This window comes from Pezoporus flaviventris, unplaced genomic scaffold (assembly GCF_033815535.1).
Source record: "Pezoporus flaviventris isolate CSIRO_AGI_PZ_B2104156 unplaced genomic scaffold, CSIRO_AGI_Pfla_v1 ptg000064l, whole genome shotgun sequence".
NCBI lineage: Eukaryota > Metazoa > Chordata > Aves > Psittaciformes > Psittacidae > Pezoporus > Pezoporus flaviventris.
The window spans coordinates 11,808-255,694 of record NW_026892612.1 but is presented as its reverse complement, the minus strand read 5'-3'; the positions used below and the strand labels follow the sequence as shown (position 1 = coordinate 255,694).

Here is a 243,887-nt window from a genome sequence, read left to right as displayed (position 1 = left end):
CATCTTCTTGCCCTTTCAGCTCTACTACTTCTGCTTGGAGGTGACTCCAATATTGGGTGATCCCACAGCAGTGCCAGGCTAGTTCCTGGATGCTCTGCTGCTCACTGGAAGTGACATCAGGCTGTAACTGTTCCAATCCACTCTTCTCCTGCTTCTGACCTCTCTGGGAGCGGCAAACACCTGGTTGGCTTGCCCTTAAAGTTCACACCAGCACCACAATTAGCTGTGGGTACTGGGGGAGGTGGAGATGGTGAGAAAATAAAAAAGCTGGGTAACCAGCTTAGGGAGGAGAATGGTCCTATGGACATAATTGGTTAAGTCTATAAAGAGGCTTTCACAATAAATGTCTGCCTCACTTTATTTCCTTAAACAAAGACCATAAGGAGAATGAAGCGTATCAAATACAAGTATTGAATGTTTCACATAGCTTATAGGCAAAAAGAGCTTTACCCCTGCTAAACTCATTTGCTATTGCTCACTCTTCCTTTCAGTTAGTTACTTGTTTGGCTGTTCAGTACAGGCCACAAATGTTGTTTTGCACATTTGCTGGCATCTGCAGAGGCTCACTGCTTCAGCCTGGGTTTTTTGATTTTTTTTAATTGTTATTATTCTTTCTGTCCCTGTGACATGTTATGCACACACCCACTTTTCTACCCAGTGCGTCTTCTTAGTTAAACGCCCATGATTCCATCCAGGGGAAAGAGGCTCAGTATGTCTAAAGTTCTCCCTCCTCCTCTTACTCAAAACATTCAATTTCCTGTCGTTCATTCAAAATGTCAGCATTTTAAAATACTTTCCAATAGCAGGCAGAACAACAAAGTGTAATTATTTGCTGCATGGGGCTAATGGATACTGTCAGCCACTCCATCAACTTATCAAAATCATATTTATTTGAAACCTCTGGATAAGCAAAGTGAAGTGCCAAGCACAATCTGCACCCCACTTTGGGTTTATTCTCTTTTTTTTTTATTTTCAGCAACATGAATAGCCTACTGTCTCGTAATCGCTCTTTCATCAGACATCTGTTTTTCTGTTGCTATGACTGCTCAGATCAAAACACAGAATTGAATGCTGAGAACCATAACCTTCCTAGTAGCCTTCCTGTGTGTGAGGTACAGTGCACAAATCTCCTTGACATTTAGGAGCTGAGTAACATGTTGAATAAAATCTGTGCCAAGCATAACCGAAGTCTTAGTCTTCTGCAGGCATAGAAGCTCAATTTGGCACATATCAAAGCCACCTTGTTGGAGGGAAACGGTTAGGTGAGAGCACTGAGGAGAGCTATTTTGCATAAGTTCTTCCCGAACTTTTCCTTTACTTCCCTTCATACTCAGTTTAACCACTTAGATACAGCATAATAGTATGCTGTAGCTAGCTAGTACAGAATCTCCATGTGAATACCTTCCTACACCACGTCTTCTAATTCCACGTATGTCCCATCTCTTCCTGTTTGCACCCTGTTCGGATAATAGAATTGGATTTGGCTTTGGAGCACTATACTGAAATTTTCAATATTAAGATGAATTATTCTCCCCATTTACATTAAACACACGATTCACAAATCATAGAATCGTAGAATGGTTTGGGTTGGAAAGGATGTTAAGATCATCCAGTTCCAACACACCTGCCACGGGCAGAGACTCCTTACCCTAAACCATGTTGCCCAAGGTTCTGTCCAACCTGGCCTTGAACATTGCCAGGGATGGAACATTCACCACTTCTCTGGGCACCCTGTGCCAATGCCCCAGCACCCTCACAATAAAGAGCTACTTCCTTACATCCAACCTGAAAATACACCCAGCTTACATCCCCTCCCTTTCCCCAACTGACACACTGATGCACTGCTACTTTCAAATGACCAGTTACAAGCAGTGACCTTGTAAATCCCTGAACATTTATACTTTCCTTTATTATAGCAGCTCTTAAAATTAAGAGTGTGGTACTGAATGCGATAATGAATTTGTCAAACTTATTGAATGTAAAAATAGAAGGAGGTTAATTATAAAAAGAGCTTAGAGAAAGACAGTAGGAAATAGCCCTCTGTTCCATGAAATAAACAAACAAAAAAAACCCGTCAGACAATCAAAACCAAAACTTACTTTTTTGCTCTTCTAGATAGAAAAAAGCCCCACACATTCACAATCCTATGAAAAGTAGAAGATCAATAACTTGCAACACAATTTAAAAATCAAAATGCCACAAAACTATCTTAAAGGTGAAAACCCCAAACAAATAAATACTGTGATGTCTTGTTTTGAATATAGTCAGGTATTTTTCAGAGCAAACTTTAAGAGACTCTTTTGTTCTGTGACACATTTATGTATTCAGTTTCTTTTACCTAAATTATACTGTATCTAGTTCTGAACCGAACAGCATTATTCCCCTTGGAAATTGCATCCTATTCTCTCCACAGCATTAGTTGATAGCTAGCAGGTGCCACTCCATTCACTAGCCTCAGACTGTATCATATTGCAACATATAAAAAAATCTCTTGGGTAGTGGATATATTGGATAGTGCAGATGACTAATTATGACATAACAATACTTAGAATTGTGGAAATAACTAGAATAGTTCAGGAACTATTAAAATGCAACTGTACAAGAACATTATAATCAGTGACACCAATATTTTGGCATAGATTTCAGACAAAAAGATATTGTAATTTCATTTTTCAGACTGTTTCAAATGATTGATTTTTATTTTATTTGGGATTAATATATGAGGACAGATTTTCTGTTGTAACTACAGAAATATTAAGATGAAATATGAACCAGTCCCTCTAAATGGCAAAGCTCTAGGTGTTCTGAAATGTACCTGCAATGGTGATGTTGGAACTAAGAAGTGCTGCAGTATGTCTTCTTTCTCAAAAGCGGGAAGTTAGATCCTCAAAAAAATCACATACTAAATTAACCAGGTTGCAGAAGGTTGCTCTCTTCACCTGTTTGACTGCTAACATGAACTGCTGCATATCCATTTTCTTGTCTTCAGACAGAAAATGTCTAGTTGCAGACAACTGAACAGACATGTTTTAGCATTACGTAGAAAGAAGCACTTACTTTAATATTTGACAGAAAACCTGTATGTAGTGCCTACCTTAAAAAATGGCCTTATGGACAAAAAGTACATATGATAACACATAGAGCACATATGATACTTTATTTGCACCTAGTTAAGCACATGTTTTTCCTACACAAGAATTTATACTGTTATTTCAACATAAATTTAATTCATGAGCGCTACTGGCATTTAAGGGCTTTATGACTGATTGGAATGACATTTAAAAATGAAAAGCAGAAAACAGCAAGTGTACTGCTGAGCTGCAGGCACACAGTGTGTTGCTACTGCTCCAACACCAGACTAGGCAAGGCTTTACTCAAATAACAGCAACTGATATGGGAGATGCCACCTTCTCTCATTTGCAAATATTGTTTGAAATGTCCATGTTTTCATAAAACATTTGACAGGGAAGTACTTACTTCAATGGATAGCAATCAACAGCATCGTATCAAAATGACCTCATCGACTTCAAAATAACTACAGCATCTTACAGAAGATTTGTAGAGTGAAGAAATGTGCTTCTTAAACCAAACTGATACAATATGGAAAAGCAGGCTCAGGCCACACAACCAGTCTTCAAATATTTCTAGATGCCAGAAAGTTAAAAATCTAAGTATTTTTGAGGGGTTTGTGTTTCTAGCCTAAGGTTAGGAAGTAGGCTGTGTTTGTGTCCCCATTAGCTTTTCTGCTTCTGACAATTCCTAGTCTAATAAAATTAAAAAAAAAAACACAGCTGTCCTACCAACTCCCTCTTTGCCTCTATCCTCACATCATCACAGCTATATCAAGGGCACAACTGTGGTAGTAGAAGGGTAAGGAGGTAACTCCCAACACATCAGAAACGGTACACTAAGTTTAATCACTTAAAGATCTCTCCTTCCTGACTTCACATGATTTCCTTTTTTTTAAGTTGCTGGTATGACTGTGTATTATGATCCATTCTACACCTGAGAAAAAAAAACCTAAACCACTTACCAGCCGATTTTATTTCTCCTTTTTGCTGGAACCGTTGCATGTATCTGGAGAATACAGCGAGTCAAAGCCACAGCTATTGGTAAGGATGGGTATGAGAAGTTGATGAATGAATCCAAAGCCTTTCCTTCCCCTGTGAGCAACATTGCCAGAACACCAACTATCAGGAAGATCAAATGATTGAGCACAGAGATTGAGACTGGAGATGAAAATGATACGCCATATATGGGACAGGATGTCAACAGTTCATTGTAAATTAAAAAAAAATGGACTTTTGGGGACAATAAGAAAAATGAGCTTGAAAAGGATGGAAGCAAATCATTTAGGGAACTCTTTACTAATTTACAGATTTTCCAGTCTCCTGTCCGTCTTACAAAATTACTGCCATATATTTAGTTACTTCCTAGCATGCTGAGCTCAAAATTTTTTAGCCAATACATGCTGGGAGAGGGGCATGATTTCCAAAACCGTATTTTTTTCTAAAGCTTTATGTAAATACTTTGGTAGGCTTTTAAGCAGCACTCTAGACATATACTGCTTACGAGAGTCCATTTCTGTCCAGTGTGTAGAGGGCAAATCCTTTCTCGATATGCATATGGGCACACTGTAACTAATACAAACATCTAATCAAACTGTGCACACACACACACACACACAGTTACTGAGAACTGTGCCAATCACTACCAAAACATGCAGAGACAAAAAAAAAAAAAAAAAAGGGGTATAATTATCTATTTATCTACATGGTGAACATCACTGGGATGAGCTGTCAGTAGCTTACTGCTACAGAACTATATTTGCAAAGCAGTTCATAAAGTAGGCAATTTACCCAGATTTTCTTTTCTGATCTTATCTGGTGCACCTGCGCACTCAGGGGTTGATACTCTTCCAATTACCTCTACTGTATTCATCATTTTTATGAAAAATATCTGAAATAATTTATATGTCATCAAACTCCAATTAATCTTAATTCTGTTTGCTGTTACGTAACGTAACACAGATTTTAGACTTACTGTAAAGTGAAATATAATCTGTAGGAACATTGGCAAAAGGATTTCTTTAGTCATTTTAACTATCTCCTCTGGCCACAGGGAAGTTAAGTGAGACAGAGCATTTACAACAGAATTTTTCCATTTATCTTTTAAAGGGTCCAGCACTTTCAAACTATGCCAAAGGGAACAAATATGACTCAGAGGATAATTTAACTTAAAGGACACAACATGATTTTTTTTTTAGCATTACATAAGAAAACTATGCTTTTTACAGCCCCTTGCTGTTAAAGAACAAATACTTTGCACAAAATAACAATGAAAGTGTTGTTATTTGTTGTCAGTATGGCCAGATAGATAAGAGTATTATTACTGGAAATCTACTATTCTAAACAGTAGAACTGTTAATCACTCATATTTAGCTTTACAAAGGAATTAAATGTGAGAAGGACTGATTTTTATGATGTTAACTGCTTATGAGATTTTTCATTATGTTAGTTACTCTTGAAGACCTCAGAAATCTCTTTGTAAATTTTAGGGAGTTCTGTGGACTTGGCTTTGGATTTTAATCATTGCACCTTCAGTAAGAAAAAGGTATTCAAAATCATGCAACAGACTGAAAAGGACAAAATAAGAACCTATATTTGGCAAAAGCAATATAATAACAAGGTACTTTGGAGGGGCACATCTGATCTGTCACTTCAACTCAAGCTGTTATCTGGAGAAGTTCTCCAGGAAACACAAAGGAAGAAACAAAAAGTGAAAAATAAACTCAGAAGGTGATGATGAAAAATACTATTTGTAATATCCTGTTCTCCTACACTTGTTTGGATTAATAATATGCTTTATTACTGTTAGTGGTTTATATAACCTGACTCCTAAACATTTCAAAAGCTTAATCCATGGAACACCTGAGTGGCCTTAAATACCTACAAGAAAGGGGTGTAGGAAGCATTTTGTCTATGGACTCTCAGACCATCATCATTGCTTTATGAAAACTTTTGTATATATAGTGTCCCTGAATCATTACAAAAAAAACAAAAAACAAAAAACAAAAACAAAACAAAAACCATACCAAAAGAAAACAAAAAAATAAAATTCATAAAAAACTTGAACAATAAAAAAAAACACCCTGATCCTTCTTCCCCTCCTCCCACCTCTCCCCCCCCCCCCCCAAAAAACAAACTAAAACCAAACATTTACTTTTATAAAAAAATGTTTCTTAAAATAATTTGGTATACATTAACACAAGTAAGACTGGAAAAAAAACAAAAAAACAACCAACCCCCCAAAAAAACAAACACATTTCTGAGTATGCATCCAAAAAATTAAGAGCTCCGAATTCTTCTCAAATGCCAATTCTTTTCAGAGGTTCTCTCCTTTAGTTTGAGTGTAACATTTCAACCATGTTTTGAATTTATCCGCTGCAGGAAAGAAGCAGTACTGGTATCTTCTTTCTTCCAAGAAAAGCCGTGCTTTTGGCAGGGCTCAAATGACAAGTGGATGACAAAAGAAGCCTCTGCCTAAGCAGCAGGAAGATTGTGTGATTTTATGCTTTACAGGAAGGGTAAAAATGTCTATGTTTTACAAGGTGGCAGAGAATTGCCTTGAAGGAGCTATCCTAAGAGTGTAACAGCTAAATGATGGGTAACACTAGAAAGACACGGTATGAGGAAGAGAATTGTGAAAAAGAATTCTGTGAAAAAGTAGCATTCTAAAAATAGTGGTCAAAACTAGAGACCTCCAAAGCCACATCAATTTTATAGTGTTTTCAATTAGAACTGCCTGCTGAGAGTGCACAGGGAGACCAAGAATCACAAACTTTGTAAAAGACCATTTGTTCAGAAGCCACTGACTCAGAGGGAATTGCTGATTAATCACTAGTACCTCTGGAGAAAGCTTGTAGAAAATGGTACATCTAAGAAAACCAATGATAAATACACACAGGAAACAGCACAAAAAGATCTGAAGTACTGCTTTCTATTCTATTTTATGGACTTACTGTGTCTATGTCTTTTACACTGTCCTGAAAAAAACCTAGAGAAACTCAAATCCACAGCTGTTCAAATCCACAAGTCCTGATCCCACAAGGGTAATGCTTCTTCAGTCTTCCAGCCACCATACTTAAAAAGATTTCCTGAAGAAAACAAACACATTTTAAAAATGTTTTCTTCTTTCCTCATGCTGTAACACTTTCTTTGCTATTCTCATTTACTCATTTATCCAGGGAGTTAACCGAGCCCTAGCCTCTTCCTTAGCTACTTATACTTTTTTTTTTCCCTCCTAGAAAATCATCTCTCATTATTCTCTCATTAATAATGCTCTTTCAAAATGGTCTTGTAAATTCACACCTCCTGCAGTGCTCGTTATCCTTTCTCTTTCCAATGGAATAGATGTACGCATATAGGAAAACTCTCCTCTCCATGAACCTATTCTGAATTTCTGCTAGAAAGGAAGTGAAAGTACACTGTGTTATAGTCTAAGCACCTTGGGGCCCAAAGTTCCTTCCCACATAGACTAGTCCCCAGATCAGACTACATTTTTGCTGTACACCATGTGATTGCCTCCAGGTCTTGTATGACCATTACATGACTTCTGGCCAAAGATGCAGACTGGAATTTCAAACCAAAGAGAATGATAAAAATATTAAAAACTCAACTATGCAAGTTACCTTGGAAGCATTTCAAATGGGGTTTGGGACATTTGGTTTTCTCATGACAAATGAAAGACATTGCAAGAGAAATATGTATTAGCATTATATATATGAGGAAGGCAGGGAGAGGTAGGTACATTTCTTTCAGCAGAGTAGAGCTGTGCTAACCATAGATTTTTTTATCTACCCTCAACCTAAACAAAAACCCACAAGTGTGATTTCAAGCTTGAATTCTAAGGAACAGCCAAGCATGCAACCTGATGAGGAGCAGATGTTCTGAGGGTTCAAAAGGACTTCTGAATAGAAAGACTAAGTTTTTCCCCACTCTTTTTGTTTCTACCTAGTAGGTAAATGGTAACGCCAAAGATAACAGAATCAGGAATTTGGGTTTAAAATGTCATTTCAAGTGTTGAATCAATTTAATACAAAATATCATAATAGCACCAGTACCTTTTCAAGAATATGGATACATAAGTTATCAATTCTGTAATCAAACCACAGATGACTGGACATAATGCATTTGCAATGAACTAGATAAATTTATGGCTACTAAGATCCAAAAAAAATAGTAGACATCATATGCACGTGTAACTTCTGCTCTCTTTACAAACGGGTCCCATATGTTCCTACTTCTATTGGTTGTTTTCTACTGCACAGAAATACTTAGGGGTGTTGCCTAACTCCCAAAATGTCTAAAAACTGAATTTCACAAATCTCCTTAAGCTTCATTAATTGTGAACACAACAGAAGACTTTTCCCCGGAAAGTATAAAACATTGTAAAGTAGTCAGCAATTACACCTTTTTTCCATTGTCCCTTCTCAGAATAGGTTTAAGCAGGCTGCAGACCTCCTTAACCTACAAAACAGATGTTTTTTCTTTGCATGACTTTGCAGATTTATATTCAATTGACTATTAAAAATGGAAATATATTTTTTTTTAATCCTACGTTCTCATCAATAGGGAACAAAAGTAATAGATACAAACCTTACTGCATTCATTGATTGCACTGAATTGTGTCTTCATCTTTCACATATGAATCTTAGCGCTGTGGAAGCAAGCCAACTGCAAACTTAAGTAAAAGAAACTAAGCATTTAGCAATTATGAGCCACAAACAAGAGGTCAGATTGGTTCTCAACCATTATAAATCAACATAGAAATAATTACCTTCAGTTATGCACTTAATTAGATAGTAACAGCCATTGTTAATGTTTTTAAAGCTCCAGCCTATTTAAGAACAAAACAGGCCACAAATCTACCCAAATGTTCCTCTAGAAGAGCAGATAACCTGAGGTTTCCAACCATCACAACAAGCCTTCTACTTATTAGGTTTGGGTTGAGGTTTTTGTTTTCTATACGTTTTTTTCTCCTTCAGAAAATACAAACATGTATCTAAAAAAGCCTACAGTTGTACATAAAGCATATTAATTTAAAAAAAGACATCTGAAGGCTGGTATTCTTTTTATTTCATGTTAATTCCAGAAGAAAACCTAGTAGAAAATCTAGATGCTTGGAAATGATAGTGCTGAGTGTTGAAGAAAAGCCCTGAACAGCATAGGTGCTTGAGGTTTTTTTTTTAATCTGTATCTCAAGTCTGGGTGCATTGTTGTTAAAAACCTACATTGAAGAGTCCATGAGATAAAAAAGAAAAAAAAAAACAACCAACATACACCACCATGATATTACATTCCTTCCTGATACAGCTTCAGAGAGGTTACATAAAAGGTCTACAAATGAACAGTCACCGAGTCAACGTATGAGAGGAAATTTTTTGCAAAAACAGACCAGAGCCAGAGTAAAGTGTTTTAAGATGTAGGTTTGACTCTCCTTCAGCAGCAGCAGATATATCTTTGCCCTGACCTAGATGAAGCAGAACACAGGGCAAGAATGCAACTTCTTCAATCTGAATCCCAAAAGAAGTAAGCAGTTTTTGAAAGAAAGCATACAGACAAATTGATTCACAGGTTCCAGACTGTGAATTCTAAAGGCTGTAGCTCCCAGAAAGTTCCAAGTAAAGCACAAAAGTACCCAGAGAGGGGCTGGTTTTCAGACATACGAGAATGGTTGGACAACATCTCATTATTCTGTGTCTAGCTTTTGCGGCAGTCATCCTCAAGAAGTCTTACACAAAGCTGAGACAACTAACTTTCCTAGGTGGGGAAAAGGAAAGGAAACCTACAACAAGAAAGACAGCTTTGTTAGTTAGAGCTCCTTTATTAATGCTACAGTGCAGCAGCAACATCAACTGAAATATACAGTTATTTGTACAGAATACAAAAAATATAACCCTTCATAAAATTTAAACTGTGATAGAAATTATGAATTCAGCTAAACAGTTAATATAGAACATTCTCTCAAATAATGTGGACAGGTACACTCAGCCAACCCAATATAGTATTTTCTCTAATCTGAAGACAAACATACAGAGCAGTTTAGTAGTTCAGTATATCCATATATCACACCTAAGCTCAGACTTGCGAGCAAACTAACAGTTTTTCAAGTTTTTTTCCTTTATCCCTGTTCTCTATTGATAGCACAGTGGTTCCATAACCAGACAGTGACTGAATTTTCAACAGTAGCATTCATTAGCAGATACAGAGAAGTACTATTCAGACAACCAGCTTAAGGTACCATGGTTTCCACAACAGACACATGATATTACTGGCAAAACCCCAACTTTATAGAAGGCTCTGAGTGTTTAGCTATAGTACCACTATGAACAACAATCTATTTCCTAAATATATTCTTCACAATATATTCAGTTGACTAGTGTATCTTTTCTTCATTCTTTTAAAAGAAGTAAAATATGAGATTTTGACATTACAATCTCAAAAATGCCTCAAATACTTGCAAAAAAAAAAAATTCTATCTTAATTCCTCCTTTTTTAAATGAAAAAAAAAAAAATTGCAGACTTTTAAGAAATAGTTTCCAACACACTATATAGTAAAAGTCCGCAAAGTTACACTGCTCTTCAAAAGAAAGTATATCCAGCTGCTGATAACTACGCCCCCCTCCACCTGCTTCTGCATTCTGTCTGTTATCAACAGCACTGGTGAACAATTAATATCATTTAAATGAAATAACATTTCACCTCATATCCTGCAGTGCAAACACAAGCCCTTGATTTGCTCAAGACCTCTTCACTAATAACATCCTATGATACTGGTGGAAAGTTAAAACTGTATGAAAAGAACTAACATCCTGACAGTACCTGCCACTAAGACCCCAACAGCTATGATGTTAAAACTCAAACTCTAGATTGAAAAGTAGGATTCGCATAGGACAGGACAAGGAGTAAATTTATAAAACTACACTACAAAATTGTGCATTCCAAATGGTACATGGTAGTTGAGACACATAACTACAGTAGACACATATCAACAGAGCTATTTCAAATTTTAGGAAGCGTTCCAGCCACGTTACAAGCTGATGTAAAATGATTGTGACAAAGTCACTGCAGTTTACCTAATCCCACTCATTAACAGATAGATTTTTTTCTAATTTATAGAAAAATAAATTAGAAAAATAAAATTTATAGAAAAATTTATATAAATTTTTCTAATTTATGAGAAAAAAAAAGATAATAGATCTGGAACCATGCGTTACATAATTCAAATTACTATCAATTCCGACAGTACCCTCTCCATTTATCTATCCCTAGATTTCAGAGTATGACCAGCTGCAATTACTTGTAATAAATAACCAATCCCCGCTATAGCGTTGGTATATTATTCCATGAATCCCCAAAGGCTTTCTAATTGGTCAGCCAAAACCTTAGCTCTTATCTGCATTTAGTGCAGACTTGATGAGATTTTTCTATGCCTTACAATAACAGCAATCTTGAAGTCAGCCATTTTATTGTCAGTGTAGTGAATAATATCAAGATTCTCCCCATTTTTTAATAACAAATACCAGCAGCACATAAAATGTAAAGTTGCCTTTCATTACCTCTTTGCCTTAAGGCCAAATGAGCAGAAATCTTGTTATACTGTTCCTGATTTTTTTAAATGCCTGAGCCTTTAAAGTTTATTCATTCATTTCCTGAATTCTGTCACTCATTTCCCGAATTTTAGTGAAATACTTCCTCAGAAGTAAACTACAGGTCACGTGTTGTCCTATGTAGAGTCAACTATGAAGAAGTCCATCTCAGATTCCAGTAACTCAATGAGCAACAGTGATTTCCTCCATTTCAAATAAACTTAAAATAAATACCTTCAATTAAATTAACAGTTTCAATCACGACAGCTGTGTAGCATATAAAAAAATAAGAGCTATAGAGAATTAATCCTACTATAGTTATCTAATTATTGGCTTCCTGAACCACAGGAAATTTCTGACTCAATGAATGGCAAAAATTTGCTAAGCTACTACTTGAAATTAAGATGCAGGAATGACATAGAACTGGTAAGAGGTTGGAATAACATTCTGTATGTTAAAACCAGACATTCTTCACTTAAGTGAACTATCCACACCTTGGGGTCAGAAGAGGTAATGATAAACTTTGGTCATGTTCTACACATGCTCAGGTCTCTGAACAACTGGTAACTTCAGGACACACAATTTATCTGCGAGGACCTAAACCAGCCTTCTTCTCCTTTTGCATCATTGGGTTAGTAATGAATTAACACAAGGAAACTGAAATAAACTTGTATGTTTGGTTCCAACCTCAGTTTACCTGAACAGATATATGACAACAAAGTACCTATAAAAGCAGTGCAAATGTAAAAGCTCAATGACAGGGGAGAAAAAAAAATTAAAATAAAACAGAAAAAACCCAAACCAAACTAAACCAAAACCAAACAAAAGAAAAATAAACAAAACAAAACAAACAAAAATCCCACAAAGGGAAAAATAATAAGAATAATAATAAAAAAGCAGTATGAGTTTGCTTAGTGGTTGTTCACTATTTTGCCTTCTGGCAGATGAAAGAAGTTATCTTCTTTGAGTTTAAGATGCTCTGGTAAATCTAGCTGTCTTTTTGCTTCTTCAATGTCTTCTTGAATTGCTGAAATGAGTGCCTCTGAAAAAGATAAGCACAGGCATACTTAAAAGTTGGTCTGAATTCTGTGCACACAATAGCAAGTGAAATAACATGTACCACAGAATAACAGATAACAGTCCCAGAAGTAGAATATAATTATTACCATGGCATTTGAAAGGCAAAATTCTTTGGGTTTGAAATGTTTTTTTTTCCTAACCATACCAGGGTGGGTTGCATTTTTCATCATTATAAGCACTTCTCTCTCCTTGTTCCAGCATACATTTCAGCATTTCTGTTTCAATTCTAACAGAGCTGCCTTTTTTAAAGAAATTAACAGGCTAGACTCATGCTTTTACAAAAAACCTGTGATTTAAAAATTCTTCCTCAGACAAGTGACAATACAGTTTAGTGTGAAACATTGGAGTTTTTTTTTAATTAAACCAACTTGTACGTTTAGTAAAAAATATGTTACTGAAATTTCAAAGGTTAACAGATCAATATCTCATTATGGAAAGACAGACTGAAGACACAGTACTTGCATGAATAAGACAAATCAAGAGACTAGTTTGAGGGAGACCTGCAATACTGACCTAAGGAATCAAAGTTTTTTTCCGGTCGAATATATCCTATTATGACTATACTAAGAATTTCTCCATAAAAGTCTTCTTTGAAGGTGTGGATAATGTGTGTTTCCTAAAGGAAGAGAAATAAGTCAACATTTATGATGAACTTTGAGTTTATTTACCCCCAATGTAAAGATGTAGCTAATACCCCTAATTCAAATTCTCCCCAACACATACCAATCAAGGGAACATTTAGTTAAGCACATATAATGCAAGAGGAAAAAGCTAGGACTTTTGGTTATGTTAGAAAGGAGAATTGTACTTTGCATGGAATTAAAAAAAAAAAATTATTCACTTAAGATTACTCTGATATCCCCCCCCCCAAAAAACAAACCAAAACAAACAAACAAAAAAAAAACAAACAAAACCCCCAGATATTATTCAGGGGAAATGCTTCACCACTTCTTGGAGGAAAAATTTCCAGGCAGCAAATCACGAACAGAGCTTAATATTTCATTCAAATAACTATTAAGATCTTTACTGAAGTGGCTTAAGGAAAGCATTTCTAGCTCACATAGGAACCAACATCTTATGCTCAAAACCACACAAATTTCTGTCTCCAATATAGGCACACACACGCTAGATCCAGCAGAGATATTGGATAGAAAGCTTTTCAGTACTTGCTCAGAAGAGTCTGCTACAAAACTGTTAAGTATACATTTGCACAAGGCAAGCACATTCTGGAGTCTGCTTAGAATCTTGGAAGCATAGATTCATGCCCAAATAAAAGCAGTTTAAACCATCAAAATAGAACTCTTTAGAGAGAATCAGGAAAAGCACCAGCACTTGACAGCATGAAAAAATATAGCTGCTGCAGTTCAGAATTTTAACTCAACTCCTCCATCCTATTATTATATACCTTTAAATATTTATTCTGTAAATCAAGCCACAGCACATGTCATGTATGGATTCCATCATTTTAAAAAAAGAACTAATAGAAAATCATTACAAATTAAGATGCCTCAACATCTGATATGAAAAGCAGGCAGACTGCAGAGCGCAATAGATTAATATGTTCCAGCTCATGGTAGGGCTCTTGTAATCAGTAAATTCAATGCATCGATCAAGTTTATGCTTACTTAGCTTCCAACACTGTAAGCAACCACCATTTCAGAAATACTGTTAAATTTTTATTTGGGAATTATTTAAATAATGCCAGAATAGAAAGAAGAAAATTACCTTTATTTACCTACAGCTGCATTCTCTCTGGCTACTGAATTTTCTTTTCAGAATACAAACATGCAATATAGGTATCAAATACATTTCTAAGAGAAAACAGGATTTCTAGATCTCATTTATGGATCAAATGCTGCTTATCTTATTCAAATTCAACATCTGGTTCATTTATTGCAATAAAAATCCCACACAAAGCAAAATTCTTACCACTGATTTCTTAAAATTCTTATAGAAAGGATTCCATCCTATGCTCAATACCATTTTATGCACATCTCCATTTCCAACACAGGCCCATCCATAGTATATACCAGTAGAGATATCAGATGGAAAGCTTTCAACTACTTGCTCAGAAAAGTTAGCTGCAAAAATTTTGGAAAGTATAAAAGTGTGAGTGACTTTGTGTAAGTCAAGGACATAACAGAATCTTCATTTATAAGCCAAACTGCCTACATACTATTTACCAGCTTAACACTGATGATGATGATGAAAATGATGCAACATGCCATTTGGCAAAATACAAAACAGCGCCATAAAATTCAGTCACTGTGATAATACCAGAGTTATCACATCTGTTGCGCATACAGTATTTTATAGTTACACACATTCTCTTACATGGCAATAACTAACAAACATGCAATACATCCAGTCAGAATGCATTTTTCTCTTAGGATAGCTATCAAAACTTCAATATAGTGAAAGATGAGGTTAAAAAAAAAGTTTATTCTGCACTATAAAATAGCATCACAGGAGTATTTACTTGTCAATTAAATAATTACTTATGAAATAAAATATGTAGAAATGATAGCATGATTTTGTCACCAATCAATTTTGTACATATTGCCTTTCAGAGGCATCTGTGGATTTCTGGAATTTTCTTTGAAAACTACATATCTAAAGTGAAATAAATTCCCTTCTAACTGAACCTAACATTCTTTCAAAAGCACTAATTCTACTTCCCATGTGAGTAGATCTATTCATGTAAGACAAGTTGATTTAGAAGAATATACTGTTACTGAGTTTTTGTCAAACCCCACAAGCAGTAACAACTTATGCCACCTGCTCCCTAGCACCAACGCACCATTTATACACAATGGAGAGAAAAATCCGAAATTATTGACCAATGTTGTCATAAATCCAGACCTCAAAATTGGTCTTAAAAAGTTTCCTTGCCTGCTAGGAGTGGCGCAACGTGACTGTTGACTTCAGTGTCTAAGACAGGCTAAAATTCACTTGAAATACCCATCTGTCTGCGTTTAGACAACTGAAACAAAGATGAGCAATAGGAAGATATTTATTTGTACGCCAAGTCCACCTGCCTGTTTTTTAAAATCTGCATCATTCCCCATGAAAGTTCTTCCCTACAGCTACTCCCAATGCCTATTCCCTTTCTTGTTCTTATCTGAGGTTCATGTAAACGGGTATTTTCCAAGCTGCCACACCACAGCACCGTGCACGTGATCATTTATCTACATCCTGTACATCATTATGACGACTACTAGGTAATTTAAACAAACAAAAAAGAATGAAATAGACTACTTTAAAAGGGGGAAGGGAAGAATAGCACAAAAGAGGCTACAACACTCTTAACTATGTAGAAGAAAAAGAGCCAGAAAAACGCTAACACGGAGCAAGCTACGCCTGTTCACAGAAGGAGCACGCCATGCCAAAGGGGCACCGGTGCAGGACAGCGGGGCGTCTCTCAAGCTCACCGACAAGCCGCCGAGCTCCACCCGGCAGAACAATCCGTCACGGCGCCTCTCGCTCGGGCTGCCTGGGAAACACAGAAACCCCCCCCGCGCCCGACGCCGGCCTCCCCGGCAGGCGCACTGCGGCCGCTCCGCGGGCCCACGGCAGGGACCCGGTGGGGGCCGCGGCAAGCACCTCGCCGGTGTCCCTCACAGGAGGCATTACAGTCGCCCCGCCGCCCGCCGCTCACCGGTGGGGATGCCCAGCTCCTTGGAGCCCCTGCCGAAGCCCTTCACCACCTCCCCTCGGCAGAAGTACGGCAGGTGCCTCATGACGGCCGGCCGCGGCCGTTGGTCGGGCACGCGACGCCAGCGGGAGCCGCCCGCGGCACTCCGAGCTATGCGCCGCAGAGCCGGTTCGGCCCCCGCCCGGCGCTTACCACCACCTCACTCCAGGCCCTACTAAGAAGAGGGGAGGCGCTATATGGAACATTCCAGTTTTCAATTGCTACAACTCCCTGACAGGCACCTACCTCCCCTCAAGGATGGACTTGCCCACACCACCGCGTCCACCCCATAAATGGGAGTGGGGGGAGTAGGAAGGAGGAAAGAGGGGGCTGGGCATGCTCAGGTTGCTGCAGGGCCGCGGTCGTGACTGGGAGGTGGCGGTCCGCTGTGGGAGGGGTGTGGGCTGCTCCCCAGCCTGCCCCGCAGCCGGTGTGGCGGCCCTGACGGCGGCCTTGCTTTCTGCCCTCCCATAGCTCCGTGTGCAGTGCCTGCTCCCGGCTGCGGCCCTCTAGCACCCCTCCCTGGGTGTGAAACGGGGTCTTTGACAAACCGTAGTGGCCCGTCCCCCCTTGTCATAAGCCGGCAGGATGCTCTCGGGCAGCACGGAGGGTCGCCGCCCTCCCTCGGGCTGTGGTAGGCGAAGGGGGCTGTCGTGTCTCTGGGACAGGCTGCTGCGGGGCCGGGGCCTGCCCCGGGAAGGGAAGCCTGTGTGATGTAGGGCGGGTCAGCCCTTTGGGTGCTCAGCCGAGGGGTGTATCCTGAGCGAAGCTAGGCCGCAGTGCTCGGGGCGAGGCGTAGCCGGCTGCTTGCTGGCGGGCTGTCATTCCCTCCTGCCCTTAGACTTCATGAGGCTCTGCTCTCGGGGAACAAGATGGTCTGGCCAGTCCAGCTTCCGTGCAACAAAAACCGAACAGCGACAGTTACTAAGGGTGCCACATCTTACTCGTCTTATCTGAAAAAGCTGTGTCTTGCACTCTGCGCCGATGCATAGAAATCATGATCGTTTCTTCCTTGGTAACTCTGCATTTGGCTTTTCTTTCAAAAAAAAAGTAGAATGCTTCAGAGCACAGCAGACATTTGGAAAACTGAGACTAGATTCTTTTGTAACATAATAGGAGCAAACTGTAGTTGCTTGCTTCACAACATTTTTGCTCCTCTATGGTTTGCTGTCATGCTCACATTTCCTTTTCTGTCATTACTTCTGCTAGTGCAGGGATTTCCTTTTTTTTTAAACAAACAAACAAACAAAACACACACACACACGCACACACAAAAAAAAAAAAAAAAAACCAAACAAAAAAAAAAACAAAAAACAAACCCACCAAGCATCAAAACCAAAATGCTCATCCTATGTTCACTCTACATGCCAAAAGGAAAGTGAAGGGTAACTCAGCATTTTCCTTCCTTCACTTACTGTTTCCAGCTGCTCTTCCTGTTGTAGTTGTGTTGATAAATCTCTTTAATGTCTTCAGATGATTAACACTTTCTAAGGCCCTGATCCAGCTCAAGTAAATTGAGTTTGCATGAGTTCGAAATAGTATTATTAAGTGTGAAAAACATCTGTAATCTGTCTGAAGTATAGAGCAGAGAGCCTGCCAGCAAACAATCTGCTTGTACCAGTCATATATATATATATATACCATATATATGAGTTCTGGGATCTCATTCAGCAATGCTGTGCTGCACATTAACGTATTTGCATATGAACACACATCTATGTCTAGAAATACCACCAAAGTCCTTGAGGTGAATTTCGAATTATTCCCCCTCTTTCTAGCAGAGCAGAGCTGCTAATTTTACTGTTTTGATATAAGCTTAAAATAATTCAGAACTTCCAAGTGTGTTAGTTGTTTTGGTTTTGTTTTTTTTTTTTTGGAGGAAGAGCTGTGTAAACACCAATAACTTGTGTTTATATTTAATTGCATTTCAAGTAAATAACTTCTAAAAATTTGAACTGTCCTGAGGAACTGACTTAGATGTCATACTATAAAATACTGAATGCTACCAGTTCATGGAAGCTGTGGACACAAACTATTTTATACAGGAAGGCCAAAATTATTTTTAAAAGGGATTCTGCCTCAAACTTACCCTCTCCTTTTTTCTTTTTATCTCTTATCCCAGTACCCCACCACCCTTTTCATGCTAACCTCTAAATTCATTGCTTCAGCAGCTTTGACTGACTTACAGAATCGTAAGTGTAGCTGAAGCTGAGCAGCAGAGTGTTGGTAGTATATATGTAAGAAGGAAAAGCTAAAGAGAAAGATGTTCTGAGAAAAAGATGCTCTGAATGCGCTAATACCGGGTATATTCCACTTTGCTGCCTCTGAGCATGAGCAACAGAGTATAATGTTACAATGTGTTTTTCAGTGGTGCTTCCTAATGGACATGTTTTGGGTATGAAGGCCAAATCCCAAAGTTGTTACACAGTTACTTAACTGACAGAGCACTGCCAGTTGACAATGTAACCCACATAGCCCTTAGAATTGTTAGTTTATTTCCCCTGAAGAGGAAGAAACAAACCAAATCATATTTTCCAGAATATGTTTCTTCCTGATAGTAATGAATTATGCATTAGGTTATAAATCGCATTTAAGGAGATATTTTTGTTCTCCCCCTCCCCCTTTTTTTTTTCTTAAAGACTGCATCTTTTCAGAATCAATGTTGATGTTCTTGTGATATCCACAAGATGGCATATAGTGTCTTGTTTGTCAGTATCTGTACGTTTGGGTTTAAGGTTTACAATATTAGTAACAGAAGACCTTGAGAAGTAGTAAGTCAAGGAAGTTTTTTTTTGTTTGTTTTTTTTTTTAAGAAGTACATGGTTAGGTAATTTCACGAAGGTCTAACGGATGACTTCTATTTCATTCTGTCAAATAGTTGTAAAGTTTGTAATTTTTATCAGTCATCATGATGGGTTGGTGTGATCCCAGCTAAAACTTGGACTGTCCTTGATACCAGGTATGGTACTCTTCTGTTTCTTCTAAAAGTGTCATCAGATTTTAGTGATAAAACATGTCCGCTAGCATTGCCAGCCAAGAGAAGAGCAGTTTCATAGTAGGTACCTGCACTGAGGAAACTCAGGCACTATTTCAGCTAGGGGAAAACTTCTGTTCCCTGTTTACGCTACTTTATCTACAGCTATGATGAAAGTGAAAAGTGTTGCAATATTTTTCTGGTATATATATGTATACAGTCAAAGAAACCAGAATAAAGAAAACAGAGCATGTGTTATGTCATGTTTATAGGGCCTGTGCCAGGTTACCTGACTGAATATAACCTTTGTGGACTCATCATACTAATCAGTCTTCAATGCAGTGCAGAACATAATCTGTTCATCTTGTTTCTTAGTGAAACATATGACTTCTTGTTCCAGAGTTCAAGGATTCTGGGTAAGAGAAACGAGACACAAATAGAGAATTCACTACTAGTTTATTAATATAGGAAAATATAGGGATACTAACAGATTCATTAAAGGATACTTCTGATGTTTGGTTATCTTACCAACCTCAAAGACCATGTAATGGTGATCAGGAAATCAGCTCCAAGAAACATCATCACAGTGAGAGATGGCAGGCTCAACCTTGGTGGGTGTCCCTGTGGAGGAAATGTTGACCTGGGTGGTATGAGGTTCTACCTCTCTGCATTGCATGAGGCTCAGGCTTTCATACTAACAAAAATGCACACTCATTCTGACTCAGGGGGCCAGCCTATGTTGGAAGAAGGGGCCAACAATATCTAGAAAGGTTTCCAAGGGTCAGGACTTTTTTGGAGAGTTCTAAAGCTGAACTTTACGGGGAGGAAACAAAGCTGGACTTTCCGGAGAGCAGCCAAAGCAGGACTCTTCGGGGAGGAGCCAAAGTAGATAAACAGTACTTTTCTATCTTTGTGTGTTTCACCACGGACCATTATCTGTTGTCCCTGACACACTTGTATAACCCTATGCCAGAGGCCCTGTCTCCTGCCATCATACTGCAAAAGGGTGCATTCCTAGAAAAGGCTTAAAATAAGAGCAGAAGTACCCTGTTTCTTCCACGTAAAAAATAATCTGCTGGATACTGAGAAATTCTAGGGCTGACCTACACAAGGTGGAAATTGTGTTAATACCCAGCTTGGTGAAAAATTCAGGAGTGACTCAGAGAAAAGAGCGCCATGTAGTAAAACTAGTAGCATGTTAACCAGCAGCTTGGAAGTTTCCACTCCCAGTGTGACAAAACTCTCATTGATTCAAGAGTTCAATCCAAGGACACTCTGGCACACCTTACTTTTGGTGGGCTGAAGCCAGGTGATGAAATCAGAGTACAAAGATACATACAAAACACTCTTGCAAGAATGTCTAATAAACACACCTGCCTTGAAAGTTTCAGGTTTTTTTTTTCATATTTTAATCTGGAATAGCAAACCACAGAAGGTGTTTTTGAGCAGTCTGAAGTTTTGCTCCATTTGAAAGGACCACTTTCTTCTAAAAAGACATAACTGCATATTAATGTGATGACTACCGAAACTGTGTTAGATTACAGTGAAGCAACAAGTACTGTCTATGTGTGCATAGTAAGGCATAGCTGATATTATCTACTGAACAGGTTCTGGTTATTATATAAAATTCTATCAAGTACCATTGATATGTTACTAAATTATGTGTGAAACAAAGCTTGTCTGATTACTTCAAATGTTGCTGAAATATGACATGAGGGCATAGGGCTTGATGGTTTTGAAAGCTTCTATCAGCATATTCAGAAATTCCCTGAAATTATTAATCATGATTTCTTTTTCTAGTGCCTTTTCTCCATGCTGAAGCTGAACTGGCTTATTGAAAAATGCACAGCACTGCTTTCAAGCAGCTTACTGGCTTTTACTTGTCTCTGCACAGGACTGTATTGTGCAATGTGCGCAAACATAATGGTTGGTGCTTAAAGTTCTCTAAATTTTAAAAATACTGAAGAACCCAGCCTTTTTTCTTATTTCATAGAGCCTTTAAATGCATTTTTACAGCCCTCCTTATTTGTTCATTTTCAGAAAACAGTTTAATAGGTGTCTCAGGTTAAATAACTTTGATCTAACTAGTCCTGATTAGGCTGAATTATAACAATGGCCATCTGAACATCAGGTGTGTATCTCACATACTTTTTCCAGCCACAGCTGACCAGATCAAAATATTACTGACTAGTCTGTCACATATGAAAGCAATTAAAGCCTTTGATTTAGATTTCTAATTTGCTACAAAATGATACAACACAGCCTGATTAAGGGTTTGGTGCAATTTTCAGGAGAATCCTGCTGATAAAGGCTTTGGTAGCAGAAGTAAAAGTAGTACAGTGCAAGATATCTCAGGCAGCTTCCACCTTTGGAGATGACTAAACAAGATTCTTATATGTTTGAGAGTCGGTGTTCCAAAATACTTTGTATTTCTCAACAGTCAACTCAGATTGCCACCAGGAATCCCACAGTGAAACGTAGAAGAACAAGTCTGGGGATCTCAATGAAGTAGGTTAGGAAATGTTTACTGTATTGTCATGGGTTGTGCAATGCCTTACAGATGAACAGACGTTAGGCAACTTGAAGGTTAGTGTCAAACTATTTCTGATCAGTATTCCTGCAGAAATTGAATGTAAGCAGTAATAATATGTTACAGGAGGTAGTGAGCTGAGATCTGTTAAGAGATCTACAAACAGTAGGATGTGCAAGGGATTTTTCAGCTCATTAAATGTAACAAAACCAGAAATAACTTCATTTCAGATTTTGGTGGATCTGGTCATTTCTCTTTCTGATGAGTTGGAAAGCAAAACAAAAAAATTACATATCATAACATTTTCTGACCTAGAACTTAAAATTCTTACTTTTCATGGGGAAGAATAGAAGGCGAAGGTGCTAAAAGGTGCTTACAGAAAAGAGTAATCTCACAGAGAGTATAGCCTGTTAGCATAAGCTTAGGTGGCAATGAAAATGGAGATAAAAAGAACAGATATTTGATGCTAACAATACTTTGCAAGTTTGGAAACACTTTATAAAAGAAAGCAAGCCAGTTTGTAAAAACTGTTTGTCTTAACTGCAAGAACTGATTTCATGATGACATAGAGAATAAAAAACTGGACCAGTGACTGCTGGGCCTTTTCATTGTAGTTAGGGTATTTAAAAGTACTGGGAAGAACAGTACCCTCTCAAACCCACACAAGATACTTTGCCCCGTGGTAGATTTGCTTTCTTATGTCAAGGAATATCCTGCATAGGCTGTCACCTCTATTCTCTTTATGGAAAGCTGAAGAGGCTTTGTTAATTTTCAAGCTACAAGGGAGAAAGATTTTTCACCTATGCTGTAGTATCAGAGTAGAAGATGAAAATTATTGCCCAGCTGACTGACATTGCAGGGAGGAGGTGATGAAAGAAATGGCTGCAATGTTTGTGTTTGAATGGTAGTTATAATATTTTACAGTAATATCCTTCTTTCTTTCCCCAGGCTTGCTGTTACAGCCTTGGTCACACAGTAAGCAATGGCTAAGCAAAAAAAAGAAGGATTCTGGTGAAAACTTCTCATTGCTAAGACGAACCTGGAGTTTATAATACTCCTACCATCACAATATTTGATGTGGGTCCCAAGCACATGCAGGACATGCCTACATTTATGACAGCACTGCCATCTGTATAAGGCGATCACTTTCTCATTTAGCAACCGTTTTTTCTGCTGCCCACTGAAGAAATTTCCTTAATCATTGCTCATGCTTGCCACTGTGTGCTGGTTTTGTCTGGGTTAGTGTTAATTTACTTTGTAGTAGCTGATATGGGCTATGATTTTTATTTGTGGTGTAAACAGTGCTGATAATACAGGGATGTTTTAGTTACTGCTGAGCATTGCTTACACAGCCTCAAGAGTCTCACTGGCTTCACAGCCGGGACAGCCAACCCCAACTAACCAGAGGGATATCCCGGACCATGTGGCATCCTGCTCAGTATATAAAGCTGGGAGGAGAAGAAGAAAGGGGGAAATGTGGAGTGATAGTGTTTGTCTTCCCACATAAGTGTTATGCATGATGGAGCTCTGCTTTCCTGGGGTTGGGAAATGCGCACACCTGCCTAGTGATGGAAAATAGTGAATGAATTCCTTGTTTTGCTTTGCTTGTGTGCATGGCTTTTTTAGTAACCAGCTGGGGTTAAACCATGACACACTGCAAAGAGACCCCTGTCCATGCTAACCCATGCTTTCTTACCATGGCAAAACTTGCACAAGTGCAAGAGAGCAAAGGAAAGAGTTAGCTATAATTTCCACACTTGGGTTTTGAGCTACCTTCCAATTGCTGTGCATAAAACCGCAATACTCCCACAAGCAGCCTGTGTCTGACCCATGCATGCTGTAGGACAGAAGGGTTACTCTGCATCAGTCTCCTGAAAGTTGCCTCACTATGCAGTTACTTACTCTTGCCAGCAAACCTGGGCTACTCCTGCCCTACCCATTGACAAGAGTCAAACCAAAGCTATAAATACAAAAAACACATACAAAGAAGAATCCTAGAAGTAATGTAAGACCAGTTTCTGGTCTTATTTATTTGGCACAACAGGAGGGGAATAGAATCATAGAATGGTTTGGGTTGGAAGGGACCTTACAGACCATCTATTTCCAACCCCCTGCCATAGGCAGGAACACCTTCCACTAGACCAGGTTGATCAGAACCCCATCCAACAAATCCCAGGAAAAAAACTGTGACCCTACCCCAAGCAATTCCTTCAGAATTACTTTCTTCCAGTGATTACACAGCACAGACAACAGCAATATGGATTCCATAAACAAAAACACTCCAACAAACCACCGAAGCATAAAACTGCTTTCTATTAAGCATGTATGTATTGAAAAAATTAAGGTTAAAATCAAGCTGCATTTCCTCCGAAGCTAGCTGCTCTTCCATAGACAGGCAAATTTGTATTAGAAGCAATATTTAGAAAAAATAAGCAAAAGGATTTTATTTTTCCTGTTTACTTCTTCCAAAACAATATCCTACCCTAATATCAAATCAAGCGCAATTCTAATATCCACTATCTAATTGCAAAAAGACACCAAATAAGAAAGAATAAAAGACTTGTTCTTTGGGTCACAGCTGCTGCAAAAAACTGTTATTCTACCCATGTGTTTCCTGCTGTTTTTTTTTGCAACCCATGGTGCATTTAGGATGCGCATTGTTTAATAATCACCCACATTAGTAAGATTTTAAAGAAACAAGTAGCCCTACTGCAGTACTTAGAGTTGAACTGTTAAATCAAATTCACTTCCTCATGTAACTCCTCTCAATTTCTTTCAAGTGCAGAATACTTCATCATATTTTCTTTCTCGTTTCTCTCTAGTTTTTTTTTTTTACTTTTTACTCAGCAGCATGCAACCTACTGTGTTAATACCATTGCAAAAGTGGCAGTGCTGCATATGCCAAAGAGCTGTATCTGATAATGTGGAAGACGCCAAAACCAGGCCTGCAAATGAAGAAAATGTGTTCTTTGACTCAAGCATGGCATCTAGTTGGTTCTATCCTTACTTGGGAGTTTGTATTAAATAGCTTTTTGTAACTGGGATATCCACTTTTGCATCACCGATTTGTCTCACAGGATGACACTTGCATGACACTTGCTCTGCCTTTTTCCCCAAATAAGACCTGCTGGTTTTCAGTGAGTTCCTTGGTGGATGATGGAAACTAACTGCTGGTACTAAATATGGGAAGCTAACTCACATGCTGTATGTGAGGTCTGGCAGAGCTGCTCTTCAAGAGCTGCTGTGGGTCAGTTAGTCTTGTCCTAAGAGCAGCAAGGTTTGTGTGGTCTGAATAATGTAGCTGGTATGTTTGTTGCTAAATTAATTACATTGTGGAAGCACTGCATGGTTCTTTCTCAGTTCTCAGTTAAGCTGCAGCCATCAGAAATTAAAACAATGACTGTTTTGCTGATTGGGATTTATAATTAAAAATCATGTTTTCCTCCACACTTCCCACCCAAAAACAAGCAAACAAACAAAAACAAACCAAAAACCAACCCATAACGAACTAAAAATACAACCAAACAAAACCCACCAAAAAAACCCTCAGGATTATTTTAGAATGTTTCTTCTTCCACTTACTACTTATTTTCTAAAGCATATCCTGAGCTGCAGAGGTTCAAAACGGCCCATCTAACTCAGTGCTATATTAATATGGAGATGTTCTAACCAGTTTTTCTACATTATTAATATCACTACCTCCTGCACTTGGATTGCTCCTTTTGCCTCACACTATTTACCTTGGCAAAGAAATAACAGTGGAAACCTGTAATTTATGCTGCAAAACGGGTTGAGCAGAGGACTTTATAGAGTCTACTTTACCTTACAGAACTCATTAACCCCACAAACCGTTTTTTGTTTGTTTTTTTTTTTTCCCCGACAGCCATCATCAGTGCAGTATCAGGTTTAATTAAAAAATTCAGGTAGTCCTTTGTTGCCTAAAAAAAGAATCAGAGATTAGTACACGCCATCACGAATTTTGGCAACTTTGTTCTTGGACTTGGCAACCAGAACATGCTAACACAGAACAGATATTTTGAGATATTGCAAAAGATTTACTTGTGTGTGGAAAAGGGCATCATATCTGGGGGTGGTTTGAAGAATCTTCCACTTCCTTCTTTGGCAGAAGGGAAGAAATAGTCTGTTTACTTTTCAGATTGATATTTTCTCACACAAGTGACTTGAACAGTCATTAACTGTCTGTAGAGGTAAGAAAGAAGCTGGCACAAAAGCATCCAAACTCTTTTGTCTGATGTTAGAGAATGTAAAAATAAACATGAGCAAACTTCTTGGTTTAAGCAGAAATCAATCCCTGGAAAAAAAAATCTCTAAAACATCTATTTTGAGCTACATATTTGCTTTCAGGCTAAACAGCTAGTAAATTTTTACTGCCTAGAGTAGGCCTGTTAATTGTAGTTCTGTAGTAAACCTGTACACTGTAAGTTTCTGAACCTGTTGCCTTTTGGAGGAAACTAATACCAGCTACCTCAGAAATTCAATATATCCTGAAAAATCTTTCAGAAGAAGCTGTGCAAAAAACATCCACCACCAAATGCAGTTACTAACCTTTTTTAACCTTTTGGTTTACTGCACTGCTCTATTCCTGGCACCTCATTCTCCGCATAGCCCTTCAATAGGTGACCCATAATCCTCTAAAAGTTCACATTTAGAATCAAAGAAGCAAACAAGCAAACAATCTGACAATGCTCATAGATAATGCACAAATCTGATTTCATGGGCTGGTTGGTATCATTGTACCTGGTTTCATTTCAGTAATACATAAGCCATGGCCTTATTCATTACCACATCCAGGTGAGACTGCATACATAAGGTTCATACTTGCAGTTTGTGGCCTCACCCAGTTCAGTGTGAGCACTCCCTCGTGCAAATTTTTCTCAGTGAGAACAACATTTGGTATCTTCCATTCAGTCTCACTGCAGCCAGGTGGAAAATGCACACAGCTGAACGTGGCAGTTCAAGGAAGATCAGTACCTCTGTTGTTCTGACCTTTGTGTGTAGGAATTTCATCAACTTCTCCATCTCCATTTATTGTAGCTTTCTTATAGACTTCTTCCAAGGGCACAGATTCGTGAATTAATAGAGAAAATGCTAAAAAAAGACAACCGTTTACCTGAAAAAAAAAGACGTGGCCAATGAGTATCCTTAACACCTTGATCTAATAGTTGCTGAAGCATCAAGCCAAATTCTGATTTCAGATACCTCAGTTTAAATACTCAGTAGATTTCTTTAAGGTAAATTGAATTATAATGCTTTAAATAAAAATAAATTGCTTGAGAACCTCAGTCTATACTTTACTTCTTCACAGTGTAATGAAACTCCATCAGTTTACCTCTGTTTGCTAGTTGTCCATGTATATGTTTGCCAGTAATATGGATTATAGTAAATTCTAAATTAGTAAAAAAGTCAGTTATTCAGAAATTTAAAAGTTAAGATGATTATATCCTGTTCTTTAGTTGGCATTATATACATATAATGGTTTTAATTCAATCAACTTTTAGTCCTGAACCAGTTTCGGAAGAATCATGTCTAATACATTAAAGGTTCTCTAATGTGTTCTTTCTTCATTAGCAGAGCCTCAGTATATTCAACATTAACTGAATATGGGTAACATCTACCACTTCATCTTGCACCTCTTCACAAGCAGAATGTGCAATGCAAAGATTTGCTGTGGTACGAATGAAGATTATTTTTTTTTCTTCTTGACTTTGCTTTCAATATAGCTATTATCATGCATGTATAGCACAGAGAAGAAGCAGGAGGAAAATTGTGTTCTTTATTTAATTCCGAAACTATAGAAAATCTATACAGGTACTCTATCTTCTTGATTTTTGCACAACTTCAAGCTGCATTATTAGAAAGGCTTCTTTGTATTTGCTTAAGTGCAGTTTTTCACAGTGAGATAACCTCTCTTTATTTCTCATTTCTTTTCTGGCTTGGTCCTAGAAAATAACAGCCTACAGGTTTTCTCACACAATAGCTTTTTCACTTCAGATTATTTAAAGAACAGTGATTTTCTTGAGTGATTTTCTCTGCTGTACCAATTTGTATTGCTACAGCTTGTTGCTGTCTGTTAGAATAAAGATTTTTAGCATCAAACTTGCTTATGATCTTCATGTTCCTTACTCTGGACAACTTGTGGAAGAAAGTGCTGTCTCAGATTACTGGATGATTTCTCAGTAAATTAAAACTATGTCCATTGATTTCCAGTGCTGGTTTAAACCCTTTTTGGTGAACATTATCCTAAGGTACAAAGAGCAGCCAACTGACAGATCAAATAACATTAAGAGTAGATAGAAGGTTAAATAGATGGATTAAATGAAGATATCTGAGCCAAGAAGCCTTTGTGCAGGACAATGAGTCTTTCTGATGTTGCAGTTTCAATCTTCATGTATGGATCTTGAAGGAAATTTGTTTTTATTCCAGGGTGGTAACAATCCTTCTTCCTAGCAGAGCTACAGAAATGACTTTAAGGCATGTGCCAGCAAGCCAAGGCACAAAAAACATGTCAGAATATTTATTTATAATAGTTTTCTCTACCAAAGCTTTTTACATTATAGTGCAAATATCAAAACTTGTGTTCAAGATTGGTCAGGCTTGTTTGTATCTTTATGTACTTATGTATTTATTTTTACAGATATCTTCCTTATATAGAGTTGTTTCACTATTTCAAGGGGTTACCAGTGGTGTAAGATAACTCTGGAATTCTCTCAAGGAAAAAGGGGAAAAAGGTGTGGTGTTTCATTCTTCTGAGGACTGAAAACCTTTTAAGAGAACAGAGCTGCTCTTGACCACTTACTACTGAGAGCAAGAAATTAAACCCTTTCTTTCTTGACAGCAAGAATGAATCAAGACATAAATGATTCTTGCGTTTTGGTTGGTTGGTTGTTTTTATATTTACCTCTGCCACAAAACACCTAACACAGGTGGTGTGAACACCACATGATAAGACTGGGCTTAGGAAAAGAAAGACCAATAGAAAAAATTGCAAAGAGATCCTAAAGGAATTTTGTCCCTCAGGAAGGCTCCACAGAGCTGCTGAAAACACGCAAGTAGAAAGGGGTTTTGTTCTGGGTATTAGAGATTCCTTTAATAATTGATACAGAAGTGAAACTGCATGTTTATCAGACTATATCAACACTTGGAAATATACAGATTACAATTCCCTAAGGGAATGGCGCACCTAGTCCAGTAATGGAAAATATCAGAAAGTTACTAAGAAAGGTACTTAGAAAGGTGATAAGTATTCTTGACCTAGAAAGTATGAAGGTTAAAAAGGATCAGGTATGAAAAGGAAACTTAAAAAGTTCTTACAAGAGACCTCAGTTTTATAAGCAGTCCTAAAGTGTTAGGGAACCCCTGATCAGCATCTGTTCACAACAGACATGAGACACTCAAACCTAAGAAAATGTTTACAGATAACCCATACTTAAACTTAGAATAAAAGAAAAAAAAAATATATGGCAAATTGCAGAATGTAAATTGACTAGGCTGTAATTAGGACCCCACATTTAACCTCCAGGGCAGAGCAATAATGGACTACATGACCAAACCACTACCTCTTGGGAACACAAAGAAACAAGACAGATTTGGAAACTTAAGTCTGGGAAAAAAAAAAAAAAGCCAATAGGATGGGTTTGGAAAGGGTACTGTAAAAGACTGTATAAAGTGTACAAAAAAATGCATGTTGTAGTGGTATCCGTCATTTTGACAAAACTGCTACATTTCCAAGAGCTTAAGCTATCTGCAAAAGCCTCTAGACAAAGATGAAATTCCTAATAAAAATGAAAGTATGCTCTTATTCTATGGTACACTAGTACTGGTTCTAGTAACTGTTCAATAGTCAGTTGTACCTACTAATATGAATAAACCTGTTGTGGTTTATGGTAATGTGCATATGATTATGTGAGGTCTAGTTTACAGTAAAGTCACAAACAGGCAATAATTAGATCATACACCAAGGGACAATTCTTATAATAGATTCATGTGTATTAAATATAGAAGTTAAGGGTAATTTTATGTTACAGGAATTACACAGCCACCACCTAGTCCATGTTAGTAATTATGTGAATGCCAGCTCAGCAGGGCTTGGCCTTAGCTTCCTCCTCAAAGAAGACAAGTTGGCAATCTGCTAGGTAAATAAGTGGTTTATTTATCTAACATGCAGAGCAGCTCAAGCTGGGTGCCTCAAAGGAGGAACACTATTGCAGACCATGCACCCTAATTACACCCTTACAGATAGATTCCTGGCATGCATCACCCATTATTTAATGCCCACGTTCAATCACTTAATTCTGGTCAGTAGTGTCTTGATTTCTTATTATTTTTCTTGGTTCCTGGGCTGGCCTTCTTCTGAAGTTAGCACATTTTCTCAGAATTGTTTCCCTGGTCTTTTATCTTCTTAATTCTGCTTGTTTCTGCGGGTTTCAAGGTTTCAGCTATTCTTGTGGTTGCAATATTAGCTTTATCCAAAATTTTATCCTTGGACAGTTTTTCTAACATAAGGTTTCAAGTACTGCAGTTTCAAGTGCTAAGCAAGGCTATTAATCCTAACAATTCCTAACACATGGAAATACACAGATTGCAATTCCCTTAGGGAATGGAGCATCTAGTCTAGCAATGGAAAATATCAGTCTGTAAATTTTATTCGTAGCTGACATAAAAAAAAAAGAACTCCCATGGGAGCACTGGAAAATGCATGTGTTCAGATCTCATACTTTTGCGGTTTCTCAGCAATCACATATAGGGTACTTCTATGGAGGTGTTGTACAGGGAGACTGGCTGCCCAGAGAAATAGAGCAGGACATTCTGTTTCCAGCAGAGCAAATTTTCATTAAAAATAGCTTACTGCTTGAAAAAATTTCAGCTGATCCCAGGTAACAGAGCAACCCTGCTATAAAAAAGGAACCCACAATAACAGATAATGTACAGTGAAAATTTAACTGGAAAAAAAAATCAGAAATAACAAAAGTACTTCCTATTTCACAGAAATCAGACAAAATGTCATAAAGAATGTAATGGGGGGGAAATTGTGAGTAGATGTTGAAATCTTGATGTGATAAAGAAGGAACAAAGTAAAGACAAGAGATGAATGCTGTACATACAAGTAACATCTAAAGCAACTTCAGGTTCATGGTTCTAAGGTGGCATTAATTTGTTTGGATATGCTGCAAAAAAAAGTGTTGATACTGAATTCTTTTTAACCTTTACCTACACATAGCAATACCAGACAATTTAGCATGAAATCATACTAGCTGTATATGTTATACCGATAAAATGCAAATAGGCTAAGCACCAGACTACCAGTTTATGAAGCAGCTAATGGCAGTTAATGGCAAAATATTGTAATTGTAAAAACAACTAAATCAGAGATGCTGCTCTTGTAACATAAGATCACATGAGTTTAAACCATTTCTAATGGAAATAGATGTTTATCCAGCAAAACATGAATACTACAGACTATAAAGCAGATCCTTGTAGAATTATTCCTCACAGCTTGTACTGGGTTTGCATGGCAAGATTTTGGCAGTTGGGGCTACAGGGGTGGCTTCTTGCGAGGAAATGCCAGAAGCTTCCTCCATGTGCAATAGTGCCAAGACGGCTCCAAGATGGACACACTGCTGGCCAAGGCTGAGCCCATGAGTGCCAGCAATGATGGTAGTGGTTCTGAGATAGCATATTTAACAAGTGGAAAAAGTTGCTGCACAGCAGCAACTCTCCCAGTTGCAGTGGGAGAAAGAGGAGTAAGTGTGACAGAAACAGCTCTGCAGAACCAAGGTCAGTGAAAAAGGAAGGGAAGGAGGTGCTCCATGCACAGGAGCAGAGATTCCCCTGCAACCCATGGTTAAACCAGTGGTGAAGCCCATGGTGAGGCAGACTGTGCCCCTGCAACCCTTGGAGGTCCATGGGGCAGATACTCACCTGCAGCCCATGGAGGGCCTCACACTGGAGCAGGAAGATTCCTTAAGGATGCTGTGACCCCATGGACTGCTGGAGCAGGCTCCTGCCAGGATCTGTGGACCCACAGAGAGAGGAGCCCACACTGGAGTAGGTTTGCTAGCAGGACTTGTGACCTGATGAGGGACCCAGTCTGGAGCAGCGGAAGAGTGTGAGGAGTCCCCCCTGAGGAGGAAGGAACAGCAGAAACTTGATGAACTGACTGCAACCCACTTGATGAACGGACTGCAACCCCCATTCCCTGTCCCCTTTCCCTGCTGGGGAGAGAAGGCAGAGAAAATTGGGAGTAAAGTAGAGCCTGGGAAGAAGGGATGGATTGGGGGATGGTTTTATTTCTCATTAGCCTACTCTGATTTGACTGGTAATAAATTAATTTCCCTGAGTCAGTCTGTTCTGCCTGTGATGGCAATTGGTGAATGATCTCTCCCTGACCTTAGCTTTTTGTTATGTATTTCTCTCCTGTGTCCAGCTGAGGAGGGCAGCTTTGGTGGGCACTTGGCGTCCAGGTGGGGTCAACCTACCGCAAAGCTGTAACAACAGACTATGTTCAACAAAGGGAGGAAGGAGAAATGAAACAAACTTAAATGGAAGTTTGGTCTATGAAATAGTCAATAGATGATGGAAAGTCAAAGGAAGGGCTTGAGCAGAGCATTGCAGATACAGAGCCTGCAATCCTGCCAGAAGCCTGCACTTAAAGCAACTGTGAGATCAGGCTCTGAAATTCATGAAATGTTTCAGAAGTGTAGAGGAGAAGTGAAACCAACCCAAACATTAGTCCAGAATTCCTTGTGTATACATACTCATCTATGTTTGCAGGTATATATGTGTTTATATTTATATACGTAACAATGGTATTCCTTTATTTTTACTTTGGAAGAGGGGGCTGTCTAAGACAATTGATACTTTTCGTAGATAAAATTTGGAAAAGTTTTAAAGGTTGAAGTTTGTCTAATTTGTTAGTGTCTTAGGAGGAACTTGACTGATTCTTCTTATGGTTGAGGGCAGGGGAGAAGGGGGGGAGGTGACACACACAGCTGCTTCTGCAAGAAGAGAACAGGGGATGCCTCATGCTGGATGCAGCTGCTTCCAGATGACTCCAAGATGAACCCAATGCTGGCAAAAGCTGAGCTCATCAGTGACACTAGTGGCACCTCTTAGATAACATATTTAAGAAACAATAAAATATGATGCATGGCACCTGTGAGAGAGAGGAGTAAGAAAAACATAGGAGAAGCAGCCCTGCAGAAACACCAAGGTCAGTGAAGAAAGAGGGGGAGAAAGTGCTCCAGATGTGAACAGGATGGAACGGCAGGGAGGCACTGTTATGGACTGAACACAACCCTCAGTCCTCCTCCACCTGCACCACTCATGGGCAAAGAGGTAAAAGAGTCAGAAATTAAGGAATGAAATTGTCCCTGGAAGAAGTCAGAAGGTTTAGGGGGAAAGAAGTTTTCATTTTATCCTTGTTTCTCACCATTCCACTCTATTTTTAATCAGCAGTTGAGTCTGTTCTGACCATGATGGCAACTGGTAAGCAATCTCTCTGTCTTTGTTCAGACCCGTGAGCTTTTCCATCTTGTCTTCTCCCTGTACCCTGTTGAGGAGGCAGAGTAAGAAAGCTCTGGGTAGGCATCTGGCAGCAAGCCAAAGTCAAACCCATCACAGTGGCACGAGAGGTTCTTAATTTCCCAGTGTACATTTTACAGCTAATTTTGGCAACTCACACCTGCAATCTGCTCCACTCTTGTTTTTGATTCTGCAATTAGAACTAACTGCCAGCATCTTGAAGGAAGTTTGCCACAGGTGGTATAGATCATGCAGTACTGACACGGTTTATTCATATTAAACTTATTTTAAACTTATCTGAAGAATTTGCCTCTCAAAAACTACAACAGTTCTGTGTAAACACAAAACTGGTACAATGAAAGAGTACTTCTAGTATTCATTACACATATCCTGAGGAAGAAAATATGACCCTCCTTTAACTTCTGGCATAAGACATGCTCATCTCCACAAATGAATACTCACCCATATCAGAAAATATTTTGTTCCAAAGAGAAATATGCTATAGTTTGTTTCAGATATATTTTCTTAGAGTGAGGTGTCTTCTTTCTGTCAGACAACATTTTGCGCTAAAGTGGTTTTTGAAGCTGTGGTCATCTTCTTCAGGCCTGTTTTTCTTTCCACACACAGTGTTTGCATTTCTGACTCTCCCCCTCTGATTTATGCCAAGGCATAGCTTTCAAGAGTTCATCTGCAAATTGAAGGTTAGAATTATTTTTTTCCCCACTCAGGCAGAAAGCAAGCGATAGGGAATCTGGGCAAGAACACTGAGTTTCATAAATTTTACAGCAAAGGGAAATGTTACTAGAGATGTTTAGAGAAAAGATAATACAAATTTCTGTATTGTAGCAACTCTTTCCTTGGAGAAGGATAATGTAGAAAAGGCACAGTCTCCATATAAAGAAAACTTCAAGCGCTAGCAGAATTCAAAGTCTGATTAGGATCCTTTGTTTACCTCAGGTTAGGTGTTAGCATGTAGCATCTTCCCAATGTTAGATCTGAACTATCTCAAGAAACAAATATTGGGGTTACATTTATTAGATACAAAAACCCAGACAAGTGATCTTTTGAAAAGTTTAGCAGAGAAGCTATTAACATTACAATAGGCTAAAACACTATCTGGCTTTTCATAAAAAGGAAACTTTTACTGCCTTAAACCAGTAAAACTGAGAAGATATAGAAGAATGATCAGGAACCGTTAGGTTTAAAAACTTCTTTGAAGCTTAAACTTTTGACAGAGCATAAAGGTATGAAGGTCTTTTATAATGTTTGTATTCTTTATGTTTCCCAGAAATAGCCTAAAAGCCTGGAGGAAGCTGTCAAATGACAAAAGAGATACTAATATCAATTTAGAGCAAGCATACCTATGAGACAGATGTCCTCCTAGTGAAAATGTATTTAAGCTGTAAATATAGTTTAGTTCTCCTGCACCATAACTATGTATGTTTAGCTATGCACAGAAAACTGTTCTTGAAACTTCTCAATTATGTTTTCTCTATACCTTGTTCTCACTGGATTGTTGGTCTTACCACAACTATCAAATATTCATGTACCAATTTCATGCAAACCAGACAAGATTTACAAAAAAAATTGATTATGCAATTTCAATATCTCATATCTGTGACTTGCTTTCTCTTCACTTTTGTCTGTATTTTGTCTCCAAGTTCCACTTCTTCCATTTATTTAATTCCTGTATTAGTACTCCCAAAATTCTTGACACCTCCTTTTTCTTTTTTACTTTACTTTGTTTCAGAGTTGCCATACAGTCATATCTCTCAGTGGTCTATCACATAGCAGGAAGGGCAGCCTGTGAACCCTGGTGTCTTCGTATTCCAGCCTCAAGGTTAGAAGAGCAAAACCCAGGTGCAAACCCATTTAAACCATTTTCTTTCAGGATCAGTTGACAAAAATCCATGAAAGGAACCATAACTCAAACAGAGTCCTTGAAATGTCACAAAGCTGCAAAAACAAACAATGTATCTTCGCCAGCATGGTCAGCCAAAGATCAGGACCTCTCTCATCAACGTACAAAGAACTTAGCTTTTTATCTGTTCAAAAGATAGAGAATAACAGACTTCTGAACTTCAGCTATCTACCCAAAATAACTACTTTCAGTAATGACTTTAACTCCCCCCCCCCCCTTTTTTTTTTCTTCTCTTATTTTCCTTTCCATGGGAAGTGGTTTTTAGAGCATACTTTCTGTTACTGCTGCAATAGACATCAAAACTCTGGTACTTTGCTTGTTTTGATCCAGCACACTTCTTTGCATCTGTAGCGGTGTAAGTAATTAAGGCAGGGAGGAACGAAAAACTGAAAGAAAACATCTGTCCCCACAGCTTACCCAACTCTCTTTTAAGAGCACTTGCTGTTCAGCTTTACTTTTGCAATTTCTCATGCTGCAGTGTCAATACTGTGATGCCTTGCAGATGGTTTAGCAAGGCAACAAACACTCAAGTCCATGCTACCTGTGACTTGCTGTTCTAATTTACATGCAAGACCAACACAAACAGTCATTGGCTGCAGCTGGGAAAAACAAATGGGAAATCTTGCTCCCCGTTCCCAAATTTCTCACTCCTGTTGGAAACTCATCAACCTCTACAGGGTTTAGAGGAAAGGCCTTTTTAGTACAGTGCTCCATGCTATGGTTCAGCCCTATAAAAAACACACTAGAAAGACCCCTCTTTTCTCCCCATCTGTTAGCATGTAGTAACAAGCTACTTCTCTACCTACTGATAAGGTCCATCTGCAATGAAAACCTTCTTGATAACATGACAATGCGGATTTGAGGTCTCACAGTCCATTCCCAAACTAACCCGCTCGATCCAAGTGCTGACATGCAGAGGCAATTCTCCCTTCTCTTGGCAGTGTCACCTAGTGGCAGTCTTGAAACCAGATCGTCTCATTTTCTTAGCTTTCAGCTCCTTGGTCCAGCTTTACCGTGCAGATGCATAAAACTCCAGTGGGAGCTCGCAACTGGAATGAGGGAAGGACAGCTTTACGTCCTCTCAGTTTTTCCACCCACTGACCCATTTCAAACCCATTTATCTGCAGAAGCCGGGTTTCTGGCGGCCCGGCAGTGCCGGGGGGAGGTGGCAAACCACCGTCTGCGGGAGCTCCTGGCCCGCCGGGTGCCCGCTCGCAAACGCGCGGATGCCGCAACCAAACCGAGCCCGTTCTCCTCCCGACCCCCGGGGAGGCACACCGCACGGTGGGCTCATCGGTAGTTTGGACCATGCCCTTGAGGGTGCTGCTGCCTCCTCTTGACTAGCCGGGACGACCTGGGGAGCAGTGAGAAAGCTTTTTGTTGCCATGAGCCGCACGGGAGCGGCTCCCGATCTTTCCTGCGAGGTTTTCACCCGCGCCGGCACCACCGCGGAAGCTTTAAGAAAGTGACAGTAGTTTTTTTTTTTAAGTTTAGAGGAGAGCAGCTGCCAAAGTGGGGGGTGGCAGTCCGGCACCTCCGCGGGGAGAGAGGGGCCGGCGGCGGGAGTGAGGAGAGGCAGGGGCTGGGCTGGGCCGGGCAGGGCAGGGCAGGGCAGGGCAGGGCAGGGCAGGGCAGGTGGGCGGTGCGAGAGGAGGTGGGAACCAGGCCGGGAGCTCAGCGCCAGTCTGCTTAAGCGGGGGGATCTGCAGCTCCGCGCTGCCGGGGTGCCCTGCCTGCCCCCGACACACGGCTCAGCACGGCACAACAGGACACCTCGAGCCGCCACAAAGCGGGCGCGGCCCCGCAGGTGAGTGCTGCGGAAGGGCCGGGAGGGGGAGATGGCTCGGGCCAGGCTGTGGGCATGGCTGTTCCCGGAGAAGAGCTCCGTGCCCTGCGGAGCGCTCCTTCGAGAGCGGCGGCGTGGCCGGGCAGGTGCTGCACGGGAGGGCCGCTGAGCCTCTACGCTTCTTTCTGCTCCTCGTTACTTTCTTCCTCTCTTTCTCTCCGTTCCTTCTTTCTTCCTTTCCCCTCTTACGTTTCCCTTCCTCTTTCTCTGTTTATTCCCCTTCTTCCCTCTACCTCATTCCCTGTCTCCCCTTTTTCCTCCCTCCTCTTCCGGCAGGCTGTTGGCCTTGAGGGTGCTTGGTTGGTGTGAAGTGTGTTAGCGAGCGCAGGGTTCAAGGGACAATTGGACGCTCTTGAGGTGCTGCAACTTGGGATGTGCCTTTTTTTTTTTTTTTTTCTTTTTCCCACTCTGCTAACGATGATAAAACTGAAAAACAAAAACCTTGAAGAAAACTGCTTTTGTTTTCTTTATTTTTTTTCTTTTTCTTCAGGAGAGCAAAGCTGTTTATAAGGTTATGAATAGATTTCTGTGACCGAAGTTGGGTGGGAGGACTCAGAAGCCTGACAGGAGGCTCAGTAATGCTCTGGCACATTGCCTCCTTCAGTATTGCTCAGAAAAGTAGATTTCTTTGTGGGAAAGAGGAGGAGTGGCAGCAGGAGGGAATTGCCATTTTGCAGTCTGCAGTTTAAAACTTCTTTTTTAATGGAATATGAGGTGGGCAACCACAGAGCTGGCAAGAGTGTCAGAAATGGTAGTGACAGAAGAAGGAACAAATCTAGCATTTCAGTCTACTGGATTCAACTTGAAAATTCTTGTGAAAAATAAAGCAGTATTTGTAGCTCAAGTTGGAGCTCAGTTACAGTGATACATTGCTTTTGAAAGTAGGTGTAATATGAAAGAAAATACTGTGTTCATTTTCTTTTGTCAGTGTTTTTATTTTTTTTCCTCTATCTATAGTAAACATATGTGTTGGCATCATCTCTTTCCTATGAATCTGAATTGTCTTGGGTAGTACTTTCCTGAGGCCAGAAGAACCAAAAGTTGCCTTAAAACAAATGAAAAATACCTTTGTTAAATCTGTTTTCTCTTTCTCTAACTTGAACAAAATGCAGTAGGGAACATACAAGCTGAAGATTTATTGTCTGCTGTGCTGAGAATATGGTGATTTAGTGAGTAAAATCCTGCTCTCCAAATTTGTTGCCACAGTGGAAAACCCACTGCTGGTCTTATGAAAAGATTTAATTCTGTTTTTTCTAATAATTTCCTCCTGGATTTCATTTGGATTCCAACATAATCCAGTTGACAGTTATTCATTGCTAATCATATACAGCACTATAAACTATAGTATGGGGGATGGTTGGGTGTGTCTGTCTTTCTGTGCATTTTGCAGTGGAACCTACTTTCCAGGTAGTATCTGCTCCTTAAACAAAAGAACTTTCATTTTTGAGCTGTATTTTGTGTGCAGTTGTCATGCAAGTCAGCTGAAACTCCTCTCACCTGGAGTGAACAGTGAATTAACAGTGAAAAAAAAAACAAGAAAAAATAGTATAGTACCTCTTCAGCTTAAAAGAAGGAAGTATTATATTATTGACTTGCACAACAGAGTTAAACCTGTGCGCCTAAGAATGATGCTGATCCTTGTTAGTGTTACAATAACTGCAGGAGTCATCTGTTCTTTTCAGAGATTGTTGCTGCTGGTACTACTTGTGCTTAAGCTCACTGACAAGCAGTAACTGTAGGCATGGCTTTAAAATACTGACTTCTACCCATGACTAAAGGAAGTCTCTGCAGAATAATATTTTAAATACTGCACTTGAAGAGGGATCCAAGTACTCAAAAATTTGACAACCTCTTCCTTCCCCCATGGGATATAGTTGTGGTTTAATAGATAATACCTTTCCTGTCACAGTCTGCCAGTGTGTCCCATTCTGAAATGCAATGCTCTCACTAGGCAGCAATTAGAAAAATTCTATAGGCGGGTGCAAGGAGTGCAGCAACTGCTCTGTTCTTGGCAAAATTATAGTTCCTACTTTAAAGTAATGGTTTTTTATATATACAATGTATATATATATACACACGTAGATATGCATTTTACTTTGAAGTAGCCAATGGGCACAAATTATCTTGATGAACACCAGGCAGGTGTACTGGATGTAAAATTGGACAGCATTAATGATTTTGTGGGTTTTTGTTTGTTTGGGTTTTTTTTGTGGGTTCTTGGTTTTTGTTTTTTTGTTTTTTTTTCATTTATTTTGGGATTTGTAAGTATAATTTCAGTGTTAAGTTACCTTGAGGTAAAACGTATCTTATTGTCAGTATTAAGAGTCACAGATTTCTCAAGGTAAGTACTGGTCACAGAATGATATTGCCACCATGTTTTTTCTTTCCTTAGGTGAAATTTCTTACTCCTGTATCTCTGCCTGTGGGACCTGTAAGGATGGACATGAACACAAATGAGAATTAGGCTTTGAACTTTGTTGTGAGGAAGATTTACTTTATACAGTAGTACAAGAGAATGCTGGAAAGGCTGCCAAAATTGAAATATATTCAGTGCTGTTTTACACACTGAGTGTATATTCATGGGGGGTTTACTATTTTTTTAAGAGGAAAGGTTTAGAATGTCAGAGTCCTGACATTTGAACAGAAGATCTCTAAATAACCCAGGGTTTTGAATTTATTTTTCCACTTTCCTCCAATCCCCCCTGAAAAACAGCTATCATCTACTTCTACCTTCTGTCACTATTTAAACTCTATGTAGTGGTAGGTGTAGCAGTATGAGTGGTCTGTGGAGCTTTCTCTAAAGCCTGCCTTCTAAGCAAACAAAGGACTAGAAATGTGTCATTTCTTTCTATAAAAAGGAAGTGTGTTTTGTTTTTGTTTCTGGTTTTTTTTTGTGGATTTTTTATGTTCATTTTTTTTTGAGTGGTTGTTTTTTGTTGTGTTTGGTTTTTTTTCTGTTTTTCTTTTAAGCAGCTCTGAAGAAAAAGTCCTGCTCTTACAGAGAGCTGTCAGTGAGCAGACAAATGCATGCATATGGAACCCTGCTGCTGGCTCTACATGAATTTCAGAATTAGAATAGGTTACTATTAGACTGTCCCATACAGTCTAATAGTAACCTAAATAGTCAGTTTATGGACCATTTCTTATTTTCAGTAGGACTGAAGGCTATTTAACAGAACAAACATGACTACTTTAATTCAGTTACAGGCTACCTGATTTCAAGATTGTAACTGCTTGATATCATGGAAATGCTGAGTATATGTGACTCCATTCTGTGTCTGGCAGATCTCTGTGTCTGACAGTCCGTCTTTGTGCTTATGTATGTTTGTGTTTATGCAAGCTGTTTACAGCTTTAAAAATCACTTCCTCATCAGAACGAACGTTCTGCATGACTGAACCTGAGTGGAAGCACGTTAATTGCAACAACTGCCTGCAGGAGATGTAATCTGTGAAGCATGGATGGTATGCCTGGTAAATTCAAGGACTTTATGGCAAATCCACCTTCTGAAGTGTTGAGGAAAAGTTTTGGATCTCGGATGGAATTTGTGAATGGGGAAAGAACAGCAAGGATCTGGTAAACACCTGTTCATTTACTATTCTCAGGGGTAGCTGAACTTTTCTTTTATCTTACCTCCTTTCAAGGCAAGAAAAGGGAAAAATCAATCTGTTCTGACTCTAGATCCCCACCCATGAGAACGATTACTTGTCTCTTGGCCCATCCCAGCTACCGCTTCAGAGGTGGGGGTACTCAGCGTTATGTTTTCTGTTTGGCTTTTCTTCAATACATTTCTGTAAAAATAGAAGTATCAGGTTGACGTGAATGGATGTAGAGTGTTAGTAGAAATGCCAGGAAGTTTTCCTGTCATAAAGCTTTGATTAAAAGCTAATGTGTCTGTGGACATGCAATAGAGGCCCGCCTAATGTTCATGCTGCTGGGTCCTCTCCACAACAGCTGTATGCCAAAAGTCACCAAAGCAACTACAAGAGAGCAAACCTCACCATCTACTTCATCTGGTGTTTGTTAGAAGAAGCAGAATAATAGGAAAAATTAAAGGAAGGAGCTGGGGGCATGTTAATTCAGCAGCCCACAACACTGAGACTTGTGATACCAGAACTTGCTAAGCCTGCAAGACTTATCAAGATCTTCCCTGCTCTTATAACTCGTTTTGACATCCTGACATCTCCTATGATAACTAAGCTCTTTCCTGCCTTTCACAAGATTTACAGGCTTCTGAAGTACCTCAGAGTACTTACTCTCTACCTATCCCCTTCTGAACTTCAGGTACTGATACTTCCCCGTGGTGTATTTAGGAGGCTACATTGCTTCTTTTTTGGATGCTGAATTGGTGTTCAGCATCTTAACAGTTTTTGCACTGATGTGTGAAAAGACTGAAGTGTCAAAATTAAGATACATGTAGTTTTGTTTATATTTATTTTTTCTTCTCATGCCATCAGCCCCTAATGATTTTTGTCCTGTCATTAGATGTGTCTGTGTATCATTCTGCAGCAAGCCCTAACTGCTTTTTGCAGGGAAAATATATATGTAGTCTAAAAATGTATGGTAATTGCTTAAATACAAAAAAACGTCTATTTCGTTTAGGGTTTCATTCTGGTCTCTAAACTGCTTCAGACAAGATGGAAGGCGGTGATGTGTTTAACACAAATTGACACAAGGGAGGTTGTACGATGCCTGAGAGCCCTGTTTTCCCAATGCTGGCAGTGTAACTTGGGCAAAATGAATATCCCCAAAGAGTGGTGCCACCCTAGTGTGATACTGATCAGAGGCTGCCATTGCTTTGAACCTCGTTTAGGAAAAGACACATCTCTCACTCTCAGCTATATCAGTCCAATCAAGAGCATAAAACTCAGACCACAGGTTTGCTGGAATCTGTTGTTGTTAGAAGAGTTTTTCAGGGTGCTGTAGGGCCGGGGCTCCCCATGGCAGCTCCCCATGACCCTGTCTCTCAGTGTGGGGCAGCACCTTTCTGGGGGTGTGGACAGGCCAAGCTGGTCTGGGATCTGGGCCCAGCTTGTCAGGGCCAATGGCCAGGCTTTGATGCCACTGGTGCAGGGGCTGACAGCACCAGGAGGCTGAAGTGGGGCCATCAGGTAGCTTGGAGGGGCTGGTTAGATTTATAGAACAGTTAGGGTTGGAAAGGACCTTAAAACCATCCAGTTCCAACCCCCCTGCCATGGGCAGGGACACCTCACACTAAACCATGCCACCCAAGGCTCTGTCCAACCTGGCCTTGAACACTGCCAGGGATGGAGCATTCACAGCTTCTTTGGGCAACCTGTGCCAGTGCTCGCCACTCCCACAGTAAAGAACTTCCTTATATCTATCCTGAACTTTAAGTTTGAACCCATTACCCCTTGTCCTGTCACTACAGTCCCTAATGAAGAGTCCCTCCCCAGCATCCTTATAGGCCCCCTTCAGGTACTGGAAGGCTGCTATGAGGTCTCCATGCAGCTTCTCTTTGGGCTGAACAACGCCAGCTTTTTCAGCCTCTCATTGTACAAGAGATGCTTGAGACCCCTTGAGCACTCCTTGGTTGGACCTGTCAAGGCCTAGTAGTGCCCTTAGGGCCCCGCCAGCAGCCATGAGAGTAGACTGCAGAGAACTCCCCAGAAGCTGTTTGTTTGGATATGCTCCCGAATCCTTCCTGCCCCAGCACTGGACCAGTCACACCATGAAACTGCAGCCAAAGAGGTCTGCGGTGCCAGCAGCCAGAAGCTGGTTTCTGGGCTGAGGCACTTGCCCTTCGTCAGGGCTGGTGTAGCAGGGCTCTGCACCCTCGCAAACATCCTCTTCCTTAGGACCAGCCCCGACATGTGGATGTAGGGGTCGATATAGCACTGCCATTGCGTGGTGCAGCACCAGTCCAGCCTGTCTGTGTAAAACCTCTGTATGGACTTTGGTCTCTGAGCTGTGTGTGGTATAATCTTCTAAATTGTTCGATTTGGTTTTTCCTCTGAAGACTTGGTTTTCTTGTAGGATTTTTTGTTTGTTTTCAAGGTTGGGTGAAGCCAAACTTATCTAAAATCAGTCACATGTTGAGCTGGGCTCTGAGAGTGCTCCCTCTTGTCCATGGCCACAGCCTTTCTTTGATGAAGGTTACTCCCCTTCATCAAAGGTGTAAGTACCCATTGCTGACTTGTTCAGTTAGTACCATGGGTCAGATTAATAACTCAGCATGTAGAGATAACACAAGTTTATACAATAAAAAGGTAAAGACATTGTTAATGAAATCAATTGTCTTACAGTACCATCTTTACAATAACATAAAAGTTAAATCAGAATGTGACTGTTATGTAGACATATGTTACCTGGCAGTCTGGGAGTACCTATTTCACAGACACAGATGACCTGAGTGATTTGCCCTCTGACATGGAAGAGATGCCAGAAATGGAGATTTAAAATAGAAATACAAGCTCTGACTTGAATAGAACGAAGTAAAGGAAGGAAGTGAGGCAAGCACATAACTTCTGAAAGTGAACTTCAGTTGTGAGCAAGACTGAGGCTGCAGCATAGTCTTTTATTTGTGGTTGAGCAAACCTCCCTCCTGCTCTCCCACAGTGCAAAGTACTGTTTCTGATAGTGAGTTCTCTAGTGTGCACAGTAAAGCTAAGTAGAGCTTGAGAAAAAGGCGTTAAAAGCTTTACTGAATGGAGTCTGAAGCTTTGTTAATGAGTATTCTAGGCTCATAAAACTTTATAAAACAAAACCCAGGTCTATTATTAGATAAAATATACCAAAGCTTTCCTTATCCTGTAAAGGTTAACTTTTGCAAAGAATGGGATATGATTAAGTTTTAGGACTTTTTTAGAAAAGAAATAGCATAAACAAATCAATACTTATCGTTAAGACTGTTCAAAGGAAGCAGCGTATTGGTGATACAAATTTGACGGTGGGGAAATACCTCCACCTAAAGTGAAGAGCCATGTTTAACATATAAATGTTTGCAGATCTCTTTTTGGTACAATGGCAACTTAGGGTTTGATTATTCTGAGCTCAAAACAATATAGGAATTGCACCCAGCTGGGTGTACAAGGTTTTCTGAAAGAGATTTTTTTTCCTACCTTCAACTAAGTTTTGCTCCAAAACAGAAGCAGGAAGGCTCTTTAGCAAGCTTTATTCTTCAGAAGTTGTAGAAGGTGAAGACTGCAATGGTAGCTTTCATTTAAGGCTCTTTCTCCCTGCATTATAAAACACAGGAAGGGGGTGGCAATCCTTCTCAAGTGAGCATTACTCCACAACGCTAGTGGAGCAAGTGATCCTATAGAAACTGAATATAGGATAAAATAGTAGTGCTAACTCTCATCCTCAAGAAAAGGTAAAGCTTCACAAATAAAAGTGCATTTGAAATACGTTTTAAGTCCTAGAAAAATCTTAATTTCTATGTTGGTACACAGAGAACTAATTTAAGGGTAACCAGTATCAGGCTTCATCCTATGGAAATATATACCTGATAGACATTAGGGAGACTATGACAAGGCTAGCATCCTTCCTTTGTTAATTTCACGTGTGATGGATTTTATTTTTATTGGATCTGATCTACTAGTCAAAACTAACAGGACATCAAGTAAGCAAGTGTGTGATAAGTTATAAAGCATATTAAAATTTGCTTTAAATTATATCTTTGTGTTTGATGCTACATTGCAAACAAAAAGTGGTAATCGTGGAATTTCCCCTTTTTAATGTTTGGTTGGTTTTTTTGTTGTGGGTTTGTTGTTTTTCGTTTTTTGTTTTTAATTCAAATTCCTTGTGTGAGACCTGATACTTCAAAGGTTCCTCTCTATGCTTTCAGCTGTAAGTGCACACTTACCTTAAGGGTCAAAATTTTAGTTCTTCCAGTTTGACACCTAAAACAGACTTGGAACAAAGGTCCACCTCCCTAAGATAAATTAGAAATGCAGGATACAATAATTACAGGTGTCATTCTGAAAACAAATTACACTTTATAGTAAGTAAGATATTTATATAATGCTGTTAGTCATAAATGCTGTTAACCATAAATAGTTTGTGGTTGCTGCCTGCTAGTGGCTTGAATTACAAAATGTTTGCTTACTATACTTCCTTAAAATACTGCTGATCATCACTGCTGTGCTAGACTTCTGTGCAGTGATCTTCATCTTCCTCCCATCTACTAAACATGGATCAATTCCCCCATCAGTTTGCAGTGCTATGGGCGGAGTGGGGGACCCAACACGTAGTGCATCCCGGTGGCAGCATTGCTACCAAAAAACTTGGTAGTATTTAATGCCAGGCCTTAATTTCTTATGTGCACATGTTCTGAGGTTTGCAAGTAGCAGGTTAAAAGCCACAGTCCAAGAATTAAAAGCTAAAATGATACTGGAGTAGCTTCAAGAAAAGGGGAGGGGAGGGTTGAGTAGGAGGAAGAAAAATGCTGACACAGTGTACACTTGAGAAAAATTTCTTACCAGTTTTTTGGGGAGTAGCAGTTATGCTTAGAGCTGTTCAGAAAGTGATTCAGAGGCACTATTTTTTTTTTCTTGAATGTAGTAAAAAATGAGGGGAGCTGTAGATCTCCCAAGTACTTCAATATTTCATAAACCTTTTAAATTTCAGATTAAAATTTTGAAGACATTCTCTATAAACTGTATGGGCTTTTGCAATTGGAGGTTGGTTTGAAATGCAGATGTGCGCTGAATTATTAGGCAATGTAAGTACAAATGGCATTTGAGTGGCAATGTAAGTTGTTTAAGCGTACCCTGTTCTTGATCAGTTTACCTGCCTGGGGTAGTACTTACAGAAAAAGACACCTAGTTCTGTAATCCAGTTCTTGACTGCAGTTTTCTCAACTGCTACAGCTGTAGCTGCTTGCTTTATAGTGCGGTATTCCTCTCACAGAGTACTGAAGCAGAAAAAAGGTGCTTAAGGAGAAAGAGGGTTAACAAACAAAAATTATGTAGCTCCTGTGAAATAAAGGTGAAAATAAGACTGGCAGGTTATAAATCTTGTTGTAACTCAGCCTGACATATTTTCACACAAAAGCAATTGCTGAATCATAAAAACCATGTGTGTTTAAACAATAGTAAGACAACACTGTTGTGCTCTTAGATACTTGCATTTGCAGTGACAGCACAAATCAGCTTTAGAGATAAGCCCTAAGTTTTGCGTTTGACCTTAAAAAGGTACTTCAGCAATTCAGTCACAGGTATTCTCACTGCTCTGAAAGTTGAGGAGCTATGCTATACTAATTTCTTTCTCCTCTTCTCATCAGCTCTGTCCTGATGGTATTTCTAAGCTCATCTGAAGGATGTTGAAGACACTATCTCACACAAAAATCTTGAAAGGCTTCAGGGTCTGCTTTCCCAGCGAGAAGATAACACATGACTAGCATCCAGGAAGTGAGTGGTAAGTTATGATGAAATACAAGTCAATGCTGAAGTGAGTATAAAACATTCTTGCCAAACTCTGAAGCATGAATTAGCACCAAATTATTGCTTCTCATTAATATATCTGATTTACTGGCTTTAATTTTGCCAGATGCAGCTGAATCACCTCTGTTTTCTTACTGAACTTCTGTTTGTTGTCTTAGTACTATACTTAGTAGTGTCTCATGAAAACTATCTGCCTCTTCCAAACTTTTTCTACAAAAATAAACTAATTTTGTTCATTAATTTCTAATTTTCAATAGAACATTTTTGGCTAATGTATTCACCTTCTTACTGTCTCTAAATAACAATGTAATATTAATCAGTAACTTTCTAAAGAAACCTTTTAGTCTTTGAATGACAGTCATATTTAATTTTATTTTAGGATTTTTTCTTCAACAACTCACCAAATTCCTGAGAAAGAGAAATTATTTTTCCTGAAGTTGTTAAAGCTGACATGAGCAGAGAGGAAGGTGATTTTTTTTAGCCCTACAAATCTACCTAGTATTTGAAATGCTGAAGAGGAAATTACGGTTTTGCCACAACTTACGCTTCAGGCTTTTCTTGGGTTTAACTCTAATTGTAGTAATCATTTCAGTTTTGAAAGTCAACCAGAAACAAGACTTCTTAAATCAGAGACATCTTGAGCTGACGCAAGAAGATCCTGTTGGCAATGTTAACTGCACCAAGATTATAGAGGGGGATATAGAAGAAATTCAAAAGGTAAAGCTTGAGATGTTGTCAGTGTCATTTAAGAAACGTTCCAGAGTAACAACGAATGATTATATTAACATGACAGCAGACTGTGCCTCCTTCACCAAGACTAGGAAATACATTATGGAACCTCTCAGCAATGAAGAAGCAGAATTTCCAATAGCTTACTCAATAGTGGTTTATCACAAAATTGAGATGCTTGACAGACTTCTAAGGTCAATCTATGCCCCTCAGAATTTTTATTGCATTCATGTTGACAAAAAGTCTCCAGAATCTTTTTTTGCTGCTGTGAGGGGAATAGTCTCATGTTTTGATAATGTCTTTATTTCTAGTCAGTTAGAGAGTGTTGTATATGCTTCATGGAGTAGAGTGCAGGCAGACATTAACTGCATGAAAGACCTCTACAGAAGAAGTTCAAACTGGAAATACCTAATAAACCTCTGTGGCATGGACTTTCCAATAAAGACCAACCAGGAAATAGTAGAGAAATTAAAAGCCCTTAAAGGTGAAAACAGCTTGGAAACAGAAAAAATGCCTGTTTATAAAGAAGTAAGGTGGAAAAAACACCATGAGATTATTGATGGTAAAATAAAGAACACAGGCATAGACAAACAACTACCACCTCTCAATACTCCAGTTTTTTCTGGTAGTGCCTATTTTGTAGTTAGCAGAAAATTTGTTGAATACGTATTAGAAAGCAGCAAAATACTTAAGTTCATTGAATGGGCAAAAGATACTTACAGCCCAGATGAGTACTTGTGGGCCACAATTCAGAGAATCCCTGAAGTCCCAGGTGCAGTTTCTTCTAGTGACAAATATGATGTTTCTGACATGAATGCATTGGCCCGATTTGTCAAGTGGCAGTACTTTGAAGGGGATGTGTCCAAAGGTGCACCCTACCCACCATGCAGTGGAGTTCATGTTCGTTCTGTCTGTGTTTTTGGGGTAGGAGACCTAAACTGGATGTTACGAAACCACCACTTCTTTGCTAATAAGTTTGACACTGATGTTGACCCTTTTGCAGTGAAATGTTTGGAAGAGTATTTGCGACACAAAGCTTTATATCTGCAGAAGAACTGAAATACTGCATGCTCCTGTGACAAAACACAGGTACAAATAGTATACAGCTATGTACTTTTAACATGTAATGCCAACGGTAGTGATGCTGATCATGGGTATAATGGTTCTCACCATGTCAATATGGTGGTGATGACACCCTCCCTGACTTGTTCATAGACAAGGGGGACAAAAGACATCAAGATGGGGATGACTTGTGTTGCACACTGATGTTTAAAACTTCAGGTATAAAATAGAAGATAGCAATTTTTGAAAGGTCAACTACTTGGAATATTTATTACCTAAAAGATGTAGTTAATGGGCTTCCTTTGGCTAAACTATTTGTTTCAAGGCTTGGAAAATGCATGTTGCTCATGATTATTTGTCAGGGGTTTTTTTTGCATGAATATAATGCTAGTTGAAAGGGAAATATGAAGAGGCAGGAATTAAGGGGGGAAAAAGCAGCTGGACTGCACAGGCTTTGTAGTGAGTGCTGAAAGATCTCAGGAAAATAACACTATAATTAATCTGAAAACTATATAAAAGGGAATATACCAAAGCCAGCTGTTTTCATTTAATTTAAATCTGATTGCTGTAATTCTGTAATATGTAATTCTTAATCCTCCTGAATATTTCAACTTCAGCATGGAGTATTAAGGACTTGTGTTCAAATTTTTGTAGTCAAATCTTGCTTTTGTACTCTTAAACCCCACAATAATGTGATATAAAGTTTATACGCTAGTTTGTAATTACATCTTCTCAGGGAAACTTAAGTTTTGTGCCTGATGAGAGTTAGACTTGGAATTTTACACTTTTCACTGTATCAGGAATCTTGCCTTTGAATCCAAAATGACTCGAGTTTCTCAAAAACTTTAAAGAACTTCAGCAATGTCTTAAGTGTCACTGGTGGAACTGCTGGTTTCTTCTTCTGTCAAGCTCAACTTGTATTCCAGGTTATTTTACCAGTGAGTATGCAAAAATAAAGTTATTTTTCTTAACAATATTGCATCTTCCTATAAGTAAAGTTCTTCTAGAGGCACCACCATAATCCTAATGATTAGGACCTGAAATGTTTTGCCATACACAACTTGAAGCTGCAACTGAGACAAGTCTTATCTTTCTTTCATATGTTCATTCATTCATCTGTCTGTGCTTGTTTAGGTTTAGCTGATGCAGCTGACTTTTATTTGCTTCTTTTGGTGGAATGGAAAGGAGGAAATCTGGATGAGTTGTATTACAGGTTAGGTCCCTGCTTAGTTTAGCTGCTGCAATTTACCACAGAAACATGGTGCTGGGAGAACAGGAACACTGTAAGGGACGATATTATTTCTTATGGCAATTCAGGTTTGTCATGTACAGTTACTGCCAGCTCTCTCTTACTTCTGAGGTGAATGGAATTCATTACAGGTACTAGCAAATGCAAAAACAGACCAAATTTTTTGTTTCTTACTGTGATGGCAGCATGTGTTTATTACAAAGGTAGTTTGTAATGAAATTTCTCCTAAGGTGTGCTCCGGCAAAACCATAATGAACTGCTTACTGTTGATCATGCAAATAAGCTAGGAAGGCAAGCAATTTAATCTTAAATGGGGCCTTTTCTTCATAACTCCCGCTTTCAAAACCACTCCCACTTTCTTGATAACTCCCACTTTCAAAGTTGTTTAGGGAGTCTTCAGAGACTCTCACATGATGTATAAACAGGCAATTAAAGCTTGTGTGTTGGGGCTGGGGGCGGGGGGGGATACTCTTACTCACCCTTTGGCTTTTCTACAAAAATGCTCTTACAGACAGTTATGCACTACCACCTTTGGATAAGATGCAGCAAGATGTAACTTCACTGCACATAGTACTTGGAAATTACTATTTCAAATTGTTATCATACCTTACCATTAGGGATGTCCCTGCTTAGAAGCAATTTACAGAAGCAGATGCAAGCTGTCTACAGGTTCGAATTCTAATATACTGCTTATCATGCCTCACCAGAAGGGCAGGTTCCCACCCTCAAAGGGCTCCCTTGCTAAGCAAGCAGAAGAGCAGTTCCCCACCCACAGAGGGGCCCCCGGTTGAGCTAGCAGTCACGTTTAGGTGCTAAGTCATAGTCATGCTAAAAAGCAAAGTTATTTCAACTAAGGCCTAATGGCTTGGTCTCAACTACATCAACCCTTCAACCATTAATTCTGAATATAGCGGTGCTCTAATACCAGAAAACTGCAGGTTTACTCTGATCACCTTCAGGTTTCCTCTCAGGGCAGAAGACAGCACACAGACCTTCACGAGGATTGAACTTGGAAGCTGGACAAAGAATAGAGCAATTAAAATTAGAGTCAGGATGGTGGGTTCAGCTGCAGTGCTGCTCAGGGCACTCAGAGGACCAGCTCTTTCCACTTCCTGTTTCATGAACCCAGCTTACACCAGCCCTTGCACTGTGACCTTATCAGCCTTTGGGTAGGCAGGAAGGAAACTGGTTGGCATTCTGCCTGCTGAATAACCTTTTACTTTTTCTCCTTTATTTCAAAACTGGTTCAGTTTCTCAGTTCAGTTCACCATTGCTGGGAAGAGAAGATTAGCCTGTGAAACCACTGCTAAAGTAACGTGTATGCTGGTCAAAATCCCCCAGCTTGTCTTTTTAATTTTCCATAGCAGAATTTTTCAAAAGAGCTCAATGCATTGGATACACTTCTATAGTTCAGTCCCTACTTTCACATCAGCCTTTTGAGTGCCCCTAATACAGTAACAATTTGTTTGTTTTACTGATAATAATTGTGGTAACCAAGTATCCTGTATCACTGAGAGCCACTGAAAGGCTGAAAGCCTTTAGGTTCAAAAGCTGATTTGATCCCAGAAACAACACTTTGCTTTCACCTCCTTCCTGCTTTAGGTTTGATTTGACAGGAAGCATGTGTTTGGCTAAACAGTTTATTTTCTCACTGCTTCCTATCTAGCACAACAGAAAATGACAAGAAACCTTGAAGGTGAACACTGGAGATATAATTAAGGTTTCCAATCAGATCATCATTACTTGGTACATTTCCAAGTGGCTTGACAATAAAAAATTGGCCTGAGTTATAATACGAATGCCTTAGAAGATAAAAATTAAAGAAGAGGCCATCTGCTCCAACATACTTGTACTGTGCTGATAATTCTTTCTTCCAGATTCACTATTACTGCTAGCTCTGAATGGCTGTGGCAGTCATTAAAAAAAATACCTGTGATTTCATTCAAGTTCTGTTGCAATATTTCACTGGTTTAATTTATAGCTTCTTTTACTGTTGAAAATCTTTGTTGGCCTTTTCCTTTTTATTTTTTTATTTTTGTCACTTAAAGAATATACCAAAGAGAAAATATTACAGTGGACACTTCTTAAGTCAATTAAAACATAGGAAATTGCATTATGTAAAATGGCTTCCCAATTCCAGTTAACAATACCATGTGTCCTCAGCTTAAAATTTCAATAATCTAGTAGACCAGTTTCCATAGTTTTTGAATTCTCTTCTTTCCAATAGATCAATTTCCTTAATTGTGCTTTTAATGCCCTAGACTACAGTGTGGTAAATTAAAACTAACCTGCTTTAAACAGGCAAGGAGCCTTCTGGGTGCCTTAGACAGCAGAATTTAAAAGCCGATACCCTTTAGGTACAGTTTTCAAGAATCTACATGAATCCAACTTATCAAGTTGTTTTCCTCATACATATCCTAAACTTTTCTATTTTATAATTGAAATCAGTCAGTTTTTTAATTTTTGCATACAATTTAGGGGTTTGTTTCTTCTTTTCTTTTTTTTTTTTTTCCTCTTGTGCATCAGTCACTAACCTTACACAGATAGTTTGCATTTGCATTATGTTTACCCTTATTTGCTTTGCCATATGTTATAGCATCTTCAGACAGAACTATTTTGCTCAGTGGCCTCATGAGAGTTGGGCTTGCTCAGCCTGGAGAAGGGAAGGCTCAAGGGAGACCTTATAAAAGTCTTCCAGTACCTAAAAAGGGCTACAAGAAATCTGGAGAAGGACTACTTACAATGGCCTGTAGTGATAGGACAACTGGGAATGGCTTTAAACTGAAAGAGGGGAGATTTAGATTAGATATTAGGAAAAAAATCTTCACTATGAGTGTAGTGAGCCACTGGAATAGGTTGCTTTTGTGTTTTAAACCCAGCTGGTAACTCAATACAATGCTGCCGTTTGCTCACTCTCTTCATTCCCCCCTCCTTGGGTGGGATGGGGAAAAGAACTGAAATAAGGTAAATCCCACGGGTTGAGATAAGAACAGTTTAATAACTGAAGTACGATATACTCCTACTACTAATCATAGTAATAATGATAAGGGAAATAACAAGGGGAGAGAACATAAAACTAAAAAGGCAAAGGAAAAATAATCAATAAACACAAGTGATGCACAACGCAGTTGCTCACCGCTCGCCAACTGATACCCAGCGTGACCTAAAGAGCGATCTCGGCCTTCTGCGTGACTGCCCTCAGTTTATACACTGGGCATGACATGCTGTGGTATGGAATACCCCTTTGGGTAGTTTGGCTCAGGTGATCTGTCTCTGCTTCCTCCTGGCCTCTTGTGCCCCTCCTCACTAGAAGAGCTTGAGAGCAAAAAGTCCTTGCCCCGGGTAAGCACTACAGAGCAACAACTAAAACATCAGTGTGTAATCAGCATTGTTCTCAGACTAAAGCCAAAACACAGCACTGCACCAGCTACTAGGAAAAGAAAGAAACAAAAAACCAAAACAAAACAAGTAAAACCAAAACAAAAAAAAAAAAAACAAAACCAAAATACCTTTTACAGTTGAAACCAGGGCAGTTGCCCAGAGAGAAGCTGTGTTCAGTGGCAGTGTTCAAGGCCAGGTTGGACTGGGCTTGGAACAACCTGGTCTAGTAGAAGGTATTCCTGCCCATGGCAGGGAGTTGGAAATGGATGATGTTCAAGGTCCCTTTCAACCTAAACCATTCTATGATTTAATTTCTGTGACTCTAAAACTGAGGTTTGCTCTTGGAGCCTTACACATGGTTGGGTTCTTCTAAGATCTGACAGTATTCTTTTAATTTCATCGTCTTCTGTAGCTATAGTAGAGCTTGACAAGAAAAAGTTAAGAATGCAAACATCACATCCTCAAATGAAGCCATAAACTAATCCATGTGTGTGATACAATAGTGGGATGGTAGGAGATGGGTCCTACTCTTTCTTGGAGTGCAGTCAGAAGGAAAATTAGTCTGCCCTTGTACATGTCCCTCTTTGGACACAAAAAGGAGTCGGCACAATCAGATCAATCTCCTACATGCTGCTCTAAGAAGATATTTAGCTTTTTGGCCAGCTAAAGACTGTTGTAAAGATAGCGATGATGATGAACTGTAGAAAAGCAAATCTGTTTCATGTTATTATTTTCAGATGAGCTCTCTCTTGCCTAGGAATGTCTGTATGTCTGGACTTGTAAGGTACCTTGAAAAATTATTGTAAAAAAGATGCATGAGTGTTTGTATAGCTTGTCTTCTGTTTGGACAGGAGAAGGTACTTAGAGTAGTTCAGACTGAGAAATGACATTATGCAGGCCTTTGATGGGAAATTGATACCTGATATGTAGTCAAACAATCCCATGCAAAAGCTTGGCTTAGAACTGGTATATCAGAATATATCAGTGGAAGTATTGTTTTTTATATACAGGCATTGGGATTGTAGTATAAATTTTTTTTTGGCAGAAGGCAGTATTTGGCTAACGTTTGTTAAGAGCTATTCTCTTTAATTCCTGGGGAAAAAAGTAGAAAAAATAATTCCACTAAAATGATTTCACTTTCTGCCGAGTCCTCTGTGTCATTCGTTGGCAAAGGTAATGGAAGAAAAAGTATCAGCAACAAAAAGTGACCATGAATTTTTTTTTTTTACATTAACAGCACTGACTCCAATTTTCTTTCCCATATTTGGTATTGCCTAAACTGTAGTAAACAACTGATACAATTTGTATTTCAAGCTGCTAGCCTTGGCCAATTTTCAAAAAGAACTGAAAGTACCTAATGTGGGAACTTCAATAATAATGTCCAAAATTACATTCCTGCCCTACTGCACCTGAAGCTAGAGGCATCTTCTTTCCATCATATTCTTTGATCTTTCATGCTTTACCTAAACACGTGAATCTACATGCCTCCTTCCACCCGAATTGGCCCATGCTGCAGCACAGTCTTTAAGTCTGCATGAAAACATACCACTTTAGGTACGCTTAGAAACCTTCCCTTCCCTTCCCTTCCCTTCCCTTCCCTTCCCTTCCCTTCCCTTCCCTTCCCTTCCCTTCCCTTCCCTTCCCTTCCCTTCCCTTCCCTTCCCTTCCCTTCCCTTCCCTTCCCTTCCCTTCCCTTCCCCTCCCCTCCCCTCCTCTCTCTTCCTTTCCCTTCCCATTCTGGCCCTGGCCAACCCCATGCAGCTGGTAATTCCCTGCGCTGCTTGTTCATGCTCTCTATAGACCCTTGCACTTAAGCCCAGAATCAGGCACTACACTTCCAGCATCCCTCTGGAAAAACATTTTAAATGTTGTCTGTAAATGCAGCCCAATGTGTACAGCTTCACCAATATGCAGATACTACATACTATTCACACTTTGTAACTCCAAAGGAGGAAGTATTGCTCGGTTTGTCTGATGTCAGGTTTCTTGTGTCTTTCTCTAAGGTTATGTTACAAACCAATCAACATGAGATGCACAGTACCAGATGGGGAGGGTGGCTGAAACTGATGGTAAGTCTCAAGAACTGACATCTAAAAAATGCCAGGCAGGTGAAGTCAGGAAAATACAGCAAAGCAATACAAGTTACACTAGCCTGGACTCTGCATAGTTTCAGAAAAAAAGTTTATCAGCCTCAAAATGCTTAGGTTAATGAACCTCAGGTGAACAAAAGAACCCTTTACTACTCTGCCTTTTAAATGTCTCATCTATTACTAGATGAATGATTCTCTGCCTTCATTAAAAAAAAGGTGGTTAGGATAAAATGATGAGGCTCTGCTTAGCACAAGCACTTCTTTTTTTCACATAGTAGGGAAATAATAAGAAGGGACAGAGCATTCAGTGTTAGATGTGAAGAAGTGAAGTGGCTAGAGAAGCCCATGTAAACCTTGGAAATGTATAGAAAAGAAAATGGCATGGATCCATCAACTTTTCCTGGAGTCCTGGCAGTGGACACATACTGGGAGGAAAAAAGAAGGAAAAAAAAAAAAAAAGGAAAAAAATATTAGCCACAGCATGGCTATTACTAGAGTTAAATATTAACTTGTCCAGAGGAAATGAAAGGCAGCAAAATATTGCAGGGTTACTGATTTTATTGTAACTTTATCCAAAACCATACTGTGGCAAGTATTCCGTAAACAAATAGGAAGACAGACCATCTTCTCCAAAGAATCTATATCACAGGCCAATATACTAAATAGCAAGTGAGTCAAGAACATATTCTGTTGTACTGACAAAAATAGAAAGGAAAACTAATGTGGGATAAAATAGATTGGAATAAGAAAAAGGGGGAAACCCAGCAAAACAGAAAGGTGGGTGAAAGGAGAGCAGAAAAGGAGAAGCAGAAAAAGTGGCAAAGGGTAATGATAGTAAAGTGGCAGGAGATGGTGGAAGAAACTGTTGTAATGAAGTTTGGACATTTTAAACAGTTGTCCATTCTCTCTGTTCATCTCTATTCATCCCATCCACCACTACTGCACTGTAGTATTATAAATGACTTCAAGTTTTGCTTGTCCAAGTTTTGCTTGTCCAAGTTTCTGGCAGCAGAGGCTGTAGAGATAATGACCAGGAGACCACCGTACATTTAAGAGCCAGTGACCCACACTGCAGCTTCCCCAGGCAGGTGCTGCATGCCCAGTGTGGTCTTCAGGCTGTGCAATGCCATGTCACACCGAACACCTTCCGCCACCACAGCCTGCGGCAGCTCGCATTCACCACTGCTGACAAAGCCTTGTCTTTAACAGGGCAACAAGAAGTTCTCTGGAGAAAGTCTTTCCCTTTTTTTTTGACAGTAGAAATGATGAATAGAGTTGCTTTCTTGCTAGGAAATCCTGTAACAGCTTGAAAGACTGGCAGGGGTAACTTGCTCTCTCGCTGCCATGAATGGGGTCTGCAAGGCATCTTGCTCATGGATTGGAGTCATGTTCAATGCCTGTGGCTCCCAGCACCCTAAAGGATGTAATTATCTGTGCTTTTATCTTTTTATTGTGTTAGGTCTAGCTAATAGCACTGTGATACCTTACAGGGTCTGAGCACTTCTCATACTGGGATGGACATAAACCAGCGCCTTCCAAGGCAAAACCAGAAGACTAAATTAGTATCACTCTAAAGAGCTAAACCCAGCACCTAGTAATAAAACTAAAGCATAATAAAGCTAAACCTTTACTCTCCAAGAACAATTGATGTACTCTTCTCCACCTGCAAGGTAGTACGTATGCATTCAGTACAAATGACATCAGGCAGTGCCAAAAGATTCAACAGTAAATGGAAATAAAACCCTTTCACTGAAAATAAAACCCTTTCACTGAAACTGCTAGGTCTTTTCCTCCCAGGAAAGCTAATTTTCTACCTTATCAGAAATAGAACAACTATTTGGGAAAATCTCTTCTTGTGGAAAATTAATTCAACATAATAATGCCTTTATCCTTTTTTTTATTACTTAATTACTGGTTTAAATAGGAATAATGAATATATTATTCTGAAGCAAAGCCATCCACACGGACTCTTACTAAACAAAAAACTCTGAGATAATTCCACAAACACAATAGTGTAGATCAGGAAGTTCATTTACGTTTGAAAGTTGAAAGAAAACAAGCATCACACAGCAATCATCTCAAACAATGAGACACATCTCTTGCCCCTATATGCAGTCATGTCCTAGTGTTTTCTCACAATACATCCACAACCTTGACTAAATCATAGCAAGAAGCCATGTAGCACCCACTACTTAACACATTATCATCTAGTCTGTGTAGGCTGTTCTTTAGGCCTGAAAGTAAAATAAATTGAGTTTTTAGGTTTATTACTACCAGACAGCTAAGACTGCTTTTCTTGCTTTGGGAGCACACACCCTGCTTGCTGTAGTGATTTATGAGATACTGTAATCCAGACATTTTTGTCATGAGTAGTACAGTCACTACAATGAGTATTAGAATACTTTCCAGACAGTTCATATGTACTAAATGGGGATCAAACTACATTATGCGCTTATAATGCAAGAAAACCATTTTATGCTGTGTATCTTCAGAATCCAGGGGATTTCAAGATGTCAGTCCAAGGTTAATGTACTGCAAGAGCACAAACCCAGTGTCAGTAAAGACCTGAATCAGGAAGAGGTCTGTGTCTCAAAAATCCTTTGTGTTGGGGCGTAGATAATGAACCATACCATAGTAAAGCAGGAGTGGGGAAGAGTGGTGGCGATGGGCAGCACTGTTTTAGCCTTCCTCCTACTGCCAGCCCTACAGATGTAGCCTCAGGTGGCTTTGAATGAGGGAGTAGCTCCCCAGCACGATGGTCTTCTGGTTTTTCACATGATATCGGCAGTGGCCTCTCAGAGCCAGTGAGCACTGGAGAAACGTATAGCTGCCTTGGCCAGGTGGGCAGCCGGAGGGGCAAGTGAAGAGGGGACATCGTGTGTCCTGCAGCTCACCTGAGGTAGGAGGGCACTGGCTGTGGTGAATAAGGTGCCTCACTTTTCTTCTGCCTTGATGCTGAGCTCCCCTGGGTGTGACAGTTAAAATGAACTTCCCCCATCTCCACTCTAAAAACAGCATGCACCTTGTAATATTTATCACAGAATCCTAGATGTCTTGATAATTAGTGTAAGTAATAAAATAATTATTCCTCACTGAAAATGGAAAACGCTGACAGTAGGGATTGGTTATAGCCAGCTACATCTGGCAAGCTGAACCACCAAAGGTGTGTTTTATTATACGTATCAAAATGTTACCTTTCTCCCGCTAGGCTGCTCATCTTTAAGAGTAACATTGCCACAAAGAAATCCATTCTTAGCCCTGTCACCACAATTAAGAAAATGTTAAAACTTGAAGAAAGTTTCCTTAGAGAAGGCGTTAACTGACTGACTTCAACAGAGCCAAGTAAGGTCTGCGTTTAACAGTATCAGGCAAGTTTTAAGTAGAAGCCCTTTAGCTAACAGTAACTAGCTGCCCCATCTCACTACTCTTTCACCACTAAATTTTTCTTAAATTCCTCCATTTTGTCTTTGTCCAATCCTCCCAGGATTACGCAGCGTCACATATGGAAATGTATAATTTTTTGCAGTGTCAGTCACTTATAAAAATTAAAAGTTAAGCATTTAGAAATAGTACATTATTCTCACTAGGTACTTAAAAACAATTAATGTAGTTTTATGCCTTCATTCAATGTAGCCTTTTATGCAGTTAATTTGAAACAAAACCACGCACTTTTAGATGAAAACTTTTTATTTGGATTATAATTTCAAATTAAACCATTACATAGCACTATTGTCTTCATGACAGAGAAATGCAAGAGTACAGCAATGTATGTTTGTGTTTAGTTAGATGCATACCTGTGTCAATACAAAAGTTTCAAAAACAAAGACATGATGGCTTGGCATGAAGAGAGGTTCCCTTACACTGTATAAGACACAAGTTTTTAAATGCCAGAGATGATCGCACTATTTGATAAGAAAGCATGGAAAGAATAACAGAAAGAAGAGAAAACATTCCCCTGATGCTCCCTGCATTGCTTTTTATTTCACATGCAATATCACAGTTTCACATTCAAGACTTGATGGAATAGCAGCCCTTTGCATAAGCTTCTATCAATGGGAGGACACTTAACAGCAAAGAGGACATACGAAGTTGGAATGCTAAAAGCCTAAGAAGGACATCTGTAGGTGAATATCTTGTTCACAGAGCAAACATTGAAGCTTGATATTAAGAAGATTCAGCTGCATCAGTGCAAAAGAAAATACCATTCAGCTCCATCCCTTGGGATTTACTTGTCTCCCTGTATCTGGTTTCCTGCTAGACTCAAGCAAGAGGTTGGCATTGACCATGTTGGGCTCAGGCAGTTTTAGGTAGTAACTGAGTACTCAGTTTTATTTTTGAGACCAGATTGTGGAAAGAAACTGATTCCGATCTGGGGCTCATTCAACAACAAAGTGCCTGAATCCTGCTTTACAAGGGCATGACATTTAGTGGATGTAATTCAAAGTTAAAACAACAGTCCTCTGAAGAAATACAATCCCAAACACACCAGCATGTCAAGTCCTTTTTCCCTAGTTTACTCGGAATTAAGAAGTGCCATCTACTTAGGTCGAATGTGTTTTCCTTTCACATTTCTCCAGTCCTGTTTATTAGCCTTGTTCTGAACACAAGAACATGCTGTCTGGAACAAATTGGTCTCCAATGCCATCTCACTTGTCACCTCATCAGGACTGTTGAGGCCACCTGAGATGCCTTTTCAGCTCCAAAAGTCAGTGTTTATTTATAGTGTGGTGCACATGAGGACTTTATGCCAGACTTGTAGCATCTCTGTGTATGCTACTCGGACTAATTTTAACTCCACTTGCTCCCACAGGTCTTTGGTGTTGAATTTTCCTGCTTTTCTTTGCAAGGACAGGCTGGTAGCCCCAGAGAACACTACACAGCTTAATTTAGTTTTTTAACAGAGTTGTACATTTGCTTATTTCCAGCGTCCTTCCTCTCTCCATCTGGTAATAAATGGTGGGAAGTTATGTCAGCAGTTGTAGTACCTTTGGGAAGTTTGGTGCCTGTAACTCTTGTCATGTGTATTACCCACTTGTAATTTGTTATGATGACTGATGACATGTTATGATGACTGATGACATGACTGAAGACCTTCCAGGCTCAACACTGAATCTTGCACTCACAGGAGTAGACTGAACAAAGTAAGGATTCACCTCATCTCCTGTGTAGGTATATTAGGTAATCCCAATCTTGTTTATAAACCTTGGGTAAAGAACAACACCTGCAGATATATCTGCAGGGAAGGAGATCAATACCTTGACTAGCTCCAGCTGGGTAGCAGCACTTTGTATTCTCCACAGCTTCCTCTCTCCATAGACAGAAAGAATTACTCATGCAGAAAGAAAAAGAGAAAAAATATTAAAAGCGAAAAACAAAAACCAAAAGGAGAGGAGAGGGGAAAGGGAAAGGCAGAAGGAGAGGGAGAGGGGGAGGAGAGGGGGAAGTGAAGGGGAGGAGGAGAGAAAGGGGGAGGGGAAGGAAGAAGGAGAAAGAAGAGAGGAGAGGGGAGGAGAGGGGAGAAGAGGGGAGGAGAGGGGAAGAGAGGGGAAGGGAGGGGAGGGGAGGGGAAGGGAAGGTGGGGGGAAGAGAAAGGAGAAGAAGGGGAGGGGAGGGGAGGGGAAGGGAAAGGAAAGAACTGAACATGATGGCAGAAAATAATAAAAAAATCGAGGGCAGTCATAATGTGGAAATTTATTAACTAAACCAAATCAGAGATCAATTTGTCTGACTTTGTTCTTAATTTTTCCATGACTTTGCATCTGGAATTTCATCATCAGTAGATAGGAAAATTTCTTCTGTTTTGATAAAAGCAGTGGTCAAAAACAGCTTTATATCATAAAAGGTGGCTTTTTCCCCATCTATATCAATTTTTCTTGAGGTATCTGACTTTCATCTAGCACTTTACAAGATTAATACCGATACCAATTGATCAAATGATTCCATGATCAATTCTGTTTAGTTTTCCTTCTGTTGGTGATTTCATTTTAAATGGAAACTTCCTCTGCAGCAACTGCCCTGATGTATAACTGATACAGAGGGTTGACCATTGTACAGGGGGCTAGTACAGGGGGGTTGTACAAGGGGGTTAGAGGAATTTGTTTAAACAAAAGGACTATCTGTTGTAAATGCCTGCTAAGCAGAACAGAGACCTCCGGTCCTGTTAATAAGCAGACGCCTGAATCTACTGATAAAGGGGAGAAGTAGAGGATTTACGGCTGGGACACTGATCAAACTCTACTGATAAAGGGGAGAAGTAGAGGATTTACGGCTGGGACACTGACCAAACTCTAAGGCCACACATAAAGACTAAAAAGGTGAAAAGTGCAAGAAGAGGAAGACTCATTTACTTCATCTTGAAGACCCCTACCCAGAGGAGGAAGACTCATTTACTTCATCTTGAGACCCCTGCCCATGACCAGAGGGGGCACTGCGCAGGCGCAGAGGACCTTCTGGCTCATTATAATACGAAGCGGGGATAGGACATGAATATGTATAGGCATATTGTACAACCTTATGAATATATATAACTTTAGAGAATAAATGTACAGGGAAACAACACTGAGGCACGCATGACTTTGAGGAATTATCCCCGTGCGTTTCAGCGCTGAATAAAAGCATACCTACTTTACAACTTTTAACGAGTTGTGGAGTCAATCCGCGCATCAAAACTACACTGATTTACCCATATGCAGAAAAGGACCTGTTCAAACAAATTCCTGCGTTTAGCCTCATTAAAGCAACATATAATTGTTTTTCTTGGCTGGACATTTGGTGACCAGTTTAGTTCACAATGCACAAAGCATGGCTGTTGAAGGCTCACAGGAGAGTAGAGGTCAGAAAAGAAAGCCAAGAACTTATTTACATTTAAAAATACTTTTAAAGGTTTAGAGCAATTATGATGCCAGATAAGGCTTTGAAAAAGAAACAAAACCTGTTTGGCAAGTTTCAGTTTGATACAAGCCAAGAGTCACCAGGAAATTCCATTCAACAGATGTTCCAACAGTACAAGAAGGGTCACTCATTGCATTTACTTAACTTTCCTGTCTTCAAAAAGGATGTAGTAGCTTTTTACATTTACCAATCAACATTTATATTTAACTTTCTTAAGAGCAATGGGGAAATGTTAAGGAAATGTGTATACATTCTTAAGCATTTTATTGATCTAAATCCTGATGGAACACTGTCTTTCTCGATTATTTTTTTGTCAGTCCAAAATCACTCCTATGTAATTTTTTTTACAGTGGATTTGCTTTACTGATAAACTCAATCTTCCTGCTGGCTAGTTGTAACAGGTCATTTCTCCCCTTTGTCACTTCAGTCAGTGCTTTTGAATGCAGCTAAACACGCTGATGCAGAATAATAACAGGATATGTGGGTTTGGCCAGGTGTTAAATTTCAAACTATTATCACTTACTTCATTGTCCTGATTACAAGCTGACTCTTTTTCTGTGCACTAGAAGGAAAAAAAACAACTCCCACCTGAATGGTCACCCAACAGTAACAGTGTAAATTGTTGCTTCAGCAGACAGCCGCAAACCCATCAAATGACCCCTGGTTATCAAATCTTCAGTTGTCTGGAAGGCTGCAGGGCCGTGGCCCAAACCTGCCTACTCTGAGGCTTATCCTGACACTCCTGGCTGCTGGTACTGCTGCCATTGCCATGTGTCCTGGGTTCAACAGTAGCAGTCATTTTTCTCCTTCTTGGTAGCTGGTGCAGTGCTGTGTTTTGACTTTCAGCGTGGGAGCAGAGCTGATAATGATGTTTTGGTTTGGCCAAGGACTTTGTGAGCCTCATGCTCTGCCAGGGAGGAGGGAAAGCCAGGAGGAAGCAGAGACAGGACACCTGACCCAAACTGACCAAAGAGGTATTCCATACCACAGCATGTCATGCCTGGGGTGGGGGGTAACTGGGAGTTACCCAGAAGGACACGGGCTTCTGGGTGGGATTCGTTTCTTGGCCGGTGGTATTGTATTCTCTTCCCTTGTTATTTTCCCTTATCATTGTTGTCGTTGGTGGTATCGGTGGTGATTTGTGTTGTACATTGGTTGCTGGACTGTTCTTGTCTCAACCCGTGGGAGTTGCACTCTTTCGATCCTCCCCCCCATCCCTCTGGGAGCGGGGAAGGGGAGAGCCCTGGGGGGGGGGGGGGGGGGGCTCGTTTTCTTCCAGCCTGGCACCACTCACTGGGAATGAATGAACAAGCTGTCTGGCTAGGGTTTAAACCCCGACACCATGTCTCTTCCTGGTCTATCTATGGAAGAAATAGCAACGCCAGGAGGAGTAGTGAAAGCAGCATCTTTGGTGACACCAGCCACAGCAGGAAAATCATGAACACCAACACTGCTAAGGATGAGAACAGCAGTAGGCGTGCCCAGAAAGGAATAAACCTGAACCTGCGTGTGAAACCAAATGGTGTTCTGACTAAGCCTATAACCAGAATAATGCAGATGCCATCCAGCAAGCTGCAAATGGGCTTTAAAATTAATTTTGCACACAACAGAACATATTACATTACCGGTTGCAAATACACTTGCTTATAGCAAAAAGCAACTACTTCTGCCACAACGATAGTAAGCAAGAGGCAAGCATTGTGCTTTTCAAGGATGGGGATGTATCATGAACCGTCCCAGTTCTCTGAGTTACTAGCTGACACCATGGAGTCACTGGACATTTTTGTACCTAGATTTGAAACATTCTTTCCTAGATTTCTTAAAAATTGAAACTATGTCTTTGCAGAGGCTTCCTTGGGTACCTTAATTTATTTGTATGTCTGAACCCTAGGCTGACCATTATTTTATCAGGTCCAGTATCAATGAACTGTAACTCCCCAGAGGAAAACTATGGTTTTATTATGGAATATTTTTCCTATAGTGAATTAGTGAAAGAAATTTCCCAGTGATTAGTGAAAGAAAGGATGGGTAGCAGCTGTATCCTTTTTAATCATTTTGTAAATCCCTCAGAGTCATCCGGCTGTATTTATTTCCAGCACAGTGTCATGCTAAGCCATTCTGGGCACAGCATCATCAACACTTGCCACATACTAAGATTGAGAACCATTCACGAAAACAGATGAGCCATGCAGGGACTTATCCTGGGTTCAGCAGTAGCAGTCATTTTTTCTCCTTCTTAGTAGCTGGTGCAGTGCTGTTTTTGACTTTTAGCCTCAGAACAGTGCTGATAACACCAATGTTTTTTAGTTACTACTCAAATGTTTAGTCTGACCAAGGACTCTGTGAGTCTCACACTCTGCCAGGGAGGAGGGGAAGCCGGGAGGAAGCAGAGACAGGACACCTGACCCAAGCTAGCCAAAGAGGTATTCCATACCACAGCACATCATGCCCAGGATGTAACTGAGAATTACCCATCAGGGCTGGTTCACTGCTTGGTCAGGCTGGGTATCGACGGGCGGTATTGTATGCTCTTCCTTTGTTATTTCCCTTATCATTATTATTATTGGTGGTAGCAGTAGTGATTTATGCTATACCTTAGTTACTGGGCTGTTCTTATCTCAACCTGTGGGAGTTACATTCTTTTGATTCTTCTCCCCATCCCTCCAGGAGCAGGGGGGAGGGAAGAAAGAGAGGAGAGTGAGCGTGCTAGACTGTGTGGCTGACAGAGTTTAAACCACGACAGGACTACTGTTTGGATAGAGGAAATACTATTTATTCAACTTTCTCTTTCTGTCTTTGATAGAACACAAGTTGTCCATGCCCCATTCCCTCAGGGTGCAAAAATCTTTATATTGGAAACGCCATACACTTCACAGCAACCCAACATAGGGGGATGTTGAGTGCACCCTCAGCAAGTTTGCCAAAAACACCAAGCTGTGTGGTATGGTCAACACACTGGAGAGAAGGGATATCATCCAACAGGACCTTGACAGGCACAAGAGGTTGGCCCATGTGAACCTCATGAATCATAGAATGGTTGGGGTTGGAAAGGACCTTAAGATCATCAAGTTCCAACCTCCCTGCCATGGGCAGGGACTCCTCACACTATACCATGTCTCCCAAGGCTCTGTCCAACCAGGCCTTGAACACCGCTAGGGATGGAGCATTCACAACTTCCTTGGGAAACCCATTCCAGTGCCTCACCAACCTCACAGTAAAGAACTTCTTCCTTATATCAATCTAAACTTCCCCTGTTTAAGTTTAAATCCATCACCCCTTGTCCTGTCACTACAGTCCCTGATGAAGAGTCCCTCTCCCGTATCCTTGTGGGCTCACCTCAGCTATTGGAAGGCTCCACACAGAACAAAGGCAGGTGCAAGGTCCTGCACCTGGGTTGGGGCAATCGCAGGCACAGCTACAGGTTGAGTGGAAAATGGATTAAGAGCAGCCCTGCAGAGAAGGACTTTCAGATGTTGATTGATGAGAAGCTCAACATGATTTAGCAAGGTGGCCCAAAAGTCAACCATATGCTGGGCTGCATCGTAAGAAATGTGGCCAGCAGGCTGAGCAGGGTGATTCTCCCATTTACTATGCTCTGGTGAGACCCCACCTGCAGTACTGTGTGCAGTTCTGGCCTCCAACACAAGAGCGACATGGACCTCTTGAAGGAAGTCCAGAGCAGGGTCATGAAGATGATCAGATGGCTGGAGCACCTCTCCTATGGACACACACTGAGAGATTTGGGCTTTTTCAGCCTGTAGAAGAGAAGGCTGTGGGGAGACCTTAGAGCAGTTTCCAGTACCTAAAGGGGGCCTACAAGAAATCTGGAGAGGGACTTTTTAAAAGGGCTTTTAGTGACAGGACAAGAGGAATGACTTTAAACTGACAGAGAGGAGATTTAAATAGGATATTAGGATGTTCTTCCCTGTGAGAGTGGTGAGGCACTGGCACAGCTTGCCCAGAGAAGCTGTGGATGCCCCATCCCTGGCAGTGTTCAAGGCCAGGTTGGATGTGGCTTTGAGCAACCTGGTCTAGTGGAAGGTGTCTGTGCTTATAGCAGGGGATTGGAGCTAGATGACCTGGAAGGTCCCTTCCAGCCCAAATCATTCTGTGATTCTGAGATATGTGATTGAGCAGATAACTCTTGGGAAATGCTTATCACATTCAGTAAACAATTCTTATTACTGTTTGGCTTCTACATCTCTCCTTTTAAATGTGTTCAACATTTGTAAATACACTGGCTCTTCTATGCTTGAGACTCCAGCCAGCTCAATTCTGTATCCATACAAAGGGAATTTACTAAATGTAAACAGTGTCCCAACTGACTATCATTTGGTCCTAAAGTCACTTCTGTTCACTTCAATCTCGGTATGAGAATTCAAAGCAAAATAGTTATATAGATAGGCCTGACTACAATGACACAGATTTTCCTCCTCTCTAAATTAATGTTAACAAAAGTAGAACAGGAGAATAATAATAGTTCTGTTGAAAAGTCCTGAGCACACACTCATGGAAACTTTTAAGAGGCTAATAAATAGGACTATTTGAGTGAATGAAGCTTTTCTTCTCAGCTTGAGACTTCAATGGCTGAAACTGGTATGCAGCCAAATTAATATTAGATGCTCTCAGCAGAGTTGAACTCTCTTATTAAGCAGAAGTTTTAGCTAGTCTGTGATTAATGTTGTGTATTGTTTTGATGTAAGGACAACAAGAGGATTTTTTCAAAAGTAATTATATTGGCCAGTCTGAAGAAATGCTTTCCAGATTTGATGAACAGAACAGCAAACAGAAGACTGCATCTCTTGAAGAGAACACTGGCTCACATATGTATGCTTGTGTGCATACCAAGGGTATCTGGAGGAAAGTACTGAGATAGCTAAGCCTGCTGAGATTGCCTTGATGATAATAAGCAGCATTCAGTGGGCCCACCCTCCTGCCACAGCCTCCAAGCCAGTTCAAAAATATTGCTGATTTTTAAAACCAAATTTATGGTATATCATCTTGTCAGAATATGAATGCCAACATACGACACCTTCTGTCAGAAAATCTGTGTAACCCTTTTTATGCTGGTTAGTACTTACAATAGAAAAAACCCCTCCAAACTGGATTGTGTAATTCTGTTTTGACATGACTGGTGTTACCCATTGTTTACACCAAAGAAGAAAAGCACAGACATAACTTTCTGAAACTTACACACTGAAATCCATATGGGTACATTTAAATTTTCACTTGTATTCACTGGTATTTAGGAAGCAAAGTTTCATCTTAGCATTCTTACAGACAGCTTCTGCTCACGAATGTAAGTGTTCACATTTTATGAAATGGGAAAAGTTAGCTAGTTTTTTTAGCAGCACAAATTTGCATTGACTCATTCAGGAAAGTTTTTGTCAAAATGAGTATCCACATACACATTTTTATTAGTTATCAGGGTACTCCCCACCTACTAGTAGAAATAATAGCAAAACACTTTGGGGCATGCTAATGTTGCTAATAACAATAATAATAGATAGCTCATCCCCATCTTTAAAACGGAGGGTCAATGATAAAAATAATGAGTAAACTGTAAGGGGATTGCAGTGGGACTAGAAAGAAAACATAAAAATAATAATATTATCCACCTTTTAGCTAAAAGCACCTGAATACATGGTTCCAGTTGAGCACTTCCTTCTTTAAAAGACACCAAAATAAATATTCAAATTAGGAAGCAACTTGAAACACAGTACGCTTGTTCACCCATGCTATATTTAATCTGGTGGTAAGCAGAGAGTTGTGTTACTTTATTCATTTTTGCTCCTAGTGTAAGCAACGAGTGTGAGTTTGCTCGCAGGGTTGGAACTGTGCAGTGCTGGGGAGCGCCAGAGGAAGGCACAGCCAGTACTGCTGCTTCTAAACTTAGTAAAGCACAGGAATGAGCATATCGCTAAGAAAAACTGTGAATTTTATTTTTTTTTTTTTGAATACACCTTTCTAATGCTTAGCTTTATTTTCTACCTGGCCTTTCTCTCCCACATTGTTAAGAGTGTTACCTTAAGGAAAAGAGTCCATACTTCTAAAGGTCTGAGACCCAGGAAAGGGGACAGGCTTTCTAGTTTGTACAGTCTTACAAGATCTTTGTACAGAGGTTTTTGTAAGGCCTTGGCTTTTGCATTTGCTCTAGTACTACATTAAATACACCTTTCATCTAGAATAGCTACAGATCCACTCATCACACAGAAGACCTTTTAAGAATAACACACCTAATGTTTATCAAACATTGAGGTCTTTACAGGCCGAGTACTGCCAATGGGTTTGGGGCCTATTTCCCCAAACCTTCCTCTCCCCAGAACACAAGCAATAACTCATGAAATGTCATTTTGTAGAAAGGGTAAGAAAGCAAAAGTGAAGGTAATGCATAGATAATCTGAAAACAACGTAGCCAGTATTGAGATGTGAGAAGTCTGAAACTATGAATGCCTCACTGGGGAAAGGCAGAAAAATTTACGAGACTTTTCCTGGGGGATTTATATAGCTGTAGAAATTCAGCCAAATAAATAGTCTGAATTCAGCAGTGTTGCCAGTAGCTACCACAGATTTGTTACTCACTGTATATTCCCTACCTCATAATGACCTGCTTGCTCCAGACAGAAATATAGTTCAGTAAAACTGCAATCTGTGAGGAGTTTGGTTGGTTTTATTAAAACTATTTCCAGAGCTAAATACAAGAGTTGATGGATACTGGGTAATGTTTCAAATGAAGGTATGTAAGAAAGCATCATAACTAAGTATTGCAACAGCACTTTGATCAGGTACCAAACTAATCCTGTATCATCCAGACCAGTCCAGAAGTAGTTTCCATCTGGTAGCAGTTTTCTCCTTAAGGAGCATCACAGTAATAGCTTAAAACAGTCTTTCCTAGATTTCACTATAGTTACAGCAGACTACTGCATTGTTAATAGAACAGCCAGAGAATGTAGGTGCGTAAGTAAGTGTACTGGCCATATACTGCTTTTTTACCTATGCCAATAATTACAGCCTATTACATACACTCTCAGAAATGCAAGAACACTGGGGAAGAGAAGGGCAATCCAGAAGGCTGGAGGAGATCTCAGGGAGGACTGTGTGGTGGGACAGCAGCAGCCAGACTGTACAGCCAGAGACAGGAGCAGATCTGGCAGCTGCTAAAGAAGGTACTCAGATAAAATGTTTACTCTGAGCAACAGCCTCTCCACAGGCTAGTGTAGAAAGCAGAAATAGCCCAAGCCTGACTTACGTCAAGCAGTGGTTAGGGGCAGGCATTGTTTGCTGCCTAAAAGTTGTGAGCAAAGTAAAGGAGGCTTCTGGCTCTCTGAGCCACTGTAGCACCTGAGGGCCAGTTGAACCTGTCTGCTGATGACCACAGCTACGTTACATTCAAACACTTGTGTTTCCCAGGCACTGAAGAGGCACCATGTTCATGTAACTTCTCCATGTTCAAAGGAATGTGTAGTCAAATTCTATTCAAATTCTTAGGCAGAACTTAATGAAAAATAAAAGATTTCAACTAACCAAACACTAGAGACTCTCACAGAAGTTCAAATTTATTCATACTGAATATTGAATTCAGGAAGGATGTTTAAATAATCTGGAGTTTTCTTTTCTAAAAGCATTAAAAGGTTTTCTGTTTTCCCCCTTCTTTATCAAGAAATTAGACGTTTTCTTTTCTTCCCTTGCTATCAAGTGTTGTCAGGGCTACTTGTGTTTACTTCCTTATTTGCAGTTCCTCAATGGAGACAAAACGTACAGGCACTCAACAGACTCAGCAACTTACAAAAACAAACACCTAGGTAAAATCAGCACAACATTATTCAAGATTTCTCTCTCACACACCTTCACATCTCTATTTTTCTTCAGCTGGCAGTTACAACCTACTGTACAAAGAATGATCCTGTTTGGTCATAAATCTTACCAACCAGAAACCTAGGGGAAGAGATGCCTACCAGATCAGTGGGCCAGCTCCAAAACTGAGACAGTGTTCTTCCCATCATTTAGGACTCAACTATTCTAGACAAAGAGGAATAATCTCAAAACTTGGTTTATTTATTGAGGTCCCAATAAAGAAAAAAAAAAACCCCAAGCTTGTGGGTTTTCTTGTCACTATGATTAGAATATAATGAAAGCGAAAAAACCATATGTAGTAGCAGAACTGTTAGTTATTATACTTTATTATTCCTGTTTAAATATTCTTAATCCTTATGATCAAGAGAACATCCCTCACATACACCTTGGGTCCTCTACAATATTAAATATAACGTATCTGATTTTGGAAAGACAGGTTGAGAATGAGTTTAGCTAAAAAACATGGTTTAATAAAATTCTGCAGGGATGTGGATAATAATGACATCATGATATTCCTGCCCAGGGTGCCAGGCTGCAGCTCCTACTTTGGATTAGGAGGCCACTCTTTAGAATTCAAGAGGGTGTTGTTACGTGGAAAAGCAGAAGAGCCTGAGCAAAAATTGAAAGAATTTTCCCTCCTTTCCCCTCAGCAATAACTTTGAGGGGATGTCACACATCTGCTAAGTCTGTGTGTGCCACTGGGATTAGTGGCACAAGAAGTCAAGTTGGTTGAACCATTTGCCAATATATGAGGTAGGTTCCTTGTGGCCTTCATGATAAGAGTCCCCTGGAAATCATGGGGGGCAGCTGAGCACTTGAAGAAGTTTGGGTGGCCTCCATGCTTCCCCTCCCCATGACCAACTGGGCATCTCACAGACATCAGATCTGGATGTGTGGAAGTGTAAAGAAACCAAAACAGGCAGCCCCTCTGAAGATTACCCCTTCATTTACAAAATCTGCCCACAATTCACACTAAGAACGATGGAAAATTTTGAAAAAGAGAGACAGAAGTAGCAGTGAGATGTTGTGTTTCCATATGGTGAATTACCACTGAAACAAAGTAGGAACTAAACCCACAGAATTTGCATTTCTGCAGTGTACTCAAAGAAATAAATGGTTTTATCCTGCTGGGTATAAGGATGGTCCAAAGTATGCTCTTCTGGCAGACTTAAACAGAGGTAACTCAGCTCAAGCACGCACAGACACATGGCAGGTCTGTGTTTTCAGTGTAATTCACTGTCAGAGGTGTTTGGATTTCCTGTAATAAATCCCCAAATTATAAACTCTGCCATACACAGAGGCACATGTTGGATCCTTTGCCAAGGCATTTTGGAATATGTCCACCCTTTTGAATAGCAGGGAAAAGACCTGGGGGAAGACAATTGAGAATTCATTGGTACCACAGCAATTGTCCTATCTGCAGCTGCACCTTAGAGCCATCCTGTTAGCAGCTTGAAAATTGTGCTGACCTGATATTTAATCATCCCATTCTTGGGCCACTTGTAGAGTGGTATTACCACAACTAAGGAGAAGGTTGTGCATATGCATAGAAATAGGCCTGCAATAACATTAAAGTTTTAATGATTGAATTAGTTTTGTAATGAAGGCAAGTCCAAATAACTCACAGTAGGTGTCAGGAGTCAGAATTATATGCAGATCACATCTTCTTTTTTTTTTTTTTTTTTTCCCCAAGAAAATAAACACTGGAACACCCTCAGGAAAATCTGAATAATGATGTCAAAATCTTGATGTTACACAATTCTTCATTACATGATTTGACACTAACATCAAAGGACGAGCCTTTCAACTCACTAATGATATCTCCACACTAGAAAACGACTTGTTGTACATGAAAGCAGTTTAGACCCATTGATCCTTTAATTGTTGCATCCCTGGAGCAGCTAACTTAACATCCAGCACAGCATCAGGCAGCAGAGCAACAGCTGCAGATGTTTCCCTAAAGTCTGAATGCAACATAAAAGCTTGAATGCAATATAATACTTTTCAATTCTGGCTTTACATACGCATATGTATATATCTCTATCTATGGCTACAGCTACAATCTTCCTGATGCATCACATCACATCTGCCACCTAGGTGAGCTGTCACCACCCTCTGTTTCACAGTGAGCTAGTCCAGGATCTTCATGTCTGTAAAGGTCCAAAGGAACCTTCTTGTGCTGTCCTTTAAATTCCTGTTGCACCACATTCCTTGTTTGAGAGAAGGCAATTAACAAAGTAGTGCTGTTTGAATTAGAAACATAAAAAGACTAAGCCTTTCATCAGTAGTAATTATTTGTTTGAAGTTGGGGTAACATTAGGAAGCTTATCGATGAAAGAAGTGCTAGTGAATGGTAACACAGAGGTAACAATGCCTAACAGGGAGTAGTCAGAACAAACAGAAGAAGAATTTATCAGGCTAAACAGTTCACAGACTAAAATCAAAAGTAAGCAATTAAGGATGAGAAGCAGAATATCTCTTCTGGATTCTGTTATGCATTCACAAAAAAAGCCCTACTCTTGATCTCACCGTGCTCGCTTTCCTGTGCTCACAGTTTCCACTCACGAAAGAGGGGAATGGAGCACCAGCTTTGTAGAAAGCACAGCAGCTGAAATCAGAGGATAATTAGAAGGATGTCTAGACAGCCTCAAGAGAGCAATTCTGAGGGCACTTTACCCAGCTTTGTTATTGTCTGATTTGGCTTTGGGGGAAAAAAATTGAGTGCCTTTTTTTTTTTTTTTTCCCCCAGGCCTTGTTAGAAGAACCTTGGCAAATGAGTTCACTGAAGTACCGATGACATTGCCTGTGTGGGTTAATGTCACCAGTCTCACCTATTCCTGCAATTCAGAAAGCACTCTTCAACAGGTACTAAATCTGCCTGACAATCCTTTAATGAACTGGAGATGTCTACCAACACCTATAGCATCCAAATCTGTGTCTAGCTGATCACTGCTCCGCATAAGACAGAACACTTTAAAGGTGCCTGAAGTTAACTTTTGGTAATCCAAAATTATGTTTATTAACAGCAGCCTGGGTCTGATCTTCTGGTATACTATAATGGCTGGCATAAAGTTCATTTATTTCATAGTGGCTGATATGGGGCTATGTTTTGGATTTGTGGTGAAAACAGTGCTAATAACACAGGGATGTTTTAGTTACTGCTGAGCACTGTTTACACAGCCTCAAGAGTTCTACTCCTCACACCAGCCCACCAGTGAGCAGCCTGGGGGTGCACAAGGAATTGGGAGGGGGGACAGCCAGAACAGCCAACCCCAACCGACCAGAGGGATATCCCAGACCATGGCATCCTGCTTAGCATATAAAGCTGGGGAGAAGGAGGAGGAAGTGGAGGTGTTTATGGTGATGGTGCTTGTCTTCCAAAGTAACCTTTACCTGTGAAGGAGCCCTGCTTTCTTGGGGGTGGATGAACACCTGCCTGCCCATGGGAAGCAATGAATTCCTTGTTTTGTTTTGCTTACACATGCAGCTTTTGCTTTGTCTACTAAAGTGTCTTTATTTCAGCCCATTAGTTTTCTCACTTTTACCTTCCAAACTACCTCCCCATCCTGTTGTGGGAAGTGAGTAAGCAGGTGATGAGGTCTTAACTGCCTATTGGGTTAACCAACTGACATCTGTGAAATGAGTAAGACAAGCAGAAATTTCTACATCCAAGAGCAGCTGTGAATGGCAGACACTTCTCACAGATACTTCCAGACTGAGAGACATAGATTCCAAACTGACAGTGACTGAAAAACAAAGGAAGTATTATTCAGAAAGATTATTTTTCCAAATAAAATGGTTTTCAGAGAAAATAGCAGCAGTCAGGACCTATGAATTTGTCCTCCTAGGAGTACAGTGACTACTTGAATAGTGCTACTTTGCTGGTGATCCGGGCCTGGGAACGGTGTGTGTCCAGGAAGTATAGTCATATCAGTGATGGAATTTCATAAAAACCATCTAAACCTACCCTTCTTGTTAAAGAATATCAGATCAGCTTTAGTTCATCATCAAGGTCTCACTAATTTTTGTGCTTGCTTCCAAAATCTGCAGGGTTAAATCCACTTGCTGTCCTCACACTGATTTTCTTTCCTTTTCCAGCTGTGATGGGGTAGGAAATGGATGAATGGATAAGGAGGTATTTGGATAACTTATTTTACAACTGCATACACCTACACCACAGAGACACCAGGAGGCGGCAGCTTCTCCACTTAACACTGCTACTGACCCTTTAAGTAGCACAGGAATTTTCTTGTGATGCAAGTAACATTTATTTGGGTGTTCTTTTACATTGCATTTCTGGTCTCTGTTTACCAGCTTTGGCTTAGTTGATTTCCTACTTTGTCATTTGTCTCCTGCAGTTATTTTTCTCTGTGAAACACTTTTTTCCATACGCCTCCCTATTGCGTCTTGCTCTTTCTACATTTGTTTCCTTATTCACACCTATGTATCTTCCAACTATTAATCTGTGCAACTCACTGAGAAATAAGCCTGTTTTCCTTTTTTTATGAATTCATGCAGCATTTCCTGTTTTTCCATCTTTCTCTTCTGTGCTGTCTACACAAGGGCTGACAGGATTTTACTTTACAGTGAGTGAAAACCAGATTAAGGTACTTGTCTCCAAGTATCTTTAAATGAGGAATAAGAACATTTGGAACAGAGCTGACTTGCACTTTTGAGTCATGGCTCCAGGCCAGGCAAACAGGGCCTGCTGTATTTCAGCGGCTCTTCCAAAGGAGAATCAGAATTTGGAAGGAGGCTGGAGCCCCAGGCAGAAAGACATCTGTTAACACTACTTCCCCCTGGACATTTCCCTCAATTTCCCTGACCTGTCCTTCCCCTATTTCTCTTTTCCCAGGCTGATGATTTCAGCTGTGTTCCCTATTATAAAGCCCAACTCCCACATTAATATTCTCTGTGCTCTTTACATTGACTGTTTAATGAAACGTTACTCATACTTGATGAAATGTAACAAGGGAAAGTGTAGAGTCCGGCATCTGGGCAGGAACAACCCCAGGTTCCAGTACAGGTTGGGGAATGACCTGTTAGAGAGCAGTGTAGGGGAGAGGGACCTGGGGGTCCTAGTGGACCACAGGATGATCATGAGCCAACACCGGGGCCTTGTGGCCAAGAAGGCCAATGGCATCCTGGGGTGTACTAGAAGGGGGGTGGTTAGTAGGTCGAGAGAGGTCCTCCTTCCCCTCTACTCTGCCCTGGTGAGACCGCATCTGGAATATTGTGTGCAGTTCTGGGCCCCTCAGCCCAAGAAGGACAGGGAGCTGCTGGAGAGAGTCCAGCGCAGGGCAACTAAGATGATTAAGGGAGTGGAGCATCTCCCTTATGAGGAAAGACTGAGGGAGCTGGGTCTCTATAGTTTAGAGAAGAGGAGATTGAGGGGTGACCTTATTAGTGTATATAAATATATAAAGGGGGAGTGTCACGAGGATGGAGCCAGGCTCTACTCAGTGGCAAACAATGATAGGACAAGGGGTAACGGGTACAAACTGGAACACAAGAGGTTCCACTTAAACTTGACAAGAAACTTCTTCTCAGTGAGGGTGACGGAACACTGGAAGAGGCTGCCCAGGGAGGTTGTGGAGTATCCTTCCCTGAAGACATTCAAAACTCACCTGGACACATTCCTGTGTAACATCATCTAGGTGTTCCTGCTCCAGCAGCGGGATTGGACTAGGTGATCTTCTGAGGTCCCTTCCAATCTCTAGCATACTGTGATCCTGTGATACTTCAAAGGGATGAAGACAGACGTGAACTTCTGCAGTCTTGATGGCTTAACACAGGTTTGTCATATAAAGCCAGCACAGCATTTTATGAGTCACTCTCTCATAGAAGGAGCCTGCTTTACACACCTGGCTTCAGGGAGCAGTATGGGAAGATACTCTGTGAATTATTTTCCTGCTATTGCTGTAGGCTGCTTTGCTTGCTGCCTAGTGAAGTACATAATAGAGAAGCAAGAATATAAGGTTCTGACATTTCTGATTTGAACTTTCTTTTAACTGCTTCTATTTCGTAGCAAGTTGTGACTTGGATGAACAGATAATATTTGGAAGTGAGCTTATGCTTTTTATTTCTTCACCTGACTTTAATTCCTTTGAACAGTGTGTCTTGACAATCCTAGATTCACCAGACTTTCTGACAGACTAGATACTGTATGAGAGACACAGTGCACTTTTTTTTCTGCAGCAGCCCACTGCTGAGGTCACAGCTGGTCATCCCAAACAAAATAAAGCTCATTGTCTGGAGCTGTCATTTACTTCCAAGACTGTTCACAGACTAGTAGCTAATGTTAGGGCATTAGACCCATAGACTCCTGAATTGTATGAAGAACTCAAAATCATCACCCTACAAAACCGGTTTGCTATCTGCAGGAAAAAAGACAAGAACCACAACGAGGACTTGGTAGCCAGCAGCTCTTGTCCTTTATGCTGCCAGCAACTGTTCATGGTCAGGTCATCCTGGGAATACATGTCCTGGTGCTTTTGAACATACGCATGCGACTGCATGAGTGAATGAAGCCTATGAGAGGAAAGGTGTGAGCAGACGGGATCAACTTACATTGAGATGTTGTAAGTATGGTCTCCTTTCATAGTGTCTTGCATTCAGCTTGTAAAACTAGTTCTCCCACACAGAAAACAATCCAGGCCATTAATTTCTGCTTTAGCTCTAAAGACCGAGCTAAGAGGAATATAAATCTTGGAGAAGCAGGAAGGCATAAAATTAACACTGCTGGGAAATGAGTGATAATACTAACTTACTGCATAGCAATGGATTTCCGCTTTGTTGATAGACTTTATTTTACGCAACTGAACTGTACTGAAAATTTATTTAATGACAACCCTTCACTGAAAATCTATAAGATTTTTTTTTTATCTACTCCTGAAGAAACAGCAAATGAGCAGAACATCGAGTTTAAGTGCTTTTATACCTTTTTACACCTTTTTTTCTTGAGAAAAATGTTAAGATGTCCCAAGAAAATGGTCTACTTAGAGACTATCGCAGAACAGGAGGATGTCAACAGTCAATATACTAGAATTTTCTTTTTTGAAAATAAGGCTTCTATGTTATTCTTTATTTGCATTTTCAGCTTCTCCTTTTGTAAATAGCTGTGTCTACTGCACCACTGTTCCCAGCTACAAAAGCCATTTATCAACACTCTGAAAACATTAGTCACATTACTGGAAGACATAAATTGCCAGGTGGCGAGGTACACAGAAGGTAAGAAAGATATGTGATCTCCCATTACAACTGCTGGCATTAAGATGACCTACAGCTCTCCCAGCTACAGTACTGTATGGCTAGATATCAGCATAGCCATTCCAGTCCCTGAGATTTAGGGTACAAATGATCACATATTACTGCACACTGGAGATCAACTAACAAACATTTAAACTGTAATCAAATGATATTGGAAGGACCTGGAGAAGGATAATAAAAATCTAAAGGCAATTTAAGATTCCTGAAATCTAGCAGCACTTCTTTTGTATGACATGGCCATAATTAAGTCTGCTTCCAAGGCACAATTTAAGCCCTGAATTATCAACCCTTATGACCTGATGAATCTTCAAACCTATCAAAAGCCCAGGAGACTACCTTCAATAAGCATGAAAGGTTAGTTTAATCTAAGTTCTTTGTACTGAAAAGGTCTAGGAGCATTCATACTGTTGCTTGAGGTGGGTGGAATTAAGAAGCCATAGGTTATCCCCTTTCAGTTCACATTTATTGTTTCACCAGCCAATGCTCCAGGTTAGCTGTCCAGAAGCCAGCCACGTTTACTTAAAGTAGTGGAAACATAAATTGACCCATTTGACACAGATGTAGACTGGGACAGGAGTGGGCACACAATACCAGATAGGTGATAGGACTGAACATTGACCAGTTCTGATGCCTTCCTTCACTGCAGTCAGTAAGATGGTTTCAATCTGTTCCTGCCCCATGGCTTCTGTTTTCTACCATATCAGATGTAGCAAGACTTACTATGCATTAGATTTCTAGATAACAGCAGAGGCACAAATTAGAGAGCAATTAAAAAAGCTACCCCTGCATTCTTTTAGGAACAATACTGCTTGCTAGCACCAGCACAGCAGGGATTTGAATACAAGGAGGTAGACAGAAATATGAGACACAGAACTGACTCAGTTTCAATTTTTGGAAGGACAGGTAGGGAATGGGAATTCAAAAAATACTTGTAACTAAGCAAAGAACCGTGATTCGAAACGGTCAAGTGTTTCCATGCACCCAGGGAATAAAGAAAGAAAGTTGGAGCTGAAAGGAAATACTTCCAGTGGTGGGTTGCAGTTCTTTATTTCTGATTCATATGGATATACACGCATACAATGATATTAGATATCCTTGTATTGCTTAATGTATAAGTCAGCATAGGTCTTTTAACGAACAAACAAAAAGCGCAACTATTAATTTATATTTCATCTCAGCACTGATAGACAGTAGAAAAAACCCTTTTATATAAAAGCTTGTATCTGTGCAGTTATATGTACTATATTCCTCTTCCAACTAACTACTGATTTATTGACACACTATTGTTAGTATAATATAGAATTGCCATATCATAACATTAAAAAAATTTTCAAAATATATTAATAAGCAAAGATAACCACACCTTGTTCTTGCAATCATTTTTTGCACCAACACATTGATGCACCATTTTGTTTTAACGTGACATCTGGTTTAAACAAATTCCTTCTGTCTCAGGCTGCCACTATTAGTCCACTCATACTAATCACATTAATCCATGTATAGCTTTGCTGTTCAGTAATTTCACACAAAGCCTTTAGAATTAAACTCACTTCTGAGCTGACATCCAGCACTAAGAACACAAATCTCATATACCCCACTTAGGTCTCGAAGAGTGCATAAAGATTTGTGCTGAACTTCTGCTTTGTGGTGAACTTCTCTTTTAGCTAACACTTTCTCTCACCTACAGCATAACACAAGTCATCTGGCTCATTCTAGGTGGCTTAAACTACAGGTCTACAGAAGATGTGACTTCATGCTACTAAATGCTTGTAATTGTTTAGAGTTAGGTGAACCTTAATTAGCATCTGGAAGTTAATACAAATATTAATCTGTACATAAAACATTATCCCCAATAATACTAAATGACAGCACTTTTCTAAGGCAGACACAAGCCAAGTTTCAAATATCTGAGAAAAGGTGGGACCTGCCAGATCCTAGTTCAGGGCAAGGTTATAGAGCAGCAGCAACAGTCACAGGATTAGGCCTTTCCTCTGTGAAAAGTAACAGGAACTGACAGAAAGATGCAATACAGTAGGCTAGCTACTGTGACAGTGTATACCTGTCAGTATAGAGCAATGACTGCAGAAGTTCAGGTATTTCAGTTTTGATGCCAGCAGATAAGAAAGCATTTGGCAACTTCTTGCCTTTCTGACAATTTTGTTAGTATCTTCACTACAGTAGCTGAATAACTGTGCACACAATGATGATGCCTTCATTGCCTACAGACTAGCAAACACAAGATACAAACTGACAGAGATAGAAATGTGCAAATCACAGAACAAAAATATTAATCTTTTCAATAAAGGACCAAATACAATTTTCACTCTAATTTTAGATCCTACTGAAAAAAATACAAGGCTCACGCTGTCCTGCCTTTTGCTTAAACTTTAATCCCCAAGAAAACTTTTGCTTGTCTTCTCTTTCATTAATAATTCTGGACTGGAAGCAGGAGTGGAATAAGTGCACACATAAAAAGAAGGTGCAAATTATATTGAATTTATATGTCTAAGGTCTTATTTACCTTAGATGTATTTACAAAGTAAAAAAATCCACAGATATAATTCTAGGGTATATGAGAATCTTGTGAACATAGTATTTCAAAGACTGAATAACACTATTAATTCTATTAGGGCATCCCAAAAGGCAGATGAGTCGCAGGTTTGGGAAGTGCACGTGTGTGTGCTCACTAAGGGGAAGACAAAGCATTAGCCGTATTCTTGGCTCTTGTCATTTTAAAGCAGACAAGAGGAATTTATTCAACAATTAATTTGCTGTCTCTTGCAAAAGAATGGTCAAAACTGCAATTATTTTCCCGTGATTGTAAGGACTTACTGCAGTGTCTTTTGTGCCAGTACACAGGACCACAGCAAACAGGAAACAGCGTTTTTCTTAATTTCATGTTTTCACTGTTGTATTCTGTGACATGACAATAAACTGCATTGTAATACTTGGGGGTTTTATGTTAGATACATTCTGAATACTACTTGGACATCTGTTCCTAACAAATGAATGTGACTCCCAATTGTACATTTATACATTTAATCTTCAGTTGTTAGAAGAAAATACTAAGTAGTTGTTTCATATTCATAGCATTAATAGCCTTTACAATCGGAGTGAGGATGCCACTCAAAGACTTGTAACTTAAAAAAAAAATAATTTAGAAAAGCAGATTTAGAAAACAACTTCAAATTAATACTGCAGGGCTTTTAGAATATATGACAATCATTTACAGGATTAGCTGCTTCTATAAAAACTAAAATAAAGATATTTAACTAAATTATTAAAATAAAATTAATTTCAGTTACTCTGAAATACTATCACTAATTATTATTTTATTTAATATGTCTTTTCTGTGACGAAATAAAAAAAGTCATTAGAGTTAAATGAACACAGAAAGACTTTCCAGACAGCAAGAAACAAATTCAAGAAAGTCCTGCATCATTTCTAGAATTATTCTTGAATAACAAAGTTGCTGCTGCTCTGTGACACAACCAAGCTAGAATTTATTATAACAATAACTATTCTGTTCTGCTACGCATAAACATTAATATGCTGAAGGCAAAAATGAAAAAAAATCCGTATCCTCTACTGATTTGTTGATGAGGCACACTGTTGTTAAAATGGTATCCCTTTAAACAGAAATTGCACACACATTGAAACCAGCGCTAGACAATACAGCTTTCCTAATGAAAACTCCATTTCTGATGACAACACAGGCCCCAAATTCTGCTGTTTCCATGGCAACAGGATTGCTCCTTCTGGTGGTCTTGAATTGCTGAATGACACGGAAGAATGATAAAACAAACAAAATTAACCAAAACTCCCTGCTGTACACCATGGTCACAGGTGTCTGGGTGAGAAAATCCAAGCAAAACCTCTTCTTCAGATGTGTGGCAACGACGCTTTTTATTTCAGGGTCATGTCAATGCTATATATTAAAGACAAAACCAAAAAAACCACAAACAAACACAGAAGAACAACAACAACAAAAGAAATCAGTGCTGTGAAATATGCAGCTAGTCATTTCCCCAATCCTGAGCATCCTCATCTCTCACTTAAATGTATTGGTGTCAAATAATTTACACACATCCCATCTACTGTATATGCAAAATATACAACTTAATAAGATCTGTAACATTTTAATTGAAATTGAATAACTACATTCCCAGTAATTTCAATCTGAAATAGACACCAGATGTGGGAAGTTCCACTGGTGGAATGACACACAGTGTGGCAAGATATGGGTGCCCCTCAAAATGTTTGTAAAAGTATGGTTTTGCCATTTAGTACAAAACACATGTGATCAAATACATTAGAAGCATTCTTTAAAATAAGGAGTCATCACAGAATACTAGTTAACTATTTAAATCAAATATCTATGAACTGTTACAGAACACACAGGGTTCTTTTACTATGAATTACTTCATAATGATTTTTTTCTTTTTACCAAGTCATGAGGAAGTGCAAGAACTTGAACGACGACAATAGCATAACAATAGATAAAAGCCTTTGGAATAGATATGAAAAAAAACAACAGAAGCAAACTTAAGAGGAGTGCAGACTCCAGAGAGGTTTCCATAGAAAGCATACAGTAGAGAAATCTACATATAGCTGCTATTATCTTTATGGGGGCATTTACATGGGGAATCCTACTTCCTGAAGAAATGACACAATAAATGAGCTATATGACCACAGGAAAATTACTGCCACTTCCGAAGACAGATTCATATTTATGCATATTTAAGCCAAATATAAATTCTCTTCTCATATTTCTTCTTGCTGCCCAGCTTCTCTTTTGAGAAAAGAAAAAGAAAATTGTTCAAGCCAAAATTTAGCTTATGGTTCTAACCTATGTCTTGTACCTATGTGATAGCTTACTAGAGTAGAAATTTATTTAAAAAATGTGAAAAGAAAAGCTACATTTTGTTTATGCATCTCTTTGCCACATGTACTGCTCATTATTTGCCTGCTTATTAGTACTCATATTACTGATGTAATCTTTTACTGAGGAGTCTGTTTTGATATATTTTATTTCCTGAACAATATTCCAGTGTATTTCTACATACCAGTCAGATGGGTAGGGACAACAAAGTCCCCAGTCACTCCCGCATGGTGTACACTGGCCAGGAATAAACGCACTGCTGCAATGACTAGTCCTCCTGACATGCTGTTCTAGCAACTGTGACACACCACAGCTACACCCTCTCTGATGCACAGTAAGAACAGTGCAGAGTTTTCCATTTGTGTGCTTCAGTTATGGTATCAGATGGAAGAACAGCATGCTAGAGGACTGACACATTCCCGTTTCCATGGAAACCAGTCCAACTTTGAAAGGAAGAGACATAAAGATACTGGAGATTTAATCAGGGAAATAACAATGAAAAAGGCTGAGAACCACAAAAGCAAAGAGGAAAAAATGAAGAGCACAACCCAGGAATTAAAGTAAAATAAAAGACTTTTTAATCTCTGAATGAGAATGGCATGTTTACCACTTTACTTTTAATTGAGGATAATGCATGGATGCATATTGCACTTTTTCTACCTGTTTTGCACATAACTTAACCTGACTATCCTCAGGCTAAAAATTCTATCTGTCTCTGCTTGGAAATGGTCGAGGACACTTTAATCACATCTGCAATTAAAATGTAATAAAGCTTACTTCAGTGCTTTTTCTGTGTGCATATGTTGAATCAAGTTCCTGAAAATAACTACAAAAGCATTTAGGTCTCCAAAAAAAAGCTTTATGGATCCTACCCAGCCTCTGTTTATAGCAGCATGGTGGCAAAATAATGTTAAAATATAATGACAATTATATTGACAATTATACTGTTAAAATATAATGACAATATTAGGCATAAATTCTTACTCTTGCTCCACTGAAGTGATTTCTGGATCATTTGAAAGGCAGCTAGTTCTGGGTACAAGGAAAAAGAAGTAGCAGTAAACATTTCTTCTCTGCTTATTTTTTTCTCTTTTTAAATATGACATCAATTTTTTTTGATGTAATAACTAATGAGTAGCTTTGACAGCACAAACACACAAATGCTATTGATAGGAACGTAGTGATCTTACTGCCTGCAATACAAACTAGTTTGAGTAATAATTTTTTTAAGCTATTTCTTTAAGTTGGCAAAGGGAAATGCACTACAGCGACTTCATACATCCAATGATAACAATAATCAGTGATGCCTAATATGAGTATTTAGTTCCCCTTTCATTTGCTATGCTGCAGCCTGCACTCTTTTAAATGAATGGAGTAACAAGAAAGCTTTCTTCTGAGAGTTTTCACCGTCATTACTACAATATATTTGAAAATGTTTGAATAGAAAGGATTGAAGTTGCATTTCAAGGTTGGGTGAGACTCTTTTGTTTAATAAAATATTCAAATGGTATCAGATAAATACTTATCATAGAATCACAGAATAGTTAGGGCTGGAAAAGACCTTAAGATTGTCTAGTTCCAACCCCTCACCATAGGGTCAGGGACTTAATGTGAATTTATTGCTTCTGAGGCAGTCTAACTGCTACAATCAAAAAGCAGCGGTCAGTGTTTTTCGGTATTTGTGGTCATAGAATCATAGAATAATTAGGGTTGGAAAGGACCTTAAGATCATCTAGTTCCACCCCCCCTGCCGTGGGCAGGGACACCTTATGCTAAATCATATCACCCAAGGCCTCGTCCAACCTGGCCTTGAACACTGCCAGGGATGGAGCATTCACAACCTCCCTGGGCAACCTATTCCAGTGCCTCACCACCCGAACAGGAAAGAATTTCCTTCTTATATTCAATCTGAACTTCCCCTGTTTAAGTTTTAACCCGTTACCCCTTGTCCTGACACTACAGTCTCTAATGAAGAATCCCTCTCCAGCATTCCTATAGGCCCTTTTCAGATACTGGAAGGCTGCTATGAGGTTTCCACGCAGCCTTCTCTTCCCCAGGCTGAATAGCCCCAACTTTCTCAGCCTGTCTTCATGCAGGAGGTGCTCCAGTCCCCTGATCATCCTCGTGGCCCTGCTCTGGACTTGTTCCAACACTTCCATGACCTTTTTTATGTTGAGGACACCAGAACTGCACGCAATACTCCAAGTGAGGTCTCATGAGAGCAGAGGGGCAGGATCACCTCCTTTGACCTGCTGGTCATGCTCCTTTTGATGCAGCCCAGGATACGGTTGGCTTTCTGGGCTGCAAGGGCACAATGAAGCCAGCTCATGTTCATTTTCTCATCAACCAACACCCCCAAGTCCTCCTCTGCAGGGCTGCTCTGAATCTCTTCTCTGCCCAACCTGCAGCTGTGCCGGGGATTGCTGTGACCCAGGTGTAGGACCTTGCACTTGGCATGGTAAAGTTCATGAGGTTGGCATCAGCCCACCTCACAAGCGTGTCAAGGTCCCTCTGGATGGCATTCCTTCCCTCCAGCGTATCAACTGAACCACACAGCTTGGTGTCATCGGCAAACTTGCTGAGGGCGCACTCAATCCCACTGTCCATGTCAGCAACAAAGATGTCATTTTAAAAGCTAATCTCAGGAGAACTGGAGGAAAATGTGTATTGCAAAAGGAGAAACTTTAAAAAAAAACACAACAAAGGAGAAGTGGTAAAATGAAAATTCTGAAGTGCACAAGCTAAAGGAAGGAAACTGAAGAGAAACTCAAAAACTCAGAATCATTGGTTACAGTAACTGCAGGGAAAATGTCACACTAGAACCAACAGACACACCTTCTCCAGAATCTTGTGTACAAAACACATGTGAAAAATGCACTGGATACTTTCCAAGCTCTATTCAGTAAGTCAAGGATTGCATTCTTCCAGTTAAGGGTTTCTATGGTACTTCACAGTGTACTGCCTCAGTTTCTTTAAGTCAAAGCACAGAGTTACGAGTTTCTAGTATTTGATCATCAGCTGATACTGATTTATTAAGTGACCATAAAAAATACAGTATTATCAAGTGTTAATTCACTGGCCTATCCAACCAACACTGGAGAGACAGGTAAAGTTGTTTGCCTTAACTGAAAATGAGGTATAATAGCTATCCCTAGCTTAGTAAATTGTGGAAAATAATTTTTAAAAAGCACTACCTCCTAAAAACTTCATGAATCATCTGACATAATGGGTGGACGGTAGAAAATGTTTAATGAACTATTTTAATGGAATAAAAAATTTATTTTAGTTCTCCACATGACTACAGAAACAACAATAGAAATTAGCAAAACTGGTTTTTATAATGTAAGGGTATGATTTTTCCTTACTGAGACCCAACAATACAAATGCAGGCTGCTTGCAGTGAGAGGGGAAGTCAATACACAAGAGTGGCAACTTACAGAGTAACTGGAACTACAAGGTGACTGCTGTACCAAACACATAATGTAAGACTGTATTCAATCTATTCCTGTGAAACAAGTAAATATAATGCCAGCATCCAGCTGAAAGCTATCTTACTTAGCTGTTTCTGAAGCTTCCCTCAGCTCTTCATCCAGTCTGCATGAATTAAAGTTATTGATATAAAGAAACAAAGAAGCAAGCAGAGCGTGAGAGAAGCAGAGCAATAGCAGAGCAAAGAACATAGTACATGCTTCTAAAATAGGCACCCAATATTATGCACTGACCCTAAATCTCTTAAGTACGAAACCTTTTATCCCTGTGCTCAATTCCACCTTTAATTTGTAACTCCTTGTTTAGCTTATTTGGAGGCAGAAACATAAAGACAGCAGGGATAGGAAGAACACCCGGTGGACAGAGCTGAAAGCATTCAGTTGCTCTATCAGATAGCATTAAACTAGCTGCAGCCTGGGTCAAGTCAAGGACATTTACAGTTCAGTAAGTTTTATTTGCAAGGGAGGCTGATCTCAACAGCTTGAAGGGGAAAGTAAGACTCCACATCATTGCAAGTCCTCTCTCATTCAGCTGTTGAGGTTGCCTGCAGGTGAAAGGCTGTCACACAGATTCACTCCACTATGAGCAGCAGCATGGGCTAGAAAGCAAGTTTTACCTCATTCTTCTCTTAATACACCTCTCTTCATCATACCTTACAAGATAAGAGTGGGTGAAAGAAGAGAAAAGATGTACAAGTTTATATGATACAACATGCACATTGTATTACATTTTGGTAGAAACTATCAAATAACCACAAAACCCAAATCCTGATGCAACCCTATGTACTTTCTACAGGTGGGATTCCTCATGACCATAGGCAGTATTTTTGTTCTTGCCAAAGGAGCAATTATGAAGCTAAAGCTGAATATTATTTTGATATAGGGATCTTTCTCAGTTTGCAGCAGAAGTTATCAGCTGAACACTGCTATTCTCCCTGTGGCATGGGAATAAGCACTAGCAGTGCCCTGAATGCAAACACCCACTAAATTTTCATATCACAACATCTTGAAAATGTTTGCCACCAGTGACACACTTGTCACCTTTCAATTTTTTTTTTATTCAGCATAATCATGACCTCATCTGGCTGCTGAAGACATGAAGTAGGCAGTTCCCTAAAATTTCTTAAGCTCTAAATCCTAAAGTTTCTTTGGTACCGGTGCTGTGATCACTTCACCTTTGGTCTGAAAGGTGACTGGACTTACCAAACAGTTTTCAGTTTGCAGAGAAGAAAACAAGTGTGTAATACAGATGTGTGTACTGCTACAGAGAGTGTAACAGTAAAAATTAAGTAAGTAGAAACAACACTGACCTACATTACATACATTAAGGTCTGCATCAAAGAGGACTGTAAGAAATTAAAATGTTAACAGGAATCAAAAGAGGAAAAGAGGCAAGAACGAAGGGAGGGATGGAGAATGGTTAAAATATTCTAGAAGTCTCTTTATCAGGTGATTCCTATGGAAGAGTTAAACTTTTCTGCTACCTTCTTTCTGGATTAGCGAGGAATAGTTTGTTCCGATTTGGATTATGTAGACATAGAGTTGATGGGGGACTCTGAGCCTGAAAGCTTTTCTTCATTTTGCTGACAGTATCATTTGTTCCAGTACAAAATCTTCCTCTTCCCATAAGTGCTGGTTCCCCTAGGAGTATACACTGTGTTTTGTGCTTCCACTACAGTGTTTTCCTGCTTCTGAGTTTGACAGTGGAATTTTTGTGGAACAATACATAAATATTTACAGCAATACCAAGAAGGGGTTTTCTGTTTTTCTACAGACTGTGAAACACTATTATTAGTTTCTGGAAATAGTTTCTATTAGAACAAGTACATGCTTACTGTACATCACTTACTTGACAATACTGTCTGGTATGTGCACGTATTCCATTGGAATCATCTCACGAAGCTCTGCCAATGTGTTGACATACTGTATTTTACTGCTGAACTTAGAACTGAAACATAGAAAAAACATGTTAAGTGACTTTTCTTCAAGTATCTTTTATGATGTATTAAAAAATCCATATAATTAATGTGTTAAATATTTAGGCATTCTGTTATTCATATTTCAATTATAAAGTTCAGCTGATCATGAGCATACCTGAGTTCTAGTAAGGCTAAAATCAATTGTAAAACTTTTGCTGTTCCTTGCTTAGGCTAAATCACAGTATTTAGGACAAAATTATGAATTGCAATGCTTACATACTAGGCAATGTGACTAATTCTACAGTTCGAAGGAGATGTATTAAAATTTTGAGAAGAATGAAATCCCCTACAGCACACTTACATGTAAAAAGAGATGGGAAGCATTCACGTCATGTGGTCATAATGAATTAACATCAACTGATTGTGACAAATTAGCATTTATGTTTGACACTGATTCTCAATCAAATACAATGAAACTGAGAATGAAGACCTTGGGCACACTGTTGGAGACGATCTGGTTCAAGACCATCTTAAAAACCTCAACGTGCACAAGACCATGGGAAGAAATGCCATCCAGAGGGACCTTGACACGCTTGTGAGCTGGGCTGATGTCAGCCTTATGAAGTTCAACCATGCCAAGGGCAAGGTCCTACACCTGGGTGGGAGCAATCCCAGGCACAGCTACAGGCTGGGCAGAGAAGAGATTCAGAGCAGCCCTGCAGAGAGGGACTTGGGGGTGTTGGTCGATGAGAAACTGAACATGAGCTGGCTTCACTGTGCCCTTGCAGCCCAGAAAGCCAACCGTATCCTGGGCTGCATCAAAAGGAGCATGACCAGCAGGTCAAAGGAGGTGATCCTGCCCCTCTGCTCTCATGAGACCTCACTTGGAGTATTGCGTGCAGTTCTGGTGTCCTCAACATAAAAAAGGTCATGGAAGTGTTGGAACAAGTCCAGAGCAGGGCCACGAGGATGATCAGGGGGCTGGAGCACCTCCTGCGTGAAGACAGGCTGAGGAAGTTGGGGCTGTTCAGCCTGGGGAAGAGAAGGCTGCGTGGAGACCTCATAGCAGCCTTCCAGTATCTGAAGGGGGCCTATAAGAATGCTGGGGAGGGACTCTTCACTAGGGACTGTAGTGACAGGACAAGAGGTAATGGGTTAAAACTTAAACGGGTGAAGTTTAGATTGGATATAAGGAAGAAGTTCTTTACTGTGAGGGTGGTGAGGCACTGGAATGGGTTGCCCAGGGAAGCTGTGAATGCTCCATCCCTGGTGGTGTTCAAGGCCAGGCTGGACAGAGCCTTTGGTGACATGGTTTAGTGTGAGGTGTCCCTGCCCACGGCAGGGGGGTTGGAAGTGGATGATCTTAAGGTCCTTTCCAACCCTATTTTATGATTCTATGATTCTATGATATGTATGGTCTTATGAGAAATCCATCTTTTTCATTTGGATCATAAAGCAATTTTCCAAATTCAGCTCTGGTTGTATTTAGTCTTTTAATATCAGTAATAGTGACATGAATGCACATTGACTGTAAAAGTTCTTAAGTATAGGCCATGAAAACCAGAATGTGTTCTTCCTATATACTGCTGATTTGGGGATATGACCAGATCACATGAAGCCTCTGCAATAGCTCTGATCACAAGGTTTCTGCCCCTTGCCTTACCATACCTATTTCTCATACAAGGTAAAGTGAGACAGCTGAAACAGGAACACAGGAAAGTACTGTGTATAGTTACTTAAGCTTATCCATTTTGATTTGTCTCTGTAACAGATTACCTTCACTTCGCTAAGCACACGCACTGGAGCAAGCTTAATGGTCACCTTTTAAGATGCATGAACCACAACTGTCTCATCAAAGCCATGACAGCATACAGATAATTGTTAGCACTTTATAAAAAATGCTGATCATAGTTTGCATCATCCAAACTGCCAACTTGTCAAGCTGCAAACCAATCAGAAACTTCTAAATCAGAAAAAAATTAAAATATTTCAAGGGTAAATTCTTCCACTTGAGGATTCTCCTGTGTCCATTAATTCCAGCACCAGTGTGGTTTCTGAGTAATTGATTCAGGTGTGCTGCCAATGGTGGTAGGTTTTTGAGGTAGAATTGACTAGCACACCCTCAGTGACAAGACTGACCCTTGCCAATCTGTTGTCTTTCAGTTTCTTGGTCCCTACTGTTTTGTCCCACATCTCAGCTGAAATGGAATTAGAATTATGTTGCTCATGTTTAGCTACCTCACTGAAATCTCTGCTTGCCTTGGGACCAGTTAATTTCTTACTTTAAAATTCCCACTGTGCACATCAGTGGTTTGGTGAACTGCTTGGGGCTAGCAAACTAAGCTACAGCCATCAGCCTGCAATCTAATCAGGTTTCCATCTTCTTACATTGCTTGTTACTGAACTGGCTGTCTCTTTTCATGCCTTGTGGAGTTTTTTTACTCAGCTTTCTTAGTGCTCCTCTGTCCTTGGTGAGGGTTCAAATATCTTATGTCATCTTCCACAAGAGTCACATTGGCCGCGTGTCCTGCCCACCTTTTTTTCAACTCCCATTTGCACTTTGCTTTCTTCTTGTACAGACTTACTTGGCTGAAACACAGCGCTTTAACTGGTCTCTAATGCTTTTAGTTTTGTACTGCTGATTTGCTGCGCCAAACGGTTTAGAGTGAACTTTTCTCCTGTTTGGCAATGCAAAATCTCTAGTCACTGCTGCTCAGTATGGTCATTATGAATAAATGACTAATGAACTGAAACAGATGTGGCATATATGATTTTTTTAAATTTTGGCGTCTACCTTTCCTCTGGGAGCAAATAGGATGCCAACAGAAACACCTCAGACACCAAATGCAACTCAGTGAATCCCCATCATTACTGCTGACAATTCCAGGTACTGTTTTCTTGTTACTCTGGTATTTTTAATTGTCACTTTCTACTTGGTATTAAAGACACCATGTCTAAAAGTAGAAGGTTCTTTATGACACTATGCCTGTCGCACTTTGGCAGCAATGGGAGAACTCCTGTGCTTCCAGATCCCAGTGCTACCCTGTCAGGATAGAGCACCCTGCAATAGTCACCTCCAGTCTCCTCATCTGCAGCCTAGGGACAGACCACTCTGAGGTATCTTATTCACTCTATGGTTCCTATAGTTGATGCTGCTTCTCTTGCCCGAAGCAACTCTTTCTCACACCTGTGAGTCTGCTCCTGCCTATTTCAGGATTTCAACTGCATACTTGCTCATCATCTTCAACAACTTCTAAGATCTTCTGGGTCTGTAACATTTCTTTGCTTTTTTACTAATCAAAGCATTGTTCTTGGTGGCATTAAACCTTTCTTTTTCAAGCCAGAACTCCTTTGCATGCAAACAGCTCAGGGTGCTGGCAGTCCTCTTGTATAAGCAGCAACTACCTTTCCAAATGCAGAATTGCAGCTTAGTCTAGTCCAGTAGCCAGGATTTTTTTTTAATGACGTGACCATCATTACATGCAGATCGCTTTTCTACATGTCTTCTAGCTGGGCTTGGAACAAAGACAACTTTAAGGGACTGAATGCCAAGTTCTGCATAAATATAGAGGTTTAATATTTTATATAGTTTGTTTTTAATAGTTTTCAATAGGTTTAATAGTTGCAGACTATAATGCCTGCAACTAGATACTTGTATAAATAACTTTTGGGTTTGCTTTTTTTTTCATTTAAGAAAGTCAACTTCAACTGCCAAAATGCCAACATGAACTGGAAAATGAGTATTCTTCTATGAAGGATTAACAGGCATGTCTGATGATTTAGGGTGCTTCTATATTCTCAGGGACACAGAAAATCACTGGTATATATTACATACCTTATAAAAGGTCGTGTCACAGCCAGAATTGTCCTGATAAACCATGACGGATGAACAATTATAAATGATTTCAAATTCTTCCGTAACCTAAGTAAAAAATAATTTTTTTAAAAAATCCATACAAAATACAGGAAGATCATATACAGTGAACACAGTCCTAGAAATGAGTAACAGAAATTGACAGCATTTACAATAATGCCGATCAGAAAGGAAAATACTACTCACCGTCGATCAATCATCTGGTAACATCTTTTCATCCAGCCCAGTCCAGGCATCCTGCTTCTTGGTGTTGCTCCATTCAAGTAGACAATCATATAGTCTTCAGCCACCATAAGCTCTAAAGTACTGATTACGTAGCTGATGAAAGTACAGGAATAAGTGAGCATATATTATACATTACCCATTTAAGCCCCAACTAAATCAGTCTGCTATGACTAAGTTAAGGCAGACTAAAAGCAGTTTATGACAAGATAGCATTTACTTTTCTTTTAAACCAATGCAAACATTTAGCACTGGTCACCATGCTACCTGTAGACGTATAACTAGAAAACCACAACCTTATCTGCATCTTCAGAAATCTGGAGTTTCCTTACACAGGTGGAGTTTCATAGTAAGTTTTCAAATCTCACAGGTGACTTTGCTTTTTCTTAATAGGGCATTAAATCGTGAGAGATTTAAGGAAAGGGAGAGTGTGGCAGGACTATGCAAAGTTCCATGAACTTCTGAAATTAATTGCTGAGAAACTTCACTATTACCCATAGAACCATAGAACCCTGAAATGGTTTGGGTTGGAAGGGACCTTAAAGATCATCTACTTGCAATCCCCTGCCACAGGCAGGGACATCTTCCACTAGACCAGGTTGCTCCAAGCCTCATCCAACCCGGCCTTGAACACTTCCAGGGATGGGGCAGCCACAACTTCTCTGGGCAACCTGTGCCAGTGCCTCACCACCCCCACAGTAAAGAGCGTAACAACAACAATAATAAAAATATGTTTGTTCAGTGAAAAAATACGGGTGAGGAGAAGATACTTGTTTATGATTCCTGTGATCCACACGCTAGTGCTACTGAGACTCTGAGTGACAACTACAAATACTTTGAATCTCAAGGCTAATAAAACTTGTCCATCAACCTGCCTTCTGATGTGACAGAGCACTCACTCCATGACCACTTCATTTTGTGAGCAAAACACTCCAAACGCTCATTAAACTCCCCAGGCCAGCAACAATAATTCATATAGAACAGTGCTCTTGACTCTCCTAAAACAGCACAGTACTTAGTCAAATGAAAGGGTAGTTTTAAATTCTTGTCCGGGACTACATATGCAGATGCTCCACTCAGTAGTCCAAACCCCATTTAGGAGTTGTTATCACAGGTATGGTCAAATTGTTCTCTGTCCTATCCAATCCCAAGAAGGCAAGTCTATGCAAAAACTACAGTGAAAAATCAGGGGTCACACCTTAAAAACCTGAATGCTGGAGTGTGCTTAATAAAAAAGGTAGTTCTATTCCCTAAGCATAATGGCCCCTTTCACAGGTGTATGGGAATGACTCATAGTCTAATCTGACACTTAAATTCCTTAAATGCAGTTTCTTTAAAAGAAGGCTCAGGGGAGACCAGTACCTAAAGGGGGACTACAGGTAATCTGGAGAGGGGCTTTTTACAAGGGTATGGAGGGGCAAGACAAGGTGCAATGGCTTTAAATGGAAAAAGGGAAGATTTAGGTAAGATATTAGGATGGAGTTCTTCCCTGTGAGGGTGGTGAGGCATTGGAACAGACTGGCCAGAGAAGCTGAGGCTGCTCCATCCCTGGAAGTGTTCAAGGCCAGGCTGGACAAGGCTTAGAGAAACCTGGTGTAGTGGAAGATGTCTCTGCCCATGGCAGGGGGGCTGGAGATGATCTTAAGGTCCCTTCCAACCCAAACCATTCTATGGTTCTGCAATTCGGTGAATAGTAGGAAATCTGTTTCTCACCAACAAGAGTGATACTTTACCTGTACGTAAAGCAGGCAGACATTAACTGGCTAGTTCCATGCATTTGATAAACCCCTATCTAAATAACTACTCAATTCTTCTCACTGCTCTCTTTCTCACCCTGCAGTTGTGCATTCGCTGCCTTTGCATGCACTTGTAAAAGCTCATGTCTAATGGTGAAATATCAAAGTGGGGGATGTATGGCCGTCTTGATGGAAAAAGCCTGATTTAGCTGAACCTACTGATTATTTGACAGATTATGAAATTAGCCCTTCCACATAACATCTAGTGCTTTAAAGACATTTAGACATTGAAACATACAGAAAAGTGTGTATAAGTATTTCTCAAAACACTACAAGACTTTCAGTTATAGAAACAGTCTGAAAATATCTATGTTTGGCCTAGGTGCAAAGGGACCTTCAAATAGTATGAACAATCAATTGTAGTAAGAACAATCATGCCTACTGTTCATCAAGTATAAGAGGAGTATTACAAAACAAAATATCTCTGCTATTTTTTTAGTGAGATCTCACTTATCTCACACACTTTCATTCAGCAGCTCTTATTCACTGTGGGATGAATCATATCATCTTCCATTTTAGGCACGCTGAGCTCTCTTGCAAACCTTACCTAACTGGTAATTTTCTATTATTTGGCAATGAGGTGACTTCTTCATTATTTGAAAAGATGGACAGACTTTTTGTTATTTACTAGAACAATTAACTCACTCTGAAAGCAAAAAGTGCTGTGTTTGATTTTCAAAGTACAGTCTTTCAGGTTGCAATTCGTTTAAAAATATTTAAATCTCTAGACTGTATCAGGCAGCCACAAATGAAACAGCAGAATGTTCTGAGTAGTTCTGCATCATCTGCAAGTGCTGTAGAAGACGCTGTCTTAACAGTTTTGTCTCAAACCTAACTTTTCAAAGACAGTTTTATAGGATTAGGAAGGTAACAAACAGGAACAAGGTAACTGGAAATGCAGGGAAACCAGAAGGGAAAGTAAATGCAAAACTGAGGAACAATTGAAAACAGTTGTTAATCAGAAACTAGAGGTGTCATATATACTGCAAGTGCATGATTATCTCTTGGAAATATGCTGTATAAAAATTGGGAAGAGATTTAATGATTTGCAGGTTCCTCCAGACCCCTATATAATTCAATAGTAAAAAATTCTCAAATATTTAAGTATCTAAGTTGTTAGGTATGTTGTGAACTGTCGCACTCCCTCTATTTCAATGCAATTCACTGACCTACAACTGAAAGAAAGGGGTGATCTGGCTTTCCCTTTTCCTTGTCTTACAGAGAACTAACACTCTATAAACCTTAACATAAGCTGAAGGTTCACACCCAACCTGAACTCTCTCTTACACTGCTACACCAGAAAAAGACAGTAAGTTATGAAGTTGTCTTTGGCAATGTCCTCAAGTGATGTGGAAAAGTCTCTTAAGACTTGAAAAAGCTCTCTCTGCAAAGTCCATTTACCGTTTGCTTTACCTATCGACAAGGGTCTTGGGTGAAGTCAAAGAAAACCATTAAATGTTAGCCACAGTTACTCTCAGCTTCAGCTTTGTTCCTAGCTATAAAGTCAAAGCCACTGTAGCAACTCCTCCCCTCTGAATCACTGGGTACTGTGTAAATCAATTACTGTGGATGATGCTGGGCTCTTAAAGCCTTTACCAGACAAACACTGGCAGGTGGTCTGACTTGGAACTAAAGCACTCTCATTTTTCATACATAGACGCAATGTTGAAGGCATTGACTGTAACCATGCACCTTCAAGAAGTGGAGTTTTAAGGAGACTGGGCCTGTGCTCTTGGTGAGCTGCAAATGGTGAAAGCTAGGCCTCTGCTGGCTTTAGAAATGACTTACTGGATTTTAGCATAGAAAATGCTGGAAGGATTGATTTTTTAACAGCTGTAAGTACAAATAGCTGGAGGCACTTCAGGGGAGTACTGCCTACACAATTTCTGGCTGTCAAAACAAGTTGCTATTAGCAGTAATTTTGCTGTCATAAATTTGGGTTCATGTGGCCAAATCCGTGTACCACTCAACTGGCCTCTGACACTTTTAGCTGAAGCAGAAGCAGCTGGAGTCAGGAAAAATACTTAAGAGCTGTTTGTGTCAGCAACTGTAATTTATTCTGTATTTTTGAAACTACCGTCACAAAATGGTCCTGTGACTCCTAAAGACAGCTACAACATATATTAAAAATATTATATACAGTGATAATGTATATATATGATAATATATAATAAACAGTGAAAAACAGTTTGGTGGCCTAAGAACCTGCTGACTATTATAAAGGGCTGGAAATCACTAGTGAAACAGTGCAATGATTGTAGGCCTAAGAAGCTGAAGATACTGCACATTCCTTGACATCTAGGGAGATACTGCAGTCAGATTTGGTCCTGACACATATGCCTTTATTTGGGATGGTGAGTAAGAAAAGAATACTAAAATAATACTCTATTGAACAGTTAATCTAAAACTATTATTCTTGTCATTCAGATGACTCCCCTTCCAATGGTCAAAATTACCTCTTAATTAAAGACAGGTTATCTCTCACTACATAATTATGAGTACTACCTCAAAAGACTCTGTGCCATTGCCCACATATCACTCACAGGAAAAGATTTTCCATGACATAGTTGTAATCAGTTCGACTGCTGTCTGGCAAGAAGCATGCTGCAAACACAATGATAGCATTCAGACCATCACCATAGTATCCTGTGGAAAAAAAAAGGAAAAGGCATTTTTGTCTTTGTTAAAGGCTCTTAACAAGATAAATGTGAAAAGAAATCTCGAAGTTCTGGAATAGAGCTACTATGTCTACTACTGAAGAAGACAAAAAATGTATGAAATATCATCAAGTGATAAGCAAGCAGAATACTGTTATGTTGAATTCCTGAAAAACACACTTAGAACAAGTATCAGTAAACTTTTTACAGAGACCAGCAAAAAAGCCTTGTAAGTAATACAATCTTATCTGAACTCCTGGTTCATTGCATCTCTGGGGCAATCATGAGCTGAATGCTCACCTTAGAGTGAGGAACAAGGGGCTAAGGAAAATATCGTACATTTGTTACGCTGCATCTTCTGAATGACGTTTCTTAAAGTCTCACAATCCAATACCAGTTGGCTTGCCCAGCTGCAATGATCTCAGGATATTACAGTTATGACTGCACTCCACTATATCTTAAAAGCTCCTGGGGATCAGTTAAATAACTTGCTGCAAGTTCAGTGTAAAATACTTTTTCACCTTGGACACTCCAGTTGTCCAATACTGGCAATCACTGGACTGCACCACTGCTTAATGATGGCTGTAAACCCTCAAAGCTGCAGCACTTCTGTTCTGGGGTCCAGGGCAGTTGCTTGTTACCCCAAAATAATTTTTCTTTTTTTTTTTTTTTTTAATGATGGATTAATGCTGGCTGATCTTCTCCACAATCCTTTGCAGCTGTTACAGATCTCTGTATTATTAATAATAAATACAACTGCATAATAATAAATAGAATCACAGAACAGTTAGGGTTGGAAAGGACCTTAAGATCATCAAGTTCCAACCGCCCTGCCATGGGCAGGGACACCTCACACTAAACCATGTCACCCAAGGCTCTGTCCAACCTGGCCTTGAACATCTCCAGGGCTGAAGCATTCACAACTTCCCTGGGCAACCCATTCCTGGGCCTCACCACCCTTAAATAAATAAAACTGCATTTCAGTTTTGTTTAATATATACATACAATCAGGAGACAATTTATAAAGATGCTGTAGAAATGGTTGTAGGTAGATAGCACTAATGCCATACAGAGATAGAAGCTGGATGTACTTAGAGAATGTACTGAAAACCTTTCAAAAGAGGCTATGAGAAACTACGAGTGACAGATCACAATGTTTGTGAAGGAAACCCTGAGTCTCCCTCAAAGATGGAAACACATTCCTGACAAAATAAAGGATAACACTGGCACTTATGCAACATTTTCATGAGGAGATTTTAAGACTTACAGTGCTTTTTGGATACTAGACAGCAGTATCCAACCCTCAAATGCTCTTGCATTGTGGCCAGACAAGCAAAGCAAAATTCTGTGTGGAAAGAAGCAGATAACACACAATCTACAAGTGCCAATCAGGGAAGAGTGAGAGAGGTGTTTTTTTCTCAGCTAGCTGAAACAAGGAGATGATGTTTATGTCAAGGAAGTAATTTCTTACATGGCTTTGTAGAGATCTTCGAAGAATCTAGTATGTCTGACAAAATGAGTGCTTCAAGGCGCTTGCCCATGAGGCCTTCCATGCCAAGGAGAACCACAGCTGATTAATCTGAACCCTATCACCAGTCATAAGGACATGCATACAAGCGCATTCCATTTAGGGCTCTCAGCTGTTCCTTAAAGACAGAAAAACACTACTGCTTCCTGACTTACAAAGGGGAGCAAAAGAAGGGTAAGATTCTCAAAAGAAAAATGTACATGTCAGAAGCAAGCCTCCTGCCTCGAGCCATATTGTTTCAAATCAAGTCTTGGCAAAGCAACCTGCTTAAGTTGTTATGTTGGATTTATTTATTTCTGAGTTCAATTTGGTAGGTATATTGCATTGGATAAGATAATAATATATACTGTTGTTGGTAACACCAACATCGAGTCGAGAATGCTAGCTAGCCTACACCTCATCCACTGAAGAATCATTTGGACACTGCAGGAAGCCTTCTGTCCTTAGTCTTAAGTCCACTGTTCTATGAACTTGGCATTGCCTGTCTTCCTGGCATTGTGAAGTAGCTTTTTTAATGTCTTCAAGATGCCAAAGGCCAGCTAGTTTATAACTGGGCTTCCAGAGCCAGAGAAGCCACTAGCCACTATAATGGTAGCCCAGCATATGCCTGCTGTCTTCTCCAGTTCCACAATGCAGTGTTTCTCTCCATCCTGTTGGAGGACACAGGTGGGCAGGAGAGCTAAGCCAAAGGGCAGTGTGGATATCCCACTTTAATCCATGTGACACAGTGTGTATGTCATAGCTCCAGCTCATGTTAGGATCCATGAACATCATATCTACAGATACACATACAGTTGATTGACTTCGTTGTCCTAGTGAAGATGTCAAGATCAAATTCAAAGAGCAGCATTGCACTGTCTAGCAAGGATGTACACAGGTAGGCAGAAGAAAGTCCAGTCCTGCTGCCAGCATCCTCAACTTTTAAGACAGGAAAGAGTATAACAGTCTTTTCAAAAGAACTCCACTTCCCACACTCATCCTTAATACTACTAGCTGTTACGTTTCTGTTTTCTCAACAGACATACGTACTTTCAAAGAGACAGTACTCATTTCACCTATCTCATCCTAGACCAGCTCAGCTAAATTATGCAACAAAGCAGTATTTTTCACCCCTCAGCTTTACAAATAGGGAGGAGATCTCCTCCCTTGCATTAGTTTAAAAAACCTTGTAAGACTTTCAGGACAATTTATATCATGCCACATAAAGCAATCTGTCCAGCTGGCTCAAGATTTTGGCAGCAAGAGCACATCGTGGCAGGTGTGTTCACTAAATTACACAGCACAGTTTGCAGTTCATGTAAAGCAAAATGATTATGCGCAGATGCCACCTAACAACACACAGAAGAAAAACCCACAGATAAATCTAAGCCACTTTTTCTTATGTATGCTCAGAGACAAGGAATGTTCACCCAAGGGAGAAGTGCTTTTTAATTCATCACTAGATGCCAGAAAAAGCCATTTGCCCAAATCCGCAGTCAGCCTATGCAACGAGACAGATCCCTAAGAAATTTATCTGTTAACATATATGGAAGGCAATCTCACACTTAGACTGCCAATTCTCCTCTCTTTTTTCCTATTTTGTGGCTACAATCTAGATTCTGCATTTGGTGTTCTCTATCATTTGGCAGGGAGGAATGTTCAGTAGATCACTGAATCATCAAGACATGCTTGGCCTGATTTCCAATTGACTAATTTTAACCAGAATCTGTTCTTAATCTTGAGATTAAAGGAAATTTTCCTGGCTTCCTAAAGCACTCCAAAGACACTAAAGTATTGCCATCACATGGAATATCATATCATAGAATCATAGAATCATAGAATAGTTAGGGTTGGAAAAGACCCTAAGATCATCCACTTCCAACCCCCCTGCCATGGGCAGGGACACCTCACGCTAAGTCATATCACCCAAGGCCTCGTCCAACCTGGTCTTGAACACTGCCAGGGATGGAGCATTCACAACCTCCCTGGACAACCCATTCCAATGCCTCACCACTCTAACAGGAATTTCCTCCTTATACCCAGTCTAAACTTCACCTGTTTAAGTTTTAACCCATTACCCCTTGTCCTGACACTACAGTCTCTAATGAAGAGTCCCTCCCCAGCATCCCTGGAGGCCCCTTTCAGATACTGGAAGGCTGCTATGAGGTCTCCATGCAGCCTTCTCTTCCCCAGGCTGAACAGCCCCAACTTCCTCAGCCTGTCTTCATACAGGAGGTGCTCCAGCCCCCTGATCATCCTCATGGCCCTGCTCTGGACTTGTTCCAACACTTCCATGTCCTTTTTATGTTGAGGACACCAGAACTGCACGCAATACTCCAAGTGAGGTCTCATGAGAGCAGAGTGAAGGGGCAGGATCACCTCCTTTGACCTGCTGGTCACGCTCCTTTTGATGCAGCCCAGGATATGGTTGGCTTTCTGGGCTGCAAGCACACACTGAAGCTGGCTCACGTTCAGTTTCTCATTGACCAACACCCCCAAGTCCCTCTCTGCAGGGTTGCTCTGAATCTCTTCTCTGCCCAGCCTGTAGCTGTGCCTGGGATTGCTCCCACCCAGGTGTAGGACCTTGCGCTTGGCATGGTTGAACTTCATAAGGCTGACATCAGCCCAGCTCACAAGCGTGTCAAGGTCCCTCTGGATGGCATTCCTTCCCTCCAGCGTATCAACCAAACCACACAGCTTGGTGTCATCGGCAAACTTGCTGAGGGCGCACTCAATCCCACTGTCCACGTCAGCGACAAAGATGTTGAACAAGACCGGTCCCAACACCGATCCCTGAGGGACACCACTCATTACTGGTCTCCAGCTGGACATTGAGCCATTGACCACAACTCTGTGTGCGGCCATCCAGCCAGTTCTTTATTCACTGAGTGGTCCATCCATCAAATAGATGTCTCTCCAATTTAGAGACAAGGATCTCATGTGGGACGCTTTACACAAGTCCAGGTAGATGACATCAACTGCTCTACCCCTGTCCATCAGTTCTGTAGCCCCATCATAGAAGGCCACCAAATTGGTCAGGCAGGATTTCCTCTTAGTGAAGCCATGCTGGCTGTCACCAAGCACCTTGTTGATTTTCATGTGCCTTAGCATGCCCTCCAGGAGAATCTGCTCCCAGATTTTGCCAGGCACAGAGGTGAGACTGACTGGTCTGTAATTCCCTGGGTCATCCATTTTCCCCTTCTTGAAAATGGGGGTTATATTTCCCTTTTTCCATGATCCATGCATCAAGATTATTTTGTTTCCTCATCCTCAGTCTCTCACTTCATAAACACAGCATTTAATCCAGTCCTTAACCTGCCTTCATATGGCTAGACTTCAAGCAAAATTTTCAACTTAGTCAGTGGTGTAAATTATTATATTTCACACCATTTCTTTTACAATGGCTAAGTTACTGACCAGTAACTAAGTTGTTACTGATGCATTCAAAACGTAAGCAAATGTAATGTTCTTTATCTTAGAGTGATCAAACAATGTCAGCCATGTAAAATTTGAATCCTGATTATTTCACACTGATAGCTGAGCTCAATGACCTTGACTCCCATCCCTAGACTGTGCATTATTACGTACTTCATAGTTGCCGTCAGAGTTGTCTGCCACTGGAAGTAGTCCCTACTCAACAGTAAAGCTCAAGCAGTGCTCAATTAAGAGCTACTTCTCCATTCACTAAAATGGATTGGTATTTATTTTTCATAAAAGCTAGTAGAACTGTATACATCAGCATCTAGTAGAACTGTACATGACAGTTTTCACCACAAATATACCTACTAGATTACAGCATACAAAAACATATAAATAAACACCATTAGCAAGGCCTCAAAATATTTTATGTTTGTTTCCTAAATTATGCCATCTGTGTCTGTTTGCTAAACTGTGTCTGAGGTGTCATCACATTCATAAATCTTAGTTGGTGCTGTTACAATGGGAAAATGCTTGGAGGTTTAAATGTCTTTATTAATTCAGACTATACCTTCTGCACACTGGCCACTGTGAACATATGTAGGCTAGCATTTAGCTGCTTTTAATGTAAATGCGTGATTTTGAGGACCACATCCTCAGGTAATACGATTAACCACAATTTATTTATGTCACTTTTATCGGATAGAGATTCCACACTGAAAATGTACTGAAAACACTCATTTACCTTTAAATGATGTTATAGATCAGCAACACTGTAACAGAAGCATCCTCATATAAACTCATAAATCTTACCTCTTGAGATGCTAAATTACTTGCCTCAGTTTTTGCAGGAATAGAGCAATTCATGCTTACTTAATACCTTACTTAACAGGTGGCAAGCAGTGTCCCCCAAACATATAGAATCCAAATATAATCTAAACCTGAGACACCAAGGAAAAGGCGCTTAGCAGCAGTTAGAAAGACTTGTTTCATATTCTTCCTTCAACAGCTGTAGTAATATTTAACCATTTGAATTCATTTATACAGAAGTGTGCTAGTAACACTAGAACTTCAAATTCTCTGAGGAGGTTAGGAAGCAGATGAGCAAAGAAGGCTATATAGCAAGCACATGAGGTAATTCTCCTACTTTAAATGTTTGATATGCTGGTTGAAAACCATTAACAAATTACATAAAAAAAAACCCCACCCAGCAACCCCTAACCAACAGTTGCTGATGAAATGCTATCTGCTGACAACTATAAATGGCAGAAAAATAACATTAAGGAGCTTAGCCAGATAACAGACACCACAGGAAAAACTGCTTTTTTTTCTCTTTTGCCACTCTACTTGTTTAAATCTGTGCACCCACATACATCATTCAGCAAATCACAGGGAACTTCTTCATGCAAAAGTGTTTGCCAAAATCCACAGATTGAAGTTCTAATTTTTTTTTCTGTGCAAAATTTTTTTCCCTTGTTCTAAGACAGTTTTAGCCTACAATGACCAGAATATTAGTAATACATATATGTCAGGTTATTTCTTGCTCCTGAAATTGCTTTATATTTAAAATACTCATTAGTCTTTGCTAAACTGAATTGAAAGCTGGGTTGATTTCAGCCACAGCTGAAAAAAAAACACTTCTCTCTCCCTTTACCAGTATGATAGCTGAACTAAAATAGAACTAAATCACACTCAATAAAGCATTATTTTTTAACATCAATCTAAATAACGCATTCAGGATTTTCCTACCTCCATGTGAAATGACCTTTTTGTAAGGTTCAATCACTTTCATATCAATTCTTTGTTCTTGTTCTCCAATAACCACTGTTCTCCATAACCTGTTGTCCTCTCGCTCTTCTTCAGCAGTGTACTCTGGAATTGATTCAGACTCCTCCTGGGAAGCATTCTTAGTAGCAGCCTGCTCTTCTGAAAAATGAAAATTTATGTATTACATTTTACTGTAAAAGCTCTAAATATTTTGTTTGATACATTTGAAACACATGACTGAAATCAACTGGACTTTTACAGCAATGATACAAATAAAAGCAGAATTTGGTTATATTACAGTCAGTAAATGAAAATTTCCAATTTTTAAAAATTTTTCATTATTATGAACATAAAAAGAACAGCAGCAATTATCATCATGCAGAATATCTCCACAAGATACTTGCATCCAGTTAGTAAAAATGATCAGCTGCTCACTAGAGGTACTGTACTGTAGGTCTTTAAAAATCTTTGTGTGGCAGGCATGAGAACTATGCTAGAAAGCAAAATAGGGAAGTAAAAGTGAACATAGCAACGCTTCTTATCTACAGAATAAATTACGACAGAGGTACAGATTCTTAACTTTTTCCCAGTTTGCCTCCAATCTCTTCACATCTGGCACGAGCAAACATGGAGAATACACGTCTTTCTCTCCTTCAGTCATAAGATAATGTTGACTCCTCACAAAATAAGCACTGTATTTGCCTTCCCCAGGACCTTTCAGTTGAGGTTAAACCCCATTTCACTCCCAGATGTGAGGTACAGAGCAGCCAGGCAATCTGGCCTACTTATACCAACACACGTGAGAGAACAGGTATATGTAGTCCACAGACACAATGATTACAATAAAAAAGCTGCATGGCTGACAAGAGACTATGAAGTCTCTTAGCGGATTCTCTCTGCTGAATAATCTTTTTTTCAGAAAAGCTGTGAAGTAATTAACAAAATCTACATTTCCATCGTACATTGATAAGATGGCTCTTAGCAACAAATTGAATTGCATTCCAGTTTTTCAAACTTAATGGCTGGTTACAGAGAAAGTGACATGAAAAGTGGAGTTATTTGATTTCCTTCTTTAGTTATTGTTACAACATACTCTTTTTAATGTGGGGAAAAAAATTTGCTTTTTGCACTATTCTTGCTGAAGCAACTTTGCCTTGTGGCTGTGTCCATATTATTAATTTATCTTCATAGTAAAGATTTTGTACATTTTATACATTACACATATTTGAAGTAAATATATAAAATCAACAGTTCTTTTTAAAGTGTAATTCTGGCTCTGCAGTCATAAGTAAGGGCATAATTTGATCATGTAAATCAATAGTGAGGTAACAGTACATAAATATATAGTGAGATATATAATGAAATACATGTGTATACATAAAAAGCTGATCAGACATCTTATTTGAAAATACCAAAGATCTACGAGAGTTCAGAAGTAACTACGAGAAGTTATTTTATTTGATAAGAAGAACACAATGTTTCATGGAAGCCCTCAAATTTTTCTATGCACTGATTTATTTTCAGATGCCTCTTTGATTAATACTGCTTCTTAAACTACTCACACAAATTGAAGTACATGATTCTTAACACACACCGGTTTATCATAAGAATGAAATAATTTATGAAATCTGGAATAAGACAGTATACTGTGTATATACGTCTACACACACAGAACCTATGGGCACATACATATACGTGTAGTGACAGTTTTTATTGCTGGCTTATTTTGATAAAACATGATGTTTTTCCTCTTCTGCTCTCTGCACCTGGCTCATCTAAGTGGAGGACTTAGATGTCCTCGTTAATTTTACCTAGTAAGTATGTCTAAAATCAAGCTGCACAACTGTCAAAATGCCACCAAACCACAGGAACCTTGCACTCTTAGGACTTAGTTGTTAGAGGAAAATGGTTCAATCTTAGTAATTGAACAAACCATCACATTTAGAAAGCAGAAAAAAAGCTGACAAATAATGCTTGCCATACAACTGGCACTAAAATCACTGGAGTTGAATTTATTTACTTGAGGGCTTAAAAGGCACAATCTGTTCCACTGTAGACAGAGATTTTTGCTCTCACACAGTGGTCACAACAGTCTGAGAATTGCAAGCACACTGCTCCTCTGTGTGTGTACGTGTTAGTTTTAACCTTTGCCACAAAATATTCTAACCATCAAGCAACTCAGCCCTATGCTCTGCATCTATCGTAAGGAAATCGGCTTTCTAACGAGAAGTGACATTAGAAATGCTCATGCATGATTGAATACACAGTAATGCCTCTTTGGCAATATCACTCAAACTGACGCAACTGCTCCTGTATGCTCCAAAGAGCATACAATTTTTAAATTATAGTGACCTCAGTACCAATAGAGAATTTAAATGCAAGGGAAAATTTAGTTTAAATGGATCCATTTTTAAAGCTTCTTTCTGTTGTAGATTGCAGAATGATCACACTCATTTTCCCCTGAAATAGCTTATGATCTTTACATTATGCCATTAGTGAGTACAGTTCGTACAGTTCTTAAGGTACTAGCAGGGAATGAGTGTGAACACTATGTCATACATCATGAGTCTAAGTGAGTAAGACGGTGTAAAACACTTCTACACCCCATGAGAGAAAATCATTAGTATTAAAGGACGACTGAACTATCGATTCCACACTTCAGGGTGCATCTATACTGTACAACTAGCCCTGCTGAGAAAGCATATTTAAATTGGTGGAACAAAGAATTCTGTTGTTCCATCACCAGATCTAGTTTTCTCATGCTACGCACACACCTTCCATGTCTCAGCTTTCTAATCATACACAGGAATAGACAAAGACTTTTCTCACTAACAAAAAACCTCTCTCATCACACTGTGATTGCCTTCTACAATAGAGAGCAACTGCTTTCTCCTTCCTGAACAACTCTTTTCAGGTAAGTCCTATGGTACTGGTCAAAGACAAAGCTTTGAATTTGAGTCTCTCTAGGTAGCTTTACTTATTTGATCAGCAGTTCTATGTTTTTCTGCACTCCGCATAAGTAGCAATGTATTACTTTACACAGGGGAAGAGAGGTTAAAAAACAGCAGACAATAAAACTATCTGGACACCTAGCATTAACTTTCAGATGTTTTAACCATATTCATAGCCTGACAGACATGAGACTGATCATGTAAGCAGGAAAGAAACAGATGAAATCTGCATGTACAATCTAGAACATTACCTTGTCCAGTGTATTCAAAAGAGTCTGCTTCATCAGGAGTGTCAAGGTCATCTACATTGATGTCAATTTCATCTGGTGTATCCAAATTATCATCAGAAAGTACAGACCCTTCACTCTGGTCCAAAGAGAGATTGATATTTGGAGCACTGAGCTTTATCCTTCTGGGATGGGAACCGTTTAGATCAAGAGAATTGGGAGGTTCTGAAGAAAGAGGAGGAAAAAAAGAACTTTATCTCCTCCATGTACAATTAATTTCCCACATACTTAAGAATAACCTTCAAACATTCTGGGATAGATCAATTTTAGTAATACCAAGCCATTTAAGACCACCTAATATAACCCAGAAATATCAACATTAATGTTTAGAGAAATAAAAAAGCACCTACAGGAATGTAGCTGGCAGTTCTTAAATAACGCAAAATCCAGATTCCCTTTTTTGCAATCATCAGATGAAAATCAAGCCTTGGACATGTTGTGACTCACAATGTTTAAGAACTTAAAGAGCAATATGCAGATCATTAGAGTTACAAAGCAAGACACTGCTGACTGCTGGAAAAAAATGTACGTGAAAATCCTCTATAAATATTTGTTTTCTTATACACTTGGTGCTATTCAAACAGTGCTGATTTTCAAGTAGCCATGTCTTCGGTCTAAGCTATAAGATATCTAATTCAATACAGTAACAGAATTAAAAATACCTCTGAGTGTCTTAATCAGTCTTAAAAAGAGTCTTCAACAAGACAAAAGCTAAGTATGGCTGGCTTTGCCACTTGCCCCTGCATCATGTGGCACATTACAAGCTATTCTATCTGAAGTATTCTAATGTTGACTTAGTATACTTAGACTGCAGTCAAATCTAGAATAAATAACAGAGGCTACTTAAACATCACAACGACTAAACAAATCATGACAACAATGCACAAGAGAAAATGGCACACTACAATTAGAATTTCTCAAGTGAAGAAAAAACCTGACAAAATAAATTGAACCTAATACTTTTTCTTGTTAACACCAAAATGATTCTTTATCAGCACAGAAACATCTTTCTCGCTGTATAATTAAACGCTAAGGGAGCAAGATATAATTAAGAACACTAGTAAGAACCTCTCTCACCAGGCCTCATCTCTGTAGAACTCGGGCTTAGTACACCCTCAGCAAAAGGGATGTCCATTCCCACATCCTCTTGTATCAACCTGAGAGGTAAAATACAAAGCACAGTCTTAGAGAGATGCACAGGCTGACATTGTTATCAGTATAGCCCATGTGTATAGCTCATACAGAACCAAGATTTTCCTCAACAATGCCAGTTCAGAAGTCTGTCCACAAATTGAAGTGAGAAACAAACACAGCTGTTGTAATTTCTGCTGTGCTATTCTCTACCCCTTATTTATGCAAGTATCTGTAGAGCCTCTGAAAAATACTGAAACATGAGCCGGCTTCAGTGTGCACTTGCAGCCCAGAAAGCCAACTGTATCCTGGGCTGCATCAAAAGGAGAGTGACCAGCAGGTCAAAGGAGGTGATCCTGCCCCTTCACTCCGCTCTCATGAGACCTCACTTGCAGTATTGTGTGCAGTTCTGGTGTCCTCAACATAAAAAAGGACATGGAAGTGTTGGAACAAGTCCAGAGCAGGGCCTCGAGGATGATCAGGGGACTGGAGCACCTCCTGTATAAAGACAAGCTGAGGAAGTTGGGGCTCTTCAGCCTGGAGAAGAGAAGGCTGCATGGAGACCTCATAGCAGCCTTCCAGTAGCTGAAAGGGGCCTAGGAGGATGCTGGGGGAGGCACTCTTCACTAGGGACTGTAGTGACAGGACAAGAGGTAATGGGTTAAATCCTAAACAGGTGAAGTTTAGACTGGATATAAGGAAGAAGTTCTTTACTGTAAGGGTCGTGAGGCACTGGAATAGGTTGCCCAGGGAGGTTGTGAATGCTCCATCCCTGGCAGTGTTCAAGGCCAGGCTGGACAGAGCCTTGGGTGAGATGGCTTAGTGTGAGGCGTCCCTGCCCATAGCAGGGCAGTTGGAACTTAATGATCTTAAGGTTCTTTTCAACCCTAACTATTCTATGATTCTACAATTACAGGTCACACATAGCCACTTTCACACAAAGAAGACATAGCACCAAATAATAACAGGCTGGCAATGTTTCTCATTTTATACAAATGAAGCTGGTCTTTCATCATCAGGCAAAACAGATGCATCACCACAAGGAGCTTCAGCAACTTTTTGCAAACTGCATGCCAAATTTAAGAGCTCCACAGCAGTATCTTCACTGCTGTACATTCAGTTACTGTACAGCAAAATGAGATCTTGAGTGTGCTTTTTCAGTCTTTTTATATCATTTGTACTTTAGTGTGATTCCGACCCAAATCAGTCATTTTCTAATACTGATACAGCTGATGTCCTGCATTGAAAGAGTACACAGACAACAAAAGTGAGAACCAAAAATTACATCATAGATTTTTCAAGACTAAAATGTTGCAAAGTATCCTATCTGGACTCCATTTTAAGGAAGATGCTAGGGGACTACATTTAACATACCTACACAAGACAAGTAAAAGGCATTAAGTATGGAAATAGTATCAAGGGTGGTTTAAAAAAAAATGAACTGAACTATTTTCATTTCTATTTTCTATTCAAGTATTTTAAAAAATGCTCGCTGGGAGGATTGTGCCTCAAGTGAAGATAGGAAACATTTTACAATTTTCAGGACACTCTCGACAGCTTCCAATCTATTTGTGCTAAACATGTATGAATCAACTCTTCATTTATTTTATCAAAATAATTATAGCAATTTTTCTATATTCCTGTTCCAAAGTATTTTTAATATTCCCCCCCCCCTTTTTTTTTCCCCTGCAAAAGCTTAAGAACAGATAATTTTTACATTTTGATTAACAGATCTGTGATGAGATCAAAGAAGGTACTTTTCCCTGCCACAGCATCAGCTATCTCTGTTCTGAATGATTTAGCTGAATGGATCTGGATGGGCTTTGGTTGTTGCTCCTGCAGTTTCTTCCTACCTTTGCTTTCCCTATGAGAGCTACCCTCATTATTTTACTGTGTTTAGACAAGACTCTTCTGGCCAATCACTGCATCAGAGTATGAGTATAATTTCTGTGATTTCTTGTTCATTTCATATAGATTACATATAAATGTGTCCATGTAGGCCTGTCTGTAAGTGAGCCAAAGTCTTCACTATGCTTAATGTTACAAAAGATCTTTATCTTGAGCCCTATACCATAAAACTCCCAATACAGACAGGCAAACTAGTGAATTTCCACTTTTCCTGTAAGGCCACAGAGAATACAGACAACACAAAGGTAGGGTCAAACATATTTGTGTTACTCAACTCAAGGCCAGGCCTTGTCTCTCAGTAAAGCACACACATATTAATCTTGCTAATTTTACTAGCTTTATCCCCACATACTGTAGAGTACATCTTTCACAAATAAAAGATTAACTTTTATTTCACAAATAAAAGATTAACTGCTTAATGATTTCTACAAAACACACCAATTCTGGAATATGTTTAATTACTGTCAAGTAAGGCTTGAAATATTGTTTCTTTTTGGATACGCAATGGAACAGTAAGAAATTTGATCAAAGTACCCTGCTCCTGAATAAAATGGATGGCACAAATTGTCTGTAATGTACTTTCCTTTTCTTCTGCTCTGTAGCTTGATCTGTGTTCAGAAGCTTTACAGAAAATTGATACAGAGAATACCATCAGAATTTACTTAGAAAATGTAAATAAGTCATGAGAGTCTGGCTTTTGTTGGTGTCTGTTCAATTCACAGTAAAACATGCATAGTAAAACATGTTATGGAGTCTGATTTATTAATCTGAATGTAACAGAGACAGATGGGAATTCTAACGAAGCACTGCAAGTAACAGCCAGATATGGTAAGAAACCATGGTGGTGGAAACAATGTGGAGAAAAAACAAATACTTCAAACCCTTTTTAAATTCAGATTAAGATTATATTTGGGGCCTTATGAATCTTTCCAAATATAAAATAATGGAAAATTCTAGGATTAAAGCAGCTCAGTACTAGTCAGATGACGATTTATGAGTACCCCAGGGGTATACGGTTTGGCTGGACATAAGAGGATTTTGATACTACCATACAAACATATGCACACTTATAAAGCATCTTATGGCCTTATCACACAAAATTCCTTACTGAACAGGCTGCAGAAATAATCCAGGAAATTATCTGAAAGGAAATACTCTTTTTTCAAGTTGTGTGAAGAGTAAGCTACTGGAAAATAGGGAATTTTCAGGTTTTCTATTAAAAAAAGACAATCTTCTCTGTAGTGAGCCTTCTAAAAAATGTTTGAGCAGAATGACGGTCATCCTCTCTGTATTATAAGAGCATGACTGTATTTTCTTATGCTCTACCCTTATGGAAACAGTGATAATTACAATATGAAAAGAGCAATTTCCAACAAGTAACTAATTCAGATTTTTGAGTGTTGCCTAGAATTTTTGCAGTGCCTGGGACCAAGTTATCCTTAGCCATGACATTTCTAGGATTGCCTCGAGCCTGCTTTTCTCCCTTTGGCTTCTTTATATTTCTTTCTTTCTTTTCGTCTTTTTAATGCATATTAAGGCATTGCTGCTTTCTCTATAATCTATTGCATTTTCATGGCATAAATTTCAAATGTTTTTCTGCTTTCAGCGGGACTACTGCAGCTGAGTTAAATCAGTTTTATATTACAGTTATGTTTACAAGAATGGTACATTTCTATGGGATTGAAAGAGAAATGTGTTTCATAACCTTTTGTTTGAATTTCTGCTGAAATACAGCTACTGCTACAGACAGTAGCTTGCTTAAGAATTACAAGTAAACAGCAGCAGAATTTGTTTGAGAAACTTTATTTTGATGGCACAGGATTTTGAATGTCAATAATCCATATTGTTCATATTGGGATCTTTGATTTGGGAAACAGGAGTCTGCCGTCCTGAAAGATCTGAAACAGGGAAGTTCAAGCCCAATTACCAAAAGCGTTGATGACACAAGAATATTGTACTTTCAATCACTAAAAGATGGTGTCTCCTTTCAGAATTTTCTTAGCTGAGATTAGGTTTTAACTTTTTAAAATTATTATTATTATTTTTATTTTGATTGTGACAGGTTCTTATTTACTGTCAAATAGCAGTCAACAGGCTTTTCTGAGAGGAGAGAGTCTGACTCTGGACTTAGTTATATTTTTCTACATTGCCTGTGCTTCACTCAAACAGATTAAAGATTCCTTGCCAGACATACATACTCCATGTTCAGTGGGAAGTTTGTATTTTTCAAAAGCCATACTTGGTATTTTTTCAGTCATAAATTTATGACTGATACAGGCACCTTTCAAACCTGGTGGGTTTAGGAAGCTGGTCACAGAGCATGGCTTCTGTGACACTGTACTTCAACACATGGCTCCAGACCTCCCCATCACTGTAAGAATGAGAAAGCTACAGATGAAGTTTGTTTTCTACAGACACAGCTCCCAGTTTTCTGATGGATTTTGAGAGCATGCTATGCTGAACAGCTCAACACCTTGCAGACTGATTTTGGCCTGTGCACAAGCTCTCAGAACTCAGAAGGATTGGACTCCATAAACTTAAATTGCACAACTAACATCTCTTTTTTTTCCACAGACTACTTCACATACTACCAAACTTCTGGCTCACACAATTCCTTGCCTTCCACAGAGGTGCAGCTGATGCCACGGGTGATGTGGCTGAAAGTATTAGAAAACACTTTCAGGGATTTTTTTCCTCTAGTGAATGCTCCTTATTGATGAAGTAAATTAAGTTACTCTAGAAAGCTCTGTTCTAATCAGCTATGATTTATTGGATTGATAAAGAAAAAAGGATCTTTCACTTGGAACAGAGGTCAAGGTCAAATAAGCTTTTTGTGTCGTAAATGACTTCTTTTATGTGGTACACAGACCAGTCATTTACGGATCAGCTGCATGAGGAATCAAGTTAGTGCGTATTTGCTTTGGTAAGTCAGATCTACATACTTGCTCAGAAGCAGCTAAAAACCCTGTTTCCCAAAGGTGGATCAGAGATACCACATTCTAATGAAATGAGGAGAGGCTATCAGCTGAAATCCTTTCCTTGCTCTTTCATGGTTCAGACTTTATTACAGCACAAAAAATTAATATTTAAATAATTCTTAGTGCCCTCTCAAATCAATATTTCTCAGAACAAAAGTTATCCTTCCTGACTTTTCTAGGTACAGCAGCATTCTGCTATTTTGGAAAGAGCAGCTCTGAATATTCATTACAGTATGTCATAATCCCTATGGGCTATGCTGCCTCACCCTTGTGTCATACATGATATATCACTGGTTTCCCAAGCTGCTATGCAACTATTACATATCAAGAAGTTAATTTATTTAGTCTAAATCAATTTATTTATTTAATTTATTTATTCTAAAACAAGTAATCTCTCCAATGGGTTGCTCTGAATAAACATGTACAACTTGTAAATGACAGCAATATTACATCCAACCGTGACCATCACCTTTCTAAAGCAAGTCCCTCCACTCCAACCCACCACAACTTGCTCAGCAGTTGAGCTTTTTAAAGGGACTCTTCATTAGAGACTGTAGTGAAAGGACAAGGGGTAACGGGTTAAAACTTAAAACAGGGGAAGTTTAGACTGGATATAAGGAGGAAACTCTTTCCTGTTAGGGTGGTGAGGCACTGGAATGGGTTGCCCAGGGAGGTTTTGAATGCTCCATCCCTGGCAGTGTTCAAGACCAGGTTGGACAAGGCCTTGGGTGATATGACTTAGTGTGAGGTGTCCCTGCCCATGGCAGGGGGGTTGGTACTAGATGATCTTAAGGTCCTTTCCAACCCTAAGTATTCTATGATTCTATATGTATTTTCCAGGCTTCTTCACTCACAAATGCTAAAGTTAAATTTGAAGTGGAGCCCACAGCTGCCAAACACTTTTCCTAGAGAAGTAAATCAGGCTTCTTCCATGCTGCTCCCTTTATACACAGTAATACCTCTATGCTTAAATTTTCACAAGATGTTGAAAGTTTTTATAAAGATTCAAATTGTGATTAGTAAAAGGAATTATACATGAATTAAATCGCCTCAGCTCATATTAATACATGCTTGTTTTGGAAACTAAATTGGAGGAGGGGAGATGTGATTCAGACTAGACATCTGGCTGTTTTCATACTCTCAAATGCCACACATTGCGCAGGTACACCCTAGTTGTGGATGAAATAGAAATCCTGCTTATAGTTCACTGTCTAACTGGTTTGCAGTGAAAAACTGAGTCATTTTAAGGAACAATGCATGAACTGTGAAATTGTAGGCACAAAAACAAGGTAAGGGAATTCAAGTTTCTGTCTGAGTTGCTTTTGTAGAACATGGGCAGCACAAAGTACTTTTCCTTTGAGCCCCTCCCATTCCCACCCTGTAACACTGCCCTTGTGCAAGCAGAGACCAGGAAAGGAGAAATGAGAACTTCAGGGATTGAACATGACAGTACAGTATTTTTCTTGGAAGGTATGAAAAAGCCCGTGGTGTTTATCCAGCAACGCCCGTCCACTGACTCAAGTTCATCTCCATCTCTTAAAATTAAGCACAGCTAAGTGTTTTGCCAGTCCAAGGCTGGAGTACACAGTAGCTTGTTTAAGCCCATCTTTGGCATTTCCACTGCCAGAGGCAACCTACTGATGGCTCTCACAGCATTTTCATTGCTCCACCTGGAAGATGTCTAACCTCTTTTGGACAAAATGAGAATGCTGTTTGTCCATACTCAGAAGTAACAACACCACAGAAGTGGAGCCTAAAGCAAATCTTCAGGCACTACACAAATGGCAATTCACACAAAGCTATATCCTTCTTGAATTTACAATTCTGTGCTACAGAAAGTTACGTAAATTTAAAGCCAAAATATCTCACCAGATAGCTGACATACAAGGGGTGCTTTGCTATCATCCACCTCTCTTGCTACTCCAACATTCACCTCACCTCATACAAAAGAATAGTGAAACACATTCTGTGGTCACAGTTAAACACCTGACGCATTATTCCATTTTTAGAACAGAAACTGTTTTGCTGTTTTGCATTTATACCCCAAATGAAACATCTTTCCCTTTCTTTCATAGGCAACATATGTGTGCTTGTAATTGATACTCCATCTCTGTTCAGAGAAAAATCTAGAGATTAGAAGTTCACAGGCTCTTGCTACAATAGCTTGTTTTAAAATAACAGCAAGCATCCACTTTCAGAAATCATTACTCTTTCTTGGAATGCTCAGAAAAGACAGAATATAGTTATTCTGTGCTTTGTTTTAAATAGAGGATGGTTCTTCTAGCTACAGACTCCATGAGCTACGTCTTAACTGAGATGTTACCCCAGAGACCTTTAATTTTAATGGACTAATTATAAATCTTAATCTAATGTGCATGTGTTTGTTTGAATTTTGATGCTTATCATCCATGTAAGATGGGTAGAAGTGTTCTATAAGCAAAGTCAGAGAACTGCTCGACATACTTCAGTACCAATTGTGTCTATACTCAGAAGCAGATGCTACATGAAATACAGTGTTGGAATATAAAGCAGAAAAGTAAAACCTGACAAAATATGGGCTTTAGTCTGAAGAAGGTTTGATGAAAATATACAGAAAGAAACAAAAAAATAAGCCAGAAACACCTGACCCAGAAAACCCAACTGGATTGCACACTAAAAGAAGAAACAAATCAGTAAATGCACTCACTAAAAACAACCCCCAAAATTACTTCCTAAAACTAGTCCTTTGCCTCAAAACTTCTAGACAATAAACAAAAAAAATTCTACAGTTGTTTATTTAGAGATAAACAAAACTACAGTGTGAATTTTTTTAGGTTCAGCACAATTAATGATCACTAAACTGTAGTGGAGTATGCAACAAATCAAAGTGACATACACTGTGCAGGATTCAGTCACTATCAGTTAAAGACTATGCTTCAACTGCATCCACATACCAAAAAAATGAGCATTTTGGAAAGCATCCACTCCAGGATATCTTGAGACTAGAAAAATTCATTACTTTTACTCACAGCTGTATGAAATAATCATACAGGATACAGGTGACTTGCAAAAATGAATTAATTTTATAACTTCCCAAGAGCTGCATTTAGCAACCGTATGTTAGTATTCTAAATTAACTGTGTTTCTATTGCTATTTATTTGGTAGCTCCTTCATCACAAATTAGTTGACAAAAAATCTACAGACTGAGCACTGGAATTTATGCATAGCATGAGATTTTTATTCCCATTCCTGGATGCAAACCAAAAAGCCAGAAAAAAATTATCTGTGGTGCTGTGTTTGAGACAAAAGCTTCATTAATCAAACATCTGTGCAAATGTTAACTAATCATTCTCGTATTGCTGCATGGCAGATAAACACATGCTGATATTCCCATTTTACAGGAAAACATGTCATTTTCTCGACAGCCAGAGAATAAACCATTGCTAAAAATTAGTAAAAGTCATAACTTCCTTGGTTTTCACACCAGATTTAAAGCCTCTTTTACTGATTATACTGTTACTTGGTGTTTTCTATGTGCTGAGTTTTCACTTAATTTTTAGCACCAAAGTTGCTAAAGTTAGGCATTTTTGTAAGTGGTAATATTCCTTCTGCAGGAAAATCCATATTCTGGCCAGAAGAATAATTTTTTGCATTTGTTTGCATTTCAGTATGTTAATGCAAAAGAGGTTAAAATTCTCACTTTGGGACACTGAACGAATTTTTCAACCGCTCCTTATGGAAATGTTTTCTAGTCTCCAATCAAATTCAGTGTTTAGTATCTGCTTATCTACTCATCTTTTTCCTTGTTCCTCTTCTAAAATCCATACTCAATTACCCCCAGGTAGCCACTCACAGTAGTAGACTCTGCTCTTAGCAGTTTAAGACTGTTAAAAAACAACATCTGCTATTCCTAAGCACCTGTTGCTGCTTTCACAGCTGCTAGGCAGCCACAGGGTGGCTGTCCTGACTCCTTGCCAGCTCCCTTCCTGTGTCACACAGCACAAGAGAAGCAGACAAAACCAGAGAGGGATGCAGAGAGCCACTAAGGGACAAATCCAAGTAAATAGATGAGTGATACTGGACTTCACTAGGCTATTTCAGCAACCTTATGCGTATGCCCACGGATGAGAAAGGCTTATGTAAGGAACTTGGGGCTCCATGCTTCTATTTTCTGTTACTTTCAGACACATGAAGTAAAAAGACATCTCAATACAGAATGAGGGAACTGGATTTAAGTCCCAAACCTAGATGTCTTGTTGAAATGGGGTCTCAAGCATGCAAGCCAGGCTGATGCTGCCTGCAGCAGATCCCTGAATACCCAGACGTTTCTTCCTAGGGGTTATCACCAGCAGGTCATAGGATGCTACAGGAAAGATGGTGCAATCCAGTAAACAACTACTTAATACCTTATCTTGTCCTTTCTGCATCCCCAAGCATTAATAACTGTGCAGTATTCAAACATTGTTCTTGAGATACAACAGTTAGTCCTTTCTAGTACTTTTCAGAGATGCTTATCACTTCAGCAGTTCCAAACACTATCTAACATACCTTGGACAACAGCTTTATAAATTAAAGATAAGGAATTACTCACTCTTACAGAAGAGAAATAGAGAAATTAAGTTTTAGAGTATTCATGAGTTGTGAGTTCCTGATATGTGATGCTTAATAACCTTAGGATTTTTTTCTGAATATGTAACAATCTAGAACATCTTCTATGTCACTCCTGATCATCATGACTAGCTGCCACTGAAAAAGACTAGCATAGTCAGACCCCATAATGCTTCACTTTGGCATCCAGAAAAAGAAGAAATCAAACGTAGGTCAGAAGAGAAAGACATGTATGATTCAAACAGCTGTTGACTCCTGCTGACCTGCTCCATACCTCATAACAGCTTCATGGCATGGACACAGACAGCAGACAATTCTTTAGGGCAGTGTTACCCTCCTGTATCCATGAAATGGCACTGTCTCCAATCATGCCTCTTACAGTGAAGTGTAGAACCTGCTAGATATTTCCTAGTATCAGCATTTTAATAATATTCTCTTAACTCAACATTTTGCGTACAAAAGCAGGCAAAGAGTTAACAAATTCTAAGGTAGACATAGCATGCGACTTGACATGCATTGCTCTTTTGGCACCGCATTCACATATCACCACATGGTCTTGATCTCAGAGCAGAGGCTTTCCTCTGTTATGTGCCCAGCTCAACACTCCTTAATCTTTACTGAGCCAGTGGAAAAGTACCAGAATTAACAACATAAAGTTGGGAAGCCTGTGTGACAGGTGCTCCTCCATAAATGTTGGTCTGGCAGAGAACTATGCAGATTCAGAGCAGTATTATCATTTAGAAGGCCTGTTTAAACTTACCTGATCTCTCTGCTCTTAATAAATGTTAATATTCTACAAATAACATCTAGATTATCTGTTAATCTGTTCAATCACTGCTGAACAAATACTACAAGCACATTGTAATAAGGTAATGCCAGCAGAGAAAGTGAGAGTTAATCTCATGTAAAAAAGATCCTTAAATATAACCTGAAAATACTTTTTGTTTGAAAATAGCATTTTAAAATATTTATTAAAAAGCTAGGCTTAATCACAGACCTCGAACCTGATTCTCACCTTCTACTTTCATTGAACAATTAATTATTCCTTCAGAAAACTCAGTTTTGGTTTTCCTCAGTTTAAAACCAAGTGTCCTTCCAGCATGTGCAGCTCACAGTAACCATTTTCCTGCCATATTGTGTTGTCAAGACCATTCATCAAAATACCTGGGGCTCCAAAAGATGCAACTGGCACATGATCAGCACTTGAAAAAGCAGCATGCACTTGATACCAAATGCAGCCATCTGCACTTTCAGGAAGTACGCTAAGGCTTTGAGAGTTAACAGGTGGAAGTTGCAGGATTGGAAACAGAAAAGGAAGTTTCACATTTTACACCCTACTGAGATTCTCCAGTGGAGTTGTGAGAACTCCTCTCCAACTATTACTACAATCTACACTTTATCAAGCACATTTGCTTCTAAATGAAGACATGCTAAAATGCCTCAGACTGCTCTTAACCATTAGTAATAACCACTATTCTGCAACTATGCTAGCTTCTGAACCTCAGTGGCCATTTCCTTGGCTTTTCCGTAATACTGTCAAGTTTTTGCATTGATAATGCATTTGTTTCTCTGCATGTATGAATTCCAGCATGTACAACAATGATTACCATACTATTTTAGCCAGAATGGAGTATTTTAACAAAACATCTTACATCAGGTGAATTCTGTCTTGCTTGGATGGTAAAATGTATTTAGGGATGATTTTCAGAACTGCAAATCGTTACAACTCTTTTAATGTCAAGATGTTAAAAGCACTTTACACTTTATTGATCCGTTCATTAAATAATAATGTTCACGAACATTATTATTTTTCTAGCTCTACTTTGATTTCAAGTTCAGCCTTTGCACAATTTATAATATGCTCATAGACAAGAAAAGATAAATGGTGAATTTTTGTTTTATATTATACAACTTACATCTTTTCCTCCCCTTTTTCTCTGGTCTTATTTATGACTGCATTCCTTACCCTTCTCAAACAAATTTTATTTCTTCAGCACTTTAAATCTTGAGAATTCATTCATTTTCTCTTCTCACTTCTGTCAGTGTACTGCCAAATTTCCAGCTTTCCATGTTTTCCATATTAATATAACAATGATTTCACAATTTATGTGTTGATGTTCAATGTTACTATAATATAGACTGCAGCAAACCTACAAATAACTAACAACTACATTTTTCCTATCCTGGCTATGACACCTTATGGGTGCAAATTACTAACTGATAAATTCCCATCCATACTGGGTGATTTACAACTTGGGAAAAAAACAGGAAAAGCCCAGCTATGAGCCAGAGGACACACTTAATCAAGGCACATAAGCTCTACCAAAGCACTAAAACTGCTACCAAAGAAGACAGTCCTGCAACCTGCTTACACTGGCAAGAGGTGCCCAGAGCAGTAAAGGTTGTCAGACTCTGCAGGAAGCAGGTCTGAAAAGGCAAGTGCTAAGGGAAACACAGAAAGTCATCAGTTAGCTTCAGAGACAGAACTCTGTAACCGCCACAGAAGCAGCAGAAAAGTAAAACCCAATCAAAGTGTGGGAGAGAAGATAATGCCAGACATAGCAAAAATACTTTCTATGAAAGAGCCAGAGTGACAGAAAATGCCAGCCTCAAGAAGTAATGTTCAGGAACCATATGAAAAAATGGGGCTCCTTATTCCCTATGTCACTCTTCATACATTACACCTTGGGAAATATAATGGTCTACTGCTTTGGATAAGCAGGTAAAGGTGTATCCTGAAGCTGTTCATCACTCTTCAGAGTTTGATCATAGTGTTTTCTGATAAGGAGAGTGATGCTGTTCTTGTAGAACACAGCTTTCATCCACTAACCTGAAATAAAAATCTGATCTGCTGCTATTTTCATAGTTACAGTGGCTCTAGAGAAGACTGCAATCTATATGACATGTTCAGAACTAATTGGTAATACCTGAATAAATAAATTAATAAAATCCCACAACAGCTAAGCCATTTCTTTTACTGTCCAAAAAATAAACAAGTACATAAACTATCTGTCAAGCAGCTGGATTGTCACTCGCATCCTCCCCTCTGTATCGGTCTCATCTGTTGTTGCAGTATCACTGTGTTTTTCTGGATATTTGCAGAGGGTCTAATAGGAAGTACCTCCAGTGCTGAAGACACTGCAGTGGTAAAAACAGCTTTATCAGTATTCACAGTTGCTGACAAAATCATATCCTCCCCTATATATACCTTCTTGGTAAGTCTGAGAGCTGCTTTCATCTGAACAAAGTCTGCGGCTTGAAGTGATTTTTTTTTTTCCTCTACAGATATATTACAAGCTGTTAAATAACATTTGCTCTCTTGTTAATGCTGAATACTACGGAGATGCCACAAAACCACAACAGACTGCTCTTAGCAGGACCTAATTTTTTAAAGTAGTGAACTTATGCAAAAGCTATACTTGCATCTAGCTACCAGAATTTTTACAATAATGTCCAGATTTATGTAGGGCCAAATAACAGCCAGACTCATCAAAGACAGGAATAAAAAGGCTATTTTATACCTTAGTCCTCCCTTGCCCAAGACTGAAGCAGTGAAAGACATAGGTGACCGCAGTGGGACACAACACCCCTGGAAAAACTATTCTTTCAGGGTAAGGATTAGTATGTGTCTTTCCCTCCTCCTCCCCCAATTGTCTTAATGCCTCATGAGCTGTGCACATCCTCCCTTTCTCAACACAGCTCTGCTTCCCAAGACTATTAATAAACAGCAGTCCAGAAATTACATCTCTGCCTGCCCCCCACTTAGAATGATTCTGGCTAAATACACCTACGAAGCCTGCATATATTCTCTTTCAGTGTTGCTCTAAGTAGCTAGTTTTCAGACATCCTATGCATTTTCAGTACCTCCTGTACATCACTATTATTTGTTTGCTTATCACACTTAAAATTGCAGAATATTTTTACACCTTCTTCACAGACAGAAAAGAATAATGGAGCTGAATCAAGCTCCTATAATTAAACTGAAACAAAAATACTGCCTGCAGAAATCAACTTTTGCAGTAATTTGTCAGTCCTCTTAGCACTGAGATTATTGCTGCATCCTTGATCAGTTAATCTTCAAAGATTATATATTCTGTTTACTGCAACATTTTAAGAGGACATTGCAAAAAAAAAATATTAAAAAGCATATGCTTCAGTTGATAGCAAACCCCCTTGAAAACAGCACCACTGTCAGGTAGTCTACTATGAGATCTATTACAAACAATCTCTATGCCAGTAATCAAGCAGTTTTAAAAACAAGTTATTCACTGACAATGCCCAACGTTACTCTTTTTTTTTCCCCTGCCATATCCTCAGAACTAGGCAAAAAAAGCTGAAAATAACATAACATGCTACGTGACTGTGCAGTGAAGTTTTGTTTCCTAATTACAAATGCCATGCCTGCACTCAGACAAAAGACATTCTACTGAACTGATGTGTAAGCTCTCGTAAAGAGCTGCAACAGAATTAAAACACAGCTTCCCTGTTTTCAGTAATGATGTCCTGGGTGCTTTGCATCAGGCTGGCTAACATTTCCCCTTTTTTACCTAAAGTAACTGTGACAATAGAGTCCTTAATCTGAAAACCTGCATATCAGCCTATGAGAGTAAAGAAATGCTTACCTTCTAAAGACCTGAAGATGCCTTTCTACTGGGAAAATACTAAAGATGCTTTACTGCTGCACTTCAGCATTCCTGTTTCTGCCGCAGCTCACTAGGAATACAGATACTCCACCATTTTCTTGTCACGTGGCTAGTGGTACTGCTAAATCAGGGTGATCACCTGCCTCCAGATAGCTGCTGTGTGAACCAGCAGCTACCCGGCTCTGGTTAAAGGAGAGCTTAAATGGATGCAGAACTGTGCTCTGGCCATGAAAATTACATTGTTTTACATTCTCTGTGGAGCTTTGTCACAGCATCGCCAAACTTTGATACGGCAAGTCAGCTGCCAATACTGAAATGTTCCCTGCTGTTTCATTTCAGAGCCTGAGGAAAGCTTGTGATGAGAATGCATGACAAAAGTTCTTACGGATTCAACCCGTCTCAGCCCCTTTCATTTGTCAGTACAGCTCCATGCACGCCTAGAGCATAGCATAAATAAAAATTCAGTGGTTCCCACCCTATTCTTCACGTTATTAATACTCTCACAGGGAAAGTTATCATCATCTATTGCAGACTTCCTGAGAAATCAGTCCGCAGGTGCTATTTTATAAAAAACAGAGCAACACCAAGTCTTTAAAAAGACCTGAAAATCATCACCAACATGAAAATACATTTCTAAAGATGACGCTGCTGCAGACATTATCATTGATGCTTCTGTCACTATCATAAAATTTCTGACAGCTATCTACATAAAATTTCCAATGATAGGGATATTTTAAGCACCATTTTCACTGGACAATCTTTAATCCATTTGAAATCAAAAGTTCAGACACCCAGAAGCTGTATTGAGGAAAAAGAGATGTAAACGATTTATGTACAATAAAAGTCATTAGTACCATGATAATGATCAAGCTGTGAAATTAGTACCATGGCAGACATCACGGATCATGGCCTTGATCCTCCATGCTCAAAATGACACAAAACATCTTTGAGATTTTAGGGGAATCTGCTGGGACCCATTAAACTCACTGGGGCTGGCTGTTATCAGAGTCAGGTCCTGTGTCAATGGGGGTAAGATTCAAAACTCAATAATGCTTTATGCTGAAATCTCATGTCATTGATCACATTGACTGGAATAAATTATACAATGAATTAGCTCATAAAACTGTTTTGAAGTGTTTTGAAGAGTTTTTCATGTACTAAACGGTACTAACACAGACCAGGTCTTCTAGCTTTAAAAAGTAGATCTATGGGCCCAGTCTCACAATTTAAGTAAAATTTCAATAATAAGTAGGTTGGGTTTTTTTTCCTTTTAAAATTGCTTTTCAGTCACTTAAGTGTTATTCTCTTCCTGTTAAAAGGCTTTTATAAAGTACTTGGTATTTGGCATTTAAATATTAATGTTATTTTTACAAAAATGGGATCATCACCATATTGGCTGCTGCTATTGTTTAACAGCTGGCTCTGCAGTGGAAAACAGGTTATTTAGTTTTAATTAATATTCAACCTCCAGATGGTGATGGAAAATACTGTACCACCCCAAAACTGATAAAAAAGATGGTTGCCATGACTTCACAGCCAAATCAAGTAGAAGGCAAAAAATGGTGTTACTAAAGTTCATGCATGAAATGTGTATGTTGTTACTTCCATGAATAAAAATGGTTAGGAGTGAGATCCACTGACATTACATCATTACAAAATTTAAAAAAATAAAAAAGTTCTAATGAATTTACAGGTATACTGTTGAAAAACTCCCTGCTCTGAATCTGTCTGAGAGATTCCTCTGTTTTCACAAAAGCAATATTTTTGTAAAGGCTCATATATAACATAGAGCTTTTTAATACATTATGTATATTACTATAATGATAATAATATGATCTGTAATAATGTAAAATACATTAATCATATAGTTTCCCATCCTATACTTGGATGAACACAGAAATCTCAAGTTCTGAGCCAGCAATTTAAAGAGTTCTTGCTCATACCAAGCTAAACTTTTTGTTTCTATTTACTTTTTAGCTTTAATTTCAAAGCCTTAACTTTCACTTCATGGACTTTCCTACAAGCAATCTTCTCTGTTGTTGCTCTTTTCCTCACATGCTTGTTTTTAACTTTTAAAGCATGCTCCTTGTTTCATCACTTGTCATGCTTTGTGCTGCCAAGTGGAAGACCTGAGTTCAATTTTCATTTCAAGTCCATAATCTTCTATTTCAGCAGGAGCTAAAAGCACTACTGAAGCAGCATGCCTTCATGGAGCATGGTCTCCAGAGTGCCTGGAATTGCTTTCCAGCAAGTCTGGCCAATTAATAAACAATCTTAACAGGAGTGCAAGAGGACAGCCCCACACATTAGCAAGGAAAAAGGGAAACAGAAGCAGCCAAAGGGAAGTAAAGGTTACTTTGCAGAATGTGGCCTCTTAAACTTGTAACAGATTTTCAATCCTTTAGGCTTCCTATATATAGCAGTCTGCTTTGCCTGTTAAAGCAAAAAGCAAACCTGGGCTCCCTAATTCATTGCCTTATTCTAGCTTCAGGGTGATAGAACAGACATTTTGGAAAAATACTGGGTGAAACACTTGGTCCACTGGAGTCAATAATAATTTTTTCCCTGGTTCCAGTGTTTCAATTCAGTATTGGACACTGATACTTGACTTGAATCTTTAATGACTTTGCAATATATGATGTGTATTTGGCTAAATCCCAGGGATAGCAAAGTAGTCTCTTAATTCTTATTAATCTTGAAATAGTCACATATTTTTAGTTATCTTTATTCACTGTCAACCAGGCAATGTGATGAAAACAGGCTTCTCTATTAAAAATTTACTGGAGTTCTAAGAGTGCTGGGCAACTTTAATAGCCAGCAGTACAACAATAATCATAGAGAGAGACTCTGACAGAAGCAGTGGAAGAACTATCTTTTCCAAAAAGTCACTATACAAGTGAGCAGGAAAGACTGCTATCTCCTTCTTTGAGAACATGCTATCAGAAATGGAAGTGAAGCTTTCTTTGTGGAAGCCTTATTCTAGTAGGTTGAATAAATAAAGGCAGCTGTTCAAAGGAAATTGTCTTCCATTCAGTTTTGCCACTGATTTTCCAGGCTCTCCCCCAAACCTTCCAAACATCAGTGTCCTTATCTACACTCCTTTCACTATTTCTTATTGTCTGGTCAACATGTAACTTCATAGTATTTCCCTCATGTAACCTCATAGTATTTCCCTCATTTCCCTCATTCAGCTGTAAGAGTTAGTCTTCTTCCTAGTAGCTGGTGCAGTGCTGTGTTTTATCTTTAGTCTGAGAACAATGCTGATAACACACTGATGTTTTAGTTGTTGCCAAGTAGCACTTACCCTGATCAAGACTTCTCTTGTTGTTTCCTATTATCATCATTGTTATTGTTAGTGTTTTCTCTATTTTCAGTATATTGTACTTTATTTTAGTTATTAAACTGTTCTTATCTCAACCCGCAGGTTTTAGATTCTTTCAATTCTCTTCCCCGTCCCAGGATCAGGGAGGAGGGATGACCAAGTGGCTGCATGGTACTGAGTTATCAGCTGGGTTTAAACCACACCTCAGCTTTTTCTAACTCTGCCTACTAAAGAAATGATAATCCATCCCTACAGCAAAGGTTACAGCAAGAATGATCTGGTATAGGAACTATTAACACACCCTGGGGAGTGTGCTTGTAGGTAAAAGCTAGCATAGTCATCTGAAGTGTTCTTCCTCTGCCTCCTGATGACTGTGCACCACTGAGCTCCATAAAACTCTGTAAGACAGGACAGCTTCTATCAGGAAGAAAACAGCCTTCAGTCTTCATAAATTTTACTGCTGGACATCTCCAGTCACAGCAGCAGCAGCAAAGTATGTTATCCTGCCTACCCAACATTCATAAAGTGCTCCATGAATTTTTCCTTTTTAAATGTCATCACCTTCCACTCTTCACATATGGAAAGCTGTATAAAAACCTGTTTTCTTTCTGGAAAGACTGACAATAATGTGCTGTCAAATCTCTTTGTTCTTCTTTATGAGGCCAAAGAAACCTCTAGGGTTTATTACTTCTGTTGTTTGCATATTACTTAGACAGGTTTGTATCTTTTCTCCAGTGTTTTAATAGTAGCAAGCATGCTCATACTTCTTTTTCTGCTGCTGCTATTTGTTGCAGAAGGAATACAGAACAGTGGAGAACTTTACCAGTAACAGACTTTCTTAAAACCGACCTGAACAGCCTTGGAGAGCTGTTACGTCTGACATTGGGATGAAGAGGCCAGTGATCAGCAGATACAAAGATTTTAATTCACTTCTTCATTCTAATTTTTTTTATGCTTTGTATTTTGTAACTTTATTTCCCTCTTCTACAAACCAGTCTATTTCTTAGATAAAGTGACAGCCACTTACTGGATAAGGGCAGAAAAGAATGCAAACTGCATCCTTTACTGACCATTATGAAACTACCAAAGGAGCCTACTTCCATACAGCATGCAAGCATGAACTTAATTTTTTTTTTTTGAAACAAGGGACATGTGAATAAATTGTAGATTCAGAAGGCGGTTAGAAGGCAGTTACTGAGTAAATGACTCCATAAACTTTGGACTACCAATTCAACTGTCCATTGATGGGGTGTCCCCATCATCCGAATACAATTATGAATTTCTTTATTCTTCAGAGATGACAGAATAACAGAATCATAGAATGGTTTGAGTTGTAAGGGACCTCAGTGATCACCTAGTTCCAATCCTCTGCCATCTTGGTCTGGGACACCTAGGGACACCTTCTAATAGACCAGGTTGCTCAAAGCTTTGTCCAGCCTGTCCTTGAATACCTCCAGAGATGGGGCAGCCACAGCTTCTCTAGGCAACTTGTACCAGTTTCTCATTGCCCTCCCTGCAAAGAACTGATTCCTAATATCTAATCTAAATCTACCCTCTCAGTTTAAAGCCATTCCCCCTTGTCCTATCCCTACATATTCTTGTGAAAAGTCCCTCTTCAGATTTCTTGTAGGCCCCCTTTAGGTAACAGAAGGCTCCTAGAAGGTCTCCTGGAGCCTTCTCTTCTCCAGGCTGAACAAGCCCAACTCTCTCAGCCTGTCTTCACAGGAGAGGTGCTCCAGACCTCTGATCATCTTCATGGCCTTCCTCTGGACTTGTCGAGCAGGTCCGCATCCTTCTTACACTGGGGGCTCCAGAACTGGACACAGTACTGCAGATGGGGTTTCACCAGAGTGGAGTAGAGGGGCAGGATTACCTCCCTCAGCCTGCTGGTCATGCTCCTTTTCATGCAGCCCTGAGTCAAAATTATGGCCCTTCAGAAATACAGGAATTCTGGCAGAAGGACACTTCTGAGAGCTGAGTATCAGTTACTTAGACCACGGTTCAGATTTCCCAAAGACTACTTCAAAGATATAAACCTCTGGTGGACTCAGAGCCTGGTGACTAGCACCATTAAGCAATGCAGAAACTCTATGGCAACTAGAGAAAAGCCTTAATTTCTTCTCTTATATGATGACACCAATGTTTATGTGCTCACCTCCCACAGGTTGACAGTTCTGCTGTATTATGTTGTTTTAAACTTTGTTGGCCAAGAAAGTGAATTAATTTCAGATTTAAAAGCTGCACACTGAAGAATATCTTAAGAAGGAACTTGTGTTTTTAAAACTGTCAATGAAGTGCATTAGAAAGCATTTCTAATTACATACTTCTACATAACAGTTGCTGTTTCTTCAGCTGTTTATATAAGAGGTTTAATGAAATTGACATATAATCTAGAAATAATTATTCCTGTGTTTTATTCTTTCTACCATAATACCTTTTTTTTGTGCATTTGCTTTGACATCAAAGAGATCAAAGCTTTTGTGATCATGCTGTGGGCATGCAGAGGGACATCTGCATGTGTCTCTGGTATCCCCTGAAAAGTCTGAAGCCACTAACTGACCAAAGACATAAGCTTTAAAACAGTTCAATAAACCAAGAAGTTTATTGAATGTCAGACACCAAGCACAGGTGAAACTGAGGAGAAAACAGCACTTTAAGTGCAATCTCTATTAGACAGGAAATTCTCATGCAAGAGCAATATTTTTAGTAACATTAATGCTGAAAAAAACTTGGGTTATATTTCACACCTTATCAAGAAAAAAGTCTAACAATGAAACATGAACCCATTGCAAAGTAGATTTTACTGGTTCCATGCTTCCATAAATAACTGTTAATGCAGATGCTGAATAAATTCTTTGGTTTTCTTTACTTCCCTGGGCTTCAGCATTACTAGGGTTAAGGACAGAAATAGCCACTGCTATCCACTGAAAAGGCAAAGTAGACAACTTCTGAGTTGGATAATAAAAAAGCCTATAGTGGAAGCTACTGTCATCACCTATACCAAGAGCTACTGTATCCTTTCCTTGCAGGATGAACCACATTCCGTCATGCATTTAAGTTTTCTCTGAAAACACTCTTAGAATCATAGAATAGTTAGAGTTGGAAAGGACCTTAAGATCATCAAGTTCCAACCCCCCTACCATGGGAAGGGACACCTCACACTAAACCATCTCACCCAAGGCTTCGTCCAACGTGGTCTTGAACACTGCCAGGGATGGAGCATTCACAACCTCCCTGGGCAACCCATTCCAGTGCCTCACCACCCTAACAAAAAAGAATTTCTTCCTTGTATCCAATCTAAACTTCCCCTGTTTTAAGTTTTAACCCGTCCCCCTTGTCCTATCACTACAGTCTCTAATGAAGAGTCCCTCTCCAGCATCTCTACAGGCCCCCTTCAGATACTGGAAGGCTGCTATGAGGTCTCCACGCAGCCTTCTCTTCTCCAGGCTGAACAGCCCCAAATATGGTCCAGTTTTGGACCTTATTGTGGGAATCAGTCTGAGAGAACATATTAATCTCTAAGAATAACAAATGTACTACATTTGAAACACCAACAGGATCTACTACTGTGTACAAGATTCAAGTTTTTCCTTTGGACAATGTCCTGGGTAACACAGAAATTCCTGAAGAACAGCAGAGTTCTCATAGTTGATCTAACAATTTGTATTAATAAAATGCTAAAACCTCCTATAAATCCATGACCAAAGGAATGATTTTTCTAGTGCCTGTGTAAATTCAAAAATCAGCTTATTTTCTTGGGATATCTAACAAGGAATCTTGCTTCTTCAAAGCTATCCCAACTCCATTGTGCTGATTATAAAATTAAATAATTTTAAATCAGATACTTAGAGTAATTTTCTTTTCATGGGTAAGAAGATCATCATGGGCACGTAGGCATGGCAAGTCAAACCCTAGGATGCTGCCCGCATGTAATTAATCAGTGTGACTTAAGCAGGGTCAGCATCTGGCTGCTTTTAATTTAAATGCTTTATGGGAGACAGAGGAGTTGAAAGCTGATTTGTTTATGTCAGATTTGCAAGCCTGCAACTACCTAGCACCTCTAAACAGCCCTTCCACTTTCCCATTCCATTCACCATTTATTATGACAAGAGGTGATAGTTTTTTTGATTAAAGTTTTTTTCACTAGAAATGACTGGTTTGTGAAAAAGAAAAAAATATTTGAAATTAGTTGGGTTTGAACTCTCAGTGATATGCTGCAGAAAGAATGGTGGAAAATGACTTCCAGGTTGTCAGCTAGTGCTAACAAGCAAACCACCTCAAAGTCAAAGGATGCCTAGTGTTCCTAGATTTGCAGATCCCAAGCCATACTTCCACACAATGATGTGGACACAAAACAACTGCTTGGGTATTTTACTTATTTTGCTTTTTCTAGATTTCTCTTTTGTGGAGAATTTCAAAATTTCTACTTTTCCTTGTGGAATGGAAATCAGAAGCTTAGAGGACTGCTGCAACAGAAATGTGCCAACCAGCTCTATTTCTGGTAATTTGAAGGTCAAGCCCTCATCATTTTGTTTACTTCAGACTGCACAGAACTGGAGAATGCTTCTCTTCTGCTAAGCCTTCTGAAGATTTGCCTCTTTCTTGAGGGCAGTAAATGCTAACCTGCATCAATAAAAGTTGTCACTGCCCTACTGAAACAGAGCCCCTCTCATCTCTATTCTCAGCGCTGTCTGTCTAGTTAGACTGAAGCAGTTTCAGGCAAGAGAAGCGTGTGAGGCAAAGTATGCTCTGTATGCCACTTAAAATCTTGTCTGTCAAGAAAACCCACAGTCCTATACAGGTTCTTAAGTTTAAGCCTGCGTGTAACATCATATTTCAGAGTTTCTGAGACTGGGATTTCTTTTTAGGCTTAAGACAGTGCTTCCCATGTTAAAAATAGCTCAGCTATAACAGTGTCTGACTGTAACAACGTGCGTAACAACGCACTCCCTTGTAAAATGTGTGAAAATGTTTAGAGAGGAGGCATTTTAATATATTAGCTGTCATCACAGCTATTGAACTATTCACTCCTTAAGTCTTAATAAAATGTGAACTGTTCAGGGTGGGAAGAGGGTAGCCAAAAGCTGTTTTTTCTATCACAGATTAATTGTACATGCTGTGATCAGGGTTATACTGTCATACATAAGCATGCCACCTTTAAGGGAAAAAAGGCCTAATGCTAAAATTGGAAATTTTCAAATTAAAATTAAAAAAGTCTAAAATAAATTGCAAGCCTATTAATAGAAGTTGTGAATGTAATGTGTATTCTACACTGAACTGACAAGTGCTTGAGAGAAACTTGAAAAATCAAAATCAATTTTGTATTTCACAAAACCAGTATGTTTCCTCATGTTTCATACCATATACATTCTTTTTGGTAAGTGCAGTTCAAAAGGAGTAGCAAGTACAAAGCAGTTACACCTGCTAGTTTTAGTTGTGCTGGGAAGTTTCTTTTAAGGTTCATGAGAATTTCACTGTATAAACACAATTCCAGGTTCTTCTCTGTAAAACTGTAATGTGTCGGTTGCAGATGCCCAGGATACAAGAGGTCAGACTTCCACACTCTGCATCTCTGAAAGTGACTCCAGGAGTTTACTGTTGCAGTTAGACCCTCCGTGTTGTAAAAGGAAAGGAATCAACAACAGAAGCACCCTCTCCAGAACGCTACAGTAAAAGGAGTCAAGAGGGTCATCTCTATCTCCATCTTGTGACAGCAGAGAGATAGCAGGAGGTAGCAATGCTATAAGCACAAGAGACTGCACTTCCACCCAAAGGCAGGTACAAATATATTCAACTGCAATCACTGCCAGTCCAGTCCAAAAAGCCAGAAATGCTGCTCTGACCGGACTACAGCTTAGAAATAACCACAAAGACCATTATTTTCCATCAACCTCTTCTTCCCTCTACAAGCAGCACCTTTTTCTGACTCTGAGCCTTAACTTCCTTCTGTCTTTCTTCCCAGCAGTTCTGCATTAGGCAGAGATAGCACTTCAATTTGATCCCTCCAAAACCTCATCACTGGCATTGCATCTGGTCTGGCAATACCACCAAGTACCTGGCTTTGGCCTGCATTCCCTGGACACATCTGTTTCAGATTTAAAGGTAGGTTATAAAGCCTTCACTTCATAGAAGGAAGACAGTCTCACTCCTGCAAGGAAGCGGCCTTACAAGCTTACTGCATTGCAAAACAATCCTGATTCGGGTCATATTGAGCAACCAAGAACAAACACTGTTTTTGCAAGGGAGGAATATAGTCATACTTAGATCATGTAAAATAATTAGTACTTCAGACTTAAAAATCCTGGCATCTATTCATAATGTCATACAGAAGACTCTTGAAAGGAAACAGGTTGTTTTTTCCTTACCCTGATTTTTGACTCAGCTCTCTTTCAGTGTCGAGAAGCACCATTTCCTCCTTCGTTTCTTGTACTATTGCTATGTTATTTCCATGTCTCTGTTGAGAATTTGATTCCCATTCACCATCACCACCAACCACCTGCAACGCATGTGTTCTTGCAATGCCCAAGCTCTCATCCTCGGTAGTCAGGCTATTTGTAGGAGAACAGCTCTCATGTTCAGAAGACTTCTGAAGAGGAGTTTCTACCTGAAATTCTGCACAAGTGTCAAGTATCAATTCCTGTGCTACAACAGCTGCCAGCTCTTCACCAGAGTATTCAGACCCTGATTTTGGCATCTCTGATTTTGGCTCAGAAGAAATTTTTTCAGGCAGTATGTCACTGACTTCATTTTGTCCCAGTATAATCCAGCCCTCATCTTGCCCCCAGCTTTCCTGTGATCTCCTTTCATCATCCAGTTTTTGAGGCACAATAGAACACCTTTTCTCTTCTGAGAGAACAGAGTCCCATTCAGTCCCACAAACAAAGCGATCTTCCCTTTCATTTGTAATGGAGATTGGCTGGAAGGTATCCAAGTAAACTGGTGAAAAGCCATCATGAGTTTCTGTTTGTTCAGCTACATTAGCTTCTTGAAATGCAAAATTACTTTTCTTTCTTTCAAGGATATCCTTTGTTGAAGGTGTACTTTCTTCCTCAGTAACAAGGATGTAATCCATCTCCAGTGAAGCTGGATCCTGGTGCACCTTCACCTCTTCCTTATCCTCTGTACTTTTCAGGTCAGGGCTCCCAGAGAAATTCCTCAACATGTGCTCCCTACAAAGCAGGGAGTCAGTGCCAGCTTCTAAAAGAACAGGCAAACAGAAACTCTTTTTAGTTTTTGAATTACTATTTTAGACAGCATGATTTCTTTAAATCAGTACAGTGAGATAAAGCTCTTCTCAGTTTTATTTGCTCTGTTAATGTGTACTTGAATTTTATAACACCATCATCATTATTGTTAAAGATTATACATTAACACTGCAATAATTTCTAAGGGACAAATGATTCATGCTAGGCTCTGTACAAACAGAAATACTGTTCCTACTTCAGTGCTTAAAAGCTTTAGATGTGTCCAGAAAGGTGATGCTAGAGGTCTTCCCAAAGTACAGTTTTGTACACCAGGGAGACACACGAACTTAGAACTTCACTTAAAGCCTAATCATTCAGCAGTAATACTCCAGACATTTCGTTTTTCCTTTGTTCTATGAACTTGCTCTGGAAAGCATGTTTTCTTACCATCAGGTAATCTCTTATCTCCACCTAGCGGCGAGTCGAGATTTGCTGTTTCTGCTTCAGATTTTTCTATTGAACTCTCAGAAGCTCCTGGAGTTACTTCAGACTCGGAGAGCGAAGATGCGTGATTTTCCTGAAGGCACTGTGTGGGTTTTTCAGACACCTGATCTTTCATGTTGCTGTCTTTGGTCATTCGGATGCCTTCTGCACCTTCTGAAGGATTTGGCAGTGGTAAAGGTTTTTCAAAAGAAGCACTGTCATCCTCTGCACACTCTCTGGTGCCAGAGGGCTCAGCATCATAAGATACATAGGATGGTGGGGTACACACCACTGGTGACTGGCCACTGGGCACTTCCTTAAACACAGGAACATCATTTCCAATTACATCTTCAGATCCTTTTGCTATATCATCAAACAGTTGATTATTTGAATTGGATTCACAGCCTTTATTACCACCAGGCAGAAGGGATTTGGGAAAGAATACCTGTTTATCCTTTGGTTCCCCTTCTGCTGCTTCACTGCCTGCTGCTGCCAGTGTGTTCATTCCAGAACACGTGCTTACCATGACAACAGTCGCTGATGTGTTCCTGATGTTATGGTCCACACTTGTCTCAGATTCATCCACACATTCTTCTGACATGTCTAGCTCATCACCAGTTATTGCTGCGTGTTCAATATTAGAATGTTTTCCAACTTCACTCAAGGCACTAACTTCTTTTATGCTTTGTTCTGCCCTTTCAGGTAGAGTGAAATCCATGCGAACCAAATGCATTTGAGAGGTTGCTATTTGAGCTGTATCAGCTGGTGTTCCTCGATGGCTTGCAGGAGTAAAACTTTCATGGAACACGTCTTGCAGATCTAAGGACCTCACTTCTAAAAAGTCATTGGTAATTTCAGCCGGCTCAGTTGGGTCAGTAACAAGTTTACTTTCTAGACCATATTCTTTCAAAGCTGCAAGTTCAGAAGGCTCCTGAGTATTAGAAGAGATAGGCTGATAGGATTCATCCATCTTTCCCTGTTCATTGTCCTGGGGGCTATGTGTCTCTATTTTCTGCATTACTAACTGACACTTCGAATCATAATCTGCCTCTTTGCTAGTATCTGACCATGTGTGAATTGGCAGGCTATCTTTGTCTTCTGTCTCCACCCCAATCTGAGAAGATGGGATAGAGGCATGCTTAGCTTCATACTCCTGGCACACATCAGGACTGCTTGATGCCTCTGAACTATTGTCTTGGTCACAATGACTTAATATATCTGGATTTTCACCATCAGATTTCAAAGTGACAATCTGCTCAGCATTAGTCCACAGGTCAGGTTCCACTGAAAACAGCTGATTACTTTCTTGTGTGCTATCCTGTAAAATATCTGGGATAAGTGCTGTTTGGGAACCTAATATATTCCACCCTGGACTGGACTTCTCTGTCATTTCATATGATAAGTCTTTTACAGTGAAAGGACCTGACAGGGAAATGTGCACTTCTAATCTTTCACAGGTGTCCTCTTGTTGTTCTTGAGGAATGAAACTTGCATCTCCTTCACTGTCTTTTGGTAGATCCAGTACAGTGATTTCTTGCACTGATGTATCTGGCATACCTCTTCCCTCATCTGAAAAAGGATTCTGTGGAATCAGCTGATTTTCCTCAGCTGTAATAAACAACAGATCTTTCAAGCCCTTTTCTTCTTTATCCAGTATGAAAGGATCAAATTGTTTGAACTGTACAGTATCTTGATTTATCTGACTATCAGTAATATTCATAGGTTGTACCAGACTTTCATTTTCTTTTTCATCACAGTGTAGAGGGGGAGGCTGATTTCCATCATTACTTGCAATAGTGAAATATTCTGCTACTTCTTCATCTCGTAAAGGTGATCCCCAGGGGTCCTTACTATATACTACCTGGTTTGTTGCAGAGTGACTTGAAATGGAATACTGATCTTCCAATCGCTTTTCTTCACCAGGCTGTGAATTCCACCATTCCAAACTGTCATCTGGAAAATGAAATGTTCCTACTGTGGATTTCAGATCAGTTCTTAAATCAGTTTCCAATGACATATTCTGCATATCTACAGCTTTTGAATACTCTTCTTTACCACAAACAGCAAAAGTCAGTGTAGTATCTTCATTCATTTGATACAAATATGAGTCTTCTCCACTACCTGTTTTTTCATTGAAACTACTCACTTGATCTTCTTTCTGAAGTGTTTCCCAGTGACCTAAATATTCAGGAGTCAAGTCTTCCTGCAATACTTTCCCAGCTTTAATTGTTTCAGGATTTTCACTGAAGATGCCTACCTGAACTTCCTCTCCCACCTTAGTTTTTGCATCTGTATTGTCTTCGTTTGCTTCAGGATTTGTTCCATTGGGTGGAGCATAATCATCTCTAATTTCAGATGCTTTTTGCTGTTTGTTTTCAGATATGGAATCTTCATGACTCACTTCTGGACATGCCTCTGAAGTCTCTGAATCCTCATTTATGTCAGGACTTGATAAAGAAGATACCGTATCATCATCTACATGGGCATTCCAAAAATCTAAGCTTTTAGGAATTTTGTTCTGCTCAGTGCTTGTTTCAAATCCTTCTTCGCATTCATTGGCAAATTCATTCCTTTTAGAAGCATCTTCAAGATTTTTGTTATTTTTGATATCCCACATACCCCTACTTCCTTTGCCAACACTGGGAACTGGAAGGTCTCCCCACACATTCACAGATGCATCACTTAAATCAGGACTTGTTCCACTTGAGTGTGCATAATCATTTACTGAATCACTCCACACATTATCTTCTTCCAAATAGCTTTTGGTCTGTATATCCTTTGAAAGGCTGCTTGTGGTGTTTGCCATTTCAAGGGCTTCACTTGCCTCAGGACTTGTTCCAGGAGATTGCGAATCTTCACATGGCTGTGAATTCCAAGCAGTTTGGAGAGAACTGTCATCAAGCATTACACATGTCTCTCCACAGAGATTACTAGCAAATTCTAAATCTTCAGAGTTTTCATTTCTCCCAGAATCTATTTCATGTGAAAATGAACTTTCCACCGAAGACATATCTGTAATGTCAGGAACACTGACATATCCAGATGAAGGACACTTCTTAGAATCACCTATGAAAGACTTTTCATGAGTCCTATTCATTTCTGAGCTTTTTTTGAAAGACACTAACTCAGTATAGTTAGCAACCACTTCATGCAAGCCCTCTTTCACTTCTCCTGGTGCATCTTGTGGTCCATTCGTCAAAAGAAGTGAAGTGACCTGGCAACTGTCACTGTCTCCAGAATCATTCCAGATGCCTGAGCTTCCAGGCATTTTAGAAGAACTATTTTCAAGATTATCACTACCCTTATCAGAACTTTCAGAAATACTTTCCATCTCCGGACTTGTTATATCTTCTATCATTGTAGTTTCCTTTTTAGCTTTCTCAGCAAGCAGCTGTGATGTTTCACTATAATCGTAATTTTCTACTTTGGGATCATCAAAAGTTTCATACTCTCTGCCTTCCTCAGAAACACTTGAGGAAGATTCTACATTATTCTGCAACAAGTCTTTCCTTTCTTCCTGACTATCTGGATTGCTCTGATTGGAAAATAACTCATTCTCTGTGATTAACGCCTCCAAACTAATACTATTCCTCACTTTTTCTGAGGAGCTGGGAACTTCAGTTGTTGACCTGTTCTCTTCCAAGTCTACATTACAAGAAGATTCACTGTCCTCCTGCAGTGGTTCATGACAAATGTCACTAATCATTTGGTGTCCATTTGTCTCGTCTGTACTCTTATATTCCTCCTTTCCTTTCTGAGAGATGAAAATGGCATTGTCCCAGTCTTCATCACATCCCTGCTCTCTCTGTAAGCTCCATGAATCCAGCTGCTGCACTGAATCCTGACTATCCAGCTTTTCCTCAACATCAGCAGAATTTTGTTCTGCCTTCTTACTAAGTATCTCACTTCCTATGTCACATATTTTCAGATCCAACCCATTCCCAGTATCTGAAGTTGGTGTAGGTGTGTCTGTGTCTTCTACAGGAACACTGCTCACTGTTTCTACATTTTCAGATGCATTCTGTGCAGTATTTAATTCGTTCTGTGGTGGTGATAAGTCATTCACTGTCTGATTGTATACCGGTGTTATTCTTCTGTTTTCTGATACAGAAAAATTATTTTCATCGGTATGTATGTCAGCTGAAAAACACTGATTAGCTGTTTGTTCTGAATTAAGAAAAGATTTAGCAGAGGCAGAAAGAGCAGCAACTTCAGAATTTTGTTCTTGTAACTGTGTGACATTATTTAGGGGAGTGTCCAAGATGTCTGTGTTTTCAGCGTTTGAAAAAGACATGTTTCTGGGAGATAATGGTTCCTTATTTCCTTTCTCAAGTACTTCTGTCTCAGCCAAATTTGGGCTTACCAATTTATCAATAACTGTTTCTTCGTTAAAATCTTTGTCCTCATTTTGTCCTTCATCTTTCACATATGTAGGTGATACATATGAATCAGATGTTGAGTAATTGGTGTCTGGCGGAGAAACAACCAAATCTTCACCTATGTTTGATGAACTAAGATCTGAGTGTTTATACAAGAAGTTATCCTGCCATGGCACTACCACTTCTGTTACTTCCTTCCTGATGTTTTTATCATACATATTCCAGGTGTCTATATTTTCAAATTGTTTTGGTCTATGTTTAGGGTTACCAAATACAGCTTTTTCCTCTGTTTGCAGCTTGGAACTATTTTGCAGATTGTTGAAAACAGAATTTGTATTTTCAAGTTTTCCATATTCTTCTACTGAATAGTATCTTTCTTTATCCCAGTCTTCTGGAGATATCTGGATAGGTGGATTTTCGGTCTCATTGTCCACTGTGATTTCTGAAGAATCTGATAAACTAGTTTTTGATAGGGCCCATTCCTCAGGAATATTCACTGATTTTTTTTCTCTATCCATTTTGGGCATGTTCCATATGTTTTCTGAGGCTCTAGCAATACCTCCTGCATCAAACTTAGTCCAGACTTCGTAAGAGTCTCTAGCTAGCTTCCCTTCACCACTACACCATGCATCTGACATCACAGGTGTTGGCTGACTGACCTTCCATGGGCAGGTAAAGCTCTCTGGTTCTTGCTTTGTCTCTTCTAAAGATGCAGTTTGCAAACGTGAATGTTCACCATTTTTCTGTTGCACCTCATCGTTCCAATTATCTTGCTTAAAATGATTATCCCACAGTCCTGCTCTCATTTGCTTTGGATGTTTTTGGAGGAATACAGAATCTGAGGCTCTTCTCTCAATATGTTCTCGTAGTGAGGGACTTTCTTTACAATCTTTCCATAAGACAGGGCTCTGAAATACAGATTCCTGCTCACTTGAACTCCACGTATCAGCATTTCTGGAATCCAGGTCAAAGCCATCCCACCAGCTCCCATACCTAATATGAGACGGAGAATAATTCAGGCCATCTATTTCATTAATTTTTTTAATGACATCTTGTGGGAAAAATAAAGGCTGCCCATTATCTAATGGTGAAGTTTCTACAAGACTGTTCATAGGTGTTGGTGGAATTCTTGAATCGGCAGATTTCAAAATTTCTGGTGAACTGGAATCACCTTCAGCTAAATCAATCAAACCTGAAGTTTTCTCGCATATTTCTCCTGGATTCTCATCAAATTCAGCTAAGCTGTCTTCCTCATTTGTTGTCATAAGCAAGTCAGTTGAATAATTTGCTGTAACACTTTCCAGCAGGTTTGCCTCACCAAGTTCTTTCTGCATGGCAAGTTGTTGTCCTTCTGAGGAATCACTATTAAGGAAATAGTCATCTGCTGGGGAACAATCAACAGAACGAGAAGACTCAGATGGAGCTGTAACCGCAGGTGCTAGATCAAAACTGAAAAGATCAAAGTTATCACTGTTGCCTCTAGATTGAGAGCTTTGTTCTTCAGCTATTACTCCTTCAGGAATAGGGCTGTAGGAATCAAAGCCAGGCAGAAGACTGTGATGGGAAGCAGCACCTTCTGCAACAGGGCTATCATCACTAAGGAAAACAGAACTCTCCTTCGAAGACCGGCTGCTTCTAATGGTAGCCAGTCCACTGTCTGGACTCACAAGATCTACATTAACGTCAATGTGGGCTTGCATAGATCCATTTAGATCTTGAGGATTTTCTGTCAAATTGGCAGAACTGGGCTGTGGTTCTATATCAGAACCATATAACTCCATAATACCAGAAGATCCTTGTGAAAGTGGAGCACTTCCAGCAACAGCTTCAGTAGAAGAAGTTCTGCTGTTTGATACCATTTCTGGTTGTCTTCTATTTATGACTTCCTTAACTAGAAGAAAAATTTGATCACAAGTCACCAAAGAATTTTCTTGATGATAAATGATAATTTGGTCACATCCACATTCTAGAGGATCCAGCTCCAAACAAGGATTCTGACATTGTTCTAATTCACAGCAGATCTGTTGAAAAATAGGATATTTCAAAAGCCATTGCAATTATGGGCATAAGGGCACATATTGACTACTTCACTGTGTAACACAGCCATACCTATCTATTCCTATTAATCTATTCCTTGGTTATTTCACTGTAACAGCCTTATTATGATCAGTAAATAGATAAAGTATTAAAATATGAGATCAACACAAAATATGTACTATATATTTGGTCAGAATATTTACTTGATATTACACCATTTGACTTTCAAGTTCACTTTTCATTAGCAAAAGGAAATCCAAATAAATGATTAGTTGTTGCCTTAAGAAATCTGAGTAAAATATGTAAAGGTACATGAGAAAAGTATTTCCAGAATGTATTATAGTATTATAAAATAAATAAATTTCTATTCATCTTGAAAGCAATAGCCATTTAGCCACCTGCCCTTAAATCAGACGTTATTAAGACTGAGGAAAAGGTTCAAAAAGTTGCCACTGAGATAACTTCTTCCATCTGGGGACAAAACCAGTAATAAAATGGCCAGCCCCTGGCTTTGGATCAATGAACATCCTACTAATAACTTGGTTTCATTTCAGAGCTTAAATTCTTTGGCAATAACATACACATAGATAAGTTCTGCTTATTACCATTTACATTTTTTCACTTGTCCCTCTCTGCCAAAGACTCATTTGTGTAGATCACAACACAAAACTAAGCCAAAATTAGTGAAAAAAAAACCCAAAACCTTGTCTCTTTCTGTATTTCTTGTAACCATACACTTTTCTATTAGTCTGGTTTGAAACAATCATAAATATCACATTTTTCAGTTTGTATCATCTAAATAATGCAGCCATTTCAAGTAGCTGCTTATCTGCTACTTTTTGACTCCACTTAAATAGTCAAGACTTAGGTATATACTACTTTAAACAAACATTTTTTTCAGGAAACATGTTATTTGATTCTTTTTCCAGGTACTTACTTGATTGCTTAGCTCTAAATTTTCAGAGTATACTGCTATTTGTCGTTTTGTTTGCTTCTCATCTGACAAACAGTTGGCCAAAATGACAAGTATATCAAACCCGTATTTCTCTACAAATGCTTTCAGATCACCAACGAGACTCCTGTGTAACATGCAGTCCTGAAACATGGTAAGAAATTAAAAGCAATGTCAGTGTCTTTTCCTTCCTTTTTCCGTCCAAATCTGTGGTGAAAATAGCCAGAAATGTTACTAAGTATCATTGTCTGTAACTGACAACAGAATCCCATTCCATTTGTCAAAACAGCTATGGACTTTAAAAAAAAATAAAAATCAAGAACCTTTTATTTCTGAAGAACACTAAAATTCTAAATGTAGTTTTTTGTCTTCTTGAAAATGCTGCTGAAACAGATTTCTTATCTCTTCCTGGCACTTGCTTTTGCATGGTTGCTTGAAAGTACTGGGCTACTGCTTTTTCTTGAATAAAAGCCCTTTTTTGCTTAAAAAATTAAAAAGCTTTATGGAATTTGTCATGCCAATATTTCATTTACAATAACAGATGTAAAAATAATAGTATTGAGGTACAAAATCAGGCACTCAAAAAGAAATCACTTGTACTAACTTATGTATCCATTCTGATGTCACATCATTGTGATTTTACAATGGATTATTCCTTTAGATTCCTTTATTCCTGCTCTTTGAATTCTAAACAAGTCTTCAAAATAATAACCCTCTTCATAATGACAGATTAAGGCAAATTAGATTTAAAATCTGTGTCAAAACCCTGATTATTTTCACACTCCCCACACCAAATACACAGGAGGTAAACACTGCACTTGCCATCCCTATTCTCATTTATACTTGGATTATCCTGGTTTTGAATAATAGATTTTGCAACATAAATGATACATCCATCTTTCTCACATGGGGGTATCATGCCCAATGTATAAGGGTCTATCTTCAGTCTTCAGGTCTGGTAACTGCCAATGAACAAAGTTGTAGAAATTTTATCTTCTCCTTTATGTTTCTGCTGTTTCTATTTGAGGTAATTTTTTGTCATCTCTTAGCTAATAGTCCTTCTGATGCTGCTAAGATACACTGGCCCTGAACAAACAGCAGTTCATCATGAACACAACTGTATACGCAAATTGGCATGTTATTCCCCTGCATCTGTCTCCCACCTAATAAATTACTGGTTTGGTTATATATATTTATATATAGATACTATTTATTAATCCACTCAAATGTGCCCACAAAATTCATCTCCCTCCCTGTAAGTTAAACCAAACAAAAATCTTTTTGTCAAATGTTTTGGAAATAGATTCTTTTCCGAGATTAGAGAGAAAGTTCCACTTTAGTGTTCACACAACAACTAAAAATCAGTTTTACGTGAAATTCATGCAGATTAATGCACAAATGAAAGTCAGCTGCCAGTTTGAGACATTAAGATCTAAAATCTGAATAGGGGGTTATGGTGAAGAATTATATTGAATTAGGTTTGAACATCCAAACCCGTAACATATTTCTAAAGACTCAAGTACAAGGTATATTAAAAAAAAAGCACCAAAATGTGCTTAAGCATGCAAAAGTTACTTCAATTATCCTAACAAATTTCTAGTTGGAATAATTAAAATCTAAATTTCTAAACCTTAGTTTAATTTTACCCATCACCCCAAATATCCATAAAGTTTACTCCCTTCACAAGCATTCAAACATTCAAATAAATATAGTTGAAAACAAGAAACTCGTATCAATAACCAAAGAATATATGCTAAAAGATATGGTAGACATAAGGGACTCTTCCACAAATTTGCTAGCCTAAGTAAACAACCAGAATGTTGCATGTATTGTAAATGCTAACAAAAACCAGAAAATTTCCTTGAAAAATAATAAAAAAGCTAGTAATTTCAACAGTTAATTTGTTAAATTCCAAATTAATTACAAGTAGTATAAAATATGCTGCTGCTGAATTAGTGTAGTAAAAAATACACTGATATACAGTCATACCATGGCAAAGGTCAGGAGCTGTTCATTCCTATAATACTTATCCTTACTTTATTAGAATGTGCTGGCTTAACTACTAATCAATATTTCATAGTGTATGGAAGGGAAACAGCATATGTAAACTTTATTAGATTAGCTGTCATAATGCCCTCTAAGTAAGCTATAATGAAAAAAAAATGGACTGTAAATATACTTGAAATGTAATATACTTGAAATAAATAGAATCTAGTTGTAAATGTACTTTGCAAATGTACAGTTAACAGCAATATGGATACTGAAGAAATTTAGTGCCTTAGCATTTGTAATAAAACTGTGTATTTTGTCAAAAGCATATAAATAGTTTATGCAATACTACAACACAACAATATGGTGAACATTCTGAAATGACAAGTGTTTTTTTATCCTCTGGGTAAGCAGAATAAAAAGTTTAAGAAATCCACTTTTGAAGGATTTTTGAAGATGACCTGTTTAGTTATTATGTATTTCTGTTGAGAAATACTATTTTATATCGGTTGTATATTGTTGTGAAACTTCTTTCTCTAAAACTTGGGGTGTTTATAGGAATCCCTTTTTTAAGTGAATAGTTAACATGACTACATTCGTGGATGATTCTTTAACATAAAAACTACAAGAAATATCCAGAAAATGTGTAACTTCTCCATCTGTAGCAACACTTTCTGATTCATGAAGACAGCAGCCAATTACCCGTGATCACTGTAAATGTACACTGCACACACTTCTGATTCTTCTAAGCTAGCTGTGTCAATATTAACCTGACCAAATTAAGAACAAACTGTCTCTTTTGTTCTTCACACTTCTCACATGGAGAGCACAATATGGCTTTTGTCAGAGGTGCTCCATCATTTTGGCTCAAGGAAACTGTCAGTACAGTTTGGGATTTGTTATTCATGGGCAGATACCCCGATGGGTCTAATGAAGCCTTTCTGCTGACAACTCATTTGCTAAAAATACCCAACCGTCACAAAATATAAGTGAGGAATATCACTGTATCCCATTACAATTTTCACAACCAAAGCAATTATCACAATACAGAAGTCAACACATACTACTTCATAACGTATTCTCTTAATATTTCATGGTCACTACTGCATTCCAGTTTATTTCTGTGTGATCACTGATAAAACTTTATGACATACTTAAATTGCAATATAATAGGGTAAACACCAATGTTATAGCACACATGTAGAGCTAACAGTCTGTGTGCCATTTGTTGTAAATCCAGCTAATTACTAGAAGCCACCTACTTTAAAAAAAAAAGGGGGGGGGGGGGGGGGGCTGGCAACAGGACCTGAAAAAGACTCAATTTTTTACAAAAGTTTTCCAGTAAGGTCACTAAACCTGGGAAAAACTAAACAGTACAGTGTCTATAAGACTCCAGAAATGCAGACAAGTATATTCACAATTTTACTTCCTTTTTTTTATCAACACCATTGAAAATTCACCCTATTTTCTGTAAGGAAAGATTGCATTTTTCTGCTATACATGTCAATCTACCAAACAGCAGCTCTGCTGATATTTATCAGCCTCCTGAAAAGAACAAAAATGGCGGCTCATTCTGCTTTCTTTGTGTTGCTGTCTGAAGTTTCCAAAAAGAAAAAGGTATTGGGTCCTAAACTGAAGAACAGGAGAATGGGCATTTGAGAGCTTGTGGTTGTGATCCCAGTCACACCTTATATTTAACCTTAGGCATCCTATGAAGCTTTACTTAGAAAGAAATTTAAACAGAAAATTAAAAAATAAAATTATGAAACACTGCATATAGAATAAAGTGATGAATGCTGGTTTAACACTGATCTTACTCCTTTTACTGTAGCTGATGGCTGTGTTTTACAGTCTATTATTTTCATTAAATGCACAATAATTAAAAAAAACACACACACAAAAAAAAACCAAACCCACCAAAAAAAAAAAACATAACAAAAAGCCAAACAAACAAAAACCCAATAAAATAAAGAAGTAAGGATTAATCTCTAATAAAAGAAATTATCCTACTTTGTTCAAATAAAGTGTATTTAGCCAGTTTCACACTGGAAACAGCACCTTTTCTACAGCACAGGTACATTTGATGATAGTGTGTCTTGATTCACTCTTCATGAATTGAGATTACAGCTAAACAAGTTTTACTTGCACATGATACAGGTACAAATTCTGCATGTTCGAATTCAGGCTTGTCCATTTTAATCTGTGCTTAAGTAAAACTTGCAAAAATATTCACGGTTTATGTGTATTTAGCACAGCACACAATTTCCAGAAAACACTGAAAAGTCTCAACTCATTCATAACATCTGTAGAAGGGGAGGGAAATTTTCTCAGGTAGACAGCCAAACTTCAGTTCAATTACTGCATGTTTTCAGAGCTAGCTGAGTCAGCCTTGAATTCAGCAGCTGGAGTACATCGTCACCATGTATCTTAAGAGACATTATTATATCCATGTAACACAAGGATATTGTAACAGCCCATTTGGCTTAGAACACCCTTCCTCCGGCTGGAATATCTGCCTTCAGCAGTCATCACTGCCACCCACCTGAAGGAACACAAACTCTTATCCATAAGCAAGGCAGCCTCCCTTGACTACTGAGGTTACAACTCATTGCCTGAAATATAGCGGTCAAAAATGCTCCCTGGTGTCAGCATGGTCTGTGCAGATACACTCAAAAGAATGTAATAGATCAGAAGGGCTGAAGATGAAGTCCTGTTAAGGCACTGCCGCTACTGCATGAGATAAACATTAAGTGTGTAGCCTGAAGACATAAACAAACATAGGTAATGATGTGCATACTGTTGTGGTGTGCATTGGAATAACATAGTAACACTAGATGGCTGTGACCATAAAACGTAGAAGAGAAAAGGTTTTGCAGCAGAACAGGAATCAAAGATGGGATATGCATCATCTAGTGAGATAAAGGTGAATGCACTTATTTATTTCCATCTTCAAGGGAAGAAATTCAAAGCACTTGAATTTGTCTCATTGTTAACGGATGTTTTCTGTAATAAGAAAATCATGACTGACAAAGATAAAGCTGCCATTTCCCAGCATTTTGGGCATTTGAAGGATAAGTAGTTTGGAATTGTTAAAAACACAAATACAGCAAAACATACAGATGTGATTTTCAAGTTTAAAGGCTTAAATACCACCCCCTTTTTCAAGCATGTCTTTAAAACTCTGCCTCTGTAAAATAATTAAAGGGACAAACTAGAAAACGCACAATCTGAACAGTAGCACTTTTATGTAAATAGGGAACTACAGGGAAATGAACTGTTAATATGTACTCCGTCTGGGTCATTTTAAAGGCTGAATAAAGTATGTACATATTTTTCTGGAGCAAACTGCATGGAAAGGAAAGCCTCTTCTTTTGAAACCATGGGTATGAGTACCAAAAGCCTAAAAGTAAAGGAATCCAGGGATCTGCTTATACACACTTACAAGCAAATATCACCTGTAAAAATATGCACAAAATATGTACAAAATTAAAAGGAAAAATCTCTATACGACAGTAGAGTAGATACAATTCAATACATTATTTACCTCAGAAACTTAGAGAAAAAAAGAAACACTATTTTTGTGTCTTACTAATCAATAGGCCATGTGGACATAGTTTACAATATACTTTTTCATTCTCCTTTAAATTATTCTGCTTTCTGATCCTAGGTTAAGAACTTCCATCTGTTTTTTTCCATAGCTTGTAAATCAATTAAAAATACTGAGAAAGAGACAACCTACCACTTCAGTTACAAGGTTCATTTAATCACATACAATATTTGATTTCACTGTTGACTGATTAGCAAGCAGTAATAAGCAAAAGGCTGACTTGCCAGAGTGATGAATTAAAACACAAGAAACATCACAACCATATATATACTGACAAGGAATTACTTATCTTAGCCAGCTAAGTCTCAGGTGTAAGTTTATATGTAATAATTCATACCTTACAAAATAAGTCCCATGCAAACATGGTAACGCAAAAAACACATTTCTGGCTGTCAAGAAAATTTCGGGCAAAATTAATCAACCATTCAGCCATTCAGGCTCTTTGCATACCCTTTTGTCAAAGAGGGAATACTAAGAGGTTTCTTTACTCTTCCACGCACTCATTGCAATGGTTTGTAGAATCCATCAAGCCCAAGTTGATTTATTGAACTGTCTCTTAGCTCAGCAGTATAACTATAGCAAATGAACTGGTAACTTCTCAGAAAACAGCAGTGATTCAACAATATCTGGTTTATTTAATTCCTTCTAACTTCAGATTAGCAATTTCTTAAAGGCACTATCTGCAATTTTATGCTAGCATGTTTTATTTTTTTTATTTTTTTATTTTGTGGTATTTTGACATTCAACAAAGGCTTTTTGATATACAAGTGATGTTAGAATCTACCTAAATCTTCACGTCTTCACACAAGCTAGTATGCTTCTATTGGTAGTCAATAAAGCTTTCAAATTTAAATATAATACTGTCACGTCCTTTTATGTAAACCATCTTAGTCATTACACTATGAATACTGAAAAATAATTGCTCACTTAAAGTCCCCACCTATTTCTTTAATTACACAGACAACTCTGCATGCATATTCAACTATTTTTGTATTGATCTAATCCAAACACTAGTAATGAGAATTGTTATAAAAAGTAGTTAAGGCATAAAACGCAGAGATAGGCCAAGCCGTTTGAAACACTGTTTAAACACGGATTTTATTGTAAGCATCGTCCATTGAACCCCATGGAGCACATTTATCACTCACCAGCTTTGCATTTTTATTCATAAAGATATATGACCTTTGCCTATTAGATTTCATTAGCAGGGCACCATACAAGGCTCCTCTGCAGATGACAGGATAGAAAGCTAAACAACCTCGCCTGAAGGATTTGAGAGAACAAGCCCATCTTCAATCTTTGTCCCTGGGAGGCACTTCTAACACCTGCCAACCACAGCACTATCATCAGAAAAGCATTTAGAGATTTATCTTCAGGCTGGTGATTATAAGAGATAATTTGTTTGGAGTATGGATAAAGTTGGTCTAGCATAAACAAACTACAAGCTCAAATTATACGATGAACCTCATTAACTGTTGATTTAACCACTGCAAATCCATGAACAAATGTTGTTTCAAAATGTTAATTCTTTCTGAAGATACAATCAAGGAAAAAAAACAAACCAAAATGGCAAAGCAGAATGGTGAACTATTTTTATGTGCAATTTTAATGCTTGCAGCTTAAATTGGAAAAGAAGACTTGCTTCATCATTAAGAATGACAACAGTATACTAATGCCATTTTCCATAAACATGTACTTTTGTCTGACAGAAGTACTGTATCTCTTTAGTTGCTGTAACTATACAGGAATGAAACAATGCTTTCTCTCCTACTTTCAGGAGCACTTTTTTCCTTTGGAGACAGCAAGACTAGAGGTACCATTAAAACTACTATCAATAGCAAGAAGCTAGCAATATTGTAAATGGATATCATCACAAGCAGACAGTCTGAAAAATTATATATACATTAACACCTTCTATGTTATACATATCACATATGTCCTCTGTGCCTATAACAGGAAATAACTTTCTGCTAATGTTTAAGAATTACTTCCACTCAAGCTAATAAATCATCAGGTTTCAGCCAAGAGTATATTTAGAAATAACATAGCATAGTCCTGAAGGATTTTTTTTCTTTTTTAAATTTTAATACAATGGAAGCCAACCCTGTCCCTCTTTGGTGAAGTAGAGAAAAATGTTGTCGAACTCCATACTGCAGTCCAAAGAAAGCATCCAGCAAATGCCTCCACGTGATCTTGGGAAATGGCCTGGCAGAGTTCCATTGCACCATGTCATTGCAGGGGGATTGTACTGGGTGACCTCTGAAGGTCCCTTCCAACCCAAACTACTCTATGATTTTATGATTGATTATATCATTCTATGATTCTATTATTCTATGTCTCTGCCAGTACCACTATGCTGAAAGGGAAAACTCATTTATTTACAGGAAGTAGAAAGAAACCTGCAGTTCTTCCTCCGGTGTGGCATTCTGAACAAATGATTTGATGAGTCTTGTAGCTAATAATAAAATACCAATGTTTTTAATGGCAATATAGAGGGTAAAACTAGCAAAAATCTCTTGGATGGAACTCAAAAACTTACATCTAAAGCAGTCAAAAGAAGGAGAAGAAACTTTGAAAGCATTTTGTGGAACGATATTATGTCTCAGCATTAATTTCTTCTAAAAGGGAATGGTATTTAATGTAAAATAACTAATCAGTTAAAAAAGAAAAGAAAGAAAAAAACAAAACCACAAACAAACAAGAAAAACACGAAAAACCCCAAAACCACAAAAGAACAAACAAACAACAAAAGACAATCAAACAACAACAACAAAAAAAGAACATCAAAATCTGCTGTGGAATACTGTTTTTAATCCCAGTGTTCACCACACAGCAATGCAGCACTGTGGAGGAACTCACACTTCTCTGTTTTCTGGCTCACTTACCAAAATTTAAAATCACTTAAATCTCCTTCAGTTGGTTAAAGGTTAAATGGCAATTTTAAATCCCAAGTCGCTGACTTTTTTGTATTTTACCTATTCGTAATTACTTTGCTATTTTATGTAAGCATCTCACAATCTCACTACAGGAATAAACCACAGTTACTTAATTGTAAATGCTATTTCACTCTATTGATATATATAGGAAAATTATTTTGCAAGATAATTGATATAGAATAAAAAAATGGACCACTTTTATCAATACAGGCCCATTACGCATCCAGGTTTGTGCAGCATCCAAGCCTCTTTTCCCTGTTAAAAATCCTGCTTTGAAAATGATCAGCTGATAATAAATAAAAAAATCCATTTTTGCAGGATTCAGATCTATAACTTTTAATATATTCCCAGTTGCTAATGTGTCAGGTTTGGATTATTTTGTCAAATTTTTAGTAACTGGTGGAGCCTGCTGCTTTGTCTAACTGCTTCTTCTTCTGTCTTTCTAAAGGAGCTGTTTGTTTCCACTCATCTTTTTTTCTCAAAAACAGTACTTCTTCCATTCAGTCTTGTGACTCCAAAATACTATTTTCTCCTACAGGTTTTCTTCCTCCACTGCTGCAAATTCTTGCCTTAGATTTTTTTTTTTTTTTTACTTTTCCTATTATGTGTCATGAACTCTCTGTTTCCATTTCCAGTTTCTTATTCTCCTTCCTGTCATGACTGAATTCTCAGCAAGAACCGCTGATGTCACTTTAAGAATTTAGTTTCAGCTTTCTATAGTTTTCTTTTCTATTGCCCCAAATCTCTCTAATTAAAAATACAGTTTCCTGTTCAGACAAAATGCTCTTCAACTGTATCTCAATCTTCATTGTACTTTTATCCTTTGGTTCACAATAAATGTTTTCCTTTCTGCAGCACAGATCCATGGCTTTGAAATGCCCCACTCTAACCAGGGTCTCTGCACACCAAAAATACAAATAGTATTTGTTATCTTTAGGTGTTCATTCTGCAAGCCTTAATGAGCTAGAAGTCAGTGTAAAGGTTCTCAGTGACTTGAAAGGATTTGGCACACTGCACTACTTTATATTAAGTATTCTCCCCGTCAGTTCCCTACACAGACAATCTTAATGCTATTTTTCAGGCAATCACATTTAGGAAAATGCTCTTCCAGGCTTTGCTTGAACCATGACACTAAGTATGTAAAAATTTTAGAAACGCATTTTGAATTTTTTTTTTGCACTGTATGCTAAATCACTGCTGTCTTGCTTGGCTCCCCATGCTGCCTTGCAGATGTGGAGTAATCCTCATCTGGTATACAACTGGAGACAAAAGAGTAATTAATTTTCTATTCATTCAGTTCATCTCTCTGCTAAGGAAGCTGCACATCTTCCTGAAGACACACAAACAGGGATCATTGCGTTTTCAATGGAAGTGGCCTTAGTCTTGTCTGCACCATCTATTTCTGAACAGGAACTGGGAACTGAACGGAGATGATCAAACACTGTACACTGAACTTTGCCACCAAAAATATCCCAGTCTTTTTACAAGCAAGAGTAGCAATTCAGTTTCTTGTAACTCATTTAAGTTTTCCTAAGGATTCTACTAATAAGCACTTACAGTTATGCAAGCAAATTGCCTTTAGCAACTCATTTATTAAACAGTCAGTTCCTTCACAAGAGATGAAAGAAGTCATTACCAGCACAAGTAAAAGCAACATAAAGCAAAGTTCTTCACAGATGCCTGTCAGTGGACACACGCTTGGTTACACCAGGCAGAAGTGCAGCTGTAACACCCTTGCCTTTGTTCTACATTTGCAGTAGCCAAGACAGAAGCTTTTACCATAGTGATGGTTCAGGTTTCCAAGAACAAAATACAAGCTGTCTGTAAGGCATATTTTAGAGGACAATTGGCAGGATCAAATTCTCCAACACACACATTTTATTCAGGTTGTATGCTTCAGAAAGTTATGCCTTGCTTTCTCTAAACAACTAAATGTGAAAAATGAAAAAGAAAGTGAAAAGCGAGACAGTATCCTGAACCCACTCCGAGGCACAGGACCATTGCTTTTCTGACACTGGCATGTAAATCTAGTTTTACAGCCATTGGCCCTCCAGGCCCAAAGTAGCTGGAATACATTTAATATGGTTCTAATTTTACTTGATACTTGTATGGAACCCTCAAAGTTTAAAAGAAATTTTGACTTAGACTGTGGAAACAGAAAAAAAAATAAATTTCTTTCTTATGGCTAAGAAACAGTAATACAGGGATTTTGTTGGGGTTGGTAAATAAAAATGTCCTCTAAGTTCTAACATTACAGGACAAGTGGCACGAAAAAACATTATTTTCCAGTATGTTCAGCAGGCAGGCCAAATAGCCTGCAAAACTTTTATTTGTGCTGATCACATTAGATCAATACTGCCTCTGCATCTTTATGCAAGTTTAAAACAGGCCTTACCAACTGCTGGAAATTCCACTCCATGCACTAGTGACTCCAGCTAGCACAACTGACAGTGCTTGCATCACTACACTTTATTTCCAAGCACATAAATCTGTCAGGTAAATTGTATACTAAGACCATAATAAAGAAACATATTTAGATATAAACAACAAAATAAATAACAAAATAAAAAATTAAACAGAAATATATAGCACGTTGATGGCACATATTTGAGTTTGCCACAGGCACGTCATTCATAGCTGTAATGGCTTTAAAAATATTTGTTTTCCTTCTACTTCATGAATGCAGCCATGTGTTGTTACAGAAGCATCTTTCTAACACAGTAAGGAAAGAAGCAAGTACTTTTCAGCAATGTCAAAGCAAAATTGAAACTAACAAAGCAAGCACCTTATTTACTAAATTTTGTACTGCTACCCATTGACTTCTTAGTAGCCTGTTGTTAATTTGAGGTTTCAAAATCATTGCATACAATTCTTTTAAAGTTGAATTTGTGTTGCCTGAACATTGAAGAAAATGCAGTAAAGACAGGGTGACAGTGTTGTCAAACTGTTAATACACTTACAGATAAAATGTACTTAAAATACATTCAAATCTTACCAAATTAATGGAACTGAAGTAATTTATGGAAGCAAAAAATATGTGCCCGAGCACCTTATTAATTAGACCTGCAGGTAAGCCTTTCTTTTCTGCTGGCTCATTTTTAGAATGGTCTTACTTCAACTTCTGTGAAATTGATGTCTTTAAATGCAGAGCCTCATCTATTTTCTGAAGATGTTATTCAAAATGTTAACATCTAAATGAGAAAGCTGAGCTCCAAACAGCATCCAGTCTTCTTTCAAACCACAAAAATAATCCATATGGAATGACACAAGGGCTTTACCTTTGCTACACTGTCCACTGCAAAACCATCTATTTCTGAGTGTTAGAGAGAGGCACATACTGGAATGTGTGATATATTATCATAACCATACAGTGACTGATAAGTAGAAAAGTCCTTTTATCAACTTGCATGTTAAATTATACAACTACTGTATTACTGTAGTTTTAGCCCCTTGCAACTCTGTTAAGACAAAACGAAATAAACAGTGGTATCACAGACCTACAGCTCTTTTGATGAAGATACTTGTATCATAATCCTTAACAAAAAGCAAATTTTAAACCCAAATCTTTAAACCCAAAAGAAAAAAAGACAAAATGGCCCAGAGCTAAAAGGATGTAAAGGGGCTTATTTCTCTTTACACTAAAACGTGTTCAATTTCTATTTCTCCCTCTTACAAAAGGAACTGACAGTGGCTCTGCTATATACTTCAGCAGAACAACAGAACAACAGTCTTATACAAGGTGTGTTTTACCTCCACCACTGTACTTCCATCAGGAAGGAGAGGAGGAGTGATGACAGGAACAGAAGACACAGCATCCTTTCCCTGTCTTTTTAGCAAAAAGCTGCTTGCAGATATCAGAAAGGAGGAAGAGGATATGCCAAAGAAACTAAGAACAGGTAGAAGCAAAGGTGGGAAAAGAAGGCATCCATATAATTGGCACGTGAGCTTATTACCAGACTAATACTTATAAAGAATCCTCAGTTATGTTGAGCAATAACAAGCATTATTTCATCTGAGTATAAGCATTACAAAAAAAAAGGAGCAAACAATAAGTCTTGATTAAACGACGTTTCAATCTGATGGCTCTACCAAGCTTTAGCCTTTTACTCTTGTTCACCCACCAGATGGTGCCATTGTAGTATCAATGAACAAGCCAAGAGCATCCCCCGCTTCTGTTCACAGACACAGGCATAGACACGTTTCACCCCGTGGGTTTTAGCCCCTATTTCTGAAGGGTCAGTTTAGCCATAGCACTGACACTTGAACTGTTCTCAGAGAGAAGGGTTTTCAGATAGCTCTTGCCACACAGATTTTTCAAAATCTCATTAGAAGTCCGACTAATTTTGGTAGCAGCATGATCTACAGGCCATGCCTACCTCTATGGCAGCTGGTACCCACTGTGGTATCTGGATCTGTGAGCAGGAGGAGAATGACAGTTTGGCATCAATTAGGAGAGCACACAAACTCTTAGAAAACACTGGAGATTTATTCTGTTGACTGAAACATGGTTCTTAACCTGGAAATACTTCATCTCTGCTGAGCTGTGCTATTTCTCACACAGTGATGGAGAAAGCTTTGCAGCTGTTCAGGTTAATATGTTCCTGTCTGTTCACTGACATTTAAATTGGAGAATACACAGCATTCTTCAAAGCTTGATTGGCACATGGAAGTAAAATGTGTAATCAGTGTTAATCTCCTAGCCTATTACTACTGTGTTTCATAATCTACATATATTTCACAAAATTCTTTAGAAAGAAATGCTGACAGAGCAAATGATGCATCAAATTTAAACAGGCCATCAAGATTGCTAATGGATTTTAATAGCAGCTATTACTGCATAATGGTATTTTCCCAACAGCTGTTTGTTTATAAAATTTTTAGTTTACAAGACCTTGATGTCCAATCCCAGGAGACATCCCTCAATTCATTTATAATCACTTGGTTCAACCTACACATAAATGCTGTCTTATTCACATTGGGTGTGTTTGCAAATGTGTGTAAGACATGAGTAACTACCACAGCAATTAAAATTATGGGGAGCTAAACTGATTTTTGTGTTTCTTTTGACTTTAAAAGCAAACAAGTGTTTTGTATGTTTCTCCTCTCTTCCCACCCTTGAATAGCTTATTGCAACTAAAAAACAGCTGTCTGGATTATATCCTACTTTCTGCCTCAAACTGACACTATTATTTGTTTAGTTCCATATAGCTACACCTGTGTAAGACTTTGAAACATAGTGCTAGTAGTCATAAGGGCATAACTACGATAACTGGCCAGCAGACAATGGCACAATGTGGCCTGCAGAAGTGGTGGAAAAGCATTAGAGAAAAAAAAAGATGTTGACAGGCCCCCTAAGTTTGATCTTAGCTGGAAGACCTGCCAGAAATAAAAACAAACAAGCATGATTTTTTCCAGATTTGGGGTTGGTTTGGGTTTGTTTGTTTTTTTTTTTTTTTGTTCATTCGGTGGTTTTGGTTTTTTGTTTGTGTTGTGGGTTTTTTGTTTGATTGCTTATATTTTGGTTTGGTTGGATTTGTGTGTTTTTGTTTGTGGAGTTTGGTTTGGTTTGGTTTCATTTTGGGAAAGTATGGAAGTTTTGGAAACCTATTAGATCCCAAATTAGGAATAAACAGGAAACTAGGGCCCTGGAATGCTTTTTCCATTGAATCATGTTTAGAATTGAACTGTACTTTTCCAAATGAGAAGGTTTTTGTTTTTTCTTCTAAGTATTGAGAAGATAACTTGTAATGGAAGCTAACTATAAACTAAGCAGAAAATTTGTTGATTTTACTGAATGAGTCTTTTAGACATTGCACATTTGCAGATGGCAACTGCTTTCTTCCTGATTCTCAAGCTATCAGTGTAATATAAATTTTTAAATAACAATTAATGCCTGTTACATTAAAGATACAGGACAAGACAGAATAATCACACACTTCACTTTAAACGATGGTCTGGTCTCTTTGGACAGTAGATGGCTCCAGTTTTCCACAGAAGAAAGTTACCACTGAAATGCTCAATCAAGACTGTCATTTCCACAATACAGGAACAGGGAAGTTGGTATGCAGTAAGCAAGATATGAATAAGCATGCTACTAATTGGCTACTGTTTGTGAGTAGTGTTAGGTAGCCACCTTACAAAAAGGCACCTTTCACCCATACTATAAATGTTCTTTTGGGTAATTAACTTATAGTAAATATCAATCACAGCCAGAATCTATAGATTCTACTCCTGTGCTTGCTAATCTCTATGGCTTGATAGGCAATTAGCTGTCTCAAGTAACCAGGAAACTTACTAGAAGAAGGATCTTTACAATTTTTTCATGGAGTGACTTGACATTCCTGGAGACTTATATGGAAAACCATGACCTCCTCTTCCAAGTTCCTTTCAATCCTATACCATCACTAACCAGCACTAACTATTTGGTTTACTCTGTTTTTTCACATCCATTCTGCAAAGCACAGCTATTAGCAGAAGTTTTCATGCCAGAAGTAGTATTAAAAAGTTTACAAAAATGTTGTTCCTCCCAAGTCACAAGGTCTAAAGTCTAAGGCATTTGTCTCCTCCGTGTTTGCCAAGAGACAGTGAGGTCTAGTTCTGTCCTAAGAGGAAAGCAATTAGAAAGCACAATCTAAATGTTATCAAATAAAATAGAAGAGTTGAGCTTAAAAAAAAATCCACCAATTAGATTAGACTGCAAAACCTATAACTGATATTTATACACCAGCTGGCAAAAAAAAAAAAGGTAAATAGAGAAAACCTCCTCAAGCCTGCCTTTTACAGGTTACAAGTAACTCACTAGCACCATACTGGAAAGAGCTGTTACAAAATGTTGATGGAAGAGTTACTTTTTGAAAACCGTCAATGGTACTTTGGACTGGTCTGCCCAGAAAAGCAAATGATTTAGGGTCTGATATTTTTGCCATTTACAGATGGACTCCCCTATCTTACACAACGACCTTATGCCTATGGATATGCTACTGAATATTTTCAGTTGGTTTTAACTCAGAAATTCACAAATATATAGGAGAAAGATTATTTGTCAAGTTTTGGAACTCTGAGAAACTGCTTGGATTTTAGCTTCAAGAACTTACCCATATGTCACAGTATTAGTTAATCTTGTTGGATGCTGTAAAAAAGACTACTGCCTTAACTTGTCTGGAAAGTGCACAGTGTATGTACAGTGTGCAAAGACTTTCCCAATACCTTATTTCCTAATGCCTCATATATGATCTTTCCAGAAGGTTTGCTCAAGGACTTTGCACTAAGTTAGAAATATTCTGAAATATCATCATACATGGTCTCTATATTAGAAAGTTAGGAAAGACTATAGAGTCTTCCTACTTACTTGGTTTTGGCTCTCATGACACCGGAATGATTGGTGGATTTCCCACCTTTGGCCAAAAGGAAATTTCAAGCTCAGCTGAAAACATGGCAAAGAAAGCTCAAAAAACCTAAAAGAAGGCTGCAATGGGAGATGAAAGATGACCAGTCTTCTCCAGGAAGCTTTCTTTTAAAACTCTAATAGCTTTTCAAAGAACAGTGAAAAACTGAAAGCTTAGTACTTAGAGAGAAAAAAAAAAAACTAAAAATTGGTCAGGGCAATACTCAGACTTGAGGTCTAAACTTCTGCTTTACTGTTAGAGCTGGTTGTGGAAATAAACTTGTTTAACAAATCTAACATATGTGTATTTTGTACTGTATAGGTACTGAATATTTTTATATACACTGTATACAACCTGTAAATATATTGAACATTTAATATTTCAATGGTGTCTGTCTGCATATATAGCCAAAATATATAAGTACATAAACACAGATATACAATACTTCTTACGCATTTCACTTCAAGGTGATCCAGTACAGCCAATCAGTAAGAAGATGCAAACAGAAGACAGAAATTGAAGATGCAAACTATTAGACAGACGCTTACTTAAAAGTAATTTTTGGCATTTCAATATATATACCATGTTAAGCTTACTCTCTGAATGGTTTTCTATACCATAAATGAGGGGGTGGGAGGTGTGAGACCATGCTCTTTAAGAGTTGCATGTTTGCATGTTCCTTGTACTTTCAGTGTAGTTCAGAATAGTACACAAATACACCATACTATATACATATAGTAATGTTAACTCTCCCATATACAATGCACATTATGAAACTCCTTTTCTGAACAGTGCATTACATTTCCTTCAAATACTAAACAAATGCTCCATGTCAGCAAGAATGCTGACACTGATGAGGGAATGAGAATTACATTAATCAGATATTCATAGAGAAAGAGATTAAGTGAGTACTAACTTTTTTTTGGCTCAGTTCATAAATCATTTTGTGACCTTTTAGGATTCATAATGATCTACAAGAATAAAATTTCACAGAACTAGCATGAGAACTACTTAAGATGTAGTACACCCTTGAGTTTATATGTCATTAGTACATACAACACTCAAGTGTTTTGCCTCAACAGTAAGAAACTTGTCTATTCCACATTGGGAAATCCATGTAAAATAAAATGTAATACAAAATGTCTATCAATGCCAAACTGATGCAAAGCTGGAGCAGAAAATATGTATCACTTGCTAAGGTCATGCTAAGCTAGTAGCCTTTAAAAGGAACAAATATTTTTTAACACAAACCAAATATATACTCTGTTTCCACCAATCATTTGAATGTTAAATTGTTTTGTCTCACAAGAAAGCTAGCACATGCTTGTGTGATTTGGTTTCTGTTAACTTCTCTTTACTTATTTTTACTGAAGGAATTATTCACAATTTATTTTATTATTAGGAACTCTTCCTAAGCTTCATAGATCTGTCTAATGAAGGGGAGATTATCTACCATTACTGTCATCAAGTTAATAAATTCAGCCGTGGTTTCATCAGTACTGAGCATTTTTCTGAGAGACAGAAGTATAGTTAACTGTAATAATGCCTGATAACACCCAATCCTAATCTTCATGAGCCTTACAAATACTGACATATAAATACATGTTCTGCATTGTCTCTCAAATCTATATCTTGTGTTCCCTCCAAAATATACCCTCTTTTATGTATAAATGGAGCTCACAATGTTCAGTATTTGGCTCTCTAATTACTAGGTCCAATTCTGATTTCAATTTTATCTCATAATATGAAAAATGGCTTCAAATGAGTTAATATAAGTCACTGGGGAAAAGTGGAGAAATACCAATGCCAATGCATTGAAGAGATACTAATACATCTAATCAAACATCTTTCCAGATAGGGTGAGTTTCAATGTCTTTCATGTTTCTCCCTTTTTTATTCTATAGTATCTGGAAAATTGCATAGGGCCTTATGATTTTTTAGTATTGACTTATTTCATATAAATTAACGGATAAAATATTTCTATATAGCATGATATTTCATCAGAGAATTCAAAACAAAATCTAGGATCCTAATAAACACTGTTATGTCTGAAATGAGTTATCTCAATAGTGACTTAGGCTCAGATTTATTGTACAGTTCATCAACTTCTCAGCATGCTGGATAATGAATGTTTCATTTACATTGCTAATTGCCAAGCCATGGTTCCTTCAACCTTTAACCCTTACGCTTTATCACATTATCGCCATATGTCAATATAATTGCATTTAACATTACAAACAACTAACTTTTTCACAAGGTCAAGACATCCCCTTTTTAAAGCTTTACCAGTGTGGTATCTCTAAAACTACCAAGAAAACCAGCTTTATACAGATACTGCAAAACTAATTCAATTTTTACATCAGAAAAACAAAGCTTCTACCTTTTGATGCAAAATGAGATGTCTTCTGTTAAAATCTGCATCTGCCATTGTAACGAAATCACTTCTACTTCTGTGAAAAACTTTGACTTCGCTGTCTGTGATTATGAAACACTATTAACTAAGACCCGATATGAGATACCTTCTGTATCTGCATGAAATACTTGTCTCTAGTTTTCTTTGATCTGTGGAATTATGGAGGTATTTCCACATATCATATAACCTTTATCTTCATCCTGCTTTGCCCAAATACTAAAAGATTTTACTGTAGGTACCATTCAAGATGATGTCTTAGGCTATGTCTCTGGTCTAACAAACAGCATTGCTACTCATCTGCTTACAATTTTACTTTCTCTCAATGGAAACTGGACTGTATCTTACCCCTAGAATATCCTTTGGAAAATGTTAATTCACCCTGCACCTGAAAGCCCCTTTCTTTCAGCTGACTTTCACCACAGATACTTCTTCCAGCTCTTAAATCTTCACTGCCAACAGCAAAGTTTAAGCCAAATCATATACATAATAAGCTGTTCTTGGAAAAACATTTTACTACCGAGTGTAACTGAGTCAGTTTTGCTGCTTGTGCAAGGTCAAACTGAAGACAGAAACAACACTCTTGGTTGCTAAGTTATGTCAGAAGAGAGTCCAGCCTCTCTCCATTTCCTTGAACCAAGAAACTTTGGCAAGATGTTTTCTCAGAACAGGTCTGAATTTCAGAAAAGTTAGAAATTTATTTCTCAGAATCTGAGTAAGAAATGTAGATGCACCCTCATAGGCAGAAATGAGCATCAAATTGCATTAGAATAAAGAAAATGGGTAATTAAAGATAAAATTGAGTGAGTCTAATTCGTTTTCCATGTAGCAAAAACTTCATGTTACACAGCAGGTGGAGAGCTCATATGTCTCTCAGCACACATATTCCTTCCATAAGTGGTGCATCTATATATCTATCTATATACACACACATAAATGTACGGCACATTTTTACATGTGACACCATGCTGCAGATTAGTAGGTATAGTCTTGAAGTGCTGTCGTGGTTTAAACCCAGTCAGGCAATTCGTTCGCTCACTTCCCCCCGTTTCTTGCCCTCCCCCTGCTCCCGGAGGGACAGAGAGGAGAATCGAAAAGAATGCAACTCCCACAGGTTGAGATAAGAACAGTTTAGTAACTAAGGTATAACACAAATCACTACTGTTACCACCAATGATAATAATGATAAAGGAAATAACAAGGGAACAGAATACAACACCTCAGCACCACCCGACCGATAACTCGCCCCCCTCAGCCCGACCAAGCACCGACCGATACCTCCTCCAACCCTGCAGTCTCCCAGCCCTTCCGGCTCACTCCCAGTTACATCCTGGGCGTGACGTGCTGTGGTATGGAATACCTCTTTGGTCAGTTTGGGTCAGGTGTCCTGTCTCTGCTTCCTCCCGGCTTCCCCTCCTCCCTGGCAGAGCATGAGGCTCACAAAGTCCTTGGCCAAACCAAAACATCCTTGTTATCAGCTCTGTTCCCGAGCTGAAAGTCAAAACACTGCACTGCACCAGCTACCAAGAAGGAGAAAAAATGACTGCTACTGCTGAACCCAGGACAAGTGCACAGGTTGGTGAAGCTTCATACTGGTTTATGCCTTTGTGTTCTGTGCCACAGTTGCTCACTGTCCTCTCCTGCTATCATTTCACACCTCTTCCCTGACTCTTGGAATGTCCTTTCTGACCTGACATCAAATCCCTGAAAGCTCCTTTCAGTTGCTTCCATCACACTCTTCTACTGCAGAAACATTGCCTGACTGTATGCACAGAGCACTACAACAGAATAACCACACTTCAGAATTTTAAACTGTAATGGAGTTGCAGGCATGGAATACCCAGCATATTTTACAAAGTTCATACACCCCTCTCTTGCAATTACAAAATATTAAGTTTTAGCACATACTGCTGTTAGTATGACCCTCTTGTCAAGATGTAGACAATCCCTTTTCAAAACACCTGCAGTATCAACCCAGTAAACATTCATTCCCGAATGATCATCTTCCTGGACGTCATAGCAAAGGACTGTTTCTGCTCCCTGCTAGCCTGGACAAGACATAACCTTCTGATTTATGTATATATAAAACATGAGAAAAGGTTGGATTCAGAACTATAAAACCCCTTTGAACTAGATTAGAACCCCAAATGAATGTTTTGTTTTTTTTTTTTTTCTTCAGAGTGTTTCAATCCATTAAATATATATAAAAAAGGTTAAAAAAAAAATCAAATTCCATGTTACCACTGGGAAATGAATATTCCTCTATGCACACCAGCTGAGACTCAGCACAAGTACTTTCCTTAAGAGAATCCTAAATATAAGGAAGTTTTAACATAATATGTCAAACAGTGTGCTTCTAAGAGGTTTAAGCATTTGTGGTTATCCTTTTTCGGCTGCTTCCGTGGAGTCAAACTTTGGTTTTATGTTAACAGATAACATTATTATCACATTTTGTGAAGAATAGTGGCATCAAGCACAGGTACATCACTGACTGTGCAGAACGCCATTTGAAAATATGCTTGTATTTCCGTCTTTAATAATGGAAAATCAAAAACACAACCAATTTCAATGCCACCTTAAACGTGTTCAGAACGTGAATTCAAAATAACTGAGTGTACAGTACACAAGGATCCCTCATCACTTAATTTACTTCAACCTCTCAACCCCCCCAATTTTCAATTGACAGAAGACACTGAAAACTAACATTTTTCTAAAATGGTTAAAGCATGAAATCCACAGAGTCCACAACAGTCACCAATGGCACCTGACTACAGCTGGCTGTTATTCACAAAATTTGAGTACATAGATAGGAATCAGCACAATTACTTTCATGGTTCTGTCTACCCAGGCATCTTGAAAATCTCACTCTGGATTTTACTGCTGCACTGATAGCACTAGAAGTCCACAGGAAGTGAGGCTGAGGTTTGACTTCTGAGTAAATATTGGTTTATACTACAAAACACAACTCCATTACCTCAGAGGATCTGTGTAAGTGTAACTGACTGGAACACTGTAAACAATTAGGCTAATGATATACATGAAGGAAGAATTCATACTAGATGATAGAACAACCAATATTTTCTATTTATTCATCTACAAGTATTTACAGATTAGTTCATGGAGAAGATCAACAAGATGCAGCACACCAGAGGAGTACAATAATAAGCAGAGAAACAAAACTGGCTGTTCTAATTAACCACTGTTCAAAAGACTGAACAAGTGGAAATCAAATACAACTGCAAACACTAATATACAAGCTAAATATGCAACGTGTGGATGTTAACGCCAACCTGTGGAGATCACGCTGAGCTAAACATTTAGCATGATACAAAGTAAGGGGTTTGTATTTATTTGAACTAAATACCTTCAGGCATGCTAAATTAAGTATTTCCTCTTGAAGACTTAGAAAAAATGTTGCCTAAAAGAAATCACACCATGATTGTTCAATGCAGGACTGCTGCACATTCTTCTAAATCTGAACATGCACAGTTCTCAATTATTTGTCGGACTCCTCAGATCTGTAATGGGAATGTTCAGGTTTCTTGCTGGAACAGAAAGTATCCAGACAGAAAGACAAAAAGTACGTGCATTACCAAGGGCTATTGTATGACCATAAGGCAGAGGGCAGGACTCAAACCACAGCTTTTTTTTCTAAAGCATTTCCTTTTGTATCTATTTCCTGTTTGTAATTACACTATCAACTGCGTAATGAAAGCAATTTCTATTTTCAGAACACATCTGTTTATGCAGTGGGGTTTCTTTTACTCAGATATGCCTGCTCTTAACTGTAAAACAGATTTTTTTTTATTTATTTATTTTTTACATATCAGTGCACCCCATGCCACAGAAAGAACAGCAATGTTTTCAACAACTGCCTGTCATGGAAAGAGCACAGCCTGGGGGGGCCTGGCGGCATGCCAGATCGGAGCAGGGAAGGTATAATTTACACACTGCCATGCAAGCTCCAGCAAATCAGTCTCACGGCAAGAAAAGACTCACGCAGCATTTCAGTCTTCACGAACTCCCAGCAGAGTGGCAAATACATACATACTCAACTAAATGCCACAACAATATGGGCTGAACCTGAGTATGTTTAGTGCAGTTTAAAAAAATGGGGCGGGGAAAGAATATTAATATTTTCATTGCCTTTTTCTTCTGTTCACTCACTGTGTGTTTACCATAAAGTAGACCTGCTGAGAGTGTGATGCTGAGCAACCCATATGGCAAATACTCAACTGAGAGATCTGAAAGGAAAATCACTTTTTTTTTTCTGAATTATCTCTAATCCCTTTATTTAGAAAGTCTTCTTTAATAGCAAATACTGAGAAACCACCCTGCTTAATGCTATTTATACAGAGATGACAAACTTTTTAGACCAAAACAATACATTTCCAGCAGAATATGATGCAGTACATGATGCATCTGACAAAAACAGAGCCTAACTTAATGCTCCATTACAATTTTCAGTTTTAAAACACAATTACAAGAATTATTAGTTGCATAATTGTCATTTATCCAAATTCATCCCCAAATCCTTCTTCAGCTTAAATAATCCCATTAGTGTAGTCCATGGTGTTCTAAGATGTTGAGCCAAGATGAAGAGTTAACATTCCCATTAACTGTTGACATTAACAGTTCCCATTTCAGGTACAAAACTGATCTATTCCAACCTTTTTTCTTTCTAATCTGTGACAAATACGCAAAAGAACAAACCAGCATATACAGATGTCTGGGATTTGTGAAAACTAAAAAAAGGCAAATCCTGGGTGTGGAATCCAGGCACAATTGCAGACTATTTCTCTGGAAATCTTGTAGTAGAGGGGGAAAAAGGAAGACTGGACATCAAGAAGCTTCCCTAAGGGAAATTTTTACTCTTACCTGTCTGTTTCTGTAAGTACCTACATCTTTCCGGTTTTTCTTCTTTATTTATTTTTTTTTTCCCAAGAAGAGGGAGGAGGGAAGGAGAGTCATGTTTTATGAAAATTAATTGGAAATAAAACTAAGAAAAAGACAAGAAGAACAGCAAGATAGAAATGCTGAAACGCAACTGAGATTTGTCCTTCTGTAAGAAGAACCAGAACTACCAATAAATAGATGCCAACTAATAGCTTTTGTTGGCAAAGGTTGAATTCAGGGCAGGAAAGATTTTCTTCCAACTGGTTTTGTTGTTCATACAAATGAGAAGAATTCCAATTCATTTTTCATTTCTTATAGAACTGATGATATGAATGACAATAACATTCCCCCAGGTGTGAAAGGGTTGTATATATGACTGAATTTCCCATCCCTACAATGCAAACACTGTGATTTTTCTTATTTGGAGAAGACAAAATAATCAGCTGCCACAGTTTTCTTTTGGCATAAAGCTGGTGGCCTCAAAAACTTTTTTGTGTTTTATATCATCATAAGTGTTGTGCTTATCTTGTGTTCAGAAGGAAAAGGGACTGTAAGAATCCTGGAAGACAGTTGTCGGTATGCATGAGAAACTCTGATGCATTGAGAGCTACATGATCACAGCTGAAGAAATCATCCAGTTCTACCTTTTTTACCTAAACAGTAAAAAGAACTCTGTGGCTTTGTATAAAATAAACATGAATTATGCTAGCATGACAAAAGAAAATCTCTCTGCAGCTAAATTTTCAAAGAACGATTTTGTTGTTACCCATAAATCACAAGTATGGAAAAAGTTATGAAATTCAAATTAATGAGCAATTTGTTCTTCAGATAAAGTAATAATAAAAAGGCAGATAGAAAAAGAAAGCATGCTAAAAGCCTACCTAAGTCGTAGAGCACATTCTGCTCTTTTCATCATAATCAATGAATTCAACTTTGATTAAAGTTACTGTCATTATTTCAGAAGTGGGGCAATTCCATACTAAAAAAATCCACTTGTACAAATAATTTATTATGGAGAAAAATAATAAGTCTTTATCCCCAAAGCAGTTCAAAATTACCTTGAAGAAATTTTCATTTGCTACCTTATGTATCAAGACTATACAGAAAAGTTAAAATTGGTAAAAAACCAAGATGTTGCAGTACTTACAATATACACAGGAGCTGTGAATATCTGTTTTTCTAGGGTCAAAAGAGCCTGCAGGTTAGACTTCACCTATATTCACTTAAATACAGTGGAACAGCAGAAGAAGTGACTTTTACTGATGAATAATATTCATGCAGCAGCCTCACGATGAAAACTATGCGTTGTTAGAGAGGCATAGAAGCTGTGAATAATTCTGAATATAGAAGTGGTAATCTTTCTGAGAAAAAAAACTTTACCTGTCTCTTAGAAAGAGAGAAAGAAAAATTGCATTCTTTGGTAAAATTATGGCTGGTGTTCTTAGCTACTCTTAATTTGAGTACTCAAATAGGGGCTGAAGGGGGTTTCAACTTGAATAATTTTGTATTTTTTGATCCCTTTATTATGAGTGAAATATAACAAAATGCATATAAAATTAAATGCATATGAAGTTCAATAAACTGTTTCCAGTCAGACAAAACAAGTACTTCACTTCAAGTAAGCCTGAGTGTATACAGAGTTACACTGAGTCAAAAGAAGGATCTTCCCTGTCATCATCTAACCAGAAAACATGAATACTGAAAAGTCTTACAGAGCACTTGATCTGACTGATTCAAAATTCCAAAATGTTCCTACATCTTAAAATAACCAACAGCTCCAGGACTAGGCTCCTGATAGGTAGCAGAAGGTATAAAATTTAATGGTGCATGCTAAAAACACAGGCTATTGTATTGTTTACAAGTGTTAAATAGACACTTACATTCCAGTTCAGAAGGTACTTTAGGCACCCTCTGCCAAACAGATGGAATAAAATGAATATTTCAAGACACAGAAGACATGTTTTGTCAGTATTCTGCATCAAAACGTCACTATTCTAAATAAATACTGCATGATTTTAAATGTCTTGGGTTTGTTGGATTTTTAATTTCTAAATGACAAACACAAAAGCTGTCACCAAGGCAGAAAAATACCCTGTATGTCCTTATCACTCCCTGTTAACAGAATTGCTGTCGTCTGTAGTAATGCAACACTAACACTAGCAAACCAAAAAGAAGTCCTTTTACCTACAGGTGGAATTATACTGTAATATTGGATCAACAGTTTCATGTTCTAAGTTTTTTCTCACACAACAGCAAAGAAAAGACAGAAACCAAATAACAAAAACCCTAACTTTGCTGAAATATTCATACTGCTGTTATCCCTATTATCAGTTCCTATATTCCCATGTATTATGGTAGATCTTAAAATACTAGATTTACATTGAAATTTTAAAAACGTGTCTGGTATTTCACAGAAACAACTCTTTTTATGCTGAACATTTCTCAAAACAGCACCTCCCGCTGTCAATGTCTATGCCCCATAAGCAGCTGAGCTGAGATGCTTCTGACAAGAACTAGAAGAGTACACAAATGATAAATTAGCTTTGTAGAATTCAGGAAAACAGTCCAATAATGATACTGTAGATAGCATTTTGTTTAGCTGAGAGATGGTGCATATTATACAGCTGTATTTCATAACAAAACCATCTTAATTTATTTAAACACATTTCATGTGTTCACAAAAGAAAATACAGTTTATCTTCTTGAACAATGTACTTATAAACACAAGCATATTTTTACTGTTATGTTAGTAGATTAATCTCATGTCTTTGTTTCAATAATTCTAATGGTTATTTTACTTGGTTTATTAGCTTTTGAACCAAGATTAAACAAAACCAGTAATGTCAAAATCATAAACCATAGCATGAACCAAATTCAGATTAAATGTCACACAAATTATAATGGATGAAGTCTATTCAATTTCTTCAGACACCAAAATAAACTGAAATCATACATACATACCATTGCAGAACTGATATCGCTGTATACCTCATGCATTCTTAAACAGATACTGCAAGTACAAAATCTCTGATGGCTCTGGTTTGCTATGAGTTACGACAGCAATATAGAATAAAATAATCAAATATACCTTGCAAAAATGACATTTGGATAAATTATTATTTAATGATTTAAGCACAGGCTGACTTGGACTGATTGATAAATGGAATGGTCTTGGACAGCTTTGCAAGCTTACATTTTTCTCACATCACAAGTTACCACAATGAGCACCTTGCCTGGCATCCTTCATCACTTCATACAGAAACATCTCACCGAGTAAGGGAACTTTAGCTCCTATCACCCTCACGTCATCTCCTGGGAGGTATCTGGTCTTGAGTTTAAAAGTATAAGCAATCCTGATAATCACTGTAACCAATGTCAATTTTGTTGCCATTTGGTTTTACACAGTTAATTAGAAAACACCTGAAAACAGTTCAGAGGTTCTCCTCACCACTTTGCTTTCACATCTTTAGAGACCAGTAACTAACTGTAACAGGGAATTCAGCAGGTCTGCCTCAGCTCTCTGCACCTTGGATTGTACTCATTACAACTGGGGTACTTTGGCTGAGCTGAGGCATCAACAGAACAGCTACCCTCCTTCAGAACCCGTCAGTCTGATGTTTAAACATGAGCACAGTATTTACGTTAATGCATGTTTAGGCTGCATTACTCAGTCCTGTAAGGTTGTGTCGTGGTTTAAACCCAGTCAGGTAACTCGTTCATGCACTCCCCTCCTTCTTTCCCTCCCCCTGAACCCAGGACAGGTTGTAACTTAACCCTCCTAGTACTTCTGAAAAAGCAAACGAAAGTAGTTTCAAGCTTTGTGTACTATATATGTTATACATTTTCCTACAGGCAGATATCACACACTGACATTTTAAGACCTTAATTAAGGTTGATTTATTTATAAATGGTATGTTTTCAGCTCTCAGAAATGATGTATTTAATGTTTTATTTTTAAACACAATTAAAAAATAATATATAAATATATACATACTGCAAATGTATTACAGATAACAAATTCATTTAAGCCCATTTATGCACATTAGTGACACACCATGTGGCAGAAAGACTAGGACTACAAGAAGACCCCTTGGCGATTTATTTTATATTAAATCCCTAATGGCCTCTTCTCATCTTTGCAAAAATACGCACAAAAGTCCAGACTATGCAGCCATTGAAATGAATGGTTATTTATTTGCTAAACGAGAACCCTATGTTTAATGTTCCTTAGACATAAGGTAGTCTGCAAAAGTCGCATTCCTACAGCTCCATACATCATTTATTTTACATACCCTAACTTCTCACAACAGGCATCAGAAAAATACTTCTGAATAGCATTGCTATTGTAAGTTGCTGAGAATTTTGTTTCTAATTCCATTACTGGAAGATTAACTGTTAACATGTTTACTTGGGGTTTTCTTCTTGTTTTGTTTTTAACATTAAAAACAAATTCATGGACCAATCTGATGCTATTTAAAATATGTTTATATTCATACTGCAAGAAAAAAGTTCCTAAATACGTAACTATGGTCCAGTCATTACAGACAGAATGCAAAAGTTCAAACCTTTGCACAAACATGTTTTAACCTCATTTAACTGTGGGTAATAGTCTACCTAGCACTTGTTTCACATGTTCCAGCTGAGACAGAGATTCTTGATTTGCTTTAGAGAAGTACTAAGAGCATCACTTTTCATAATACTCAAATGAAATTGTCAAAATAAGTAACGCAGTTGCATGCCATACTACTACCACAAAACAGCCTGAAAATGAAACCATCTCTCTGAGATTAGACTATTCATTAGGAAGCAGGTCCACTGTGTGACCAAACATTTCTAAATTTCCTAAGTTACTGTTGCTGGAACAGTCAACATGATTTTTTCTGAGACACAGAGCCACAAAAGAAAATTGTTGGAAGAGCCAGAACTTTCCCTTGGTGCCATCCTCAACTCGCTTGGACTAGTAAACGCTACCTAAGGACAACCAACATGACCATACTGACATGAGCTTGCAGGTCACTATCTTGGGGCAACAATACTGGTGACAGCAACCTGCACTGAGGCTCTTGACATTTTCTCTAGATCTCCAGGTGACTCCCACCTTACAATACTAAAAGATTGAACCACCTCCACAACCTCGAAACTACCTTCATGAGTATTCAGATACCATAGCCAGAAACATGAACAAGAACCTCAATAGACTGGTCAACCTTCAAAAAAACGTGTACTCCCTTGGCTGTTACAGTCAACAGCACACAATCAGAGACTATTTGCCTTGTTTTCAACAGACTGCCCTGCTTCTCCCTGGAGAAACTTGATTTTCTATCTCCCTGTGTTACTGTAAGTTCTGTGAACAGTTAGAAAAAAATTTCATGACTCCAAAGACCAAGGACTTAGTCCAACAAACACGTTATTAAGCTACAATATCAGGAGCCATTTCTACTAAACTGAACACTCATGAAACCTGGATTGTTTTTCTGGTGCACTAGACTTAAAAAAAAAACATAGAACAGAGTTCAGTTTACAAACGAAGTATTCCTTTCTCAGGAAAAAAATAACTTTCACAGAAAGTCACATTGAGAAGTTACTTCTTATTTCCAAGAGAATTCCAGCAGAGAAAAAGCAAAATATACTCTCAGGGTATGGCATAATATAACAGAAATTAACTGTAATGCATGCACTGAATTTTTCTACAATATCCTATGAGTAATCACTATTATGACTTTGGGAAACTTTTCAGCAAAGGCAACAAAAATAACCATGATCTGGGCGCTGCCACTTTTCTTTCGTCATTCCCTTCAAGAAGCACTGCTATGCATGTGAAATCCAAGTAGCATGAGCTCTGGTAGCCAGTCACTGATTTCAATTCACAACTTTAATGCTACCTAAATCCAGGAAGCCCAGATCTGAAGGCAGTTATTCTCCAGAAATGCAAAACTGCATACAGACTCCTATAGAAACCTAAACAGATGCACATAAAATGCCCTCCCTGCCTTTATCACTATTGAGAGTGCTATCTACTCCTTTGATATCTGAAAGATTGGCTTTTATCAAGACACTTTAAAAATCAGTCATTTAACAATAAAAGCCAATACACGATGGATATAAATCACACACTGTTGATTGGTATGAGTATATATATTCAAATAAAGCACTGAGAGCAACTGCACTACTATTTTTGCATTCATGTCTTCTTGAAAAACTGGAAAGCAGGAGTGTACCTGCATGTGTCCTTCATGTCTAAGTATTGCTATGCAATAATACTGTAAGTAAATATGAGTATTAACTTCCAGCTGATGACTTATCAGTTACCATCATTTCCTTCCTTACAGAGAACTCATACAATATTCCCTTCAATGTTTCAATACCAATAAAAATAGGGTTTATCACAACATGCCTAACACAAGCTTCAATTAATTTGTTATGCAATTATAATGCATAAATTAATTCACAGCACACTTGTGAAATAAAAGATTAATATCCCAATTTACAGAAAGGAGACTGAGGAAACGATTAATTTAATACAGGAAATAAGGATTAGAGAATAGAAAGGAACTTAGCTCCAGTTCAAGACTCTGCTAAAAAGAGCACTGACCCTCTCAAGAACAGAAAATTTTTCCAGAATCTACTCTGAACAGAGATCTGTCAAACTTGGCATAAAAACGGAAATGAGGAAAGGTTAGAATAATTTGAGTATATGCAACTGAGGTATGACATTTGTTAGAATATCAGACTCACTAATCTCTGCCTTTACTATCATGAAACTGACTGAAATCAGAGCCTGAGTGTTGAGCTGCAACACTTTCACTCTACACAATACATATCCAGCCTAGCAGGGATGCATGCTTGTGAACAGCAACTATAATCACGTAATTATCCTCTTTGGTTTTATCATCTATCATCAATTAGACCACTGAACCAAATCAAATAATCAAGCCTATAGAAAGTACTTTAAGAAAAGATACTTCTGAGAAGCAAACACATTAGAGGTTTAACACTGACAGCAAAGCCAACCCTTATTTTTGATTAAGTAACATCTATAGAGCATTTTAAGAACAAATAACAAATTACCATTATTATTGTTGAAAAAATCCTGAAGTAATTAAGGTTTGTGTATTCTGAGTTCATAATAGAATTCTAAACTGAACAGGCAAGACAGGTCTAGACAGTTTCATCTCTAATTCCCTTGTATGTATTTCTAATACTGGGTGAAGTAACTAGTTTAGAATGTTTTTACAAGCCATCTGCTTTACCATTGTGCAGACCATATCATCCCTGGCCCTAAGAAGAGCAAGTAAAAAAGGTCTTTTTCAGGTCAAGCACTGTAAATCAGGGAGTTCAGAAAACATTTGAACAAAGTAATGCAGCAAATGCAAAACTAACCTCCATCCCAACTGTGAAATTAAGATTAAAAGAAAAATAAATAAAACATGATGCTAAAGCTAGCTCCTGCGTGTCCACCATTCACTGAAACTGACAGAAGGTAAGGATATTTAAAAATACTTAATAAAATCTTCTTGTTGTTTTGTTTTCAATCTCTTTCTTTTTGGGGGGATTTATCTTACAATACTCTTTCCCTATCCCCTTTCCTCCCAACCTTGGCATAATTTTCACAAGGAAAAATTAGAGTTCATAAAGCAGTGCTGGTAAAGCCTGCTTGACACAGAAACTAACCAAGAAACTAACGTATTCTGATTCATTTCTTGAAGCTTTGCTACCCAATTTTGTTTGTGTATTTTAATATGAAAGCAGAAATACATTAATAATTATTAGCTTGACTGCACCACAAACTCTTCAACCACAGAAGTACCATATTTTTTGTAAAACCCAGCAGAAAAGACATGTTGTAAGAAATCTCACAGGATACACACAGCGAAAAACTATTAACATGAGGTTTTTTTTAATTTTGTTTCTTTAGTACCATTTGAGATAAAATAAAGTTTTTATTGAAGTAAAATGCAAAAGTAGAAGATGACAATTTCTTTTGTATGTTAAATACTTTTGTATGGGTGACCTCCAGGGACATGATCAGAGTGTACACTGCAAATATATACTATGTAAACGTGTCTCTGTTGTTGAGATTCTCCTCAATCTAGCTAGTTTTATTATTAATATCAGTTTGTATCAGTATGCAAACTTACATCAGAAATAATATTGCCATGTCAAACTTGAACAGTGATCTAAACGTTAATATTTTTAAATTAATACTTTTATGTAACAGCCAGTAACAGTAATATCAAGGGCAAGGTAGATAGCTACTGACACCCATGACAAAAATCACCTTGATATAATGATAAACATAGTACACAAGAGTTCTGCCTACGCAACTGAAAAATGTTTCAGATCAGTCAGGAAAGAAAATCTGAGCAGCCATTTTCAGGCTTATAAATACAATCTTTATAATCAGGTTTTATTCAAAATAATCAAAATTCTAGGAACTTCTGCTCTATCGAGGTCCTTTTTTTTTCTACCAACATTTTCATTTAGGCAATGCGGCATTAGACATACTTCAAGATAAGTTTATAAAAAGCATAAAAAAGTATCTCCTGCTCTCAAAAAGCTGAACGTGCTAAACTGGTTTTATAAATTTTTTGCCGTATTTTAAGTGAAAGGTGGGACAAAGTCCTAGCTCATAACTACCTAGGTTAAGTACAACAGAAAGCTCACACCTTGAATTCACCCAAAGGCTGCAATTTACTGATGCCATTGTTTCACCACACTGTTGTACAGACTAACAGCAAGGAATAATTGGATGCATAATCATGTAAGTCAGACTACAAACAGTTACTGCTTCTCCCAAAGTTAATTAAATCACTGAAAATTAAATTCTGCTCATACATAATACTGAGAAAATAACTGGCTCAAAATCATTGCTAAAGGACCATCTCTGTACGCAACAGGGCTGTTTACAAACTATGTTATTTCAGTTTTCTCTTACCTCCAGTGTTAAGTACACAGTGCTAATTGCTACTTTGATTTCTCCATCTGAAATCTTGAGATCTTTCAGCATAACATCCTCAATACTTACACCTGTTTGAGAAGAGAAAGGAATTTCAACACATACAAGTATCTACATCTGACAGATGCAGCAACACATATTAAAAACACGCTTAGACTAGACCTTAATATTGAGCCTTCTGTATTTTAGGACATTCTATGAGAAAATTAAAAACAACACGAATATTTCAATGGTTAATATTTCTAGAGGGTTTTTTTAAACAAGGATGAGATTTTAAGGATGGGGGGTGAGGGACTGGGGAGCAAAGGATGAAGAATTAAGTCTGCAATGAAGTTGCATGAAAACACATTTTTTGAAAGAACTGAATTCCAGTGATGATAAATGTGTAGACAGTCCATTGCTATGGTCTAATAGGAAATCACTAACATGAAACACTTCTGGAATGAGTAATATATTGAAAAATACATGTGGAATACTATGGCACTTATAAAATATTCAGAAGCAAAACACTTAAGATACTACGTAAAAACATAAAGTCATTCAACCTTTCTGACCTTCCTCGCAAACTGGAACCAACAGCAATGGGTTTCTCTCACGTACATCAAATGGCAAATGAACGAACTAGATGCTTATGTAGTGTAGAAACAGAAGTACATATTATCATCAGAAATAGCAGAGTGAAACTGGAATTGCTTCACTTTGCAACTAGACATGTTGATATGTTTATGTAGAATGTACTGAAAATCTTCATGATGGCGCTGTCTCTAACAGGAGTTATCTGACTAAAATGCTGTAAAGATGCCTCAAAAAAATATGTATCTGTGTATAGGAACATGATCCTATCATATGATCAGAAATACAGAGATGATAGCCAAATATGAGTATAAAGAAAGATGTAAGCCACTTACTTCAGTGTAGGATGGTAAATAAAATGTCCACAGACTTTTAAAGCTTAGAAGCATAACATTCAGATGTGTTTGCATGGTTGTTTTTTAAGAGGGAGTCAAATACCAACTTAAGCCAAGAAAGGAATCTTTTCTTGGAGTGGAGTCCAACACTGCATTCAATATAATGACAAGATGACCTGGTTCATGTACACATATTAATTATATTTATGCATCTGTCCTCTCAAAAATATTTATAGGCCACCTGTAGACTTTCTGGTTCAGATTCATGAGTTCAGAACAGATTCATGAGTTCAGGCCAACAAACTATTATTTCTGCATGAAACTGAGAAATTTCATGTTGAATTGCCATGATACTGACCAAAATAACAGGTATATATAAGGTAAAATAGTCAGCAAAGGTCAGAGCCTTCAAATGACTCCAGAAACTCAAAAGCACCTTACTAATCCAAATGCTACATGAATATATGCAGAGCTAAATATGTACCTTATGATACACAGCAAACAGCAGCTTTGAGACAAAAAGAAATAGTGTATGACATTGCTCTCCTTATGTAGCACATGAAAATTACTGGCAACCAATGTCATGCAGACTGAAACCATTACATCTGTTGGTCCAAGTTTTGCATTGGATATTAAGGTAAACTTCATGGGCCAAGTACATGACAAACATTACTTAACCATCTTCACTTGCAACTGACAGAAATGAGTTCCCTAATTGAGTAATTTCATCTCTCCAATCCAGGCTGCATTCAGTTCACTTCTGAATTATGACTCCTTGACTAATGCCTGGAGGAACTTCAGGGAACTATGTGAAGGTGTATAGCCCTGAAATAATTTAGCTTTCAACCTCACTGAAAGAGCGAGCAAAGGAAGCAGCACGTCAAATTCTTTCTGTAACTACCAGCTAGGGCAGCCATATCAGGCTGACAGCCTAAATCCAGATGAGAAGATTCTGCAGATAGGTGCATTGAGAAAGGTAAAAAAAGACTGAGACTGCATGGACTCTGTGCATACCTGATATACCCAACAAATAAGTATCTTGGTAATTAAATTCTCACTCCTTCTTAAAAACTTCATAGCAAACGCCATTTAGCAAAGTAAAAAAATATAAGTTCATATTTTTGGGCTTTCAGAGCATCCCTTCAAAAGACTGCTATCAAAATTGAAGTTCAAACATTCCCACTTTTGGGCACTGAAAAAATGACAAGTGTTCAGCAATTTCTAGCAGAAGGAAATGAAAGTTCCCACTGCTTCGTTCATCTTAGTCTGAAGTCACATTCACTTCACCAGTACACAGCCCTTGATAAACCTGAGAAGATTCAGAAGATACACTTCCACAGCACACAGACAATTGCAGCACAACTTCTACATATGGGCTGACACATTGTTTTATACCCCTATACTTCATCAACAGAAACTGTTGGTTAGAATACAACCGTAAAAGCAATGTATGAAATAAATCAATGTTCCCTTTATCTGTAAGGACAGCAAAAATTATTTAGGAGTTCAGTAGTTCCTCAACAGAAATCACAATACATGATTCAGAATGTAAGCCACTTAATTTAAAATTAAATATAATAAATGTAACTGTCAATGAAGATAGCATGCTGTAACTACTTTCACTAAACACAATGAGCCAATATATTCTGATACAGTTACATAACTAAATTTGTAAAAGGTCAGAAAAATGGAAGCAAGTTGCACTACCTTGTGGGTTAAACTGAGTCTCCTGGAGAACAGAGATAATTTCCTCTCGTGGGGGAAGATCTGGAAACTTCTCCTCTAGGACTGACAGTACTTTCTCCTGTTGCTCAGTAATTCTGTCAGCCTCCAAAGACATGCATTTGAAGAGAATGCTTCCTGAAACATTGAAAGACAAAAATCAATTACCTCTTTGTAAACAGCAAAATGGTACTACAGAAACAAGAATGTTCGTTGTATCGCCATCCAAGACTTTTCCTTTCTGGAGGTCGTTTCCACTGACAAGTTCACTGAATGAGATATTGAATGCTTTTCACACAGAAGCATCCTCCTAACATGAAGGCAGTTTCTAAAATCTGAACTGGGTGGCTTGTCAGAGCCTATGCTCCATATAACTGCCTGGTCCCAGTGCTGCTACAGTGTGCAATATGCTTCTGTATGTCTAGCAGAGCTCTGTGGCATGGCCACTAGTGAGCAGTGGGACACCAGGGCTTCTTCCTTGCTCCTCTCTCTAAGAATTAGGGAACAGTAAATCTACATTGCCAACCTTCCTTCTACAGACATGTCAATGAACCGCTACAATGGATATAAGGAAGAAATTCTTCACTATGAGGGTGGTGAGACACTGGAACAGGTTGCCCAGATATGTGCGAGATGCCCCATCCCTGGAAGTGTTCAAGGCCAGGCTGGACAGCGCTTTGAGTAACCTGATAGTGGGGTTCAACTAAATCATCTTGAAGTCATTGGCTATTTTGGTGTAACTGACCCTGGCTAATTCCTCATCAATGAACATACCAAAAAGCACAGCACACTCAGGCAGAGAAACCAAGATGCATTAGACTTTAAAATTTAAGAGAAACATAATCCAATGAATAACTTTACAATTGGTATGTTCTCACAATACACAGGTGAGTTTGATATCTTTTCAATCAACTATTTGTTGATTGCATATATTCCATCCTGGATGTGAAACATTCCTGATGGTTCAAAGTTTAAAGTCACTCTTTCATTCCCTGGAGATTGGGATCCCATTTATTAATATACCCGAAGACAGCCTTTGCTTCCATTTACTCACACTGAATTAAGGATAAAATCTCATACTTCAGCACTGAAATTATTTATTACTCTGCTGTGCACAGGGATTTCAAACAAGTCTATGACTGCATTGTATCACGCAAGGTCAATGAGCAAATCAGTACAATAGTATAAGGTAGTTATTGTAAGCCAAAGTTTTTAGGCTTTAGCACAGAGCCAAGAGAGGAAAAGAAAAACTTGCACACAGCCATCCTCAATCTCACTAAACTGACTAGGACCCAAACATCTTGTATGTGTCCATTTTTCTCCTGCAATGTCATAACAAAAACAAAATAATAAAAAGCATTTATTCAGAATTCACAAGGCACTTGCAACACAAAGCAGTTTTGTGGTGCTAAGTACACACTTCCTTATTAGACAAATTCTGTGTGGGCTAAATAATAAGCAATGCTTAAAGCTGTTCCCCACAAGATACTCATTTCTGGAAATTCACATACAGAAAATTCTATTCCATGTTCTGTTTCCATTGCAGATACTGTAACTGCCAATAATTTTTTAAATTCACAGCACCTCTTTATGTCATTCTTATGATGACTCTAAGACAATATTCCTGCCCTATTTGATAGTACTAAAAATATTAAAGAGATAAAGACTGCCTGAAAATCATGTATACTGATTTAGACTGACATATGTAAATTCAGGTACACAAAACATGGCTCCACAAGCCTACAGTTAAATAAATGATATATAAACACCCAAGATACCTATATGTATTAGCAAAGCCATTTTTCAGTCCCTTTTCGATGAAGCAAGTTTCTCAATCAACAGTCTTCAGGATAGATTATCTAGCAATATTCCTTCATTGTTCCAACCTCTAACAAGACTAACAGTGCCTCTGCTACATATTCTTGCCCATACCTTGTTAAGGTCTGTGACCAAAATGAGTTCAGAGGCCCACATCACACTCCCAGTCAGCACAGAGCTGCACCTGGATAAATGGCAGCTCAGCAACCAGGTTGCATTAATTATTGTAGCAACAGCAATCTGCTTTTTCAGCAGTTGTTTTTTCTTCCCTCTAGGAGCAGACAGGGGAATTGCTCATACACACACAAAGGAAATGGAGACTGCAGCAAAAAGTATGGGAGCTACAATGCATGCTCGAATTCATCATACAATTATCTACTGAAGGGAGGCTGTTGCATATCCCATTCAGCCTTACAGCAGCATTAGGATGAGCTAAGCAGTCTGTCCACCTGCACGGGCTCTCAGACACACAACGTACCAAACTTTTACCACAGCTCTGTGAGCCTCAGTGGGGAAAGTATTTGGAGAAGACCAAGAAGAGAAAATCTTAACAAAAACATGCTAGGAAATACAGTAAAACAAGAGGCGTGAGTTTTATACCAAATCAAGCTCATCAGTTTTGAAGACAATGTGATGTGAACTTTGTTGTCTAATTACACAGAAATAACTCCTATGTAGGAGGTTTTCTACAGCCAAGCAAAAGGGTATTGGAAGGCAAGACAGGAAAGGAGTTGAATGAAGAGAGGAAGTGCCTTATCTTTCTCCAGTTACAGGAAACAGGATAAGTGACAGCACGTAGCTGTGGTTAAACTAAAACATGTTCTAGCAGCCAGGTCAGTACCTGGCTGTGATTTTTACAAATGCCTAAACTACAACAGTTATGCAGCACCACAAAATCATCATAAGTATCTGTCTGCTAAAATATTACATAGATTTCTTTCACACCAAAGCAGTTCTATTAAAGTCTTGCAGCAGCAACATTGCTCATGCCAATGAAACTAGCTTAATTATCCTAAACACATGGATTGGTGGAAGGAACCTTTCACATTATTTATCTGTTACCCAATCAAAAGGGCTAGAAAGATCACCTACAATATACTGTGGCAACCTACCATGCACTTCTACAGATAGCAGGGTGCATTTGTCTCTTACTTTCATATGTGTGACAAATTCTGGGTTTCTTCAATGGTAAGGCTGTCTTAGATTTGATCTCACTTTTGGCAGGACATAGACATTACTGTAAAGCTGTAAAATCAGAATGTGTTTAGACATGCACTATACAGCAGCATCTAACTGGAGGCCTTTACTTTTCATTGCTCTGTTAGCTTCAGGATCAGTTCTTTTTCATATTTTGATCCAAAGCAAACTTTGAAATTTGGAATTTACCACTTAATACAAGAATGGAATGCAGTCAGCCTGAAATAATGCCTCATCATGGGCAGATATCTTAGAAAGGTTTCTAAAAGGTAGTTTTTCCCACTCGCTTGCAATTGATAACTTTTCTACTAGGACAAAAGCAAGAAAAAGATCCTTCTCAAGTTAATAGGGTGTTGGCAAGCCATAACATCAACATTTATTTTTCCTTCATTCTTTAATACTCTGCTCATCAGCAGGAAAGAAAGGCATGTATGCCTTCTCTCCAAGCACCCTCAGCATCCCTGTGAGGGTTAAGATTCCAGGTACTTTAGAAAAACACCTTACTCAAGATACTTTTGCTTGGCCAAAGGTCAGCAGTCTACTCAGTCATGTGTTCCCTTGTAAGTATTTGCTCTAAAACAGTTACATGGGCTCAGAAATCTCCTGCAGATTTCACTGAGTGCTGGTGCAACTCCCCGAGGCTTTCTGAAAGCATAATGGAGGTTGCTCTATCTGCTGACTAGCACAGAAAAAAGAAACATACAATAAGTAGTACAAGATTCAGTATTATTTCTTGCGTATATCACACTACATTGCAGATAATTCTTTTTTTTTCTTAAGGAAAGGTCACTAGAAAATAGGCTAGGGCTCTTACAAAGAAAAAAAAAGTGTGTTTTATTCTGTTTTGCACAGCATTTGGAAGTGGGGCATTAGTTTTGCCAAAAGCAATTGCTGTGCATTAATATTAAACATGATCTAATGAAGGCAGAAGTCGTTTTGGGAAAACATTAAGAACAGCAAAAGCATCTCCTGAATTACAAGTTTCTGGCTGCGAGAAACAGTACAATGAAAATATAGGGATTTCTCCTGCCAAGGCTTTACTACATGACCTGCAAATATAAGAAAAGGGAAAAGGGGAAAACCAACAATACCTTTTGGAAATTATACTTCAACACTTTCCACCCCCCAAACCCAAACTGTAACAAACCAAAACCAAAACTGTACAACAGACCCAAGCAAGCAGTCTTCATTGTAATTAACAGGAAAGCCACAAAGCCGGTATAAAATGTAATCTGGGGGTGGAAGGGGAAGCAGTGCCTCCAAGAAAACTGCTTTCGTATATAAAAACAAAAGATCAGTCCAAATAAGTGCAGTGTTTGGTGCAGCTGTAAATGATCCTTTCTGTCTGGCATATATATTAAGAACACATTAATTAAGGAACATGCGAATCATTTGATTGATGTGCAAGATAGAGAAAAGGAAAAAAAGGGCATAACTCCTGAAGTGCTTAAAAGGGCATTTCTTAACATTCGTCTGTGTGGCGTGAATAACAAACAAATCTTCTCTACTGAAAGTCAGACTGCCCTACCAGAGCACGAAAAGACCTCAGCTACACACCCCATAAACTGCAAAAGCAGATTCACATAAAAAAAAACAAACAAACAAAAAAAAAAACAACAAAAAAAAAACATTGCTGGTGCTCTTGTTGTAAATCTGTCTCTATTTACATGTTGCAGACTGCACCTTGTGGCATCCTTCAAGGCCTTATACAAATAAGCATAAGGAGGCATTTCTGAGAGCGCACTGACACAAGGTACCTGACAGTGAGTGCCTGGAATCACATCCTTGCCAGCTGGCTGCAACAGAAAATGTAATGATTCAGCAGTTTAATGGATCTTGAGTTTGGCAACAGTCCCCTTGTAAACATCTCTGGGGAAATAAAATAATACAGGCCCAAGACTCTGGCAGGTTCTGTAATTGTTTGCTGCTGGCACAAATCCAGGGACAGCACAAGTTCTAACTTCAGGCAAATATGGTTATACAATACTCTGAGTCTTCAAGCAAGCTCTATTCAAAGCCCAAGGGTAGCATTAACTTACAGAATGTCTGATGGGGAGACAAAGATACCAGGAAAGCATTCAGCTGAAAAAAGGTCCTTAATTATTAAACTGCCTAAATCAATAATGCTCACTTTCACAGGAAAAGTCTTTTAACTTTTTTTTTTTTGAACATAGAAGAGCAGAGGAAGTTTGTTCAAAGTTGAAATATGGCAGGTTATAAACATCTGCCTTTGTTATTAAAATTAAAAAAAAATGTTAACAGACTGTGAGAAAAAATAAGTTTGAAAAAGAGTGAACAAGAGGCAACAAATTAAGCTGTCACAGCCACTATGCAATAATTATTAAAACATGAGATATCCATATTATCTTTCAAGTCTTATAGCAAAGCACTCACTGGAAAGCCAGAAATGACAGACAAGTTACCAGCTCAGAAACTCAGATGTTAGGATCTCTCAGCTCCTTTATGAAAATAAAATAATAATTCTTTGACTTCCACTTCAGCCTTCTATGGTTCTTTGGCCCAAAATTTATACATGCTAACAATATGCAGATTTACACTTGAACAATAAAAGTGGGAAAAACCCAGTAGGACTTTTTCACTGGTTCTACACTGTAGAGTGCCACCACAGAGAGGGTCCATTCTGCAAGCCTCCATACACACATTCACTGGTAATGAGAACAAAGCAGCCACCCCTCCTTTCAGAGCATGATATGTGGACATGATATGCGGTCCTTTTATTTTCTATGCTCACACTGAGATGAATTTCAAAAGCTGTAGTTTATGGGCAAGGCATTTGAAAAAAAAGCCATAATATGTGCAGAGAAGCACAAAAGCTAGACTCCATGGAATGACAGAATCAGCCAGGTTGGAAAAGACCTTTAGGATCAAGTCCAACCACTACCCCAGCACTGCCAAATCCATCACTAGACCACTAAGGGCCTTATGGTTTTTGAACACTTCCAGGGATGCTAATTCCACCACTTCCATGGAAATCCTGACTTGGTAGGTTGTGTTTGATCTTTTATTTTCAGACTGCTATAGTCTGATCTGCCGTTTAAATGCATTTATATATAAGATTTTTATTTTATCTTATTGAAACCAGTAATGGGATTCACTGACTTTTCTGAATTCGCAACAGAAGGAACAAAAACCTTTTCTAATTTAAGAGACCCACAACAGGACTCACTGTATGCCTTAGCTTTCTATATATACAAACTGCATGGCTGGGAGAAGTAGAAAGCCATCACAAGTGCAGCTGTGTTTTGTTGTTTAGGCTTTGTCAATCACTTCTCACACAATGCAAGAGAAGGTACACAGGCACTCCTATACCCAGGAAGTTCCTCAGATATGTGCTACCAAACACCTTAATTTAAATGAAATTAATTTTTTTTTTAAAAAAGCTACTCCCTCAAAACTGGAAGTGCTATCTCTTTTATGCAAGCACTTTCAATATTTCTCTAGTAAAAACAATTTAATTGAATTTGGATTACAAACTGGACAGCAAAAACGTGCAGACATTTACACCCACGTGTAACAGTTGAACATATTCTTGTTCATTATTCAGAGCACTGCCTCCTGACTCTTCCCACCACCAAACATCCTTTTTTGGTTCTGCCTCCAAAATCAATTATTATGCTTGGTCATTTGCCTAGATTCCTGGATAGCTACTCAACAGAAATTTGCAGCTTACAATAATATTTCATGGCAGGTTTACTAGGGCTTATTAGCATGGAAAGATACTAAAAGAGCAGGCCAAATACTGCGTTAATGTTAATGGTTCTTCTATGGAAACACAAAAAAAATACCATTTTAAATTTCTCCTAACATGTTCATTATTTAGTTATTACGTTGACGAGTACAACGACAAGCCAAGACTCCAATAGCTTCTGAAATCTTAATGCAGACAAGTTTTCATAATCTTCATTAAACATGCCCATATTAATTTCCTAAAAGGGCATTTAATAGTTGCATGTCAATTAAAACCCAAAATTTTCAAAATTCATGAAACACTATTAAAATTCAGTAAATAACTTGAAAGCAGCAAAGCGTTCTTTTCAACCCCAGTTTTGTTTCCAACTGAAGAGTTCTGCTCCAGCAAAGAAACTGAGGAAACTAATACAAATGATGAACTATGAAGACAGAAATGAAAATACTTCTGACAGCTGAAGCCCCCTCCTGTATTCTACCAGGCATACAATACAAAAGAAAAGGAGAGCACAATGAACATGTAGTTGAAGCATTTTTGAACAATAAAAGTTTCACATCATGCCATTAAGATATCATGCTACCACCATCAGGAGAAGCTTTAATGTGTAAATATTAGACTCCAATCCATATTGTTGTCCACAGTGCCCCTGGAATCTTTGAACTGCACAGCTTTTCCAGCTACCCAGCTGGTGTGTCGACAGCTCCATTTAATATTCTTGTCAAGTGATACAGCAAAGACCTCTCATGCCTATTTTTAAATGCACATTTTTAATATTCAATATAATGTTACTCTTTAACAAACTCTTTACTCCCTGCTTCTTTTATGAAGCTTCCTGTGGTCTTTAAAGGGATTGTTAACCAAAGAATGGATCACACTCTTTCTGCATGAGCAGATTCAGAAACACTCCATTAAACCTTTCAGTATTTAATATAAAGAGTAATCTCTTACCTCTGAGGAGATACGCCAGTTGCTGAGTGATTAACTCTGGTGCCTCTTGAAGAATCTCTTTTACTACTACTGAGGAAGAAGATGCTTGTAACTCCAGGCTGCCATCACATTGCTCATCTGGATTGATGACTTTGACAACAGCTGATTCCAAACTTTTATCCTCACTATCAAGCAAATTTAAAAGTTATATATATTTTTTTTCTTTCTAGCTGCTTGACAATCACTAAAAAAGTGCAATTTTATTTTTTTTTTTAATTCTGGACTATAACACTATTGTTATTGGTACTTGAAGTCTGCTATAAAGCCAAAGAACATCATAATGAAGTCCTAAAACTGTAATTTTTTAAATGAAGTGTTCACAAAGATTTTATTACTTGATAAATCACTAAGACATAAATATTTATATTTCCATTACAAAAATATTTAGAAATTAATAATTTGGAAAAAAAAATCTACATGTACTAAAATTATCACTCTTTATATAGGGGAGATTTGGAATTTTCTCCATTGAATATTTTGAAGACTTACAAAAAGTCTTTGCATTTTATGTTTCTGCTTATAACAGCAATAACAAAGCCAACTATATTTAATAATGTAAAACATTAGTCATAATTATTTAGAAGGCAGAAATACAGGAAGGGACAGCAATAAAACAAAAACTAAGCTTATGGATGATTTTTACTCTCAAAAAGCGAAGGATGTACTGATCTGACTGCAGTTAAAGAATCAATAGCTATGAGATTTATGCATATTTCTCATTTTAGATTTTCCCTGCTCTTATTCTAATCTACAAACCCCTCAGTAAGATGGTGCCATAGCACAACACGATGTTACTTATCTCAATTTAAGTTCTAAAGAGAGCTGGAAGTAAACAACATTCTTCACCCTGGGCAAAACGGGCAGACCATTATAAAGAAGCTCTCTATAAAAGATTCACTACAGGCTTCTAAATATTCCCTCTTAAGGATGGATATATGGACTATGGTATTCCACAGAGCAACTGTGAGCCTCTGGCACATTTTGAGAAAAATGATGAAGTTTGTGAGGACTGCAGTTATCCAGCAGCCATCTTAACAGCACATATGCAGATGTACTGGCTGTCTCCAAATCAATGTGAGAATCCTAATGCCTTTAGTGAAAGCTAACTAAGAAGCAGCAAGAAATCCGATCTTTTATTTACTGGTTAGAGAAAACTTCCAGATAATTTAAACTAAATTAAAATATCTAATCTAACCTGTGTGAAAAAACAAGGTCCTTAAAAAACTGAATTTCTATTAAAAATGATGGAAAGACGACTATTAAGTTTGTTACATTTACTGGAGACATAAGGGGAGAGAAAATGTATTTTAGCTTGCTTTTTAACCTTTTTGTCTGTGTTAGCATAGTAATACCAATATTACCGGAGAAAAGATGTACACCACAATTTTTAAAACAGCTCAAACCCACATAAGCCATCTTGTTGTACATACAATGCAATACCTTGTCAGCATGTTGCTGTTTACAAGTGTTAAAGACAATTTCCCTTCAGCATTCAGCTGGTGCAAATTGATTTCATCTCGGAAGATATGGAACGACTCCGGGATATTCAGCTCCTCCAGTATGAATCTTGTCTCTGAGAAGTAGCTAAAATCTCTTCTTGGTATGTTCAACACGGGTAAGCAAAGAACATCAGGAGGACTGACCTGTAACACAAGCATGTGTTTGTCATTGTTGCATAAATGAGACCTGTTTTTTATTAGGAAGATGTTTTAACAGTGTGAGTAATTAAACACAGTCTGAATTTTCTGTTTGGTTTTCCCCCACTTAATTTTTTAAAAAATGGGTTGGCTTTGGATTTTTTTTCTTGTTCTTCTGTCTCTGTTTGCCTCCTACGGAATCACTGGGAAATCAGAAATAAGAAAAAATTATGTACAGGGGTGATTAGTGTCTGCTACTTAATATGTCACCTAATATCCACTCATTAATTTTTGTATGGAAAGAAATGTAAATTGTTTCTATTTAAAAACCTTACCACTGCTTATAACAAAACCACTCCAGATTATTTTTTTTACAGTATGTTTTAATTGACTTAACAATAAGGTGTCTGTAACAACCTGGAAAAAATAAGACCACTCAGTCCATTTTTTCCATTACCTTGTCTAAAAAGTAGGCATAGGCCAGAGTAGAAATGAGCGAATCCAAATCACAGGATTTATTTCCAAGAACAACATGGACTTTCTCCAGGCATTTGCTCTTGTTCTGTAACACATTAGAAGACAATTGCAGTGAGCGACAGTGATGAGAAAAAACAAAGCCCAGTCACCAAGACACTTCAAAAGATAAGTATCAGGCATTGTCCTCAGTTGTAGCACTTTTTACCATCAGCTGAAGAAATGCACTCTGCTGTGGGATCAGGCACAATTCCATGGCTTCATACCTCCCAAGAAGCCAAGAGATCTGGTTTTCCTAAGAGACCTCAGTTTAGCACCCAGTTGAGATCTAAAGGGACAGAAGTCCCTTCAGCAGTAAAATAACAAATAAGCAGCTTCGTGTATATATAGTAAAAGCTTTTGAAAAAAATCTCACAAATCTAATAAGAAAAGCAGTCCCAAAGAGCATGGAATTACACACAGCAAACTATATGCAGCAAGTTGTAATTTTAATTTTCCCTTTTTAATTTGCTTGGCTGAAATGAATACCTACACAAAGTAAATGGCTTCCACCCTGACTCTTCAGAAGCTGAACACACTCCATGAAACACTGAGAGCTTTGAGATGTTCTCACAAGCAAAGGGAACCAAGTCTGTTCTACATTTAATAAAATTAGGAACCTTCCAAACACAAGGAAGACCAACTCTGTGAAAGCAAAATATTGCAGAGAAATGTCAACTTTCTTCATAACTGTACACAGAAATGTAAGGTGATGATTTTCACTTATGCACATCATTAATGTCAAGATAGCTGCATGGAAATTTTCCATTTTATTTTATCTTAAGGAGCTAAGCTTCTTCTGAAGAAATATATCTGACTGATGCTAAGGTAGATGTTTCAAAACCAAATATATGAAGTTAAATGTTGTTGTTGTCATATACAACATATTTTCCTCTTTCCAGTATATTTTTGTTACGTTGTTCTTCTGTAGCACACATTTCTGATTGATTTGCCGCCCTAAAGAATGAAAATAAAGTTCACAAGCCTTTTTAGTATTATTCAGTTTACAGAGATCTTTTTCTTTAGGTTCATCACAACCCAATTCAACCCTGAAAAAGAAGGAAACTGAATGAACTGACAAAATCTACAAAGTCACCCACTTCTAGGATTAAGTAAGAAATTTTTGTCTTGTTTTTAGAATTCATTCTCTCAAGCACTAAAATCTGCACACTTGTTTATACAACACACATAAGCTGTACTTGTTACATAGGTATACTGCAGTTCTAAAATCTGTAGAAAATCATTTGGAAAGAGAGCTACCAAAGATGGAAATCACTCTGCATTAACAGCTGTCTAAAAGGAAAAGAAGAATTCAGATTTCTAAAACACAAGCAAACACCCCAACATCTTTCACTCATTTGCATGTGCCACCATTGCTCCCTCTTTATTGGCTCTTCAGGAATGTGGACAGAAAAATTACACAAAAATTGAAGAATTAAAAGGCTGAAAGTTTCTGAACCCTACACTTGACTTCTGAAGAAATGAGAAAAGCATGGCTATAACGAGCAGAACAGAAAGAGAACACAGCAGAGAAAGAAAGCTCTGGAGAACATCTCTTTGTAATCCAAACAGGTCAACTAGCCATCTGAGGACTGGTATTTTTAATTCCAGAGCACCAGAATTTCATCAACACATATGAACCAGAACAGACTGTGCAAGAACAGGCCATCTCCCCAGACTGTTCTCAAGAGTCTAACAAGAACTCTGAGACGGACATTATTAAGATGAAATTTTAGCCTGACAGTAAGCAAGCTAAGAATCACAGAGCATATTTCTTGTTAGGCTATTAACATACTATCCCTCCAAACAACTGCAGGTTTCTTCCAGAATATTTATACCTAAGGCAAACATGAAGTCGAGGTAACCTACAACCTGCTGCCAACTCTTTTCCAAAGGAAAAGGAATGTAAAACAAATCTCTGAAGGCGTTCAGGGGTTTCCTCTTGCACACTGCCTTTCTCTGGGCACTCCAGGGAGGGTATACTTCTGTTTCACCCACTACAATTGATTATTTTAATGACTCTACCTCTCCGTAAGAATCTGTTCATTTGCATTAAACTACCCCATTTCATTCCCTAATCTCCGGTTTTTGGGGTGTTTTTTTTTCAGCAAAGTGTTCTTGCAACAGATCTTTTTCTAATAAAATATGACAGCTATTATACTAATGTTAAAATACAAAGTCAACCTGTAAACTGTCTTAACAAGTAATACAAGTTTCCATCTCCCAGACTGCATGGCCAAAATTGGCAAGAACAAATACCAAAGTAAGTCTGTGCTTCACATTCTGATGATGTAAAACACACTGACAAGAGAGAACAGTGATAGTTCACAGCTTGTTTCAGCAGTCTGAGAAATTTTCTTCATTAAAAAAGGTGTGAAAGCATTATTTCTGAAGAAACACCTTCTAATACAAAGTCATGTATTACCAAACTAATCATTAATAATCAAATTTTTATTAGTAAAGTTGTAGAGTACATTTGGGTAGCTAATTCTTCCTGTAGCTTTGGAAACCCATAAAGGGAGCAAAATATAACAAAACCTACCTAAAATGTCACTCTTAATCATTACTAGAGAGCACAAGATGTTTGCTATTACTTTCCTAAATTTACATCCTCCATTTTCTGCCAAAATAGTGTTATCCACATAAGTAATCTGTCCTCCAAAAGACAAAGCTGGATTTGATGATCATTATCAGTCCCTTTCTACTAAAGATATTCTATGATTCTCTTATACATTTCTAGAAAACAGCAGAAATTTGAATCAGACAGAAACAGATGAGACTTGCAGACAATCTGCACCTGCCACAGCTAGAAGTCCCATTCCAGCATTTTCATTCACATAGTATGTGCTGTCCCATTAGAAGTGAAGTTAACAGTGTCAGGGTTTAACCCCAGCCAAAACCAGGACAGAGAACTATCCAGCTGAGCAGCAACTTCCCTAAGCACACAGATGTAATTCCTAAGCACAGATCAGAAGCTACAGTCTAAGAACCACCACAGGCAAAACTAACCAGCCAAGGACATCTGCAGGGAAGCACATAAACAGGTACATGCTATCCCTGACACAGCTCAGAATATATTTATTTACCTTTCCATCCCCCAGTGATAACCACTAAAATAATACAGGGGCACATAAAGATCACACTTGCATAACCTATTCACATGGGCAACGTTTTCTACTCCTAGCATCTTTATTATTTGAACAGGGTATTTATGTGATGCCAGAATCACAGGCAATATATTTATATAACCAGATAGCATCTCCCCCATTGTAATTTAACACAGGAGACTTTCTTGTACCAACAGCACAGATAATTTATCAAAACCTCAGTGATGACCGTAGTTATATAAGTGAGAGCAGGTTAAATAATGTTCTGTCCTGTGCTGGACAAACAATTTTGAGATCCGTGCATCAGGTAATAGACAACTCTGCCAAACTTTGGTGATAAAAAATTGAATGCTACTGCAAACATTCATCTAAGCACAAACAGATGTCGTATACCAATTCTACCACAGGACTAGGAAAGCTGCACTTGTAACCTTCACATTTATTTGCAGCATCTTGGAAGCTGTGAAGTCACTACTTTCACCATGACATCACTTCCTCAGATAATCAGCACTGGCAAAAAGACACCACCATCCATGGAGAAAAATCATGAGATACTCCTTCGGGAACAACCACAATGTTGTTTATTACAACTTCTAAAGCAATCAAAAGCTAGCAAGAAGGAGGATACTGATAGATCTGAAGCTATTTTAAGAGGAATAACTGAATAAAATTTTACATAACCTTTTCATATTGATTAAAATTATACGTTTAAGGTCAACGGAATCCTCAATACAACCTATACATTTTCATCTTCCAGGGCTTAAATCCAACCTTATCCATAATAATAGACACAGAACATTACACGAAACAGGTGTTCCCTGTGACGTGCTGCCTATTTTGTATATTTGGAACAAAAGTATGTTATCCCTAAATTCTCACATCTGGTAATGCTTTTCAAAGAGCACATAAAAGAAGCGGTGTTCTCTACCTTTAGTGGCATCTTCAGCTCTGATAGACTTACGGCAAAAGATTCCCCTGTCGGGGAGGTTGGTATTACCTCTTCTGAGGCTGGGGAGACTGTCTCCTCGGCTTCTATGGCTGTTTGTGCGGTCCACAAACAAACATGAAACCAGCATGAGCTACTGTTGCGACTTGATTTCCTATATATTTTTTTCTAGAAGACCAAAGCACAAGGTCCACTGACACTCCATACATCCTGTTTTAACACCTTCTCTTCACCTCTCCCGATCTCTGCTCTTCTAATACCTAAGCATAGTTTTATTCTTTTCTTTTTACCTTCTTGCAGGTACAAGATACATGATTTCACCAGCATTTCCTCTCACCATAGAAGGAATGTAGCTCTCTGAAGGGCTTTTTAGAATCTTACTACTACTTATCAATAATAACCTTCCAAAAAGGTATTCTCTCCATTAAAGCAACCCTGAAGTACGCCCTCCCAGGGCATCTAAGTTTAATTTTTGTCTTTTAGCTCTGAGATTGCTTCCTTTTTCATCATCTCAAATACAGCTAGTTTTCATAGTCTGCTGCTTGCTAATCATCCCACTAGGAGAAGAGCAGACACACGGATGTGTCGGGATTGTTTCCAGGTCTTTCCAAGCAAAGACCCCACCAGAGAAGCCCACAATCAGGAAAAGAAAGCTATATATGGACAAACTCTCTGCAATAGGTCTAAAATGTGATTACCTCCTGCAGCTATCACAGCTAAACCTGAGAGGAATCATGAACCTTAAATATCCCTGAGAATTAAAAAAATTAAGATGCTGATGATGAAACTGGAACTCATAAATTAAACTACATAAGAAACCAATGATCTCTCTTAGTGCTGATGGGGTTTTGTTTAGCTAGATGCTAAAACACTGGATGCCTGGGACAAAAAGAAGTAAAGAAATGATGTGTCATTCTTAGATGGGATCAATCAGGATAACTTAATTCGGATCAGACCTGCGCAAATCAACATTCACTTATCATGCTCAAAAGAGATTTATAAACATCAAGCTGCTTCTGCAATCTAGTAAGAAATCTCTTCTGATAGTCTGATATTAAAGTGAAGAAGTTCTCATATCTGCCCAATCTTCTTGTCCTTAATCAAACAAAAGCATTAGTATGGCAATTATATCTTTATGTAACCTCAGTCAAAAACACCTTGTATTGTTTTTCACCTGCATCAAACAGCTGATTCATCCATACTGCATAGACTGGCAATCACGTTTGCAAAAACTCTGGCCATATTACTACAATGATCCATCAAATTAAAACATCCCAGTCAAAAATGACATTGTCTCTTCCTCTTCTGTTATTACAGAAGCTGAAATGATCTTGCAAGTCAAGAAGACTTTTTCTAGTATGAATAGAAACCCCTACAAAACGCTCACTGTCAAAAGGCAAAATTTTTTTTTCTTTTCCCTCTCTTTTATACACACCCCCATGCACAGACACACTCACCACACACCACAGCAACCATACACAGCCTTGCTTTCTGAGCCACTGTTTTCTTTTTGTCTCAAATCTAACTGGATCTTTTGTCATTCAGCTGCAATGAAACTACTGCGTTTTACTGCACAGGATGGAACAGCACTTGTCAAGGATAGCAAATCTTGAAGGCGCTATATGGCTTAACAGAAGCATATTAATAAAGAATAAGCTGAAGTCACATAATAATAGAGTGTCACATACTTACAATGCTGAAAGCTTCTCCAACCTTGTGCCTGAAGCACTAACAATGGTACACAGATGGACAGACTTACTTAGCTTTCCTGGAGATGCATGGGGAAAAAGTCTAACTACCTGGACCCAGGACAAGACAGTAATAAGTACTGCAACTGAGATTTTAAGTCATTCACTTACATGAGAGAGGACTTTTGTATCCACTCAGTAACTCTGGAATTGCACCTCCAACCCAGAAGTAAAGCTTACTGAGCAGTCATTTTGGAGCACATCCTGCATTTGCCGTTTAGTATTAGGCAGTATATACTTCCATTGGCCTGAGGGCTTTTAAGTTGATTATCCTTCTCTATTGCCAAAGAAATGGCTTTAAGCCAAGGCAAAGCTGATTTAATGTATTATGCAAAGTTCAAGTTAGTTTAATATTTCATAAGTTTTTGCACATGAAAGCTTTATGCTGGTCTGGGGAAAAAAAAAATTCAAAAATTCAAAAATTCAATGCCACTTTCAGAAATCGTTGGATAGCCATAAAATATCACCTGATATTTTGTGTTGAATAAGATCTAATGCTAAAAGACTGTAACTAGTCTATAACAAAGGCTAGGAAAAGATCTTTGCACCTTAGTTGTCACGCATAAAGAACTTACCTGAGGCCTAATTAATATAACAACCCAGTCTTACCTGCACTCCCATCTCTGATGGTGACTGCACTCCCCAGAGGAACATAGCCTTGTTGAACAAGCAATAACAGTCTTATGAATTAATACATTAAAAGCCACATTTAAGAGTCAGATGTTTGCTAAAGACAGTTTTATTTAAAGGTGCTGCTTTCCCAATCATACTGTTCCATAGAAGCACGCTAATCCTTCAAAATTAACAATGGAAATTTGGCAGCCTAACTCTGGCATGCCAGCTAGGCAAGGAAGTCTCATCCCTAGATTGTTCCTGAAATTTCCACAAAACGGAAGCTCTCTTTTCCACTCATTTCTCATCAAGAATTGTTGCAGCCAGCTACTGCTGCTGAGAATTCAGTCCAATATTTCTGCATTACCAAGAGGCTCTGATTTGGCAGCCAAACTTCTCAATGTTTAAGAGTTACTACTAACTGCAAACATTTATCCCCTTTTCACTTTTAATTAATTTTAACTGCGTGCAAGTCTGTTCTGCCTGTTCTTGAAGGACCTTTTTTCTAACTTCACACCTACTCCTATTCACATTCCAAAAATTAAAAATGAACAATGATTTCTACATGGAATTTTCATTTGAAAAAAGAATATTTTGAGTAATCAAATAATGCAGAGAGGCCATTTAAATATCAAAAGAGGTACGACAGAATTAAAAACATCAATCAAAATCTTATTGGCTCCTTTTAAAATTAGATTTATTCCATTAATTGACACTGATTTTCTACAATGTACTATAAGCTTTACATGTTCACATTCTCTTGCTTTTCAAAATTTTTGTTTTTAAGGACAACTTTTGAGACACCACTTCTACACTTAATTATGGGGTGCAAGTATATCGTATACCCAATGGCATCTGGGTTTCAAAATGTGTCATACATAGTGTTCACACCCAAGTTCACACACCCAAGTTCACACACTTTGGAAGTATGACTTTGGCATCACATGAATTGATCCCAATTTTGCTGGTACATCAGGATAAAACTCCCATTAAGTCAGACAGATACTAAATATGCTTTCTCCTAGGGAATTAAAGAAACTGAATTTTTTATTATACAAGTGAGGAGGGGAAAACTTATTTAAATGACCTTAGGCTCAGTAAAGACATCACACTACTTTTCCTGCCAAGACAAAACAGGATACACTCTCATATGGCTGAAAAGGGATAATGTCCCCAGCAGAATGATTATTTAAGCTTGAATCAGCAGTACTTCAACAGCCTTTCAATAGGATTCACTATCACAGAAGTTACTAAAGTAAAGATGGAAGTTCCTCTCTTCCTTTCATGCTGCATTAACTCACTTGTTCAAATGAATGTGCTCTATGCAGGATTAGTGCTCTCACCTAATAACTAAGTATCAGGAATACAGTATACAGCAATTCACCTCGTCAAAAGAACAAGTTATATTCCTATTCAAGGTTATCTTTAGTTTCTAAATCCAGTCACAGCAAATCTTTGAATTTTCAGCTCAAGTTACATGACTCCTCTTCCCTCTCCTTCCCCGCTTGCCACTTAATATTAAGTGGCAAGGGTGAGATTGTGACACCTATCAGTTTACAGGATAGCATTTATCTCTGTTAGGAATTGTTTGGCTTCTTACAGGATCAAGGTGTCCCTTGAGATTAAAACCAAACAAGTTAAAAGTAGGGGAGCATGTTTACCTGAGGAGAAGAATGCCCCTGTCATACTAATTTTATCAGTTCTATGGTGTGTCAGGAGGTGACTGGTAGCAATAATCTCCTACATCAAACATTGCACAAACTGAATAAATTATAGAGAGCGAAGAGAAAGTGTAGTGGAGAAAAAAGTGGTGTTTTATTGTGTTTTGTTTTAGTGAAGGAAAGGGAATTCAACTCAAATAAGGCAACATTTCTGTCACTGACTTAACATCTGACCTCAGATGTGCTCTTCCCTAAAACACTGGATGCAACTTTGCAACTGAGAATAAATCTACCAAGAGTTAGAAGGCACAAGAACACCATGCTGTACAGGAGCCTTTAGAACTTCATGTTTCTTAAATCAGTGTAGTCCTTAGCTGACATGCACAGAGTTGAACAGCAAACCATACTCTGAAGTGAACCAACAGCCCAGCAGAAATACAGCTAGTAATCATACAAGGAGACTGAATTTTCTGTGTTTATATGAGTAATATAAAAATTCACCTCTACAAAAGAAAAAGTTATATTCCTATTCCAGGTAATCTTTAGTGTCTAAATCCAGTTCACTCCATTCTTCCTTTTTTAATTTTATCATTATGCAATCTCAATGTTTCTTCTAATTTTTTATCAATGTGACATAATAATTGTCACTACGCTGCACTCAAATACAAATATCATGCACAGCTATATTTTTATTTTGTTTAAGATCTTCTGTGCCAACTTGTGTCTATTTCTTCTTCACCATGAACTATATTTTGCATGATCCAAGACAAACAAGTAGTCCATGCACCATCTTCCCATCAGTGGCTTATCCTAAAATGTATTACACACCTTCACCTGAGACAAAGAATCGTATCTGGAAGAGATGATCAGCAGGCCAAAGTCACTTTTAATTTTGCCTTTCTTATTCAACAGGTTTTTATCATACCATAATTCTTAAATGTATTTGGCTTTTTACCCACTCGAGTAAGATGTGGAGCAAGTTGTTGGAGCAAGTCCAGAGGAGGGCCACAAGGATGACCAGGGACTCAAACACCTCCCATTTCAAGACAGGCTGAGAAAGTTGGGACTGTTCCGCTTGAACAGAAGGCTGCATGGAGATCTCACAGCAGCTTTCCAGTATCTGAAGGAGGCCTACAGGGATGCTGGAGAGGGACTCTTCATTAGGGACTGTAGTGATAGGACAAGGGGGAACAGGTTCAAACTTAAACAGAAGTTCAGGTTAAATATAAGGAGGAAGTTCTTTACTGTGAGGGTGGTGAGGCACTGGAATAGGCTGCCCAGGGAAGCTGTGAATGCTCCATCCATGGCAGTGTTCAAGGCCAGGTTGGACAGAGCCTTGGGTGACATGGTTTAGTGCGAGGTGTCCCTACCCACGGCAGCGGGGTCGGAACTGGATGATCTTAAGGTTCTGAGATGACTGGTCTTTCCTCAGTCAGTTGTGTTCTGTTTTGGATTGGCCATCTTCTCCCAGAATAGAATCAGTATAAAAATGCAGTGTTGATATCTCAAAAGTAAGACACACGACACTTAAGGGCTGATCCTGCATTCTATTGTATCAGCTAAAGTTGGTGCATTTCTTCAGAAGTCAATAATCTTTGATGTATTATTTATTTTGCCTTTTTTTGCATTCCATGTTCCTACATACATTATTCTTCTGATGGCAAGCAGCCTCCACAGACCTTTCCAAATTGCTCTTAGGTGACAAAGCACATTTCAGCACAAACATTATCAAAAATCTTTTCTGAATCAGACTTTCCCATCTACCCTTGAAGCATTAAGAAGGCATTCAAACATATTTCCTTGATACCATTTGGCTCACTGCAGATTTTTGCTGTGTTTTAAGCACATTATTGACTGCATTAAATAACCTCATAATCACATTTAAAAGCTTAGTGATCTAGTGCCACCAATGTACTAAAATCTATGATAACAAATGCAGTCAGCATTTTCCATACCATATGCTTGTAAATGTTATTCTGCAGGGAACCAATTAAAACTATGGAAAATTTGGAACACAGACATACGGAACAAAACAAAGCAACTTGTCTTGTCACCATGGTGCTTGCTCAGTACATCGATTAGGGAATGGTGATACTATAGGACAAACAAATGCCACTTTAATTAAACTGCGCTGAAAGGCAATATACAGTAGCATTCATTTTTGCTGTGCTGATGTTAGTTTTCCTTCTAATGAGATAGAACAGGTAAAACACATTCCTATTAAAAAAATATTTAAAAATTCACAAATATTCCTATTTGAAGAAATGCAGCACTAGTCTCAACTTACTGAAAATGTTTCTCTTTTAACATTCAATGAGGAAAGGGTAGGAAACTGAAATTGAATATCTGGGTTTCAGGGAAAACAATTAAAATACTGCTAAGGATACAGATTTTACAGAAATAAAATGAGTTTGAGCAGGGACTTATTTCTTAAATGTATTTCTGTGAAAACAGTGCATCAGGGAAAACACCAACTCAAATCCTTTTATTTGTCCAGTGCAATTAACAATGGAAAAATAGTAAAACAACTGAAAGAAATAACAAAAACTTTGAAAAATATCCTCCAGAGAAAGCAAAATTTATCAGGAGGTGGAATCATGTTTAACTCCCATGAGTGAAGTCACCTGGGTGAGCTCTGTAGGATGGAATATGCTAAAATCTGCATTTCCCATTCCTTGCACTTCAGAACTCAGCACTGCCATTCCTGGGAATCCCACAAAGGACCACTACAAGGATTCCCAAACATGTGCCCATTACAAGGATTCCCAAAGTTAAGAGCATAGAGGTTACCTATCCTGGGTAAGACTCCTGCCTTATTACTCTTGTGTAGTGCCAGTGACACCTTGAACTGACATACAGATGCTGATACTGCAAACAATATTTATGGTGATGATTATCACTGCCTGTCTGAAATACAGCTCCATTTCACATTATTTCATCTTGATGTAAAACATACGTAAGCCTGAGCCATGGTTTAAAGTTAATGTACTAGGACAATTGGTACAGAAAAAAAAGGAACAAATTATGTTAGTTCTACTGGTCACTGCAGTAATGTTCAGCACAGCCAAGATCTGTCAAGAACTGCAATACACTAAACACACCCCTCTCAGATAGAGCTACAGCCAGACTGTCTCAGAAGCTACCAAAAAACCCACCTTGAACAGAGGTGGGAGCTTCTGTAATGGGAAATAGCCTATTGATTGCACAGACTTTATCTGGAACAGTAGTTTAATTTCATCTCATAAAAGATACCTTATATAGAGAAGAACCATAGAAATAGAGCATCTATAGTACTGAAGATTATTTTCAAGATGAACATATCGACTATTGCTTTAAACATATGGAAAATATTAGACAAAATAATTAGAAGTGTAATTACAAAGTAACCTGAAGCACTGTTTATATTATAAAGCTATAAAAGAATTTCTTCAAAGGTATGTTATGCCATTCATTTCTGCTTAAAAATCTGATAAGCAGTAACAGAAGAGAGCATTTTTTGTTTAACATTTGATTCAATTTCACCCATCTTGATTAAGGTTTTCACAATGTGTTATTTCAGTATTTGTTAAACAGAGGAAACAGTAGATATAAACTGACAAATTCTCATATGAAGAGACACTAATGACTGATTAAGTAAGACATTCTCTTCAGTACTAGTTTTGCTGAATTCTTTCAGTTAACACCAACATAGGCAATTTATCATCCCTGGCAAATCTGCTGCCCTCGCTAATTCAAAAGACAACAAATATTACAGAAAAAAATATGGTTACAACAAACAAAATGAATTAGATTTAAACTTTACCTTTCAATTGACACATCAACAGTATCTTCTAGTTTTATATTTAACATACTATGACGCATTTTTAATCTATGGAAAACACTGATAACAGCATCCTCCTCCACACAGGGACTTGCTTCATTTTCCTCAACAGTCAAGCTCTCAGTTTTCAGTTGAAAAGCATACCACTAGGAAAACCAGCATCCATTGATTTCTCTATCTGCTGTAGCTAAGAACAAAAGGTCCAAAGGAGAGATATGTAAGATAGAAAAGAACAATCTGCTTCCTCTCAGGCTGATACCTTACTTCCACCAAATCATGGAGCTCTTGCTTAAAATGGTTCTGTAGGTAAAAAAAAACTGAGAGCACAACATCCCTCCTAGGTCAACTCTTGCAGAGGGAGAAGGTCTTAAATCTCTGGAGGTGGGAAAAAAATACCACAATCAAACAACAGCAAAAAAAAAAAAAAAAAACCAAAAAAAAATCCCACACCAAAAAATACCAAACTTAAGTACATAAAAGGGACCTACACAAGCCAAAATAGCTGATGCACAAGACTGATCACAGCAGCCAGACCCACACTTTTATACTGGCAAAGTCTGAGAACACTGGTAGGGTATTTAGAATTTGCTTGCTATTAAGCCCTACCTCAGTGACTAGCAACACAGCATACACCACAGTATGAGTCAATAAGCCAGTTCCTATGTTTCCAGCTATGAGAAAGCAGCAACACATGAACTAAGATTCCTCTGTATTCACAAGGTGTTCAAGGTATTAAAAAGAGAGATTCATCACCCATGGAGATACTGACAAGTATCCAGTTAAACATCTGTCAGTGGTTAACATTAGAAATTGGTGATGATTTCATGTCTTTGCAGTGTTAAGGTCATTCTCTGTTCTCAGTCTGACATTTCTTTAGGTTATTATTTTTGTTTAGTTAACTGCATAAATTTCAACAGATTGGAGGACTAGTTTACCTTATGTAAGCATTTTGCACTGAAAGAACAAGTGGAACAACTACGTGTAGCTTTCTTTCCCTTTTATGGGAAGGCATGTGCTGGCCTTTCATTGCTGTTGAAAGGATATCTGTTTTGCATTAATGAAATTAGGAAGGTCTGTTAAAAATAAACACAATAATTCTTTCCTTTCTTTTATTAGTTAAGTAGAACACTATCTTTTCTCATGATCAAAGAGGGTAATATATAATGACAATATATTTATGCACAGCTGTATCTGAACACTTAATCTCTAGCTCTAGATGGAGTTCATAGGTATAAATACCAACATATACTTGACACTCCTGAATAAAAAAAAAAAAAAGCACATCAGGTCTTGAAAGAAGATGCTAACTCTTAAAAAGTTTTGAGATATCACACTGCACGATTACTCAAACAAGTTAGGAAGCTGTTTAAATTTGTACAAGGACCAACCCACAGAGTCCTTGTGATTTGAGTCATCTACTACAGGCACAGCAATGTATGAGAAGCAAATTTTGAGAATGAGGTCTACTTATAAAAATAAACTGTTAGGTTATCAGAGGAGATCCATGTCCCCTTGCTGAAGTCGCATGCACATTGCATTTCTGTGACTTTAAAACCAGCCTTACAAATATATTGTAATGATTTCCACCAATTCAGGGAAACAGGATGCTAATAAATATGGTAGTTAGCGTCACAACTAGCATCAAAATAGAAAGTTTAATTTGTTGGGTTTTTTTATTTTATTTTAAAAAGAGTATAAAAGATATACGGATAGCAACGTGCATCGATGTTTTAACAAAAGCATGACATAAAATACCTGTTATGTAAGGTATCTTGTGAGGCATTTGGGCTGTGCAACACGCTTACATTAATTAGCAAGAAAAACTGCAGTTTTTACTCTGCTAACACATAGTCTGTGAAGTATATTAATGTGATACAAAGTGATAGCTGCACTTAACAATAAGAGGAAACTCAACTTCAAACACCATTTAAAAATTCATGACATGGGAAAAGTTTGTAACACAGTTAAATGAAATTTGCACTGAACTTCTCCTCATGAGTGGAATTCTCTTTTCAGAAACACTTCAGCATAAAAAACAGCATTCAGAGAATGTAATAGAAAACATTTAAATAACAAATCTCTTAATTAATGTACAACTTCTCAGGAAAAAAAATTACAATTGGATTTGGAAGTCTGAATACTTTGCAAACAGCAAGACACAGAAGACAGACACCATCCCTGTCTAAGCACTTCCTTCATCCATCATGGCTAAATGATGCCAATAACATGACAGCCAGTAACCAATAATTAAATTAGCAGAGACATGGCATAAACATTCTGAAAGGCAAAGAAGAAAGATTTTTTAAAAAGCAATATATTTCAGAAATTCTGTCCAAAGCAAACACAGCAGTATGCTATTCTACAAAATATTATTGCTCCTGGATAAGAAAGTGCACTTTTTAATGTCATGTAAGTGCAACTGATTCTCCAGACCCACAGATTTGACATTAATAGAAATTACAGATCAAACTGAACCTCAGAGTAAAGTTGCAGAGAGAGTATGACACTTAAGAGTATGACACTTAATAGCTTTCTGAAGAAACAGTATTAGTATGTTTCTCCTATTTCCTCCAAAATATCTTTGGTCTCACCACAGAACGCTGAGCTGTACTAGTGCTTCTTACTCGATTCCTTACTATTGATCTCAGTAAAGATACTTCACCCTTTCTTCAAACTTTACTTTATGAATTATAATTCAGTCAAGCTTCTACCTCCAAATTACTGGAAGTATTGACTTCACTTTTCACTCCTAAATTTCTTTCACATTTTATGTTCCTTCCCACATTTTTTGTTTTTGAGAATTTACCTGTTTCTATGAAGAAACTAAATTTCATGTCTGTGATGGGATGAAATTACAGCAACTTCTATGGAGCACAGTTTTATGTTACCATCAGAAAGGAAGATTTTAACATTACAGATACAGAAGTGCCCACAGGTATGGACTTTGGACACTGGATGTTGGGGGCTGGTGTGCACATATTCATGCACCCATGCTAGCTGCATTTAGTAGAGCAGAGTATCTGCATATCTTCCTATTTAATAATGTGGAATATAAGAGAACTAGTTCTCTATGTATTTAGACTTTAAGTGTGAAGGATTAAGTTCAGGAATTAATGCTCCGCATAGATGTTGTGCACAGAGAGAGATCCTGTTTTCCGTCCCCACCTCAAAAATCGTATGATCGGTCCTCTGCATGTGTGCTCCAGTTCTCCTCACTGCAGCACTGCAGAACCGGAATTAGACCCAACTCGATTCCCACCCTTCTACCCATTTCGTGGTACAGCAGCAATGTGAGCCTGAGGACAGGGACAAAAAGATATCACACCTGACTTACTGAATATATTTAACTTACGGACTATCATTAGCTAAAAAGAATACATTGCACTAATACTCTGTGTCTTCTTTTTTCCTCCCCACCGACTGCAAGTCCAATTCAAGGATTTGGCACTAATCTCTTGAATTAAAGAGCAGATGACAAATGGCTAAAATCAGACTTGTTGATTCTTTCCTCCATAGCCTTTGCAAAAAAATGCACTTAAAAGAGATGTGTTTTAAGAGATAGACAGCTTTAGTATTAGGTGCTGGATGATAGACCACCATGTCCAAAATAGAAATAGCACTGTGGCACAGCATACCCTCCTTCAGAACACACAGAAAAGCCTTTCTTCTCACAGACCATAAAGCAGCACAAGCTATAAGCACCAAAGAGGAGAGGGAGCAGAAAACCCATCTCTCTGTGACTGGAAATACCCCGCTATTTCCAACTGACATTTGGTTCCATTGATTTACACTTTCTGTCCTCCCAGTATAACTATCAAATCTATGTAGGTGTTTTCAGAATGGTTTAGCAGGAAAAAGACCTACTTACTAAAGCTCAGTGGGTCTGAGCTATTTTAAACTCTATGTATGTTGATTTGTGTTAATTAAATGCCCTCAGAAACATTTGCAATTATGCAAAGCTGGGCCCCTGAAATTAGTATCTCTCTAACAATAGTAACTAAAAATTTTAGACAAAGAATGTAAATATAGGGAAAGGAGTAAGCTTTCAAGACTCAAGTCAAGTTTTCAATATTATTTAGATTCTTGACAGAACCAGGAACCAAATACGACGCTTTTGTATTCAAGAAATAGTATCTTTCATATTATCATTCTATTTCCCACTTTTCTCTCTCTTTTTTTTTTGTTTGTTTTTTTTTGTTTGTTTTTTTGTTTATTTGGGGTTGTGGGGTGTGTTTGTTTTTTTTTTATTCAGGGTTTTTCACTTCATGGCCTTGGCCCTTGACCCACCAATCTTTTCAAATAAAGTTCCATGATTACCAGCAAATTATTCTTAACTTCAGTGTGTCAGACCAGAATCTTATTCAAAATAGTACTCTGTTTATGCACAGCGCTAGAATGGGGCTTGCAGATACCCAAGTATTCTGTAAAGATGCAGAATGTGCAAGAGAAGTCCCTTGCCCTGCCTCCTATCTGTCTTGCACACTTTTGGTTATTCTTCTTATTACAGCAGTGGTTTCTAACTCTCTGCATACAATATGCTTTTCTGTCTATCACCTATCAATCTAACTCACATCAAATTATCAAAAAAATCAGCTACTTTCTAAACAGTCAGAAATGTGTTAAGCGGTCATCAAAACAAATACAATGGAGTGTTACTCTTCAAAAAATAAATAAATAAGTACCATGCATATTCGAATTAGAAAGCATGCCACTACTTAGCTTCTCTGGACCGTCACAGAAAAACAGCCTATTGTGAGGGCTAAATATTTTTAACTTGAAGATAAATGATCTTTCAGCTATAGCTGTGTACAGTGTCAGTGACATCCAGTCACTTGCTCTATTTACTGCAGCTGTGGATTCTGCTGAGATCTCTAGGGGACAGAGCCTGGCCTCTCTTTTCTGTTAAAAATGACAGCCAGTTGAACTGAAATGTTTTCTTAAGAACCTGTGATGCTATGAACGTACCTGTTAATGACATACTTATTAATATCCAGCCTTGAAAATACACATAAAACCATGTTGAATTATGGCTATAAAGACAAACAGATCTATTTCAGATTTTGTAGAAAAGTTTGCAAAGATTTGTTTATCATATTTCTTTTAGTTTCAAATGCAGAACTAAAAGCTCTTCATAATTCATAGAAACATAGAATATCCCAAGTTGGAAGGGACCATCAGGATTATCAAATTCAACTCCCAGCTCCTCACAGGATTACCTAAAACTAAACCATATGACTAATAGCGTCATCCAGACACTCGCTGAATTCTGACAGACTTGGTGCTGTGAGCAATTCCCTGGGGAGCCTGTTCTAGTGACCGACCACCCTCTTTTCCCAGTGTCCAGTACAAACTTCCTCTAATGCAGCCTCATCCCGTTTCCTTGTGTCCTATTGCTGGTCACAAGAGAGAGGGGATGAGCCCCTCCGCTGCTCTCGTTGGGGAATCTTAGACTGCCACGAGGTCACCCCTCAGACTTCTCCTCTCCAAGCTGAACAAACCAAGTGATCTCAGCTGCTCCTCTTTGGAAGTCTTGCCCTCAAGGCCTTCAATTTTTTCCTTTAAAACAAAGCAAATATCAAGCATTAAAAGTACTTAATTTCTTGAACAGTTTTGCCAGAAAGGCAAAAGCTACAGCATACAATAGGGGCATAAGAAAAGTCTAAGTTTGCCCTTTTTTAGAGGTGTAAATTCACCTAAAAGGACAGTATTTCTAATACTTATGAAAACACCAGCCAGGCCAGCCTTATTCGGTAAAGTCTACAGCCCTGTCACCTCAGGAATTTTCTTGCACATCTCAGCAATTTCTAGGAGAAGCTGTTCTTGTCCTAGAGGTGAGTGGGAAATATAACACACAGCATCATTTTGCATCACCTGAGCTTGACATCAGTCATGCTTGTTGGGAGACACACTACAGCACACATGAGTACATGCACACAAAGCAGAGACACCATTCCCAGGCTGGTTCAGTGGGATTTCAGAGATAGTCATCAACGTCATGCTGTGGTCAGGTTTAGGCTTTTAACGCTGAGAATTTGCGCAAGGTCTCCTTAGTCCATTAACCTGCTTGCAGAAAGAGAGGGTCTGAGCTTTTTCTCTGTGCGTGCAAGTGACGGAAAGTGCAAGTACACAAGCAACTGAGCTAGATGAAAGTGGTATTTTAATAACACAGGCTAAGTGAAAACTGGTAAGGCTGGGCTGCCAGGTTGGACAGCACATTCAGTGTTTATACCTTTCTTCCAATTTCTTCTGCCTTGGCTTCTTTTCTTTTTCTAACATACATGCCCTCTTCCTAAAAGATCCAAGTAGTCACTTTGGAAACACTAAATCCAAACCTGTACTTTAAAGCAAGTTCCATGTTCTCACAATGCAATGAATCTGTAACAGATAGTTTAATGCATCTGAAGGAGATGTTCTCACCTTACAACAGCTGGAGTGCAATCTATTGTCTCACCATTTAAGCTTTCAAACTGGACAGAACATCTGAGATGACTACTCCAGCTGTAACTTCTCTATTGTACTGCAGGGTTGCTGCCTCAGCTCAAAACAATGTTATGAAATAGTGCTGGGTTTTCCCTGCTATCTGCCATAAGCTTAGTACTTTTTAAACAGAATCCCTTGTCTCTCGATTATCCAAAAGCTTAATTTGTATAATCACTTCTGATTAACGGAAGCAAAGAGTAGATTCTGCTCTTACAGACTGATGTTAATTCAGTATCAGTAATTATTATCTGGTTGGGAGAAAAGCAGCTAGATTTTAATCACTACTTAATATGGCTACTAACTAGGTTGCTTTCTCCACAACATCATCAAACAGCATCAATTTAAGCTCTGAAAAACTGAAATGTGCAAAGAATTAAAATTAATATCTAAATAGCTTGTAAGGTAAGTGATTAAGCACTTAGTTAACAATGGAGGATACATGTAATTAAGCAGGGATAGAAAGATTTAAACAGTTATTTCACATCTTGTTTAGCATCTTTGCTTATTTCCCAGTGCAAAACGCAAAGAGAAATAATCTCAAAAGCAGATAGGATGAACTGTCTGGTGTGTAGCAGTGGACAGCATGCTGTAAGGTAGAACAGAAAATGGCAGTTCATAAACAATCATATGTTAGAAGGCCAATTTACCCTAAAAGTTGTAAGGCACTCAAAAGAACCAATCTGTACCTGACTGGTTGGCACAGAAGGAAATGACAAATTGCAAAGTATTTATACAACAGCATTCTCAAAATGCTGAAATTTACCGCAACACTACACTAGTCCCACACAATGGGTACGTGTGCCCCCATTCCTAAATGCAGCATGGCAATGTCATGGCTATCAAATATCCTACCAGCAGGAAAGGAGAAAGAGTAGAGAGAAAACAGGAAAAAGAAAATGAATTAAATATGTAAGTAAAGATCTCATTACTTTCCCCTCTTTGGAAGCTACAAGTTGAGCAGAAAAGGCAGCAAGAAGGTGAGTTCACCTGCTTATTCCTGTCTGCATTAAAAGAAAGCATTTTTATATTTATTGTTCCATTTTAGCACACTGAAACCAATCTCTTCTCTTTTTGTCAATATAAACATAAACTAATGCTACCAGAACAGGCATTACTCTCTATTTTCACCACTGCAACACTGAGCAGAACTTGAATTCCCAATCTGATAGAAAAGCTGCATGGCATTTGACAGCAAGAATAAAATCTCAAATAAGTTGTACAAAATGGTTAGGAAAAAGCAAGCAAGCAAACAAATGAAACAAATAGAAAGTCTGAAAGTTTTCTCAAGCAATGGTTTCTGCCACCATAGACAATTTGGTAAAGGGACACATTTGAATTATTTTATGTGGGGACAGAGAGAGAACACAGAAATGGCATATAAACTGTTTCCATGACAAGTAGGGTATATACTTTAACTTGCTCTATTTCCAAGAAACAATACCTCGGCATTTTCAGTCAAGCAGACTTCACAGTCTTCATACTTGCCTAAACTAAACTGAAACTATTTCTTTAGATCAGTTTGTTAACTCTACCAACTGTAATTTGTGTTTTATTTATAGTCTGGAAATAAACTGTCTTTTCAGAATACGAGATTATAACTGGCCCAATTCTCACATGGGGGGTGGAGGTGCTAAACTGATGGCTGGTTTGGTTTGGTTGTTTGTTTTTTAAATGAAGGCTTAACACTACGATATTGAGACAAGCTTATATCACCAACTACTGCACAAACTTCACAAAACAGATCAGCCAAAAGACTTCAGACCCAGCCTTAGAAATCCCTCTTCCACTGAGCAAAAGTCGCCAGATGAAAACTCTGCATTGATTTTGAGAGGCGAACAAAGATCTGCTAAGATTAGATCATTTAACTCATTTTTACATGTGATCTAAAACAGGATATGAGTCCATGTCTCTGGAGATGAATGACTAGAACTTCAGTCTGCACCACTTTCTCATCCCTGGAATGAATCCCTTAATGCACAGTTATGCCACCCTTCCAAACAATAAATGAAGTCATTGCTTTTGTTTGTTTCTCTAAGACTGCCAATGCTGAAGTTCTAGCCTGCATCAAATTCTCAAGAGAGTAAACAAATTCCACATAATTGCATGGAACTGTTTTTACCTGAGTTCATGTAGCTAGCCTCTCAGAATATGCAGAAAGAATTGTACAAAGCCTTCCCACACCTCTTCCTCTCATACACAAAACAACTTTATGTAAAAAATAGACAAGATGCACCATTTTAAAGCTAGTTGCAGCAACTGCACAGTTGATCTATCATTAGCCTCTACAGTTCCATCATATCACAATGAGAAAAATGCACATATTTCCCCGAGGGGTGGTGGAGCAGAAGTATATAGTCTCTTACAGATTCAAATCTCTTAAACACACAATACACAGGTAGCTCACATAGAGCTACTTGCTCTCCTAAACAATGTGAATGCTCAGGATACAGTCTCTCTATCTATGAGGACTGCATACAAGAATTGACAAAAAAATAGTAGCATACTTTTTCAGCAAGTTAACCTGTCACTGTACTCCATCTGCAATCCAGGCAGCCGTGCAAATGACTTTGAGTGTTAAAACCTTTGTTAAGTAAAAGCTGCTGAATCAGTCAACTGATCACTCTCCAATTGTCTATATTTAGAAGAGACTGTCCCTCCAAGTATTTAAAAGTTTACCATTTATTGCTGCTTCACAAAGAGTCAAATATATTTCAAGTGAAGCAATTCTGCTTCTCATTTAGAAAAGCAAACTGAAAAGCACAGTTCCTTTCTTTCCTCCTATCCCACTGGCTGCAGAACAACATACAAAATTCACCAAGCAGACACGCCCTTCTCTTGTCAGCACACTAGACTCTGACTGCACTTATTTCCAAGAGTTACAAAAGCATGGTAGTATCTGAAGAAACAATTCAGACAGTTCTTCCTCCCTCCCAACTCATCTTTGCTCAGGACTTTTTAATCACTGTTGTATAAGAGCAAGAAAGTATAATAACTCTTATGTTCTGTATCACAATGTAGCACAGTAAGATTAACCATCAGGGAAAAGGTCACTTCAGGATGATAGCCTGTCACTAACCAAAGGCTGGTTCTGCAGCTAACTTCGTTAGTTAGTGTCAGGAATTGCATACAGAGCCAGCTCCACACAGGAAACTAAATGAGAATCAAACCTGTGTGAATTTCAAAAAAAAAAACCACCCCATGAACTCAATTATTGCTATCAAAATACAGCAAAATCAAATTGTAAAAAAAACACATGAATCATGTCAGGTATGCTGCAAAATCTCACTGTCTAGCTCTAGACAGAGGCTGACGTAAGAAGACTTAAGACTAATAAATTGAGGCTAGAGGGTAATGTACAAAAGAAGGTTATGTCTGTGCAAGACAGAACTGGGCCAGTGCCCAGGTCTATTAGATCTATTACATATTATTCAATTATTGTCAAATGATACAGCACAAGGAAAGAGAACTATCTGACATCATCCAGACGTCATCGTTTTCTGAAATGTTCCTAACCTTTTCACTGTCCATCCTCTGTCCTTTCTGTGCTGCAGTATATTTGCATCTCATTAGAACAAGTGATATAATTAATTAATAAGGACCTTTCTAACTGTTGCTGGCACCTGGATCTCTTCTCTGGAGAAAAGGAATTTAACAGGGATGTCATTTAAGTAATTTAAACTCTGAGCCTGACCCCTTCAGGACTCCAGGCTGGTGAAAGGAACTGCAGTGCTCCTCTAGTCCTGCCCTTTTCACAGTAAAATCCCACACCTTCTTTTCCCCTCTCTGGCATAATCTTACCAGGCACTCCAGCTCACCATGGCTAAAGCTAAGCTTTTACTCCCTCTCTTTTTACTGCACCTCTCTGTCACAGGGACATATATAACAGAGACAAAGGCCTTAACAAAAGTATCCCATCCATCACTCCAGCCTGTAATCTTGGCATCGTATTCAGTTTACACACACACATAGCGCCTATTGCAAAGTCCCACAGTTGGTTTATTTCCTCATCAACCTCTCCTACCTCCCCTTGGAGCTAACACTCTAGCTATCATTACATGATGGTTTAATCATGTAAATGTTACTTGGCTTCAACAGAGTTAACCTGGCAGCTTCCAGAACTACGCTGTGGGAAACCTCATCTGTGGCTCTGACCCTGCCATATTGGTTCTGCCCATATAGGCCTCTCTCTCCTGGTTCTCCTTGCTCCAACACATTAGCAGAATCCTTAAACTACACTGAAATCTTTCAAAACCTTCCTCTGCTTCACCTATCATCTCCTGTTCAATAACTTTTATCTCCAGCCAGCCAATAGCAGGGAATGGAAAGAGTAATCAGATCTTCTCATTTCCTCCTATGTTGTCCCTATTCTTAATAAGATGTTTCCAAACCTCTCCATCCTCCTTTTTTCAAAGCTGCCCTTTGCCAGAATGCTAACAGATAGGTTAGAAAACATATACATTATCACACTTACCTATTACCACCCTACTACTACTTTGGAATCATCTGCTTCCTCCTACATGTCTTCCAACTTACTTTATGGACTCTCTAAGACAGTGATTGAATAGATTTTTATTTTATGAAGTATTTGTATAGCACCTAGCACAACAGGATCCTGGTCAATACTACACTACCACATTAAAATAATGGTATGGTAGTGTGATACTCTAGTAAATACCCTAATATATTGCATTCAAATGCCTTTAGAATTTATTTCTATGTAGAACAATGAAAAAGTATTGCAGCTACACATGCAATGATGCAACACCCAAAATGTTATTGAGGATACAACATGGCTTAATCTTGATTAATCTGATGTACTTCACCTCCACTGATGGAAAATTCACCAAAACTCAGCAATGCTTTATTCTTCCATTTCCACCTTTTTTCTTAATTTTTTTGTGTGTGTGTGAAAAAAGAGAAAATATCACTGCACCAAAGGCTGATGAAAAGCAAGGTCTGTATGCCATATTTTAAAAAATCTTATTTCTGTCCTCCAAACCTAAGAAAATCCATGGGGAAAGGGCATTTTAAATCTCAGCTTCAGCTACATGTTTGTAGTCTGTATGGCTTTAGTGGAACTGTAAAAGTCTATTAAATCACCCAATATATTTTCCTTACAGCTGTAGGTTGTTTTTTAGTGTAGTCTTACACATGTTCACCCCATTCAGGTTTCATTTTGTTTGCCTTTATGAAAGGGCTTCCTCTCCTTCCTCTGGGAGAAGGCTCTCCTAGCTATAAAACCTAATTTTCAGGAAATACCTCCTGTTATTAAGCCTGTGCTGACCATTTTGCGCTGTCTTTTTTATACCTATGTACATGAATGAACAATTCCTTCTTTGCATTGGTTTTAATACCCCAAAGATCCAGACTGTTCACATATCTCAGATCAGCAGTAACTGAATCAAGTTTTACATTTAGTGAATTTTTATTTCATTGGAATTCAATTCTTTAAATCACTTTGTTATGATCCCCTGATTTCTTCTTCCATTTAAGAAATATTTTTGGCTATATGGTACACAAAACAGAAGGAAGCATTCCACCTGAAACTGCATAATGATGATGAAAAACAGACAGTCTACAGGACACCAGGACATAACCCTCCCTAATAAAGATGTGTATAAACATACAAGGGTATATTAGTCCTTATATTCCTTATGGGATATGAAGGCTGCATCCCAAAATTACTTAAGGTCACCGTATAAGCATGTCTTATTTGCATTACAGTGACAATCCCATCTCCATCTTCTGCTTTCATACTCTGATATATTTCTCCTCATACTGAATCTATATTTGGAAATACTCTTCCAAAGAATCTGCAAAAATATTTTTCTAATAATTTCTCTCATCTCTATAAGCCCTTTAATATTACTGAATCTGCTCAGCATGGCTCACAACTATTCTTTGTTTAAATATTTATCTCAGAATTATGTTACTGCAATGTTTATTCTTTTTTCCACATTACTCATGAACCCTGACTCTGAAGTTCTTGCTGCAGAGTACATGGTTTCTTCTGACTGATTTAAGGAAAAAAGGTTAATCAGCTGTAATGCTGTGATTATGCAACATTTTTGCGTGTATGTACAACCTATCCATGCGAGTTTTCCAACTGAAGTCAATATCATTATTCATACTCTTAAATCTGTACAAACTCAAAGTGCCCTGCTAAATGGAGTCAAGTCCCCTGTGTGCTGCTGGATTAATGCAGAGAAGACCTGATTCCTTGTCTTACTGCCTGAAAGCTTTTTTACCTCTCTGCTTGGATAAGTGCAGCAATTTCTGGGAAAAAAAAAACTTCTGCTTCACTTCTGTAATGTCTTTCACTTCCCATAAAACCACCCCTTTATTCTAGCTAAATCAAATATTATTTTCAAAGTAACCACTGCCTGTCATTGATAACAAAACTCCAGCTAGATAAATAAAAGGCAATATGAATAAACATGTAAGTGACTCAGCTTGTTTTATAAACTGTGGTCACATAAATCTGCTCAAGTCATGCCATCATCAGTAACTGTTCTTTGAGCTTCTTTGCCTCAGAAACAAACACAACATTCATTTTTTATTCATTATTTTATCAAAGCAATGTCTTGGAAGCCTTTTTTTCCTATTCTCAAGGGCTTCTCCCCAGCCACGGGCCTGGCCCTCACTTTGGAAAATGTCCAGTCACACAGTCCAATTTTTTTCTGGACACGTCTGTCTGGGGCCATAACTCCCCATTTGTCCAGTGTGTAATTCTGTCAGGGGTAACATTGGTCTAGCATTAGAGACTCTTTTCTTACAGCAACAAGGGATTAAATGAACTTGAAGTTTTAGGAGATTTGGGGATTTTTCCAAATGCTGTCAACTGCTGAAGATGACACAGCATTTAGAAAGATTACTTCCCCAGCTAATCTGCTGTTCTCTGCAGAGGGAGGACCATGTTGCTAGTTTGAAGCAGTTTGCTGCAGTGTATTGGTATCTCAGTATCATCAGCACATTACGATTTTTCCAGGGCTCATTCTGTCCTCTTTGACTTCCCTGAAGCCAGCATATGAAGCATTAGGCTCTCCATTAAGCACAGACCTAAGGCCAGGGAAAAAGTACTGGCTGGCAGCCATTGTCTCAGCATGTCTCAGGAGGAATTCTGTCAATTTTTTCTATTTTTTTTTTTAAATTCTTACAGCTTTTTTCTTGACAAACTCCCTTGATTTGACTTCTCACAGTCATTCCACTTTACTGCAAACAGGCTAAAGCAAATGAGATTACTTGAAAAACACCAAACTTAACTACCTCATGCAGCACACAGTATCTCACATCAGAGAATCACTAAATACATAATTCCAGAATTTTTACTTCTGTTTAATTGCCTTTAACATTCTGATAATTGTCCTGAAGTTACACCACTGAAGCCTTAAACTTTTGATTCATTTTTCTAATTAAGAAGTGCAAAATTATGTACTGACTGATCATTCTTCTCCCACTTGAGAAATTAGCTGTGCCTGAAAGAGTCTAACCTAGAGAAAGACAGACTGAATTATCACCAAACATGTCAGTAAATGTATACTGGGAATGAAACAGCAAGGTTTTCTGAAGTACGTCATTTTCGTACAGTGTCTTTTAAAGTTCTTTAATTCAACAAGCATGCAGAGAAGGATAAGCTAGTCAATGCATTGTACTTGGGTTTCCAGAAATATTATTGAAAAGTTTTCAAAGCCTAGTCAAGAAACTAAATCATAAAAGAAAAGGGGGCTCTAATCCTCTCACGGCATAATAAAAAACTAAAAGCAAGGACACAAATGGTTAGTTTTCACAATGAAGAAAAAGTGTCTGTGAAGGATTCTCCACAAGGATATGTGCTAGGATATGTACTGTTCTCCATATCCATAAATAATAAATGATATTACTTCCAGTAGGACAGGCAGGCAAATAACGAAGTGGCAAAAACTGCAGAGAATGCCAGATAATTCAGGAGAGTCAAATTAAAACTGGCTGCAAGGGCTGTAGAAAGGACCCATGATTCTGCAGGACTAGGTAATAAAATAGTAAATGAAATGAGAACTGAGAGTGCAGACTAGGGAAAATGTGAGGAAACAACCCCACGTCCATTTTTTTAACTATGTTTAGGTATGATTCACAGCCAAACGGGCTTTAACGTTAGTATTACCAAGCAGAAAACCCCATCATGTATTCATTTTAAATGATACACTGAAAGCACCAGAAAAATGCTTTCTGACAGTAAAACAGAATAAGTAAGAATAGAATAAGTAGGATATCAAGAACTCTTTAAGAAAGTGAAAAAAAATATGTTGCTATACTACCATCAAAGTCTTTTATGTACTAATGCCTTAAATACAGCAGACAGTCCACAACTTTTAAGGGTTAATGAAATTATAAAATATTCAGAGAAATGCCACAATGATAAAGAGAGTGAGCAAATAGTTTTCACCTAAGAAGTGGTGATAGAGAAACTCAGCTTGAAAATGGGAGAAGAGAAGAGGGATATGGTAATGCTTAACTAAACACCTCAGGAAAATGAACAACAAATACTCATTTGAGGAATAAGAACCATGGAACACCCATTAAAATTGTCAGGCATATGGTTTAAAGTAAACAGAAAGGGATATTGCACCACTCACACAAATTGCATGATAAAATTGTAAAACTCTGGCTTGAGCTGTGACTATCACAGTAGTTCAGATGCACATTTTGATCTAAGCTTTCAACACCTTATCAGCAAGCCTGTATATTCTACTGCTTAACAACCCTCCCTTAGCCAAGGCAGAACACTGGTTTAGAACGACCTTTGGTCACACCTAGTCTCAACTATTCTCACATTATTACTAGACTTAGGAAAAACTTCGGAAAAGCCTTACTGAGCTGTAAATGCCCTAAAATGTCAGTATCTCAACTCTTACATTCTGCCTTGTTTTGCCTTCTAACATTTTTTCCCCTTTGTTTTTCACCGATTATACATAAGAATTTTAAAAATCGGCACTGAAAAAATATCACTGAGAACGTTCTGTGACTACATGACAAGTTACAAAAGCAAAATTCTATGTTCTTAAAGAAAGAATAGCCTGATGAAGACTTTATTATCAAAAAATAATATGCCAAGAATTTTTCTCTCTAACAGTCAATGAAAATACGCAACACAAAAGTCTTAGAAAACAAAAATGCACAAGTCTTTTGTGTGGTGTACTCCAAGACTGTAGAAAAAAAAACCTTGATTAATGTTGTGGCTGGAGCCAGACCCAAATGCATGATGAAGCACTTGCAGTAATAGGTTCCCTTGCTCAGTCTGGGGCAATTGTTCTTTTGGAGCTATTGTTCATGAGTAAAGAAAATTTTCCTTTACTCAGAATGAGTAGTAATTATGTAGTCAGTGAATGTAATCTGTTTAACCTAACAAGATCAGGTTTCACACCTATGGTGTGAAATACTATCACTGTTAAGACTGGCATCATCAGGCCTCTGAGATACAACTGTAACACTTTAGCGTCTTCCACGGATACAGCCGCAGCAGCACAGCAACACACAGCAACCGATTAATACTAAGCCATTCGCCCATTTACTCGGGCTTCTTTACCTTAAGTCAGTGCAAACCAAACATAGCCCCTTGTTTGCCTTCAGCTCAGTTGACCTTTTTTCAGAAGAGAAAGATTCCCCATAAAAGTCTGGACCAAGCAGGAAGGAAAACATATCATCAGCTTTCTGCGCTGCGGAATGCAAACCTTCAATTACTCTTCAATTACTCTGGATTATCTTTTCCAGGCTACTGTGGTACAAAGTAAATTGGCAAATTTAAGTCAACCTGTAGGATTCATAAATCTTTTCTAAACCGAACAGATGCTCAGATTCTTCTTCCCCAGCCATGCTCAGCTGACGTGACCACACAACTAAACTCCCCCACTGTAATAATCCTGTGGAAGAAACCTTCTCCAAATAGTTGTGACTTTTTTCTTCCACAGTTTAGAAGGTACAAAGCCTGCATTTCTTCTGAAAAAAAAAACACAATAAAATAATAGCAGGAATAAAAAGGGATACTGTTCATTTGTTGTTCTCCCTGTTTCATCTAAATTAAATAAATAATATTATGTTATCCATGGGCCTCTTCAGATTACAGTTTTCCAGTCAAATCTGTTCTGATTATCAACAGCTATTCAGAAATATTAATGTACTATTTCCTTTTAGTAGTAAAATCCAGTTGTTCTTACTGTTCTTGCTTGCCATTTACTAATGACGCAGAAGGGACCACCATCATAGCATAATTAATGTCTATTAAGTAAGACAAGCTCTGATGTACTTGAGCAGGAAATGTCAAAACTAAATCTTCCATTCAAATATTGCGATATATGAAATGCTGATGTGAAAATATATTAAGTAACTGTGCTATGCAGTATCTTTTAATGGGGTTACCAAAGTTCAGACTGTTTACATGAACATATAAGGGGAACACCTTACATATGCCTAAAAATTACACAGTAAAACAATTTAGTTGGCATGTAGCCAAGATGACACACCTCATGTTTACACCTAATATTTACCAAAACAGTTAAATATTAAGGGAGCCACCAAGGAATTAATTTTCTCTTTTATTTTGCCAGTCCTTTAAAAAATGCCTTAATTCTACAATTTCCAACATATGCATGACAAAAAAAAAAGGATGGTATAACAAACCACCCTTTACAAATCATTACATGTAGAGAATGATGGTTGTTGGAGAAAGACCATCTTGGTTTTATAAATGCTCATCCTCTACAGAGATTCATAACAGGTCTATGGTACAGGAAAGGCCTTATGCTCCTAATCATCAACAATGAAGTCTACATTTAGTTAACTACAGCAACTCCCCAAAGGGTGGAGATGGCACCCTGCAAGCACACAGTTCCCAAGCGACCAAGAATACAGGGCAAAACTAGCAGTCACAGATTGTGGATTTTTTTTTCTTTACTAGCCCTTCATTAGTCCTTTAATTGAACACAGTCCTCAGAGCTGGGATAGCTAGCAGGACTGCAGGTAACAACTTTAAATCCGAGTTTTGCGAATAAAATCAACCCTCACAATTGGAAACAAGCCAGCCTAAGACCACCCCAGTCTTAAAAACATCCTACCTTCGCACTGCACATAAAAGGGGGGGGGGGGGGAAGCACACTGTTTGGGGCCAGATTATCAGTCACTGTAAACAAATGTACTGCAGTTTCAGGCACAATAGAGCTTGAACTAACAGTCATTTGAGAACAGGACCTTTGCATCTCTGTGATTCCTAACACAGTATTACCTAGGGCAGAAGCAACACAATTATGGGGCTGGTCCTTGATCAACTTTGCATATTCCTCAGTTATTTTGAGTTTTGCTTATCAAAACTTCTCCCCTATTCCTCGTGACATTTAGACCACAGAAATTAGTTTCTCGGTGACTTTGATGTATGGTTTTCCACACTCAGCTACGCAACTTGAAGCATTTCAAAGTCTCTACACGTGTGCCAATAATTCCCAAATGGCACGCTGCCGTTCGCGTGCGTCCCTCCCGCCACCCCTGTCAAATATGGGTTTGTACATTTGTAAAGCGGGGCGTTATTCAGCAATCACTATAGGACAGCAAGGCAAGAGAAGAAAGCGCACCCCCAAAGCGCACCCCAGCTGACGCAGAGGTCGCAAGCCCCATCCCCTCCCCACCGCCCTCCCAACAGAGCAACGCCGAGCGCTGCCGCGACACTCCGGAAAGTTTTCGGGAGCACCCGCGGGTGCTGCACCGGGGCTGCGGCGGGGCAGAGCCCGCTGCCCGCACTACCGGCAAGCCGGGCGAAGTTTGTCGCCCGCTGCCCGCCGTGACTCACCAGCTTGGCCTGGGCGCGCTGCAGGAACTCCTCCATGGTGCTGACCGCCCGCGGCACTGTCCCCGCGCTGCCCGCAGCGCAGAGCAGACCCGCTCCGCCGCCCGCCCCGCCTGCTCCGGTCCCGCCCCGCCCTGCTCGCCGCGGGCGGTGACGTCAGGCCGTGCCGCAAGGGCAGGCGCGGAGGGGAGCGGAGTGCGAAGGGGCCTCGAGGTCGGAGGTCTGCGCTGGAATGCGGCGGGCCCATACCCGTCTCGGGGGCTCAAAGCAACAGGCTCGGACCAGTCACCTGCATGCCGCGGGCGCTCGGGCGGGGGTGTCTCGGTTGGCTTGCAAAGAGAGCTCGGGGGGCATCGGGGTTGGAGGCAGACACGGGGTTGGGTCTCAGCCCCGGGAACCCTGCCCTGCCTCCCACTTCGGACCCGGGAGCCTTTAAAACTACAGCCACATTTCCAGCTCTCAAAGGAGGGAGCCTACTAAGACAGCATCCCCTTCACAGAGACGTGAAGTGAAAAGCCGGAGAGATGGAGGCCCTGTCCAGAACTGGAGAAGTCAGGGGAACATCATGCAGTGGGAGCAGAGTAGATCAGGAGATAAACTGCAAGGTTCACAGCTTCTCCGGTGCTCTCGCACCACTATCATTCACCAGTGTGTTTCATTTGCCAGCTATAAATAAGTAACCTGAATAACAGAGAGTTACTACTCCAATCAAGCTGTGCCTCACTGAGGAGTTAGTGATGACTAATTATTAATAAATTCAGTGCTGTGAGATCTGGGATTTTTTTCTCTAGTGTATTATTTTACAGCTCATTGAATTACTGAAAAAGCAAAGCTCTTGCTTCCTTATTAACAAACTTTTTCTTGCATGTGTAATTCACTCTCATTCAATTTAATTCTTTCATGATATCTTACAGATCCTATTACTCAGTTCCCTGTCATGATCAATCTGCACCGCCTAATCATATGTTCCTGTTCCAAAGTGTTCTGGAGAACAGGAAAAAAATAAATAGAAATCCTCATCTATGCCATAACGGTTGAAAACTGAAAGGTAAATCTTCATTAAAATATTTGAGTGGACTGAAGCACTGTGCAGATTACATGAAGCAAAGTATTGTAAATGACAGTGTTCTGCAGAAAAAAAAATTGAACTCTGCTATGTTTACTGGAACATTTCTTCTTCTGAAAAACATTAGTGTGTTTCAGAACTCTGAGTTTTCCTGTTATTCTGTTGAAAGGTAGGTCTCTTGAAAGGTTGCATGTTTTGCACAACATATACTTGTAACCTAAAATTGAAACTGAAGTATTGCAATACAGGAATTGCTGTGTAATCTGAGGTGCACAGTTGAGGTCCACTGAAAATGTTTTGCCAAGTAAGAAATCAATATGATCTTGCAAAAAAATGGTGTTAAGTATATAGTTCCTCTCAGCAAAATCTGCAAAATTGGTAACGAAACAGAGAATCCAGCTTGCTACAGCAGCTAAGCAGAAGTTTAGGAAATTTATGTGTTAAAGGGATCATTTTTGCTGCATGTATATTAAAAAAAAAAAAAAGTCAGAAGGCAGACTGAACAGCAAATATTTGGAGAATAAAAAGCTGAATTTACTAAGCAGGCAGCAAAATTATGTTCTTATGCCTAATACCAATAAGAACACTTACTCCCATATACTGTAAATAAAGTGTTCTGAGTAGTTTCGTCTTTGACATCGAATTAATAGGTCTCTGTATGTGGTCATGGGCAGTCAGTAAATGCATCCTTACGCTATAATACTTGAGTGGCCTTCTACTGCTCTTAGAAGAACCCCTTTGTGATCAACATGTGGGCAATCTAGAGATGGCCCCAGTACAGCTGTATTGAAAACAGAACATGATGTGCCACAGCTCCCTGAAAATACTCATGAAAGACATCTTTTGAAACTGTTTTTTTGAACCACTTGTTTGCCTCCTTAATTACTGTATGAGTTAGGTATTGTATAATTAACTGTTCACATACTGTTGTGCAATATCATGAACAGAGACCTGGTCTCTGTATCTGTTTAATCTTTTCTAGAAATTCCTTACCCTGATTCTTCTCTTTGCTACCCCACTTGCAGCCACTGAATTACTTCCCTTTTGCTTAAGCTTAAATCAGACATGAATTGGGACCCAGATTACTTTTTATTCATTTTTCTGAAGTAACTAAACAAAACCAATTCACAGCCATCCAAGAAGGTTTTCCTAAAGGGTGTTTCTCCTTTGTTGTGTGTAACAGAATTCCGTATGAAAACAGTGGGTATTGTGTATGTATCTCAAAGTAAGAATTTACTCCATATCTCATTCATGGAATTGAATTATTAAAAAATAAGCTTGTTGAGGAGTGCTGAATTTTCACTTGTTCATAAGCACTTTTGCAACACCTCTTATTACACTGAAGAGGCTGAGCCTGCGAGCTATGAGTTCTACTTTTCACATTTTTGTGGTTTTAAAATTTAAATACAAATAATGTACTTCTGAGAAAAAGTGTTGTTTGGAAGTGCACGTGTCTCTATGTGGCAAAGGAAAAGTTATTTCTTTAATTTCAGCCACTATTAAAGCATTCCGGAATATATAATGTTTTTTTGGTATCATTTTTCTTTGTCCTTAAAAACCTGCAGCTCTAGTGATTATGAAGAAAGTGAATGCCTTACACTGCAACATCTTCTAAAACTCTCATCTGCACTTTGACCGTCCAAGGAACAGTAATTTGCATTATATACAAAGTATCCTAGTAAAACCTTGTGGAATCATAGAATCAACTGGGTTGTGAAAGATCTTTAACATCATCAGGTACGGTCACTGCCAAGTCCACCACTAAACCATGTCACTGAGGGCCTTGTCTACATGGTTTTTGAACACTTCCAGGGACAGTGATTCCATCACTGCTCTGGGCATCCTGTACCAATACCTGACCACCTGCTCTGTGAAGAATTTTTTCCTAATACCCAATCTAAACCTCCCCTGGCACAGCCTGAGGCCGTTACCTCTTGTCCTATCACTTGTAACTTGGAAGACGAGACCAACCCCCACCCACTACAACCTCCTTTCTCACTGTGAGGCCAGTACCCCAAAGGCCTTCCTCTGAAGTATGTTGGGTAGAGGGGCAGGGCTGCCCATGAGGGACCCTGTCATCCCCACTGAGCAAGGCACCTTGCCAGGGCTCCTTTGGGCCCTACTAGGCGCTTGCTCATGCTCCACGCAGGTGGCCCTTGTGCCCCGCATCCAAAGGGATGGAGATTTCTAGACTCCCAGGGTGGTCCCCAGGGGTTCCATTCCTTTTTGTCCTCTATAGCATTGAGCACAGCCACTTGTCAGGGTTCCCCCAGGTCCTGTGATCTCAGTTCTTGTTTGCTGCTCCTGCATGTCCATGTGCCAGTTGTGACCTGGCACACTCTGGCTCTCTTGCTCAGTGCAAGCTCACAGTGGGAGTAAGTTCTGCTCTTCACTTCATGGGTGTTCTTGCTTGGAAGGGCTCCAGCCTTGCTGCCCTATCAGCAGCTACCAGTTTCCAGCTCTCCCTGCATGCAACACAAGTACAGGGCAGGTATGAGAGGATTTTTAATGGATCCACTGGCCAAGAAGTGCAGTAGCTGAGCAAGGTTTGGAAGACAAAAGTGTGTTTGTCATAGCTACATGTCATGCTTCGAAAAATACCCACAGTACCATGCCTTCTTCCTGCACATCTGTGTGTGGTTGGCACCAATGGTCATTCTTCACATTCTCACTCTGCAGGAGACAGGGGATGCTTGGCTATGTCGTGGTGTAAACTCAGTCAGCCACGCAGCTGCTCTCTCACTCCCTCCCACTACCTCCCCAACACACTCTCAGAGGGATGGGGAGGAGAGTCAAAACAATGTAACTCCCACGGGCTGAGATAAGAACAGTCCAGTAACTAAGGTGTAACACAAATCACTGCTGCTACCACTGATAATAATGATAAAGGAAATAACAAGGGAAGAGAACACAACTGCTCACCACCCATGCCCAACCCGAGCAGTGATCAAGTCCTTCCAGGTAACTGCCCCCAGTTCTACATCCTGGGCATGATGTGCTGTGGTATGGAATACCTCTTCGGTTAGTTTGGGTCAGGTGTCCTGTCTCTGCTTCCTGCTGGCTTCCCCTCCTCCCTGCCAGAGCATAAGACTCACAAAGTCCTTGGTCAGACTGAACATAACTGAGCAGCAACTAAAAGCATTGGTATTTTCAGTGCTGTTCCCAGGCTGAAAGTCAAAAACACAGCGCTGCACCAGCTACTGAGAAGGAGAAAAATGACTGCTACTGCTGAACCCAGGACAGCCTATATTCCTGCTGCTGCTTTCTGTGGCTCTGAAGCTTTCCTTTGCCAGACTGCAAGGGATGTTTTTTTCAGGCCAACCTGATTTGTGTCCTTGAAAGTGTTTTAGATCTGAAAAAAAAACCCTTGCAGGGAAATAACGGGCCATGGCATGGCATAACATGGAATGGAATGGAACCAAATGGAATGGAATAGAACAGGAGAGGAGAGGAGAGGGGAGGGGAGGATAGGATAGGATAGGATAGGATAGGATAGGATAGGATAGGATAGGATAGGATAGGATAGGATAGGATAGGATAGGTTGGGTGGGATGGGATGGGATGGGATGGGATGGGATGGGATGGGATGGGATGGGATGGGATGGGATAGTCTAGGACAGGATAGGGTAGGATGGGATGGGATAGGATAGGATACAATATGGTACGATATGATATGATACAATGGCATACCAATTTCCAAACTAAGACAAATGTTCCCAATGCTTCCTGCTTTTGCTTAGCCTGGGTGACACAGGCAGGAACCATTTTTATGTTCCTTCCATCTGCCAAATTCTAGCTTTCATTTCTCTTGACTGCCATCTGAGTCAGAAAGAGATTGTGATGCCTCCTGAGAGCCAGTGCCTTCCTTGCATCCTGACTACACTCCCTGCTTGACTCCTCCTTTCCTTCCTCGGGTGATTAACAAGTAGGTTGTCATACCTCAAGAACATCAACTCCTACAAAAAAGCAAGCTAACTGCTGTTCCCAGTCTATGAAATTAAACCCCACTCATTCTCTGAGCTTTACCACTGCCTCCTAAATCTGGCCTGTGACTGTAATCAAGCATACACAAAGACCTCTTTGCCCAGCTCCATGCTCAGCTCCTCCCTACGTTAAAGGTCATGACCCAGTTCTGGTTTGCATCAAGACCTCATTAGGGTGCTGAAGGGATCTTGGAGTGTCAGTGGTGGTTAGGAGGTGATACAAGAAAGTTATGTTTCACCTGTGATAGCACCTTTCTTGTGAGCCATGCTGCAGGGACGCATTCCAGGTAAGTACTTCCGTGTGCTGGCTGTCAGCGTGTCCAGATGCCTTGCACAGGACCTGCCAACCTCTACAGCTTTCCCCCTGAAGGTAATAGAAATATCCCAAATACAAGGTGAAAGTCTATATCCTCATACTATGTGATACCAAACAATGCAGTCTTTAGTGATCTTCCATAGTTTCCATGGTTTGTATCCATTTTGTTTATTCTCCAGGCATACAGTTGAGATTAGTTTTATCCCATATAATGGAGGAGCAAAACCAGGGATTGCCTGTCTCAGAAAAGCTCAGATGTGAACTCTGTAGCTCATCTTTACAGTGTAGCAAAGAATCAAGAGAGCTGGTATGATACGGCTAGCCAGGGGTTTAGCACTTCCATCATAAATAAAGTTTATGATAAACACTTCAGTAAGGCTGAGGTTCTCATTACAAGAGTTGCTACCCTAACACAGTAAGAACAGTTTCTGCCCCATGAGATTAAAATGTTACATAATCATTTCAATAAAAAAAGTGAAGGGTGGGGAGCACAAACAAACAAAAAAACAAAAGACAACAGTACACAGCTGTTAGATAGTATAAGAGGATATTCTTAAATAATATCCTCTTAAATTCTATATTTATATAGAATTTAATTATATAATTTAATATATCCTCTTATATCAAATTCTTAAATTAAAGAATTTGAACAGAAAAATGTAATTTCAGAAATTACTGAAGGCATTATTCTCCAGACAGCCTCCCAAAGAAACAAGAAAGACAAAAACTGTATGTAGCAGCAGTAGACTGACAGGCGTTGGCATGGGCCCTCAAGCCATTTTATTTTCAGAGTCTTTGTATGATTTCCACATACACCCATGAAACCTACTACTTTTTTTTTTTTACGGGTTTTAACAACAGGTCATGGACATAGAATCACCAGTTTTACGGTCTTCTGTGTCAAGCATCTTCACTTCCTATGGAGAACAATGAGTTACACTTCACAGTTTGACATGTTTCAATTACACCAATCAGCTTTAAAGGTGGACAGAAAGAAAACATTTCAAGTATCAGAAGACTCTTCTCCAAACATGAAGACTGTGTGGCAGCAATGCATAGAAGCTCTACATTGTGAATGCCTTCTGTCTTTCTTTATAGAAGGTGGGTACAAAAATGGTGTCAGTGAATTCAGTGTCCTGTTTGACTGCTGTTTTGCCAAGTGTAAACCAAGTACTAATATGAAATTATGTTTTCCAAAGGATCACTGTTGGTTTTTTTATTACTTCATTCCCATCCATAAAGATCAAAGTGAAAGCTTTATAACAGTCCCTCATGCTCTTACAAAATATTAAGCATGGTTAAAATTAAATTGCTGTTGCTTTTCCTGAGGGGTAGAGAAAGGAGATGCCATGTCTGGCTATGAGATAACTCCTAAAAGTCTAATACAAATATTTGTTGTGGTTTTCAAAGACTGAATGTATTAATCTCATTTTAGCTGTGAATAGCACATCATTCTTGTGTTGCAGTAATTCTATGTTCTATTCCTCCATGCAAAACAGAGTAAGGTACCAGAGCACACATTTCTGAGCCAAGGCTGGCTACTAATTCAAAGCTAAAAAACCCACTGAATCAATACCAAAAGTCCTTGGAGGTATCCCAAACAATGGCTGATTGAATGGCTTTGTTGGAAAGTACAGACAGACAGGCACAGACAAAAGAACTGCAGGTTTAGTCCCCTCCCAAGCTCCAACTTGTACCAAAGAAATCCATGAAATACAGAGTGTGAGAAGCCAGATTCATCATTCGTCTTCTATTAGCACTAGGTTCATTGGAACTGAGTTCCCAGGTTGTAAAATTTCAGTACAACCGAGTATTAAGGTTATTATAGAAGTCAACCTGCTGTGCTGCCTCTTTCTTAAGCCACCTACACTGAGAACTTAGGCAAATTACGTGCTTCATTCAAATACACCCCTAACTGTTCAAATGATGAGTCTACTAAGAGACAGAGTATTTTACTTCATTTATACAGTCTGAATAAGGACTACTTATATTAAACTAGTCCCAGGTCAGAGAAGTAATTCTAATAGATATGCTCAGCTTAGCTGGTTAAAGCTATTACCAAACATCCTGTCCACCTACAATTCACTTGAAGGTTAACTGAAGGAAATTTATTTCCATTAAACTGACTTGCACTAGTACCATTTAAAATAAGCGGAAGTATTTTTTCCAAGGGACTGTAATCCCTACCAAAGTAGGGGGAAAGGATTTAAGCCATTTGACTTACTAACAGTATTTTCTTCTCATGCACATGGGTCAAAGTCCTTGAAGACAGCTCTTACTTCTCATCAAGATCTAGTCTCATGCCTGTGACATAAGGCTTTATGCTGCAGAGAGCACGAAGTATTTCCAAGTTAATTGTAAGAAAATTAAACTGTAAAACTTCTGCTGCTTTATAGATTATCATTAATCAATTGCATATAGTAAGTTTACTATTATCTGTTTTTGAGTTGTTTAGCAAAAATATGCAAGGCAACATTCTTACAAATGTTGGTTTGAATACAGGTAAAACTGAAATAAAAAGGTTCCTCAGATTTCAAATTAGAGAATATAATGTTAACAGCATATTGCCTCTGTGACAATAACCTGAAACATACTACATGACAATTGATCCATTATATCAATTCGTACTTGAAATCCGTAATGTTAATAGAAGTACTTCTCATTTTGCAAGCTGACCAAGATATGCAACTGTTCATCGTAGATCAGCTAGAAGTAATTTTTAAGTAAGTACTTAACTAGTAGAATATCATATTATAATTTTATCAAGTCGTCTCATTCCACAGACAAGTTATCATAGCTAACTCAAATTAATTTCGTAAAAAGAATACTGTAAGGCCAGTACAATTCTTATGTTGAACTTGGAAATTTATACTCTACAAATTTATAGGACCTCTGCCTTGAGGATAATACTGAATGTTTAGTAAACATGTTGAAGCTAAAATTAAGGTTTCTGCCATGGTATGAGGAAGATGAAGAGTTTCTTTATTAGAAAGTAGAAGAGCATTTGCTGTGTAGACCCCAAATACCAGTTACAATATTTAGTATGGTTAATATAGTATAATAAAGACCATTCCATTGGTGAAATTCTTATGTTCTTAATGGGAAGATGTTTGAGTAGAATTTACCTCTGACTCTTTTTTTTAATTCTTTTTAAAGTAAATCTGTTTCTTTTGATGAAGCATATAAATACAACAGTAGAGCTATAAAAGCCATAGTGATCTGAAAATGCAAGTGAGGGGAATTCAGGCATAAGTAATCTTGTTTTAGGCAAAAAAAGATTATGCCGGGAAAATTACGTAGAACTTGCAACACACAGTCCTTCCTTTAAGTCTGAACGAAGCTTGCTGATCTCTATAAATCAAAAATTGTCTGATTTGTAACATTGTCTGGTTTTGTATGGGTAATATAATTTCACAGGCAAGAATTCTGGAATACTTACTCCCCTCTATTCTGTATTATGGTTACTCTGTGTACAGCCTCACAGCAAATACCAAATAAACAATTGTTGGTATTTAGACAACTCTTACTGTGTGTGCATCATGACAAACCATAACCCAAACAAAGCTAGGAAAGTGAAACTGAGTACAGTTTATCATTTGTTAGAATAATGAATGAAATATTCAGCCTAATGTTTCCAAAAGTAACTAAAGTGTCCATGTTGGCAAAGCAGATCAGCTGAGGACTGGCCTGTTTACATCAACAGTCTGTAACAGTCTACAATGGCACTAAGATAGCTCATTTAAAGGTGGAAATTGTATTATTCATAGTAGGAGTTAAAACTTAAAATCTGCTCCTCTCTGCAGAACAAAGTAATGCAGCAGAAGACTTTTTTCCTAAGACTGTGGCTGTTAACTCTTCTATTAACTCCTTCCTAAACCAATAAAGCGCATTTCCACTTTATATAATGAAGTAACAACTCAACAGATAGATATATATTTACTATATATATATATATTTTGTCACTGATGGCTGGCAAGACAACAAAAGATAACAAACATGATATTTCTTCATGAGAGATTTGGGGATATAAGCATGATAATTCTTAATGAGAGTCTGTGGTTCTCCCTGTATCATACGATATGAGAGAGGACAATATGTTCTGGCAAAGATGCAAGACAGCTTCCAGAAATTCTACAAAGCATTATGCATTAGGGATACCTCTTGTGGAAAAAGTACCGGCAATATCACATAACACCATAAGTGAGTTCGACATCCCTGTTCCAGTAAGGGACTTCAGGTGTGATTCCAGTACTCCACAGCTACATGATTTTGTTGACAAAGAAAGGTCAGAAAGCAAATTTTCCACATGCTTTCATAAAGTGTCTGTAAAACACTATCCAAAGAGAATCTTTGATAATAATATTTCATTTGTAGAATTATGTATATTTGATGACATTAATTCATTTTAATGATCAAAGTCTTTTTATATTCAAGGGAAGGAATATGGCAAAAAGCAAATAGCTCCATGAGAAGCCCAGAGACACAAATCAATGAAGTGTCTTCTAGGAATAGGTGTATTTTCTTTGGAGGAGTTCCTGGTGCCAAAATTGGAAGTCTGGAGATTTTTGATGGTTGACATAATCTTTGTGTGAATAATCATAGAATCATTTAGGTTAGAAAAGGCCTTTAAGATCATCAAGTCCAAATGTTAACCTAACATCTGATATTTAATAAAGAGAAATTCATCTTCAGCCTTTAATTCCCCTCCCCTAGGTAAACGTGGAAAATTCATTCAAATGTGGTTGAAACTAATCAGTGCTGGAAGAAACTAACAGACTAATCATTGCTGGAAGACAGTAAGAGACATGCAAGTAACCATTTCCAAAGGAAAACTGGCTACAATAGACATTCTTCTGCCAAAATTGTTGTTAAAGTCTCAAGTACTTTAATCAGTATGATGGGGGTGGGGCAGAATTTTCTACCATCCTTACAGCTTTAAATGCCCAATATTGAGTAAATATGGTTATATGGAATTCAGCTGTGTCCATGCAGCTTCCTATTATTTTTACATGAAAACCGAACAAAAAAAATAATGTTTGTAGTTTTTTTCTTCTGTTTTATATTTTTTGAGATTACCATAAAACGGTGAGATTAGTGACAAGGTTTTGCATTAATTTTTTGTTTCAGTAATAGTATATCTTGTCTTCAAGACTTAGGCTTGAAAACATATTATAAAGGTAACAGTCTTGGCCATTAATGATCATTAGTGTCATCACTAAGATAAGATTCATGTTGGTGCTATTTATTAAAGCTATCATAATGTGCTATTATGTTCATAATTGCAGTATTTATTTAAACTCCCCTACTTACCCACAGTACAAATACAGAGCAGGCAGCTGTCGTAGAAGCTTCCCTGTGAAGCTCTTGATATGACTTTTTCTTCCAACTAAGGACACTCCTATCCTCAAAGTGAAATAATAGAATAAATATGGATCTTTACACTGCAAGGCAAACTCTGGTTTTGGATGCAGGAAGTTGTATTGATGGTAAAAGCTGCAGAAGCAGAGAAATGACTCAGAACTGTGGTAAGTCAAAAAATGGTCTGTTCAAGCTTCTGTCATCAAATAAGCAAATTATTATTAAAAGACAACTGTTAAAGCAAACAAACAAAGTAATCTTCATTAATCAGAATGTAAATCACCCACAAGAGAAACTGAGATTTCAAATTGCTACAGAGCAATTTTATTGATTCAGAACTACTTCCGTTTAGGAGATGAAAAACAATAGTATCAGAATCTGCAGAGAGGGATTCAATATCATAAAGTCCTCCCCTGGGAGTTGCAATAAAAAGCTTACTTCACTATTATATGGCAGCAGCAAAACAAATGAACGCAAACTATAGAACTGAGGCTATCATAAAGCCTATCTACACAAAAAATAAAGATCAAAAAATAAAATCAAATATGAATGGTTGGTAATTTTATTTTAAGAACATCTATTTTAAATATTTTTAAATATCTGCAGATTAATTCAGTGTCTATTGACTGTGTGCTTTCTGCTGAAGTATGAGCAATGTGTTCATTAAGTTAATTACAATTTTCATTGTTATGCAGAGACCAATAAGACAGGTAAAAACGTAGCATCCTGCCCTCCTCAGAAACCACTTTTCCAAAACAAGAAAACGAACTTTTTCAGCAACTTCAGCATAACATGGATTATCAGCATCATCTGCTCCTTTTGTTTTTAGGAAACACAGTTTAAACATTTTTGAACATACGCTTTTTCTAAAGCAATCACTGTCCTGGGTTCAGCAGTAGCAGTCATGTTTTTTTTTTCCTTTGTGTTAGCTGGTGCAGTGCTGTGTTTTGACTTCCAGCCTGAGAACAGTGTTGGTGAAGTCGATGTTTTCAGTTGTTGTTAAGTGATGTTTACCCTGACCAAGGACTTTGTGAGGCTCATGCTCTGCCAGGGGGGAGGGGAAGCCGGGAGGAAGCAGAGACGGGGCGCCTGACCCGGGCTAGCCAGGGAGGTATTCCATACCACAGCACGTCATGGCCGGGGTGGGGGATTGACTGGGTGTTACCCGGAAGGACACGGGCTTTCGGGTGGAACTTGTCTTCTTGGCCGGTGGTATCGTATTCTCTTCCCTTGCTATTTTCCCTCATCATTGTTGTAGTTGGTGGTAGCGGTGGTGATTTGTGTTGTACATTGGTTGCTGGACTGTTCTTGTCTCAACCCGTGGGAGTTGCACTTTTTTTTTGATCCTCCTCCCCGTTCCTCCGGGAGTGGGGGAGAACCCCGGTGGTGGGGGGGGGGGGGGGGGGGGGGACACGGACCTTGATTGTTGTCAGCTCGGCACCACTCACTGGGAGTGAGTGAACAAGTTACCTGACTGGGTTTAAACCACGACAGTTCTTTTGGCGCCCAACGTGGGGCACGAGGGGTTGAGATAAGAACAGATCTGACTGGATTGGTAGTCACTCGTCACAATGCTGATTTATTGGCTCTCAAGGTTGTTCCTCTTGATCTCAGAGTTTCAGTATATCGTATCTTACGTCCATCCGGTATTTGCTGTATTAGTGTTTTTCAAGTGTGGGGCTTGGGCTAAGGTTTTTGTCCCATTGTACTTTATGGTAATGACTTGTAATACAATAGAATCATTGATCATGAAACTGATCTGGCTTATGTTCCCAGTGTGGTCACCACCTTTATACTTTGGGAGGTATATGATGGAGGTGCTTAGCAATTACACATCTTTTTTCTCCTTCTCAGGTGCTCAACCTGTGAAGGAGACATTCTTTTACCCCCACAGTCGTCCCCCCAGACCATTTTCATTTGAGAGTTTTGAATTTTTTGAATGGCATTTTAAAGCTGTTGAGACTTGTTTGCTGATGGTGATGGGAATCACCATGCTAACACGCATACAGAGTGTGTTTTGCCCACTACTGATTTCAAGAGTTAAGCAGAGTCAGGTTTGGGTCTTGTCTGGGGTCAAACGATGATGTAGGAGGACCGAGAGATTTTCCCTGAGGCTGGAGAGCCATGAGTGGCAGGGTGTGTGGGATAGTATGGGCAAGTATCTAGGTCAGTGGGCCCCTCCAGTACTTTGGAATTTCACTACCAAACAACTGCAAAATCCAGAAGAATTAGTAAAACACTTAAATGAGGTGTGTGGTCATTCTGGCCATACCAGAGACGGACAAATCATGGCAACGTGCTGGGGTTTGGCCTATGCTTACAGGGCCTTGTTCAACACTATCCAGCACCTTCAAAAGGAAAAGAATGTTGGCGGATCTGAGGGCAAAGCAACAGTCGCTACTCAAACTTTGGCTGCAATGAACTGCGCAGCTACCCCAGCGGCAAGTACAGCAGCTGCTCAAACTTCAACTGCAACAGACAGCACGGTTACCCCAGCTCCAAGCACAGCAGCTACACCACCCCCAGCAACAAGTACAGTCGCTACTCAAACTTTGGCCTCAATGAACAGAGCAGCTACCCCAGTGGCAAGTACAGCAGCTGCTCAAACTTCAACTGCAACAGACAGCGCAGTTACCCCAGCTCCAAGCACAGCAGCTACACCACCCCCAGCAACAAGTACAGTCGCTACTCAAACCACAGTGATAATCACTGCAGCCAAACCAGAGGACCAATTCGTACCAATATCGGTTGCCCCTGTACGCAAGAGAACAAGCAAAAAGGAGGCAAAAAGGGTGAAGCGAGATGAAGAACCAATGAATTCACCACCCGGTCCAGAATCTGATCAGGAGTCATCATCACATGACGAAGAAGAAGAAGAAGAGGTAACTTCTCGACCTCGGACCTCAACCGAGCTGCGGAATATGCAAAAAGATTTTACCCGTCAACCAGGGGAGCACATCATCACCTGGTTACTCCGATGCTGGGACAATGGGGCCGATGGTCACGAACTAGAAGGTACAGAAGCCAAGCAGCTGGGATCACTTGCTAGAGAAGGGGGAATTGACAAAGCAATCGCAAGAGAGAAAACGTCCCTCAGCCTTTGGAGGCTGCTCTTGGCAGCTGTGAAAGAAAGGTTTCCGTACAAGGACGATGTTACGAGTCGTTCGGCCAAGTGGACTACTATAGACAAAGGCATCCAGTCTCTGAGGGAATCAGCCATCGTAGAGATGATCTATCACATCAAGCCGAATAACGGGGATACACCCATAGATCCAGATGAAGTTGAATGTACACGACCCATGTGGCGAAAACTTACACGGAATGCGCCGTCATCATATGCCCATTCATTGGCAACAGTAACCTGGAATGACATAGTACCACTAACAGTGGATGAAATGGTTCATAAACTCCGAGAGTTCGAAGACAACCTCATCCCTTCCATCATCTCAGCTGTGGAAAAACTGTCCCAGGACCTCAAACAATTGAGGGACGATCTATCTGATTTATCCAGCTCCTCACGTGTACCAACACACGTCTCAGCTATTAACAAAAGGCGTCCTATTGTTCGAGAGAGGAGATACAGGAGGTATACGCCACGGGGTACCCTATGGTTTTACCTGCTGGATCATGGAGAAGACATGACAAAGTGGGATGGAAAACCTACTTCAGCTTTGGAGGAACGGGTGAGTGAACTGAAGAGGGGAGCAAGGGCCAAGACTGATCGTCCCATGAGAGCTACGGCTTCAGTCTCTGGTGAGCAGTTTCCCAGATGGAATGGAAGAGCTGATTTTACTCCAGCTCCTGTGATAACGAAGAATAATCCCTTTTACCACTACTTAAGTGTCCAACGCTGTGATGACCATTAGAGGGGCCCTGCCTCCAGCCAGGTGGAGGTAGGGGACAGTCGGATTTACTGGACTGTGTGGATCAGATGGCCTGGCACATCAGTCCCACAGAAGTACAAGGCTCTAGTAGATACCGGTGCACAGTGTACCCTGATGCCATCAAGCTGTCAAGGGGTGGAACCCATCTGTATTTCTGGAGTAACAGGAGGATCCCAAGAGTTGACTGTGCTGGAGGCTGAAATCAGCCTGACTGGGAGGGAATGGCAAAAGCACCCTATTGTGACTGGTCCAGAGGCTCCATGCATCCTCGGCATAGGCCACCTCAAGGGAGGGTACTTCAAAGACCCAAAAGGGTACTGGTGGGCTTTTGGTATTGCTGCTTTGGAGAATGAGGAAATTGAGCAGCTGCCCACCTTGCCTGCTCTCTCAGAAGATCCCTCTGCTGTGGGGTTGCTGAAAGTTGAAGAACAACAAGTGCCAATTGCGACCACAACAGTGCACCGGTGGCAATATCGCACTAACCGAGACTCTCTGATTCCCATCCATCAGCTGATCTGTAGACTGGAGAGTCAGGGGGTGATCAGCAGGACCCGCTCGCCCTTTAATAGCCCCACATGGCCAGTGCGAAAGTCTAATGGAGAATGGAGACTAACAGTAGACTATCGTGGCCTGAATGAAGTCACACCACCATTGAGTGCTGCCGTACCGGACATGCTAGAACTTCAGTATGAACTAGAGTCAAAAGCAGCCAAGTGGTATGCCACGATTGATATTGCCAATGCATTTTTCTCCATTCCTTTGGCAGCAGAGTGCAGGCCACAGTTTGCTTTTACTTGGAGGGGTGTCCAGTTCACTTGGAACCGACTGCCCCAGGGGTGGAAACACAGCCCTACCATTTGCCATGGACTGATCCAGACTGCACTGGAACAGGGGCAAGCTCCAGAACACCTGCAATACATTGATGACATTATTGTGTGGGGCAATGCAGCGGAAGAAGTCTTTGAGAAAGGGAGGAAAATAATCCAAATCCTGCTGAAAGCCGGTTTTGCCATAAAACGGAGTAAGGTCAAGGGACCTGCACAGGAGATTCAATTTTGGGGAATAAAATGGCAAGATGGACGTAGACAGATCCCCACAGATGTGATCAACAAGATAACAGCAATGTCTCCACCAACTAATAAGAAAGAAACGCAAGCTTTCTTGGGTGCAGTGGGGTTCTGGAGAATGCACATCCCAAATTACAGTTTGATTGTAAGCCCTCTCTATTATGTGACCTGGAAGAAGAATGATTTTTAATGGGGCCCTGAGCAACAACAAGCCTTTGAGCAAATTAAACGCGAGATAGTTCACGCAGTAGCCCTTGGACCAGTCCGGACTGGGCCAGATGTAAAAAATGTACTGTACACTGCAGCTGGGGAGAACGGTCCTACCCGGAGCCTCTGGCAGAAAGCTCCAGGGGAGACTCGAGGTCGACCCCTCGGCTTTTGGAGTCGGGGATACAAAGGATCTGAGGCCAGCTCTGCCTCAACTGAGAAAGAGATACTGGCAGCCTATGAAGGGGTTCGAGCTGCTTCAGAAGTGATAGGCACTGAAGCACAGCTCCTCCTGGCACCCCGGTTGCCCGTGCTGGGCTGGATGTTCAAAGGCAGGGTCCCCTCTACACATCATGCAACTGATGCTACATGGAGTAAATGGGCTGCACTAATTACACAACGAACTCAGATAGGAAATCTCAGTCGTCCAGGCATTCTAGAAGTCATCATGGACTGGCCAGAGGGCAAAGATTTTGGAATGTCACCAGAGGAGGAGGTGATGTGCGCTGAAGAGGCCCCACCATATAATGAACTGTCAGAAAGTGAAAAGCAGTATGCCTTGTTTACTGATGGGTCTTGCCGTATTGTGGGAAAGCATCGGAGATGGAAGGCAGCTGTATGGAGTCCTGGACGACAAGTTGCAGAAACTGCTGACGGAGAGGGTGAATCGAGTCAGTTTGCCGAGGTGAAAGCCATCCAGCTGGCCCTGGACATTGCTGAACGAGAAAGGTGGCCAGTACTTTATACTGACTCATGGATGGTGGCAAATGCCCTGTGGGGGTGGTTGAAGCAATGGAAGCAGAGCAACTGGCAACGCAGAGGTAAACCCATCTGGGCTGCTGCACTGTGGAAAGATATTGCTGCCAGGGTGCAGAACCTGGTGGTGAAGGTACGATGCCCATGTACCCAAGAGTCGGGCCACTGAGGAACACCAGAACAACCAACAAGTGGATAAAGCGGCTAAGATTGAAGTGGCTCAGATGGACTTAGATTGGCAACATAAAGGTGAATTATTTTTGGCCCGGTGGGCCTATGACACTTCAGGCCATCAGGGCAGAGATGCAACATATAGATGGGCCCGTGATCGAGGGGTGGACTTAACAATGGACACTATTTCCCAGGTTATTCATGAGTGTGAAACATGTGCTGCAATTAAACAAGCCAAGCGGTTAAAGCCTCTTTGGTATGGAGGACGATGGTTGAAGTATAAATATGGGGAGGCCTGGCAGATTGACTATATCACACTGCCACCAACCCGCCAAGGCAAGCGCCATGTGCTTACCATGGTGGAAGCAACCACCGGGTGGCTGGAAACACATGCTGTGCCCCATGCCACTGCCTGAAACACTATCCTGGGCCTTGAGAAACAGATTTTGTGGCAACACGGCACCCCAGAGAGAATTGAGTCAGACAGTGGGACTCATTTCCGGAATAACCTTATAGATATTTGGGCCAAAGAGCATGGCATTGAGTGGGTATATCACATCCCCTACCATGCACCAGCCTCTGGGAAAATCGAACGGTACAATGGGCTGTTAAAAACTACACTGAGAGCAATGGGTGGGGGAACTTTCAAACATTGGGATACACACTTACCAAAGGCCACCTGGTTGGTCAACACCAGAGGATCTGCCAACAGGGCTGGCCCAGCCCAGTCAGAACTTTTACATATTGTAGAAGGGGACAAAGTTCCCATGATGCGTATGAAGAATTTGCTGGGGAAGAAAGTCTGGGTAATTCCTGCTTCAGGTAAAGGCAAACCCACTCGTGGGATTGCTTTTGCTCAGGGACCTGGATATACTTGGTGGGTAATGCGGGAAGATGGGGAAGTCCGATGTATACCTCAAGGGGATTTGATTTTAGGGGAAAACAGCCAGTGAACTCAATTGTATGTTGTTGCCTGCTGTGTAATGCTTTTATAGCCCATCAACTAGATGTCTCCAGGTCACCAGCGACTGGCCCTGACTTCCCTCCAGCCATCATCCCAAACAGAGAATGAACTTTGAACATCATGGACCGAATGGACTTGGCAGCATTATAGGGATTGGTCCATGCGCTAAGAAAATGATCTTTTCCTCTTGGTTTGTATGTATATGGATGTATATATACGGGAGAGCGATGGTGTATTGAAAATGTGGGATCTGAGCACGACGTGCATGGTATGGAATAAGGGGTGGATAATGTCCTGGGTTCAGCAGTAGCAGTCATGTTTTTTTTTTCCTTTGTGTTTGCTGGTGCAGTGCTGTGTTTTGACTTCCAGCCTGAGAACAGTGTTGGTGAAGTCAATGTTTTCAGTTGTTGCTAAGTGATGTTTACCCTGACCAAGGACTTTGTGAGGCTCATGCTCTGCCAGGGAGGAGGGGAAGCCGGGAGGAAGCAGAGATGGGGCGCCTGACCCGGGCTAGCCAGGGAGGTATTCCATACCACAGCACGTCATGGCCGGGGTGGGGGGTGACTGGGAGTTACCCGGAAGGACACGGGCTTCCGGGTGGAACTCGTCTTCTTGGCCGGTGGTATCGTATTCTCTTCCCTTGTTATTTTCCCTTATCGTTGTAGTTGATAGTAGCGGTGGTGATTTGTGTACATTGGTTGCTGGACTGTTCTTGTCTCAACCCGTGGGAGTTGCACTTTTTTTTCGATCCTCCTCCCCGTTCCTCTAGGAGTGGGGGAGAACCCCGGTGGTGGGGGGACACGGACCTCGATTGTTGTCAGCTCGGCACCACTCACTGGGAGTGAGTGAACAAGTTACCTGACTGGGTTTAAACCACGACAATCACAAAGCAAAAGACACAGTTGAAAAATACTAAGAATTTCTTGATAAATATATATAAATGATTGTTTGTTTGAAAATATTAAAACACTTTAAATATCCCAAAGCACTTGAAAAACATGAAACATTGTTTAGGCCACTTGCTTGGGAGAAATTTTTAGCTGTGAACAGAGTTGCAGTTAGTGGTACAGAACACATCTTGTTAGCAACATCGGGTGTGCATGCACCTCCTCAGATCTTTTCATCTGCATTCAATCTGTTCCTAAACGACTGCTGGACAATTGCTCTGTTTGGCTGTGCACTTCAGGAGAGAGGGAGAGAATCCAGAATGCTCTTATTTCATCCCACCTTCTATTCTCAACCATAAAACTCAGATAGAGTGAAATATATTTATTAGTAATCAGAATATTATTTCAGAAATATAGGATGAAATCTGCTTAACAAGTCAGTACAAGTCTCTGGTAAGATTGCCCTCCTTTTTTGGTGGAAAACTTTTTCATGGAGGTAAAAAAGACAGGTTAGGTAGTTAATGCGATTATGAAGGAATAAAACAATACTCAGCATCCTCTATACTCTCACTCCCAGTATGCACAACAAAACTACAGAGAAATATCAGCTTAGGGGTTGCTCATCTGCTAACTCTTTATAAATTGTGACTTCATAGTCACAAGATAATTACAGTCATAACATTAACATGCAGGACAGTTAAATGTATGCTTCAATAAGCTTTTCTTAGTGCTGAGTTCAGTCTATTTTTTTTTTTACTTACGCAGTGAGCAATTCCATTCACCTTATCAGGAACATTTTTTGTGAGAATGGCTTACAGCCCAGACAAAAACTGTAAAATGCAAGTAAAGCACATTAAAAAAAAAAAAGCAAAGCATAATACAGTAACTAGTGGAACTAGCACTGGGCCTAAAAAGAGTCTTGCTGGCAAATTGCACTGTTGTAGAATAAATAACACTGGGAGTGAAATGTGAGGGTGAAATAGACTAGTCACTGAATGAAGATATCAGAAGTAATTAATCTTTGGAATGAGAAACATAAGCAGAATAAACACATGTACTTCTATCATGACCCCCTGAATATGACAGTAAAATCATTTCTGCATAGATATTCCTTTTGCTCTAAAAGGGGAAAATGATTTTTTTATATTATACTTTGTTGTAGCACCTGAAGAGGAATTAAATCCTACCCCTGAATGGCCATGCTTCTTCAAGGGTGACTTTTTCCTCCTTTTTTTAAAAAAAAGATGAAAGACTGCATCTACTAAAGTCAATGAAAAGACTCTCCTTCATACTTATCTTTATTTCTTCTTCAGCCTTGTCCTGGGTTCAGCAGTAGCAGTCATTTTTTCTCTTTCTTAGTAGCTGCTGCAGTGCTGGTTTTTTGACTTTCAGCCTGAGAACAGCGCTGATAACACCGATGTTTTTAGTTGTTGTTCAGTAATGTTTACTCTGACCAAGGACTTTGTGAGCCTCATGCTCTGGCAGGGAGGAGGGGAAGCCAGCAGGAAGCAGAGGCAGGACACCTGACCCAAACTAGCCAAAGAGGTATTCCATACCACAGCACATCATGCCCAGGATGTAGAGCTGGGGGCAGTTACCCAGAAGGGTTAGATCACTGCTTGGTCAGGCTGGGTATCAGTTGGCAGGTGGTGAGCAGCTGTGTTCTCTTCCCTTGTTATTTCCCTTATCATTATTATTATTGGTGGTAGCAGCAGTGGTTTGTGTTATACCTTAGTTACTGGACTGTTCTTATCTCAAAGTTACATTCTTTCAATTCTCCTCCCCATCCCTCTGGGAGCAGGTGGAGGAAGGGGGTGGGGAGTGGAAGAGTGGCTGCATGGCTGACTGAGTTTGAACCGTGACAAACCTTAAAAATTATCTTATCCACAGGTATTGCATTTTTGTAGAGAAACAAGGAAAAGAATACAGGAATAACCAAATACTCATTTTGAACTAGGTTAACATGTGTCACGGTGTTTCATGAGAGCCACAATTCTTGTGTTTGGAATTAAGCTAAAACTTGATGTTGGGTATTAGTTGTATCTCTCATACTGTCCCAAAATTTAGTTATTGTCATGGTTTAAACCCAGCCAGTAACTCAGAACCACGCAGCTGCTCACTCACTTCCTGCCCTGTTTCCTCCCCCTTCTCCCAGAGGGATGCAAAGGGGAATCAAAAGAATGTAACTCCCACAGATTGAGATAAGAACAGTCCAGTAACTAAGGTGTAACACAAAACCACTACTGCTATCACCAGTAATAATAATGATAAGGGAAATAAAAAGGGAAGAGAATACAACCACTCACCACTCACCGACCAATACCCAGCCTGACCCAAGCAGTGATCTAACCCTTGTGGGTAACTGCCCCAAATTTATACAGTGGGCATGACGTGCTGCCACAGAAAATATATGGACTCAGTCAGAGATCAATATGATCAGACAAAAGCCGTTTATTACGAAGCCTTAACCCCTTAAATACTGTTTCTTACATGCACTTACAGTGATTTGGCATATTATGATTGGATACATGTCCTGAAGACCCTTTGCAACTAGCGTATAATTGATTAAGCACAGGTGTGGGAACTTGACCTCGAAAGCTTGCCAACAACCCACAGTTCTCATTAACTTGGTGAAATACAGCTTTTTCTTATCTTGCTTGTTTAGGCTTCCTTGGGCCTCTCGTGGTGTTGCTGTATCTTTCAGGATTTTCAGAGTTTATGTACCAATTATCCATTCTCCTGTGAGAACACTGCCTCCACATCTCCTCCTTTTTGTTTTATATATGTTTTGGATGACCCTAATTGAGCAGGGGATTTGGGCTAGATCATATCTCCAATATATGTCGACTACAGGCTGCTGGGCCTGCCCCTTTTTTCTGCTGTATGGCTCTCTGGTAACAGGGGAGGCCATCCTTCACATCAAGGTCTGGCATGGCTTGTGTCCCCACTGCTCCATGCCTGCTGGGTCACAGCCAACAGCGGAGCTAAAGGTTCTTCTTGGTGGCAAACACAGAGGCCAACCCAGTCTTGCCCTTGATTGTGGTAGCAGGCATTTTGTCAGCCTCAGTCCTTGCACCTTGTTGTCAATGCAGAGTTGCACCTGCTTCATCCAGTAACAAGTCGCTACTACAGCAAGGCGCACACAAATTTACGTTAGCAGAGTAACTACTGCAGGGTGCAGCAGCATGTTGAAGATGCTGATGGCAGCGAGGGACTAGCCAAAGAAATTTCTTACCAATGGAATTCTCCCATCCTCTTAATTTGTTCCATCACCTGCTTTATAACACTACCATTGTATTAGAATCTTTCCAGATTTTGCCTTAGCATTTTCTAGCAGCTACTGCAAATTTCCATACTCTAACATCTCTTTTACAAGTGACAAATCTATACAACACAAGGTGTAGTTTCTTATTAGCAACTGGCTAGTAAATACAGGTGGTTTTATGCACAAAATCACAGCCTCTAATAATAGCTACTTTACAAGCACACATATTCAGGATGTTACTTTTCATTTGCCCCCAAGTGATGTTTTGCAATCATTCATTTTTCTCTTCCTCTAGCTTATTCTGCTTGGGGTATTCACGGTCAGCTCCTGTAGCTGAGGCATCAGGTTTTTCCATTCGTCTGTCCAGCTCATGGCAAGGCTTGACAAACTGCAGGCAGTCGCCATGGACCTGTAGGCAGGAGGACACAAATATACCCCCTCCCCCAGGTTATCAGTTCTTGAGAAGCAGACAGGTTAAACTGCACATTGTTAACAATCACGGAGTTTGCTGCATCATTGCCTCTTTTTTTTTTTTTTTTTTTTTTTTTTGCCACAGAGTTGCTCACCCTGCAAACGCTGGCCTGCTCGGCAGCCGCTACCGCCTCCTGCCTGCTTCAGCAGCAGCCATAAATACCTGCCGGCAGCCGCACTTTTGCATTAACCCTTTCTTGCCCGAAATGTTAAACTGCTACCCGTTAAAAACTTTTACATGAACCCAACAACAAAAAAAATACACAAAACATCGATTGCCCTCAACACACACACACACACACACACACACACACACATATGGGATCCCACAAGCACATGCCACACAACTACAATATTTGAAGCACAAAATCCAGACAACCATTACTCCCACTACAGTCCCACGTACAGAACATAGCACGAGGACCCTGTGGAGACTAACAGGAAACCAGCTCCGAGAAGCACCATTGCAGTGTGAGGTGGCAGGCTCATCCTTAGTGGGCGTCCCCACGGAGGCTCTGCTTCCCCCACATCGTATGAGGCTTGGGCTTTTATGCTGACCGAAATGCACACTCAGTCCGACACAGGTGGCCAGCCTATGTTGGAAGAAGGGCCAGCAATATCTATAAAGGTCTCCAAAGGTCAATAGAAACATGGACATACTTATATTTACCAACTTCTAATACATAAGTATCACAGAGAAACTGTATTAAATGAGTTATATGGGCTCCCAAGTCCACGTTCCATTACAGTTTGCCCAATACCCCTGATAAGAGCATACAAGAGACCTTCCCACCACCAGAAACGCACACAGTATGTCTGTACCCAGTGCTGGTCTTGCTTCCCTGGAGGTTCGGGAGAGGGGGTGGGGGGTGTTTTTTTTTTGTTTTTGGTTTTGTTTGTTTCGTTTTTGTTTTTTGCTTTTGTTTGTTTGGGGTTTTTTTTGTGTGTTTTTTTTTACTTTTACGTAAAAAAGATTGCTCCCTTCACTTTAAGAAGGACTGAAAACATCCATAAGACGGATGTCCTAAGCTCAAATTTCAATTAATTCAATCACAGACAACAGGGGTGTCCTGGGGCGGTGCTGACTCTTTCCAGGGTTTCACCCATCGAGCTGGCACCCACCGCAGGAAGGAATCTGTAATTACACACATATAATCTCGACCAGTTAGTTTTACTTTCACAGGACCTTTCCAAATGCCGGTTTCCCAGTCCTTGTACTGGACCAGAATACCCGGAGTTTTAGTCATATAACCTGAACCTAATGCCTGACCATGTATTATAGCAGGGGAGTCATTAAAGTCTCCTGTCAATCACACAAAATTCATAACATATAGAGGTTTCCGTATCCTTGCTACCGGTGTACATCCTTCTTCCCCCGTTTTTTGTTTTTCCAACAACTGTTTCAAAGTTTGATGTGTTCTTTCAATGATAGCTTGTCCTGTAAGAGAATAGTGTCAATAGTAACATGGACATATTTCAATTTCCCAAAAGAGGGTACATGAGTCACATCCGTTTGCCAAAACTGAAGAGGCTGGAGGCCTCAAGGGTTGACTCCAAGGCCTATACCTACTGCTTGGCCTTGACAATCGGGGCAAGACTTCACAATGCCTCCGGCATCTGTTAGGGACGGTCCAAACTGTCGAACTAACATTTTTGTTGATTGATGGAAGAAGGCATGGGAGGCTCAAGCTTGTTGAAAGATATTTACAGAGGGCCCTGCCCATGCTGGGGCAACTAATTTATCCACTTTGTTATTTCCTTCACTAAGGCTTCCTGGAAGGCCTGAATGACTGTGAATATGCATAATAAAATATGTACATTTACGAGAATTCACAAGATGTAATAAGGTTTTTAACAAGATCCACAACCTGTGATTAGTGACTTCTTGTAAAATTGCCCTTTCTATACATTGAACAATGCCTACAACATATAAAGAATTGCAGACAATATTGAGGGGTGTCAGGCCATTGCTGAAATACTGCAATAACAGCACTTAGCTCTAGTGTTTGTAGTGAATCGGAAAAATGACCAGGTATCTTCTGCTTTTTCCAGCCATCATCTCTTTGCCAAACGTATCCGGCTGTGTGATTGCTACCCTTTGGAATCCTCTTTCAGCAATACATAGCTAATCTAGCGTACATTGGTATAGTTGCTTTGCTTCTGAAAGAGCTCATTTCTGTCCAGAATGTATGGAATCACTGGGGAGCAGAGACATCTGAACTGTGTTATCACAGTCAGAAAAATGGGATTTTGTTTTATGGCCCAAAGCTTTTGTAAGCAAAATCACAGACTGTTCTTGTAAGACAGCCTACAGGCAGTTGCATATCTGTAGCCTCACCCTGAATATCTATAGCCTCACCTTCATGCCTCTTGGTCCTTGCAGTCCAGAAACTTTTTATAGGAAAGGAACTGTATATAATCTGAAAAAATAGTCAACTAGAAGTTAAATAAATCAGAACTTCTTTATAGCTGTTCAACTTTGGAATAATCTTAGCAATTTTTTTTCTCAAGAACAATTACTGAATTATCATTATTTGCTTCAACAGAACATAGTTTAGAACAAAGAATACACTATTGATTTTTACAGAAAATTCTCCAGACACTCAGAAATTATTTGCTTGGTGAGCAACTGACCTACCCACTTTTCTGGCTAAACTGTACCTTTAATTCTCCTCTAGCTCTCCTTCCAGTCGGTAAGTCCAAGGTGGGGATGAAGGATAATGTGTTAAGGGATCTCTCTATACAGAGTTGTTTTCTACCTTGGAGAGCCAATTAAACATAAACTGCCTACGGCTTTTAAGTGCCTTCAGAACTCCAAAGCTGATGTCTTATTCCATATCTTAATTCAGGTTTTTAATACTAAAAAAAAAAAAAATTGTGATTTACATAGAACAGATGTTATTCCTGTAAACTGTAGCTATTCAGAAATGTTTCTGATTTAACTGCTGATAATCAATCTTAAAGTATTGTAAATTGCTTCTCTTGCAAGTGTCATAGATAAAAATAGTAAAAAAAATATGCAACAAACCACAAACTAAAAAAGAAAATGTGGCAGACATGCTACACTTTTTTCCCTTCCCTGCACTGACCTCTGAGGAAAGTTTTATCTCCCTTCTTTCCATTGATTTTGATATGTGAGTATCAATACTATCTCAAGCCCTTTGTAAGGCCAAATCTTACAGGCATATAAATGCACTCACGTTTATCTGAGTAAGTCTAGTGCTTATGTGTGTTAAGTTGAGCATATCCTTGTAAGTTATTTAAATAAAGACATCAATTTCCAATATTCTGTTTAATGATGTTACCCTTCCTCTTTTATTTAAAAAAGGTTTACTCTGGGAAATTATGTCAGAACACCCAGCTAATGTGTTTTTCTCTTCCTTTTCTATAACAAAATGATAACAGTAGTAACAGTGATAATTATTATTTCTACCGTAGATGTATATGTTGTACTTATCTAAGTTTAGCATGTCATTTGACTGTGATTTGCTTTCCTTTCAACTACAAGAAAAACAATAATATTGGTATTTTAGAATTATTCTTCCTATCTTAATATTTTCATCTCAAGATTCCTAAAAGCTGTAGAAATAGCAATGCCATACATAATAAAAGACCATGTAAAACAAGGGAGAAGCATATTTGTTTCAGATACCTGTCAACAGATAACAGTAAAATAATTTTTTGGTGAATGAATTAGGTATAGTAGACTGAAAGAATCATTGTCTCCTCAGCTGAAGGACATGCTGCTTCTCTATAGCTTCCCACTAGCGGTGCACAACAACGTGGACATTGGAGACATACAGACTCTTCCATGGAATTCTGCTGTGATCACCAGTGTATTAATTAACAAAAGTGATGAAAGTTAAATTCTGCTTCAAGCCTCAAAAGAAGCACTGAGAGAGTGATAGAGGGATAAAAAATCTTGCTCCCCAGATTAATTTCAACTATCTGAATGAATTAGCTTTGACTTCTCTGCTGAAGGATTCATCTAGTTACTTCTGATAGAACACAATTAACTCCTCAATTTGACTCCCAGCAACTATTGCAAATATACCATGACAGAAAGTCTATTTTATGACTAACTAGAGTAAAACTGGATTAAATGAAAACCTCAAGTATTTAAGCAAATTTACCAGAAGCATTCTCGGAAATCCAGCCAGGTCATTTATATTTAGACAGATAGAAAACTGCAATAAGAATATTTGTCTGATTACAGAATGCCTTTACTTGCATTCCAGTTCTATGTCTCAGTAATTACACTAGTAGTATGTTGGACATTCATCTATGATTTACAATTGGACAGTAACAAGAACTATACCACTAATTTCTGCTAAAATATCTTACAGTCTATGTTGGGTTTGCATGGCAATGTTTGGCTAGCAGGGCTGGCCTAAAGGGGTGACTTCAGTGGTGTCCAACAGAGCCAGTGCCAGCCAGCTCCAAGGAGGACCCACCCCTGGACAAAGTTCACCCCATCAATGCTAGCTCCCCTGGGAAAACATATTTTGGAAGGGGAAAAAGCCTGCTGCACAACAGCAGCCAAAAGAAAGGAGTGATAATATGTGAGGTAGATAACGTGCAGACACCATGGTCAGTGTAGGAAGGAGGGAAGGAGGCGTTTCAGGCACCAGAACAGAGATTCTCCTGCAGCCTCTGATGCAGACCATGTGCTCCTGCAGCCCATGGAGGTCCATGGGGGAGCAGATTCCACCTGCAGCTCATGGAGGACCTCACACTGGAGCAAGGGGATGCCTAAAGGAGTCTGTTACCCTGTGAGAAGCTCATGCTGAAGCAGGTTCCTGATGGGACCTGTGGACCCACAGAGAAAGGAGCCCACACTGGAGCAGGCAGATGCACCCAAAGGATGCTGTGACCCCATGGATTGCTGGAGCAGGCCCCTGGCAGGACCTGTGGACCCCGGGGAGAGAAGCCCATGCTGGAGCAGGTTTGCTGGCAGGACCCAGGCTGGAGCAGTCTGTTTCTGAAAGACTGCACCCCATGGAAATGCCACATGAGAAAGACCATATCAGAGCAGTTTTTGAAGGACCCATTTTGGAGAAGTTCATGAAGTACTATCTGCCATGGTGGAATTCCACACTGAAGCAGGGAAGAGACTGAAGAGGAAGGAGCAGCAAAGACAATGTGTGAGGAATTGACTGTAACCCACCCCAGGGAGAGGAAGTGGAGAAATCAGAGTGAAGTTGAGCCAGGGAAGAAGGGAGGGTGGAGCAGATGTGGTTCTTACTATTTAACTGTATTTCTCATTACACAAATCTGATTTGATTGGCAATAGAAAAAAGAAATCAGTTTCCCATGTCAAGTCTGTTTAGCCGTGACAGTAACTGGCGAGTGATCTCCCCCTGTCCTCATCTCAACCCCCAAGCATTTCATCATATTTCTTCTCCCCCTGTTCTGTTGAGGAGGGGAATGATAGAATGGCATCATGGGTATCTGGCAACCAGCATCCAGCCAAACCACCACGCAATCCACATAATTGTCAACATAATGAGAAAGGATGAACTGAAAGTGTTTAAACCACATTGATTGTTCTAAAATCAGCACTTCTTCCCATGTACTTAGTTCCATCTGTATTTTAACAGCAGGAACTGAAGGGAGGTAATGAATGAAAAGCCCTTTCTGCTTACAGGCACCACATACAAAGAAGAGGGAAGAACAAGACCTGTTTAGGTCCTGCAAACTTTACACAATTTTCACAGCAGGAGTCTGTTCTATCAGTTCCTGTGTGTTTTAAGCAAAACCAATCGCAACATGAAGACACGAAAAATGTCTCCTCTTCATCTTTTGAGATCTTGTCATAAGTACTGTAGATTTCCACTATATATGTGCTATTCATACAGAATGAATAGCAACCAGAGAGGTGCAGAGGCTGACTGCTTTGAGCAGATAACAGCACAAAGCTCAGCACTTAAATGTATGTCTTTAATGTAGCAGACTCAAGGCGATTTTTGAAGGTCTTGTAAAGTAATGATGGAGTTCAGTGAGGCATTAAGTGCCAGAAAGAGCAGTGCTCTAGCAGCAAAAAAGAACAGCTTGTTCTCATGGCTATTTCATGTGGGATATTCATGAAGGGAAACACACTTGAATCATTCTGCTATGCTGATTAATGTTCCTAATGTCCCATTGTCTTCATAAAGTTAACAAACTAAAAGGTTCTGGTTTTGGGCTATTATTATTATTACTATTATTAAGTTATTTGAGAATGTGTTGGGAAAGGAGGAGGGTGTGTGTGTCTACTTGAGACAAAGGCAGAAGGGAAGCAGAGGGGAGGGTACAAAGTTTAGACTACATCAAGCTTAGTTGAGTGGATTTTTATAAGTTCAAAATACACTGGGAAAAAAAAAGGCTATAAACCACAGCAACCATGTTTTGGCACTGGGAAAAATGTAGTATTATGTTCCAGGTGAGCTGAGAAACAGTTACTGTAACAGTTACACTTGAACTGGAATCCAGTGATGTGATAGACCTTTCCCACCTTGATGTAGAAAACAATCAACACAAGGAATTAAGATGTCCAGGCTGTATTAAGTTCCACATTTCTTCTTAAATGATGAAAACCAAAAGGTGCTTCAGTGGAAGCTATGAAAATTTGCACTGATGACATAAATAATCATTCTATAAATTATACTTATTCCTACCCCTTCATTTTCACAATTAAAACCTCAAAACAACAACAGGAATTCCTTATTTTCTCAACATGTTCTGAGTTATGCTTTTATAAGGAAAAGAGAACTGTTTCTACATGTTATGACCTTTGTGTTAGCCTTCACCTGCCGCAGTACTTCAACTCCGAAACCACAGATTGCTGGAATGATGCCACATGCACACATTATCATGCAACTCAACTAGGAGGCCTTTACTAGAAATAAGACTGTTTCAAATTTTGTCCCACCTCATAAACTTCATGTTCTCCTTATTAGATACCTAACTCTTTCACAAGTGTACATCTTAGCCTCAAAGATAGCTATAAGCAGGATATTTCCATGTTCAGTTTCTCAAATGGAAGAAATTCCTACTTAAAAATGTGCTCCCATTTATATTCATAGTTTTCCATAAGCAGGATTTCTTAGTACTTTGCCAGGT

At 38.9% G+C, this 243,887-nt stretch overlaps 3 protein-coding genes and 1 long non-coding RNA gene across 14 annotated transcripts; 1 reads left to right on the top strand and 3 right to left on the bottom strand.

The window, feature by feature from the left end:
• Window positions 1-12,504: 12,504 nt before the first annotated feature.
• On the bottom strand, window positions 12,505-16,691 carry LOC133278249 (riboflavin kinase-like). The gene is made up of 4 exons (XM_061470794.1): window positions 16,389-16,691; window positions 14,660-14,811; window positions 13,244-13,346; window positions 12,505-12,692 (listed from the first exon to the last, which is right to left on the bottom strand). Exons 1-4 carry the CDS (start codon window positions 16,468-16,470, stop codon window positions 12,562-12,564), a joined length of 468 nt encoding a protein of 155 aa, XP_061326778.1. The 5' UTR covers window positions 16,471-16,691; the 3' UTR covers window positions 12,505-12,561.
• Window positions 16,692-33,111: 16,420 nt separating this feature from the next.
• Window positions 33,112-36,375, bottom strand: LOC133278251 (uncharacterized). The gene is made up of 3 exons (XR_009746487.1): window positions 36,280-36,375; window positions 33,932-34,157; window positions 33,112-33,497 (listed from the first exon to the last, which is right to left on the bottom strand). It is a non-coding gene; the product is annotated as an uncharacterized LOC133278251 (long non-coding RNA).
• A 789-nt stretch (window positions 36,376-37,164) lies between these two features.
• GCNT1 (glucosaminyl (N-acetyl) transferase 1) lies at window positions 37,165-48,851 on the top strand. Of its 4 annotated transcripts, none has more exons than XM_061470764.1 (3): window positions 37,165-37,197; window positions 46,482-46,615; window positions 47,021-48,851. In XM_061470764.1, exon 3 carries the CDS (start codon window positions 47,149-47,151, stop codon window positions 48,427-48,429), a length of 1,281 nt encoding a protein of 426 aa, XP_061326748.1. In that variant the 5' UTR covers window positions 37,165-37,197; window positions 46,482-46,615; window positions 47,021-47,148; the 3' UTR covers window positions 48,430-48,851. The 4 variants fall into 4 exon arrangements, with proteins under 4 accessions (XP_061326748.1, XP_061326746.1, XP_061326747.1 ...); XM_061470762.1 differs by lacking the exon at window positions 37,165-37,197 and adding an exon at window positions 40,831-40,974; XM_061470763.1 differs by lacking the exon at window positions 37,165-37,197 and adding an exon at window positions 45,006-46,392.
• A 21,296-nt stretch (window positions 48,852-70,147) lies between these two features.
• On the bottom strand, window positions 70,148-214,432 carry PRUNE2 (prune homolog 2 with BCH domain). 8 transcript variants are annotated; one of them, XM_061470752.1, is made up of 20 exons: window positions 214,395-214,432; window positions 184,153-184,257; window positions 183,499-183,701; window positions 182,020-182,183; window positions 174,333-174,485; window positions 171,697-171,788; window positions 139,524-139,682; window positions 132,135-138,570; window positions 130,869-131,700; window positions 107,011-107,090; window positions 105,898-106,098; window positions 102,678-102,854; window positions 95,891-95,993; window positions 91,516-91,647; window positions 91,291-91,377; window positions 87,386-87,484; window positions 86,154-86,189; window positions 85,604-85,642; window positions 83,033-83,080; window positions 78,185-81,094 (listed from the first exon to the last, which is right to left on the bottom strand). In XM_061470752.1, exons 1-20 carry the CDS (start codon window positions 214,428-214,430, stop codon window positions 81,073-81,075), a joined length of 9,204 nt encoding a protein of 3,067 aa, XP_061326736.1. In that variant the 5' UTR covers window positions 214,431-214,432; the 3' UTR covers window positions 78,185-81,072. The 8 variants fall into 8 exon arrangements, with proteins under 8 accessions (XP_061326737.1, XP_061326741.1, XP_061326736.1 ...); XM_061470755.1 differs by lacking the exon at window positions 85,604-85,642; XM_061470754.1 differs by lacking the exon at window positions 86,154-86,189.
• Between the last annotated feature and the right edge of the window lie 29,455 nt (window positions 214,433-243,887).

Coding starts and splice junctions, on each gene's coding strand:
- GCNT1 (XM_061470764.1), top strand. CDS start 47,149: ATGCTGAAGAGGAAATTACGGTTTTGCCACAACTTACGCTTCAGGCTT.
- PRUNE2 (XM_061470753.1), bottom strand. CDS start 214,430: ATGGAGGAGTTCCTGCAGCGCGCCCAGGCCAAGCTG. Junction 102,855..105,897: donor TTTTGAATACACTGGACAAG/GTAATGTTCTAG, acceptor TTCATTTTTCAG/AAGAGCAGGCTGCTACTAAG. Junction 95,994..102,677: donor AAAGGTCATTTCACATGGAG/GTAGGAAAATCC, acceptor TTTTTTCCACAG/GATACTATGGTGATGGTCTG.
- LOC133278249 (XM_061470794.1), bottom strand. CDS start 16,470: ATGAGGCACCTGCCGTACTTCTGCCGAGGGGAGGTGGTGAAGGGCTTC. Junction 14,812..16,388: donor GGAGCTGGGCATCCCCACCG/GTGAGCGGCGGG, acceptor AAATTTTTGCAG/CTAACTTTTCTGAGCAAGTA. Junction 13,347..14,659: donor AGAATTTTAAGAAATCAGTG/GTAAGAATTTTG, acceptor CTCTTCCTTTAG/GAAACACACATTATCCACAC.